General features: G+C 47.0%; 2 protein-coding genes across 2 annotated transcripts; one reads left to right on the top strand and one right to left on the bottom strand.

The window, feature by feature from the left end:
* The first annotated feature begins 70,048 nt into the window (after positions 1–70,048).
* LOC144172666 (lysosomal alpha-mannosidase-like) lies at positions 70,049–180,139 on the top strand. Its single transcript, XM_077701307.1, has 26 exons — positions 70,049–70,203; positions 70,275–70,460; positions 74,174–74,276; positions 85,093–85,266; positions 98,305–98,498; positions 104,491–104,596; positions 111,998–112,095; positions 114,276–114,347; positions 116,573–116,689; positions 119,086–119,286; positions 122,948–123,014; positions 123,473–123,512; positions 126,106–126,175; positions 126,268–126,390; positions 130,451–130,567; positions 133,537–133,699; positions 135,590–135,657; positions 148,589–148,804; positions 149,973–150,097; positions 152,430–152,531; positions 156,594–156,681; positions 159,250–159,336; positions 168,353–168,583; positions 169,549–169,701; positions 170,554–170,668; positions 179,837–180,139. The coding sequence occupies exons 2-26, from the start codon at positions 70,359–70,361 to the stop codon at positions 179,965–179,967; spliced, it is 3,063 nt and encodes a 1,020-aa protein (XP_077557433.1). The 5' UTR covers positions 70,049–70,203; positions 70,275–70,358; the 3' UTR covers positions 179,968–180,139.
* Positions 180,140–191,331: 11,192 nt separating this feature from the next.
* Positions 191,332–278,103, bottom strand: LOC144172694 (uncharacterized; the record flags this gene model as incomplete). Its single annotated transcript, XM_077701325.1, has 6 exons — positions 191,332–191,525; positions 191,616–192,082; positions 204,083–204,222; positions 272,765–273,311; positions 276,892–277,155; positions 277,688–278,103. Coding segments are annotated over 6 exons (2,028 nt in total), but the record flags the coding sequence as incomplete, so codon positions are not given.
* Positions 278,104–288,358: the final 10,255 nt, after the last annotated feature.

The following is a 288,358-nucleotide window of genomic DNA, read 5'->3' as shown; positions in this document are numbered from 1 at the left end:
TTGATTGATTGTAGGGTTTAACGCGCCGACGCAACCCAGGCGGTGAGGCGCGCCGTAGTGGAGGGCTCCGGATTAATTTTGACCACCTGGGGATCTTTAACGTGCGCCGAAATCTCGTACACACGGGCGTTTTTGCTTTTCGCCTCCATCAGAAAAGCGGCCGCCGCTACCGGGAATCGAACCCGCGACCTTGTGCTCAGCAGCGCAAGTAAATTTCGAATAAGGAACAATTGAGTATTTTTGGCATTTACTTTTTCACTATGTTTTAACATTGAAGCTCCCGTTTCACAGCGCCAGAAGTGCCCCAAAATATTGATAAATTATCATACATATGTGATAAAGCTTCTTTGTTAGATGAATTTTTCTGTTTTCTGTAATGTTTGGTTAATTAGGAAGCCCGCTACATTCACGGCTACCAAGGCGTCCAACCACGCGCTATTTTATTTATTTAATTGAAATGTTCATCAACAGCGCTGTGCCTTTTTGATTGAGGCACTGGGTAAATGAGGAATATAAGGCATACACAGCGACAACTTATAAGTATGGGTAGTAAATAAAAATTGGTTAAATAAATGTGTATGTATACAAGTGTAACAGGGAGACTAAGTAATTTAAAAAATTGGCTTTTTCAAGTTCAATTGTTTTTCTTGCACTAAGTGATCAGGGGTCGTGACGGGTGCGATAATTCGGTTCCAATTGCTATTTAGGGCAATATTTAACTAGACTTTATTCATTACATTTTTACCTATTTTAAGTTAGGTGTTTGGATGTAATGAGGAAATTGTAGAAGATCATGAGTCCATCCGGTATCGAATATTAGATTTCCTATATTTTAATTGCGTGCAGAGGTAGAGCAGGTATCAATTTGAAGGTGATCACGGTAGCATCGATTAGCCGGCCTTCCAAACTACACCGCGGCCGTTTTCAGAACTTCGGAGATACAAGTAGCAGTGCCTTTTTCCTCTCGTTGCCTATTTCATGATACCACCCAAATTCAACCTGTAACACGGCGCTGCTACTTTATCTGCCCCCCGAGCGATCACCTTTAAATTGATTCCGATTGTACAGCGCTCAGAACATCAGCTCCCAGTTTGCGCGCAAAGGAATCCGGGCTGCAGCTCAGCGCCGCAAAGCCGCGCCCACAAGCTAATATCAGTCGCAGCTGTGCATGTGCCACGTAGCCCACCAAGGTAAAAGCCCACGCGCGCCGCCCTTTATCTTCGGCCCGAACAGAGGCAAGGCGCTCCTGAACAGGCGAAAGGCATTTGATAGGCGGATTGGTAGATTACATAGTCATTATTTCCTTTTACGTCATTTGTGCATAAACCGCGGTCGCCGCACGCAAACGGCGGCAGGTCGCGGCCGCTCTCGGCATTCGGGATGACTAGTCACATTTGGGCGGGCCAGGAGGTTGCCTCTTTTCTGGCCGAAAGATAAAGCGTGGCGTGCGTGTGACGTGTACATCTCCGAGTGATATGAGCGTGTGGCCGTCGCCGCTCGCCGCTTGCCGCTTGCCCGACGCCGCTTGCCTCTTTTCTGGCCGAAAGATAAAGCGTGGCGTGCGTGTGGGCGTGGCACGCAATTATAATTCCGGAAATGTAATAATCGACATCGGATGTACTCATTATCACTTACAATGTCCTCATTACAACGAAGCACCTGACTAGAATATATTTAAGATGTTAGGAAATACTATTATAATTATTCCCCCCAATAGCACTTGGTACCCGTTTTATAGCGGCCGCCACCGCCCCTGATTCCTTGGCACAAGAAAAACAATTTCAAAGCCAAAAGCCGCTTTTTAAAAATTACTTAAGTTTCCATGAAACACCCAGTATACGAAAGTTATGAGGGATCAAAGAAGGCAAAAACGTTTTTTGGACAGACCTCATTGGTCCTGTGTAGAGTATGAATTTGCGTTTACATTTCACCGGCCAATTAACCGCAGAGGCACAACAACATTGGTAGCTCTGCGATTGCGAGACCATCTTGAGTTCCAGAATATTATGTTGGTTGTCTCTAAGCTAAAAAAATTCCATGCGTTTGTATCTAGCGACGCATCATCGAAATCACGATTTATTTCTCGTTAGCCAGTTGTTGACTCTCAACATACGTGCACGTGAGTGTCGATCGCCAGCCTGAGCATTATGTGGAGCAGAAACTAAGCCTGGTCAGCGCCTTGCCGTCGATTAATTTTACACCGCTTTTCAAACATTTTTTTTTTCGGTTTCGGGGACAGCTGCAATATTTTGTGCATTACAGAATTAATTAAAGGTTTCGAAGTTCACTTGTGGTGCTGAGCACAAAGACGCGAATTTGATTCTGGGCCGCGGCGGCCGCTTTCCTGATGGAGGCGAAAAGCAAAAATGCCCGTGTGTTCGAGATTTCGCCGCAAGTTAAAGAGCCCCAGGTGGTCAAAATTAATCCGGAGCCCTCCACTACGGCGCCCCCATCACCTGAGTAGAGTCGGCGCGATAAACACCATAATAAATAAATCAATGAATCAATGAGTTCATCAATCAATTCAATTTCACACGATTCCCCCGAGGAGCCTGTGGTCCGTGCCGGCTTTGAAATTTGTTTTGTTTTTTTTATGGTGGGAAAGCTTTTTCTTGCCAGCATTATCTTCCCATATTTAATACTTCTCTAAAAAAGGGAGGGGAAACAGGGTCTGATATCAAGAATGTGTTTGAAGGGAGCAAATAGTCATAGAGAAACGTGGTTGTACTTCGTTAAAAGTGACCACCGCCGGCGAAAGGGAAGGAATGGTATTCGCCCCGAGCGCGAACACAGTCGGCCCCTGGTGGCGGCGGGACGAACCGCTTCTAGTGTGGATGGCGCTCTCGCGTCGTCTGCTTTTTCACGTTGCGTGCGTCGCAAGACGCGTGCTGCACACGACAAAACAACCAATATGTGGGCTCGTTTGGCAGTAAGCAATGACATAGTTACCTCTGCTTGCGCATCTCCTCTAGAAACGGAATAATCAGCGGCTGTTGCGGGTTAATGCGCTGGTTCAATTCAACGAAACATCTTCGTGGTCACCGCTTGAGTGTGCAACGTGTTATAAACATTGCTTCCACACATTGCACTTTTCGTATTGTTGAGTGCAGGCGTCTGCCGTTTCGGGAACGTCAAAGGGTGCTTTTTGAAGGTGGCGTGGTGATTATTTAAAGGATAAAAGTTTAGTACGCGAAACGGGTAAGAAGCGACAAGACCTGTGCATACGCGGGCAAATTCCACACCCTTGTAAAATTGCGCTGTGTCCTTATAGAAAGAAGAAACAAACAAAAACATTTACACTGCACACGACCCGTGCGCTATCGCCCATACATTACCGGACACGTATTTTACACCCGCAAGCGCCTGTGTGATCGTGTCCATTTTTGGACAGTCGTTGTTTATACTGAGGAGGAGGAATAAACATTTATTCAACTGTATCGAGTAGCTAATTTTACGTATTATTTAAAATACGTTTCTATGGATACGCAAGAGTATTTAGGGGGATTCTTCGGTAAAATTAAGCAGTTGTGAGTTTGCGTCTGTCATGTGGCATTTCGTGTGTCATGTTCACATATATCATTTTCAAATCCGACATGAATCACCTTGTCCAGAAACGTGTCTCACTCAGCATAACCAAATGCCTAATATGGTCACGTCTTAACCTCTTAAGGTGGGCCTAAGTTTAAAGAAAGAGGAGAAAACGCGTAATATAATGCACGTTGTTGCCCACATGTGTAAGGGGTGTGTGTCATGACTCGCTGTTTTTTTTTCCCCCACAATGCTTGCTTTCAATACAATTTTCAAAAAGGCGAGCCACAATTCCTGGACAATCCCAGACCAAAGGGGGGATAATCAGTTTTAAAAACACGTACTGCTTTTTCCCCGCTACAGAACACGACGCCTAGTGTAGTTTCGATTGTAAGTAATATTGATGACCATAGTTTGGCTTTTTGCGTTACATGCGTTCTCTTCTCGCTGCTCTTGCAACGTTGGCAGGACCTCCCCCCCTCTTCCCGAAAAAAAAAAAACTAAATGCACAGAATTTCATTTTTTAACCGATCCTCAAGAATTAAATGCCAAGACAAAGGCGATATTCAGTTTACAAAACAAAGTACTTACCGGGAACCCGTTGCGCTGATTCGCAACGAGAAATAAAAAAAGAAATATTTAACTACATCTGCAACAGCACAACTTCATTTATTGCCATCTTTAGGGTTCATAAGTGACCTTATAGTCAAGAATGCAAACACGTCTCGCTGGTGCAGGCACCTGTTAGATTTTAAAAGGAACGCAAATGGTCAACAGAGCCGCCGTAACAGAAAATTTGTGCTCACTGTGAGGTCCCAGAAGCTTGGTTTGCACACTGGTAAACCTGCTTGTCCCTTTGCGAAAACGTAGCTAAACATGAGATGTTGATTGTACTGCGCGCGTTGACAATTCAATTCGCAAGTTCACTTACGACGAAAGCCGTAAATAAGTGATCCGAAACCGTTATTCATCAAACCTTCCTTCAGAGTCGTTAAAATTTCATTTAAAAGACCCGTTAGAGCGGTTACATTTATATTTCTGCACTGATCAAAATTCAGTAATTTTATGTTTCCTTTTGAACACACAAAAAATATCGTAAGCTCTTAGAAAGAATTTCGGGGCAGTTAAGTGTTACCATTTCAGGGCATCCCACAAATGCAAGAATGCGTCATGCTACCAGTGAAAGCGATTGATATTGCCGATTTAAACTGAATTTCAGAGATCGATGCTTCCTGATTTGTTTCTATTTATGCTTTTATTGCAGGCTCAAAGCCGTAGTATGGAAAGATCGAGCTTGCTACGAGCCACAGCGTACAAGTTCATTGTCACAATTACGGCCATTCTGAGATTCCCGATGAGTCGTCGCTTTTTTTGGCGTAGTAATGAAAACTGACTGCCGCTTCCATGCCATACACTGAACGTTGAGGAACCGAACTACAGCATACCACTCTTGTTTGCACCTTTCGAGAGCACATACGGCGGGAAAAAGGCACGAAGCGCGCCCACAGTGTGCATTCTTACGGGCCGCTCAGCGGAGCATCCACACTAGCAGCGCAACGCTGTCGCCACCTACATGGCGAGCTCGCGGCGAATAGGGTGTCCGGTAGTGACGCCGTGTGACCTCACGCGAGGCTTGCGGGAACGACAGAGGGGAGGCAGACAGGGGCTGGTCGTACGAGGAGTGATGCGCGGTCATTGCGACGGGACTGAAGCTGATGGCAATAAGAAAATACAAGCAAAACATAGTAAACAGCTCTTGCACATATGAGAGGGAGGGCAATTCTTAAATTAGGAGAGTTAATTTCTCAAAGAGAAAAAAAGGAGATTTTCCGCATGCACGGTGCACGGGAAACATTACAATGTTTTCAAGAGCTTTTAACCAAAAAGCGATGACCAAATAGAGCTAAGTACAAAACAACGGCAGCGTAGGTGATGATGCGTACGAACTTGGAAAAAGTAGGAAAAAATGGAAGTGTGTGTGTGCGTGTGTGTGTGTGTGTGTGTGTGTGTGTGTGTGTGCGTTCGTGCGTGCGTTTGATTTTTAGGATAGTGAATATGCGAGGAAAGAAATCCAGCACCTAGTAGAGAAGTCACAGGGGTGTAGGTGGAGTGATTTTGTTTATGTGCGCTGTGCAATCTTTTTACTAAAAAATTGCCTATGCTTCCCTGGTACTCATAGACTGCTGGCTTCCCATTTCGTAAGCGAATATCGCACAGGTAGTTATTACATCAAAACAATCTTAGGTCACCCCATTTGGCCATCGTAACCAGAATGATAAAATAAGCGCCCCGAAGTTGGGAACGAGCGTCTTGGAATACTGTTACTGGGGGAAGGGGGGGGATGCACCCCTGAAAGTGAAGTTATGTAGGACAGGGCACGTTTTGATCACCGTGATAACGGAATGGCTACCCTGAAATTAGACTAGAAAGTGCTTAAGAACAATAGCGCTCTAAACGAATGAAATAAAGAAATTGTGTGCAAATATTATTCGGACAGAGAAGCATAGGAACATTTGGACTCCCACGGTCCACGACCTTGATAGGCTGATCATACATACATATACGCATACATACATACATAGATACATGCATACATACATACATACATACATACATACATACATACATCCATACATCCATACATACATACATACATACATACATACATACATACATACATACATACATACATACATACATACATACATACATACGCACATACGCACATACGCACATACATACATACGCACATACATACATATGCAAATACATACATGTGCACATACACACGCACGCACGCACACATACATACATACATACATACATACATACATACATACATACATACATACATACATACATACATACATACATACATACATACATACGCACGTACACTACTGAATTTACGAAGTGGGGACGTATTATTATAATTTAACAAAATGTGCAGTGATCTCAGTACACCGCAATCCAATGCTGTTCGTCACATTTAGATCAACGCAGTGTCTAGAGTTACGTCCGACGGAACCCAAAATTGAAAACTAGAGTTACGTCCGACGGAGCTTTAACGCGGTGTCTAGAGTTATGTCCGACGGAACCCAAAATTGAAAACTAGAGTTACGTCCGACGGAACTTTAAGCCAGTTTCTAGGGTTACGTCCGGCGGAAAACTAGAGTATGTCCGACGGACGTTTAGGCCAATGTTTTGAGTTACGTCCGGCATAACGTACGTAAAGCACAAAAAAAATTACAGCTAACGGCAGCTACCGTGACGCTCTAAATGTGTAATCTATACGCAACATTAAAAGAGAGTTATAACAGATCGGAAACGGATTATGGAGATTACAACTATCGACTGCGTGAACATGAAGCGGGCATTTTACCTCTACTGCATCTCAACAGATGGCGCCAGCAGGTCAAGCTGGGCTCTCAATACATATACGGCTGGCTGCTCCTAGTTTTTCGTTGTATTTGAGAGTCCCTCGCACTGACACCGCCTGTTCCTCACTCGCCGATTTGTAGACGGGCCCCATGTTGCTGTTAATACTAGTCATGTAGCCAGATCGCCTTTATTTAACCTAAAAGAAGCTATCGTACATACGTCGCTCGATGACACATGCCACGGCAGTTGGTTCGGGACCGTGTTTCGCTTGCTGCTTGAGCTGTCAGAATCGCACGGATTTCACTTGTTGCAACCTAATTTTTCTTAAACGATCTCATATTTACAATCCGTTCGACTAGGCGCGAGCCAAGTGTACGTCTGTCAAACTCTTCCAAAGCGGCCGTCCGCTTTGGAACGACAAACACGGTGCGTCTCGGTACCGTCCGGCCAAGCCGCTCCGGTTTACGGTAGGGTTCTGCTCATGCGGGGTGGCGTCCAGACGGTAGACATTACCACACTGGAACCGCTTTTCCGATCTGTTATAACTCTCTTTTAATAGATTACACATTTAGAGCGTCACGGTAGCTGCCGTTAGCTGTAATTTTTTTGTGCTTTACGTTATGCCGGACGTAACTCAAAACATTGGCCTAAACGTCCGTCGGACATATAACTCTAGTTTTCCGCCGGACGTAACCCTAGAAACTGGCTTAAAGTTCCGTCGGACGTAACTCTAGTTTTCAATTTTGGGTTCCGTCGGACGTAACTCTAGACGCCGCGTTAAAGTTCCGTCGGACGTAACTCTGGTTTTCAATTTTGAGTTCCGTCGGACGTAACTCTAGACACTGCGTTAGATCAATGCATAGTATATGACTTTAGCGTCATGGTACCGTTTACCTAACTGTGACCAACGCATTGCCCTTATTGTTACGAGTGTTTTCGTCGTTTCGTAATATTTATGGTAAAAACTGTTTTTTTATATTTTTTACAAACAAACAATACAAAAAAAGCGCCTATATAAGTGCACTGCGTAGGATTACCAGCAGTATATACAGAATCTTTTGGTACACCAAACACATTTCGCAGAAAAGAACAAAACGAACGAACTAAGAGAGAAAACACCAACGTTAAACATGGCAAGAAGAGGCCATAAAAGAGCGTTCTCAGCAGAGTCACGGGTGGATCCTATCCGCTACACCACGTTTCCCGTTTTGCTTCTGATGCTAAAAACACCGGGCAGTTAGCCAAATTAAATTTTACAAGAACGCACAAGTCGTTGCAGCAATGACCACAAGGACCTCCACTCGAACCACTATATGACTAGCTTGGATCGGGCCCAACCGCATGCATAACAATGTGATCTGGAATGTCATAGTTATTTTTGTTTGGTGATTTTGTATGACGAAACGTTATTTGGTCGATACAATGTATAATCGGGTACTGTTAATTAAAATCCCATGTAGCAGTGTACAACTTTTCAAAAGCACTACTGCGGTAATAAAATCAAACGAAGCTGTCTAACTACTCAAAAAATGTTACCTCTAATGCGGAAAATATTTAGCAAGAAATTTGTTCAGAGTACAAGTATGTTTGCATATTGAAAGCGGGGCGGGTGACAACTTTAGGCACCCTACTTCGCGTAGAAGCACTGATAAAGCTGTAGTTATCGCCAGCACAACACCTCGCAGCGTGCTTTGCTCGCCCGCAACAGATGTGTTTTCCAGTTTCTGGCCTGTCGTTGGTGCGATTTTCTTGATGCGTAACACTCCCCATCGTTGTTGCTGGAAATTTACACGCATTAGTGGGAGTGAATGTTTCTTTGAGAAGTCACATGTTTACGTGCGGCTTCGACAGAAGCGCAGCGAACCATGCTTCTATCACGTAAACGTCACGTAATCGGCAGGATTCACAACGAATGCTGAGGGATGTCTGTGGCCCAGTAGGCCCACACGTGCTTCTTAGCTGCTGCAGCAGCTCCCTGCAATGTTCTTCTATCGGAGCCAAGTAACCACCGCTGTAAATCCTGGCACGAAAATGAATTGTTCATACGCTCTGTCGTATATCTGTGTTTTTACCTTTCGGCGTAGAGTGATACCAAAGGTTTAGGAAACAGGGAAATACATTTTTAAGAGCGAATGCTCTTTATAAGCGACCCCAAACCATCCACCGCCGGCGGCGGCGGCGGCGGCGGCGGCGTCGGCGGCGTCCGCAGTGCCCCTCTACATTTAAAAAAGAAACAGCATCCGGCGCCAGGTTTCGATCCGAGGACTTTGCGGCCGCAGCGCGACGCGCTACCGACTAAGCCACGGAAGCCACGCTGATGTCAGTGTGAGTAACGCGCCTTATATCTTTAACGCATTCAAACAACGTCGTCAGCGTCGTGCGTTGGCGACTCAGCGGCGTTATAGCGGCTTGATAACTGCGTGGTGTACACGTGATACTACAAACCCGATGGAAGAGATGGAAGAGAAGGCGGCGAGGCGGTGGGCTGCGGGGGCCGAGCGCAAGCGCCGCAAGCGGGCCGACAACCGTGCATTCGCACTTTCACATTCTCCCCCTCGGGGAAATGCGGGGGAATTTTTGTTGGCCTTCTTAAACGCAGGAACCTTATCTGGGGGACGCAGGCATTGAATCTAGCTTTTAAGAGCGAATGCTCTTTATAAGCGACCCCAAACCATCCACCGCCGGCGTCGGCGGCGGCGTCCGCAGTGCTCTTTAAAGAAAAAACAGCATCCGGCGCCAGGTTTCGATCCGAGGACTTTGCGGGCCGCAGCGCGACGCGCTACCGACCAAGCCACGGCCGCGACGGTGATATCAGTGTTAGACGCGCCTTATATCTTTAACGCATTCAAACTACGTCGTCAGCGGCGTGCGTTGGCGACTCAGCGGCGTTATAGCGGCTTGATAACTGCGTGGTGTACACGTGATACTACAAACCCGATGGAAGAGATGGAAGAGAAGGCAGCGAGGCGGTGGGCTGCGGGGGCCGAGCGCAAGCGCCGCAAGCGGGCCGACAACCGTGCATTCGCACTTTCACATTCTCCCCCTCGGGGAAATGCGGGGGAATTTTTTCATTCAGACCGGGCAAAGCACCCTCCTCGCCCTCTTTTCAAGTCGCCGGCTTCGTGTTCGCCAGAAAAAAAAAGACAGCATGCGAATAGGCAAAAATAAAACAACATCTGGGCCAGGTAATGCGAGTGTTCATTCCGTACTGTTATCTGATATTCTTGGCTACGATCTTTGCTTCGGTCATATCACAGAACACTCGTGCTCGAGCACAGCTGAAGAATGCCGTCATCGGAGCTATATTTTCTTTCGTGCGGCTGAATAAAGCGTGCTTCGGTGTCCTGGTTGTTTTTACACTGCTAGATTTCTGCTACCTGACGCAGCTTTTTGGGGGCGGTACGTGATGCCATCTGTTAAGCAAAAAAGTGCTAATCTGAGATGGCGCCGAACTGCTGAACCCTCTTAAGCCGCACGCTATCTCGCAGACAAGAGACATACGGTACATCGGAAAAGGAATGTGGCTCCGTCGTGCGGGCAGTGCAAAAGCTGGCCTGCTATGTAGCCGGTTCCCTGTTTGTTGTAGAAATTGATCATTGCCCACTAAGCTGGCTGAGTAACATACCATCTAAAGGCGGTCATTTGTTAAGGTGGAGTATAATACTCCAGCAGCACAATCATGTCGTTCGCTATAAGAAAGGAAAGTTGAACGGTAACGCAGACGCACTAAGCCGTGCGTTCTAAGTAAGGCTTCCTTCGTCCTCCCCCTGCCTTCCGTTTCTTTCTTCGTGAACATCTTTTAGCACAGCTGGTATATGGGAGCAAAATTATTGCCCTCATATGCTGCCTCAGTTTATTATTTCCGCAGCACCTGAGTTCAAGAAATAAACCATAGTTATGATCATTTCATGTCGTGTGTTATCTGTGACGTATAGATTGGGTTCTTATTTTAAGAGTCTTGCGCCCCGCATGGGCCTCTGGGCGTACAGGATGCAAATTTGGGATCGACCCTTAGCTAAGAGAGTTTATGATGTTTTGGAGTCTGGTATTCTGACGGAGGAGAGGGGTGCTTGCGCTGGGTGTTGGCTGTTGGAGGTCAGTTCTTTTCAAGCTGCAGAACGATGAGCGACCGGTGCTGAGAAACCAGACCGGAAGAGCCTGGCGAAGCTGGTGGAGACAGCTGGGCAGCACGGAGGTGTACCTGTGATCCGGACCTGGCAGGTGGTGACTGTTCGGGGAAAGGAGAGGCGAGCCGCCCTTTTCCGGGAGCATTGGAGGTGAACTCGGACGAACCTGGTGAACGCGCCGCGTCCGGCATCTGAGCCACGTGGAGTCAGCTCGTCTTGCTGGCGCATTGTCTGGTGATGGGGGTGCTATTGTGCTAGAGCGCCCAGCCCACATTCACTGCACCGGGCGACGCACCGACAGCGGGGCCGATTCACGGCTCGGCCAAACCGCCTGCGGCAGACGTGCCCGAACTTGCAGTCGCCACGGAGTCGCCTCTCCTTTTCCCTTCTCAACAGCTGGGCCAAATCATGCCTCGGAGGAACAGCCCGCGGCAGACACGCTGCTAGATGCCTTTGGGTGACGAAATCGCTTCGCCTCCATTCGTCGAATTCAAACTTCGGCCAGCGAGAGTCCTGATTGGAGCGATTCAAACCACTCGCGGCTGCAACGGACTTGCGGGGTTATTAAACCCGCCTGGAAGCACAGCGAGCGCGACACTTTTCGGTGGCACCGAGTGGAGACGTGCTGTCGCCTTGTTGGGATCAATGTTCCGCTTTTGTTACCCTTGTACATACTGTATATAAATGTTGCTTCAACTCGTCATCGGCTCGAGAACTTCATCGCTCTGCTCTGCGCCGCGTTGATAGTGGACGGAGCAAGGCAACGTCGCAGCACAGGTGACTGCGCTCGGATTGCCAGTCGCAAAAGTGGTGGCAGCGCTGCGATGGCCCAGTTCGAACAGCACCCAGACACATGCCACCGGTCTCTTGCGACGTCATTCACAACGCCGAAAGGCGCTAACGCGACTGGCACCATGTCGTCGGGCACACCATGAAGAACCCAGTGCACTTTCACTCGTAGCACCTGGTTGTTCGGGTCGATGACCATGCAGCGAAAGTCTTTTACTTTAACGTCATGAAAAATCAACCAACTTTTCGGCACTTTCTGTGTCCTAGAATGTTACTGTCCACACGTGATTCATTTGGAACGCTCCCAACGCTATCACGTCGGAGAGCAGCTCCAAGCATGCGAGCGCGTCTCGAAAATCTTCCACTCAATAAGGCCTCTCTTTAACGTCAGCGTGCATGAATACTGGGTTCAAAAGTAACCGAGCTGATTGCAGTTGACGCAGAATTATCCGTCAGTCACGTGCTTCGTTTTTCGTTGTCCTATTTCCGCGGCCCGAGGCCGCAACGACCGCTCCAACTGGGGAGCTCGACATATTGCGTTCGTTCGCTAGCGCTACCGGAATCAGGATCAGGGCCCCTACCATCGTCAGGGGGTCACACTGGGGCTTCGTCGGTAGTCACACTGAGGTTTCGAAAACCACGCGGTTACCTTTCGAACATCGTGAACCGTTCGCGCTTGTCATACATCTCCACGTTGTTTAGCGCAAAGAAAATTGCAGGTAGATTTCAGACAAGATCTGTGTATATAACCGGCAGCCCCCGCGCTCATTTAGTCAGGAACGCTCTTTGGGTTGGTTTTTACGATGGCAAGAAAAAAACAGCCTCGCAAGAAAAAAATATGGCGCGTTTGAAATGACGCAGAACGGCTCCAGTCGCACAAGGAAAAAAAATGGCGCGTTCGAAATGTCGCAAATCAGCTCGAGCATACGAAATTAAAGCAAGGACAACAAGAAGAGAACTCCCGCTGTCGCAGTTTCAGACAAGGCGCGGGGGAGCACTACGAAGGCGGGTAATTTGAATTGCCTATTCATCAAGACAGGGGTGAGACAGGGCAGCGAAGGGCGTGGCGAGTGGTAGCAGTGAGTGGATAACGGCGCCACCACCCATTATGGCGAATCACTGCTCTGCACTTCCGACAGCTTTCAGATTGAGTGGAACGGCTTTAATTTTTAAAGACGATAGTCTTTCTTGGGCTCCTTAAACCCAGAAATTTTGGTCTGTCTGTATGTCGTTCTGTCTGTCTGTCTGTCCGTGACTCGATTCAGCCACCCGGCCAAAGCAAAACAATGCCTGCGCAATAGTCTTATATAGACGCAGCTAAATCTACCCGTCTAAGTCCGGTGTAATGTTCATACTTGTCAACATTGTTGAAGAAGAACAAGACACTACGCAAATATGAGACAACAAATTAGTATAGAAGTGATATTTGCAGTGTTCCTTTGTAAACAATCATACGTGCTTGACTTTAGCGAAATTAAATACTTCATCAACCGCAGAAAAAAAATTCACCCCGCCATCGCCTGCTGTCGCTCGCGCCACTACAGCTTCTGGCGCCATTTTAAGAAATCAACCGGCAACTTTACGAAAGGTTGACTAGATAGTTTCCACGTTCTGCTTGCAACGCACGTGGAGTAGGGAAAAGCGGTTCTATAAACGTTGAAGTAGGACGCCTCGATTCACGCGCGTCTTCGCTGTACGGCAGCGTTGGCATCGAGACACCCGGTTTGGAGCAGTGGAACGCGGGAAATTTAAAATTATTTAAGCAAACCTTTGGCGTCTTTACCTTGGGAGGAGCGCGACGCAAGAGGAACAACATGAGAGGTGAGCGGTAAAGCGAAGGGAGGTATTTACTCGCAAAAGTCGATAAAGAATATCGTCTGTTGACGACATTTGCAAATAAAGGAGCAGATACGCGGCCAATTTTTTATTCATGCGGCAGCGGTCCTTTAATTCTTTTCCCTTGAGCTTAATCTAGGGGAGGGGGGGGGGGGTTAGGTTATCACTTTTTGTTCTGTTATTATTTATTTGAAACCTCTCAAATCTATTTGTGCATTTTCCTGGCAGTCTCGTAATGGGGCATCCTGGGAAGGCGAGATGGAATGGTTTTTGCACGCTATGGGCGCCTATTTAAATTCGTTATTAGACTTTTTTACTTTTCCGCTTCCAAATTAATCCATGTGGCTCTAATACTTCAGAAAATTCCAACCTGGCCAGTTTTCCTTGTAGGTGTTGCGCCCCGCGTGCCAAGAAAACCTTCTTTTTTTTTTTTTTTGCAAATGTCTGCAAATGTTACTGTTCCCCGCCGCTGCTAACCCCGCCCCCTCGGGCCTCTCGGGTTTCAGTGGTAAGGTTGTCGGTTTCACGGTGTAAAGGTCGCGCTTTGGATACCAGGGACCTCCCTAGCCACATTTTTTTTCTTGAGGCGCGCACTCGTGGGCTCCTCGCCTCCTCGCCACTTCCCCTCACACTTCTTGGCCTAGCACTTTCACCCTCTCCACTTCTCCGAAGTCGATAGTTTTGTGGTAACGCTCCACGCCGGAAATACGCGTTTAACAGCGCAGCTGTTACAATCAGTCATATAAAAATACAGCTGCGCAAGGTGCGAGGCAAAATTAACCGCAGGAACGCTACGCCACAATTTAAAGAAACTTTAAATCCATCGATTTAACTTTGAAGGAAGGAGCAGCGCCTGGGTTGTTTAAAGATGATGTCCCCAAACTGCAACACCAACTAGATATAATGGACGATAAACGCTATCGCCGGGCGCTCGCTCGAGCCAGCGATTAGCCGTGGGGGACACGTCAGCCAAACGGGCGCTTGGACTTATGAAAAGGCACGTGCTCGATGAAACACGATTGGCAAAACTGAATAGAATCAACGCACGTCAACTCAGATAGACGGCATTCAACAGTTTTAAGTGCGATGCACTTTATAAGCGACCCTGAATCCGCCGTCCGCATTGCTCCTCCTCCTCTCCCCTAGCAACGGCGCGAGGAGCGAAGAGGAGCGTCTGTAGCAACGGCGCAGCGACGTCACACCCCACGTGACCCGCGCGCGCTCCGCCTCCCGCGCCGTGGCTGCGCGCGCCCGCGCCGGCTCCCGCACCGCTCCTCGCGCCGTGACGTCACACTCCCACGTGACCGCGCGCTGGCGCCTTTGCGTCTGCTCCCCCTCTCCTCGCGCCGTGACGTCACATGCTCTGCAGCTGGCGCGCCTCTCCCCCCGTTAGGTTTGCACTCACCCTCGGCGCGCGCCTCTCCCCTCGCCTGACAGCTCCCCCTCGCCGGTACTGCGCCTCTCAAGGCGATGGCAGAATTGCTACGCCGTGTACTCTCGGCGCAAGAAATGCATTCGCACTTCCTCACGATTCCCTTCGGGGAGGTGGGGGCAATTTTTTTCTTTGAATTCTTATCAGTTTCTGTTGCGTGTCTTCCTAGTAATATGGAAGGCTTTCAAAAAGAATACCTCAGATATATGTGAAGTCTAGAAGATGAAATAAATAATAGCTTACAAAAGCCCATACCCGTAGAAGTTAAGTCACCTACCGATCATTTAAACCCAGGAAAATCATCCGGCCCATACGGGTTAAGCGTTGCCTTTCATAAGTGCATTTAAGAGGAGCATTACCAGTGTTGACCGCAATGTTCGCAGCAGCATTTCGACTGGAAGTCTTTCCACCATCGTATTCATCGTCCCACACGGTGCTGATACTGAAAAAGGAAGAAATATAAAAAAATTCAGTGAAGCTTCCACTCACGCACAAGACTTGAATGGCGAAGTTGTTGATTGGTTCATTGATTGTAGGGTTTAACGCACCGTCGCAACGCAGGCGATTAGGCGCGCTGTAGTGGATGGCTCCGGATTAATTTTGACCACCTGGCGATCTTTTACGTGCGCCGAAATCTCGTACACACGGGCGTTTTTGCTTTTCGCCTCCGCCAGAAAAGCGGCCGCCGCGTCCGGGAGAATGGCGAAGTTGTTTGTAGGAGAGCATTTCCGGACACATAGTTAGGTTTCAGTATCATTGTTTATTTGTACAGTGGCGGTGCTAGTACTTCCCGTCATATCCATTGAAGAGGACTTCGTCTTCTTCGTGGCGAGTAGTGGATGCAACGTCATCCTCAGCGTCTCTTCGTGATGGAATCGGGGGAGCGTCATTGTAATCGACTCGAGGGAGAGGTGGCGGGATTTGCCAGTCATCTCGGAAAGAAGTGGCAAACTCGTCGCTGTGTCCAATTGTCCATAATGGCTTCTAGAGAATGCGGTGGCCGGAATGACCTTTCCCAAGCTAGGTGTCTTTTAGGCGCTGTTGTGCGCAAGGCTCTACTACGGTATCGAGCGCATGCGCACAACGACACGATGGCGAATCATCGAGGGGCGTACACAATGACGTGACTTTCGCGTTGCGAGCAAGTGCTGCACGATGACGGCGAACGCTGAAGGTTTTTTTTTTTTTTTTTCAAAAGCCACTGAGCGAGCCGGGGACTCCGCAGTCACCGTGAGGCACGCGCTCACGAGTGCTCGGCATTTTCTTCAGATTTTTTCCCGCGACACTGAACTTACGGCCAGTAACAACCACTCCGCTGGTAAAATTAAAGCCTTTTATTGCGTACCGTCCTATCGCGTTGACGAACCGAGATCACACAGATGGCTGCGGCTTAGCTCAGCTAACCCTGGATATTCCAAGTCGAGAGCTTTGCTTAGCCTAATTATGTCTTGGGTTAACCATTTATTTAGTTGTAATATTATACATAAGCATATAATCGTCCTTAAGACAGGTATGACGGCTGTGCTTTTTGTTGTGGTCTCGATTCCAGCGTTTTGCGAGTCGAACGGCTCTCTCTTCAGGACTGTCGGACGTTAGCTTGGCACGCTTGGCGTTGCGGACCCTGTCCAGTGAAGCATCTCGCCGGGCGGTATCCGCGGGGTGGTCAGCCCCTGCCTGCCGACGACGGCTCGAAGCCTCCCGCTCCCGCGCAAGGTTCAGAGAAGACGGCTCGGCCTCGCTCTGATCCATAGCCAAGCTCGCAGTGACTAGGCGAGCGCGGAGCTCCTCTTAGCCAGGTGGGGCCGAGCCACGTGGTCACACGGCGACCCAGCTGCGGATAGCGCATACGCCAAGCCCGCGGCGGCGGCGGCAGAACTCGGCGTGGCGAGTCACGTGATGCGTTGCCAAGGCTACGGCGCATCTGTTTTCAAAGGATGGTCAAATTGATGGCGACGGCGAGACTCGTCTACATTTGGTTGCTAAAGCTTTGCTTTAAAATCTTCATGGAGGTTCCGGAGCAAACGTTCCAAACCGTAATCACACTTCTTGTAGGGATGCACCAGACGTGTGGTATCAAATGTCGCACAATCACAACAAATATCACAAGAATCACAACGAGAGATCTGCACTCTAAGAAAAAAAGGGTAGAAAAAGGGAGGAAATCGAGGCTTTTCTCCCCCGGACCAGCGAGATTCTCCCTTTAGCTAATTACACGTAGCGGCCTCTGTACGGCCTCTAGGAAACACCGAAACGGGGAAGGAAATATTCTCCCCTGTCGTCTCCAATCTGCTGTCGGTGCCGACGCCGAAAACGAAACCGTTCATCGTTGCAATGTGGCTTTCGCCGATCGGGCGCATACGACGACTATGAGCAACACCTCCTCTGTGGTGTGCTGCTTGCTTGTTTTTTCGCTGTCTTTCTCTTTATTATTACCTCGTGCCCGCCACGCTAACGCAGGGCTCGCCAGCCGTGTGTTTGAAGCGCATTCTGTGGGCCCCGCTGCATGCTTGCTGTGGGCACCTTGTAATGGCTTTCGATTGCGTGTCCCATGATATTAGATGCAACGCATCTCATGCTCACCCCTCTGTCCTTCCTGCGTCTGTCCGGCGTTGTCCGCACAGCTGCGCCTCTCCTCCTCTCCTCTCCTCTCTCTGATAGCGAACGCTCTCTCCCAAACAGCTGCGGGTTGGCGCAGCGCGCTCTCACGATGGCGAAGCGCGATGGCGCCTCTATCGGCGTCACAGCACTCCCACACACTCTAAGAAAAAAGGGTGTGGTAGTTTCTCCCTTAAGGGTGAAACAGGAATGTATCATATATTGCTCCCTAAACACTCTTAACAAAAAAGTTCGTAAAAGGGTAGTAACGGCTCTATTTACTAACTCCTTACGGAGTTTACTACCCCCCAGAACGGTACGTAGGTCCTGCCACTAAGTGTGGAACCGAGACCGTGCACTTAGTAACTGCTGCTGGTTTGATACTAACATTCGCTGAAGTAACTAATTCTATGAATTATTGAACATAATAACTACAGCTCTTTTTCCACATGAAATAACGATTAAAAAGTTTTTCCAAATCCACCTGCTGCCTTGTATATGCTCACATTAAAATGCATAATTCTAAAATTATCGCTAAAATATTTGATTTTTACGACAAGCCCACCGACTCTCTCAGGGGATTTTCCGCTGCTAGCTATAAAAGCAAAAAGAGCAGATTTATTTCTAAGGTAACTAAGTAATACTAGCTCTCCTCGTGCATCCCGGTGGCTTTCTTGCTCAATTCATTTGTTAAGTGTCCACGTGTGATATGTGCGTGTTGAATGTGTCCATGTCGCGCTGCGCACTCAGCAGATCCAAATTGTTACGCCTAGCTTTTTACTAGGTTAAGCGTGACCAGTTAGTAAAAGCAACTGAGTACCTAGTCAATACTGGGACAAGTAACTGGTTAGTGTTCTGTTAGTAAGTGCGCCGACCTTTTTTTAAGAGTGAAAGGTAGAAAGATTCTCCCTTTAAGAGGGAGGAGCGCGTTTCTACCCCTAAGAGTGGAGGAAGATTTCCCCCTTTCGTGAGATATTGGAGGAGCGTTCCTCCCCTGGCAGCGTCACCCGAGCAAGGCTTGTCATGCGAGAAACGCCTAGCGAGGTGATCGGTTTGAGGATCGAGGAAGTACAATTAAGTAGGTTATTGTGGTTGTGTGCGCTCAAAATGCACTAAAATAACCAAGAAATTACCTACCGAGCACCAGAACTGCGGTTAGCAAGCGATGTCGCCAATCGTATATGCGCGACTTCTTGCATTCGTCTCGCTGCGCGCCCCGCCTACGCGTTCAGAGCGAACGCGCCGCCGTAAACACAGTAGAAGTCATACCGATTGCTTCCAAATGCCGCCTTTATTTCCGAAAGGCTCGTAACCCCGCCGTTCACCTCACACGAGATCACAAGCATCCAATGCGGCCGTTTGAGAACAACCAGTTGTTGTTAGTCGCCTTACCTTGCTACAACCGATGCATCAGAACGCGGATCGTCTGCAATCGTAAATCTCATCGTAAAGGCAACGCAGACAACACGAAAAACGTATCCGTCGCTGTCGCATCTTTGACAATGCTCGCCCTCTAGCGTGCTCGAAGGAAAGCAATGGTAAACGTTTTAAAATGACCGATAGATGACGCAAAAAAAAAAGTAGGGGTGGGGAGGGCAGCTACAAAGCATCACCATGAGTGGGCACTTACTTCAAGGCGTTTCCTTGGTTTCCTTTATGGATAACGTATTTATTATAGCCAACATCACGGAGGCCGCATGTGGGCGGTCACATATTGGGAAGAAACGCACAACACAGTGACATACACTTCGTTAAAGGCACTGCCAACGTACAATACACGCAACACACAACATCGCAAGCATAATACACGTATACACACCACAACATATAGTACACTTTTCACATGTCCGCATGATCACAAGGCACAACTAAACATTGACACGGCGACAAAGTATTTATAACCCTGATCGTCGAGAATGCAAGTCGCCCACTCCATTGCTAGGCGCCGGTGGGCGGCGCTGCGCTCGGCGCTGCGCGCGCTGCGCATGTGCACTACTCTCTCTCTCCACGCTCTCCTTTCCTTCGGGCGCTGTGAATATATAGCGGCATGCCGCGCTCCGACGGTCTCAGTCGACGATTGTCCGCGTTACGCTTGCACTTTCTCGCAGTACTCGACGATTGCTTGATGCGATCGTTGCGCCCCTAACTGTGCACTTTACGGACCACAAGGCGCTCATCCTCGTCTGCAATAAAGACCGTACCTGAGCATACGTGTACCGCATGTGCATTTCAAGGGGAAAATAGAATATTACGCCCACCTCCCCTTCGCGTGAGAATCCCTGGTATACGTGTAATCAATACGATGGAAAACGCCAATGGAACCCCCCATGAGATGCGTTGCATCACACCAGGGTTACCGCGAGGTGAGGTGGGCGTAATTTTTTGTTTCTTATTCTGGGCCATGTAAATGTGGGATCCGTCATTACGCAGAGCATGGCCCTGGCGTACCAGAGGTGCACCACTAGGTTGATTGTAGACAGCACACTGGTAGACCCCATTAGTGTGCAACGTTTGGTGCGTCAGGGCTGCCCCCTCAGCCCGTTACATTTTTGTATTTACATAAAAACGTCATGCTTAGCCATATTAGAAAATAATCATACTCAAGGTTTTAGTGTACACGTGTCTGCTAGTCAACCTTCTCACTTATGCGGATGGTGTTGGTGTTATTTATAGAGACAAAGAAATTGCCATTCGGGTAGTCGAAATCGTAACATGGTTTCGTGTTGCAACAGTAACCCTTGTAAGCCGGGAAAGTTAGTGGGGTTCTGGGATGGCAGCTGGTCGGCAACCCCAGACACTTTTGCCAATATCACTTGGGTTACCCATCCAGTGAAGTACCTGGTTGCGTCATTGGAGTTTTACAGACAGTGAGACTTATTGGCGTACGTAAGCTCAAGAGCTGCGTGAGAAAGCGGATAATTGGAGAGGTAAGGGTTTGTCTATATTTGTTAGGACCACCGTATGCAACATTTTTCAGGCTAGGTAATTGTGGTTCGTCCTCCAAGTGCTGCATTCTTCCCGGGTTCAGGGGTGAAAGTATAGAGGCTTCATAGCGTGTTTTCTGTATTTGTACGAGATTACACATGGGAGAGGATCAGTACAAAGAATTCGTTTCGACGAACCTGCGATGGTTGTTTATGGCTGGCCCACATGTTTTTGCTTTTGTGGGATGTTCGATACCCTTTTCTGCGCACAGTAGTTCAAATGAGGCCAATGGGGGCCCTGTCCGAATTCGTAGTCTCTACAAGTAGCATGACCGGTGGGTATTTGTGGGTTAATTTAAATAGATTGTGATGCCATGCCGTTTTTTGGTTGCTCGATTTTCGATGTAATTGTTGGTGAGTGTAATGCAGAAAAACTTGTATGTACAGAATTTTATACTGTGTAGGCCCAGCACAAGACGGAGAAAAATAGTGAAGCGAATGGAAATATCACCACGAGCGAAGTCTTTCTTCTTTAAACTACGTACGGGTATGCTTTCGGTTGCAGCAGGGATGAAGGATAGAAGGTTTTCTATGCAATGGGGAAGAAGTGCTTGTCCGTCGCGCTTCGCCGCTCCGTGTCATAACCCGCCGCTTAGGTTAGCCTAGGCGCTTTCTTATCCATAAGATTGATATTTTCTCACATGAATAAATATAAATGACCCACTCATTGCAATGACTTGTGTTTTGGAAATCTAAAACTGTCCACAGACATATGCACGAAACCGCCATGACGACGGCATTACAGGAGATTAGGAACGTAGCAACGAGGCTAACATTTTCCGTTTCGGCTTCCCATTGCTCTGTATAGATCGGCAGGGACGAATATTTACTCAGAATTTGTGGACACCGCACACAGTCTGCCATAGTTACTCCACTTGAAGACGAACGGTTGCCCGCGAAGACTAGCGGTGCATTTGTTCCCTGTTTACTCTCCTGTTGCCTTTTTTTGCTTTGAGTGCACTACTGTGAAGAGGGAATACCAGGGAATCGGTATTGGTGAATAAGTATATTTATCCATCGATACATCTTCACTGTGAACTACGTAATTCTGAAAAGCAAATGAAACTCACTCTTATTTTGTGAAGGTCAAAGTTAGAGAATCAAAGCATTAACGCCGTCATAACGGAAATTGTCATGAGCGGCCGTAACTAATAGACACGTTGAAATCAAGTCACTGTAACATTTTGTATTATGGGGACAATCGCGTCCTTATAGCGCGCTCCTCCGCATTCTATGAACACCCGCATTCAGATTTAATTGGTATGCCGAGTTTGATTTCCAGGATATCATGTAGCACTACCCCAGCCACAGTATCTTTCGAGACTATTGAAATAACCGAAAGCTTGGGTGTTTTTTTTATAATACCTTTTTCATTTGGAGACATCCTATTCGTTCCTACCTCACATCTTCCTTCAAATAATCATTTGCCCTTGATGCCCTCTCAATTATTCCTTTTGTCCTGCTAAGCTGAGATTGCCTTCACAATTCCTTCCACGTGCAGCAGTTTGGCGGACGCTAGTATGGCCTGCGGCGGCGACGGCTCCATAACCCAGCTAGCGAAGACAGAAAAAAAAATGGCGGAGAAAAGTGTGGCGAAATTGGGAGGGAAAGGGCGATATGCTGAGCCCGCACGAGCCACTCTTCGGCGGCGCCGCTTGGCAAAAGTGGGAAGGGGAGGCAGTGAGATATTTTTAATGCCATAGATTGCCCTACCGCATAACAGGGAGGTTTATAGGTACAACATTGCACCAGTTGCACGCAGAAAGCCAAGAAGAGACCAGTACTGGAGTCCCCATATCTAACGCTTAAAATCGGGGGGTCTCCCAGGATGGAGCCCTGTGCCTCGGAGGTGTTGGATTCTGGCGTTTTTTGCTCTTCGTTGCATGGCTCATCCAAACCACGTCGCATTTGCGCGGGAGGTTCAAACTCGTTTTTCAACAACATGCTCGGCGGTGGCGACGTGCTGCCAGATAACGGCCAAGTAGCGCGCACCGCCGTGCGTTCGCTGTTCACGCGATCACTTCTTGGGACGCAGCAGGTATGCTCCGTGACCGACAAGACTGAAGTTCGAGCTGCGCACAATTTTCCAATTAGGAAGTATAGTATTCTTCAGCCACTTTTTTAATTTTTTTATTCGTTTTACAGCGGAGCTGCTGGCCTCTCGTTGGTCGGGTAATTTCGTGTCGTAAACAAAAAATCCAGGCAGCACCCAGCAGTTCTCACCCAAGACGCCGAGTCCATGCGTCTGGCTCATCAGGCGTGCTGCATAGAGCACAGTATTGGTGTAAAAAAAAACCACAAAACAAACATCGAAACTGCATGATGGATGCTAAGTCACCGGTGAAAAATGGAACCCCCGTCTCCTCCCATGTATTTTGGTAAATATTAGGTTTGCAGCTGCATTCAAAAGGGATGGGGGTGGACGCCATTGGCGGGCTGGCGCACGTGTCAGGCTAGGCAGGACCCAGCAGATATCGACCAAGACGGCGAGCCATGTGGCAGGACCCAGAATTTGCCGCCAGAGAAGACGAGGGCAAGCAACGAGCCCGCCGAGACAACGAGGAACATTTCATATTCTCCCCCAACAGCATGTGTAGTGGTTTACAACAGCTGCACTGGACATCCACTTTCGCAGGACGGGATGGCATCCATTTTTTTAAATGCATTTATCTGCAGTAACAGAAGAACATGGCACCACTTCCTCGAAATCGTTCTTTACAAAATAACTTGCGTGACCATAGCAATATCTTTCCCCAAAAGATCTTGGATTTAAACAATGCCAGAACAAAACAGAATTACCCTGTCCGTTGCAGCTCATCAAACCAAGTGGCCGCTTGATGTTGCCGCAAACGGCCCTCTCCCTTAATTTTCATCGCCGTCGTTTTATTATGGAGGTGAAGTGTGCCAGAAATTTTATGATGGAATCCCATTATGTAAACAACTCGCACATAAAAGCTATGCGCTTCTGAAATGCACCGGAATAAGGTAACTTCGCATAAAAGGTAACATTCGGAAGCTGCAGCTGCTATGCCCGCAAACGTTCTCGAGCACGTTTGCTATCAATCAAACCGGGGAGAAAAAGAATTGCGGGAATACAAATGGGCAGTGTTTTCACATGCATTGACAGTTGCAACTGTGGGCTTACTTCGGTTTGCTTCAGCAGACCTAAATGCTGTAGCCCAAATATTGTACTTAATACTACCGGATGGGTTTTACTGGCGTAAAATGATCGATTTCAGTCTTTATTTTTAGGGCATCGCTAGTTTTAAAGTTCCAACGTTTCCGAATATTAATCGCATTGCGTTGCCAGCCCCTCTGAGGCATTCATTTCGCGGCTACTGATCTGAGAGTTCAGGTAAGGCAGCGTATAAATACTTTGATTACTTGAATTATTTATGATGTTGGTCCATGCAACGCCGCCTGTATTAACATTGCCTGACGCGTCGCGCGCTTTTCAATGGGAAGTGTAGGGACGCTTAGTTCAGGCACTGATCCGCTACGTGGCGCGTGCCGGCGGACATCTCGCCTTACGTCACTGCTCGCGAGTCGCGAACGCTGCACCCACTTCTACGACGTGTGTCTGTCAGCTTGCCTGTTGGGCTTCAAGGGCCGTTTCGCTTACATCTTAGCCGCGACGGGGCGCTAGTTCTGTGGCGCACTGGGGGATCTCGTTCAACGTGTCGCTCGCTTCATGTTTGCTGCATTTTTCCAAAGATAAAGACGGAGGCGGACTGAAATAGTGTAAGAACACACTGATTGTCGGGTAGACATATAGCTAACAGAAAAACGATATTTTCGGATGGGGCAGCCATTATTTTACTGATATTTTTCTTTCTGCTGTATTTAGAGAAGAAAAAATTGCGTGCACGTTTTTTGTTCAGGCGCTCACTTATACGATTACTTTCCAATAATATCACGTGCTTGCAAGCTTCAGAAAATTATAGGAAACAAAAGGAAAAGCAGCTGGTATCCCGCCACGCTGTCCGGGCGCTTCTACAGTACAGTCCTCAATTTTAGAAGTGCGTACCGATGCGGAGTGCGAACAGCGGGGTCAAAACAATACCTAAAGGCGGAGGGGATAGAGGTGGGATGCCCCACTGAGAAAATTTCAGGGCCTGTGATCCGAGTAGATAAGCGCGCAAAGCCGGCATCAGCGTGCAGCAGCGCAAGGTATTTTGCCTCGTGACAAAGGAAGTTTTATCAGTGACAGACCAAGACAGACAGGCATGGTGAAAAACAAGAAGGCGTAGGAGCGCCGCCTCGGAAACGCTAAACAAACTTTTTACTATTTTGCATAGTTTCCGAGAAGCGGCGCTGGCTGGCGGACACGAAAACACGCTGGAAGGCTACGGAGTGGGGAAGGGTAGGAGAGAGCAACAGGAGAGTGGCTGTTTGGCAATTTTTTGCTCACGCGTTAGGGAATGTTTACAGAGGCGGCGTTGGTCCAAAATACGGTGTCTACGGTGTCTAGGAGAAGGTGTGCACTTTCGAAAAGGTTTCGCGTGCTGGTCAACATCCAGGGGCAAGCTGCTGGATGATACTGCACGGTGTGGCCTGCCATTGTGTGCAGGGTGACAGGAGCATGCTAAGATCACATGGGCATGCAAGATCGCACGAGCACAACAAGCTTCAAGCGAGAAGCAAAACAGGTTCTCGCTGAATGTTGTCCCATCCGCCTTGCCATAAATATCAACACGGGTGTGAACGGCGTCATATTAGACAAAAGAAGAGAAAGACAAAAGGTGAATAATAATGACAATAATGACAAGACCTGTGCCCGTTCTCCACTTGGATGCCAATGCTTTTGTGATCACTACATCGTAAAAGCGCTTAGGTGTATTCCTAAACTTTGCACACATTGGCAGCTGCAAACACCGCAGGCAGATGTATTTCCTTCTTTTCTCATTCGTTTTAACAGAAACAAGACAACTACAAGCCCGAACTCCAATAGAACACAAGGCGAAAACGTCCAGACTAATTTCTACCATAAGAGGAGCAGGACCAGATCGCAGTGCTAAGTTCCTATGCGACTTTGCCATTAGTGTAAAACGTTTTGCGCCCCTTTCCGCTTTTTAAAGGAGCCATGAAGACAAAATACAAGTTGGGTTTATTAGAAAGACTGCTTAGTTCCGATAACAATGATACCAATATAATCGAAATCTTCGAACAAATAACGGAGATATTAAAGAAAACGTATGAAGCCGTGGCGACCCCATAGCCAATTTCTCGCAACTTTTCTATGACGTCACGGAACCTTGTTTGTGCGATTGGTGGCCGCCTAACTGACCTGTCGTGACGACACATGACTGGACGTCTGTAATAGGGCCTCAAGTTCGATTTGACCGCATCACTTGAATGCTAACGTGCAGTTAACGCACTGAAAATTACGTTTTATTATTGGCCCGTATGACGTCATTCTGGCTCATAACACGTCACTGTGGCGCAAAATTTGAAAGTTTTTAAATACTTTTTGCTTTTTTTCGTTAAAAAAACATCTTCTGTGGCTGTAATGGAGATCAGTGAGATACTGAATCCTAGTTCTTTCAAATTAAACAAAGTTGCATTTTCTCTTCATGGCTCCTTTAAAGGAAAAGATTACTACCTCTACCATCCAACGGTTCTTTCGCGGCGTGCGGCTGGGGGGATGCGGAGGTGCAGGCAGAGGGTTTCACTCACGCAGCACAGTGTAGATGGAGCGGCGAATTTACCCAGCGTTCCTTGCGGGGATGTGCCGGTGGTCGCGTCGGCGGTACTGATTTGTCGTCTGCTTTAGCGACGTATGTTTTCGACCTGTTTTGGCGCAGCTTCACGTCCATTGCGCGCTTCCTTCACACTGCTTGATTAAGTTATTCGACAGCATCTCTCCTGGGTAACCCAGAGCCGATGGAATTAAGTGGTCATACGGCACAGATACGTTAAGGATTGGTCTTCAGGGCGGGAAAACAAAATGTACAAAATATATAAAGACATCTGGCCGCTAGAGAAACGCTAAATTTAGCACACTGCCTTCTCCGTACGAGACTCGTTTTCAAAGTTGGTTAATACCAATTCGGTTATGTTTTAAGGGGTATTACAAAATGCGAAAGGAGCAACTGGTTTTGTTAAATAGAATTTATAAAAGTTCCCTCAGCTTTCTCGCAATTCGTAAAGTTAGTAAACTAACTACTTTAACTCGGTATAAATGCGAATCACTAAGCTGACATGCCGAATTGTTTCGGTGTCTGCGCTTGTGTCGCGCGGTGATGTACCCCCAAGCTAGCACCTCAGGATGGCTATGTTCCGCGGTATCCCCCTTCGAAAGACGCTCTTCTCCGTTTTTTTTCTAATTACTCACGCCCGGGTTACAGCGGCGGCGTCGCCGCTGTAGCAGAGCCGTGGCCGACGCTGCTGCTGCGTTCGGGATGCCGCCTCCACGAATTCAACGTAACATCTGGCAGAATCTCTGGTTTCACTCTTTGTAGAGCCACGTGTATGAATTCAATTGACGTCGCATGGGAAATTGTTGTGGGTGTCGTTTAAAGGTTTGCTTTCCAACCATCTTCACAGCGTGGATTGGAGCCCAGTTTTTTTGTTTTTTTTTACAACAGCATAGTTCTTTCAGCTGCATATGTTTAGTTCCTCACAATTTAAGAAACCTCATTTCCTCTTATTTTTTTTTTGTCAAGTAAATAGATATGCAGAATTGGGTTCACTGGCAAGGGATGACTTTAACGATGTTTTCGAGTACACTTTTGCTACTCAAGGGTTCTACCTTAATGTAGATACAATTTGTCAAATTTATCAAACCCAACGTATGTTATAGGATTTGTTCCCAGTTCCTAAATTTGAAATCATGTAAGATGTACTCTGCCTTACTGCAGGTTTGTACCACAGTATTTAGAATTATTAGCCCCAAACTGGAAAGCAAAGACACAGAGGCATAATATTAAGGAATAAGTCCCGTGTTTGCAAAGAGAATACCAAAATCATGGGAATACGTCAGTATCGACAGATAATTACAAACATCCACTAACTGTACAACTTCTTACGTGTGCTCAAGCCGCCATTGGTAACCATTTAACTATCTTGGTAAATTGTTAATTCTCTGGCCCTAACTACGTAGTGGTCGATAACCGCGAGCTTTCGAAGGCGGCGGAATTAACCTGCAGTTTAAGAAATACCCACAAGTGCGCTTCAGGAAAACGCTCCCGAACAAGAAACCAGGGTTACGACATGGGCGAATTTGGCATATGAAGACTTTCAGCGTTTGATTTGAGTAAAAAATACAACCTCCGCAGCTGCAACAGCTCAAGGCCAACAGTCGCGGTGTTGTCCCTGCGTAGATTCAATTTTTTAAAGCGAAGGCTTTCTTATACGGATTCTGTCAAAAAAATAACGCATTTCCCCATAAACCGGTTGGTCGAGTGAAAAGTTCGGATAAGATTTCTGGACACACGGCGCGTGCATAAAAGCGGGCATCCATTGTGTCAAAACGGTTGCTTGAAAATCGCGAAAAAGGAACCGTTCTAGATAAGTCAACACACGCATCGATCATGAAGAAGGAGTGCAATAGTATACCTTTATCTCATGACTCACTTATCGGTATACATTTATATCGTTCGTAAATGCGTTTACTTATTGCGGGAAAAATCCTCGCATGGGTTCGTTCAACGCCGCCTGTATAAACATTGCCTAACGCGTGAGAGAAAAATGGCCAAACAGCCACTCTCCTGTTGCTCTCTCCTACCCTTCCCCTCTCCGTAGCCTTCCTGCGTGCTTTCATGTCCGCCGGCTAGCGCCGCTTCTCGGAAACTATGCAAAATAGTTAACAGTTTGTTTCGCGTTCCCCAGGAGGCGCTCCTACCCCTTCTAGTTTTTGATTGATTGTAGGGTTTAACGCACCGACGCAACGCAGGCGATGAGGCGCGCCGTAGTGGAGGGCTCCGGATTAATTTTGACCACCTAGGGATCTTTATCGTGCGCCGAAATCTCGTACACACGGGCGTTTTTGCTTTTCGCCTCCATCAGAAAACCTTCTTGTTTTTCACCATGCCTGTCTGTCTTGGTCTGTCGCTGATAAAACCGCCTTTGCCTCGGAGCAAAAACACTTGGGCTGCCGCAGGCTGATGCCGTCTTTGTGCGCTTATCTACTTGGATCACGGGCTCCAAAATGTTCTGAGTGGGGCATCCCCCCTCTGTCCCATCCGCATGTCGGTCTTTTTTTTGTCCCCGCTGTTCGCACTCTGCATCGGTACGCACAATTAAAATTGAGGACTGTGCTGTAGGAGCGCGAGGACAGCGTTGCGCTTCACAACCTCAGCTGCTTATCCTTTTGTTTTCAATAATCTTCTGAAATTTACAAGCTCGTGATATTTTTGGAAAGTAATGCTAGAAGTTACTCCCTGAACAAAAATTGCACGCAATTTTTCGTTTCCTAAATCCTCCAGAGAGAAAAACATCAGTGAAATAATGGCTGCAGCATGCGGAAATATCGTTTTTTCGTTCGCTATTTTCGTATACCCGACAATTAATATGTTCTTACACTATTTCAGTTCCGCCTCCGTCGGTTATTTGTGGGAAAATGCAGCAAGTACGAAGCGAGCGACACGTTGAACGAGATACCCAGTGCGCCCCAGAACTATCGCCCCGTCGCGGCTAAAATGTGAGCGAAACGGCTCTTGAAACCCAACAGGCAAGCTGACAGACACACGTCGTAGGAGTAGGTGCAGCGTTCGCGACTCGCGAGCAGTGACGTAAGGCGAGGTGCCCGCCGGCGCGCGCCACATAACGGATGAGTGCCTGAACAAACGTTCCTACCCTTCCCACTGAAAAGCGCACGACGCGTTAGGTAATGTTTATACAGGCGGTGTTGGTTCGTTCTTCGTTCGCGATCTGGGCATTTGAAGGTTGAACGATCGATTGAACACACTTTCGGGGAATGATACACGCACTTTGAGCTTTCACGCTTCTGTCAACTTTCTTTAGGAAAAGATGGTAATTTTTTTCTCACATCGACTTCCGGGCCTCGTCACTCGCTAAATTCACACATTCGGACACGCTGAGAAGCAGAAATAAACTGCTGAATATGTAATTTAAGTCGTGTTAAGGTAATAACAAAAGACGTGAATGGCAGAGGCGCTGCCGGCATCGGGCATAGCACAGCACGAAACAAAGGTTCCAGCATGGTTGTCGTCGACATTTATTGCATGTGGTGTGGTGCTTCTGGTTGTTATAGTGCCCTCCATGTGGGCGCAATAATGGTACAAAAATGCGAACAATTGCGAGGTCTTGCTGGAAAGTGACCTGAAAATGCAAGAGTTTCCGATAGGCCTTTCTAAGGTCATAGGGCTGAAGAACACTTCGACTGGCCTTCACGTTCCGCTGTACCCTATTTGCTAGACCAAATTTGAGCACTTTGAGTTGCGCTAAGCTGAGGTTAAAGGAGAGGCTCTGGTGCTGCTGTAGTAGGCCCGGTGTACTTTGTTCAGTAGAGAGTAACACGTGTATTCCAACTTTCTGCGCGTTTGCTTACGACCACGATGGGGCGAAAACTGGCCGCGTACCCGGCGTTTAGGGGGAGGGGGGGGGTACGTAGCGCCGCTTAGAATGTCAGCGGGAAGAGTACCCTCTATTCAGCCCTCATGACCAGAAATCAAGCGCTTATGGCCTGTCGTGAGAAGATAAAAGTTGGCTACCCCAGAACCCGCTTATCCTACTGGTGGTACCAAGAGTAACCTTAATCGAGGCGCTCATTCATCATGCAGCTCATCGTAATACCTAATGAGGGGTGGTTTGAATTACGAATAAAATGAAAGATAGCTTCGAATCACATCAACGAATGAATAGGGGGAGAACCTAGTGTCTTCTGTGAGAGTATGAATTTGCGAAATCTCGGGTAAGAAAATTCGCCAGAGATTCAGAGAATTATCTACTAATTCGTAGCATTCTTATGCCAGTTGTCTTGAGTGCGAGTTTTTACAGTCAAAGTTCTTGGTTTTTCTAAATCCTGTCCAACCAATGACCTGGTCCAACCTGGTGTCCAACCATTTACGCTATTATAACAATGCGAAGTGGAACATTTGGGATATCTGCATTGTTGTGGATATGCAGGGCGTTATACGAATTGCCATTTTCATAATTGCTTAATGGTTTTTTTATTGTTTAGTTTTAAAATTTCGTTCGACCAATTATCTCCATTTACGTTATTATAACGACTACACTTGGAACTTTCCCGGAATTTGCCTTACTGTGGAAATGCAGGGCGTTAGACGGTTCTCCAGTTTTCATATTTATTTTATATATATTTTGTAGTGTTTCAAAATTTCTTTGTACCAATTATATAATTTCTGCTATTATAAAGACTATAGGTGGACCTTCCACAAAATCTGCATTTTGTTGAAATGCAGATCGTTATTCGATTTGCCATTTTCCATATTTTTTCGTATTTTTGTTCTTTAGTATTTTTCAAAGTTTCGTTCGACTAACTATCTCAACTATCGTGTTATTACGACTACGTGTGGAACTTTCTCCAATCTACATTTTTGGGAAAATGCAGGCTGTTACGCGATTCGCCATTTTCCGGCATTATTTTATATTTTTCTTAGCATTTATATTTCCAAATTTCGTTCGACCAATTGTCTTCATTTACGCTATTATAACGATTCCTGGTAAAACTTTCGCGAAATCTGCATATTGTGGAAATGCCGTGCGTTATACGTTCTGATATTTTCCATACTTTTTCAATATTTTTTTTATTTTTCAGTTTCTTAAAATTTCATCCGACCATTTACCTCCATTTACGTTATTATTACGATTACGTTTGGAACTTTTGCGAAATTTGCAGTATAGTGGAAATGCAGGACGTTACATGGTTCACCAGTTTTTTTAATTATTTTCAATTTTACTTCTTTTTTCTCTTTGAAATTTTCGTTCGACCAATTATCTCCTTTACGTTATTAAAACGATTACAGTTCGAAATTTCCCGAAATCTGTATCATTTGGGAAATTCAGGGCTATACACGGTTTTCCAGTTTCCGTTTAATATTATATCTTTGCTATTTTTTCAGTTCCGCAAAATTTCGTTCGACCATTTACGGTATTATAATTATTACACGTAAAACTGTCGCGATATCTTTATTATTGTGGAAATGCCATGCGTTATACATTTTTATATTTTCTGTATTTTTAATATTTTTCCAATTTCTCAGTATTTCGAAATTTCGTTCGGCCAATTATTTCCATTTACGTAATTATAACGATTACATTTGGAACTTTTGCGATATCTGCGTTATTGTGGAAATGCCATGCCTTCTGGCATTTTCCGTAATTTTCTTATTTTTTAGTTTTTGAAAATTTTGTTCGAGCAATTATCTCCGTTTACGTTATTCTAACCATTACATTTGAAACTTTCCCTAACTCTGCATTATTGTGGAAATGCAAGGCGTTACGCGTTCCACCAGTTTTCCTAATTATTTCATAATTTGCTTATTTTTTGTGTTTCAGAAGTTCGTTCGAGCAATGATCTCCACCTACGCTATTATAACGATTAAAGGTGGAACTTTCGCGATATCTGCATTATTGGGGAAATGGCTTGCGTTATACGTTTTGACATTTTCCGTAATTTTTAAAATTTTTGTAATTTTTAATTTTTCATAGTTGCGCTCGACCTATTACGTCCGTTTTCGTTATTTAAACGATTACATTTGGGACTTTCCAAAAATCTTTATTATTGTGGAACTGCAGAGCGTCACATGGTTCGCCAGTTTTCGTATTATTTTATATATTTTTATTTTTTAGGCTTTCAAAATTTTGTTCAACCATTTATGCCCGCTTACGTTATGTAACGATTACATTTGAAACTTTCCCGAACTCTGCAATATTGTGGAAATGCAGGACGTTTTATGTTTCGCAATTTTCACTAATTTTGTGGTATTTTTCTTAATTTTTTAGTTTTTCGAAAGTTCGTTCGACCAGTTATCTCTACTCCATTATAGCGATTACGGGTGGAACTTCCGCGATATCCGCATTTTTGTGGAAATGCAGAACGTTACACGGTCCTGGTTGTGGGGGCACTCGGCAAAGAATGCTACGCATTAAAATAAAGAAGAAAGAACGCGTGCTCCGTATGGGATCGTAACCCACAACCCACCCTTTGGTAACTCATCCCATGCTCTCCCAAAACCCGGCTGTATTTTCTCCAATTTCCTGGGGTACTGAATTGTATACAGGTACATGCTGCATTGCTCAACTCGCTATGCACGCATAACCTATTTTGCACTTATGAAAGAAGGTACTACCGTTATATTTGAAATACGAAGAATGGAGCGCGTGGCTTTCAGTACATGCCGCGCACCCTGGCGGCGAGCTGCGTATGCGCAGTAGGAACAACTCTATGAGGAACAAGTTACCAGAGTTCGTGACCAACCTTGATATGAAAAGACCATCGTATTTCCATCGTCCGTTGGGCGCTCAGCACGAAATAGAAGAATAAAGGAATCTTGATGCGTGCGCCGTTTTCACTCCGCGCAGCGACGAAATTAGATAAAGCTCGCGCGAGCGGACTCCGACCGCGGCGGTGAAGACAAACCAAAACACTCAAATGCTGAACGACAGCGTTTCCATATCAACGTTGTACACAAACCCTTGAACTTGTTCGCGCTATGCGTAAGCGGTCTGTCTCATGGATGCGTGGCGTGCACGGAAAGCCACGCGCTTCGTTGTTCGTATTTCAGTTTATCACGATACTAGTACTTCTTGGGACTGTGCTCTAAACCTTTTGCTGCCCTTTTGTTTTGTGCTACGAAACTTCTCGGAACTTTTCAATACACCTTCATACGCTAGTTTACCGGAGTAGTATTGGCATATTGCATGAATTGGAAATTTCTGCCACTCGCCCCCTGCAGCTGTCGCACCGTTCAATAAAGCTGTCGTTTCTTTGCCTACGTGTTTGGCTCGGGAAAGGCCTTTCTTACAACAGTTATATGCGGCGTGCTCCCTGTTCGTTGAAATTGCTGTATCTTCAGCAATACCTTGCGCACAGATCCTGGTTTGTGCGTCGCGTCTTAAGTGGCGACATATACATGGTTACCTGTATCAGTCAACTGCTCTTTGCGATTGTGGTATTGAAACATGCTTGACATTTTAATGGACGCTGTGCGTCTTTAAGTAGAGTGAACCAAAGAGGCCTATAGTTACGATAAAGAACCACAGCACAAGCCACGTTCAGATACGAGTGGTGCGTGATAAGCAAGTCAACACGGCGGACGCGTGACAAGCAGCGGAAGTTTTACTCGACAGTAGAAAAAAGTGGCAGTACAGTCTGTCTTCCCGAGAAGGAGCTTATAACTGCCTACGCTTCTTCTGGGTGATTACGGGTACTGCTCCAAGCGAAGGTGGTAAAACTCTTACAAACTGCAGCATCTTCATGTCCTAGAGATCAAACGTACGTCCATGACCAGGAAATTGATGTTGTAGTTCTCCGGAATATATTTAATCAACAGTTGTGTAACGGGAACTCCTTAAGAGCGGGCAAGCAGTACTCAGCCTTTACAAGAAATGGGCATGGGGAAAGGGTACGAACAAACTTTACGGACATGAACAAACTTTAGGCCATAAAATCCACTAACCTTCTACTCGTTTCCTTCTTTTTCGTTTTTGTTCAGGAGCAATAGTGGGTTGAGGGCATGATTCACAAGCCGTGCGAAGTTTCGACATGTCATGCGACGGAAAAAGGATTACCAATGGTTCTTACCAAGGGCATACCCTCATTCTTCTTTTTTCCTTCACTCCCCTCTTTGTAGTACAGTGCGTAGCCGTGTAGTCACTATAGTATACAAAGGTCTTCTCAAATAGTTTTGGGACTTCCCTTTGAACAGCAGAGTTGGCGCAGCTGGATGGGCCAGTACAATGCTCCCATTGAAGGGTTATTGTTTGAGAAGGAGGATTCTATCAGCTGATTGACATATGATGTAAGATTATTATGGGAATGGCGAGATTTAAGTGGATATACAGGTCAGCATTTTTTTATGTAAACAAAAACTCATAAATATCCACCTAACTTCTTTCCCCGACTCTGGTTTAATGCGGAAGGGTCAGATTCTGTAACCACCCGCTGCAAGAGGAGGGGAGCAAAACAGCAAGGTCCTACTGTGCTATCCAAAGTACGAATGTATGACCGTGCGCATCCTGGGCTCGATTATGCTATGCTTAGTTATCGTTTAACGCTCACACTTGAATGATTTGCCACAATTAGGCACCGCGGCTATTAGCTTGCAGTGTTCCAAATGTTCACGTGGAGAAAGCACTCTCGAAACAGAGGGTGATAAAAATAAAAGAAAGGTCGCGTATTAGCAAGGAAAGCTCAAGCAGATGGACGTGAGTGTATCATATTGCGCTTAAGTAATTGCGACTTCATTGAAAGGGAAGTGGGGGTTGGATGAATAAACATGCTATTTTTATGCCTATTATTCTACGTCATTAGATGGTCACGGCAGTCCGAAATCCAGAATAAACATCAGCCAAAAAAAAGCTGAGAAAAAGTTAAGCTGTATGTACATTGACTGTTAAAAAAGGAGAACGACTTTAAAGTAGAACCACCAAAGTTACGCTCAATGAAAAAATAAAATAAAAAGTTTCAACCACACTCATACTCAGTCGTGAACAGTTAGCCAGTGTTGGCGGAAACGCAGCACTAAGCGGCCGTGCGAAAACACATCACACACTGAGTTTGTGCCGCACACTCATGAACTCCCAGATAGGAAGGGGCAAAGCAAGGATAGATTGTTCCATTGTATTCGCCGTTATCATCTTTTCACGTGGCTGGCCCTTGTGTTGACAATGGCAGATATAAGGGAGGCCACCCACGTCCTACTCCGGATAAAGACAATTGCTTACAGTTTCCAATGGTACGGAGTGGGCTAATAAAACAGCCACGACCAACAAGAACAATTCTTGTTTTGTACCAGGTTAAACATCACTAATTTCTAATCTTGGGCAAATTGGGGATGCAAAATTGATTTGAATCAGTCCAAGTAACCTAGAAGGCAAAGAATGAAAAGCGGTACACCTGTTGGGACGGCGCAGTTCATTGTTTTGTAATAGTCTGCGGTTTTACGGTCGCAAATGGTGCTTTTACTCGAACATAAATACCTTTTACTCGAAAACAGATACCCTTTTATCACTTTGCGTGATAAATTTCAAGCCAACTCTCTCCAGACCCTTGGAAGAAATATTAGCGGGTCATGACATTGCCTTTCAGTGGCTTCCCAGTGATTGCGGCATTTTAGAAAACGAAAGAGCGGACGCTGCCGCCCGCTTGGCACACCAAATAACGGAGGCCATATCCATCTCGTTATCCAGGACGGACGCCGCTAGGACTCTCCGAAAACTTGCCCGGGAGACCACGCTATCCAAACGGACCACCCAAGAGTTCACGAGTGCTCGTATCCATGCCCTGAACCCCAATCTTCAGCGCTCCCTTCCATTAGGCCTCCCACGATCTGATGCAACTATTCTTTGTCGTCTCTGGCTTGGAGTCACATTCCCAAATGCTTACTCTTATTTGATTGGAATGGCACCCAGTGAGGCGTGCAAAGTTCGTGACACAGCAGAGACCATACGACATGTCCTATGCGGGTGTCCTAGGTTTTCATCGGAACGAAGCCAATTTTCTGCGACTCTACGAAAGTTAGACTCTCGGCGCCCATTCTCTGAGGAAACAAATCTGGGCCACTGGCCTTCTCCGTCATCTACGGACAAGGCGACAAAAGCGATCCTGTGTTTTCTGAAAACGACGGAATCGCACAAAAGACTGTAGCGCAAACGACTGCTATGAACTCACTGAACTTGTTTGTCTATAGTGCCCAACCGCTAGGCTCACCACACTACACAATGTCTGTCCCTTTCCCCTTCTTTTTCTATTTTCCTCTTTTTCCTCATTGTTCCTATTTCCCCTGTGCAGGATAGCATACTAGGCCGTAGCCTGGTTAACATTCCTGCATTTCCTTTACCTTTTCTCCCTCTCTCGTATCGGTAAATTGCTGACTTTCTTGGAGCGGACTATGAGTATTTTTCTGTGAAATGCGCTCATTACAAAAATAACGAAGTGGCATCTCAACCTTCAGCTCCTCCAAAGTCAAAGTAAGAGCTTTTTTACTGGTGAATTGGGCTCAACCAAACCCCATGGTTTTCCGCACCTAACTTGTCGTTGTATATTTCACCGAAAACGCTCCACGTGGCCAAGCCTGTACAAAGGATAGCAGACGTGACTCGAATATACAAGTACCCAAGGGCAAAAGAAGTGAGCTGGTGTCATGCCCCATGGAGCCAGCCAGCCACGGGGAGTTTTCAGTGCATAGTTTATTTGGGCAAGGAGAGATAATTCTCTAAATTTCGGCACCGGCTACGCCAAAAATCTTTTGTATGCACCCACACCATCAGCTGTCAACATGACATCTAGAAAAAGGAAGGTCATTACTCAGAAGCTGTTTAAGAGACACTGAATTGCTTTGGAAACATTGCGGAATTATTGACGAAAATTGTAGTATGGAGTTTGGAAGCCATGTTTCGACCACTCTCGGTGTGTTTACGCGAATTTATTCACTAGAAAAATCAATTCAAAACTGCTGCCCTCCTCTCTGCATTGTCGCCCATTTTCTTTGGCGTTTTGTATGAGGTCACAAAAACGTGGCTTGGCTTGACTGCGCTACACCACGGCTCGCCGACAGCTCCGACAGAATCATTCGGCCCAGCGTTTAGTCCGCCGGCCACCGACGGGTCGTCGCAATTCGCTCGCTCAGTTGAACCTAAGCCACGACACGTTTGTGGATGGAAGAATGCGCCTTTCTTCAGTTTGTTAGTTTGCACACTGCAGTGTGCAGTGCTTGATACATGTATCAAGCTCCAAGTCCAGTTCGCTCCACAAAAGCGCTGCACAAGCGCGCATGCGACATTTCTCTGACTGGTACGCTAGTAAGAAAATCTAAGCCCAAGTGAGCGCGGAAGAAGAGTCACCGAAGTTAGTATAGGTACCAAGGAATTAAAATCAACCGAACTTTTTACAGTACAGCGCAAAACAGGGGTACCGGAAGCACTTTCTTGCTCTGGGTGAACAAGCACAGCGGTCAGCAGCACGACCACAAATCTGCGCACGATTTTCCGTCTAAAAAATTCAGCCGCTAGCAGTGGCGTCGCAACTATTTTTTTTCTTAGGGAGCCACAATTATGCTACCCCAAACATATTCATCATCATAATCATCATCAATTATATTATTATTATTGTTGTTTTTTAAACACAACGAAATTTATTTACTTAGAATACTTCTGCATCGTCTGTGCAGTGCTGCTACAATGACTAGCAGGCAAAAATAATCACAATTCACCCACCAACGTAAAACCAAATGAAACCCAACCAAATATTCACTGCGCATCACAGATGCTCGAGAGCACAGTGAAAAGGTCAGTTAGTGGTTTCAAGACGACTGTGCTTTCTACTTGAGGCGCGCCACAATTCTAAACCTTTTAGATGCAAAGCATCTCTTGCTCTTGGCTCTGCCGTCCGTCCGTCGTCCGTCGTCCGTCCGCACCTCTCCCCTCTCCCCACCAGCTGTGCGATAGCGCGTGTGCTTCTCCTCCTCTCCCTCTCTCCACGCCAGCTGTGCGATAGCGCGCGCGCTGCTCCCCCTCTCCACACCAGCAGTGCGATAGCGCGCGCGCTACTCATCACCGCAGCTGCGCGATAAGCGCGTATGCACGTCTCCTTTCTCATTTCCTCCTGTCCACTCCATCTTATCTATATAATAAACGCGGTCCGCGCGCCGCTTCCTCTGTTGCTGCTTCGGTCGAGTCACGCTGCACCGTCCGGTGTTCTGTCATTTTTCGTTATTTGGATACCCAATCTCGTGAACGTTTCGGAACCTACGAGATGCTTCGCATCAACTCGGGTTCCCTCGTGGGAAGGTGGTGTCATTTTTTTTTTCATTTATCAGTGCAAAAAAGCAGTGCACATCTAAATAAATAACAAATTAAAATGAAACTGAAAAGAAACACATACGTAAAGCACGTTTATATGCATGCGTCCGAAGCGCGAACATACTTCGAGTCCTGCGCATTAAATGCTACCAAATGAAGGCTTACACCAATAATATTGGCAGAGCAAGTGAGTTAAATACAACAGTCCGTTTAAGAAAGACGTTAGGCTACGCGTTAACATGTGCAGGTAGATTGAACCATGTGTGTAGTAATAATAATAATTTGTTAATAAGTGATTGATTGATTGATTGATTGATTGATTGATTGATTGATTGATTGATTGATTGATTGATTGATTGATTGATTGATTGATTGATTGATTGATTGATTGATTGATTGATTGCTGGTCGGGTTTAACACGCCGACGCAACGCAGGCGATGAGGCACGCCGCAGTGGAGGGTTCCGGATCATTTTTGAACACCTGGGGATCTTTAACGTGCGCCGAAATCTCGTAAACACGGGCGTTTTTGCTTTTCACCTCCATCAGAAAAGCGGCCACCGTGGCCGGGAATTGAACCCGCGTCCTCGTGCTCAGCAGCGCAACGCCTTATCCACTGATCCACCGCGGCGGGTAATAATTTATTATTAGAGTACGTGCGTTCACAACGGATAATTTGTTTTACATTTTTTGCGACTATGCCTGCTTGTCTCGTGCGCCATCATATTAGTAAAATTGCAGTGGTATGATACGAAAGCATTCATATTTAGTCATATAGAGGCGCATTGCTGATATGTCTGGTGATAACTAGTTGAAGCGTGAGTAATTATGCGACTTGTGCAAGCCGCTTAGGGAGCCATGGTTGCGAAAAAATCTGAACTGGTTAGCGTAAAGAGTTATTGGTCAACTGTCCAGTGTAGCTGGCTAGTGTCATGACAGTACGACCCGGGTAAAAAAGGCAAAACCAATATAACATCAATCTTTTAATTGATACCGCAGGCATCGAATATTTGAGCGGGGACATTAGCTTGACAAACGCTTCATATGAAGGCTTTCCCACTATATATCTGCTAAAAACGGTCAACGTTGAAAGCGCTATACGTTCACATTTCACGGCATTCATGAAGCGAAAACTATCGCCTAATTAGTGACCAGCGCCACCGGGATTTCTACTGAATATCGTCTGATCTATGGCCAGTTTTCCTTTATCAAGTAAACCTAACTTTGCCGGAGCCGTCTGTGGCTCAGCGGAAGTCTTCAGGTGCCCCTTGAAAGGGGGAGCCGGGCTTCCCCATTTGTACATTAAGGGCAACCATCGAAACATCTGCGCCCCCCGTTCCGACACCCCTGGCGTCCGGTAACGCGAAAAAGGTGCCGGTACTGGTGCGATTTTGCGGTCACTGTCGAATCCAGTCCAATCCAGTTCAAGAAGTAACGGCACAAAAGCGCATTTTTTTCTTCATTCCGCCAGTGTGTTCGTGGTCGTGGTGGTGGTGTAGCGCTTAACAAACTGGCTCACGGCCTTACCGACGTCGACGATGCCGTCATCCCGGCAAGGCCATCACGACAGCACGTGAAGATGGCGGACTTTCTTGTGCGTACCAGGAAATAAAGTCTCTCTGACTGTGTTTGTTTTTGAGCAACTTATCGTAGTTCTTTTCTGGGTGGTAAGTATCCGCTAAACTAGGATTGCTGGTTAGTCCGTCAATCGTTAAATGCGTACCTAAATGTCATTCCCGGCCGATTACGTATTATGAGGGTTTGACTGTATTTAGTGCTTTGTGGCTACTTAACTATACAAATACGGCAACACATCCTCGAGGCCTGTGACGGAGGACAACCATGGCTTCGATAGTGAAATTTCGAATAAAATAATGGTTTTAGCTTTAGAGCAAAATGCCCTACTTGCAGCAATGCAGTGCATCTTTCAAAGTTAACCAGTTTTTTACATAAACTAAATTTGGCGCAAAAATAAAAAATGATGGACGCATAATGCTGAAACAATGAACTCCATGGCTTGTTGAGAAGAAAAACATGACCCGATAACTTTGAAATTTTTGAAAATGTGTCGACTTTGTAATACAATAATGGAAATAAGTCCTTCTACAAACAAAAAATAAATGCGTTAACTCATTAGAAGGTATTAAAGGTCTCGACAAAAAAAGTTGCGGCAGTAGCTGAAATCGTTCGTGCTTTGCAAAGGTGAAAATTTCAAATTTAGCGCGATACGTCCGACACGCATGTGAGCCCAGTCGGTATGCGATTTTTTGTAGCGTAAGCTACACTGGCCGATGTTGAGCAGTTTCTCGTGGACTCGAACTGAGGGGCCGTGGTGCGCAAGCGCGAGGAGCATTGGATTGAATTGGATTAAATTGCATTGCTTTGGATTGGATTGGCAATTCAATTGAATTGGAATACGGGTGTGTAGTGAATTGGGTCTGCACATTCGCCTGTTTGCGTATTCCAGAGGAGTAACGTCATAGCTGCGGCTGACGCACTGGCGCCTGCGCCTGCCCATCTGTGCGCCTACATCCGCAGTAGCCAAGTCTGACGCTGCGCCGGAGCCGCTTGATAGCCGGTTCGCGTGGCTCCTGGAGAGCCATGCTGCGCAAACGCGAGGAGCAGTGACTGGACTGAACTGGACCGGTCTAGACAGGACTGGACTGGACTGGACTGGACTTGACTGGATTGGATTGGATTGGATTGGATTGGATTGGATTGGATTGGATTGGATGGGGTGGGATGGGATTGGATTGGATTGGATTGCGTTGGATTGGATTGGATTGGATTGGATTGGATTGGATTGGACTGGACTGGACTGGACTGGACTGGACTGGACTGGACTGGACTAGACTGGACAGGACGAGATTGGATTGGATTGGATTGCTGAACCTTAGCTCAGGCTACATATGTCCTGGCATAGCCGAGCTAAGTTAATGCTATTTTTTTTAGAAAAGGATACATTTTTGTTGCAGAAAAGCCTGAGATATCTTATTTCATGTAGGAAAGGAGCTATATATTTTGAGATACCAACGTGTTGGACGTGCTAGTTGGTACATGTTTGAATAGAATAAACACAAGCGGAAAACACAGGACACCGAAGAAAGCGACGGGACAAGCTGGCTTGTGCCACTTTGTGCCATTTAAAAATATCGACAAGACATACTTGTCTCGTCTCTCGTGAAAACACCGCAAACTAGTCCCAGGGATGATATAACAGCTGGACAAGAAAGGTGCCGGTGAATCGCAGCTACTTATCTGTTTTCCTTTTTATCTGGCCCAATTGCTTATATAGTTACTTTCGGAAATGCCCCACCGTTATTTAGGGAAAGCACTATTTTGATTTTTTGTTTGTATTTAGTTTTTATGGTGGCTTAAAACCACATAATTTTTTTTTTCACTTTCCTGATAATTTACCTCATTAAAAGGGTTCGCGAACTGGTTCAAATTTTCCGAACCAGTTCGCGAAGGCGTTCAGTGCGTGATTTGATCCAACCGGAACTGAACCAGAACGAACCGCGAAGGAACCCAAACCGTAACCGAACCAGCATTTTTTTTTCGATTCGTTACACTGGTTTTATTCCAAGGAGAAATCTTAAATAGTGAGCTACTACGGGTTGACATCGCTCCACTGCTGGAGAGTTGGCGGGAGCGCAGAAAGGGGGGGGGGGAAGACAGCGGCAATGACAAGGTGTGTCCTCCTTCCCGTTGTCTTCATTCTTCGATAGGATAAGCGCTCCAACCATATTTCTTGTTTTCTGGTGAATATGCGGGCACCTTTTAATATCCTTTATTGTTAGTGCCTTTAGTGCTACTGCAAGAAAGAGCGCCACTCGTTTCTGTTGCGAGAGCACTAGCAGTTGTAATCGTAACCCCGTAGAGTACGAGCCGCTTAAATTTCTCAAATAACAACATCAGGTATACCAAGCGGGAAACATAAAGAAGCAGATGAGACCAGTTAAGAGAAAGCCGTTTTACTTTGTTCTAGTACATAACACAGGTTCGCGAACGAATGATGATGATAATGGCGATGAAGACTGTGCAGGATATCAAGCAGTCCAAGAACTAGAACGAAAAATTTATACTGGACGAAGCGCTCCGCTGCCTCTTCCTTTCACATCGCGGTCCTTGCGCTGTTGGTTTCACATTTGAAACGTACCAACAGGCACAGCTCCTCACCGCATCCAAGCTCTAGCGCCTTCTTTGCGGTCCCATGTATTATGAGCAACAGCGACACGGTTGGGTGATTATGGGACAGGAAGCTTATTTTCCCAATCGTCTTGTAAGCAAGGTCCTGAAGCATTTTTTTACCATACCCTCAGAAGCCTTAGAACTGTTTTTCTCGATATTTGGAGAGATAACGGGAAAAGGGTTTACAGCTAAAACAACGGTTGGTTGAATGTAGTTTCAGTGATTTGTAGCCCTGCTCGCTTAGCTCATTTTCTTGTACCATCCATTTCCCCACAACGGCCCCACTTCAATATTTCTGTGTAAATCAACCCCCCCCCCCCCCCACCCCCCACCCCCTGCCACATTGCCCCCTATCGTTATTGGACTAGCTCGTGCCCGTTTGTTTCATATCAGTGTGGAAGTAAAATTTGTATTAGACAATACGAGACCTCCCAGAGTGCGCTATTTGCAAGAGCGGTGCACAATAGAATTGGCCCTACAACCAATGGATAAAAATAACCACCTGGCTCTGTTGACCGAAGGAGGTTACTTGAGTCATCAATAAACCGGCGCCTTCTTTCTTTTCTTTTGAGGTTTTGAAGGAGGAGAGAGGGAAACGGGACCAAAACTGTCTGATTCTGCTTGTCGACACCTCATCAGGCCCGAGTGGGAGAGGGGAAGAGGGACTGAAAGAGAGACAGAAGGAACATGAAAAAAGAGGAGCGTTTGTTTTAGAGTTTTATAAGTGATAATGTGGTCGAATGTAGGGCGGCAACCGCAGTGGGTGTGCACGCGGAAAGAGCGCCGTGTAAAAGATGTACGGCAGGGGAAGAAACAGCGGCACTGCAGTTAAAGTGAATGAGGAGGCGAGGAAGGGGGGTGGCTTATAAGAGCACCTCGGCCATGGCTAGCGGGGCGCTGAAGGCTCGCGAGCGTTGGGGGGATGGCTAGCGGGGAGGCGTGCTGCCTGGTGTTTTTGCTGCTGCGAGGGACGTCTGCGGATTGTCACGTTTTCCGCAGCGCGAGCACACGAAAGAAAAACAGAGAAAGTGAAGATAAAAGAATAAAAACAAATAGCGGGGGCATCTGCTGCAGCTCGGGGGCCCCGTGTAGGGGAGGGGAGGATCCAATACAAATTTCATTATTCTGCAAATAATGACGTCCGTCAACAGAGATAAACGTATTGTCGAGGGAAAAATCGGACAGCGCTAAAAATTTCCAAAAGTGTTTTCTTGCATAAAAGTACAATAGGCAGTTGTACCGAAATCCTACCATACCACAGCTGCTTGAAGGAATGAATAGTTTCATCTGGAATTATATCTCCATTTTCGGATAGTTTTATGTCTGTTTTCCTTGTATATAAGTTTTATAAGATAAGCAAGCTACGAGTTTTCCCCACGTTAGGAGCTAATTCAACTTGCGGGTCCAAAAGAAATGTTGTTTTCTGAGAAATTCGGTGGATTGAGACAACCAAACAAAAATTTGAGCGTGCAGATCGTTCACTCCTTAAAAATATTTTAATTTTTCTGTGAGACTACTTTTTTGTACCTGCGGAAGTTGCATCTTTTGTTTTGACTAACTAGAAGAACTGGCGAATTGGCTACGTACTTTTTATGAGCCTGGAGATGCTAGAATCAGCTATTCAGGGGACTTCACGGTTGTTATGCTGCGAGTTTCTGCCGCCAGCTGGAACTGGTTGCCCCAGGTCTTATCGCGCCCTTTCTTTCAGTACATCAGGGTATATGCAACACTGGTATGTCGTGGGAAGGCCAAGCAGACCGCCGTCATCATGTATAACAGAAGTACTCAAATTTGAATAGCGGTGCTGTTTAGGAAATCGTTCGACTTTGGTGTCTGCACTTAAAAATACCAAGAAAATGCCGAGAGTTCGTGTGTTAGTGCCTAGTGGTGACTGTCCAGCGTCCCCAACGCACGTTTGTCAAGCCAAACCTACCTATGTAGGGAGATTGGCCAAGATTAGACAAGATTGGTCACGTAATGTCCAATGATTATAACTTAAAAAAATGAAGAAAGCTCACACTTATAACAATAAAGATGAAGTAAAGGTCGCTGAAGCAGCGAATAAGAAGCAAATCGGCTGCAATCATGGACTTAAACCATCGTGATGGTCGTGAAGGTTGCGCACAGCTTCGCTACGTTCAAGGTTTACGCGTTAATGTGAGCTTCCTTAATTTTTTCACCGCGGGAACCCATCGTAGGCCTCCAGTAGTCAAGAAGGACTTCCTGTTGGGCGACTTAGTGTGAATGAACTTACCGACATTGTTTTAACTGTAAAAATGGACGCACACAAGAAAGATGACATGACCGGCGCTAACAACTTGTTTGATTGCCATTACGTGCAACAATATATAAAGGAAAAGAAAAAAGAAAGATACGTGGATGAGCTGTGAGCAGAACGTCACCAAACTACCTAGGAGGCTACGGGAGGGTGGTGTCAAACCATCTCATCTCACAGGTATGCAGAGATACAGACGTGTCCCTGACAAAATCACCTCCTTTTTCTTTATGTGAGCGGGGTACTTGGCAAGGCAGTGATAGTTTCTTTTACGTGCAGTCTCCAGCCTCAAAATAAAGGATCGTTTCTACACGCGAAGCGTTGAGGATGTTATTTATTCCTTCAAGAAACTCAGCGTCCAGGCTATGGCTTTTCTGTATATGTGGAAGACTTATTTTATTTTGCCTCTCATGGCGATCTCTTTTGGGCAGTGAGGTCTTGCATAGAGGATAACGGCGTGATTCCCTTTCAAAATACTGCCGGAGTCACTGTAGATAATTTTTAACGCTTTCAGATTTTTACCTCAACAATACGTTTATCTCTGTTGACGAACGTCATTATTTACAGAATAGGGGAATTTGTATTGGGTCCTGTGTTGCTCCAATTTTATGCATTATCCTTCTTCCTGACATCGACAAAAGCATTGAAGGGGTTTTTAATAGCGAGGTTAGGAAGGGCTGTAGGTACAGGGATGATGTTGCAAATATTTTAGGCGAGAACCGGTCACTGGACATCCAAGACCGGGCGCAGGCAGTGGTGAATGCTTTTAAGGAACATGGAAAGGGCCTATCCTTCACATATGAACTGCCGGATGAGAACGCTTGCAGTTTATAAGTTTTAATTTGCGATTTTTTGGGGGGCACGCTTTCTGAATGTATTCTCCCCGGCACGAGAGGAACTGTTGCCGTACGATTGAGCCTTCTTTATTCTTCTCAAAAGGGCATGGCGCTATCCGGATAAGAGTTGGCTCTGCGAAACTCGTCCACACATGCAGTACAGGAGGCTTTCACAAAACAAGTGGAAATAAATTTATGCAGGTTTCCCTAAATCGATCTTAATGGCGGTGGTGGAAGCCAACGTTTTTAGATTAACTCAGTTGGGAAAGAGCGCGCACTCGCCACGGCGGCGGAGCGGCCCCATCCTGTCGCCCGCGCAGCGGCGGCGCTGCGGTCGCGTTGAGATCTCTCCTCCTGAAGTCGTCGGCTACTGCTCCGTGTTGAACAGCGCAAGCGAGTAGCTTTGCTTCAGTGTAAAGCTCTTGAAGTACATTGAAAAGAGGTAGTTGGATAATACCCAGTGCAGCAAAAATAAAAGCAATCATAGTACTCCCGAAAAATTGGAGTGGAGTTGTTTGCATGTAGCAGGGCCCCACAGTACTCGGTTAATCGGACAGATTTCGCTGCTCAGCGTAAACCTATGTTTAATCCAGGTCACAAATTAAATCTTAGAATGTATTTACAAAACACCTCACTAGTACATAAAAGATGCTTTGTGTATTATGAAGGAATGCCGTTGGGCTTTTGGATTTGTGGCCGCCCCTCTCTATGCGATCCTGGGCCTAAACGGCACATTGTTTTCAGGTGAGTAACACTACTGCTTGAGTAATTTTACCAACGCATTTACTCTCAGAATGCCTCACGTACGCAGTTTGCTTGGCTAAGAAATAAAAATTTTCTGAGATTAGCTGCCAAAGAGGCTCGTAATATTGGATGAGGAATAAACAAGCATCCGTCCAACTAAACAAGTAATTTGGAACTGTTTTCTGTGGATTGCGAAAACAAATTAGCCGACTTTGTACAGGAATAATTGTTATTAGGTTCGCCTCAAATTAATAGGCTACAGTTATAGCACCACCCTGAAGAGCTAGTGAATAATCCGAGTTGTCCGACAATCAGCGCGGTGTCATCAGCTCATTGATACATTATTGTAGTTTTAGCGACAATAGCAAGACCATTAACAAACAAATTAAAAAGAAGAGGTGACAAAATATATCCTTGAGGGGCACCACACTTCAGACTGATACAACTAGTCAGCACTGGTCCAAGTGATACTACTTGAGAACGATCCCGAAGGGAATTTTGAAACAGCGACAAATGGTACGCGGTTGCCTTAACGGTATAATTTTTTGCAGAACACATCTTGGTTCAAGGTACTGCTGACGGTGGTCCCCCAGGAAAAACACATTGTTAGAGCTAGCTGCTTTATGCCGACCATCAATGAGATTGGCATTCCCGCAAGGCATTTTTTGTGCACGCAAAACAAAAATACACGGTACTCTAGCCTTCGTTCGTCCCAAACCCGAAGTCCTTTACGTGTAAATTGAGTAACATCAGAGAAAAAAAATGGTTTCTTGATGGGTACGTGGAGTATGCCGCCCTAGAGGCCACATCCCGAGCTCATTTCGCGAATATCCGTGTGTATTCCACATTTTCGCTGTAAACTTCGACCTAATACGCCGTTTGAAATGTGAAAAAATGCGCGTACACACCCCGACGTTAGGTTTTCAGCGCCTCGCACTTCAAACGCGCAAGCAAATTCGGCAGTTTTTCTTCGCAGACATGAAAAATATACCTTGTGAAATTCGGGACACCATCCTTGCGCAAACTGAATACAGTGGGACATCCATAGCCAACGAAATACGAACTTTGGTTGGTCGCGCTTCATTTTTTTTTTATTGCGGAAGTTTGATATTCATCGTAAGCATCGTAAGGAAAAACTAAATGTGCAGATACACTCCTGAGTGGCATTTATTCTTTTAACAGCAGAGCTTTTTAAGCTTTTAGTTCCGCCGTTCAGCGTAACAAGACAAAAAATCTGGGGAAGCTTGCAATAAGTTGCACAAGGCTTGAAACGTAGTGAAGGTGCAGGATTTCTTTCTAAGTGAGCGCCAAGGACACATCACAACGCAATTTTAGATGTTTGAAATGGTTTATTGACATGTTACGTCGTCGCTTTGCACTGTGCTAGTTGTAGTCATCGACATATGCATCGAGCGACGCGCTCACGAGGGCTCGGCATTTTCTCGCTGCTCGGGGTTTCCGTTTTTTGTTTTTGTTTGTTTTGAAAAAGCCACGGGGCGTGCCGGAGACGCTCGGCGCTCCGCGAGGCACGCGCTCACGAGAGTTCTACATTTTCTTGGTATTTTTAAAGCGCTACGCGCCACACATTACGGCCAGCTACAGCAGCTCCGTTGTTAAAAAATAGAAAAAAAAATCACGCCATATCCACGGAATGAATGATAATAAGTGGGGCGAAGCTCGAGAGGGGGAGATCATCGGTAACCGTAACTCTCCCGTGAAAGTTCGCCCATTACATCATTAAGAAAGACGTAAGACTGTGTGCGTACATTGTACAAATCAACTTTTATTTTCGGAGTCAATGCTCCCAGGCCCAGACCTGGTGAAAGACCCCGCGCCATCGAGGACTACCCACCACAATTTGTCACGTAGGATGGGACACAACGGTAAAGAAAGAACTTTTATTTAGGGGCGAACTTGTGCCCGAACAAGACGAGAGGAAACGAGCAAAGGTCCTTGCGTCTCGTTCGATCTCCGAGAACGACTACCTGCGTTCGTGGCGTGATCTCTTGCGTGATCTCCCCCTCGCAGTGCACGTGCGGTCGCGCCTCCGTTGGCGAACACAGACAAGCTCGCGCTCCCGGTGCCGAGTTTGCGCTGCCGGTTGCAGCCGGTTCTTGAGCGTGCAACGCGGCCCACTTTGCGACATCTCCGAAAGCATGCGGCGGTCACGTACCACGAGACACAAGGGATGGACAGACCCATGGCTTTAGGAGCTTCGCCCCTAAAAATAGCGGGTGCACGTGAGCGTGTGCCTTGTAGAGAGCCCCCGGCGTCGGCGAGCTCGACCTTCGAGAACGCTCTGCCCAGCGTTTCGCGTTCTCTCGCATGCAGTTCTCCTCACCAGTTCACATGCGTTCGCGCCTGAAGTGGGGAGCACAGGCGCCGAGTACGCGCTATAAACGCAGGGTTAGCGAAGCCGGTTGCCTCGGGTTCCAGCGCGTGCTCGTGGTCTACTTTGGGGGAAATGGGAAGCCTCCGGACAAAACGATCCGGGAATAGTTGCCCGCTATGGAAAACATTCCCCGTGCGACGTGCAACAGCCGGGTCTCGAACGGAGGGCCAAAGAACTCCAGCTCTGCTGTTCCTCCAGCATTGTACCACTAGTGCGAGCGGCGCCTATTTTCATAACGAAGCTGGCCGGAACCGCGGCAGCTGTGTGCGATAACAGCCGTAACGAAGGAATGTTTGGTTCGCGCAAGACTCAAAACTCGAAAGCTAGAAGGAAAAAAAAAATCAAAACGAAAATACGAATGTAACACAGCCATTTTTCGCGTAACGTCTTTCTTCAAATAAATAACAACGCATGCTTGTTTTGTCAAAAGAAGTTTGTTAATACCACTTTCTCATGTAACTGTCCTTTTAGTTTGAAATGCCACACGCAGACAGGTAGGATTACATCGTATGTCGTGGGTTCGAGCCCTGGAATAATGCTGCATCTAGAGTTTTCGCGTGAGCCAGACTGCCGATTTGCTTGAACTGATTTTTATCCTTACTGTTAAAACGAATATCGGATACAACGAACTAATTTACTGCCCCGATACTACTTTTAAAACGAGGTTCGACTGCAGTGTTGCCGTTATGACGGTCTCGTACCAAGTGATGAGGTGCTACGATTCTAAAAAGTTCTTAAAACCCATCGTCGCGTAATCATGTGTAACAGTTCTACAAATGAATTTATAGCAAGGCACGCACCGACGATCAACAACGAAGAAACGCACAGCAAGCAAAGCATTGTGTGTGGCTTTCGCCAAAGTCGACTCACTGAGGGAGGATTTTGCCGGCCGGCCGCAGCCGGCGGCGGCGGCTGTTTGCTCCGCCGATCTCAACACGACACCAGCGCCGCTGCGGCCGGGAGACGAGTTGGGGCTGCATCCGCCGGCGGAGTTTGCAAACTGACCTAATCTAAAAACGTTGGTGGAAGCTCTACTTCAAAAATTGAATGGCAGCGCCAAAAATAAACAAACGCGTATGTGGAAGTGCAAACCAAAAAACCTGAAGTTGTACCGTATGTACACAAGGTATCACATCACCTTAAAAAGTTGCCAATCAGCATGGTGGTCCACTGGTTTTTTTTTGACGCCAAACAAGCGTTCCCACCTTTGCCCACGCACAACCAAGTTGGCATGGAAAAAGGCAGGATGCTCGAAGAAGCATGCAAGCCCGTATTTGCGGTCCGCAAAAGAAGTGTTATACGACATTGCGTTGAAATTCGGCAGGTCATATATTGGGCGAACAGGACTTAATGACCCGCTAAGGGACCATGCGCAAAATTTAATGAATGTTGGTGGGGCCCATCTTTCGTCTCACTGCTAAAGATTCACGGGGTGTGAGCCAATGTTTTGCCAGTCCAGAATTTTGGGCAGAAGCCGGACGAAAGAGTCCGTGAACGTTTGGGGGCGTATCACATAAAGAAAAAGGAGGCGATTGTGTCAGCGACACGTCTATATCTCTGTATGCCTGTGGAATGAGATGGTTTGACACCGCCCTCCTGTGGTCTCCTAAATTGTTTAGTGAAGACGGCCATATCCATTACGCTTGGCCCCCGTGGCTTGATCGTCGTGGGCGGTCTCCTTTCGCCACCTTTTCACCCATAGCCGCCTATTTTTTTCTTCATAAGTAGTTTTACTGTGCCACAAACAATGTGGAAAAGTCAGCTTAGAAAAACCAAACTAACACCGATGTTCTTAAAGACCGCTTCATTTCTAACCGCGAGTGCATTACTAGGAATACAGTTTCTTCAGGGCCAATATATGCCACCTTATATCAAAATATGAAGCGCTGGAGGTGAACAGGTGGATGAAAGGCGAGGATGTGCGGGATTGAGGAGGAGGGTAGCGGCTTTTCTCGTCTACGCAAGTGAAAAACGGGCGAATTGGCATATGACTGCCCCGGTGCTATAAATTATATTGCCACGGTGCAAGAACTGATCAGGGCCAATAAGAGGGTGTATTTCAAGGGTGGGGGGGGGGGTGGGGGAACAACATCTTTACTTGCCGGCTAAAAGGTCACGGTGGCTCTCACTCCCTCGCTAGGAGGGGGGTGACGGCCGCGACTGCTGGCGTGTGATCGCCGCCAGCGCAAACTGCGCGGCGGCTTTCTGTGCGTCCTTGTCCGTCTCGCGCACCGCACGCGCGAGATGGGGCGGTAGTATGTTCGTTTCCACTTCCGCGTCGTTGCACTCCCACATCATGTGGGTCATGGTCGCCCTCGCGGCCCCGCACACCGCACACTGGAAACTTGTGCCTGATGCCTGGTAGCAGTCACACAACAAGAACACGCGCACGCGAAGGGGCACGTCCTCGTCTTCTTCACGGCTTAGGCGGTGGCGATAAAGTTTGTGATCTCTATGGCGAGGATGAGGATGATGATGACCAACGCCAGAACGGCGCACACTCGCTCCGGACTATTGGCCTGGCCAACAGAGAACGCTGCGTCGGCGCTGTCTGCGCTCTGGCGCGGATTACACACGTAACAATAACAATAATGCAACCTCAACCAAACATTGCAAAGGCGCCCCCTTACCAGATCAACAACACGTAAATGTTTGCTAAAATAGGTAGGTAGGTGGAGTGCCCGAAAGCCCCCCCTCCCCCCACTCCCCACTCCACCCGCCAGTTAAAATTTGTCAAGCCATTTCTTCTTTTAATGAGCAGCGCACTTTGCCGAGTACCCCCTAAGCCAGGACAATGTAATACCCTAAATTTCCACAGAAATGCAGACTTGGCGGAAGTTCCACCTGTAATCGTTATAATAGCGCAGATGGGAATAATTGGTCCAACGGAATTTAGAAAAACCAAAGAATGGTAAAATCGAAAAAAAATAGCGATAAGGGGCCAACCGCGTAACCCGCTGCATTTCCACAAAAATAAAGGTTTGGCAAAGTTCCACCTGTAATCGTTATAATAACTAGAGGGAGATAATTGGTAGAACAAAATTTTTTAAGAACAAAGAAACCAAGAAAATAGAAATAATTCGCGAAAAGTGGTCAAGCTTGTAACGCCCTACATTTCCACAGAAATGCAGATTTGGCGGAAGATGCCCTTGCAATCCTTATAATAGCGTAATGGGGGGTAATTTGTTGAGCAGAATTTAAAAAAATGAAACATTTGGCTGTGAAGAGCTCACACTCTATACAAGCGGCGTTAGAATGCTACGCATAAGTTGACAATTCTCTGATTGTATGCAGATTTTTTGAAGCTGTTTTGCGGGGGAGCCTCCTCAGCAATGTTTATTCGGTTTACTGTAACATTACTATAGCTGCTACCGAATTATTTTAGAGAAGACTAAGCAAAACACCATCTTTAGAAGACAGAATGTAACGGGAATAAATTCATTGCAATATCCACGTACTAATCGTGGAAATTTTGTTCATTTGGCGGTGTCCGCGGACATTGGGCTAGAAAATGAAGGTGGCGCACTGGCATGCGGTGGTGAAGACGACTGTCTGTCCAACACAAAATTTACGTGCTTCAGGCAAGGCGGCCACAGTGCCGCACAGATATTTACAGGCGCAGTTACCTAGCTCTTTTAGAAATAGGGGACGTTGAGGGGTAGACCATCGCAGGCGATGTAGTGGGGCGAATGAGCAGCACGAGGACAAGATCAACATGTGTGGTATGTTGCGGTAAGCGCCACACAATATAACAGATAGATTAAACGAGGCGGTTAAGTTAGCAAATTGGGCGAATTGGATAGCATTCATGGTGGTCACCGCAAACGGTAACAACACACGAAGAAGAGGATAGACGACACAGTCGCTGTCTAGCAACTGAAATTTTATCGGAAGAACACGTGTTATTTAAGCAACGAAGAAGAGATTAAAAAATGATGAAGTCATAAACAAGTCACACGCACATATCACGTACGCACTTACACACACGACTTGTCTAGGAAATCTACTTCCTCATCTATTAGTGCGACAGATGGGTGGCTCACGCACGTGTCCCCGCTTTTTAGAATTCTGTACGCTTCCGCAATTACCCTCGTGCGCTGGCTTCTGCTTCTCATCACCACGACCGTTTTTTCAAAGTCGGGAGCACGACCTCATTCCTTGCAGTGGCGGGACAGGTGTGAGGACGGCACTCCCTTCTATCGCACTAATAGATGAGGAAGTAGATTTCCTATACAAGTCGTGTGTGTAAGTGCGTACGTGATGTGTGTGTGTGACATGTGTATGATTTCATCATTTTTTAATCTCTTCTTTGTTGCTTAAACAACTCGTGTTCTTCCAATGAAATTTCAGTCGCTAGACAACGCCTGTGTCGTCTATTCTCTTCGTGTGTTGTTTCCGTTTGCGCTGACCACCATGGAGGCGGTTAAGTAATCGAGGTTGGAAAAGGTCACGTGGCAGAGAGCTTGGGCTTGACGCATTTGGGCGCCTTGACGGCATGTTAGATGCGAGGATGGCGGAAGAGGGAGGCTGCAGGAGTGGCGGTGTTTTTTTAGCTTCTGGCGTCTGTACTTCCGACGGTTAGTGTGCTTATCACGTGGGTTGCAACCCTCCCGGCCAGAAAAAAAGGCCGCTCGGTGAAGTGTCGCGAGAGGGGGCGTGAGCCCTTCTGTTTCCTTCTATACTCTAGTGGCTGGGGACCCATTTAGGAGGAACACTAAGTCGAGGGGGTTGGTGCATAGAGGTGTTCGCAAAATTACGGAGGGCACCCTGGCAGTCCGTGCGCACTGCAATGATGTCCGTCTTGTGGGGCAAACTGGGTGATTGCCCCCAGTGACAAACTCAGTGATTGCTTGAGTCTGTCCCACAGTTCGGTGAGAGAACGCCGGTAGCTTTGAGTAGGTGGTGTGTGTATATATGTTTCGAGAGGAGGTGTGTCCAGCTTTGGCTTGCATTCGTGCTGAATTTTCCTTGGGTCCCATATTTCTGGGTATCGGAAGAACAATAACGCTAGGTAGTTCACTCCAGGATGTTGAGGTGTCATGGATGGGTGGGAGGTGTGAAGTTTAGTATCCAGTGCCTGTAGGATAGCCTGACCCTGCTTCGACGTTGTTAGACGGTGGTGCTGAGCGTCGGCTGCGGTTTTCTCCTCGGGAGTTATATGGGTCGCGTTTCGTTCGAATTAAGAGTCGGAACAACACGAAGGTACCCCGAACTTCATGCTAATGCACTTGTGAATGGCTGCTTCAATATTATTTATCCCTGAGCTTCTAAAGATGGAGATCGGCGTATTCATACATTATCTGCGCAATTATTGTTGCTCGGACTATTTTGCGGAGTTCGTCTTCTTTAGGCCTTGATTTGCACAACTAATAGGTTGAGTGAGGCGCTAGAGGTGTCCGATTTTCTGCAGAAACTTACCTATGCAGACCTAGTTCTTGGCGTCTTGTTGACACGTAAACCCAGGGATGTGGATGTGCGTTCCACGAGGGACTCGCATGTCGTTTATTTTTAAGGTTAATTAAGACCGGTATCAATCAGTGAAACACCCGTTCTTTTCTGAGGACCGCAGCATACCCAAATTACTCAGAAAAATTCCAAACCCTACTTTCACGTCGAAGCCTTCACTAATGTCATGATCAAGCCCTTTAGGAGGGTTCCTTCCTCAGTCGCTGGAGTGTAACGGCATCGGTGTTCCTGGCGTCTTTTTGGCGGGGTCCTGGTGATCGGTAGGGAGATTTTTCATCATGAGAATCAATAAATCTGGGGATAATTCAGAGCCTTGGGGGAACCGCGAGCTTCGATTCCACCATTGTGTCTCTTTGGACTCGCAATCGTATTCACATTCCGCGGTCCCTATCTCACCGACGGAAAGAGCAGTATGGCCAACTGCCAGCTCTAGTGAGACTTCCGGTCTTGCTTGCACCTGGCGGCAAACAATACGGTGAGGAATTTCAGTTGTGCCGTAGGAAAAGCCTGCATTTATCGTCTCTTTCAAGTGGGGATGTAGTCCCTGTTTCAGCGCCTTTGGCGTGTGCGGTGAAACCACCCTCAGCATTCCTTGTTTTGTATCGCTTCGGGGTCTTCCACTTTCCACCAATCAGGAGCCGCTATATTCGTGTGCGTTTTAAACATACCGAACACAGATGCACCCTGAATAATGATAGGGTGACGACAATGTTGTGTCATAACCTATACGCACAGCAATAAATTTATATATTCCAACGTAGCATGCGGCAAATTCTATAAGGTGTACTTTGTAGAAAACCTCGGCAGTTTTTGTACGACCCCACATTGTCGAAATTTGGGCTCTAAAACTTCGTGCTCTAAAATTGAATTTGTGCACGGCTAAAACTTGACAGTTCCAAACGATTTTGGGAGAAGAATTAACGATTAAACTTTTTATTGGCGCATACACGAGTACTGCGAACTTGGCCCAGGAATGGGCCTATATAGCTAATCTAAAATATAACTGACGATGTGAGGAGTGGTTGAGGCAGCTTTTTGTCAGTGTGATACGTGTTCAGTTACCACTTTGTTGACCTCATCTCCCATTTCGAACATCTGCCTTCTTTTCGTTCGGGACACTGGCTCTTTGTTATTTGCATAGAAACTCTGTTGACCCTCCATTTTCACATTGCGACAACCTTCCGCTTAACCAGGTACTTTGTTTTCAGTGAATTGTGTCCACCTACCTTTCTTTTCGCTGAGTTAGCTCGTTCATTCAGTGTTTTTGAATATAAACACCGCACTCAATTTGATTCAGTTATCTTTGCTTCTCGGTCAATCCTCTACGTGTATATGAGCAGTTATCCCGGGGGTCCAATCGACCGACCTGGGGACCAACGCAGTAATACATCGGAAAAAATCACGTCCAGCTGGTGCAGCAGAGCCGCTTCAGTGAGCCCTCAGGTTACCGGTATGCGACCGGTACCTGCTGAGTCTTGGCTGCGCTTGAGCTCCAGCCGTGAGTGTACTACTCTGGTTGTGTGCGCCGTATGCGGCCAGCCGTCGAAATGCCTTTTTGTGATAAGTACAGTGCTTTCGCTGTTGCGTAGCTCTCATGACACGCCGCGTTTTAACAGCAAATTCAAGCAACGACCGAGCTGCATGGAAAGGCCTTGTATATGGGTTTACCGTAGAGGGACAGAACTATCGTGGTAATCTTCTACGCGATGCCTCAAAAATTCTACTTGGGAACTCTCTCCTGAGGTACCTCAATAAATTCGGCACGATGCTCCGGCATAAAAGAAACGTACTGTGCACTAACTCAAGTATATCCCATCGTCCGACGGCTTCTCGGGATCCGAGCACAGCATTTACTGCCAAGTGCACACGCGCGCACACACACACACACACACACACACACACACACACACACACACACACACACGCACACGCACACGCACACGCACACGCACACGCACACGCACACGCACACACACACGCACACGTACACGTACACGCACACGCGCGCGCGCGCACGCACGCACGCACGCACACACACACACACACACACACACACACACACACACACACACACACACACACACACACACACACACACACACACACACACACACACACACACACACACACACACACACACACACACACACGCACGCACGCACGCACGCACGCACGCACGCACGCACGCACGCACACACACACACACACACACACACACACACACACACACACACACACACACACACACACACACACCTTTCGATTAGGTCTCGAATGCCTCATCAACTCGGCTATCTGGGCGACTGTGTTCTCCTTCTCTTCCTGGGCTATTTATATTTACTAGAAGTGTATATGACGCTTGAGGGTGGTAGCCAGCGCCACTCTGACTTCACGGGGAGAAGGGGACCTTCTTTTTCAACCCCCGGGGCATGACTCGAACGTCTACAGCCTGTCATGAGCGGGTAATAACTGGCGGGAAGCCCTCTTATGCTACCTAGGCATCAAGGCTGCCAGAACCGAGACCCTCGCTAGGCTTTCGCAGAATAATACAGTAAGAAAATGAGGGGCTCGTTGAGGAAATACAGAAAGATAGGTCGGCAGTTTACAACGCCAAATGATGCATAGGGGTGTGGTTAGGCTATTTTTTTTACTACGGTTAATAAAGTTAACATTTTTTAATATACGGAAGAAAGAAAGAAAGAAAAAAAAAAGAAGGTCCCCTTCTCCCAGTGAAGTCAGAGTGGCGCTGGCTACCACCCTCAAGCGTCATATACACTTCTAGTAAATATAAATAGCCCAGGAAGAGAAGGAGAACACAGTCGCCCAGATAGCCGAGTTGATGAGGCATTCGAGATCTAATCGAAAGGCGTGGGTTCACTCTGGGCGTGTGTTTTCTTTATATGTATGTATATATATATATATATATATATATATATATATATATATATATATATATATATATATATATAAATATATATATATATATATATATATATATATATATATATATATATATATATATATATATATATATATATATATATATATATATATATATATATATATATATATATATATATATATATATATATATATATATATATATGCCGCATTTTTATGGAATGTGCCAGATCCAGAAACTGAAACTGAGTCGGATATAGCAGCAGTGACAAGAAAACTCGGCAGCTCTTTCCTCAAAAGGGAATGGTTAGAAACAAAATTACACCACCTTCCCGTAGGGGTACCCTGAGTAGTATGCAAAGCAAACTTGGGGTCGACTGAAGTTCCCATTAGTTTTCAGTTCGTCGTTTCCCTCGACGTTCAGCTTCGCGTGCCTTCGTTGTATCAGTAGCTTCTTGACGTAGTTTGAATGAGTGAAGGACATAAGGCGCGTTCGTAACACATGTTCCCGTCTCGGTTTGTAGCGCAGTGGGAAGACCGTCACGTATCTCCCGTTGCGGCCAGAGAGTCGTGGGATCGAAACCGGGCGCCGCCTAACTATTTCTTTTTATAGTGGACTGCGCTGACGTCAGCCCAAGCACTGACGGGGCTGAAGAGACGCGCATGCGCAGTAGAGTGCGGACGGCGGACAACGAGGGAAGGAGGGACACAGCCTCGAGCATGAGATGCTTCGCATCTAAAAGTTGAGATAACGCCCAGAAAATGTGTACGCAGATTGTAGTTCACATCTTAAGTGAGCCAGATCCTGCTGTTTCACGGATCAAAATGAGCCAAATGCATTTGCCCAATGGGAGTTTGCTGTTTGGTTGAGTTTTCAGACTGTTTCATGGGTGTTTTCTGAAGTTTTATTTTTGGGTTTTGCAGCTGGCTTATCATGAATTCAGACGGAAATTACGAGACTGGTGAAAGACTCTCTCCAGACGGGAACAGCGAATAGAACGGAAGAAGTGAACGAAAGGAAACAGGTGTGAAACAGTGACTTCACTTCTCCCATGGTTCAAGGAAGTAACTCTGGTTATATGTATTTGTTTTTACTCCCATATTACCCTGTCAGTACGTAACTAAATAGCGGCCGCCTACAAGCCCTGGAAAATCCCCCCCCCCCCCCCCCCACACACGCACCCCGCTCTTAGAGTACGAACCACTTCATCAAGATGCAGAATAAGATATGAGCAGCGTTCTTGTGAAGCGTATTGGAAAGTCTTGGCAAAGCAATGGACATCTTTTTGTTTGCTTCGTTACTGCCTTGACGCGTGCCGAAGATAACTCGAAAGGAGCAGATAATGGTGCAAAGAGGACTCACATGCTCTCAATGCCTACAGTTCTGTTCTTGACGCCCTGTTGCATATTTTAATGCCTTTTCCGCAAAAAGCAATCGAACAATGCTTGAATGTGAATTTAAATAAAGTTTTCAGAGGAATCGAGCATCAACTTGAGTGCTTCAATTCAATAAGAGCCAAATCCAAACTTTCACGTCATTGTTGCTCAAATTCATGGCATACTTTTAATTACGTGAAAGTCAGCTACGTCGATGAGAACCAAAATCTGGCCCAACTACGCGAATATCATTATGCGATATCTAGATTCAAACTTCCTCGAAGCCCTAAATTTGAAGCCACTGTACTACAAAAATATATAGGTGATATATTCCGATACACTAGGCGACGGAGCTGGGGAAATGGAACTTTCTACATGTATTGAGGGTTTTAACCTTTCCATCCTCATTCCTACTCTACGCACAGCATAAATTTGCTGGATGTTACAGTCGCAGTTCCTAAGGGCAGGCTTCAGTCTAAGCTTCATAGGAAACCTATGGACACGCGCCAGTATTTGCACTTCCACAGCAGCCGTGTAAGGCACTGCAAGACCGCAATACCTTAAGCCAACTTCCCCCTTTTAGGTGAACCTGCACAAGCCAAGTGTATTTCGATTGCAATTGGAGATAACTTAAAGCCGCGCTCTGAATAAACATTACCCAGAGCAGGTGATCGAGTACGGCGCGATCACGCGAGCCAATCAGTTGAACCGCACCGATATTCTCCGTAAAAAAGCTAGGAAACACAATCCACAATCTACAAACAAACTAACCTTGCCTTAACCCATTCGGCCTCGGCCCCGAAAGTTGCATCAATGCTAAGGAAACATCGAAATACCCTTTTTCAAAGTGAACACCTAAAAGGACTATTTCCAAGCCACCACGCGTTATTTATAGCCGGAGCAAAAATTTGGGCAGCGTTCTCACCAAATCCAGCATCAGCCAACCACAACTACTGGTTGCATGCCCTGTAGCAAACCACGGTGTAAGGTATGCCCGCAAATGACCACCACACAGTACGCCGCCAGCACGGCTTCAAAGTATTATGTTACTGTAAAAGAGAACGCCTCCAACGTCGTATACCTGCTGGAATGCACCCTCTGTGGCAAACAATACATCGGTCAGACTGAAACACCCTTCCATTTGAGGTTTAACAATCACCGCCCTCACGAAAAAACCTGCCCCTCTTTGCCTCTGTCAAGGCATGACAACACACCTGGTCATTCTTTTGAATAGCTGAAGGCCACAATTCTCAAATATAGTTTTAAAATACCTCCCGATCGCAAGGTTCAAGAGTCCTACCTTATCTATAAGTTTAAGTCGCGTCATTTTGCATCAATCAAAGTTATGGTAAACTGGCTTGTCTTTCCAACGATTAAAATTTTGGCATTCACCTTGTCCTCCCCCTCTCTCCTTCCTATTAATATGGTATAATTATGAATTTTTCAGGATATTGTTATGCCTGTTCATTCATTTCCCTCGATAATTTTCTCCCATCAGCTGGCTACCCCCAGGAGACCGTTACAGTTGCGTGCTATCACCACGTTCGTTAGCACAGTGGCTTCACTAAAACAAATCTGACCAGCAAGTGTTGACATTATGTTCTGGGTAGAAGGCTGTAGTACCCTTGTTAGCTTTGATACTCGTCCCTTCCAATTTATTTGACCCCGCGAGCGTTTGTGATTGCTTGCCTCTCCCCTGCCTTTTTTTATTCCGGTTTTCTAATATTCATTGCTAAACCACCTCGGGGTTTCCTGAGGCCACCATGTGCTGGCCCGTTGTCTACGTCCAGGTGCGCGTGTGTGCGTGCACCTTTCTGCTTTATGTTTGTTTTTATGACCTGTTTGACCCTGTTTTTTCTTTGCCTTTGTTACTGCTTTTTGCTGCTCTTTGTATAATAATGTACGCTTATGTCCTGTCAAAACTCCCTGTCTGACTGCTTTTGTGTACGCTACCCTTTCCTCCCAACACCAGAAGCTAAGTATAGTACTCTCTCATGTTTTAATCACGTGTTTCTGAATCTCAGAGCGGATGTGTATGACCAGATGCGCGGCACATGTGTGCGTGGGCACATCTTTTGACCCCTCTTTGGCCCCATGTTGCCGCGGGACACTGAAAATAGAAGTTACCTTGTTAAAATGTTTTCATTTTTCTTTCTCTTGTTCGATCAACGCGGCTATAATTTTCCTGTTGATTTTTGTTATGTTTTTTTTTCTCCCCTCTCCCACTTATTATTTTTTCCCTGCCCTCCAACCATGTTCCGGTTATACCAACTTTTAAAATTCGGAATTCTTTCAAAATTCTTCATCTGTTTTAATGACCTACCGCAATGACCTACCCTTTTGCTTTCATAGGCATTCTTGGCTGCCCACCCTTATTTCAGTCTTAATTCAACGAGCCCTTCATTTCCCATTGTAATTCGCTAAATATATTGTTACAAGGTGAGGATGCCGTAGAAAAATGTGTTTGCAATATTCAAAACGCCAGAGGCTGGGTGCCGCTAGTACACACTCAGGGAAGCACAACCCTTCCACCTCGTCCTCTTCTTCCTCGGGAACTCGTCGCACAATCCCCGTTCGTTTAAACTGTGCCAAATCCCCCCATAACCACATAGTTTGTTAGTCGCCTGTCGCTGCCTCGTGTCATTATTCCCCGGCGGAACGAGCGCCGTTGCGGCGCTATGGGGTTACAGTGTCCGGCAAAAAATATGGCTTCAATCGTACAACATGTACAATGTAGAAGCAGCAGGACTCGACGGTGTCGACGCCACGGGGGAGATCTCGTACGTTACGTCGGTAACTTGGCGCAAGATGCAAAAGGGACCACAGTAGCGGGGCAGAAGTTTTTCAGAAAGGCCGATACGGCGGGTAGGTTTCCAGAGGAGAGCAAGGGATACCGGAGGGAAGTGCGCCACCCGATGACTTCGGTCATAAATCGTCTTTTGATCAGCTTGGGAGGAACAAAGCCGGTTTTGGGCAATCCACCTAGCATGGTCAGCGCGAGCAATAGCGTCCCAAGCGTACTCCGATCGCACTAAGGGGTGGTCTGCCGACATAGGCATAAGGGTGTCCAGTGGTAGGGTGGGCTCACGGCCATAAAGGAGGTAGAACGGCGAATACCCAGCCGTATCATGCCGCGACGAATTATAGGCAAACGTCACGTACGGCAGGGAGACGTCCCAGTCGCGTTGATTCGCGGAAACGTAGCAGGAAAGCATATCGGTCAAGGTACAATTTAAGCGTTCGGTAAGTCCGTTAGTCTGGGCATCGTAAGCTGTAGTTATCTTATGTTTAGTAGAACAGGATCGGAGGATGTCGTCAACGACTTGTGAGAGAAAGCAACGGTCACGGTCGGTGAGCAACTGACGTGGAGCCCCATGCTTGAGAATGACATCGTGCACAAGGAAATCTGCCACATCAGTAGCACAGCTAGTGGGCAAAGCACGCGTGATGGCGTAGCGTGTGGCGTAATCTGTGGCGACAGCAATCCACTTGTTTCCCGATGTCGACTGGGGAAAAGGGCCAAGCAAGTCCAGGCCAACCCGGAAAAAAGGTTCTACTGGGATGTCGAGTGGCTGTAGTGTTCCCGCAGGAAGCGATGTTGGTGTCTTGCGGCGCTGACACTGATCGCCAGAACTGACGTAGCGGCGGACGGAACGGTACAGGCCGGGCCAGAACAGCCCGGTTTGTATTTGGCGCGTTCGTTTTTCGCACTGCCTTGATCGTAGTTCGCGTCACGTCTGACAGATGGCGCCACCAGTCCACGGCGCGCGCGCCGCTCGTGGGACCTTGTCGGTGGTTGCACTCAATCTCTGCAAGGGGTAGCGTCAACATCCCCCTCGCGAGGGGCACGATCAAATGCAGAGCATTTCCGGGGGCGCACGACGTTAAGTAGTTTGCGTTACGTTAATGTTGTTGCACTTGTGGCAACTGCTGACGAGAGAGCGCTCGTCAGCAGTAATTTGAATGAGTCAAGGATATAAGGCGCGTTTGTAGCCTCCCAATCTGTGTCGGCTTTGTGGCGCAGTGGCCTAAGCACCATGTACATTGCGTTCCGCCCGCAGGGTCGAGGGATCGAAACCTGGCTCCGGATAGTACTTTTTTTATATATAGAGGGAGGGGTGCGGTGCGGACTACGGACGCCAACGCGGGTGACATCGTGAGTTACTGAAATGCTCTGCATTTAAAAAACGCTGGCGTACGCGTTCATACGTGCGAGAAACGCCGAGGTGACCAGGAGTAGGCATGTCGTGAAGCTGCTGGAGGACAATTGAGCGCAAATGCGCTGGGACAGCGAGCAAAAGTGCCGGCCCGTCAAGACGGGTATTGCGGCGATACAAAATGTTATCGCGTAGCACAAACATTCCCGTCGACGCGTCAGGTGAGGCAGAGTTGATGTTGTTGATGATCGATCGTAATCCTGGGTCACGACGCTGTTCTTCCGGAATGTGGAGGAGTCCAGATATGGCACACAGAAAGACTGCGTCGTCATCGTAAGCACCATCAGGTGGGTCGACCGCATGGCGAGACAAGCAATCAGCATCTTGGTGCAAGCGTCCAGATTTGTATTTTTCGTCGAATGCATAAATTCGTGTAAGCGCAATGCCCATCGACCTAACCTGCCTGCCGGATCTTTTAGCGAAGAGAGCCAGCACAGCGCGTGGTGGTCTGTTATGACTGTGAATGAGCGGCCATGCAGATAAGGGCGAAACTTGGCGACAGACCACCCAAGAACGAGGCATTCTCGTTCCCTAATGGAGTAGTTGCGCTCTGGGGCGGAAAGAAGGCGACTGGCATAGGCAATAACCCGCTCAAGACCATCCTGTCGTTGCGCCAAAACAGCCCCGATTCCGTACCCACTGGCATCTGTGCGTACTTCTGTGGGTGCATAAGGGTCAAAGTGAGCCAGAAGCGGAGAGTGCGTGAGTACGGAGATAAGGTTGGTAAAAGCGGCCGCTTGCTCCGAGCTCCACGAAAACGGAACGTTTTTCTTCAAGAGGTTGGTGAGGCGTCTAGCAATATCCGCAAAGTCCTTGATAAAGTGTCGAAATTACGAACAAAGTTCGAGAAAGCTTCGAACGTCTTTCGTCGACCGCGGTGCTGGAAAGTTCTGAATTGCGCGAACTTTATCAGGGTCGGGACGAGCCCCCTTCGCGTCGACGAGGTGTCCCAGAATCGTGATTTGCTGACGTCCGAAATGGCATTTGGAGGAATTTATCTGGAGACCGGCGCGTCGGAAAAGGGTTAGAATTTCCGAGAGGTGTTCGACGTGCATAGTAAATGAGGGAGAAAATACGATAACGTCATCCAGGAAACAGAGGCAGGTGGACCACTTGAAGCCCTGGAGCAGCCAGTCCATCATGCGCTCGCATGTGGCTGGAGCGTTACAAGGGCCGAATGGCATCACTTTGAACTGGTACAGACCATCGGGTGTTATGAAGGCGATTTTTTAAACGCAGAGCATTTCAGTAACTCACGATGTCACCCGCGTTGTCCCGTCGTAGTCCGCACCGTCGTTGTCCGCACCCCTCCCCCTACACTATATAAAAGAAAATACTATCCGGCGCCCGGTTTCAATCCCTCGACCCTGCGGGCGGAACGCAATGTACATGGTACTCTACCCACTGCGCCACAAAGCCGACACATACTGGGACGCTACGAACGCGCCTTATATCGTTGACTCATTCAAATTACTGCTGACGAGCGCTCCGTCGTCAGCAGTTGCCACAAGTGCAACAACATTAACGTAACGCAAACTACTTAACGTCGCGCGCCCCCGGAAATGCTCTTCATTTGATCGTGCCCTCGCGAGGGGGATGTTTGACGCTGCCTCTTGCAAGACCGAGTGAGGACTGGTGGCGCCGACTGTCAGCTGCGACGCGAACTACCATCAAGGCAGTCAGAAAACCGAACGCGCGAAAAACAAATTTTCTGATTTTGGATTTCTTATTCCATCAATATTAACAAAATTACGCCATATTTTATCGAGCGATCTGCACACTCATCCTAAGGTGTAAAAAGACTTGAAACTAATTTTGCTGGTCACTCATACCGGGCGGTCATTAAGCATCAGTGGTAGGCTAAAATTTGGTGATTTCTACATACTTATAACTTAAGTTGGTTGCATTAAATTGATAAATATAAGCGTATTTTGTATTGGCGCATGTTATTGTTAGTTTAGTTGTGCTCCAAATGGTAGAAGTAGAAAACAAAACTGTTTGTAACGCATCTCGTTCGTCAAAACGCCTCGTGCGAGGTACGTGAATAAACGCAGGCAGAGGAGAGGGCGAATACCTGCTCTCGTCATATGCGGGCATGGTTCGGTCAACTGCGGAACATGCGAGATTGGCCCAGCGTCATGCATGGGTGTAAACTTGGCACGCTTTGTGAAAACCTACGGACTTGGATCATGCCATAGCTTGACCGGCTCGACCGCTACCACGCACTTCGCCGAACTGATCCGGCAGTTAGACAAACGTGTAATTCTTTAACATCTGTCTATAACTATCGCTATCTTAAAACATTGCGCGTGTGCTGCAACACATTATGGTTCCGCTGGAAAGTCGGGTTTAGCCAACGTTTCTACAAAAGTTGGGTTTAGCGTCGTGGCGTTATCCGCGGCCTTCACTTTTATCGTTGTACTCTTTGTTGAGTGTATAACGAGAGGTCTAACGAAGAGCAGGTATTGAGTGAATGCTTTGCCGATGACTGCGAGGCAGTGGAGAAACAGATTTGACCATGCATGGACGGGGTCACTCCGTGCATGGGGCCTCCGGTTACCAGTTTTCTTGAAAGCGAGACTCTGCAGAGGTATTGCAAGAAGGGAACGCATGCCTTCGTCATATCAGTGAGCGCTCATTATTCACGGTCCATTTCATCTACGGTGATTTGCCAATATCCAGACCGAAGGTCAATAGATGAAAAATACTTAGCACCGTGAAGGCAGTAAAGGGCGCCGTCTATGCTTGGGAAGGGATACACGTCCTTCTATGTGACTGCATTGAGATGTCGATAAACGACGCAAAACCGCCATGTGCCATTTTTTCGCCAGCACTACTGGAGAGGCCCATGGACTGCTATTACTCTCAATGATGTCCTTCGCTAGCATATTATCCACTTCCTATTGGATAATTCGCCGCTCTGCATGAGAGACTCTGTAAGGGCGTTTGTGAACGGGGCTTGCGCTGCCGGTGTTGATTCGGCGGGTGACTGAGGAGGCTTTCCCTAAAAGGCGATTGTTCAGGTCGAAAATGTCCCAAAAGGAAGCCAGGAGGCAGCGGAGTTGATCGGCTTGGGCAGGCAGCAAATCTGGGGCCAACATTTTCGCAAAAGGTTCGGTCGGGGCAGTCGCGTCCGGAATTTCAGGGCCAGCATTTCGTTGGCAATCGACGGCCAATGCAGAAACATGGCATTCCTCTAAAGCGGAGAGGAGGCCCAGAGTGATGGCTTGCGGCAGAATCTGGGTTGAAAAACTGAAATTTAGGAAGGGAAGAGATGTCCGATTTTGCGTGATCGTGACGACTGTGTGGGGGAGGGTCACGTTGCGCTCCAGTAAAACGGCTGTTATTGGAGAAATGACGTAATCGCCATCAGGAACAGAGGGAGATACATACAGTGGTACGTAAGAAAGAGCTTGAGGCGGCAAACGGATGTCTTCGAGGCAGCACAGACGGGGCAAGGTTTCATCGACGGTGATTGGCGACAGGGGTAGGTCAAGGTGGACGAGCCCGAGAGAACAATCGATCAGCGCATAATGGTCCGGCAGAAAATCTTGGCCAAGAATGAGGTCATGGGTGCAATGCTCTAAAACGGTGAACAGGACAGAGGTATCATGACCAGCAATTGTGACGCTTGCAGTGCACATGCCCGCAATGGCAGCAGTTCCTCCGTCAGCGACTCGGAAACAAGAAGTGGCTGGCGTCAAACTTTTCCAGGCGGGAGCGAAGTTGCGGACTCATCACGGGACACCTGCGCCCCTGTGTCTCTCAGTGCACTCACAGGGACACCGTCAACTTTAACGTCTAACAATTTCTTTTCGGCAGGCAGCGTTGTTAGAGGATTTTCGGGTCATCGGGAAAATTCAGCGGTACCTCTGGGCGCTGCATCTTCTAGTTTTCCTGGTTGGAGCTTGGGTATGGTGAGGAAGAGCGGCGGGGCGAACGGGACTGATGGGGCTGCGGGGACTGCGAGCGACCGGAATACCGACTGTAGGTAGAATCGGAGAAGGTGGGGGGTGGCGTCTGGCGGCTAGTGTAGAAACGTCTATTTCCCTCGTTGGTGTACTGGGAGAAGTTTGTCGGGCGCGATTGGAATGAGCGGTTATGGCAGTAGCGGGCGACGTGGCCGGCTCGGCAGCAGTTGAAGCAAATTGGCCTGTCATCGGGCGTACTCCATTCATGTGGGTGGCGGTTCCGGAAGCGTGGCGGTATATTGTCGCGTCGAGGCGCTTGAAAGGAAGAAACAAGGCGGTCGTTTGGATGAGTGACGGCGCAAATAGGCTGCAATCCGAGATGGATGAGCTCGTCGCGTACAACGGCTTGTATCAAAGATACAGCAGGAACATTGGAGGGTTGTTGGTTAGGCTGAACACCGGCTGGAGCCATGGCCTCAAGTTCACGACGCACTATTCTCGTCACATTTTCGGAAGTCAGTGCTGCCCCTTTCGAAGGGAACTGAGCTGGTGTTGGCAATACGTTGTCGGAGCACGGTGAGGTCGCAGCCGTGTTCGGAAGTCGTGTGAAATGATGAACGATGCGAGGGCTTTTGGCCTGCTCAAAGCGGCGACATTCGGCAATAATGCCATCTACTCTGTCACAGTTCTTGAAAACCAGGAGGTTGAACGCGTCGTCCGCTATCGCCTTCAAAACGTGTTGCACTTTGTCTTCCTCGGACATTTGTCGGTCAACTTTTTGACAAAGGGCCAGTACGTCGAGGATGTACGCGACGTAGGACTCAGTGGCGACCGCTGCGAAGCCCCACCTTCTCAGAAGACCCCGCACCTCCACCACAAGATGTTACGAGGCGAGGATGCCGCAGAAAAATGTATTTGCAATATTCAAAACGCCAAAGGCTGGGTGCCGCTAGTACACCCTCATGGAAGCACAACCATTCCACCTCGTCCTCATCTACCGCGAGAACTCGTCGCACAATCCCCGTTCGTTTAACCTGTGGCAAATCCCCCCATAACCACATAGTTTGTTAGTCGCCTGTCGGTGCCTCGTGTCAATATATATATATATATATATATACAGGGTGTCCCAGCTATCATGCACCAAGTTTTAAAAAAAGAGTAATGGCGTAACTCGAAGAAAACCTATTGGATAATGTTTGCAGTACTGTGAAGAAGCGGTGACTAATTTTTTCGCTAATGAGACTTAACTAATTATTTCTAATTAATTATCTAACTCGATAATTACTGTCCTAATCACGAAAGTGTCAATGAGGCACTTGTAGGTACCCACGAGGGGCATCTAACTGCGGTATTTTCAGCGACGAACTAATTGCGTACTCATTTATTCTGACTGATAAAGAAAACCCGCGAAATATGAAAAATACCACGTGACGGCGCATCCGCGCGCATTGTAAAGCAGCGTCCCCAAATAAGCTGATTGAAAGCAACTGCTTCCGGTGTTACCCACCCGAAGAGACAGCGCATCACCTTGATAAGGCGCGTGTGCAGATAAGGCACAAACTCTGTGGCGATTTCTTCTTTCTTTCTTTTGTTTATTTCATTCTGGCTAACTCAGAGGCAGCCAGTTTGAGGGCGTTGCTTTACGATGCGCGCGGACGCGCTGTCACGTGGTATTTTTCATATTTCGCGGGTTTTCTTTATCAGTCAGAATAAATGCGTACGTAATTAGATCGTCGCTGAACATACCGCAGTTAGATGCCCCTCGCGGGTACCTACAAGTGCCTCATTGACACTTTCGTGATTAGGACAGTAATTATCGAGTTAGATAATTAATTAGAAATAATTAGTTAAGTCTCATTAACGAAAAAATTAGTCACTGCAAACATTATCCAATAGGTTTTCTTCGAGTTACGCCATTACTCTTTTTTTAAAACTTGGTGCATGATAGCTGGGACACCCTGTATATATATATATATATATATATATATATATATATATATATATATATAGTTAAGAGAAAAGGTTCCTGGCTAGGAGGTTTGCTGTACGATAGAGAAGTCAAACTGAAAAACATAACAACATTTATTCTAACATTTCAACCGGGGTCCGGTCTTTTTCAAATGACTATCTTTGAAAAAGACCGGTCCCTGGTCGAAACGTTAGAATAAATGTTATGCTTTTCAGAACAACATTTATTTTAACGTTTCGGCCGGGGACCGGTCTTTTTCAAAGATACTCTTTTGAAAAAGATCGGTTCCCGGTCGAAATGTTAGAATAAATGTTATGTTTTTCAGTTTGACTTCTCTATCGTATATATATATATATATATATATATATATATATATATATATATATATATATATATATATATATATATATATATGTGTGTGTATGTATACCTAGTCTGGAAACAAAAACTGACACAGAGCGAGAGAAAATAAGGTAAGTAGAGGCAGAGACACACAAGACAAGCATTAAAAAACAAAAGTTAACTGACGTTTCAGGCGAGAAATCGCTGTTTTGTTGCAGAAACAGATACATTTGTTGAAGTGTTTGAAAGAACGAATTGGAGCAAAACATGTGTCCTAGGTGGGATAAGAGACCACGACCTTCGGAATACTGGTCCGATACCATACCAACTGGACTATACCGTGGGTGGGGAAGGAGGGACTATGCTCCCCTCCGCTATCTTGGGATTTTATATGAATGTATTTGGATCCTGTGCGTGTATTTGTATTTGTACCCTTAAGTGAATGTAATTGCATCTATTTGTAGGGAAGGAGAAATATATATTTTGGCACGACAGTGCTGCTGTGTACGTAAGAAAATTCTATTGAGCCTAAAAATTCCTGTATTATGCACTGTCACTACCTCTTAGAGATGCGTTTCGAAGCCTGGTATTGGCAGCAAAACGCGATGGGGCATAATGTACGTTTTGTCTCTGCCACCTTTCAGCAAACACAATGGGTGCGAGACAATACTGGTGTGGTTGTGCGCGCGCCGCTGTTGGCCATACTCCAAGCCGTATCAGCTGATTAACGCGGGCGTTTCCGACGCCGTCATGCGAGGATTTCTCACTGATACAGCACGTGACCTCGCCAGAAGAAGCTTTCCATTATCGCTGAGATGTGATACGGGAAAGAAACTTGAAGCACCGCCGCCGGAGAGAGTCAGTTGCTGCAGGGTTCAACGTTGTACGCGTCTGCTGCCTGCCTGCTTGCCCGTCCGCCTGCTAACCCGGCACAATTGTCCATAGCGTCTGCAGTTCGCGCCAGAGTGAGGGAGCTTCTCAGGGAGAGGCCCTCGTACTCCTACTTTTTTTTTTGACCTCTTTGTTTTTATCGCAGGAGCTGAAGCTCTGAAGCTTCACTGGGCCCACAGTTTCAATTAGGGGTCTTCGTGGGCGTTGAAGCCCGAAAAATTAATCAGCTATGAAGCGAAGTCAAGCGATTTCCTTGGCCGTCATGTACTTGGGCGCTACCGTGCTTTCGGCGCCATCTAAAAGTCCCAAAGCCCCGAGGTGTGGATACGAGGTGAGCGCACGTATTTTTTGCTAAAAGGGCTCAAACCTTTTTTGTTATGGCATTACCGTCGCGGCATGCATGCTTTTTGACTGTGATAACGGAAGGACCAGAAGTTATAAGCATGTCTACCAGAACGGTAACATTTACTGTAGAGTTTTGCCCTCGACGTTGTCTGATATCGCGATAAATTGTTTTCCTTTAGCGATCTCACTTCAAAGATTGCAAAAGAGAGTTTAGTATACTGGGTTGATAATGTTGTAACGAGAATCAAAGCGCATTGTTGATGTGGAGCTCTTTGCCAAGGACGTCCCGTGGCAGAAAGCTCCGTGTTGAAAGACAGTGGTGAAGAAGGTTTGTCGACCGTAGGACAAGAACGGCGATGCGTTACACAGATTTCAAACTGGCGTTCCATTTGCAGTTACGCATTTATCATAATTCAAGTAGCCAGGCCTATAAATTCTGAACTTAATTTCTACTGTAGCACATATTCTTTTATTCCGAAAGGGATTCAAACCTCGGGTAAATTTCCGTGTCGTTCTGTATACGCCCAGCTACCAGCGACTGCTTTGCATGCAGGGACTTTAGTATCTTCTGGCACACTATAGAACAACAACCATATAACAAATGTTATTTTTCCACGAAAGCGCTGTTGTGTTTCGCATCTCTATGCATATTAGCTTTCCATTGCGATTTTGTGAACGCTTTTGTGCGCTCGCCATACAGGAGCTTGTCGGAAAGGACCACGGTTGATATGAATGGTTGTAATTTGTTGGCTCAAATATCTACCACAACATCAACTACTGTTGCACGTCTACCTTTTAAAACTACTGCATAACAGTGCCGAAGTTACGCCTCGGTTGTTGATATGTTTGTCCCACTGCAGCTGCAAATGCGTTTTGGATTTCTCGCGCTAGTTGCGGCGAACATGGTTGTAGAAAGACAGTAGTAACTTTCGTTTCGATACGCGCAGTGTAAAACACCCTATGCCACATTTTTCCGGCAAAAAACGTGACGAGTTTCATCTCATTCAGAATAACAGTTAGTAAGCAGTTTTGAAACTGACTGCGGTACCTCACCATTACCTGAGCCGCATAGGATTTCGGATGAGGGCATGCCACAAGCCGCGAGCACCTTTGCTGAAGCTACGGTGCTTACCGGGGTAGTTCCACCTGCACAGCGGTGGGAGGCAACGAAAACATCATCCCAATGTCTGAATACCGATTACCGCTTTTATTTTTAGGCAGCATCGGAAGAATGTCACGTTAGACGCGTTTGTTGTGCTTGTTTGGTGAGAGCCGTGCAACATGTACACCGCGCTAGGCGCAGGTTGTGAAATGAACTATAATAATGCGAACGCCCGTAATTAAACAAACTAAACTAAATATGCGGCTACAATAAACACACACACACACCTACCAGCAATAATTGTTTCAATGTACCATGCTACACAGAAAACGAGCTGATCTCCTCACCTCCACACACGCTATGCCCAACTCTACAACGGCACGTAGGTAATATCGGCGACCATACACAACAGTACGCAGCCGTTGAAGCAACGTACGCTTAAAACTCTCGCTTCTATACTGCGGCTTAAATCTTCCTTTTACCAACTGCTGTACGTGGTCAGGTGATCAATGCGCAACAGCAGATTAACAGTGTAGAACTCCAAAAAGCGGCCCAAGTAGGTCTAATTTCCCTATATCCGGTCTTGAGTGCACTATGAATTTGCACATTTTGTCTGCGTAGAGCGTGAGAGTGGTTTGTTTAGAACCGGTATGTCGTTTAATGGCGAGTGGACCTCCTTTGTACAATGCCATATCGCAAACTTTCTTATGCAAATAATTTGAATTACCAATTTATAGCTCTCCTAAGGTCAGCATGAAAATGTAGCCCAATAATTTAGAGCTTTCAAGGAATGGTGGGCACAAACATTCGGTGTAACGATTTTATGTTCGCTTGTTGAACGCGAGACCCTTCGTTTCATAGGCTATATTTTAAAGTGTTTCCTCGAATGCTACGTAAACTAGATTTACAGTTCTCTTTAGCGGCTTTATCGGCTGCCCGTCACGCACCGTTGTTTGCCGAATGTTTCTGAAACACCAACGTCTTAGTCGTCAAAATTGAGGAAAACTTTTTAACGTTACAGCCGATTGAGGAAAACGGTTTTCTTTTTGCCGCGAAAACATACGTTTGTGGATTGTGAACAGGTTGGCCTTGGTGTGTGCGTAAGAAAACAATATAATGATGGAGTGAGCTTGTAATTCACTCTGTCACTCACCGCCCTTCCAGTGTGGTCATTCCCCTATAATGAACTTAAACTTCAGTGAGTCTACTGCCTTACCACGCTTCTTGAGGACAGTTTTGTCAAATGATCACAGAAAGCCAATCAACTGACCCAGAATACGCTTCGACGAAAAAAAATGAATCTCCGCTGCGCAGTTACGCCAAAACCACGTTATGTTGGTAACGTTATAAATTATAATATTAAGAATGTTTTTAACGCCATAAAACTCCGCATATCACATTTTTGAGTGAATAGGAAAGTCGGGCTCTTGTTATTCGTCAAATGTGTTTGCTTACAGGTGACGCACAAGTGATAAGTCAGAGTTGTGCAGCGAATGAGTCCCACGAGACATTTGAAGTTTTGCGCGATTTTACGACCTTCTGAATTTTCAACGCCCCGCCAAGTCGCGGCCTTGTCTTTACCCTGCGGGAAGAAATAATGAAATGGTCTATCGCTTATCCCATTGCGTTATAGCCGCAACTTTCTTGTAACTCCTGACGCCACTCTTTCGTCCAATTTGTCAAACCTCAACTGGAATTTCATCCGCTACGTCAAACGAGATTTACCTTGCACGAAGAATAAAGGTAGCACACCATTTCACTCAAAAAAAAAAAAAAACATGCCGCTTGTGCATGGACATGGCGTTTTACGTTGCGCGATGTCCCAGCGTAGATCAAATGTCTGATTGAGGTTGTTCGTTGGGCATCTTTATTTGTCAAAAAGGCGACGTTTAACGCAGTGAGTGCTCGTTGATTTGCAACGTGGAGAAACTGACTTGGGGAAGTGGCGGCAGTATATTAAATTAGGGTTTGAAGCTTAGGTTGCCTGTGGTTGCAAAGCCTTCTCTCTTCCCCACATTTTCGACTAATGTCACAAAGGTCGCACTTTCATTCAAATGACACAGATCTAAACAACACGAGCCTGAAACTGGCTTTCGCTTCTTCTAAAACTGCATTTGTATACTGGTGAAAAAAAAAATAAATCAAACCATTTCATTCCAAGCTTAGAACAGTTACGTTCATTGCGCCAGAATGTGCGGCGCACATTATAGCTGAGGAAGTCTGCGTTGCTGGTGAAAGCAAGAATCCGGATTAAGATGTCCAACAAGTCCGATCCGGATAAGCAATTATCTTTACAGGTTCAATTTGGTTAATCTCGTAAGGGCGGAATAGGCGTTCAAGGGATACAGCTAGACTCTGCAAGAAAGCAGACTGTTGAAAAGGGCAGCTGCTGTTGGTACATCGGTTGTTCCATGTAAATGTTTCCCCACGGCTCTTTTATTATTAGATAAACAAGCCGAAATGTGTAATACAAGTTCTGAGACCCTGAACCGAATGATTCGTGAGCCCAAGCAATCATTTGAGGCCTAGTCGCCCAGTACTGTCATATCATCCTAAGTGCAGGGGCTGCTAGTTAACCGCTAACTTTCTCTTTGCAGAGCTGCCCGGCAACCAAACCGGGAATGCTGAATGTCCACTTGCTGGCCCACACCCACATGGACCTGGGATGGCTCAAGACTGTCGACCAGTACTTCTACGGGAGTGAGTGCCTCTCACGCGTGGAGCTACGTTAGAGCACCTGATACGTTACTGCTTGATCGCAAGCTTGTTTCAAACTATCATTTACATAAAGGGTATCCTTTTACACATTTGTTTTTCGCATGGCGAGGTGCATAGCAGGATCGTATGCTGACGGCCCGGCTCTGCGGGAAATAATCGGCGAAGATTTGATAATCACTCGCTACCCCAAATAATTGTGGTTTCCTTTTTGGATATATTGCGATTTATCTGCAACTTTGTGCACTTTCTACCTTAAACCGAAGTCGATTCTCCGCTAGGTATTATTGCCGCCCTCATGAGTTTCAGTGAACTACGCGCACTAAAATGTATTGCTGATTTAACTAAACTCACCGTAATTTCATTTTTTCACCGTGGACATACTGCATAAACATATCCCAAGACTTTTTTTTTTGCTTCAAGGCGGAGAGGCATTAGTGACTCGAATTCGGAGATGCAACAACGAGAAGGGGGGTTGTTTTATTTATTTTTTAAATACATTATTATGTTCAGTGGATTCTCTTTTCTGTGCTTTTTTTTTTTTACAAAGGAGGGTCCAGAACTAGCCCGGTTGTTCAACTTTCATATAATTTGTATAACAAAAAAAAAAACGCGCGGAGCTAGCACACTTGGTAGAGTGATGTGCCATAATGTGCAGACGCGGGAATCCCAAAAATCTGAATGCTCTGCTTACTTAAGACTCTGTCTTAGTGGTATAACTTCATTCCAAAACTATAGGTAAGTGTTTTCTAATCTAGCTCATTAGGTAACTTTCCTGTGTCTTTATGCAGCTACCAACAGCACCATTACTGACTTATAACTAGCAAATGCAGTCGCCAGAATGGTCAATCTTCGAAAAATACCACCCCTACTTTGCTTAGAAATGACAACGAACGCTATGTAACGACACCAGACAGTTTTCTGCTCGAACAATTTCAATTTCAGCACTGGCATTTGTTGGGTGATTCAGTTTTTATTGCAAGAAAATATAGCACTGCAAATCGCAGCTCGGTACAGCCACTGATTTGTCGGCCACTTGCGAATTTCCCTACGTTTAATTTGTTTCCCCAGTCTAGATGCCCTATCTGGAATATAAAAGTGTAAAAAATAAAGAACTCTTCCTAGTAATGCAAAACTTACACATGGTTTGTCAACTGCCAAGCCAGAATGCTGTGCGGGCCACTTGGGGAAAACGCATGCGCGGTGTCTGGCCCAGTGATCTGCGCACGCGCGATCGCCGTCACAAACTAGTGTTATTTCAAGTGTCGTCGTTACCCGCGCACAGGACCTTACAGCTTGACAACGGCAAAGGGTAGAATGACCGAATTCTCTCAGTAACAGCTCTTCTTTCTTCCAGTTCTTCTGGGGGCATGACAGATAAGGCTGAACATTCGCATACGATTCCGTTTTTTAGTCACAGAAACAATATCATGTTTACGTCCGCGCTTATAACGCAACAGGTCTCAGCTAAAAGCGGCTGATACAAAGCCGCCAGGCCATATTTCTTTCCTCTAAGAAATTTTCTCTTTTTTGCCCGTAAAAGTTACGGCGTGCTTAAGTGTTTCAGGGGCCGTTTTGCATGCGCCTACGTGTACTTTGCAACTGTGAGACTAAGACTCAGCATTTTGAGATTAGGAAGGGCACCGCTCTCTCGTTTCACTCCATCAGCAAGGTTAGAGCCGGACAACAAAACCTGATATATTCCTAAAGTTGTGCGGCGAAGGAAGAAATAAAAGCCCAGGGCCACATAAGCCCTTTTCTGGGCTGTAATGCATAGCGCTCATATGCGTAGCTCGCTGCTAGTTCTTGCCGGCGTGATGACGCTGATGAATTGCCCGGCTTGTCGATTCGCTCGTTATGCTGCGTTGTCCCGCCCTTACATCTTCGGTGTACTAGCTGGGACCCGTACCTCTGGCTTCTAGCGAGATTAAAAAGACCCTGCAACACTTTCTTCGGCCTTTTTTCTAAATTGGAAATTTTTTCAGAACATAGTCAACAAGCGCACCCACTACATACACCGGGGGGGGGGGGGGGGGGGGGGGGGGACAATGTACCTTAGCCAAATATTACTTATTTACGCCAGTTACACAGATATGGAACTTGCTCAAAAGATTTTTCTCTCTTTCCCGGTCTTGGTGTTTTTTGCGTGCTCTAATGACATCATGCGAGTGTTATCAGAGCCATTGGCCGGTATGCTTTCAGTTGCAGCCATACCTGCCAGATTCGCAGGCATGGCATTAGGGTTATCTGACCTGGTTCATGGTGGCCGGGGGGGGGGGGGGGGGGGAGGGGTGCGGATGGGGGGCAAGTGAGGAATAGAAAAAATAGTAACAACAGAACGTAATGATTCACATGAATTATTAATTTAGTTACAACGCAGCAGGAACTGAGCAGCTTCGTCCAAAATACTAAGCAGCTCTACCAGTGGTCAGTTGCTAAATATTTGGTGTGGCGAACTCCCACCTTTTCAGGAAGTCCTGGGAATACGGTCGGGCTTAACAATGCTTGCTTCTGCGACTATTCGGCAAACGAATACAACTGAGGCTTGTGTCAGACATAGATGATCGGAAATGGGTGCAATTTTTCTTTATTATGCTGGACTGCCTCTCCCATTCAGCTTTGCTGTGGTACTGACCCTTTCAACTCGCGTGTATTGCCGACTAGGCTTTTTAGGCTCTTTATAATAACGATGCCAATTGGCGTAGCATTGGATTGCATTGTCAGGTAGCTCCGCCGTACTGTGGCCAGACTTGGCGGAAGGTTTGGCGAAACATGGGTGCATATTTAGGAGGTATTTGTTTCGGTCGTACAATCATACAAACCATCAAAATTCGGGAGTCTCCCGGACAACTCGGGAAACCTGGCAGGTATGGACCGTACGCAGTTTGCAACAACAGGAAAGAAGACATTAGAAAGCGAATGTGCTACGCGTGAAGAACAACAGGATTGTGGCTACCAGCTGATAATCACACAGAGTGATGTTAGTCTGCGCGTGGACACTTCCGTGAAACTTAATGTCTGCACACCAGCTCGAGGTCATTAACTATCCCGTGAAAACTATGGTCATGTCAATGACACTTGATATCCTTCCAGGATGAAACATTGATTTAAAGTGAACGACACACAAGTCATTAAGCTATGTTCAGTATGTCGAGCTAGGCGACGCCCTTTGGCCGTGAATTTTTTGCTTCATAATGAGAGGTGCTGGCATTGTAACCTTCGTCAGGATGTGCGGAGGTGGTGTGGAGCGAATACTAGAACCACCTGGAAATAGAAACTACGAAAGAGACGGTGGACTCACTCAAGAACAGACAGAAAAAGTAGTCTCACAAATTAGGAAAAATCGCAGAGACAACACGGTTGTGGGCGGCGGATGGCAAAGTTCTAGTTTTAGTGCGCAGCACATTGTTGACCACTGCTGTGGGTTGAAAGAGGCGCCGGCGTCGTAACCGAGCGAACGAAGATCGATAGAAAACAACGGAGGAAAGTGTAACGAAAGTGTGAGGGGGAGGGAAGTATGCTGGGCCGCACGAGACGCTCCTCGGCGGTGACACAGGGTAAAAGTGTGAGGGGGAGGCAGTGAGACATTGGGGCTCTTCGATTTACAGTCTCGGACTCACCGCGGATAGTCCACGGGTAGTGCGAGAATTCCCCGAAACCATAGGGATACATGGGAAAATCGAATGCCGGACTGCTTCTCGTGGAGTCCGCGGTGAGTCCGAGACTGTAAATCGAAGAGCCCCATTCTGCGGGGTGGCGACGGGCTGCTAGATCACGCCAAAGCAGCGCCTCTCGTCATGCACTCGACGACAATATGAGTTCACTTCTTGAGACGCAGTTCGCGCCACCGACGCAGAGGCTTACCATCGCTACCGTCGAGAGAACCCACGAGTGAGTGCTGCCTCAGCACACTGCAGCACTCAGCAGAGAGTGCTGAACAACGAGTGAGAAAACCGGTGGATGTGCTTCGCGTCCTCCTCGTTGCATAGCTCAACCGAACCACGTGATATTTGCGACAGATGTTCAAACCCGATTAACAGCATGCTCAGCGGAGGCGGCGCGCTGCTAGATAACGGCAGAGTAGCGGGCTACGCGGTGCGTTCGCTGGTCACGCGATCGCTTCCTGGGACGCAGCACCTATGCCCTGTGACCGAGAAGACTGCAGTTCGCGCTGCGCAGAGATTTTGCATTAGGCGTATAGTAATCGTCAGCCGTTTTTTAGTACTGTATGACCGAAGGGACGTAAGGCGTGCCGGTGGAGTGACTCAGCTTTCGTAGGAATAGCGAAGTTTGAGGGATAATGTCAGGGTAGGGTCATAGTGCTCGGATTGAGTAAACTGAGGACAGGACCAGTATTTTAAATGCAGAGCATTTCAGTAACTCACGATGTCACCCGCGTTGACGTCTGTAGGCGTCCGTAGTCGTAGTCCGCACCCCTCCCCCTACACTATATAAATAATGAGCGCTCACAGATATGACGAAGGCATGCGTTCCCTTCTTGCAATACCTCTGCAGAGTCTCGCTTTCAAGAAAACTCGTAACCGGATGCCCCATGCACGGAGTGGCCCCGTCCATGCATGTTAAAATCTGTTTCTCCACCGCCTCGCAGTCATCGGCAAAGCATTCACTCAATACCTGCTCTTCGTTAGGCCTCTCGTTATACACTCAACAAAGAGTACAACGATAAAACTGAAGGCCGCGGATAACGCCACGACGCTAAACCCAACTTTTGTAGAAACGTTGGCTAAACCCGACTTTCCAGCGAAACCATAATGTGTTGCAGCACACGCGCAATGTTTCAAGATAGCGATAGTTATAGACAGATGTTAAAGAATTACACGTTCGTCTAACTGCCGGATCAGTTCGGCGAAGTGCGTGGTAGCGGTCGAGCCGGTAGAGCTATGGCATGATCCAAGCCCGTAGGTTTTCACAAAGCGTGCCAAGTTTACACCCATGCATGACGCTGGGCCAATCGCGCATGTTCCGCAGTTGACCGAACCATGCCCGCATATGATGAGAGCAGGTATTTGCCCTCTCCTCTGCCTGCGTTTATTCACGTACCTCGCACGAGGTGTTTTGACGAACGAGATGCGTTACAAACAGTTTTGTTTTCTACTTCTACAATTTGGAGCACAATTAAACTAACAATAACATGCGCCAATACAAAATACGCTTATATTTATAAATTTAATGCAACCAACTTAAGTTATAAGTATGTAGAATTCACCAAATTTTAGCCTACCACTAATGCTTAATGACCGCCTGGTATGAGTGACCAGCAAAATTAGTTTGAAGTCTTCTTACACCCTACGAGGAGTGTGCAAGTCACTCGATAAAATTTGGCGTAATTTTGTTAGTATTGATGGAATTACGCCAGATAAGAAATCCAAAATCAGTAAATTTGTATTTCGCGCGTTCGGTTTTCTGAGTGCCTTGATGGCAGTTCGCGTCGCAGCTGACAGATGGCGCCACCAGTCCGCACTCGGTCGACTCGGTCTTGCAAGAGGTAGCGTCAAACATCCCCCTCGCGAGGAGCACGATCAAATGCAGAGCATTTCCGCGGGTGCGCGACGTTAAGTAGTTTGCGTTACGTTAATGTTGTTGCACTTGTGGCAAGTGCTGACGAGAGAGCGCGCGTCAGCAGTAATTTGAATGACTCAACGATATAAGGCGCGTTCGTAGCGTCCCAGTATGTGTCGGCTTTGTGGCGCAGTGGGTAGAGCACCATGTACATTGCGTTCTGCCCGCAGAGTCGAGGGATCGAAACCGGGCGCCGGATAGTATTTTCTTTTATATAGTGTAGGGGGAGGGGTGCGGACAACGACGGTGCGGACTACGACGGGACAACGCGGGTGACATCGTGAGTTACTGAAATGCTCTGCATTTAAAAAAAATTGTTGATTGGGTATGCGGCGATTTGGTGAACTGCAGACGCATTGAACAGTAAGTTGGAGGTTAAAGCTTTGGGTTGACTAGAATTTATGGAAAAAACGTGCCAGCAATTCATCAACATAACTAGAAAAGCAAACACATAAAACATCCCCCTCGTGAGGGGCACGATCAAATGCAGAGCATTTCCGTGGGGGGCGCGCCTGCAAGTCGTATGGATTACGTATTGGTTGTTGTTGTTGTTGTAATTATAGTCTTCCAGCGTAGACATTGTCGATGAAGTCGACGGTGAAACGTGAAACGTGCCGTGAACCCCCTGCCGCGGCTATGACGCAACTTGGAGCGGCTATGACGCAACGTGGCGCGGCTATGACGCAACACAATCCACTTTAATCCAATCCAATCCAAATCCAAACCAATCCAATCCAAGCAAATCCAATCGAATCCAATCCAATGCCCCTCGCGAGAGAGTGCTATAGCGCCGAAATCGCGCCACCACACGAACGCGTGATGTTGACGTAATGATCACGCCACAGATGTTAGCGACCGGAGCGCGCGCGAACGACGTATGTGGTTTAAGCGCACGTCCCCACCTGTTGTGCGCCCGAACCGAACGCGGCGAGAGAGGGTGTTGCGAGCGGAGAGAAGGCAAGGAGGACGCGGGGGAGAGGGTGCACCTGTGGCCGACGGCTGAATGAGTCAAGGATATAAGGCGCGTTCGTAACCTTCCGTTCTGTGTTGGCTTTGTGGCGCAGTGGTTAGAGCACCATGTACCTTGCGTTCCGCCCGCAGAGTCGTGGGATCGAAACCTGGCGGCGGTAAGTATGATTTTTTTATATATTGTAGGGGGAGCGATGCGGACTACGGACGTCAACGCGGGTGACATCGTTAGTTACTGAAATGCTCTGCATTTAAAAAAAATACCATCCGGCGCCCGGTTTCGATCCCTCGACCCTGCGGGCGGAACGCAATGTACATGGTGCTCTACCCACTGCGCCACAAAACCGACACAGAATGGGAGGCTACGAACGCGCCTTATATCCTTGACTCATTCAAATTACTGCTGACGAGCGCTCTCTCGTCAGCAGTTGCCACAAGTGCAACAACATTAACGTAACGCAAACTACTTAACGTCGTGCGCCCCCGGAAATGCTCTGCATTTGATCGTGCCCCTCGCGAGGGGGATGTTTCAATGCGGCGCCATGCGAACAGTTTGCCATTATAGTTTCCGCCCGCTCCGGTCGGTGTCGCCACGGTTCAAACCACGGCAGGGGAGTTCTTTTAGTTGATGTTAAGCACCCTTAAGGTATGTGCTTTTGCTGATTGTTTTGCTAACCGACTCATACCTGCAACATGGGACGCCCGAATTGTGGAGGATATGTCGACGAAAAAGGTCCAATGGCGGAGGGTCCGTCGTATGTGTACGCGGATATAGGTGGCTTGGGACGTGTGAAGCTCGGCGCAAGTGGATGAAAAAGGCTATAGGAATGGCGAAGTTCCTTGAGATTGTAGATTTCTTTCTTTCTGAAGCTTATTTCTTTCTGAAGCGAAAGAGGAAGCCGATACAAAAGTCCACGAGGCCTGACAAGTTCCCGGCTCCCTGCACAGTTTGGAAGCTGTTACTGAACAGAACAGGAAATAGATAGAATAGGCGCGGTAACACACCATTACAAAACAGGCGGTACGTCTTTACACATGTCCTATACACAAGGAAAGACCAAATAACGAACCCTGCAACGCACAGAGGAAAGGTTGAGAGTACATACGTGTGTAGTACATACGTACTTGAGTACATACGCGCGTAAGAGTAAAAATTAAAAAGAGCATAATAACAGACCAAGTAACAACATTGTATCATCCTTATTAGCAGTGTAGGTAGCGGGATCATCAATACTTCCACCACGCGAGGGTCGGTCGGTGAGCAGATTGTTTCAAAACTTTCGTATTACCATAAGTACCGTTTTATTGCTGACTGCACGGAGGAAATGTTAATAATCGTGGCTAAATATGATTTTTTCTCGTGAGAATGACGAACATTATGTATGTGATAAAAAAGATTGAATTGAACGGATACTAGTAAAAATATTCCTCGTAAATTGAAGTTCTCAACGAACGTTGTGGCATGAAGAACGCACTGTACGACTACAGATTAAACTTGGCCACGGGAGTATTTTATCATGCGCTAAAAGTGTAGCCTTCAGGATCATACATTCAAGCACCAACTTTGCCTGTAATAGCAGGTTGCGGAACCGTCATGGCTGATTTCGGCAATGAAAATTTATTTTCGGTCTTGAGGTTTAATTACGTCGAGAGGACTGTAAATTGAGGTGAGGTCCGAGTACTCAACTGATGTGGAACATAGTACGTCACCACCCTAGTGTGTATTTTATATCATGTTGAGGAAACTGATTCCCTGCTTCACAAAGTCAAAGTATAGTTAGGTCATTTGACCATGTCGGCATGCGCTGGATGACTAGAGCGCGCTGCGCGTTATCCCACCGGTTCGCTCTATCGTAGAATGGGAACAACAGTAATAAAAAAACCGTTTCTAACAAGAAGCGGTCGAAAACACGCAAGCGCCCCTCCGTGAGAGTCACATTAATATCCCAAATAAGGCTGTCCTTTGTATAGACTTCTTGATGGCTAGACATTAAGTGCAGCTCTATGGCGGAGGTGACAATCCCTGCACAATCTCAGGCTTACGGAGCTCGCAAAATAGTGCGATTTTTTGTATTATTTACTAACCTACGCTTTGCAAGCTTCTTATAAGCTAACCGTGCTAAGCTATAAGCTATAAGCTAAGCATGCCTGTAGATTAGATTCTCACTTCGCTGCGGCTGCCTGATTGGTTCTTTGCATATGGTAGTTGGCATGGCTCGTGAGAAATTTGTCGCGAAATCATCTTTGCAAAGTTTTGACCTCACCTTCATGCATTTTTTTCTGCCTCGTGCGCTTCACCAGCAACGTTCTAATGTTTACTTTGATCAGGCTCAAATCAATCACTTCCAAACAGTCAAACGTTTCTTCGTACCGGTTCCGCAAACTCCACGTCTGTGGAGTGCTGAAAACGGAACGTCGCCTGAGCCAGCAAAACGCGATGGCCATAGGTTTTTAAACTCTATTATTACAACATTTATTTTTATTTCAATTTTTCTTAAAGACCCCCACCCGGGGTGTTACATAAGGGGTGGCGAGAGTGACGCGAACAGTATTTTGTAGCCACATTGAATAACATGATAGATGACTGGTTACTTCGGCAGTGAATGAAGACGGGCTGGTGGCGACGGCAATATGGTGGGGAAGGCAGTTGAAATCTTTAGCAGCACTACGGAAGGATGCGGCGAAAGTAACGGTGCGGGTGCGGTGACTTGCAACTATAAGTGCTTGACCGGTGCGATAGGTTATGTACATCAATGGGGTGATGTAAGGTACGCAGTTGAGTGAAAAAAAAAATACTGTATGAAAAATGATAAGGGGTGGCGATGCGACGGTGAGGAACAAAGGTTTAAGTCCAAAGTGTCATTTTAAACATGCAATGATGATGTGGTAGGAGCAGGCGCCAGAATGAATCGGGTGGCGCGGTTCTTAGGTGATTCCAGAGCGTTGATGAGTTATATTTCGAGTGGGGTCCACAAGACGCATACACATTGAAGTTTTGAAAGAATAAGTGATTTGACATGAGTTGCTTGTTATGTGGTGGAGCATGGCGAAGATGACATTACGAATTAACCAAGTGGTTTATTGGCTTAGGCGGTAAAGTTGTTTACATAAGCCTTCAACCAACGCCGCCTGTATAAACATTGCCTAACGCGTCGCCCGCTTTACAATGGGGGCGATATGGCTGCTTAGTTCAGGCACTCCTGCGGTATGTGGCGCGCGCCGGCGGACGTCCAGCCTTACGTCACTGCTCGCGAGTCGCGAACACTGCACCCACTTCTACAGCGTGTGTCCAGTGTGTCTGTCAGCTTGCCTCGAAGGCGTCGGAGCACCGCCTACGGAACTCTAGACAAACTGTAAACTATTTTGCATAGTTTCCGAGAAGCAGCGCTGGCTGGCGGACATTAAAGCACGTAGGAAGGCTACAGAGCGGGAAAGAGTAGGAGAAAGTAACAGGAGAGTGGCTGTTTCGCCATTTTTCGCTCACGCGTGAGGCAAGGATTATACATTCGGCGTTGCTTCAACGAAGCATCACTAGACAAAATACCACCAAGTTATTTGAGTGAAGATAGTGGGTCTAATGTAATAAAATTAATATGATACGCATCGATTAAGATATTATGGTGGTGGTTAAACGATATGACTTTGGGTTTGGTAGAGTTCATTGCCATGAGCCACACATACGCAACTTTTAAATGTGAAGGAGGTGATGCTATTGGGTTAGTTGACGGAAAGTATTAGTGACAGGGCGGAATATGACGCAGTCATCGGAATACATGCGAATATGGCTTGAAACCCGCAGTAGAAGATCTTAATGTATGCCGAAAATAGGGGGGAGACGAGGGCTGCTCCTTGGACTCCGCATACGTTACTGAAAACCGAAAAATGGTTATTTCTTACTACCGATTGCGATTGGTGACTTAGAAAATCTTTATTACGTTGAAAATCTGTGGGTGAAAGTTTGGCTAAAAATTTTAGTAATAAGGGTTGGTGCGGCACGCTATTTATTGCTTTAGTGAAGGTGAAGAAGATACATCTTAAGACGGGAAACCCGTATAGCATGTAATGAAGCTTCAAAGTCAGTTTGAAGCACACGACAGGTCCATTACTCACAGCGATGCTACGCATGACAAAACAGCTTAAGTGAATCAGCAGGTAACATTTTCTATCAGGAGCAAATCTCTGAATCGTTGTTTCTTAAGCCGAAAAGAAATACTTCTTCAATCTCACTCTGCTGCCTTCTGCTATATTTCAGCCAAGAATGAGTTCGCGAACGTGGGCGTCCGGTACATTTTTGACAGTGTACTGGACGAATTGGAGAAAGACGCACGGAGGCGATTCATCTTCGTGGAGACGGGCTTTTTCAACCTCTGGTGGAAGAACGTCAACGAGACAAAAAAGCAACGCTTCAACGAACTCGTGCAGTCCGGTAAGTGTACGGATGATGTCGATTCCGGTGAGAATGTGGTACCACGTCATTTTGGCACCTCTTCACTCTACCGGCACGCTTTTGGTAGTGTCGTCCTCTTGTGTGGGCGTGGAAATATATGGGCGTGGAAACAGAATGCCTATGGTGCAGAGGGGTACGGCAATATATAAAAGAACGTAAGTTCTGTTTTCCGCAGGGCTTATCTTCATCCCTAATCGGTGTTTTCATTTCACTTATGCACACCTTGCGAAACTTCCTCGAGGGAGGTTTCGGGCAGTAAATGCAGCATCATTTATGGAGAACAGGCGATACATGAGGTAAGGCATCGCATTGCGTTGTATTCCATAGTTGTCTTGAAGATGTTAAGGGTGCTTATTCAGTGTCTTATATGTGTTCATGGGGTTGAACCTGTATTGGCAAGTTAGAGTTCCCCTGGTACAATGCTTGGTGTGTAATTCGTTGAGCCACTGGCAGTACCGCATAAGGTGGGAAATACTCGGGCCGATATTGTTAGGGGCGGAAAAAAACCCGGTCCCGCATTCGGATCGTGAAACATCCGCAGTAGGAGCTTGGTCTTGTGTGGGCATTCGTGAATTGCCCTATCGCTGGCAGAGGAAAGCAATGACAGTTATCAGGTCTAGATCTTTTTTCATTTAGTAATACTGAAGTCGTTGGGAGGTACTGAATGGGCTTGGGAAATCGCAAGGCGGGTGGTGGCCCAAAACCTTCTTTTTTCTGGCACTCATATCTGATGCTGCGTAATTTGCATCAAACTGGGTTGGTTATTACTAGAACAATTCTTATTATTACAATGGCATCAATAATTGTAACAACAACAATGGCGGTGTTTACGAGCTTCCTCTGTATATATTGAGGCAGGGGGAAAGCACAGCTTTGTCATTAAATCTACAGTACAGACCTACACTACCATCTTCTGAATTTTCCACTCTCTTTCCTGCCTTATATAAACACGAATATTGAAGTCTTATTTCAAGGAACTCCATGGCTTTTTAGATTACTTTCTGCTCATTTTTAATTTGAGGGGTAAAAGAATAAAAAAAATTTCCTTCACATGTGTTTCGGCGGACACATCCAAAATCTATCAAGGCACGTCAAGGCACAGTCAAGACATGTCAAATTTTTTTTGTTCTTCGCATTCCCAGAGCACGCGTCTCATTGATTTGGAACTAGTTACTACTACAGCTCTTGTTTATTCGATTAAATTCTTCGTGTTCCTTCGGGAGGAGGGGGTGGAGCTAAAAGCTGTGAATCCAGCTTCAAATCTCCTCCTTATGAAATTGTTTTTATGAAACGACCTGATACAGATGGGGTCTTAGAGCTGTGCTTTAGATCTGCAGGTGGTGACTGCAGGTGGGGCATTAGAGCTGTGGGTCCTTATAGCGGTGCCTCAGCTGCAGGTGGCATGTGCCTTGGAGCTGCAGGGGTCGACTCCGCATGCGCAGCACGCTACGCATGCACCTCAGCGATGCGTGCATGCATGCAACGGCTGGGAGCGTGGGTATCCGTGGACGTATTTGAAGCACTCTCACGAGAACTTGGCGCGGCGAGAATTCGCCAGCTTTCAAACACTTGCAACATGGCAGTCCACTTCCTGAACGCGAGAGTTAGAAAACCCTATAGCTAGAAAACCCCAAAAAAAATTGGCCGCGTATCTGCTCCTTTCGTTGCAAATGTCGTCAAAAGACGATAGTCGTTATCGGCTATTGCGAAGTAAATGCCTCCCTTCGCTTTGCCGCTCACCTCTCATGTTGTTCCTCTTGCGTCGCGCTCCTCCCAAGGTAAAGACGCCAAAGGTTTGCTTAAATCATTTTAAATTTCCCGCGTCATACTGCTCCAAACCGGGTGTCTCGATGCGAACGCTGCTGTACGGCGGAGAAGCGCGTTAATCGAGGCGCCCTACTTCAACGTTTATAGAACCGCGTTTCCCTACTCCACGTGCGTTGCAAGCAGAACGTGGAACCTATCTAGTGGAACCTTGCGTAACTGTTGCCGGTTGATTTCTTAAAATGGCGCAAGAAGCTATAGTGGCGCGGGCGACAGTAGGCGACGGCGAAGTGAATTCTTTTTCTGCAGTTGATGAAGTATTTAATTTCGCAAAAGCAAGCATGTTTGAATTTTTTATAAAGAAACACTGCAAATATCACTTCTGTATTGATTTGCTGTCTCATATTTGCGTAATGTCTTGTTCTTCTTCAACAATGTTGACAAGTATGAACCTTACACCGGACATAGACGGGTAGATTTAGCTGTGACTATATAAGACTAATGGGCAGGCATTGTTTTGCTTTGGCCGGGTGGCTGAATCGAGTCACAGACAGACAGACGGACAGACATACAGACATACAGACAGACCAAAATTTCTGGGTTTAAGGAGCCCAAGAAAGACCATCGTCTTTAACAATATAGCTAGCGAAAGTTATGGCTGTCCTACTGAAAACGCGGCCTCCTGCTTGCATTTCTAAGCAGGCGACAGCGTTTACAGTGTAAATGGCATGAAAGCCAGAAATGAACAAGCAAGCTCAACCCGAACTGCTTCCTCCACGCGGGTCCACCGCGGTGGAGAAATGCACGTGGTTTTGTTTGTCGGAAAGGGCCCCTTTCTGGCAGTCAAGGATTTTCACCTGTGCTTTCATCGTTCCCTGGAGTTCAAACCGAGGGCACTGCGCTAGTTACCCTTGTGAAGCGGAGACAATTTGTAGTTTGACCCAACAAATGTGAGGAAATCAGTAACAGGAATGGTTTGTATAATTTGTTTAGTTCCGACACCCGAGGGAGGTGACTCGCAAAACCACCGTGCCGGAAGACGATAGTTTTGTTTGGGCTACTCAAACACAGAAATTTAGGTCTGTCTGTCTGTCGGTCTCTCTTCGATTCAGCCACCCGGCCAAAGTGAAACGGAAACATCGGAATAGCCTTATATGCCCACAGCCAAATCTAAACGTCAAGCTCCGGTGTTATATTCATAATTGTCAACATTGTTGAACGAGAACAAGATATTACGCAAATATAAGGCACGAAATCATTACATGAGTGATATATACAGTGTATCTTTATTAAAATTTTACGAATACATGGTTTTTGCGATCGTAAATAAAATACTATATCAACTGCAGAAAACCGTCGCCTGCTGTTGCCCGCCCTACAAAGCGGAATTAAAAAAATCAAACGGCAACTGCAACGAAAGGTTCCACTACATAGGTTTCACGTTCCGCTTGGAACGCTGGTGGAGTGGGGTCAACGTGGCTCTATAAACGTTGTAGCAGGATGCCTCGATTCATGCGCGTCTCCGCCGCAGGGCAGCGCTGGCATCGAGGCACCCGACTTGGAGCAGTGGAACGCGCTAAATTTAAATTGACTCGAGCAAACTTTTAGCGTGTTTCTTAAATATGTTTAGCGCAAAAAACCAAAGACGGCAAAGAAGAAAGGAGGCGGGACAAGCGCAAGCTTTCAAGGGAACTTTAATCACCGCCGGAGCCGGTAAATATAGAAAAAACTGGAGGATACCCATCATGCGGCACAGTAGGGTATCACAAGTTCGCAGATGTGTCAATCACCGCAACGCTGGGAAAAAGATTTCTGTGAGTTAAAAAGGACCACCGACGTATCACTGATTGACAGATATGCGGACTTGTGATACCCTACTGTGGCGCATGCTACGTATGCGCCAGTTGCTTCTATATTTACCGTCTCCGGTGGTGATTAAAGTTCAGGTTAAAGTTAGCGGTTGTCCTGTTTCCTTTCTGGTGTACCGCCTTTGGTTTTTGCGCTAAACATATTTAAGAATCATGAACCAACTAGACCCCCCCCCCCCCCCCCAACAAGTTTTGTTAAATTATAACGCTAGCGTGTTATCTTGGTAAGAACGAGAGAGGAGAGGTATAGCGAGAGGTGAGCGGGAAAGAGAAGGGAGGAATTTACATGCCAGGGGCGCCAGGCCAACTATCGTCTTTCGTCGACATTTCAACGAAAGGAGCGGATGCATGACGAATTTTTTTTTTTATTTTTGCGCTTCGAATCAGCGTCGCATGCCATGCTCTGTATTTGGGGCGTGGTCCTGCCATATTTCGATGATGAATAAAATGAATAGTCCCAGCGCCGCCTGTTCCTTCAAAATATGGTGTTGCGTGGATGTGCACAGCAAGCACGACGGGTACCTGGTATTTCCCTTAAGACTGAATCGCGGGAAGAGGTTACGGTAAGAGGTAAGAAGAATCACGCTGAGATCACGGTAAGAGGAATCACGGTAGTTATCGTATTTTCCATACTCCTATAGTCGACTCTACAGCTAATGCATTTGTCTCTAAAAACTCGCCGACAAGCGCGGCTAAAGTAGTGACGTACAAAAAGGGTAACTTTGGGTACTTCCGCAGTGGGTACAACAGGTGGCGCTGCAAGCATTACCGTTCAGAAACTCTGTACCAAAAACTATCCAAGGTCACGTAGCGACGAGCACCGCTTTACGCTTTGCAATACATTAACGCCCACACCGACATACTAAATGCGTTTAGCATGTAATCTCTCCGATTCAAGGGGCGTAGCGCTACTGTAGGCACCGCCGTTGCTAGGTGATGTCGGTCCGTCACACGTTGCTGTTCACGGCGTGATTTCTGACACCTTATACATACGTGTGGGTGACAGCATAATTTGCTTTGATAAAATTGAATTAAATTGAAGTCAACCGAGCTTACCATCCGCTGTGGCATGGAAGTCACGAATCTCCCTCCGCGCAACTATGACTCTGGTCAATCTCTCCATAGTATATATACCGCCTTGCATTACTGCAGCGACACCGTACAGATAACATTTTTGAGAAAGATCATACGATTGACATCGTCGTTTGCAAGAAAATTGTTGACGGCACGGATTGGTAAATTTAGTGCACTGTGGTGAAGCTGAACCACGGTAAGTCTCTAGAATGAGAGGTCGTTTTCATCACACTCATTCCCTTTATCTACTTCCTCCAAAAACTACAGGATCATGGGGGAAGACAACTGAAGCCGTCTTCGCTGTATGGTGCTGCTATCTCAACCTGTGCGCTGAAGGACCGAGTTTAAATGTCCGCGGTCTTCTTTTGTATATCTAGCGCTCTCCTCGTAAACTAGATCCCCGCTGTCGTGTAGTTTTTCCACTTAGCGATAGACTAAAACGCGGCATTGCATTATCAAAAAAATCCCGGGCCTTCTCCACTCACGTGAAACCTGGGGAGGGGCGAAGCATGCAGTGTATAAGTGCATTCTTGGCGCCTTGGCACTTTTTACAACGGAGATGACACTGCTGGGGAGTACAGGTATACAGCTTTGCTGTAAAAGTCTCTTGTCTTTGAAGCACCAAGTTCTGTAGCGCGAGGCGTAAAGGAGTGTCTCGGTGTTTTTTTATAACGCATTACTTTCTAGTGTGAGGCGTGAGTCAGTTTCCCAATGTTTTAGTACCGTGGCTACATCAGACGACGATTATTGCGACGACGGCAGGAGACACCAACAGCCTCAGCCCTTAAGGGGCTTTTCCCTTAAAAAAGCTCTAAATTCCGAGCACTGGGCAGTGTTCGAGTGGTAACCATACCATAACCGCAGAGCTCATTGAATTATTTGCACAAAATTCAATGAGATAGCTGAGAACAACGTGAAAGAGACCCTAGCATTTACGGGCGCCTATTGTACACTGATCTCCTCCAGTTCGCTGAGGGGAGCTTTCTCTATGAGCAATGGAACGATCCCAGCAACAACACGTATACCTTAAACGAATATAAATCTTGTTGAAGCGACTGGCTCTGACCACATTGGAGTAATGTAAACACCTGCCAAAATGTTGAATGCTGGTCTGGATGATGGCAAGACGGGCAAGATTCAAATTAACTTTCATTTTTAAATTTCGGTTTCATACAATTCTTGCTTAACTGGCGTAGGGAAATTTGTTACGGCGATATGCCTTAGCGGACACAATTTTTCGTTGTTTTAAGGGAATCGATAATTTTACTATAGGTTCTGTTTCCTTTGCGCAGCCGCAACGTTCCGTATTTACGGATACACACATTTACTTACATTTACGGATACGGATTTACGGATACACACATTTACATACATTTACGGATAGGCACTATAAAGAGAGCGTTGTACTAAAACACTAAAGCTTACTGCGCCACCTCTTGAGCCATATGCGGGGTGATTTTAACGACAAAGTTATTTAACCTTCAGCTTGGTTCGTTGGTGTTAAGAAAAAAAAAAAATCTTCCGGCGTAAGCCCTCCGGCACGACCTTTGCGCAGTGGCCTTAGCAAAAAATGGGCCTTGTATCTGCTCCTTTTGTTGCAAATGTCGACGAAAGACGATAGTAGTCTGGCGCCCCTGGGAAGTAAATGCTTCCCTTCTCTTTCCCGCTCACCTTTCATGCTGTTCCCCGCCCGTATCGTTCCTCCCAAGATAACACGCTAGATATTTGCTTAAGTCAATTTAAATTTAGCGCGTTCCACTGCTCCAAGTCTGGTGCCTCCATGCCAGCGCTGCCCTGTGGCGGAGACACGCGTTAATCGAGGCACACCCTACTACAACGTTTACAGAACCACGTTGCCCTCCTCCACGAGCGTTCAAAGCGGAACGTGGAACCTTTCGTTGCTGTTGCCGTTGGATTTTTGTAAATGCCGCGAGGTAGCGCGGGCAACAGCATGCGACGGTTTTCTGCAGTTGCACATCACAGTGGTACAAGGATTTCCTTGCCTTCCTAAGCACGCAGTGCTTGTAGGAAGGCAGACAGAACAGCAGCACCCGACCAGACGGGCAGGAGAAGTGATTTTGTGGAAAGAGAACAAAGTACAAGCAAAAAGGTAAAAAAAAAAGATCGTGATGACAAGCAGGCAGTGACGTAGAAAAAGAGGAAAAGAGCGTTACACAAAAGGACAAGCGGTATCATGAAGATAAATGCGCACTGGACTGGTACGGTTGCAAAAATATGAAAGAAAAAAAAAACAAGAAAATGTAGAAAAGACAAGCAAAGGTAAGATAACGCGTAATATGGAAGGCACTATACAACAATGCATTTTTGCATACGACTCAATAACAATCATAAATAATTGTCATGCACAAATAATGTGTCCTAGCCCGTTATGATTAAAGAAGGCACCATTTCTTTATAGTCTTCTTTACATTTTTTAAGGGTAGTAAACAATAACGGCACATCATCGCGTTTTCTCTTGCCATTATTCGTAAAAACACGTGGGATATAGTATCACTCTGTTTGTCGCAGTAACCTGTCCTTTTTCACGGGTGATTTATGTTCTGTGTCATAATATCGAGTAGTCAGGACAATATAGCTGCACAGTTGGTGAAAATTTACCATCTGTAATTCTTTCATTACTTCGGGAGTTTTAAAGTCATGCAATCGTGTTCCATGCACTGTGTTTTTGGATATTCTGCGGAGAATCTTGTTTATTTTCATTTGCCTGGTTGTAGTACAGCCCCCCTTATTGTTATTCCATATCGAACGACACTTTCAGTTGACATAGTGTTTTACTTGCTGTCGCAAAAACCAAGCATCCGGGAATTTGTTAGTAAAGAAACACTGCAAATATTACTCATGTATTAATTTTACGCCTTAAATTTGCATAATGTCTTCTGCTTCTTCAACAATGTTGACAAGTATGAACATTAACACCTGACTTAGACACTTAGATTTGGCAGTGAGTATATAAGACTAAGTGAGTATATATAAGTGAGTATATAAGCTTCTTTTTCACTTTGGCAGGGTGGCTGCATCGAGTGAAGACAGACAGACAGACAGACAGACAGACAGACAGACAGACAGACAGACAGACAGACAGACAGACAGACAGACAGACAGACAGACAGACAGATAAAAATTTCTGCGTTTAGGTAGCCCAAGAAAGACTATCGTCTATGAAAAATATCGAGCGCATGTGAGCATGCGCCTTGTAAGGAGCGCCGAGGGTAGTCCAGGCTTGCACGTGCGGAGCCCCTGCTTTCGTCATCTTCGGAGCGGCGGGCCCTTGGCGTGCCGGTCGCTTTTGGGCGGCGCCCCCCCCCCCCCCCCCCCCCGACCCCTCACGGAGCCTGAGGCCGTTATGTAGCCGACGTAAAGTTTTGGGATAGTTGATCGCGGGAATTCCGGGGCGGCGTCATTGAGTCGGGGAAGCCATGGGTCATTCGGAGGGGGGCGACGTAAGCGGGCTCGACTTGGTAGGTGGGCGACGACGTCTTGCTTACCGTTAATGTCGACGGTGACAGTGTTGGGTTGCCGCTCCCAGTACGAGGCACGTGTATGGATTTGTTCTTACTGCTCCCTCTCTCCTGGGATCCGCTGTCAGTGTTGGGAGAAGCTAGGTCGACCCCCAGCTCTGCTGGTTCTCACACCTTGTACCACTAGTGTGAGCTGCACCAATTCTTTAAATCTAGCCAGAGAAGTAGCTGGAATTTTCCTCGGCCACGCGAGCCAGTGCATACAAACTCCGGTGTGCTAATGATGAATATATAAACGTGAAAATCAATTGTATAGACATCCTCTTGCCTAAACACACTCCATGAGAGAAGTATCAAAGCCCCAGGCCATTTGTTTCGCGCAGTCACACAAAACTATTGCTCTGAATGCCGACCGAGCCTGGCCTATGGATTTTATTGAACTTCATAAAAAATTAGGAGATGCGTGGCCAATAAACACACGGGACGCAATGCGCTGCAAATCTTGAGCGCAAGAATGGACAGGTGATCGGCTATCTTGGCATGCTGTGGAGTTTTGTTTTATTCCACGATTTGCTGAATGAAAAAACAAAAATTCGAAGCCCCTCCGTGTAACGACAAGTAGGGTTACAACCCGAAGCTTTCTTGCGTGCGAAATTCAAGCGGCAAAGTGCCTAAGTCAAAGTCCTTAGAATAAAAATCAAAGCGCAAAGAATCAAGTGCAAACCGCAAGAGAGTCAAAGTTGAAGCCTCAACGGTGAAAATGCAAACGGCCTGCTGAGGCGAAGTCCAAACTCAGACGAAATGAAATCATCCCTTTGCAAGAAAGCTGAGTGCCCCCCCCTCCCTCCCCCCCCCCCCCCCCCCACCACCACCGTTGTCGTCAGACCATCGTCGTCGTGCAAAATCTAAAGTTCCAAAGTCCAAACCCAACGAACGTGCAACGAACCCGCAAATAAGGCTGAGTGACCTCCTGAATGAAATGATGGCGCAATCGGATAGACGTCGGCTTCATAATGCGAGGCACCCAGGTATAATTCTGACCAATGGCAGCGTTTTTTTTTTTTTTGTTTCATCAACGTCATCGTCATCATCATGTCCGCACCCATAGACTAGTTTAAAGTTGGCTTGCCTGCAGTGCGTTTTGATTAAGACATCGCCTTCAGTGTGAACAAGGAAGCTTCGCTTTAAAAGATCATTCCATTTGCGCGCAACCGCGAAGGTTTTCAGCCTCGGAAGTTGTAGACAAACTAAATGCGGGGCTCAGTAATTATATTCCGAAAATTAATTGCGGACATGGAAAGGAGAGTCCCCCAGCAACTGCACAGTATCGCATTCCATCGTTAAACGAACGCGTCCGTAACGCACAAAATCTCGACAGCCGGCGAGGTTGCACAAGGTTAGGGAACTCATCGAGGGCACGTGGATTCTGCTTCCCGCTAGAGTAACATGAGAGAGACGCGGCGTTTTTTTTTTTTAAGTTATCAGAAACTTGTTTTGACAGATGGAGACAATTATCTAGTGAAGAGCGCAAGCACGCAGCTGGTCCGAGCCGCCGGCCCCCATCTTGTTAAGAGCTGCCGGACTCGCTGACATCGGCCAGGCGAAGTCACCCGATAGGGACATGCAAGCGCCCGGCTTATACCCTATTTTGCTTGAATGGCGCCCGTTTGTAATATGCTCGTCAAAAACCGGACTATCATTGCACACAGCGCATCCGGTGTGTCAATGTCTAAAAAAACTGATAATGTGCGTTTTTTTATCCGATGGGCTGCGTATGCGAAATATTAAAACGACGGGCTTTAGAGCCGTTTCTTCTCTGCCCATTGCGGTTGCGAAACACCTGGCGCGATGTCCTTTCCTTCAAAGCCGCTAATTTGATTACGTAAGGCTACTAATTGTTTATAGTCGTTGCGCGTATAGAAGGCTTTTAGTAGAGAAACCTCACTCGCCACGGTGGCTGAGGGGCTAGAGTTGTGCAGCTGAGCCGAAGGTAGCGGGTTCCATTCCCGGCCGCGACGGCCGCTTTTCTCATGGAGGCGACACGCAAAAACGCCCTGGTGTTCGAGATTTCGGCGGACGTCCGAGGTCCCCAGGTGGTCAAAATTAATCCGGAGCCCTCCACTACGGCGCGCCTCATCGCCTGTGTAACGTCGACATGTTAAACCTCGTAATCAATTAGCAAAGAAACCTGACAAAATACGGGTCAGACACTGAGTAAGGACCACTTTCAGGAACTACATACTTCCCCCTTATAAGCCCATGTGCATGGGCATGTGCATGTAAACGAGTGGAGGAAGAGGAAGGACTGCTAAGAGATATCAATCATTTTGAAAAGTCCACTCCGAGCTGTCTATAACCCAGAAATGCATGACGCCTTGTGGGGTCATGATAGTCTTAGGTTGAAAATCTCAAAATGAACTATAATCTATTTTAAGGTGACTATACGAGAGAACGCATTACAGCTCCCATCGAAGCCCCTACCTTCCCCCCCTACCCCACATAGAACAAAGCGAATTGAGCTTTTAAAAGCTTTTTGAAATCCTCGTTGTTGCTTCCCTCCTAACTATAGGCGGACGTAACTCTCCCAGATTAAAGGGTCGCCGTAGCGGGAATACAATATTTAGTTCGTTTTAAGGTATATGTGGTTTAAGATAACCGTCCAGAGTGGCTCCACCAAATCGACGCAGAAAAACTACGTCTAAAAACACCATTTGAATCACCCGGGGGTATTTGAAAACACCATAATTCTTTAAGGTGACACGGCTCATAAAGTCTTACCTATAACAGTTTGAGCAACTCTGCAGAGCCATTATTATGATCGTGAATAGTGATGCACATTGTTGTTTAGCTGGGTCAAACATTTTGTGAGTGGTTGCTCACCGACTTCGTGCGACGTAAAAACACGGGAGCGGGAGGAGCACAATAACACAGGAAACAAAAATGATTTGAAAGTGAATGGGCGGATACGATCGCTTCATCAAACATAAAAAGAGATATCTTATGTTTTTTGCCGTTGTATTTTTTCTCCACGTGGTTTAACTGTCCTGCCTGCCCTGCCGACTAGTTCAACTCGTAATAAAGTACTTTTACATTGAAAAAAGAAACTTGTCATTCCGTAATTTTTTTATTTTACGCAAGCAGCATACTGTAAAAACAATTCGTAATTTTACGGACAAATTACGGACCAGACGGCCGTAATAAAGCAGAGCCGTGTTCCGTTTGATGAAGAACAACCGTAATTTAACGGAAGTGCACTCCGTCCCTCAGTATATGGATGCTCTCTCCGTTACACGTCAAACGGAATCTTTTTATGCTTTGCAAAATGCGGGCGTTTCCTCTGTATGATGCAGAACAGAAACAGATCAGTATAAGAAATATATTGTCGTGTCGATCGTGGGGAATCGATCGAGAAGTGAAAACTGCGCCCCGACAACATTCGTGGCGTAATTAATGCGGCTCCGTTTCGTTAGTGTCTAAAGTGTAGTAAACTTAGTGAGGACCATGAGGCCCGTACCGCTCAACGCGAGCGCTGTATCTTGTCTTTACCACGCTCCGGCGACGTCGCTGCCCCGGACCAGCAAACTGCACATGCGTGTGTGACCGGCGCACTTGTAGAAAATATAAGGTCATTTGCGGGCAGAAACCGAGTTGCGGAAGGTAATTTAGTTCTTAAGGAATCAATATCGGCCGAAGTATTTAGCTTTTAAAGCTTAAAACCAAAGCACAGCAAGCACTATTCATACAGTGTGAAATCGCAGTCGCAGCCAGTCACACACTTTTGCAAGCGCTTTCTCGAAACAGCGGAGTTGATGGCGATCAACTATTGTGGGGGCTTCGCGGAACATCAGTTAGGAAATCTGCAAGCCAGCTAGTAAACACCTATGTATGGCACACGCGCAGGGTGGGCATCCATGTAGTATACAGGTTGTTCGGCAGATGTCCAGCGTTCGTGCGGTGGTGCAGTGGTCTCGAGCGTCGGGCCTATTCGATCAACGTCGCGGCAGAGTCCTTCAAAGCATTGAAGGACTCTGGTCGTGGGTTAGATTCCTCGTCGAAGTATTTTTTTTTCTTTTCTGAAGGTTCTACCAATTACGGAAAGATGTGCTTTTTGAAGCGGAGTGTTTGTTTTGATACGGCTTTTCCGTACTACGGAATGTCCGTTCTTAAAATTATTTCCGTTGTCTAAATTACGGAAATGTGTCCGGCAACATTTTACCAGCAGCTTTCTCAGTAAAATTGGCCATTTTTTTTACAGTGCAGGGACACTATTACCATCGTGTGCACGCAGACGGTGGGGATTGCGTTTGCGAACTCAACATCAATCAGGCACTCTTAGATAACTTAGTTATCTGAAAACCCTGCAACCTTGCAGACTGTCTATTTACTATGTCATCAGCCAGGTTTCACGGACCGAAAACTGCACATACCAGCATTCGGAACAAATGGCGCCATACACAACCCTGCTATACACGACACTACCAGTGAAACCAATTTCGAGCAGTTATTGCACAAATGAAGATTATAGAGGCAAGAAAATACAACATTAAAGCATAATTCGTGTGCGACAAGGGTTCGAATCCGACCTGTGACTTGGCTCCGTCTTCCGTTATCCATTCTTTTTTTGAATTCAACAACGTGCCTTTGGTGTGAAGCCCTGAACCACAACTGGGTTGTATCGTTGTCTGAAGATGTCTATACTATTACAATATATCATTATTGCAACTGTACGACTTCAAATGTAACAATTTCATTTTGTTGTATTACAGAAACCCCTTCGTGCAGCTCTCTTCACTCACGCTGTTTCTGTGAACACTGATTCCGACATTTTGCAGGTCGTATGGAGTTTATCAGTGGTGGCTGGGTGATGAACGACGAGGCAACTGTCCACTACTCCAACACCATCGACCAGATGACTTACGGCATACGCAAACTGAAAGACACCTTTGGAGACTGCGGTGTGCCCAAAATTGGTTGGCAGATTGATCCATTCGGCCACTCCAGGGAATACGCCTCCTTGCTCGCGCAGGTGAGAGATGTTAATAAGGTTGTGATGAAGACAAGCGTATTAAATGTACTTTTACCTCTCGCACAGCTGTCTTATCTTAGAGAGATCTTCTAGAAGCACTTCCTTTATGCGTAGCCTTTCATGTTGAAAACATTTACAAGAAGCTACGAAAACACGAGTAAAATATGTACTACATTAGCGGACTGCTGGAAAAACAACGAAACAATTTTGAACGTCGCATCACTATTAAGGGTAGGGCATTGTTACCAGATTGTAATTTTGTTTTTATTCCGCTTAACAGTAAAATATTCGTTCCTTCCGTCGGAAATACGATTTAAAAAAGAAGCCTCTGAAATACGAGAAAAAAAAACATTAAAAAGACCACACAAAAGCGCACCCTCGGCAATTGCGATATAGCTACTTCGATAACTCATTCAATTACATATGTCATCCCAAATACAGGCTGCTTTTATTTAAAAAAATAGACGTATAAAATATTTACACTTCGCAGTGCGCAACGACCTCATTGACGTAATAAGGCTGATAATAAACCATGATATAAGTGCGTAATTGAATTTTATCATCAATAGCCACGATCAAACAGAACCAGAGGTACTACTACAATCGGACAGTTATGGCTCTTGGTTGTGGCTTCATTCAGCGGCCGCAGATCTCTAAACAATTCTTTGGACGCCACAAGGGATGAGTGAAAAAGTGGCTGGTGAGTAGCCACTGTCTCCTCTATTTTTATTATGGTGATTCCGTTCTCTAACTTTTGCATTAAAATTGCTACCATTGTTATAAGGAGACAGCAGTCTTTTAAATAAAGAAAACGTTTTTTTGTCCTCGTGGCCGCTTACGAAAATCATGTTTATTAGCCCCGAGATGAGTGATCTGTTAAAATTCAGCCGTTAAAAACAATTATATGCAAACTCAGTTAAAAGCCAACGAAGCTATAACCAACTATAGCACACTTGGATGACGAAGAGTAGTGGCTGAGTCTTACATTGTACAGTGTAGCCCATTTATAACGAACCCACTTACAGCGAAATAGCGGTTATAACGAAGTGATCTTGATTTCCCGTCCCAATTTCCGCATTTTCAACGCCTTTGAAGTCCACTTTTAACGAAGTAAAAAAATGCGATTCAGCGGATATAGCGAAGTTTTTTGTCGAGAACAACGAAAAAAAAATCCATCAAACCACCTTTTGAGCTTTCGCGTGAATCAACTATGCCGAAAAACCGCCAATTCTTGGCTCTCGGCAGCCGCTTCGTCCCACTCGGCTCCCTGCGAAAGCTTGCTTCACCGCACCACACGGTCGCCCGGTAGCCGTCTCGCGAACGCTTCCCATTCTTTTTTCCAGTGCCAGGCGGGCCGACCGCCGCGTTTCACGGCGTACTCCTCTCTTCAAAGAGGAGGTCATGGGGGCAGCTTCAGAAACCTTGTGGCCGCTTTAGACCGGTTCCGCTTGTGGCGCCTCATTTTGATGAAAAAGCGAAGCAAGTTGGTGCGCTCCTAAATTGCTTTTCTTCCACGGCATGGCGCTACTAGCTAGGCCTGCCTAGAGTTACTATGGCCCCTAGAAATTGTGCTAGTCTGCCGTCCGCGCGCTTTCTCTGTGGGAAGGCGTGTCCGCGCCGCTGATGCAAGCACAGCGCTGCGCAGAGGGCGCTGCGAGCAATCGGAGCGCCCGAGCGGCCGGAGCGAGAGCGGCCGGCCTGTGCCGCGCGCTACTGCCGCGGAGCGCGAGCGCGCATCGGGGTTTGTCGGTCACTTAGAGCGGTGAAATCGAATGGTACGAGGTACATCAGCTCACAATTGAAGCTAGGTACGATAGTACTATAAGTCCTTTTAGTTTCACGCTCTAAGTGTTTCGCGAATTGGAGCCTCTTTGCGGCCGCTGAATTTCGCGAGTGAGACCGAAGGATGAAACCGCAGCAACCAGCGTAGCCGTTTCACTGCCACAGCTTGAACCATTATTAAAGTGAAGCTTTCTATGTCTCACTGATGGCCTATGTCGCCTCGAAAAAGCACTGCAGCAAAGCCAACTGTCTCTGGCGACGGTGATGTTTGTGAGTAAAGTGAGAGGGAAAAAAACGCTTCCCGTGGTCAGAATCGAAGCTGGCTCCATCGCGTTTTGAAGCCGACGTCTATCTCAATGCGCATTTCCAACATGGTCAAAGCAGTTTGGATTTGGAGAGGAGTGCAGCCAGAAAAATTATCCACTCTTCCACTCCACAACGATGGTTGAAAACGAAGCTTTCTTCGCGTGAAATCAAACGGCTAAGGGTCGATGTCAAATCCGACGTGAACGTAAGTCCAAAATGCGTGCGAGTCAAAGTGAAAGCTCAATGAGTCAAATTCAAAACTCAGACGACGAGGAATCGCTCATAAGAAAGCTTCGCGTTCAACCATCAATGTTCAGACAGTGAATCCCGTTCAAAAAGAGCTCCCTGCGACACCAGAAGCTGCGTTTGTTCCACATCGAAACTACCGGGTCATTCCCGAACGTCATTGACGGTCAGAAGCACGCAGACGGCTGGTAGGCTGACAAAAAGAAAAGCGAAAGCTTGAGTAAAATCTTTTGCCAGCAAAAACTTGTTCCTATATACTTTGGGCAGAGTGCGGGGGGAGGGGGGATAACGCAAGGTATATATATGGTTATGGCAGTATAAATAAACCTCAATATTTTTACTCCTTGGTTTCAAACAGCCACGGTTATAATGACTGGCCATAACACAAATATTCTCCCGTTTTGCTTTCCCCGCGTGCGTCTCGCAATTCCCTCCGAGCTCGTGTGGGTGACCAAAAAGAACCTGTGCAATGAGGAATGCAAGCGAAGTTACTGATTTGCAGCCAGTTTCACGTACCCAATGCTGGCGAATCATTTCAAATCGTGCTATTCACGAAAATTACAGGCACGCAAAAGAGGTTTGATAGTACCCAAATTTTTGAAAATTTAGAGATAAGCGGAGTGTTGGGTTAAGCGAAATGCGAAAAATGTATGGCCAGATCACTGGACTAAGAGCTAGTGCTGGTAACAAACGCTCCAATGCACAGGGACGCTTCCGGAATACAGGCAAAATAATTTGCAGAAAAAAAATTTTTTTTAGGTATTGCGGAAAAAGAACTGCGTGATGCACGCCTGTTTCGCCTTCGCATCTGGTCCCAAAAAAGTGTTTTCGAGCTTCTCAATGCCGCATCAACTGTTGGTCGCCAACGCTATATTCCATCTTGCTGTGAAGCAGGCAAAGCTAATGTTTTTCTTGTTCCTGCCGTTTTTGGCACTTCTTGAGACCTGTCGTCGTCCACATGATCAGAAGCGTTTTCCCCAGCTATATCAACAATGTAGGCGTCGGACAGCACTCCGCTAACGGGACATCGGCCGCGCACAGTGCGTACCCCGCGCAAATTGGTCGTTCGCGACGGTGTTCGGCGGGTAATGGGAGCTAAGCGTTAACCGAGAGCTTATCAGCTGCCTCCAGCGGACGTTGCATTGCGTCCTCTTTGTCAACATTTCGAGATATCCGTGATCCCCGAATTGACGTTTCGAGACAAAGGGTGGAAAATGTCGCCTATGGCGGGTATATGTACGGCAAAAAAAGGTTTCGACTTAACCGGTATTTCGAGATGTCCGAGTTCGAGTTATGGAGAAATCACTGTGTCTGATGACTGAAGGTGATTAAACTTCGTATGCATGTGCACACGTCTTGTTGTTTTATTCGGAATTTACATTTAACAGATTCCCAGTTGACTGGACGTAACTGAGGGGGCCGCGAAGACGCGCGCTTAAGGGCCTCCAGATCAACGATGCGAAAGGTCAGAAGGCACCGGTTCGAGCTGCTTTATTTACATACACGTACAGGGGACAACATCATGGGAAACTTGCAAAGAAAGACGGTTCCAAAGAGCCATACAAAAAAGCGGAGCGCCGACACACCACACACACATTTTCAGGCGCTGACTAATCCATCAGTTAACGGCGGGGATATTCACAAAGAACGGTTCTTGGTAATGTAGCTGAAGTCCCGCATGATGTTTCCAAGCTGGAAAACGATGCCGTGCCGGCAGTGTTCCCGAAGCTCCCGAGTATGTGTCGAAATCGAAATAGCGTAGCGACACGATTCCGCGGTTTTTAGGAAACTCGATCCTTCATAATACGCGAAAACGTACTCCTGTCACTTCACGCTTCGGTTAAAATTCTTCGTACTGGTAAGAACCAACTTATTTGGCTAATCTGGTTTGTCGACAGAAGCGGATAGGGTTCGAAAAGGGGCAGTTAAAATGGGCTGAACCCGCCCAGAAACAGTGCAGAAATACAAAGGCAGCAGCGGCACGGCAGAGCGCCGTCCGCCGCTGCCCATCGCGCCGGCCGGCCACCGCGCTCCGATTGACTGCAGCGCCGCCGCTGCATGCATCACGGAGGAGCCCCCTTCGCGGCCGGCGGACGGCAGACTAGCACATAATTCTAGGGACCATAGAGTTACTGTAAGATTAACTGTATGGCTGCGTTCCAATTCACGGACAGCTTCGTAGAGAGACTACAAAGCAGTCTAACTAGACGTCTAAAGGAATAAAATTGGAACGGCGCCGCGGTCGCAAGCGCAACACCAGCGCAGACGACAGCGTCATAGCAGACATGTTGAGTTGCGCAAGCCGCAGGTTTTGTAACTATTATTAGCGTTGTTATTACAAACTTTACGTAATTAAAAAATTAAACAAAGTCATCCTCATGACTAGTAACTTATACTAAATATTTAAATAAAGGAACAAGTGCTTTTGTTTTAACATTAATACGCAAAAAGGTGGCGCTGGCGTCACTTATTAGTTTTGACAGGAAGGTAGCCTGCATCGTTGCTGACTTCGATGCTGTTTCCTCGAAGCAGTTGACTGTTTCGTTCGAATTGGAACATGGCTTAACATGGCGTACTGTCCGCGAAGACGGCAACGAAGCTGTCTAAACGGTAAATTGGAACGCACCCTAGGCCTGCCTAAGCCTGGCTGTGGCGCTCCGCCAGCAGCTCCGCGCAAACCTGTCGCACACAAAGCCGTTCTTTCTTTCGTGGTGTTCAGTCAGTTCAGGTGACGACATTGGTGGTCCTAAGCCTGGGACCGCCGGAGCCGAGCTGTCGACACGCTGCGTATGTACTTGTGCTCCGAACCGGGCAGTTGCGATCTGTTGGACAACGTTGAGCGCCGTGTTCTGAAACGCGCGCTCGCGAAACGCGTGCAAGGGACCCTTGATCGCTTTTTTCAGAAAGTGTAAATAAATTTTTTTTCTTGGTCTGCATATTGTTTGATTTTTTTTAGAGTCCAGATATAGCGAAAAAGCTGTTATAGCGAAGTAATTTCAGATTCCCGCCAACTCCGTTATAACCGGGCTACACTTATATCATTTGCAGTGCTTTATTCTGAGGCTTCTTTTTATTCTAATTTGGGGCACCTTTGTTATCCGTTGTCCCAACGTTGATTTTTTTTAAATCTTGAATATGAAATCTCGAAATATACATTGAGGGGGCCACTCAAGCTATAATAGAGCAATGCAGATATGTAGCTTGAGATGGTCCTCGTTAAATAAACAAAAAGATACGCGCATTTCTGAATTCACCTTGCCTGAAACCGCCACTACAAATCCCCAAAATTACATAAGCACTCTAATGAAGTTAACAGCATTATCTTCCTCACCAATGACGGTTTTTTATTTGTGTTGACCAAAATAAAATTTCTTCCCCCATCTCCGTCCTTAATTATTTTTCCTGAATGTGGGAAACGTTCTACGAATCCATAACTCCTTGCATGTGCTGTGGTTCCGACTGACCTTAGCCCGGAGAACTTAACTGCACTGATTTTTGTAAGCGACCAAACGTTGAGTGAAGTCTGAAAAAAAAAGCGTGGGACTGAAATGTGCTGATTTGGAGTTTTTGTTTTGATTCCTACATTCCTACAGAGATGGCTCATCCATAACTTGTATGATGTCACCAGGTCGCAACTATAAATACGTTCATGTTACAGATGGGAATGGATGGGTATTTCTTTGGGAGAATTGACTACCAAGACTTCAAAGCCCGCAAGACTAACAAGCAGCTGGAGTTTATTTGGGATGCAAGTGAAAATCTCGGTGAGTAGGCAGTCCTTAGTTTTTATTGTATACTATGCCCTGAGCAATGTGTCGCCAAGTTTGGTTATAAAAGGCTTAAAAATAAAGCGACCAAGAATAGGACTCGATGCGATGAGCGCAACGAATACAGAAGGTCAACGCCTCCCTCACCGGCGACATTTGACTTCTGGTATCCTTTCCAGGCTATTATCCGAGTTCCAAATGAAGTGGTCCAGTAGTTCACTTTGATCCGGTAGGTAAAGACAAATGAAATCAATGAACTGGTATTCAGCTATTTTTACTGTTATGAAGGGCGACATTATCGACGCTGCCGGTGAGAGTAAGCTTAGCTCTGTAACTGCATTGGAACACCATGCGTGCGTTTCCACCGCGGCTGGGCGTTGCTTGCAGTGGATGAGATCCGCCAATTGTCACCCTGTATTCAACTATGCAAACGTTTCCCCAATTTAGGCTTTCCTTTCCTAGCAAATCATTTGCTTCTTATAGAAGTCACGTTCTGCTAATATCTGCACAATCCTAAACAATCGCGTGAGGACAGTGTTCGGAGACGTAAATACAGTCTCCAATTTGCACAATGTTAGCACACGCTTAAAAGTACCCTAGGATTACCAGCCCACAAATCAAAGGTTTGGGTACATATGCACCTATTTCTTGAAAAGCGTATACGACCTGTCAGCGACGGACTAACAGTGGGCCACAAAAAAGCATGTGGGCAGATGTCAGCTGGAATTTTGCTCATAACTAAATTGTGACACCAATCGTGTACACAACCCTGCAGACCAAGTTTCGGCTTAGTTCGCAATAATATCCCTACCATTATTTTGGCGTTTTATATGTACAGAGAGGTAAACACAGCGAAAATCCGCCGTGGTGGCTCAGTGACTAAGATGTCGCGCTGCTGAGCACGGGGACGCTGTTCGATTCCCAGCCATGGCGGCCGCTTTTCTGATAGAGGCGAAAAGCAAAGACACCCGTGGGTACGTGATTTCGGCGCATGTTAACGATTCCCAGGTGGTCAGAATTAACCCGGAACCCTCCACTATGTCGCGCCTCATCGCTTGCGTTTCGTCAGCGCGTTAAGCCCTACATTCAATCAATAAACGCTGCTAAACCACCATCCCCGTAGACAATTCAATGACGCAGAACGTGCTCGAACATTGCGTCGTGTACGTCTAGCGTAATGGCCGCACCATGTATAGAAGAAGCATTTGCCAAGAATGGTTAATTCGGTTTAGAAAACCTATTAAATCCCATTTATTTGTTACATTTACACATGTGAAAAAATTACGCCCACCTCCCCTCGCGGGAACCCTGGTGTGATACGACGCTGAGGGGGGTTCAAGCGCATCCGGATAGCAACCGCCGACCGAAAGGCCGCCGGAGAGCGGCACACCGGTTATATGCGCAGCGCGCCCGAAGGAGAGGAGACCGCGGAGAGAGAGAGAGTACTGCACATGCGCAGCACCGCGCGCAGCGCCGCCCACCGGCGGAGCGAGAGCGTGCTGGGCCGTACACCCGCAGATGTTGAGAGAGAGTGTTCGCTCTCACCTGGGCACGCGCCGGCGCCAGTGCGTCTGCCGCAGCTATGACGCAACACAATCCAACGCAATTCACTTTAATCCAATCCAATCCAAATCTAATCCAAACCAAGCCAAGCCAAGCCAATCCAATCGAATCCAATCCAATGCCCCTCGCAAGAGAGTGTTCGCTATCGATAGTAGAGGGGGTGAGCGGAGAAGAGTGCTGAAGCCGCCGACGACGACGGACGCACGCAGGAAGGACAGGGCCGCCGACAAAAGATGCTCTCAGCGTCGCATCTAAAAATGGCTGAGAATTTGGCGATGTCTGGCTAAATATTGTTCACATGAATTGGACACCATACACTTTAAGAAATCGCCGCACGTGAGCTCCACCCCAATGCCCCAGAGCGACCAATCAGCTAATGAACCCATACTGCTTGCGAACGTGACACTGGACGAGGAAACAAAAGACTAAGCACACTCTATTGTTTCGTCTCTTCTTTCCTTGTTCAGGGTCAGATTCGCTAGCAGTATAAGATCATTAGTTAGTAACCGCCTTGTACAGTTTTCCGCTTTGAGCAATCGGCGGGAAAAAATGCGTGAATTTGACGTTTGACACGGCCCAGCATGCTATTAGATGCATGCTATTAAAAAGCAGAATCTTCGCTGTGAAAACAGCGCACACCCATGCCTTGTTCTGTAATTCCAACGCACATTCTATTCATTAATCGCATGCTGCGCCTCGTCATTTGCAGAACTCGCACATTTTCGCTGATTGGGCGTTTGGCAGCATTTGTGGAAGCCCACCTGTGTAGATTTCCTATTGTGTAAAGGGTACAGGATACCTCGCGCGTGAAAAATTTATCAATATGGAGCAGTCGATAAAATCCGGTTTTTAGGTTGCGAAGCAAAAATAAGTGCCTATAGAACAACATTTTGGGTGATTTTGCGCGTCCTGTGGTTCGGCTTTTTTCTGCACTCGGTCGGGTTTGTGTTGGTGTTTCTTTTCCGGCTTCATTTACTTCTGTATTGCGTTTTTTATTCACCCCTTTTTGTTTGTTTTTGCTATTTCTGCTTGCTTAATTCGTTCGCTTCTCGTAGTTTCCTTTTTCTCTCTTCTTGTCCAGGTTTTTCCAATATAAATAGAAAAAAACATTCAAAGCCCAAACAACAAGCGGGGTGTCAATATTGATGGCATTTACGGCGATGCTGAGCATAAATATCCTACTTTATTCGTTGAACTCCGCAGGCATTCATGCTGGCGGATACAGGAGTAGATAGGTGTCGGATTACAGGACAGACGTGCGAAAATTCTCTGGTGAATAAATCTTGCCGTTTTATATAGTCAAGAATATCGAAAGGAATCGTAAGTCAAATGCAGAAAACTGTCCAAATAAGGTGCCGGATGCTTTAAAAATGTCAAGCAGGCAGTGTTCACTTCCCAAATTCTGTCATTAAAACTGTGGGTGGATAACACTCTGCTTCAGTAATGTACTGTTTTAAGTAGCGTTTCTTTATTCTGAAATACAACTGTCAACATTATGCATTCATTTGTAGAACTGGAGACCAGCGTTTATTTTGGCTGCTAGGCAGCCTCGATAACGTTTACGTATTCAAAGATACACAGATAGACCGCTGTTGGAGAACTTTTGAATTGAAGTTCTTTCACTTTAGACATAGAACATATACCCTATAACTTTCATTTTTCGGTCGCTAGAGATATCACCAGCCTTGTTCCCGCCTAATAACGAGTTAATGAAGTGACAGTACCTCTACGTAGAGACTTCATTACCTCTAATCCACCTTAATCTATATTTATCCACATGAATTCAACCTTTATTCAATCTTAATCCGCCTTACCATGTATTACGATCAATGCCTAATCAATCCTTCGTGAGCATTTGGTAAACATTAATTCATTATTTATCTCTTATACACGTCTGGCATGTTTTGGTTCACTTCCGGCATTTCTTGGGTTTTCGTAGTCTTCTTGTAGACGAAGGAGCCACTCAAGGTCACCTTCCAAAGATTCAAAAAAAGCTTTCGCCTTGATATTGTAGTTCCTATTTTCTGTGTCCAGGGGACAGCTGCCTACTGTGAGTTCTGCCGAGGGAACAAGCTGTACAGATTAAGTTTTACAGGAACGTCCTGGAACAACTTACAAATCCATGGCATTGACAATGAAGCCGTCAGTTGAGGGGAAAACATAAACGCGAAACTACTACGGTTTGACAGGGACTAGTTTGTAAATGTTTGGTTACTGCAATACATGCGGTGTAGAGGTGAGTAAAATTTGCATGCAGGTCGAAACACCGTGGGCAGAAGTAGACGAAAACTAGATAATAATTCACAAGCAATGTTGTTGCAGAGCTATGACTGATCACGAGTAAATATATTACATTGCTTCAATCCACAAGTCATATTTTGGAAGGGAGATTCGTCAGCGCCCAATCTTTTCCCCTCGACGAAGCAGAGATAGCTTATCGGAAGGGCGCTTCCAAATCAACAGGCACGCGCGGGAAGAGGAGACCAAACAACGGGCTACAGGCCTATATGAAATTTGTGGGATGTTTGTACAATGGTTTTTATATTTCGCTTAAATCATCGTGTTCAAAGCGAACTGTCAGGTAAAATGTCAGTATAAACAGTTACTAGTTTTCACCCACTAGTGGTAGAGTCTGGCGTGTCTGCCATCGTTTAAGCTTCAGTTGATAAAGTCCGTTCGTTAATCCAATTACACCGAGCCTTGAAATACCTTAGTTTTGCAGCGTTAGCTGGTAGTGGCACATTCCGGGCAATTACGTTTGTCGCCGCACCGAAACCTAGCTGTCCTAACGATATGACGAAATAGAAGCATGGCAAATATTCATGCCTGGAACAGGTGAAGAATATATAAGCGTTTCCTGTAACGGACAGGGAAAACGGGCTTGTTTGCTGCCTTGAGCATTTCTTCGCTTGCTTCTCTATTGAATCGTACTTTATGCAGAATTGCAGACTGAATGTTGCAGGCCACCTGTGAAGGTTTCCACGAATATATTGGTCGAGTATGAATAATTAACTGCCCATGATCCCGACGCGCGGAAATGTTCCTGTTTCCCTAACTAAAATTCATTCTGACAGCCAACTAGTTCTGAACGGCCTTCTCAAGCAGCATTCCATGCAGACTCTGAACATGCTAAAAAAACCTGCAAAAGGCAACTTACGGGGGCGTTTTTGAGCAGGGCAAAGCGTTTCCAGTAGTGCGTGCGAGCATAAGGCAACATCTGGTAACAGTGAAAAACTCCCGTTACGTGTTCGTGTGTGATTGCGGAAGTCCCTTCCGCCACATATTTTAAAGATGATAGTCTTTCTTGGGCATCTTGAACGCAGAAAGTTTGGTCTGTCTGTCTGTCTGTCTCTGTCGGTGACTCGATTCAACTGCCCTGCCAAAGGGAAACAGAACCTGCGCAATAGTATTATATAAGCACAGCCAAATCGAAACGCCTAAGTCCGGTGTTAATGTTCTACTGGTCAACATTGTTGAACAAGAACAAGACATTACGAAAACAGAAGGCAGAAAACCGATACATGAGTGATATTTCCAGTATTCCTTTATTGAAATTCACAAATGCTTGGTTTTCCGATAACAGATGAAATACTGCATCAACTACAGAAAACCATCACCTGCTGTTGTCGGCGTTGCCTGGCGGCATTTAAAAAAAATGAAATGGCAACAGCAGCAAAAGGATAGGTAGCTTCCACGTTGCGCTTGGAATGCTCGTGGAGCAGGGCAACGTAGTTCCATAAACGCTGTTGTAGGGTGCCTCGGCTCATGCGCGTCTTTGCCGTACTGCAGCGCTTGCATCGAGGCACCCGACTTGAAGCAGTGGAACACGGTAAATTTAAATTGACTTGAGCACAGCTCTAGCGTATTATCTTGGGAGGAGCTAAACTGGAGAGGAAGCACATGAGAGGTGAGAGGGAAAGAGAAGGGAGGCATTTATTGCCACGGGCGCCGGACTACTATCGTCTTTCATCGACATTTGCAACGAAAGGAGCCGATACGCGGGCATTTTTTTGCTAGATTTACCATTTGTAGTGGCGAAGATGCTCAGAGCAAGGAACATTGAATGCCGCCTAAATGATACGCTGCTTTACAAGTTTTTCATGATATTTCATGCATCCACTATGACCGTAGTGGAACAGACGTAATTTATATTAGAATAAGCTGTGCGGCCCGATTCAAGAAATCATTTTCCTTATCTACGTGCGTGCCTATATGCACACTACGCATAGCAATCGTTGTCATCATCATACCCTCCCTAACGAAGAGAGGACCTGAATATTCGTGACAGCAGCATGTGGAATGAGTACTTGGATCGTTATTCGGCTCATGAGGGGTAGTGGCGCATTGTCATGCTCGTTAGTGACGGAACGAGCGACCAAGGGTGCTAGAGCGATTTCGCCATTGATGATAAACAATGACGGATGGGGACATAGATGACTAGAATGTGTTTGTATCGTTCTTGGTTGTATTGTTCTTGTTTGCGTTTCCTAATAAGGCGGACCAATATTTTGCTAGTCAATCTTCTGAATAATACATGACATTCCCTATCGAGGGGAGCATGTCCTCAATAGGCTCCTCCTCATCTTGTTCTTTGTTAACGTGCGGAAGGAATCAGGAGAAAAGTGAGCCGGTTTTTGAGTTTGCAAAAACAAACTACCCGTTTCATCACAGGTTTGACTGCCCTTCATGCTATTGTAAATTATAAAATGGGGTCAGAGGTTCGGGACACTCCAGTTCGACTAATTCAACTTCCAGCATATCTTGATCTCATAGTTGTGATGTCCAAAGTTTGTCATCACAACTTTTGGTGATCGGGTCGGCTTTCACGTAAGCATCCCGTCTTCCATACTCTGGTATTTTCACTACTTTTGAGGTAATCTGCTTTCGCAGCCAAAGATTACAGTCAGAGATGAGGTTTATATGGCATGCCAACATCTTTGAAGCAGTGAGTAAACCTTGACATGTATGTTATTATTCTCTTTTTGTATTTACCAACAATGCAAACACTCTCTGCCGCTAACATGAATATCTATTTCGAATCATCATGACTGTAATAAAGTACAATTTGTAGAAATACATTAGACCTTCATGAAAATTGTAGTAGTGTGATATTTGTAGAACCGGATCTTTTTATACTGCGGCTGTCAGCATTATTTTTCCGGCTTTCTGTCCTCTGGACTACACATACTGGATTTATATTGGTATTAAGTTCTAAAAATATATTCTGGGAAATGGCCGTTGGTTGCGTTCAACTATACCAAAAGTTAGTTAAAAATTCAATTTCCCTGATATTTTGTTGCTTAATGGTCACTTTTGCCAAACACAACCTGTGGAACCTTATGTCTCGTTACTGCGTCCGTAGATACCAATACTAATTATGCCCCGTATATGCAATCGCGGCACCCTTGGTAAGACCAGCGTTAACTCGGGTTTGTATAACATTAGCATATAAGCCACACCGTAACTGGTGGCGCTCTAGTACGCTGTTCAGAAATTGAAGCAAAAGCCAGCACTAATCAGCAATGACAACAGCCAAGTCTTTCAGTAAAGAATAAGGTTTCGTCACAAATCGGTTCATATGCTCGGGATAGACAATTCAATAATAATATAAACTACGGCTGTTTATACATTTTGTTTCTCTTCTCCAGGTTTTTTAAGATAACGGTTTTTGGTCACCTATTTTTGAGCTATTTCTCTACCACTACCGCCATTGTGACACAACTAAAGATTAACGAACAATAATGTGTCTACTTAATTTCATTTTAGTCCACCTTCACAGGTGATGGTAAACGTTTTGGGGCGTAATTATTACCCATTTACTCTTTTCAATTGCAGGAACTGCGGCCACTATGTTCACTGGAATCTTGCCAAACACCTACAGCCCTCCTAAAGGATTTTGCTTTGATGTTTACTGCTCTGACGATGCAATTGTGGCAAGTTAATTATTTTACTTTACAATAAAATAAATCTATATCGCAAAAATTCTACCGGCACGAATCAAAAGACCCAGCCGCCACCTCACCGTTCACGTACTGATATTGACAGCCTGTCGAATTTGTTTCTGACAAACAGGAACATATACATAAAAATATTGCCCGCAGTAACTACTTCAGGAATACTACTACTCAAAAACTAGAAACAAAAAACTATGCTTTTAAAAAATGTAGTTATACCCTGATGCCTGAGGTGTTTTAAATAATACGGTCGTGGCCGTACATTTCTAATAAAACTGAATACATAAGCCAACTATTAGCGCAGAGGCGCAAAGACCGTTTTTCCGATAATATACATTATATCTATTTCCCTGAGGATCGTGACAAATATCAATCACGGCATACTAATGATGCAACGAACTAATGCATGGATTATACGCCAGAAATTCATTACACCAGACTTGGGAAGCCCTTTTGCTGCTGGTGGTGACAGAACTTTCACAGCTGTACGTTGTAGTTAAGTTCTAATTCGTGTTTGTCCGTTTTTGTACTGAAAACATGTCGTCCCGCAAACGGTGTCATCACTTCTACTCTCGGGGCAGCTCTCTGCGCCATGTTGGTTTGTCATGGTCCGTTTTTTTTGAGTGAATAGTTTCCTCGCTGAGATCCCAGCTGCACGATGAGAATATGGAATAGGTGAGGCGGAGAAGAAATATTAATGATACCTTTTCTTTGTATCATGCTATAAAAAGTGCTTATACACTCGTACCGCCACCTTTAGTGTTCTGTATTATAAAACATTGTTACAGGGAAATACGTTGAAAGTATGTTAACTCTTCGGTTAGCTGATTATTTGGTTTTTAACTTTTTTTATGTTTGGCAGTGTTCCACATTGCGTGTCACGAACGTGTCTATTACGTTTCGACAAACCTAACATACCTAATTGACAGACGATAAAACGTGCGGGTACACAGTATCTTAGGCAGTACATTTTTTATTTTGTTTTAAAATATTACAGCTCTTATGAAGCTAATATATCTAAGCAAATAGGCAGCAGCCATCACACCACCTTTGCTGCTAATAGATCATAGGCCCTAAATTGGAACCGAGATTCAATTATAAGCGTTTGTTATAGACGAGTAGCTTTTAAACGCGCTCCTTAATACCACCTGCTTGATCTCCGGAGGCGTCAGCATTCATTTGAAACTTGTGTCTTAAGGGCATCCCTAGATAACAATCTTCGTCTCGCAATGCTTTCCTCATTGCGCAGTAGTCCCTTCTATTGAGGTGCGGTGAAGGTTTTTATGCATTTCTACCACTTAGCTGTACAATTATGCAACTCGCGCACTTAGGATAGGAGGGTAGGTCGAGGGGAATAAAACAAAAATAAAGCAACTAAATTTGGTTGCTATTGAACACTGCATAATTTAAGGCGCATCCCGTGTCATATATTATCTTTTGCCGGTTGATGTACACGGTATCTATAGCAAGCATATCAGTTTCTGGACTGTTCGCTAAGAAATACCTAGAAGTTTCTTGCTTTTTGTGGTACGCCAATAGAAAATTAGACATGCTCAAAGCTGAAGGAGAACAAGTTGATCTACTGATAATACGACTGTGAGAATTTTCTAACGTGGCTAGCTGTTATATTCGTGCATTTCTGTATTGCGTCTCTCAATACACAATTCCGTCTAATCCCTGGAATGCTGTTACCGTACACGTTGCAAGCTTGCACGGCCGAGTGACATTACAGTTCATTATGTACCGACTTAAAGGCTCAGCGCTAGGCTATCAAGACTGTTATTAAAACCTCCATGGCTGATGGTGTGGGTTTCAGCTGGATCCATTGATTTTAACCCATCTCACAGCTCCAGAAATTGTAAACGAATTATGCTCTGACAAGTTCATTCATCCTTATTCTTCTGACACGAAAGCCGTGTGTCGCGTCTGCGCTAACCGAACCTGTCGGAATTATATTTAAGGTGAAACTGCGCACCTTTCACACTGAAGTATCCAGGTAATGGTAAAAACGGCTGCTCAGCGATGGCAGGTTTTAATGATCTATGGTGACGCACTGCAATGAGAAACCATGGTGTTAATTTGTTTTTTCCTGTGAGGTTCAGTTAATTTTATACCCAATTAAACCTGCATTTCTACTGCACACTTTTCGTTTTTTAAAGGACGACCGTGACAGCGAGGAGTATAATGTGGATACCAGGATCGATGCCTTCGTCGCGTATGCAAGGGAGCAGGTAAGGTGTGACCTCTACACATTTCTCATAGCATTTTTTTTGCAAGAGCGCAAGTTGGCATTTATAGAGCTGCAAGCTTTGTTAGTAGCGTTTGCGAGTAATCTATACTTGGTTCAAACTTATTGGTAATTTTCACGAATTCTTATGCACGTATATGCACCAAAAACGAGTATGCTGTTTTGATACACAATTTTCCGCCAATGTTCTCAGTAATATCTATCATATGTCTTCCACCTATAAATATTTGCGACCACTGCAATGCAGGCATTTCCCATATATGGCACCGTTTTGAAGTCATCCCACTGGGCGTAATAACTATTGTGTAGGAGAGCACATGACGACGTTATGAAGCTCGCATTTTCATAAGGCAATGCTTGCCGTTGGATCGTTTACTTTCTCTTGCCATTCCCAAATATGCGTGGTGCAACATAAAAATTAGTTATATTTTTCTCAAACACTCCTAGAAAACAACCTCTGTGCAACCGCCATGTAGTATGGACGGGTCTGTTCGAAACACATATTAATAATGCGTCTTAAATCCTTAAGCATTTCTATGTTTGTGTGAGGAAACCGGAATGTCCGGTCTGTAACGATTGACGTGTCGGTCTGGAACATTGCATAGCTCGATATCAGACTTCTTATATTGTCCTTAAAAAATTCTGTCTCAGCACAACTGCGCTTCGTAGTAACGCCAATGGCCGACTTTGAATTAGCTCGCTTTTGAGCTGGTCGTACAGATACATGAAGTATATTGAAGATATTTATTTAAAACCCTCAAAACCTTCATATTTGGGCACAAGGCTGCACACAAGGCGTTGAAAAAAATCCTTCTGCATGTGTGTAATAATGAAGCCGACTTTAAAGAGGTTCTCGGTTTATTGCCGATCTCCTGAGGCATTTATTCCACAGTTCCCACTTTGAAGTTTCTACAGGTTTGCTACATCTCGGGGATTTTGAGAAATAGTCAGGGTACACAAAAACATCTATTTTTTTTTGGGTTGATAAGCCAAGCAATTGCCTGAAATTTCTTCGTAACCTAACACGCTTGGATCACAGGCTGCTTTGACCTGAACATTTTAAAGCGCTGCAATCAGCACTCAAGCTTTGTAGTGAAAATATGCTATAAGTAAATATTTCTGGGCGTTTACCGAAGCCGTACCCTATGTGCCGACATATATTGCAACCAAAAGCAGCCGAGACGAATGATATAAGCTTCATTGTGAGCCCCTCATAAAATAAGACCCTTTCGCCGTTTACATTACGTGAGGTGAGGAAAGCCCCTAAAAATAATTTCTAGACAAATTTAAAACCGGAATGGTTTAAGCAAATACATAAATTAGCACTTTTAAGGTAGGGCAGAAGTGTTCTAATAATTAAAATACACTTTCCAATGGTGATTCCAAAAAACTAAAATTTCCGTATCCTATTACCTGTATACAAAAGAAGAGAAATTACGGCCGTTCAATATCGCTAGGTTGACTTTTTATTGACCAAAACAGGAGCTGCCATGGGTCACCAGCACGACCTACGCAACCGCCCATGACCTCATATCGTACGCAGTATGGCACACAACCACACCATTCAGATACCACGGTAGCTTCGCTTCCTCCTAGTCTGTCCGAATGACCGCTTTTTAGTCGCCAATTTGTCCACATTTATTTAAACGATAGCTTGACTGAGGGTGCTGCTTATGGAAATAAATTTGTGCTGTTTACTTCATATACATTCACTTTATGAAACGATACCAACGTTAAGTCCGGTAAACATTTTTACGTGATTCAGTAAGCATATATGCATTCCAGCTCCTCATGACCTCAAGGTAGAGTTTCTGAGAATTTTCGTTTATTGAATCGACGCCCATGGGCACACAGTAATTTTTCAAAATCTGGCTAAATCTTTAACTTAAGAATGTGTATTTTTCAAGTTCGCACTATCCAATGAATCTGCGTGTATCAGTTGTTGAACATAAATGATGCGACAACCTTCTTCACGAAATATATTTTCGTGGCGGACCTGCTTTGATGATCCAGGAAATAAATGAACTATCCGCAGCACACCAATGCTTCTATATGTTGCCTAATCACACGCAACATGGCAGCTGCACAGAGAGTGGTCTGTACCTAGTAGAGATACTTTTTAAGATGTTATGAAGCAGTTATTGTGATCCCTGAAGTGCTTACTTCGCGATGAATAGTTTTCTGCATTTTTAATACTGAATTTTTAAGGCGGACTTCTACAAGACGAACAACATTCCTGTCACTATGGGAAACGATTTCAACTATCAAAGTGCCGGACACTGGTTCATCAACTTGGACAAGCTAATTCATCACGCTAACTTGGCGGTAAGTGGCAAGCGCTCACATTTCATGATATCACCTTTAAATTTGATATTGTAGCAAGCAGGGTATCCTGCAACCCTCACCCCCGTGTTTAGGAAAGAAACTTGCACATTTGTCAGCATGACTTACAATTACCGCCAATATCTAACGTAAAAGTTGACTCTCATGATCGTCGGAATGCTTCCAGAGGTCGGTATCGAACTGGGGTCCCTGGCGTTATGAAACAGGCGTCTGTCTGTTTTCGGTATCTTGGCATTCGGGGAGCACATTATTTCCTTTTTGTTTGTAGCGCGCACCTTGTCTTCGGACATGGCTGAGTTGAATGTACTTTGGCTTCGGATTTGGCAGTGTGGATTTCGTACTAAAGGAGGGTTGATTGTGGACTTTGATTAACTCGATCGCTTCTTAACCATCTTTCTTTTAAATAAGGGGGCAGACCCAAGAAAAGCTCAATTAAAGTTAGAGAAGAAAACCAGCTAAGCTGTTTCCTCTGTCTTGGCATCTCAATTGCGAAGGTGGCCGAATTTTTTTCAATTCAGATGACAAGCAGACCGCACAAAACCTGCCGGCCAGTGTTACGCAGATTTGGCTTAGAAGGATGCGCTATCGATAAAAAAATTACTGCCACGTCAGCTCGACCTTATACGCTCTTCGTCGCCAATAAATTACTTATCTCGGCAATGATTGATGTCGCGTGGATGCGCCCACACATGTAGCTTCCCTACTTTCATAACGTCCTCTCGTCGATACAACTGCTGAGCCAGTTTTGTATAAATATATAATTAAGTCATTTTCAAGTCACTGCAGCGTTTGAGCTTCGTGTTCTACCTTATCATAAATGGTTGAACGAACGAATGAATGAATGAATGAATGAATGAATGAATGAATGAATGAATGAATGAATGAATGAATGAATGAATGAATGAATGCATTTTTTGTCAGCAGAGTTGAAAGGCAAGTCTACCAGCTGGCGTATTTTTCACACCTAGCAGTGGGCACCGGAACGCCGGCTGGTGGGGGGAAGGGTGATGACAGATTGATAGGCAAAAGAGACGCCGGAGAGGCAGGGCATATGTGCAGATTGCACTGCTTTTTTGTGAAATGCAGTAAACTAGCTCCGTAGTTTTTTCCTAGTATGTGCAGGCGCGGCCACTGTTTGAGGTAACACGATAGTCTGTGGCCGCACTCCGCGGAGCCTCAACACCGGTGCCGCGGGGACTAAACGGTGCATGCTGAATAAGTGCGAGCGGCGGAGTTAGCCCGCGTCACCTGATACGTTCATTCCCACTTTGGTTTGCGCGCTATAGTACGAAGCCATGGTGCTCTAACATTACTAAATCAACATTGCGTGCCGCGTGATTTTTCTCTTTGAATGGATAAATATGTTGAAAGCTACCCTCTGCAACAAACATGTACCTGCGCAAGTGGAAGGCGCAATTAAAAATTGTGCGTGTGAAGCGCTTCTTACATCCATGATTTAGTAAGTGAGTTCGAATACTTCTAATTACAGCACCGTCACGAGTGTGTTTGCGCACTTTCGCCGCGCGCGGCGAAGAGGGAGGTATTGTACCTGGCGACGCTCAACGATCTCCGCCTCTGGCACTGATTGCACCTGCGCCGCAGTACTTCATGGAGGCGCGCGGCCCCGCGCAATTGTGTTAACCCGTCGGCCGCGCCTGTACCTAGTTTACACTTTATAAGTATCACGTACTTCCTACGTTCTGTTAGAACATCATTGTTAGAGCAAACTTAATATTTAAATTAGAGCTAAGAGGTGCAAGGCATTGGCAATGGGGTTTCAAATTATTGTTGCCACTATCCGCATTTCATTTAAAAATAACGTTCAAACATGCAGATTTAATAAATTGCCATAGGACACCTTGTAGACCCCATGTGAGTCAGCTGTGAAACCATCTTTATGCATTGCATAAGAAAACCCACTCTGTAGCTTGAAATATCTGCCGGAGGCTCGTTGCCTAAGGTTTTCTACTTCAAAGCACAATATCACAGGTTGAAAACTGCCACGCAGTGGTTTTTGGTTTTCCAGGAGACCAAAATATAGGTTTAGAACAACGGTGTTAAACGAAGAAATTTTGCAGTAGTACACATGGTGTCTACACAATTTCAGAACTCTCCATTGCATCATCTTTTATCTGCTTCATGCAGTTACGGCCCATTATATTCATACCGGGTGTTTTAAATTGAGTACTAAATTAAAGTGCGAGTTCATGACCAAGTCATGTTTCCGCTTACGGAGTATCACTAGCGTTGTCTGGGTGTGGGCATGGACCGACACGGTCGTGCCACGAGATAAACAAACTTGGCGTTTACGGCGCCCAAAGGTGCATTCGCCGCAACTTCCACACCCTTCAGCTTAACTTTTCCTATTCTCCTTTCAGTCTGATAAGACCGAGATCAACCTGCTGTACTCGACCCCGTCGTGCTACCTGAAGGCTCTCCATGAGTCGGGCGCCAAGTGGCCCAACAAAACGGACGACTTCTTCCCTTATGCCAGTGACCCCCATGCCTACTGGACCGGCTACTTCACAAGCCGGGCAGCCTTCAAGTATCTCGACCGTTACACCAACAACCAACTTCAGGTGGGCGAAGCTTTGCCGGATAGGAGGTCGCCAAATATTGGTTTTTAGATGTTATATTGTAGCCACATGGAATTTTGATGTGAGAATAAAAGCTTACCTTTCCTTGCTTAAGTCAGGCAATGACACACTAATAACTATAACAACAACGCCATACTATTATATGCCTATGTTATTATAAAATACTGTTAGACTAATATTTTGGCAATGTAACGAAATTAGACTCCCGCCTTATTACATCCCAGTCAACCAGTTCGTTTCTTGTCATTAAACATGTACAGTCATGGCAAATAAAATGAGAGCACGAAAATATAATCCACAAAAAGCAAAATTAAAGAATATGGATTGTGGAAATAAAAACTTTGGCTGCTAAAGGTATATTTGGAAAGAAACATTTTTAATATTCGTTAATGTAATGAAGTCACACAACAACTTCTATTGCACTGAAAGAAATCGCGGTATTTGTGCGTTCCGGTTCATATTTTCGTGTTCGCGTTTCATTTGTCCATGGCTGTACAATACCTCGGCAGGGTGAACAACACAATTGGGCTCATGAACAACCGGTTAACGGGTGATGATAAAAAGTACGAGGATTATGTTTAAATCAGTTCTAGCAAATTTAAAAGTTCACTGAAAATAAGCTGGTCTGAATATTGTGATAGCAAGGCGTAGTTCTTCTACTGTTCGGACATTCCCTTGCCTTGTTCATGGATAATCAACACTGAAGCTTCATGTCACGCACAGAATATAAAATATTTTCCAACGCAAAGCGGAACCTTTTAAGAACTGGGGCGATTCGGATGAAATTCGGATCAGTAAATGGTGACGTGATTCCAGAGGATGGTTGCGCGCAGGTGTTTAACGATAGCTTTTGTTCCGTATTTACCCGTGAAAACATTATCAGTTGTCCTAACGTAAGCCACATTGCTGACACTAACATGCCAGTGATTACGATTAGCGAAGTCCGTATTCAATCTTTACTAAACAAACTAAAAAACTCTTCTGCTCCGGACCACCTCGGTTTCAATATTAAAATACTAAAAAATACTTCTGATGGTAACTATCGCATCTTGTCCGCTCTTTTTTCACAGTCCATTTCATCTGGTGCAATTCCTGAAGATTGGAGAATAGCAAAAGTAACACCCATTTTTAAATCCGGCAATTCCCTATCACCACTCAACTACAGACCAATATCAATAACAAGCAATATTTGTAAACTTCTCGAACACATCATCCACTCACAGGTGATTAGCTACTTATAAGAACATAATATCATCTTTAAATACCAACACGGGTTTAGGAAAGGGTATTGGTGTGACACTCAGCTCGCTGGTTTTATTAACGATATTCACTCATCCATTGACGCTGGGCTTCAAATCGACTCAATATTTCTAGATTTTTCCAAAGCTTTCGACCGGGTACCTCACCACAGATTGCTAATCAAACTTACACAACTTAATATCCAACCTCTTGGGTTAAAGATTTTCTGTCATCAAGGGTTCAATTCACATCTGCTAATAACGTTAATTCTTCTTTCGGTCAAGTACACTCTGGTGTTCAACAAGACAGTGTCCTGGGCCCTTTACTTTATCTAATTTTTATCAATGACTTACCATATTGCGTTTCTTCAAGGATCAGGCTGTTTGCTGATGACTGTGTTATTTACCGTACAATAACCTGCTATACTGACCAACTGGCCCTCCAAACTGACCTTGACTCTATATCTACTTGGTGTTCCACTTGGTTAATGTCGTTGAATAATTCTAAAACTAAGCTTATGTCCTTTACAAACCACGCATCGCGCACTCAAACTTCCTATTCCTTAAATAACACAACTGTTGAGCTAGCAGACACTTACAAGTACCTGGGACTTAACCTCCGCTGTTACCTGACATGGAATCATCATATCGACATCATTCTTGCATCCGCCAACCGATCATTGGGTTTTTTAAAGCACAAAAAAAAACATGCTTCATCTAACCTCCGCAAACTTGCATACACAGCTGTCATCAGACCTAAAATTGAGTAGGCATCTGCCATTTGGGACCCTGACAAAGCACACTTAGTTGACAAAACTGAATCCCTTCAAAATCGTGCCGTTCGTTTCATCTTTTCAGATTATTCACGTCATACCAGGGTCACGACTCTAAAACTTCGCGCATCTTTACCTATCCTATCAGATCGGCGTAAACTGTCACGTTTATCATTGTTTCATAAACTGTACCAACTGTTCTCTTCATCCTGAATTATTTTCATCGACACCGACCATCTTTCCCCGACGGGACCATGCCTTAAAAGTGACACGTGTGAAATGCCACACTTCCAAATATTCACAATCCTTCATACCTCGCACAATTGTGGATTGGAATGCCCTACCATCTCACATTGTAAATTTTACAGATCCGACCAAATTCCAAGACCTTTTACGCACTTACTTCGTGTGTTAACTTTACTAAAAAGTGCTTTTATAGGTTCTAGAGTTCTTTCAAGATTTTTTGTTTGTTTTACTTCTTTCTTGCTTTCTTTTTTTCTTTTTTTGCCTCACACCCACTTGTAATTATTTGTTTGCCTATTAACGTGCTGCTAGTACTCTTTTTTTTCGTTCTCAATGTATCCTGCCCCCTATGTAATTCCCACAGAGTGAGGGCCTTTAGGGGTATTTTTGAATAAATAAAATAAATAAAATTGGTACACTCAAAGATAAAGTCAGAATAAGCCAGTGCATACATTATTTTTTTCATTGGGACGCTCAATTTTGTTTTCATATAACACATCTTCTATAATTAGTCTAGAGACCACCCGGGAAATTTCACGTGTCCCGAAATCTCGACACACTGGCGCTTTCGTTTTCCGCCTCCATCAAAGAGGCGTTCGCTGCTGCCGCGGTCAAACTCCATCCTTTCGATCAGCTCCACAACGCCTTGCCACTAAGCCACCGCGGGCTGTTAAGCCAGAAGATCTGCTAAATTGTCTTGATTTAAAGGAAACGAGAATTTGCTTGAGCTCCCAATTCGAGGCCGGTCTATTGGCGAGACCAATATGTTACCATTGGCGAGACAGCCGCTATCCTAATGTTGTTACCTTGAGTTCCCACAAGCATACTAGTTATTGAAATTTTAGTACGCGGTACTCTCTCTATCTTGTTTTCTAAAGATTTGGTTTCATCATACCATGCACGAGTTTCGTAGTGATTTCTGCTTAACAGTCAGTTCGAGTGTCTGCATGTTAAAATATATCTATTATCCAGTCGTTTTAGAGCCAACGTTATAATACGGTAGAACTTTCAAGGTTATTTCTCGCATCTAAAGTGACCTTCAGCCACCAGCGCACAAATTACACCTCTTTTCCTAACCACTTTGCTTGCACGGAGCCTCGCCGTTTATTATCTGCTTCGCCACCGCTTGATCCCTCAGTTTTGCCATTAATGGTATGTCAACTCGGCTGTCTTTGCATGCCCTTTAGCGCAAGCGAAAGGATGAATCCAATAATCCAGTCGATACAGCTAGATGACAGGCGGTGAAATCTCAAGTGGAGGCAAACTTTCACCAAATGCTGTGTTCATACTGTTTCCTTTCACTTGTGATAACTATCTTTAGAAGTGTAAACCTGAGCCATTTTCGCTCCACTGACGTGTGAGCTGACTAACAGGGTACAAAAATTTCAGGTAGCCAAACAGCTGGGTGTCTTGGCCGGTCCCCAAGAGGTCACTGAAGCCTCCCTCAACGTGTTGCGTGAGTTTGTACAACTACTCTTCTGTTGTCAAATAATATGTTTTACTTAGTAAAGAACAAACATTTTTAAGTCTATCTGCAGTCAGAAAACTTGCACTGATACTCTATACATTTTCAAAATTTTTTACCAAGTTTCACTTGATGATCCTAGGTATCATTACTTAAAAAAGATCGGAACCGCCGAATACAATGCCAGCAGTTGTCTATGTTTCGTAATATCAGTTTATGCGTAATTCTAGATGCCAAATATATCTTGGGTAACTCTGTAAGTTTTCCTGTCAACAGGTTTAATGTGCCGCTGTTCCTCAGGTATTTTCAACTCGCGGCGGCCGTAGGTCGTTGCAAAGCAAAGCAAATCAGCCCTGTTAATTTTGTAGCAATCAAATGGTTGTTTGTCGAGCATTTTTTCAACACGGCCACCGAACCGAACACTAACTCTCCCTATTTCTTCGTTGCAGGCGAAGCATTGGCAGTTGGTCAGCACCATGACGCAATCACGTATGTTCCATGTTTTGTTACAAACCAGATACTAAATTCTTTTATTCGCCAGAAGTCAATTTAGGGATGCTAAAGCCTTACAACGAATATTCTGACTCCCAGAAAAACGAAAGGCGCAGATTACCGTAATTTTTACATTTGTTTGAGTTTTAGGGGGTGGACCTGCTGAAATCTTACCATTTCTTTCCAGAATGCAATGGACAATGAAAAAAAAAAGCTACAGCAGATATCCTCAATAAAAATTACGGTATATATACAATAAAAATTCGCTCACTCGGGGCTAGTCAACGTTCCTCCTGCGATTCACTCCTGGAATGATTGAAAAAGTGATGTTAGTAGGCTGAAAACCCTACCCTGAGATTGTCTTCCCAACGAAGATCCATATTGCATAGTCCACTTTTGTATTCTTGCGTGGTTCTTCAAAACTTCATACAATTTCAACTCCGCAAAACTAACGCAAACCCCTAATAGGTCTCACTTGTCACATGGTAGAATTCAGCGGCATAAAAACGAATCTAAGGCTGCAAAATATTTTCTGTGTTTGAATTATGCCATGTAAAGAGAAAGATCTTTTAAACCAGTCTTTGTGAATCAAAAGCCCTTGCCAACAGCAAAGCTAGCAAAAAAATACGTAAATAAAAACTAAGAATTAAAAAAAACTCCCATAATGTTAGCACAAAGGTCTAAAGAACAGCCGGAAAACAGATATGTAGATTTTAAGTATGCTGGCTATTCCAATCGGGTAATCCAGAGGTAAAAAATTTATTCTGTGTTTAGTACTTGGCAAAATGTAGCTTGCATAATAGCCGGTCAAGACACTAGAGAGTATCTATGTTTTTCAGCAAAGTAGCGCATATTTATTCATGAGGCTATTAAGATGTGGAATAAAATTGTGCAAAACCTTGTGAACTCGACAATTAGAGGAGTAAATTGAAGTTGTTGACCGGTAAGTGCCCGGACCATGGGTGTCTGGAGAAATTTTGAAATGGGGGGAATCGTTACTATTGCAGCATTCGAAAAAGAACAGTAGCAGTAATCAACCAAAAACTGGTGACAAAATGTAAAGACGAGTTCTTGGACCTTTCCAGCGAGAGATAGAGTCCAGTCCCGTTAATACGAAGTCTACGGTGACCTCAACGAACTTTCCGTTAACTTAATTTCGAAATACAAAAAAAAAACACAAGAGAAGCATTGTTATTTGTCCACAGCGCGTCTCCCTTCTTAATTTTGCTCAGAATCTCGGCTGCCATCGCCAATTCAACTGTACAACACGGGTTGTCCTGATAGTAACGAAAAAATCGGAGCCCGGAGGGCCCGTCACGCAGTCTGCTCACATGGCGCTTCGCGAAGCAAAGAAGGTTGATGACGTGAAATGAGATGTATGCGTACACTGGGGCGAGTCTCAAGTGAACTACCGCATCATCAGCTGTGCGCTGCCTCAGTTGCAATGGCGCCGACATAGTGCTTAAAATTTGGAATTTTATCGAGAAATGACGGTCACCTTGGTGCTTTTCACTCTCAATTTTCTCCATTGAATTGAAGGATAAATCGCCGGGAGCAAAACATCAATTCCAATTGACTCAAAATTGTAACTGCAGGGACCCTGCAATGGTTACCTCAGGTTTTCTCTAAATCTTAACAAGCTTTCAGACTGGAGTAAAAATACCTCCAGTACTTAAAATACGGGAGCACGAAGCACCTCAGACAAAAATGACTGATCTATGCCAAATAGATTACTTAGAAACTTGCTCAAAATATTTCTCGCTCTTTTGCGGGGTTGGCGTTCTTCGAGCCCTTGAATTATGTCATTAGAGTGGTTACAGTTTTCTTACAGTTGCGGCCATAAACGCATTAGGTAGCCACTTAAAAAATTGCCACCAAATCAAAGCAAAAAAATAACACGGATCTGGTGCGACGAGGAATTCACGCAGTGCTGCTTTGTGGTGGCTATAACTGAAGCTTTGACAGTGCCTCTCGACCGGAAGGAAGGAGTGAAAGTTTTTATCGGAAGTGTTGCATAATCCCCTAGAGAGACTGAATTGTCGAGAGTCGACTATAATGAGAAGTTACACTGTAATTCCCTAGAGCGCGCCTTCGTCACAGTGCTCTAGAATGACCAATCTAAGTGGCCTAGGCTGCAAATTCGGTGAGTGACGTGGCCGAGCATTTAACTTTAGTGCAAAAATGCATCTGCACTGGTTCATTGGGCAGTGCAAAGCGTTTTGCACGCCTTGCGGGTTCTCCCTATACACATGCATCTTTAAAGTCATGTTGGGCTTTCTGATTCACCGAATTCGCACACTAGGCCACTTCTATTAATCATTCTAGCACCGTTGGGTGAAGACGCCCTACGGCGGTTCTTAGACTGTAGGCTTTACACTAATTTAACAGATGGGCTAGAGCAAGTTAAGTACCCAAACCACTCTAAAAGGAACAGATGGAAAGTATACGGGCCTAACTCAGCGGCTGAAAATATTTGCTCTAACAAATGCACTACCTAGCAAACAGTAAAGTCGAAATGATTGCGTTTACTAAATTACTCGCTTGGGTATTTGAAGTGCATGATTGACATGCATGCATGCTTCTGTTTCAGTGGAACCGCCAAGCAGGCAGTCGCAAACGACTATGTAAAGCACATTTCCATCGGCCACCGAGCTTCAGATGTAAGGCGATTACCCATTTCCTTTATCGCGACTTGCCTCTCGGATGGCTGATCTTAACTTATGTGTCAACTTTCACAATAAATTACTTTCAGAACTACATAAACTATGCATTTGAGAAGCTCCTCGCCAAGCATCCCAAGGCACAAGTTCCATGGTTCGTTCGTTGCCACACACTGAACGTCAGTGCTTGCGAGATCACAGAATCGTCTACACAAGTGAGTTGAAAGGAACGTGGTAAAATTGCCCTGATGTTGTGTTCCCACCAGAAATATTAGATAACAGAATGATTTGTCAAATGTTCTCCGGTACGTAGCACGTATGCACCTAGCTTTCCTACTTGCGCCATTTTCATGCATTATGTGTGCAGTGTAGCTGCTGTACAGTTGTGTTAATGATGCATTTTCTCATATCGGGTAGCGTACGCTACGCTGGCGGCTGCGGGTACGCCGACCCGATGGCGCATCCGCGCGTTCGTTCCAGGCACAGCGGCCCGCCGCGCCTTGCCCGCACGATCAACCGCACTTCGGTCCCTGTATGCCTGCCGCCGCTACCCACGCTTTCCGCTATGCGAACGCACGCTACCACCAATTCGAAAAAACTCTAATATATGAACAGCTCAAGCAAATCCTGTATACGTTCTCTTAGGACAAACCCTGAAAATGCTTGGTAGACGTTTGTAAGCGTTTTATGCACGAGGCAAAACAAGTTTTACATAGGTATGAACGGGCCTGCAATTTAATCAAAATTTTCTGACTGAACATCTCAGCCTCTTCTTTTTTCGATTTAAAAATTTGAAGTTTATTCAAGTTTATTGTACGGTAAATGTTGATAAAAAATTTACAAGTAAGCGTAATAGATTAAAACGTTCCAGAGTAAAAACTGTCAGGGGGACCTACTAACACATAGTGGATTAGATAATGCATATTACGTAGCAATATTGGATTCAATACGGGTTTAATAACCCGCCGCGGTGGCTCAGTGGCTAAGGCGTTGCGCTGCTGAGCACGAGGTCGCGGGTTCGATTCCCGGCAGCGGCGGCCGCTTTTCTGATGGAGGCGAAAAGCGAAAACGCCCGTGTGTACGAGATTTCGGCGCGTTAAAGATCCCCAGGTGGTCAAAATTAATCCGGAGCCCTCCACTACGGCGCGCCTCATCGCCTGCGTTGCATCAGCGCGTTAAACCCCACGATCAATCAATATGGGTTTAATAAAAATGGAGATGTAGTGCGCTCAATTGGCAGGGAAGGAATGCACTCCCGAAATTCTCAAGGCCAATTTGGGCTGGTGGTTTTTATCACATCGCAGCCATTTTAACTACGTTGTGATTGTAATTTCAAGAAATTCCACTCGCCCTTTCTGAGTACTCTCAGGGCGAGCTTTTTTGTGTTTGTAGATTTTCGGGCAAACTTTGTCAGCAAAAAACCATTCGCTATTTAAACGTGCCGGCCAGACATTTAGAAATCCTTAAAAGCGCGCAAGTTACCCCTCATCCCTATTCGCCCCTAGGGGTCGGTTACAGCGACACCCTAGTACTGCTTTTAAGGCATTTATATTGGTTACATAGATCCGCCAAAAGCAGTGCGATATGTTAATCGTCCCGTAGATAATTTGTTTTTGCGAAACCACAATTTGATCCATTTTACTTCCTTAAAATGTGTATTTTCTTAACGCGCGGCCTTCGCGCGCCCTCTACCATGACAGAAATGTACTGTCCAAAGTTGAAGTCTTGAAGACCAGGCAAAATTTGTCTTGAAGTATGAAGTTTCTGAGAAATCTGTACAGCGTCACTTTCTGGCCGTGTACGGCTGCATTTAAGCTGCAATATCAAATTTGCCGTTCACACTTTGATCATCCGCACTCTAAAAAATCTTCGCGAACCTGCTTCCCCACAATTCACACAGAAGACCAAACTACGAGAAGCGAGGTAAATTACGCCAATGATGACGCGCAGCATAACATTTAACAAAGAAAATGTTGTCGGTGATGTGACATCGCGCAACGAAAGCATGCGACACGATTTTTCGTGATGTCACAGCACAGATTGCACTTTTCAGTAACGTAATATCTCGGGCCTCTTTATTTTTCAATTTAATTTCCTCGCTCCCTGCCTTGGTCCTTCAGATGCATTGTGGCTAAGCAGATCCACGGGATTTATTTTTAAAATGTGTCCTCGGTGCACTACGCTTGAGGGGTACGGGGATGGCCGGACATTCCCCAAAACATTTATGGCATTCAGAGAGTATCTGCAGGGATGGGTAGCGTGGTGGGCGCCTGAGGAAATTGAATGTAGAGGCAGGCCTTCGCGAGGGCTAGGAGAGTGATCTAAGAGGGTATTTGTCTTGGTGTGTTTTCTGTTAAAAGTGGAATTTCTTCTCGATTCACCCGCAGCTGGGTAAAGAGGCGATATATAGATGGGCAGCCACGGAACTAGGAATGTGTGGCCCCTGAGTAATATCTCACGGGCGGAATGTCTGCTTGCTCCTTACCACACATCCCACCGTGTCGCAAGATCCAAATAATTAGAAGTGATGCCGGCTGTGTCGACAGTGTAAATCGGTATTGTCTCTGGGTCTTGAGTGTCCTGAGAAGGATTTGGCGACAGTCTTCTGGGAGTCTGAGTAGGCGAGATGGTGAGAATACGCACAGGAGTCCTGTGGGAGCTATTCTTGTGACATTGAATAACACTGGCTTTTCCCGTAAAACACTGCGTCAGCTGCTGTCAGACACCTATGAATATCCTATTCGGTGAAAAATAGAGCCATTTCGTTATTGTCAAGCATGGCGCTGTGGCCACTGCGTCAATTGATGCTAACATCCACACAGATTATAGCAGCTTCAATTCAGCTTTGATGACGAGAAATGCAACGAGTAAGGAGTACATGACTGCGTCATGTTCGGTTTTGAATGTCCACAGGCTTTGCCGTGCAGCTGACAAGCCAAAAATAACGCGCACAAAACTGAAGCTTAGTTGCACGCCTCATGTGAACCCATGAAGAGGTTTTGATTCGATTGATAGTGGGGTTTAGCGTGCCGACACTAAACAGGCGAGGAGGCACGCGGTAGTGGAAGGCTCCAGATTAATTTTCACCACCTGGGGACCTTTAATGTGTGCCGAAATTGCCTCTATCAAAAATCAAAACATCCCGCTCGCGAGGGGCACGATCAAATGCAGAGCATTTCCGCGGGGGGCGTGCCTGCAACTCTTATGGATTACGTATTGGTTGTTGTTGTAATTGTTGTCTTCCAGCGTAGACATTGTCGATGAAGTCGATGGTGAAACGTGAAACGTGCCGTGAACCCCCTGCCGCGGCTATTACGCAACGGGGAGAGGCTACGACGCAACGTGGCGCGGCTATGACGCAACACAATCCACTTTAATCCAACCCAATCCAAATCCAATCCAAGCCAAGCCAAGCCAAGCCAAGCCAATCCAATCCAATCGAATCCAATCCAATCGAATCCAATCCAATGCCCTTCGCGAGAGAGTGTTATAGCGCCGAAATCGCGCCACCACATGAACGCGAACCGAACGCGGCGAGAGAGGGTGTTGCGAGCGGAGAGAAGGCGAGGAGGACGCAGGGGAGAGGGCGCACCTGTGGCCGACGGTTGAATGAGTCAAGGATATAAGGCGCGTGCGTAACCTTCCATTCTGTGTCGGCTCCGTGGAGCAGTCGGTAAAGTGCCGTGTACCTTGCGTTCCGCCCGCAGAGTCGTGGGATCGAAACCTGGCGCCGGAAGGTATTATTTCTTTATATAGTGTAGGGTGCGGACTACGTAGTGATGCGGACTACGGACGCCAACGCGGGTGACATCGTGAGTTACTAAAATGCTCTGCATTTAAAAAGCGGGTGCCATGGCCGGGAATCGAACCCGCCTCCTTGGGCTCTGCAGCACAACGACTTAGGCACTGAGCCACCGCGGCAGGTGTCTATGCTTTGATTGAGATGTAGAAAGAAACAGCCACAAGTAGGTGTTACACCGCATTCGAATGCCATTCATGATCAGGCTGTAGCCTGGTTGAAGCCTGTTATGAGGGCATGCCAATCAAAGTGTTGTTTGGAACTTTAAATGAATTAACACATTAAATTATATGGGTTTCCGCTTGAAGGCTAAAATATACTGTTCAGGCTGCATGTACTGCCTGCACGTACAGTTTGAAACAGCTCTACGAACCTGTATGTACTGCCTTACAAAGACATCTTTGACTCAATTCCAGGTTTTTGCTTTGTGCAGCTGATTTTACTCCCCCTCTGACACCGTTCTATCTTTTCAACAGGTCGTGCTGCTTGTGTATAACCCGCAAGGAAGACCTGTGCAGACACCACTGAGAATTCCTGTCTTGGGTGATCAATGGAGGGTTATCGGTGCCGACGGAAAGGATGTACCCACGCAGGTAGGCTGAATATCATAGGCCGTTCCATCTGCATGTTTGCAGTCCACCATTCTGTGAATCCTCGTTTCACTATTTTCTTTGTAACAAAGAAGGCAGGGGGTAAAACGTGATTTTTTTAAGAGCGTGCGCACCATTGCGCTTAACCGGATGCAATTCTTCTAACATGTTTTCCAAATAAGAGCTGTTTTCATAATAGAATATTTCTGCAAAGAAATAGCACTGGCTCAGTAGCAGCCGCTTTAGTGGATCAACTTTATGTAGATAAGGGCTAAATCAAAAGATATTGGAGGGTAAAGCTACTCAAATGAGAAAAAAAGGCCTTAATTGACCACACCGAATTTTTATTTAAGTGTGACACCCGGACAAATCTTCCATTGGAATTTTTTAGAAAGGAGCCTGCAATTAGCACCTAGAAAAACGGCGCACAACATTGTTCAAAATACCAATGTCGAACTTAAAACCTGTGCAACACGCTATGTGATTGTTGTAGGGTTCTCCGAAATATTTCAGATGAAAATTTTATACCGGGAAGTTTTAGTGGAATTAGCAAAGAAAAGTTGATTTTGAGTTGCAATTTGACTAATGCTTGTTTTATTTTGTTTAGATCGATATTTTTCCCGATGACGACAAAATATAAGGGGAGTCGAAAATGTACTCCCCGTTTTATAACTGCAACGTGTCTCATTGGCATGTATCGTATTTCAGATTATGAGATTACTTTACTATTATTTGCGAGGAATTCTGCCATCCATGAATCAATGTTTCACAGTCACAAATAATAAACTTCACAAGTCCTGTCATGGCTGGTTACAAGCAGGTCAGGTTACGGCTTTTTATTTTGATGTTTTTGTGAGGCAAGGGCACGGGGCAAGGGGAACCTCCACTTTAACTTTTTGTTGCTCTTCGGTCCTAAATTTTGATTTAAAGCCGGGCTAGCGTTGCCGAAAAAAAGTGGTGGGGCTTTTAGTTCTACATACTTGCTTTGAATGTGGAAACATCGTCGCTCAATTCTTCTGGCAATGAATGAATGAATTAACTCAGAAGGAAGAGGTAGAATGCTTTATTTGAGGGGAATGGAAGACAGGGGAGAGGAAGTAAACCAGCGACCGAATGTGGTTCAGCGCTTAAGAGCTCTTGCCGCAAAAAGGGAGCACGTGGCTGAGGTAATGAAAACTTCTTTACTGCTAATCGCGTGTGTCCACCTGCTTGCATGAATGTAGTATACTACACTTTCCGAGAAGCTCAGTACTGACTGAGTTCCGAAGGGCTGATGTGTGTTAACAAAAAATAAAACAAAAAAAGCCTTGAAAGATACGCAAACACGACGTACGAGTTATTTGAAGTGCACTGTAGTGCCACGCGGTGTGCGCGCTCCTTTTCTGCGCCTGCCACGTTTTTTTTTTGTCACTTAAGGGCACGTTGCACGGACCATTAGGACAAAGTGCTCGCTGGTTTTGCATTTCTGCTTGCGTTTTGTTAGTCAGAACGGCGCGGAGAACGTGGTGTTTTGCAGCCATTCGGCGTAAAAACGTCAGATTTTTGAATTCCTTACACATACAAGGTTTTCGCCTTTATATTGTGTGCCAAACGTACCAATGTGACCTGGCATAGAATTCTGGAACTACACCTTGTTTTTGGTAAATTCTTGCCTTAAATGTCTTCGTAGTGTATACATGTACGGCATGCTGTCGTGTTCCTTAAATTAGAATGTCAGTATTATATTTACATTTACGCCTACCGTAAAGTTCCTAAAGAACATCCACCCAGACTACAGTGATATCAAGTAAAAAATATGTGATGAGCGATCTTTCGGGACTGGTGCAAAAAACTACAAAAAAAGGGGCCCCACCGCCAACCAAAATTTCGTCGATATTAAATAAAAAATTCGAGAGGGGCGAGCTTCCTGGTTAAGTACGAAAAGGACGACTAAGTGACCGCATCGACACATGAAGCAATGATTCGTGTTTATTCTGTTCCTTCGACGTCGCTAAAGGCATCGAACCATGCATCGCTGTCATGTCTAAAACGTGAGCTGCAACGCTTCGTCCACCATGCTCTCTCGAGCTTCGGGTCCCCTCGAGGGTTCCGTGCTCGCAGAGGCTAGGGGCTCGTGGAATTCGCCGTCTTCAGAATCGCCAAGGGTTGTCGCTTGGCCGCAGCGCCTAAATAATGCCAAGACGTCATCTCCCTGCTCTTGTATTCTTGCAATCTACTACCCCTTCCTGCTTTCTATTCTTCCTATCTACTACCCATTCCTCCTCCTCCTCTTTCGGGGCAAGCCGGACAGGTTGTGTCTCTGTTGTTCCAAATCGAGACATCAGTGTTGTTTGCGGCCGCACAATGTTTCCCGGAGGGAGCTCCCCGCGATTCGAAACCGTTGGAGCTAGCGCGATTGTAGTGGTGGGTGATCTTTGGGGTGTTTTAGTAAATTGAATACTTCCCACCTTAAGGTGGGTGGGCGATGTTTCGGGGGAGGGCCCTCTCTCGGAAATTTACGGTACTCTCAATCTATTTCCATTTAATGAGAGCGAACTTCAGCATTTGTTTGTATGTGCCGGGGTCATAGCAAGTGTAGTATTTATTGTTATGTTCTTTCAGCTATCGAACGTAAATTATTTTGGGTACCATAGAGACACAGAAATAGAGCCATTTGCACCATAAAACACAACCACGGACTTCACAAATTTCGAAAGCTGTACTACTCGCCAAGTATTTGTGCTCGCCATTGTCTCAACCTAGGGTAAAGATGAGAACAACACCAGTGGCGAAAACCCCGTCCGTATGACGTACAAGAGCGCGGTAGCACAACCACGACGGAAAAAGATTAGCCCACTTCATTTTCGGCTCTACATATAATGAAGCGACTACACGCCGTATTGTGGCTGCTTGAATTCAGACTTAGTACCTTGTTGTTTAGCTTTGTCACAACACCGCATACAGTGAAATACTCATCTGTGTGTCTGTCACAGATTACAAGGATACCTGATGGTGTGACCGTCATCCCCGAAAGAAAGAGCAAGGCTGACCACGAGATAGTTGCTGTTGCGGACGTCCCAGCACTTGGTTTCGCGACATATTTTGTTGAAATGGACAACCACTCTTCTGAACAACGGCCCCGACACCACAAAAAAGGTAGTACTGCTTGGGAGGATGTTCTCACCTTTGGCTGTTACGTAGGTGAACATCACTGGTACTGAGCCTGCAATAGTGAGCCACACCACACAGAAGATACATGGGCACACACTTGCGGCAGTTAACCTACCTTTATTTTCCCCCTAAATTTTTGTATGTGTCACTGGCACGCTTTTGAGCAGGGTCCGGTGATTAATGTGTTTCCATGTAAACATGACGCATAAATTTCTTTGTAATGGTTAAATTGGTGAGGAACCTCACTTAACCATGCAAAAAATCTTCATGTATACGTGGTTAATAAGTGAACCATTTCGCTTTGTGTTCAGATACTTTCATTTGTGGTGCGCCTTCTTTCCCATAATGAATGCAGAAACAAGGTAGCATCGACAAATTTAGATCACCATTTTAAACTTCTCAAAACTACATGTCCATAGCAGGTAAAAAATCCTTGTACAGAAATACAACAATGTGTTATGAAAATTCACGCACATCACCTGCTGTCACTCAACTCTTGACGACCTGTTCTAACCTTCCCACAATTCGTGGAGACCACTTGACCATTGCGTTGTCTTCTGTGGATGGCGCGTTGAATTAACGGCTGCTTTGATTTAGCTTCTCTAAATTGTTCAGTGTCAAGACAGGACTAGTTTTGGAGAATATTGCCCTTCAATGTACTTGGTCGAATGCTTTCAAGCCTATGGAAGCTATTGGGAACCAAAAATAACCGTTAGAAGCTTCCGAAACACAGCAAGGTGTTTAAGCCGCTTAGTGAGAAGGACTGTGCGGGCAATCGGGTACAAACAACCACCCCATTTATTTCCGGAGGCAGCCCTAAAATTTAACATCAAATTGTTCATTTCCCAATCTCACACTTTGAAAGATCATGAGCAGCCATCTTAGATTTCTCTCCATGAATGGGCTCAATAAGTTTCATTCGTCGGGAGCCGTTCATCCTCCCATCCCCTTTGAGCTGTAAGATAACTTTTTGACACGGACCAGTAATGGTCATGTATTACCGTTTTGGAAGCGGGTGGTATACCAGCAATTGCCAATTTTTTTCATAGGTTCTGCTTTTGTTGGACCATCTAATGTGACTGCGCACTAAGCATATAAAACTACCCAGTCAGAAAAGTTATGGCTGTGCAGGAACACAAAAACGTTTCTTTATTATGAGGGTTCGAACTATTGCTCAGCGATATCCCTTCCCAAAAAGTCCTATTAGATCGAGAACATTGTCAATCACAGAAAAAAAAGTGTAGGCTGGTGAAGACAGGGCGAAACCCATTCCGCATCAAACAAGACTGTCCCGTGTGGCGCGTGACAAAAAGAGCAAACCCATGCCCATTTTGAAAAGGATAGCGCAGCCCAGCGTGGCCTTACGCTAGTAGCAAAAGCATAAACAAGACAAGATCGATTTTCAAACTTCAGTGGTTTCACGCGAATAAATTAAACCCGGGGTATGAGGCACGCTGTGGTGGAGGGCTCCGGGATAATTATGACCACGTGAGAATCTTTAACGTGCGCCCAAATCTCGACTCCGCGGTGTTTCCAATTTTCGCCTACAAGTGAAAAACCGACACCGCGACAGGTATTGCATCTTCGGGCTCGGCCGGCCATTGACTTAACCTCTGCGCCACCGTGGAGGGTAAAAAATCAAAGTAATACAAGAAATTTCAATATTTTCATATTTTTCTTGCGAATACACATATGCTCGATGGACTACAGCACAGAACGCTCAATTTGGACGTTCCTTATTGCTTCACATGCGGTATTTGTGCATAGTTTGAACGTGGTAAACAGAAGCGAGAGTAGGCTGATAACACTGTTTAAAGCTTGATAATTTGATTCGAAGCTTGATATTTATGTCACCTTTTTTCTAATGTACTCAAGACCTTTCCATGGCGAAAACGGCAGCCTGCGGTGCGCCTGGCGTCAAAGAAATGGTTCTACAAGGAAAGGTAATGTATTTGTAGAGAAATAATAAAATAAAACAGTTAATTTAATTTAATGCATACGAATCTGCTTGATTTTCAAAACCGTTCCCATCGTCGTGCAGGCTGTTGAAACAATACCCTTTCTTTCATCAAGGAGAGTAAAATAATTATTGATGCGTGAAATATGCCAAACCTTTTGCAATATGTTTACAAAGAGTTTACATAAAATACTACTGAATAATATTCCTTCGGAAGAATTTCTTCTGGCCCGTTCGTAAAACTCATTACTGGTGCTCATCAAATTACTCAGCAGGGGCATTCAGTAAACAACGTGAACCAGGGTGTTTTCGGGTAATTTTATCATACCGTTTTGGTTTACCTACAGTGCGAGCGTAATTTAGGGTGTAAATCACTTCGAAAACGTGCTTTCACCACTTGGTGAACGAGAAATATATGGCTTTTTTTCAAGCTGGAATAAAAAAGCGAGATATATTTTCCATCTGATTTTCAAGCCAAAATATTTAGTCGGTCAACTGGCAGCCATCCCATTCCTCATAATTGGATATTATTATACTCCTAGACCAAATCGGTTTTTATCAGTTTCTCCTCCCAAAATACATACATTGTGACATGTGGTGTTCATGAGTAAATGCTAAATTTGGTTGCCACATGGGCCTGAATAATGAAGAGCATTCGTGTGGATTTACTTTTGCAGGTTCTGATTAAAGCATGACTTCTTCTGCGCTCAGAAGCTATGACCTATTTCTCATGGCTCGCATGCATGAACCTCTCCGTTTAATCTCTTTGCCATGGTTCAAATGAACATTTCACTTATTTCATGGGTGGCAAATTGACTCCGGACCCTAGTAGTGGCTGCCGTTTTATTTCTTTCGAACTAAACTTGCGTCAGGTTTCTTACAATGTGCATACAGAACTGGTCATGCGTGCTCATGCTAAAAGGGCTCATACCACGGAATTATTGCTATTATTTAAATTTCCAGTATTGTTTTGTAACAAGACAGCTCCCTTCAAAGTTTACAAAACATGAATACCTAACCATGAGTGAGCATCAGAATGTTGTCGCCGATGCGACATAGCCAGTACATTTATAAATGATAGCGAATTCATTTGCAAGTAATTGTAGAACGCGCTGTTTTCAAAGTAAGCATCGTTTTCTTTTTTCGTCCTCCCTTTTTGAGCTGTTTTCTGCTTTTCGGCTTCCTTTTCTAACCGCCCTCACAGCAGGACTTAATTTCCACCTTCTTAAATGTTTCCTGACAAACATAACTTCGAGTCTGAGTTTTAGGTACTAATTTTGTGTACATTTACCCCATGCTTCCCAACATTGAAACTGAATCTTTCCTAAATGTAATTGATCAGAACAGCCTCCTTCGAAATGCAGAGATGTTCTGTATTCAGGTGCAACATTCCCGCTTTCAACAGTGCATCTCCAGCTTAAAATAGCTTACTATGGAGCGTACTTATTCTCTGCGCAGATTGAGCAACCTGTACTGGTTGCTGTATTCTCGTTGCTGGTGTCACGGTACACTCGCCTACGGAAATCTTATGGAACATGGAAATTCGGACAATTCGTCTACGAATCTTCGTCAAGAACAAGCTAAAAGCCGTTTTCATTCAAGCTTTAGGACCTGATGAATTTTTCTGGTGCCTTTCGTACCAGATTCCGTAGGTGCATTCCGTACGAGCAGAAATCCCTATGGCTTGGACATAGCACGGCAACTGAGAACAGCTTTCTTTCTTTCTTTCTTTCCAAATTCTTTATCTATTTCAATGACCTACCACATCCTCCCCTTCGCTTTCCGAGGTTTTCTTGACTGTCAACTCTTATTCCTGTGTTATTTTCAACGAGCCCCTCATTTCCTATTCTGATTCGCGATATATATATATATATATATATATATATATATATATATATATATATATATATATATATATATATATATATATCTATATATCTATATATATAAGAGAACTTCGGACAAGGTAGAAACCTCGATTGGCCAACGTTACAGCAAAGAGACTTGCCTTCGCCAGGGCAAGTCTCATTGATGAGAGGGCAACTTATTGACGCCGCCCCACGCGGCATGAAAACTCTTGTTCACGACGTTCACGCCAACAGGCCCAACGCAAAGACAACCCTCACCACTGTACTTCTCAGGATCGAAAACAAACACAAGCCAGACATACCCCAAACGCACAGACTTATAGCTCACTCACAAAGGTCAGCTAAGCTTACGACTTCCTCGCTCGTGGACCTTGGACACTACAAAGAAAACGTTGACGCCATCAACCACGCAAAAATTCACCGCGACCTCCTAGGACACCTGGCCAAGGACAGACTACACCCTAACGTTCGAGACGTCCGACTGATTGCCGCAAACATCAAGTACAGGCTGAGGAACTCATTTAAGGTGACGCTCCCCACAACACGCATCTGCCTCCCGTCTGCGGCCAGCACTGAACAACAGAACCAACCCAATATTCCCAATAGTAGCAAAATTTCATATCCACCGAAGAGTAGCACATATGACGCGAGCACACAAACCGTGGATGTGGCCTCAACACCAGCTGTACAGCACGCAAGCGAACAACAACCAGGCCCACCAAAAACATCACGCTCAGTGTTCACTTACCCCAACACGCACCAGAACGCAAACAAGCACCCAAATAGGCATCGAAAAAATTAAAACGGCCGTGACGAAGGCAAGTCTCTTTGCTGAAAAGTTGGCGAAAATCATGGTTTCTATCCTGTTCGAATTTTTTTTCTTGTGTTCTCTACCATTTTCCAAGTTTTATTGCTCCCTATATATATACATATATATATATATATATATATATATATATATATATATATATATATATACAGAGAGAGAGAGAGAGAGAGAGAGTCTGGAAACATAAAAACTCGCACAGAGCGCGACAAACTAAGGTAAGCAAATTAAGCGACACACAAGAAAAACATTACAAAATAAATGTTCACTGACATTGCAGGAAGAGGATTTGCTTTTTTCAGAGTACCAACTGTAGAGAAAGGAAGACCTCTTCCACAAACTTCAGTAAACTTGTATTTTTAATGTTTTTCTTGTGTGTCTCTGTATCTACTAACCTTATATATAAATAACAGGAATGGGAACTCGAGGTGCTCTTGGAATTGAGACAGAAATAAGGGTTTGCAGTCAAGAAAACCGCGGAAAACAAAGGTCAGGATGTGCTAGGTCATTGAACCTGAGAAATTATTTGAATAGACAGAAAGTGGAGAAAAATCGCCCGCCGGATAACCCACGACCCACACAATACGCGTCTGTGGCGATCGCCCCAGACTTACCTTGTACATATATAAATATGTATATATATATATATATATATATATATATATATATATACATATATATATATATATATATATATATATATATATATATATATATATATATATATATATATATATATATATATATATATATATATATATATATATATTGTTGCGTCCTGTCAAACAGGGGCGCAGAGAAGTTGTCTTGGCGAAGACGCAGGGGCAAAGTATTTATTAGGCGAGGTGCCTAACTTGCCAGAGGAAACACACAGAGAGCGCCGGTTGGTGGCTAGCAATATGGCGACCAAGAACCGAGCACACGAGCCGCTAGCTAACGCGCTCCTTCGTCGTCCTCTGCTGTGCCCATCACACGGCACGTACCCACGCGGGGGATTAGCATGTGTGTCCTACTTAATAATGCTCCCATCCCACAGACTGGCACGTGACAGTACCCCCTCTCCTCAAAAGCATCGACTCGATGCTACGGCTATGCGCGGAAAATGTATTCCGCTGCTAGATGCATTGTGTGATCACCGCGAGAAGTATTGTTTCATGCGGACCACATGCAGAATTTCTGGGCGAGATCGGGAACGTCCTGCGGCGCTTGGGCTGGCTGGAGCGACTTCGTGGGTAACATCGCTAAGCTGTCGTAACACCGTGTACGGGCCAAAGTAACGCCGCATAAGCTTTTCCGAGAGTCCCCGGCGCCTAACTGGAGTCCACACCCAGACCTGGTCCCCAGGGGAGAAGGTTGCATGTCGGTGGCGAAGACTGTAGCAAGCGGCGTCACAACGCTGGTGTTGTATTCGCTGGCGTGCCAGCGCGCGTTCTACTTCGGCGCTACGCACAAACTCGTGAAGGGAGCCGTCTTGGTCGGCGTGGGTATCGGGTAGCAGCATGGCGTCAAGCATTGTGGAAGGTTCCCTACCGTAGACAAGTGCAAATGGCGTCATTTGCGTCGTCTCTTGTTGGGCCGTATTATACGCGAACGTTAAGTAAGGCAAAACTGCATCCCACGTCTTGTGTTCCGCATCGGCGTACATACTGACCACGTCGGCTATTGTTCGGTTCAGACGTTCTGTTAAGCCGTTGGTTTGGGGGTGGTACGCGCTGGCCTTTCGGTGGGACGTGCCGCTCAATCTCAACACTTCTTGCAGCAGTTGCGCCGTGAAGGCCGTTCCACGGTCTGTAATCAGCACTGCCGGTGCGCCATGCCGCAGCACAATTCTTGTTAGAAAAAACTGCACAACCTCAAGCTCTGTAGCCCGTGGAAGTGCCTTCGTTTCGACATACCTGGTTAAGTAATCCGTGGCGACTACTATCCATTTGTTCCCAGTTGTGGAAGTTAGAAATGGGCCGAGCAAGTCCATGCCAACTTGTTCAAAAGCCGTTCTAGGAACCTGAACGGGCTGCAGAAGTCCGACTGGCCGGCCGGGTGGTGCTTTCCGTCGCTGGCAGTCCCGGCAAGTTCGTACATACTGCCATACGGTGGCCGATAGCTTCGGCCAGTAGTACTTCTGCTTGATCCGTGCCAGCGTACGTGTGTAACCGAAGTGACCGGTGCTAGGCTCGTCGTGACAGGCCTGCAAGATTTCATTCCTGAGAAGGTTGGGTACGACAAGCAGGTAGTTACTCCCACTCGACGCGAAATTTCTCTTATAGAGAACGTTGCTCCGCAGACAGAATGATGACAGTCCTCTGGCAAATTCCTTCGGCACGACGCTAGTGTGGCCTTGTAAAAAATCAAACAGCGATCGTAGTTCCGGATCCGCGCGCTGCTGCTCCGAAATTGTGGGGGCGTCCAGAACTCCGATTAGCGCGACATCGTCGCTGTCGTCGTCATCGGCGGGGGCAAGGCCAACAGGAGCTCTTGAAAGGCAGTCTGCGTCTGAATGCCACTTGCCGGATTTGTGTACGATGGTATTGTCGAATTCCTGGAGCCTTAAGCTCCATCGCGCAAGACGGCCAGTAGGGTTCTTAAGATTCGTGAGCCAGCAGAGGGAATGGTGGTCACTGACGACGGTAAAATGGCGCCCATAAAGGTATGGTCGGAATTTGAGGAGGGCCCAAACAACAGGAAGGCACTCTTTCTCGGTGGCCGAGTAGTTACTTTCGGCCCGTGATAGTGTTCGGCTGGCGTAAGCGATGACTTTTTCGGCGCCGTCTTGCCACTGGACGAGAACAGCGCCGAGCCCCACATTGCTGGCATCCGTGTGAACCATAGTTGCGGCATCCTCGTCGAAATGAGCCAGCACAGGTGGTGTCTGTAAGCGCCGCCGGAGCTCGTCAAACGCCTCTTGCTGTTCATCACTCCAGATGAAAGCTACGTCGTCACGTGTGAGGCAAGTGAGTGGGGCCGCAATGTGGGAGAAGTTCGCTATGAATCTCCGGTAATAAGACCACAGCCCCAGAAAATGCCGAATGCTCTTTTTGTCGGTAGGCGTGCAGAACTTCGACACGGCATCAAGTTTATCAGGATCCGGGCGTACGCCAGCTCGACTGACAACGTGACCGAGAAATAGTAGTTCTTCATACCCGAAGTGGCATTTTTCTGGTTTCAGTGTCAGTGCGGCAGATCGGATAGCCTGAAGAACGGACGTCAATCGCTCCAAGTGCTCTTGAAAGGTCCTGGAAAACACGACGACGTCGTCTAGGTATACCAAACACGTTTGCCACTTCAATCCAGACAGAACCGTGTCCATCATTCTTTGAAATGTTGCAGGCGCTGAGCACAAACCAAAAGGAAGAACTTTGAACTCATAAAGCCCGTCGGGAGTAACGATTGCGGTCTTTTCACGGTCACGCTCATCGACTTCGATTTGCCAGTATCCGCTCTTTAAGTCCATTGACGAAAAGTAGCGGGCATGTCGTAATCGATCGAGTGAGTCGTCTATTCTCGGCAGAGGATATACGTCTTTTTTGGTTACTTGGTTCAGTTTGCGATAATCGGCGCAGAATCTCAAGCTACCATCCTTCTTTTTGACCATGACGATGGGTGACGCCCAGGGGCTTGTCGATGGCTGAATGACGTCGTCGTCTAGCATCTGGTCCACCTATTGCCTTATCGCATCGCATTCTTTTGCGGACACTCGGTAGGGGTTCTGCCGAACCGGTCTTTGATTTGCGGCAGTAATTATTCGGTGTTTGACCAACTGGGTTTGACGGACGCCCGACGTCGACGAAAAGCAGTCCCGGAAACTGTTTAAGAGCTCAGAAAGCTGGCGTTGCTCTGTCGGCGGGAGGTTGCGGTTAACGTCGATTTCGAGCTTATTGGCACCACGGCTGACGCTTTACTCTGTAGAACGAAGCAGTCCATTGCGTTGTCGATGTCTTCGAAGACGGCAACCGCCGTTCCCTTGGCGACTTGTCGACGTTCATTGGTGAAGTTTGTCAGCAGTACCTCCGCTTCGCCGCACGCTAGCGTCAACAGGCCCCTAGCAATGGCGATCCCACTTTCCACAAGAAGGGGACTCAAGACCTCGGCAATACCAGGGCCGCTTAATAGGTTATCACACCTAACGGAAACAAGCATGCAGGGTCTTGGTGGTAGGCTAACTTCGTCACCGACAATTCGCAGGTGTATGGGTCGGTTGCCGGTACGTTCTGGTGTGTTATTTTTCGTAGAAAAACTCACAAAGCCTTCGCCGACGTCGATTACCGCATCATGATCGCGCAAGAAGTCCATTCCTATAATAAGCTCTCTGAAGCACTCCGGAAGGACGACGAACGTACCGACGAAGTCAGAGTCACCAATGCGTACCCTTGCGGTACATTTTCCGACAGGCGTCATTAGGTGACCCCCGGCAGTCCGAATCTGAGGTCCATCCCATGGGGTCTTGACCTTCCTGAGCCTGTCAGAGAGTTCCCGACTAATTATCGAGTAGTCCGCCCTGGTGTCAACTAATGCGGTCATTCGTGTCCGTCGAGAAAAACTGTAAGTTCGGGCCGCGCGTTCACGTCGACGTCGAAGTTGTGGGCTGCCGGTTCCCCAACTGCCGGCGGTAGAGGGAGGCCTTCGGAGCTTCGACTACTGGCAACCTTGCCTCCCAAGGTTGCGTCATCTAGTTTCCCCACGGTGGCGTTGCAGACCGCCGGGTAGGTGGCCCTCCAGGAGTGCGGCGGCTGGGCGAACCTTGGGGAGCTGGGGACGGCGAACGCGATCGGCGGAGTGGTGCGGTAGCTCGACGCTCGGCGAGGTAGTCAGAAATGGCGACCGGTCTTTCTCCGAATTGGGGCCGAACAGCGTTGGGTGGGAATCCAGGCAGTCCAATTTCACGGTAGGGGCACCGGCGATAAATGTGCCCTGGTTCGCCACAGTGATAGCAGAGCGGCTGGTTGTCGGGAGTTCGCCAAAGGTCGGTCTTGCGTACTTGAGGACGATAGTATTGTTGCGGACGGACCGAAGAGTTATTACGAAACTGCTGTTGGGCAGTAAGAGGGACTGCTTGTTGTGGCCAGCATTCGGCTGGGTGCGGCGGGTGGTATGGGAGAAGCGGCGCGGCAGGTCTAGTGGTTGCGGCGGGAGCCTGGACAGTGAGAGCCGTGGCGTAGGAAACTGGGCATGGTGACGCTGGCTGCACTGCTGGTAGGGAAATCGCGTTGCGAATTTCATCGCGCACTATGTCGGCGACGGAGGCCTGTATGGGCCCCGATGGGATGATGCCGCGCTTAGCGAGCTCTTCTCTCAATACCGAGCGGATGAGATACCGAAGGCGGTTGTCGTCATCCGTGGCCATGACAGCAGAGATGCTCGACGATGTTTTGGCGCCCATGCGGTCGTATTGTCGGGAGCGCTGTTGTAGTGCCCTCTCAATGGCAGTAGCCTCGCGGATGAATTCTTGGACCGTTCGTGGCGGATTTCGGACGAGACCGGCGAAAAGCTGTTCTTTTACGCCATGCATAAGATGGCGTAATTTTTTACATTCTGCCATGTCTGGGTCGGCTCGCTTGAACAGTCGCGCCATGTCCTCCGCGAACATAGCCACACTCTCGTTAGGTTTCTGAGTCCGTGCTTCCAGGAGACGCTGTGCTTGTTCGCGGCGGTCGGCATTGGCGAATTTCGCTTGAACCTCGCGACGAAAGTCCTCCCAAAGTGCGCAGGCTCGCTTCCCAATTCTCGAACCACGTCCTTGCCCCGTCCTCAAGAGCAAAATAGGCTTGTTGGAGCTTTTGGGTGGCACTCCACTGGTTGAATGCAGCCACACGCTCGAACTGTTCAAGCCAGTCCTCAACGTCTTTGTAATCCTCTCCGTGGAAGTGGGCGGGTTCGCGCGCCTGCTGAAAAGTCACCACCGTATTAGGCATTGCCTGCGCCATTACCTCTGGCTGAGAAGCGTGCCTTCTTGATGTAGTCTCCAAGAGAGGGCCCTGTTCTGGAGGAAGGCCGAGTTTCCGGCGGCTACACCGATGAACCGGAGTGTGGACGGGCGAAGGTCTCTCGGGGCTAACGTCCGGGGGCGTACGGGGCATCGGAAGCACCCTGCACCAGTGTTGCGTCCTGTCAAACAGGGGCGCAGAGAAGTTGTCTTGGCTAAGACGCAGGGGCAAAGTATTTATTAGGCGAGGTGCCTAACTTGCCAGAGGAAACACACAGAGAGCACCGGTTGGTGGCTAGCAATATCGCGACCAAGAACCTAGCACACGAGCCGCTAGCTAACGCACTCCTTCGTCGTCCTCTGCTGTGCCCATCACACGGCACGTACCCACGCGGAGGATTTTAGCATGTCTGTCCTACTTAATAATGCTCACATCCCACAGACTGGCATGTGACAATATATATATATATATATATATATATATATATATATATATATATATATATATATATATATATATATATACTAACAAGATTGTACTGCACATTCCCATTCCAGAGAGTGACTGCCGCATAGTATTTAATACCTTTTTTTGTTCCGCATTCACTAGGGAGGATTATTCTGACGTTCCTTGCTTTGATGACCTAGACTATCCATACATGCCACCGATTGTCATAACTGCCGAAGGTATAGAATGTTTTTTCAATAACCTTAACCTATATACACCACATGAGTCGATAACATTAATTCAAAAATTTTAAAGAATACCAAGTCTATTTAAAGTAAGATTTTGTAGCACTTCTTCGTGCTGCCTTTATCACCCGGACAGTTGCCGAGTGACTGGAACATAGCTAAGATTGTGCCAGTATATTAATCTCAAAATAAAAATTCACCCGAAAACTACCGCCCTATTTCATTAACGTGCATATGTTGCAAATTGCTTCAACATATTATCGCTTCTGTCATTCACTCTCACCTCGAAACCAATAACTTTGTCTTTGTTAACCACCATGGCTCTGGAAGAGGTTTTTTCTTATAATACGCAGTTATTTGAATTTACCACTGAATTGCACAATAACATGGACAGTAACTTGTAAACTGACTGTATTTTTTAATTTTTCTAAAACTTTTGACCGTGTAGATCATTGCCGTTTAATCGCTAAATTGTCCGCCCTTTGATCGTTCCATAAACATTATCTTGGCTTAGTAACTTCCTTTTCATACATGAATAGTTTACGCTTGTGAATGATAATACCTCGCCGCTATCCCCTGTTACTTCGGGTGTGCCTCAAGGCAGCGTTCTCGGTCCCTACTTTTTTTAATATTTATTAATGACCTGCCTTCACGCGTCACATCATGTATGCGCCTTTTTGCTGACGACTTCGTATTTTACCGGAAAATAAATGACCCCACTAACCATCTCAGCTTCAAAAAAACCTAAACCTTATCTGCGATTGGTGCAACACATGGCTGGTGTATTTAAACTGAACTAAATGCCAAATAATATCGTTTAGCCGGAAGCGCACTAACTCTAATTTCTCGTATTTCCTGAACAAGCATTTAGTTTCTAAAACACTAACATATAAATACATAGGCGTGCTCCTAATAGAAAATCTCTCATGGTCCACCCACATCAACACCATATGCGCTAAAGCCTCACGATCATTAGGATACTTACTTCAAAAGTTGCATGCTTCTCCGTCTAACATTCGTCAACTAGCCTATAAAACATTTGTATTATCACAGGTAGAGTTCACGCCCTCAGTTTGGTCTCGATCCCTATCAAAATTATTTAATTGAAAAACTACAAGCCGTACAAAATCGGGCGGCGCAATTCATATCCAAATCGTATGACTTCAGTTCAATAATATGCAAAAATAAAACACAAACTTTCACTAGAATCATTGCATATCCGACGGCAAATAGCGATTCTATGCATGTTTCCCAAATACATTTATCGCACCAGACCCTCCCCGTTACCTATAAGCCCTCTTCCGACTTACACAGATTATTCAATCAACGTAGCTTCACAAGAATCTACGGCGCAACTAACTCATTCAATTCATCTGCTCTCCCACGTGCTATCCGCTTGTGGAACGATCTCCCTGATAATATCGCATTGCTGACTAACCCAGAAACATTCCGCCATCACCCGCACAAGCATTTTTTCGTGTAAAACCACCAAACAGGAACGCTTGCGTTCCTTTCTGTGATAACGATGATGTTTTATTTTTGTTTTTATCTTTTGCAGTTACGGCTACGACAAGGTGTTACACTTGATGTTATTGGCTGTATTAATTCTCTTGCTACGCTTGCCCTGTAAGGTACTTTAATGGGTATCTTTCTCAAGCCTTGAGAAAGATCAGCATCCGATCGAAACGTCGACCAATAAACAGTTTTGTTAGAAGCTATACCCATTTTTTACTATATATATATATATATATATATATATATATTTTTTTTTTATTTATTAATTTAAATCGGTCACTGTATCCCTATATCCCAAGGCCACTTCCCACATAGGCGCACATGTCATTTACGAGGATCGCAATACTATCTCGTAGTTTTAATGCCAGTATCGCTACATATGCGTGCACCGCTGATGGCCAGTTTTAGCCCGTAGAACTCGTAACGATACTTTCCAAAATTAACGTCCCGCTTCCGGAGATATAGCATTACAATTGGTCAGGTTTATTTTCACGTGTTTATTTGAGCGTTTTCTTTCTGGTTTTAGGGGTGACGTTGAAATGCAATTGCACATAACCCCAAAACGATGATATGACCTAGTGATTACTTTAGGAAGTTCTGTACGAAATGCAGAGTTTAAGTATGGTATAATCACATAGAAATGCGTCAACAGCTTTAGCCTGTATCTTATTTGGATGATCGTCTGTGCATTTTCTCTATAATTGGGTGCAAGTTTTGATATATGTATCAGAATAATTTGTGGTTGAATCAATGACGATCTTGGACGGATGCACGTTTTCGCGCTTGCTATGCCCTCCCAAAAAATTGACTTACTTTTTGGATTACACTTTAAGTATCATTTTAAATACCAGTTGTGTATTGATATTTTTGTATATTAGTTGGCGTATTCATGGGAGGTTGTGGCCATTACTACACCAGGGTGGCCAATCCTGCTCTGGTGAGGGAGTGCATTACCGGCAATGGCCGCCGGGGTCAGGCCGCACCCCAAGCCCCTTTGTGCAATTCCATCAATACTCGGATTTTTTTTTTTAATCCGGTGGGAATTGTCCGGCACCGGGATTTGAACCACGGTCTTTCTGCACGCGAGACGGGTGTTCTACCTCTACGCCATCGCTGCAGTTGTGACCCCAGATCCCAACCATGAGGCACAGATAATTAGAAGGATCAGAATGGGGTGGGGTGCATATGGCAGACATTCTCAGATAATGAATAGCAGCCTACCATTGTCGCTGAAGAAGACAGTGTATGACAGCTGCATCTTACCGGTACTCACCTACGGGGCAGAAACTTGGAGGCTCACTAAGAGGGTTCAACTTAAATTGAGAACGACTCAGCGGGCAACGGAGCGGAAAATGATAGGTGTAACATTAAGGGACAAGAAGAGAGTGGAGTGGGTCAGAGAGCAAACTGGTGTTAAAGACATATTAGTAGAAATTAAGAAGAAGAAATGGACGTGGGCAGGGCATGTAATACGAAGGCATGATAACCGCTGGTCATTAAGGGCAACAGAGTGGATCCCTAGAGAAGGCAAGCGTTGCAGGGGGCGGCAGAAAGTTAGATGGGCAGATGAGATCAAGAAGTTTGCGGGGATAAATTGGTCACAGTTGGCACAGGACCGAGGCAATTGGAGAATAATGGGAGAGGCCTTTGCCCTGCAGTGGGCGTAGACAGGCTGGTGATGATGATGATGATTTTTGTATATTACCCGATGTCTCTGGTAAAATACCCAAATATAATTTTAAACCTCATATAAAACGCGGCAATAAGAAAAAGTGCATATATAAGGCAGTAGACGCCTTTGCCGGCCCGCATTGTACTCTCGTTTATTTCCGCTAGGACAGAGCATAAAGACGTGGTCCTGAAAAATGTCAACCTTTAAAATGGTGGCTAAGGTTGAACTAAATGAAAATGGTCACGTTCTCCTGGGAAATACAAAAGCCAGGATGTCAACAAAAGCAGAAAGCATACTCGGTGATGCGGAGTTCATGAAATGGGTGGTGCGGTTTTTCTTCTGCGCGTGTTGTGTTTTGTATTGTAGTGCCCCTGAGTTTCTTTATGCGATGGTGACTAGCTCAGGAGTAAGCTTCATTCATTCCAGAGGGCGAGTGCCGTCATCAACTGCACGAGTGGACTGCTTAGTGCCATCTCGTGGAAGAATACAACCGTCCGGGTGAAACAGTCCTTTTACTGGTACGAGGGACATCCTGGCAATAACACCAAGTTCCAGTTCCGTGCATCTGGCGCCTACATATTCCGACCTACACAGCTTGAACCACTTCCCGTGGCAAAAAAGGCGGAGCTCGTCCACACGGTGGTTAGTCCAAACTTTTTTTCCTTCTTTTCAAAGTTACCACGTGAAAGGTTTCAAGAAAAGCAAAGAGCTGCATGCACTCTTTTACTTGTTGTCTTAACTGGTGCATAAGTGTTTTAGCCCCTGTTTAGAAAATTACACCCCTTTTCGTTGGTAAACACGGTGAACAAAGAGCTTATGTCAAGTGCTATTCCTATCTCACGACCTGCAATTAGACAGAATCCCTACGTTCCTGGGGAATTCAATAAAGCCTGCTTTCCAGTGTAGGTAAACGAATGACTGAAATAAGGAAACGCCTTCCTAAGTTAGCATTGCGGCTACCAGATAGTAACGGTATGACCATCATGCGTTCTTGAGCCATGGAAACCTGTCCTTACTCCACAAGGTTCACACGCCTTCAACCACATACCCAAAGCGACATCGTGGCTGCACCAGTGATAGGTCTCCTATAATTCCTTAATGCCGATTGCAAAAGTTGGAAGGCTCAAATCTCTCACGCCTTGACTTATTCAGATAAACAATAAACATTCTCCCGCAGACCATTTGACCGAAGCAAAAGTACCGTATGGTTTTCCTGTCCTAATTCCATAAACTTTCACGCTGATGGGAAGAATCCTGCTTAGATTTTAATGTAGAATACAAGATGTCAATAGTTCTAACTGATCGTTAATTGCACAAATACCTTCCGTAAAAGGCCTTGAGGATTCATCACAATTATTATGCATTTTTCTGGCGTGTATCTGTGTCTGAACTGCTGGGGGTATTTTTTGTGACAAGTACTCTAAGCAAATTGGAAGGTTAATGCGCCATATTGCGGCCGCTTGAGGCGCTGGTGCAACTTTGCTGCGCGAGCTTCCCTGTGCGAATTTTTTCTGTCGGTTACTTACCACCATTCACACATTCTTGTACGACAGTTGCTATGCCCACCATCGCCTATTAGCGAGTCGCGTTGTGGTCAGGTACTTTTTTTAGTCGGTGAGCATACATTTACATATTTTCAGGAAATTCTTTTATTCTGACGATACCCAACTACTAATTTCTGTTGTCGATACGTACTCTGCGTAATATGCTGTGGCTTTTAGTATTTGCATCATGTAGTATTTGTGGCGCCAGTACTTACATTCTCAGGAAATTCCTGCAGAACTTTCACTGACGTGTTTTTATTTTTCAGAACAATGGCTCAATCGTTAAAGAAGTTCACCAGAAGTTCTCTGACTGGCTAACGCAAGTCATACGTGTGTACGAAGAGGCAGACTTCGTTGAATTCGACTGGGTTGTGGGCTCTATTCCTGTCGAGTAAGTAACCTATGCCCTTTCATTGGTGTACTAGAAAGAATTGGCAATCTTTCCGAAAAGAATGATTACTTTTATGCGTGTGCTTGAAGGAATTAGAATAATTCTAGACCATTGCACTTAACATTTTGTAATGATGTAATAAGAGTTACGTACAGTATATCCAGTATATCAAAAAACCAAACATAAAAACTTCGGGCATAGTAAATTCCTCCACATCAAATGAGAGGGCTCGCCCAGTTTCTATATGATCCTTTAAAGAGAAACGACCCCAGACATAAAAAGCGGACCAAGCAAACGCCGTGAAGTACACTCCAGTGCTGGAAAGCGCTACTACGTTTTCCGTTTCGGATAATTGGAAATGTTTTCATTCTGTTTGTGCACCCGCTTCCAGTTTTCTTGGTTATGCGAAGGGAAGGGATGTATAAATATTCTTTGCGCGGGATAGTTACCACTGAAAAAAATTGATTTAGGCAGGTTTGGCAGAAATAAAGAAACAAACTAAAAGAATCTGCACTTCCGCGGGCATATTGTAACTTGCCTGTCATTTCCGCTCTCTAGGAGATCGGAGAAGACAGCACCCCAGATGCCACCAAAGGGTTATACATACTAAGGGAAAAGTATAGAATAAACTTATTTAGGCCGGCATGCCTTATGAAGAGTCACAAAGCAGAGATGTAGGCAAAGGAACCGAATTAAAGAAACTTTGTGCAGGGTTTAGGGTGGCTTCATTTTCTTCCCGTTTCATTCTGGTTCGACTGAACCAAGTGCGACTTGTTCTACACACATAAATTGATAAACAAACCCAACAATGACGTTGTCAGGTTCAACGCCACAGCCGAACTACGAGTGTATGCCGGAAAGGAATGGCATGAACTAAGGGCATTGACGATTTGGCATGGAAGTGCCGTTTAAGCATAATCCAAGGGAAGGCTACCCACATCCCTTTAACCGTCCCCAACAAAACTTCTACACAGAAAAACACTTAAAGAAAAGGTTGATTGTTCGGCAATTAGGAGCAGCTGTTTCACTGAGCCCCCATTTGGGTAGCCGCAATCCAGGAACCACTAACATTTCATTGTTGTGTAGATGCGTGTATTGCAAGCCACGAAATGTGGTCGCCAATGTATAGATTTAACCACCGTACCGTTCGTGAAAGAGGAAACGCCAAAAGTTCTTGACTTGCATTCACTTGTGCATTCATCACTTGTGCATTCATCCCAGTCTTTTATGAATGCACAGGGTCTCCGGGAGCGTGCCCTGGTGTTGACTAGTCACTCAGTTGGGTAGTGTAGAACTTGGTGTGATATGTTGCTCTTTATTTAATTGTCTATTGGAATGTTTCATACCGGGCTTAAAATGACTGAAGTCAAGTAGGGCGTCACCTCCGTAACTTTGAAAGGTGACAGGTTTATAATACAAGGGGGGAATTTTTTTATGCCTTTCAACAAATAAACGCCCTAAATCCGCTGACAGACTCAGCTATCTATATTATTTTCAGTTTGGTTTGGAATTACCCGTCGCGGTGGCTCAGGAGCTAAGCCGTTGCGCTGCTGAGCACGAGGTCCCGGGTTCGATTCCCGGCCATGGCGGCCACTTTTCTGATGGAGGCGAAAAGCAAAAACACTCGTGTGTACGAGATTTCGGCGCACGTTAAAGATCCCCAGGTGGTCAAAATTAATCCGGAGCAATCCACTACGGCACGCCTCATCGCCTGTGTTGCGTCGGCGCGTTAAACCCTACAATCAAATTCAATCAATCAATCGGTTCAGAATTGTCAAAGGAAAAATAGCAGAACTGGGGCCTTCTCAAATGCTGTTCGTTTCTGAAAACGTGTGAATTTTTTTTTGTATTCGCTCCCGGTGACATCTCATCGGTAGCGCACCTTGTAGAACACAGGCCTAAAACTTGTCGAAACCTTCTTTAAAGCAGTTTCATCCCACTGGGATGCTGACGGGACGAAACGCTTATCATGCGGTTATTTTTTCACCAAAAGACAAAGCAGGCTTCTGTATTGGCAGCCCCACATTGGTCACAGTGCTTCCGCTGTAGCGAACGGATGCTAAGCTGCGAAGGAATCAGCTTGCTAGACCACCTTGAAGAGAAACGAAACGCTGGGTTAACAGCGAAACCAGAGGGCGCAGTTCCAAAGAAATGCTTGGGGGCATGATGATTCGTAGTTCTATTCCTAACTTTCTACGAAAATGTCTCTTCAGATATCTTTATCGCATCCAAAATATTTTGTTTAGACCAACTTGATAGCTGCCACGTGCTCTGGGCTATGATCATGTTCTTGTTTCACTTGCACTACCTGAGAATTCCCTTCTTTCCACAGTGATGAAGTTGGAAAAGAAATTGTAACCAGGTTTGACACCGATCTTCAAACGGACGAACTCTTTTACACAGACTCTAATGGCAGGGAGATTCTACAGCGCAGGTGAGAACTTCCTTTGGGGGCCTTACTTCTTGTGCATTTGTATGATGTTCTAGCCCTCTGGTAACCATAAAATAGGCGCTCTTTGACCAAGTTAAGTTATTCAAGATACTCTCGTTATGTATACAAGGCGGAACGCCACAAAAAGTAGCCATTGAGCGTAATTAAAAATGATTAAGCTATGAAATTGATACCTCAAGACGATGGTTTCCGCCATGTGGTGCAATTTCTGTTGAAATCGCTATACCGTGATCTGATGTGAGGTCCTTCAACTTCTGTATAATATTAGCACTGTTCACATTCATGTTGGATAATCCCCTCGAGACGAAAATGCCCGTAAGGTAAGTAAAACACGTGGTAATGAAGACGTACGCTACAACATGGGCGACCACATCTGGAAGGCAGAATAAATTGTCTCCCGCCAAAAATACACGATTATTAAGGCAACGAGATTAAAAGATTAATCCAGATACCAGAAAAAATCCTAAATAGCACAACCAAATTTATAAAAGTGAGGTAAAAGATTGCGGCCACCCATGCAACAAGTGGACTCCGAGCACAAACAGTAATTGCAGTGATGTGAATGACACTTGCAATTTTATAATTGAATAATTTTATACTTTTCTGTTGGGGACATTTTGCCCACAATATTTAATTTTTTTGTCTCAACGGACTGCTTCTGCAAAAATATCAGGCTCAATTTCGCATTCGAATGAATACGATCAGCGCAGTAGTGTTTAACCGATTTGTGTACCAACAACAACGGAAGTCATAATAACAACTTTTATAGAGGTGTAAAGCAATTGTTTTTATTTGGTGCTCTTGACTATTACGAATTTCGCTGATTTTATGAAAAGTTTGGCATTCCCAATAGACTTCGTACAAGACAGCTCAAACGAAAATACAGGTACAAAGAACCATGGAGCTGGTATACTACATGCGGGATTCAAAATTCTAAACTGGCGCAGTCTAACTCCACACCAGTGGTTTTCACAAGCGACTTGTCTTCGTAGGTGCCGCAAGCGTTCCCTTTCCATGCCTTGTTTCGGGGTAGCGTGCCTGAGAGAGGCGAGGAGGTTGGGGGAAGAGGAGTGTAATAGTTTGGAAGGAGCTTCTTTAAGCCGGTGTGGAGGGCGGAGGTTGTATGCCGCATGAATTTGGTTAGCGGTTGGGGACTCTGGGTGAGTCGGGGAATGCGGTGTCATGTGGTCGGCTTCCTAATTTTTTTGGAAATACGAAGGTATTGCTAGAAGTAGAGCCCAAACGTCAAACGACACTTATGCTCAAGAAAAATAGAAAGGCGACTTCAGGTCCATGGAGGACCCATAAGGATGTTAAAACGGAAGCAGGGAAGCAGAGGAGAAAAACGGCTTTCAGAAGTCCAGTCGACCATATGCCTATATGGAACATTTAACGAGTCGTTGGTAATCCTGTCAACAACAGCAAAACCACGCTGTTTTCCAAGAGACAACAGAGCTGTATGTCAATGGAGTTACGTTTATGACCACTCTGAGATCTGAATGTCTTTTCTATATTCTTCAGGTCAAATTGGTTATTATTTTACAGCCTCTACGGCACGTGATAATGGCAATGCAATACGCTGCCGCCCGTGAGCAGTATGGTCTAACTTTATGGTGCCAGGATGGCACGTTTTCAATGGTGTGTAGCTTCTTTGAACTCAATAGCGGTGGTTTGTATAAACTTCTAAAGGTGCGTCCGGCAAGGCAACCAGCGCTGTTGTGTAGCTCATCGCTATTTCTTAAGCCCATGCGGGCACGCTTAAGAAAGTGCCAATTGAACCTATCAAATAGGGTGGGATGTATTTCTGGTTGCGAAATATCCCCCGTGAATTCCTACAAATATTTAGGTGTAAACATTACTCCAGATCTTACTTGGTCCTCCCACATAATAAACATTTCTAACGAAGCAAACAAAGTCCTTGGATACCTAAGAAGAAATTTACGACTGGCTCCCCCTTCTGTTAAACTTTTAGCATATCAAACACTAGTCCGTCCGAAACTTGAATACGCTTGCGCCGTCTGGGATCCCCACCAATCTAATCTATCGAAAACATTAGAATCTGTCCAAAATAGAGCATCTAGGTTTATATATTCAGATTACTCGCGCCACTCAAGCCGTACTAACTTAAAGATCAAAGCCCATCTTCCCAACCTTGAACTTCGACGCAAAGCCGCTAGATTAGCTCTTTTTCATAAATTTTTTCACTCACTGTCCGACGCATTTGTTATCATGCCCGCGCATCGCATATCTTGCCACACGAATCACAACAACCCAGTTTACCCTGCGCATGCCCGTACAACTGCTCACCTTCGGTCATTCTTTGTTCAGACAGCGAAGGATTGGAATGACCTTCCGCCCCACGTCGTGCGCCACTCCAGCCCCACACTTTTCAAAACGCACATCGAAGAAACCCTGTATGAAGTGCCCACCCCTCATGTAACACCCCGCCCTGGGGTTTTTGAGGTATAATAAATAAATAAATAAATAAATAAAATAAGTATGCGCGAACGTAGACTTACAGCGCGCCTGTTCTGTTACATTGCCGTTCCGAGACGGCAAAGGGATGCCCCTCAGCTACTGCTCCAGTGCTCCATTTACTTTTAATCAAAACTAACCTTTTAGCGCTCCTCAGATGTTTTGTGGGCCTGATAATAAAGTTCGATTGTCGCCAACTATACCGCTGAAAAAAAATTACGCCCACCTTTCCTCGCGGGAACCCTGGTGTGATGCGACGCTGAAGGTGGTTCCGTTGGGTCGATTAGTCGAATTGCGTGAAACGCGTAGTGAACGTGAAGTGCGTTTCAATCACATCGTTGGGTTCCACGCGAGGGGATGCGGCGCAAGCGCAAGCGCGGGCAACCGTCGACTGAGAGACCGGCCGGAGCGCGGGACTCCGCTTATATGCGCAGCGCACCCGAAGGAGAGGAGGCCGTGGAGAGAGAGAGTACTGCACATGCGCACAGCGCGCAGCGCCGCCCACCGGCGGAGTGAGAGTGCGCTGCGCCACGCGCCCGCAGATGTTGGGCGAGAGTGTTCGCTATCGGAGAGAGGAGAGGGGGTGAGCGGAGGAGAGACGCAGCTGTGCGGACGCGGACAACGACGACGCAGGAAGGACAGGGCCGCCGGCAAGAGATGCTCCTTTCACCGTCGCATCTAAAAACAACACATGCACATATAAGGATCGCTGCTTCCATGACTCCGTGAGCTGTCCATGGTTTACTGTGGTCGTATTTGCGCGTGTGCACCTCAGCTCCCCTCAGTATACCGGTACGGTAGGTTTTTTCAACCAGTCGCAGAAAGAAAAGTACACAGGCATCACACTCGGTCGTCCCAACGTTCTTTTAAAACTGCGGTGTATTTTAACCAGTAGATGGGGAGGGGACGAAAGCCGCACATGAGCTGGGCGCTCAAAAATGTTAACAATGTTCATTGCATAATATTGGACCCTATTTCACTGCAATGCATCCTGCGGCACTATACCTCACTCTAGCGTGTTAAGTGCATTGTATTCTTTTGTTGAAAAGCGGGGCCATTTATATTCGTTGGAACTAGTTAGGATAATGTTTACTGTGACTGATTAATACAAATAACCAGCCAAAAACCCGAAATATAATAGGAATTTATATTACAGTCATCAAACCAATCTGAATAGCGTTGCTTCCTTTTTAAGCCGCTCTAGCAGCTACGGTGCTCAAGATTATATATCTGGTATGCCTCGAGCTTCCGGATACGCTGAGCGGTGAACACCTCCTCCTACAGTTTTTATGTGTTAGAAACCATGTCAAATCCATGTTTGAAACACCGCATAACACACATATCCTAAACGAGCTTTACGATGAATGTTATTCTATGTTGTGGTTACCATGTCGATGCCCTATGGTGTTTTAGTCCGGTGTGTTCCATAAGCAGTAGAACTTTACAGATGATAAGTTAAAATGACATGTATTTAGCCTTAGAGGAACACTTCCTGTCAATATACCGTGCGCGCGCAAGACAAGACGAAAAGTCCCCTGAGAATTCCCTGATATTCTGCTTCTCTTGCAGGCGAAACTTCAGGCAAACATGGCAGCTTGACGTACAAGAACCGGTGGCTGGAAACTACTATCCCGTTAACAGCAAAATATTTATAAGGGTGAGGCCTGCAGTAAAAAAATCGTTTGAAGAGGTCCTGCGTGTATATATATGTGTATATATATATATATATATATATATATATATATATATATATATATATATATATATATATATATATATATATATATATATATAGATATAGATATTTAATAATTTAAATCGGCCACTGTATCCCTATATCCCAAGGCCACTTCCCACATAGGCGCACATAATTGGTCGGAGAGAGATTTTAAAGACCACAAATAAAAAAAATCGTGAAAATGACGAACCTTGCATTTCCACAAAAATGCTGATTTCGTGGAAGTTCCACCTTTGATCATTATAATAGCGTAACTGATAATAATTGGTCGGAGAGAGATTTTAAGACCACAAATAGAAAAAATCCTGAAAATGGCGAACCTTGCATTTCCACAAAAATGCTGATTTCGTGGAAGTTCCACTTTTAATCATTATATTAGCGTAACTGATAATAATTGGTCGGACAAAGATTTGAAAGACCACAAATAGAAAAAATCGTGAAAATGGCGAACCTTGCATTTCCACAAAAACGCTGATTTCGTGGAAGTTCCACCTTTGATCTTTATAATAGCGTAACTGATAATGATTGGTCGGAGAGAGATTTTAAAGACCACAAATAGAAAAAATCGGGAAAATGAGGAACCTTGCATTTCCAGAAAAATGCTGATTTCGTGAAAGTTCCACCTTTAATCATTATATTATTGTAACTGATAATAATTGGTCGGACAGAGATTTGAAAGACCACAAATAGAAAAAATGGTGAAAATGACAAACCTTGCATTTTCACAAAAATGCAGATTTCGTGGAAGTTCCACCTTTAATCATTATATTAGCGTAACTGATAATAATTGGTCGGAGAAAGATTTGAAATACCACAAATAGAAAAAATCGTGAAAATGACGAACCTTGCATTTCCACAAAAATGCTGATTTCGTGGAAGTTCCACCTTTGATCATTATAATAGCGTAACTGATAATTGGTCGGAGAGAGATTTTAAAGACCACAAATAGAAAAAATCGTGAAAATGACGAACCTTGCATTTCCACAAAAATGCTTATTTCGTGCAAGTTCTACCTTTAATCATTATACTAGCGTAACTGATAATAATTGGTCGGACAAAGACTTGAAAGACCACAAATAGAAAAAATTGTGAAAATGACGAACCTTGCATTTCCACAAAAATGCTTATTTCGTGCAAGTTCTACCTTTAATCATTATACTAGCGTAACTGATAATAATTGGTCGGACAAAGACTTGAAAGACCACAAATAGAAAAAATCGTGAAAATGACAAACCTTGCATTTTCACAAAAATGCAGATTTCGTGGAAGTTCCACCTTTAATCATTATATTAGCGTAGCTGATAATAATTGGTCGGAGAAAGATTTGAAATACCACAAATAGAAAAAATCGTGAAAATGACGAACCTTGCATTTCCACAAAAATGCTGATTTCGTGGAAGTTCCACCTTTGATCATTATAATAGCGTAACTGATAATTGGTCGGAGAGAGATTTTAAAGACCACAAATAGAAAAATTCGTGAAAATGACGAACCTTGCATTTCCACAAAAATGCTTATTTCGTGCAAGTTCTACCTTTAATCATTATACTAGCGTAACTGATAATAATTGGTCGAACAAAGACTTGAAAGACCACAAATAGAAAAAATCGTGAAAATGACGAACCTTGCATTTCCACAAAAATGCAGATTTCGTGGAAGTTCCACCTTTAATCATCATAATAGCGTAACTGATAATAATTGGTCGGACAGAGATTTGGAGGGCCACAAATAGAAAAAATCGTGATAATGACGAACCTTGCATTTCCACAAAAATTCAGATTTCGTGGAAGTTTCACCTTTAATCATTATAATAGCCTAACTGATAATAATTGGTCGGACAGAGATTTGAAAGGCCACAAATTTGAAAAACTCGTGATAATGACGAACCTTGCATTTCCACAAAAATTCAGATTTCGTGGAAGTTTCACCTTTAATCATTATAATAGCGTAACTGATAATGATTGGTCGGACAGAGATTTGAAAGACCACATATAGAAAAAACCGTGAAAATGACGAACCTTGCATTTCAACAAAAATGCTTATTTCGTGCAAGTTCCACCTTTAATCATTATAATAGTGTAACTGATAATAATTGCTCGGACAGAGATTTGAAAGACCACAAATAGAAAATGACAAACCTTGCATTTCCACAAAAATGCAGATTTCGTGGAAGTTCCACTTTTAATCATTATAATAGCGTAACTGATAATACTTGGTCGGGCAGAGATTTGAAAGACCACAAATAGAAAAAATCGTGAAAATGACGAACCTTGCATTTCCACAAAAATGCTGATTTTGTGTAAGTTCCAACTTTAATCATTATAATAGCGTATCGGATAATAACTGGTCGGACAGACTTCTGAAAAACAAAAAAAATGGCACATTCTAGATAAGCGGCATAAGGAGGCTACGCAATATAGAAAATTCTCTGAATTTCTGGGACTCTTTTTTCGCTTTTCTGACTTCTTTATTTTGTTTCCGTTTAAGGATACCGCCCGAGACGCCCAACTTACCGTGCTAACCGACCGCTCACAAGGCGGAAGCAGTATTCGCAACGGGTCTGCAGAGCTAATGGTAAGTGAAACGTAGGAAATTTCCTTCGGTTACGTGGGTAGAAATTTCCAAGATTTATAGTAACAACTGATTGATAGTTTACAGCCTTGGTTTTTGTCGTTTATGTTCAATTGAGGGGACCCTGGGGCGCATTCAAACTAAGCTGATAAATTTTTCATATTTGGTGGTCTTAATCATAACAATTTTGAATTGCGGCTTTCTTTCTAAACGACTGCGTTGCGATGTCGTACTACCACGTGCCGTTCTACGATATTTCATGCAGGGAAAAAAGCTGTCGCAAAAAAGATGCCTAAATTGCGTCACTAACTGAAACCCAACTTTGGTAAAAATGTTTTGCGAGCTGAAATCAGAGGAGGTAATTTGAACGAACGATGTACGAAAGAAGAATTCCCCGCCATTATACACGAATTATGAGTTAAATTCCCAACAAGTTACAGTGTAGAGCCATGGGGGAGCAAATGTCCACACGACACAACGACTGAATGGACTCTCTGCCTTCATAATTCGGTCAACATTACTCGCGCGCCCTTACAGGGCGGTATCTAATTTCCAGGGCTGCCTTATAAGATGTTTTCGGAACCGGCTTTATGTACAGGTTCGCACAGAAGTAAACGGAGCACGAGAGCGGTGGCCGAACTGCATCGCTGCGCCGCGTGAGGGCGCCGACGGGAACCAAGGAGCGCCGGTCTAAGAGTGTGTTCGCACTGCCCCCGCCGCCCTATCTGATATGTGTAATCGCGGCTCTGCTGGCGTGCCATACTGGGCGTGACGGTCTTCAAAAGGCAGCGCTGAGCCATGGAGAGGCGCTGGTTGCATTGCCGCTTGCAGGCATCAGCGGCGGCCGAATCCGCCGTTGTTGAGCTGGACGAAGCTGCGCGCACACGGAAACGTGCCTTGTTCCCCGCTGTAAAGGGCGGCATAAAACTGTACGCCGCTGCGGTTTTCCTTAGCACGTCTTTACGATATAATTTATTTTAAGCCGACACCAAAATTGCTTCGAACAATATGGAAAGCACATTCACAGAAATTTTGGTTGTTCGGAAAAAAGAATCTCGCTTTAAACATTGTTTTTTTTTTTAAGTTTTGGTCTTCGCCGAAGTTATAGCTGCCACTCAGTTCTGGTTTGTTCTGAAGAAAGGAAAATACAAAATGCCCATGCGATAGAAAATTTCTGTGTTGAAGAACGCCGTGAAGAATAGATACAATCGTTGTCTTCTATTACAGCGGGCCTCATAGGGCGCATATTTTGTTTTCGCAATAACCCTCTCGCTCCCGCTGTCGAATATAGTCGTCATCAGAGTTTGCACCAAAATGACCGTTCACGAGTATGGCCGTCATCGGTCATGACGACTATACTCGTCATCGGTGATTTTCGAGCCCTGACGGCGTTTGTTTTGCAAGATACCAAGGTCTTGCGGTGAAGCCACCTTTGAGCAATTTTTTTTATACCTTAAAAAATATTAAGGGACGTTATTTCATCGAAATATTGGCGCCGTGTGATGCCATCTTACGGCAATCTTTGTTACGCAGTTAGAGAAATAAAGGGACGTTATTTGATCGCAATAATAGTGTCATTTTATTCAGGACAGCTCTACAAATTGAGAAAAAAACATTTTTTGGTACATTTGATACATTTTTTTTTCTTTTTCACGATACGGGAAGGGTTCAAACCGACGCTGTTATCTTTAACAAGCACCTTCTAATAGTTTAGAAAGTGTTACCCCCTTTGAAACCCTATGGCGCTGTTATGTCGATGGTATTAGAAAATAGTAGCTGATGGTTGGACACGCGCCGTCAGAAAAATTCAGTGGCTTTCCAGTTTGTGAAGAATGATGACCAGCCGAGCTGTGGTGATGATTGTTAGAATCGTCATGCGCCTAATTGTTAATAATTTATTTCCCTATAGTTCCGCTTAAACGACAGCAACCGCCTTTTTCTCTAATCGAACTACCTGCAGAGATGGCCATTTATAGACAGCAGACAGTAATTCTGCATCGTTTACAACTTCACTGATAACTCAATAACACAAAATTCGGAGCCGTTTTCAGTAATCGTGCTCCCCTGAGGCGCCCTACCACTGTGCTCGGTGGGCCCGCGGTCGACTGCTCTTGTACCAAGAAGCCCCGGAGCATTGCCGCCGCTATCCCTCTTGAGCACACGTCCCTTACCAACGCTTAGGAGCAACTATGGGGACCCCTCCTGGGCACCTCCCGCGTCAGTCGCTCCTTCCTCCACAAAATCCGCCCCCTCTCAGCTCCCTTCCCCTAACTGTTCCTGTGTGACTCCCTTGGAATTTCGTCACACCATGTGGCCTGTCCTGTCAACCCATCCCCCAAATGTGCAGCATCGAGCCGTGGGACGACGCGCTGGGCAGCTCGCAACCGGTGGTGCACCTACAAGTGGTTGACCGAGCTGCCAGTATCGCCGCCAGCCTTTGGCCTCCAGCCACCTCGGGTTCCTAAGCCAACTTGCTCGGAAAGTTGTTTCTCTCTGGCCATGCTTCATGGCGCAAAAGGCAATAGGAGAACGCCAGCCTACAAAAACCAAAGTTACACCGACCTTTTGAAAGTCGGTTACCCTCAAAGCACAAATGCATTGTTAGGAGACATTTTATTTTTTGGGAAATATAAGCAGTCACCTGTTATATATGAAGGCCGGAGGACCGCTTTTATATTTTAATGATTTTTTTTCGCACAGGGACCCCGTTGTTTCGGGACGGAAAAGCGGGCTGCGGTAGGAGCGTGACGCGGTACCACACCCGACAGTCGTAAAGAACCGGCCTAGAAGAGCTCCGCTGTTTAAAACACCTTGCCTTGCTCGGTAGCAGCGCGAAAGTTATTTCCATTAGAGCCATATTTATGAGGCTGCCCGAACAGAAATTCACAACGTCCCAGTCTTGATGGTTCTGGATAACTTTGGTTTGGATATTTACTTAGGGCCACACGATAAAACTTAGCATTGTGTCTTAGTAGCTAATTTCTGGGACTTTGTTTTCCTTTTTATCATTTGTGGTTTTAAGGGTTCTTCATATATTTTTGTTCTCAACATTTTTTATGCTTATTTTTTCGCCCCGTCACGAGTTCGGGGCGTCAACAGTAGTCTTACGGGGGTTGTCGGAAAATAAAGAATTTGACAATTAGCCGCCAAGAATTGCGCACCGCAGCTCCGCTGGTCATCCTTTTTCTCAAAGAGGAAGGGCACTGAATTTTTTTAAGCGCGTGTCGAAGTATCATCAAATTACTATTTTTTTTACCTTACCATCGACATAACAGCGCACGAGGCTTCGATTCCCGGCCGCGGCGGCCGCTTTTCTGAGGGCGGGTGAAAGCGGAAACGCCCGCGTGTTCACGATCTTGGTGCAAGTTAAGATCCCCAGGTGATCAAAATTAACCCGGAGCCCTCCACTACGGCGCGCCTCATCGCCTGCTTAGCGTCAGCGCGTTAAACCCCCACATTCAGTCAATCAATCAATCAATCAATCAATCAATCAATCAATCAATCAATCAATCAATCAATCAATCAATCAATCAATCAATCAATCAATCAATCAATCAATCAATCAATCAATCAATCAATCAACATAGCAGCGCAAACGGGTTTAATCCAAAGCTGGAACATTTTCTTAACTAATACAAGGTGCTCGTTAAAGATAACAGCGTCGGTTTGAACCCTTTTCGTAGCGTGAAAAAAAAAATATGTATCAAATTTACCAAAAAATGTTTTTCTCTCAATTTGTAGAGCTGTCTGTTCTGAATGAAATGACACCATTATTGCGATCAAATAACGTCCCTTTATTTCTTTAACTGCGTAAGAAAGACTAGATGGCTTCACACGGCGCCACTATTTCGATGAAATAACGTTCTCTAATATCTTTTACGTATAAAAAAAAGATTGCTCAAAGGTGGCTTTATCGCACGACCTCAGTGAATTGCAAAAAAAGGCTGACAGCTGGTCTGGGAGGAGTTAAAGAGTGGGAAAATTGAAGGTCGGGAAAGACCAAGAAAACTTCCCGCGCCTTCCCGCAAGGGGAACTCGAGTAAATGCAGAGCATTGGGGGTCGTTAACGCCGCGTAAAGTCGCGTTAGGGTGGGTAGTTGGGTCGTAGTTGCGTTGGTGTTGGTTTGGGGTAGAGAGAGGAGAGTAAAGTCGCGTTAGGGTGGGTAGTTGGGTCGTAGTTGCGTTGGTGTTGTTTTGGGGTAGAGAGAGGAGAGCGAGACGAGAGTGTATATAGGGCTGAATGCGTCATTTATTATTATTTTTGAACGAGTAAACGTGGGAGCGAGCGTCAACCAAGGAAGGAAGGAGCAACGCAGTGACTAAAGCACGAGCGACCGCTAGCGGCTTTATATTTGCAGCACGCGCAGTAGAGGGAGAGCAGTACGGGGAGGGAGAGCGCGCATGCGCAAGCAGCGCGCGCCCTTCCACGACCCACCACGCTGCTATCACGCACCTGTTACGCCGAGACCGCGACGGAGCGAACGGGCTGACTACGACGCATGCGCGCGCCAGCTGCTGTTGAGAGAGAGGAGGGAAGGAGGAGAGGCGCACCGGCTGCGGACGCGGAGCTGTGGACGCCGTCCGACGCAGGAAGAGGCGAGGCTAAGAAATGCTCTGCATTTAAAACGCCGTCAGGGCTCCAAAATCACCGATGACGAGAATAGTCGTCGCGAGCGATGACGGCCATACTCGTGATCGGTAATTTTGGTGCGAAATCTTATGACGACTATACTCGTCAGTGGGAGCGAGAGGGTTAATGCGAAAACAAAATATGCGCCCTGTGAGGCCCGCTGTAATAGAAGACAACGATTGTATCTATTTTACGGCGTTCTTCAACACATAAATTTTCCATCGCATGGGCATTTTGTATTTTCCTTTCTTCAAAACAAACCAGAACTGTGTGACAGCAGTAACTTGGGAGAAGACCAAAACCTAAAAAAGAACAAGGTTGAAAGCGAAAGTGTTTTTTCCGAACAACAAATATTTATGTGAATGTGCTTTCTATATTGCTTGAAGCAATTTTGGTGTCGTCTTACAATAAATTATATCGTAAAGACATGCTGTGGAAAACCGCATCGCCCTGCAGGTTTATGCCACCCTTGACAGCCCGCAACAAGGCACGTTTCCGTGCGCGCAGCTTCGTCCATCTCAACAACGGCGGCCTCGGCCACCGCTGATGCCTGCGAGCGGCAATGCAACCAGCGCCTCTCCATGGCCCAGCGCTGCCTTTTGAAAACCGTCGCACCCAGCATGACACGGCAGCAGAGCGGAGATTAAACATATCAGATAGGGCGGCGGGGGCCGTGCGAACACGCTCTTAGACCCGCGCTCCTTGGTTTCCGTCGGCGCCCACACGCGGTGCAGCGATGCAGTTTGGCCACTGCTCCCGTGCTCCGTTTACTTCTGCGTGGACCTGTACATTTTAGGAACTCTAGAGGCACACTCTATTTTGGACACAAACTCCTGATAAATAGTATTTAATTTTTGGATTACCTTGCACTCTCCAGCCGTGTTCAATTGCCCGGCTCGGCGTCCGTGCCCAGACATTACGCCATCCCACTATGCGCCACTCCCACCAAAACAACTCCGGCGCACACAATAAGTTGTTTAAGTAAAAAAAAAATTCCCTCGCACTTGCACGAGGGGGAGAGTGTGTAAGTGCGAATGCACGGTTGTTGATTGCGCGATTACGGTGGATATCATGATCTTGGAGTGGAGAGGAGGCGCTCAACACCCGCAGTCACTGAACGGAGAGAGGAGGAGGAGAGTAGCGCCCGTAGTTACAGCGAGGGCTACACGAGCGCCCTCACGCGTCGGAATGCGGAGCGCCCGCTACGCGAGCGAGAGCTCTCCCGCCCGAAGTGGAGAGGAGGCGCTCAACACCCGCAGTCACTGAGCGGAGAGAGGAGGAGGAGAGTAGCGCGCGCCTATGTCCCCCCGTTGCTAGGGAAGACGAGGAGGAAGACGAGGAGCGCGCGCACCCGCAGCTGTTGCTATGCGGACGACCGCGGCGGACGATTCAGGCTCGCTTAAGAAGTGCATTCGCACTTAAAAAAATAAAATTAGCGCCAATCCACACTGTGAATGTGGTTGAAAAGCAAAGCTGTAAACGACACCCACAGTGATTACCCATGCGGCGTCCCTTAAATTCACTCACGTCGCCCTACAAATAGTGAAACCAGACAGAAGTGAATGCACTTAACCACACCCTCTATTACTCCAAAGAGATATTTTTGGTAAGGTTAACTTAATGCACGATGCATGAACGATGGTAGATTGAGTTGTATTGGTGTAGCAAATGAGTGAAAACTCTTTTTTTTATAAAATTAAAGCTCAATCACGGTTAGACGACCTGGCTTCTCCGTCTCTGCCGTCGCGGAAGGATGCAATGAGATCGGCTGCAGAGACGGGGGAGGAGGAAGTGGAGGAGGGCGAGCATAAGGAAATACTTCTATTCAGATTTCTGAACGGCACAGAGTGCCGCCCAGGGGAGTGTTTCCTTCTTCACTGTAGCGCATATTCAGTCCGCGCCGACTGTCCTCTGCCCACCAGCTGAAACTGGGTAGGCAGAGAGGAGCTGGACCGCAGCATCTCACATTCCTCTTGTTCGGTAGTTGACGGAAAGAGAGGAGGGTGCTCAGGGCTAAAGTCGCACACCCCGATTATGTGGCAGAGTGTCCCTACTTCTGAGCAAAATTTACATCCAGCGTCCTAGCGATTCGGGTGCGTTAAGTGAAGACGCGTCGGGTGTGGGAAGGAGCCGGATCGAATAAGCCGTAGGCTAGTTTGATGTTCTATGGAAAGGTCAGGGTAAGGCGAGGATAGGGTCTGTCTCAGAAGGCGAAAATGCTGAGTTATGTGCCTGAACGAGACAAGCGGGTGACCGTCCCCGTGCAGCTCCATAGCACGAGGGTGAAAGTGCAGGCTTGGTGGGCGTATTCGTTGCCCTCCATGGAAGCGTGAGCTGGTGTCCAGATGAGCTCAATGGAACCATTTCGTCAGTGGTGTTTAGCACTCGCAGTGCAGGTCGGGACACCAAACCTGACTGCTTATTCTTGTAGGCTGATTGGGAATCGGCGACTACTTTACGAACCCCTGTTAGAGTGAGAGCCAAGGCGATGGCTGCCTTTTCTGCTGCCGTCATTTCTTCGGCCTCTAGTGAGGCACACGCAAGAAGGTTGGTTCTGGAGGTTGCCACAATGATGTCGTACTGCTGCCCTCAATGTTGGGAGGCGTCTGTGTAGATAACTACATGATGCCCACCGAGGATGCTGTTCAGTGCTTGAGACTGTGCTTGTCGGCGACCTTCGTCATGTGAGGGGTTTATATTTCGAAGCCAATGGAGCATCTTTATTTCTTGTCGCCAGAAGTCCAGGAGTATATCAAGCGGACTGGCATTCTGTGCTGCCCAGCTAATCTGTAGAAGGATGCTGCGACCCGCCTCAGTTCTGCTCATTCGGTGCTTCTGGATAGAAAGATGGCTCTCTAACCGCTCTTCCACCGTGTTGTAGAGCCCCTTGCTAAGCAACCTTTCGGTGGACGCACTCATGGGAAGAGAAATGGCTTGCTCAACCGCCTTTCTAATCATTATATAAAGCATCTAAGTCCTCCTTGCCAAGAAGAAGGCAGGGGGTTGACGTAAGTGATTCTCAAGATGACCAAAGCTTCAACTAATCGAAAGGTATCAGATCCCTTGAGGCCTCGCTTCTTGGTGTAAACTCGCCTGATCATGTGTATGATTTTATTGATAGTGTGTTTGAGGCGCTGCAAGGATCCGTCACTATTGGTGGTGGTCTGAAGATGTAGGCCCAGGATCTTGATGCTGGGGCTTGGAGTGATGGCCTGGCCATCAAGGAGTATTTGAATGTGTTCTTTGGGGTGTCGTTTGTCGTGAGGGCGGACGACAAGGAGGTGAGAATTTTACGTGTGTAGTGGAAGCTACAGGCTTTAGCACACAGGGGTACTAGAAGTGAGATGCCATGGGATGGTGTGAGCTTCCCTTAATCGCTATCGCGTGGCAATCAGCGAGAATGCAGGGGTTAAACCCGTAGATGTGCTTGGTGAGTGCACCACTTTTCTTTCCCGTCTCCGCGTGGGCTCGTAGCTCAATCGGTAAGATAACGGGCTCTTGCTTTGTTACTCTGTTAGTTCCAGGTTCGATTCCTGGAAGTGCAGTAAATTCTTTTATTTGTTCGCGGGAGTTTTCTGGTGACACCAACGGTCGCGAAAGAACCCTTGGGGGGTAGAGGTAAAAAGCTTTGCTTTAAAAACTGTCGCATGGACAGGGAAACGAACCTTGGGATGCGAGCGACCAAAGTGGTACCCAACCGTTTCTTTACGGTGACGGCACGGCTAACAGGGCCTTCAAGGTACTATAACTGTATTAATAGTACAGTGAAACCAGAAAAAATAGAAGCAGGGTTGGGGGTTGGGGGTGTGAAAAGGTACGTGGTTATGCGCCACAGCAGAGATATAGCCAAGAAGCTGGCTAGACAAATAATTTCAGTATTCCGCCGCACTACTCCAGCCGAGCTTCATAGTCCCGGCGCGGCCTCTACGAGCGGCGCAGCAGTCACCAGCGTGCCAGATGCAAGTTCGCTCTGCTCTGCCGCTGCCGCATGTAGAAGGGTTATTCGAAAGCATGTCACCGTATGTTGAAAAGTGCTGCAACTGAGAACAACCATCCAACGGCCGCTTTCTCACCCACATCTTAAGTCACACAAGCGTAGATGATCTGTGCAACACTTTTTCCTCAACGTGAGCAGCATATACTGCTAAGAATATACCATTTGTCAGTAAATATTGGAACATTTTAAGGATGGTTTAGAGCTACCTGTTATATATTTATAAGCATCTGCTCGCACCAGGCTGTCCAAATCAGTAAGCGCGTAGGGGTACTGATTAAAGTTATATCTCGAAAGCCAGAAGCTCCTCACGTCGGGTCAAAGGATATTTGTGAGTCTTTCCATGCTATTTCGACATTTTTAGTGTGAGTGCTTCTACCGGCGTGCTTGCGCAGGTCCACCGGCGCCTCCTTTATGACGACGCATTCGGTGTGGGCGAGGCGCTCAACGAGTCCTACTACGGCGGCAAGGGCCTAGTGGTGCGGGGTACACACCGCGTGACCGTGAGTCCCTTGGCCCAAGCATCACTACTGCACCGGCCACTGGCGCAAGCGCTGTACGCTGCGCCTGCACTCTTCTTCGCACCCCTCGACGCGGCTTCGTATATGGAACAGTGCAACACCAGTGTAAGCATTAGCAGGAGGCTTTTTCTCACGCGGGTGTCAAAGGGCTACCTGTTAGCTGATGCCGTTGGTCTTGACCACACATGTCTCTTACATGTAAGTCGGGCTGTTGTTTTGCAAAAAGTGACTACAGCTTCTGCAGCGAACAGCTTCATTGCACATTACAGAATGCACACTCAAGGAGTAACGACCCTGTAGAGTTACAGCAGCCGACCAGTGGAGTATTAGGGCGACGTGTTATCCAGGCGAAGTAGCAGGGCAATGCGGAGAATTTGTTTCGTCCCGGCTGTTTACGCTTCGTCCCCATCTTCCCGTCTGCCCGTCCCACCAAAATATGCGTCCACTCTCGTTAGTGTGAATGGCTTAGCTCGTTTAGAACCGCCTAATGCATACTTGTAACGAAGTGTACGCCTTCACCGTTTTGACTGCACTGCTTTTTGAGAAACTCTGTGGGCCTTGTATTCTTCTGGCTGGAGAAACATTTTGAGCTACAATCTAGATTCCAAAAAGTGCCAGGGGTGTGCTTGAACATAACACAGGTAAATGGCTATACACAAAACTGGAGAGAAAGAATGGGCTAATGATGGGGCCCAACGTATGATTTAAGCGAAAAAAAAAACACGTCGAAGCTGTGGTATTATGCAACAGAAGTACGACATTTACCATTGCTGGAGGTAATACCTCAGATGGCATTTTGAATCGAATATTACGTCGCTAGGTTTCAAACTGGTCTCCTTGAACAGAGTGGTTTGAAAATTCATTTTTTGCAAAGCAAACCCAACAAAAAAAGTGTGGGAAAAATTCCAAGCATCAACGGTGGAAAAAACTATAACCTGTCTTCTCAACAAGAAAAAATAGAACGATATTCTTTCAACTTCTTTAAGGAGCCTCGAGCTTGATATAGAGCGTGTATGTCGTTGCCATATATGTCACAGTCTCCGTCCGTGCCACACGTCTTCCTCCTGCAGTGTTCAGCGCTTTCCAAGCCACTTCCGCCCAACGTGCACTTGCTGACTCTGGAGCACTGGAGTAACGACCAAGTTCTGCTTCGCGTCGAGCACTTTTACGAGACAAAAGACAACGCGGGAGACCTGTCTAAGCCGGCCAACTTTAGCTTGCAGGTGAGCTGTTTTTTACGCACCCCTGCCCCCTGCAGTTGGCGTTCAGTTTAACATTCCCAATAGTAGGTGACTTCACCAGTTTACAAATAGACGAGCTATGAGAAATACTATACTTATGCCATCCCGGTCGAGAAGGACAACCAAAGTGACAGTGAACTTAATTTTGATATAGCGGTACCAAAATATCTGGGCTTAAGCTTTGGTACTGACCTAGTTGCATCAGTGCTAGCATTTCCTGGTCATCGCGGAGTGAGAGAAGTGTATAAAAGAGTGTACCTTACGCCCATTCAGTAGATGAGTATTTACTGGGAAATACACACAACCCCTGCTTTGTATGCAGCATCACACTGGTATAAAGTATACCGTTTTGAACTGATGGGCTTTGGTAGTTGTTTGTCCAGTAAGAAAAGCGCGAGGTTGTTAAGGCAGGGACGACAAGCTATTCGTGAGAGCACGACTATCAAAGATGCACGTATTAAGAAGATTCTTAAAACTCATTACGACTTTGTGTCACGCCATTAGTAGCTCATTACATGTGTACTCTCCAATTTTTGAAATTCTTTATTATATTATTGAGTTTATCATTGTGCGGTGGATTTGTGCACAGTAACATTCCATCATTGTGTCTTTTTCTTTAATGACGTGAGAATTCTTTAACTTTGTAGGAGAATTTATTGATACAAAATACTTGGTAAGTTCCTCCAGACCACATAACTGAACAGAAACCGACGGTTATTGACAATGCCGTTGCAGCAACTCTTCCCACACTTTTTAGATATTACGACACTTAGTGACCTCCCTTCGGCACGCACTCCTTTTCACCTTGCTTTGCCCTGTTTCTACAAATCGCAGGCATCCTTCGTTCGAACCATAACAGGTGTCTCGGAAATGAACATGGCTGTCACTAAGACGAAGGATGAGACTCGCCGCCTTGAATTTCAGGCTGAGTGCGACATCTTGCCAGAAGGTACGTAACACGTCCACACACATGGTATAAATGACAAATGCTGATGACTAGCCTAGTTAGTGGGGAAACAGAAATCCAACAGCGGCAAAAACTATATACGAGGCAACCCGCTGGTGCTCTTTTATGTCGATGAGATCGCCACATCAAAGGATTCTTGAGGTCTATTTCAAAAGCACAAGGATAAACCATGATGATGTCACCATGGCCAAGTATTTCCGATGGCTTCAACCATTGGCGCGTACATATTGCTAAAACGACAAAAACGAGCTCCATGAATGTACTGAATGAATCTATATTTCTCAGCGAGGCTTGTATGCACAAAGAGCCTATAAAATTGCCAAAATTATGTAAATGTTCCGCTCGGTGGATCTCGAATCAGTGTTCTCCCGACTGCGAGACGAGCACAGGGTCCCTGAACCCCACAGCTCTATGAACAAAAGAAACTAAAGCTAAACGAAGTGAAAAGGTGTGGGCTTTCGACGTAAAAGACTACTGACACGAAAGTTTGGTGTTACGTTGTTCTTTCAGTGCTATGAGTGTCTACCAGTCTAGTAACCATATAATGGTGCGTTAGATGGTCGGCCCCAGCATAAAAAGGGCACTGTTCACAAGTCCGTCCGTAACGTCCACGTCCGCTGTAAGCATATACGGCTTACCCGTGTTCAGCGAGGTGTGTGCGGACACACCACCCGTGTCGCACAGTTTCATGGTCGCCAGGTTCGCCTTCGCGTCGTCATACTGGTTCTGTGATTTTTGGCCGATTATGAGGTCGTCCGCATTTGACACCACCAAACTTGCGTCGCTACTGACCAGGGAACTATTGTACACATCGGCATCCTTGTTAGTGAAACACGAGGACAAGACCTGGCCACAGGTTGTGTGCGAAGGCAGTGTTTACGAAACGGGATTGCAGCGTGCACACGTCCTCATAGTCTAGTGGGTCGCCATCGCCGATCTTGGTAATCACCGAGGAGAGGATTCTTACCTGCACTCTGGAGGATTACCTGCTTCTAACTGGTCTTGTATATTTCTGTGGCTTGAAGAGGTGGCACGTGGCGAAGGTTCCCACAGAGAGGCACGTCCATGCCACCAAAGGGCTCGTCGAATAAGTACTTGATATTGCGCATGTGGCTGTCGACCTTGGCGAGTAGCTCTGACCCTAACATGCTCACCTCTGCGATTACTAGAGGCGAACGTTCACGAATGCGAGTGTGAACGTGCTCAGGTCGCTGTGGCCCAGGCCGTCGTCGACATTCATGTTGATGTAGAGCGCTGAGTGCACTGTAACATCACCCATGGCAGCCATGGCCTTTGCCGTTCTCGCGGTGGCACGTAAGCGTTGTGTTTACTCTCTGGCGGAGCGTTAATGTGGTTCAACGTTTACATGAGCGCAAGTATAGTGAAGCTGGTGATGAATACAAGCCATCAGCTGAATTTTCTCCGGGCTCTCTTGCCTGGCTCTATATACCATCTCATATCTAATACTGCCGGCCTATCATCAAGCTTCTGTCGAAGTACCATGGCCCATACCCTGTAGTGGAACGTACCTCTCCCGTCAACTACGTTGTGTAGCCATTGACGCCTTCGACGGATCTTCACCGCCGCGTCCGCTGCCAGTTATTTTCACTTCGCCGCTGTGTAGCTGTGCTGGTAGCGTTACGTCGATGGTGATTAGTGTTCCTCGTTACAATATATATATATATATATATATATATATATATATATATATATATATATTCTGGAGGTCGTGGGTTCGGATCCCACCTGGCGGGCATTTTTTCTTCACTTTCTTTCTTTCTTTCCAAATTCTTAATCTGTTTCAATGATCTACCACATCCTCCCCTTTGCTTTCCGAGGTTTTCTCGACTGCCAACCCTTATTTCTGTGTTATATATATATATATATATATATATATATATATATATATCAAGGCGTCAAACCGGAACCGAACCGGTATTTTTGCCGGATCTGAACCCGAACTTGAACCGTTATTTTCGGAGCACGCTGCACATAAACTGGACCTGAAGCGAAAAAGAAATAACGGGTTCCGGTTAACGCCTGAACGGCTCAACCACCCCTTTTTGATAATGCGCGCTTAAGGCGATGCGGAACCTTTGCTTTCCCACACTAGCAACTTCGCAATATCTCACGCGCATTTCGTCTTCATACCAGTTAAAATGATATAAACGCTCTCTTCACCGTTACAACATCAGGAAAAGTATGGGCACTAGTGTTGCAATGGTATCCTACTCCTTGTAGTGCGAGAAGAATGGAAGGTTGAGTAAACGGACTGACCCACTCTGAGCAGCCTACAGGCGAAATGAAACATCGACCTCTCCCTGCCCTCGCTGCGACTGTGTTGCGACAATCGGGCCACAAGATTGGTGCACTGCGCAACGGTGAATGTCCACACCCGAAATGGGGCATACTTGTTGCGTTTCATAATTTGCTGAAAAGAGCTCGCGCACCTTGACACTGTAAACTCTTGAAAAGTGTCACCCTAAAAAGCTGCTCGGTGGCTGAACCATTGGCTGCTGGCGACAACGGTACGGGTTTGATCACTGCACCCGGCATCCATTTTCCTTATATAGGCGAAAACAAAAACCTTCATTTGTCGAGATTTCGACGCACTTTCAAGATTCCGAGTGGTCTAAATTGCTCTGTTGGTATTGTAATATACGACGCGGAGTAAGTTGGGGGCATCAAACCCGCCGATATCTTTTTAGAAGTGTGTTTCCACATCTTTCCGCGCTGAGTTCCTACACGAATAATTTGACTTTTTCCCTGCCTTCAGCCATCAAATAACCAAAAAACATCGTACGGTAGATTTTCCTCTCGACATCCCTTGTTTTGTCTGCCCTTTAACGTATCCAGACGCGTCATCACACTCAAGGCAGCAAGCGGTACGGTACCAGAAATAATGGTCGGTTCTAGTACTCGTGGTACGGACATATCGCGTTTTTTAGCATATCCAAATAATGATAATAAATATAACAGAGCCGACTCTTAGAGTAAGGCACGCACTTCCTCCTTTTGCTACAAACTACATGCATCCCCCGACATTGCAGTTGCTGCGTATTTAATCTGGGTAAAAATCCCTGGCCATCTCCCCTAACCGGAAACCTGGGGAGGGGTGAAGCATGCAGTGTGTAACTGTATCCTCGTTGCCTTGACGTTTTGCAAACATATATGAAACCTTTGGAGGGTAGAGGTATACAGCTTTGCTGTAAAATTATCTTGTCTTTGAAGCACGAAGCTCTTTAGCGAGAGGCGTAAACGAGTGTCCGGTGTTCTTTTGCTGCGCGTAACGAAGAGCTGCAGCGCGAGGCGTAAAAGAGTGTCCCGGTGTTTTTTTTTTAGTACGCGTTACGATCTAGCGCGAGGCGTAAACAAATTTCCGGGCGTGTTAGTACCGCGATTACATGCGACGACAATTACAACGACGACAGGAGGCGCCAACAGGCCAAGCCCCTGAGGGGCTTCTCTCCTAAAAACGGCGGTGAAAAAGATGACACATGCAGAAAGGCAGGCCGGACGCCCGCTGTCCCATTTGTCTAACGCTTATAGATTGATCTTGTTCTGCAGTTTTGTCTCCTTTCGGGTTGCTTTGTTTTCAGTCATGCGCCTCACTCAGTAGCCTGACTCGCTACTCTGCTGCACCTGCTGGTGGCTCGCAATGAGTAGTAATGCTGTTGTCAAATTAAATAGCGTTTTTCGAAAATAGATACATCGCGTGCTTCACGTGTCCAAGCACTCTTTCTGTTGGTAATGGCATAATCTACTATGTAGTTCTGCATTGTGGTAGAGGGAACGAAGGTAGTGGCCAGGCAGAGCGGAGACGTCTTCATAGTGATGCACACTTCCATAGTAGCTATCTCAAAACGCATTCTAGTGATCATAGCAACAATGAGTGACTGAGCGTTAAACAAAGCTAACTTCTAACAAACTTATGGCTGACATCCTCGAGAAGATGACTTCTACAAATTATCTTAGGTGGCCTAGCAATCGAATCTATTTGTAGCATTTATGTGGCTGCGGTAGGATTTTTCTTATGCTACAACTGATGAAAAACATACATGGCTACAACTAATGCTACAACTGATGAAAAACGTACGGTGGCTCAGTGGCTAAGGCGTTGTGCTGCTGAGCAAAAGGTCGCGCGTTCGATTCCCGGCCGCGACGGCCGCTTTTCTGATGGAGGCGAAAAGCAAAAAAGTCCGTGTATACGAGATTTCGGCGCACGTTAAAGATCCCCAGGTGGTCAAAGTTAATCCGGAGCCCTCCACTACGGCGCGCCTCATCGCCCCAGTTGCGTCGGCGCGTTAACCCCTAAAATCAATTAATCAAAATCAATTTTTATGCGTTCCCTGGCCGATCTCAGGGAGAAGTTACCCTTGTACCCGGTTGACGAAACAGCCCGTGTAATAGAAAATTTCTGCACGGGAAGGCAGGCCACCAGACTGCTGCACCTCGCAATAGGCCCACACCCTTAAAGCCTGCTTGTTGCATTTTATAATCCTTTAGAATGCAGTGGGATACGTGGTGGTTTCATACTATGATATGAAACTTCTGAGAATACTCTTGGTAAAATGTCGTTTCACCACTTAACTGCCGTATAGAGGTGAAGCTGTCTCTAGAGTCTCGTTACAGAGAGAGAAAATAAATATTTATATTTTATGGGCCTTGCCCCATGGAAGGAATCTCTAGTACGGGATGCCTTGGCTTCGGCTGGCTGTCCGTGCTCGGGTCACCAGTTTGAGATCTGGGATCCGGATTTGAGATCCGTATCTGGGCCGGCCAGAGAAGGCCTCCACTGCTCCAAAGTGGGGTTGGGAAGTGGGGGCAAGTCGAGTATGTTGGCACTTCCATACTACATGGTAGAGGGTCCCAGTTTGACGTCAGTAAGCGCAGAAGGAAGGTTGTTGGGTGGAGAAGATGATTTGGAGGCAAGTGGGAGGTGGGTAGGTATTCATCTAAAGACGCCGCCAAGTTGTAGCTTCCTCTCTGGAGAGGACAAGATTGCGGGTCGAAAGAACGCTTGCGCATTCGGAGACGCCCTGAGAAGTTTGGCATTATTTTTTTTTATTATGACCGGTAGAAAAATGACAGGTAGAAGTTTCTTTTATGGGTGGGAAAGGCAGCTCCATGCCAAAAATCGCCGAAGTTAGTGGTATTCCCCTGATGCGTCTACTTACACGCTCTGTATGGGACGTCAAACCAACCGTAAGAGCAACATAAACGGTGACCTTGTTTTATTTGAAGGAAACAGCCTTTGTTAACTCTCTGTGCAATATTCTGGCCACACAGTACATTGTTTTCCAAAAAAATATGAGTATTGAAAAACCTTCAAGTTTAACTATACCCGACGTCAGCGGGGACATAATGTGGGAAAACAGATTTTATCAGTTCAACTTCACGTAGAAATCCAGAGGTACGGTAAAAGAATACTCGAGGCACCACTGAATCTCACAGACTTAATTTTTAGCGGTGGCTTTGGTCGGTAGCTGCCAATGGCATAAATAATATATCTCCCTGTGACGTCATAAGGACTGGGCAAGAAAGTCCCTGGTGGACGGGAACAACTTAATTTATTAACGCGATAACATTATTAGGCTTATTTTTGTATTCTTCTGTGGTGCGTAGCCGTCCGCTATCACCCGTCCTCATCAGGCGTCCACGGAAATACGTCACCGCTATACACCGGAAGCTACAACTCAGGCAGCAAGATTCGAGAGCCCGCTGAACTTGTAATCTGGCGATACGGCAGCAGGAGCTTGGAAAGGAGGACAATGATACAACGTCGGATACGAAAGAAACCACACGCGTTTTCATCAGGTGCCGCGCCTGCGCGGTGAAGTTTCTTTTATGCCCAGTCGGTGGTAGCATTCTCGGCACACACGGTCTCCAGCTGTGCCTGCAATTTACGCCATCAAACCGAAGGCCCTTTCAACCAGAAGGTCAAAAATATAAATTTTCAGTAATTCATGCCCCGACGTTACTCGTGGGTTACGAGAGATGTTGCACAGAAGCCCCCGGAAGAATTTTGACCACTGTGGGATCTTTAACGTGCGCCAAAATCTCGACACAATGGCATTTTTGTTTCCTGCTCCCATCACAAAAACGGCAACCGCAGCCGGAAACTGAACCAGCGTCCTAGGGCTCTGCACCGCAAAGCCTTACCCACTGAGCCACCGCAATGTGTTTTCCATCGGGACTCATGCCGGCACCAACGGTGGGTGACCTAACTAATACAAGGGATAAAGAAATAACGCTGGTATCAGAAATCAAGGACGGCATAGATTATAAGCTGGAAATAGCTAAAATAAACCAAAGTATACAGCGTCTCATCCCATAAGTTTTTGAAATACTTTTAATTATTCCCAGGGTTGTGTTTCTGCTTCAAGCTCGATTTGCTAAACGACTGATCGCGCCATGCGGCCAAGTTAAAAATCACCATAAAAATAGGTACGAATATCCTATCACAGAACAACAACGTAAGAATTCTCGGCGGGGTTCTAGACAAGCGGGCAGTTCCCAACTCAGAAGCGCCAAAAACAGAATATCTTTAACCAATCTTTAGCCTACAAACAAAATGTCCAACCAAAAGAAGAGCAAGAAAAAGTGAAAAAAAAACGATAACACTCATGAAACTCCTGATAATGACCAGGACATTGCAGAGCCTGCCGACCCACAAATTTACCCGTCCTTAAGAAAGTGAACGAAACACCCTCATTAGGACATCATATAAGGCAGTTCTCAACTTCGGAATTTTGCCCGCGAGACGAACCAACAAAGGGTGGACCACCAAGGTAACAGAAGGAGAATGCGTAGATGGGTCTAGAAGAAGGGGATGGCCATTTACTCGATGGAGGGATGAAATAACAGTATCCGGAGCAAAAAATGGGCTCAGGAAGCGTAGGACAACCGCGGGTGAAGGTAAATGGGAGACACCCATACTCTGCAGTCGTTGTAAATAGGGTGTTGGGGATAATGACGTTGAATAGGTCCTCCTTGTGTCATTTCAAGAAATCGGAGAAACCACTTTCCTGGAACCAAGAAAGAGAATGTAAAAACCAAATCGGGAGGGGTCATCATACCCCTTTTTAATAAAACAGACCCCCCCAAATAGGCCCCCCCAAACAGAAAACAAAAGACAGGCAGCCCTCCCCTCCTTCCCTTGAAAGGAAACCACTGCACGCCATGATATACATGACACCGATCCAGCCACCCCGCATAAAAACTCTCCTCGATGTGGACACAATCTTACTCAAGAAGGGGTGGTACGGCAGGCTCAAGTTTATTCGGGGAAAGTTTCAATATCTTTGGACCACAGTATGCACCGACTGCTGTATGTACGAAAGCACGAGGCCCCAATTGTTGTAGTTTACTACTCTGCCAATCATTGTGGCTGCATGACCCTCCAACATACAGGAACAAAGAAGTGAAAGCTGGAGCCATCCTCTTGGCAATCCGAATAGCGAAAATACCAAATAGAAGGGTAACATCATTACAGACCCACAAAAGACATTATACAATTTTCTGGAGGCAGAATACCAAGCGCTTCGGTAAGATATTCTTATCCCAAATTCAGAAAAAGTTAACGTCTCCTGAACAGACGGATTCAATGGCCTTGAAGCGAACGACGCGCTATGCAAGAGGCACACGAGCTGACATACCATGCTCCTTGTGACCACGACTTCCATACTGCCATCTTCGAAAAACGTTAAGAACTAATCCTCATCCTATGCTTAGGAACGTGGTATTTCCCCTTGCTACAACAAGGTCTCAATGCCGAAGAAACGCAAACTCTGGGCGAAAAACAAACACAGTTTTCTGAAAATCCATGCGCGTTAAGGTGTTCGGTGAGGACATTAACTTAGAACTCTGCTCAAACAACGGAAACATTAATCGTCTTCCGCGCAACCTGGCTATGTCCAGGGGTATGGCCAGGGGAGAACTGAAACATAACATATTCCGCTTCTTCGAGGCATGGGAGGCAGATTTAACCAACTCGTTACCTCAAGATTAGCACGCGCCCATTGAGAGGGCAAGGGAAGGAGCTGCTTCAACTGTTACCGTCGACTCAGGCTTTAGCTGTGAGCTCCCTGCCAGCTCTTTCCCCATTTTCGTGAACCACAAGTATTTCTTCCTGAACAAAAATCTCTCTCTCTGTCTTCCTCTCTCTCTCTCTCTCTCTCTCTCTCTCTCTCTCTCTCTCTCTCTCTCTCTCTCTCTCTCTCTCTCTCTCTCTCTCTCTCTCTCTCTCTCTCAAAAAAGCGAAATTGTTCAGGCCGGCCTAGACATCACAGCGTACACATTTTGATACACTAACACTGACTCCTCCTTGCTCAAACTGACCAACAACTCGCATTTGCAACCTTTCACGCTCACATTGTAAGCAAGAGAAGCGCAGAGAGCCTTTGTCTCTACTGAGACACGTCGATTAAAAGCCATGGTGGCTAGTCTTTCTTTTTTCAACGTTTCGTGCTCGTGAAGCATACATCAGAAATGATTGATTTGATTGATTGTAGGGTTTAACGCGCCGACGCAAAGCAGACGATGAGGCGCGCCGTAGTGGAGGGCTCCGGATTAATTTTGACCACCTGGGGATCTTTAAAGTGCGCCGAAATCTCGTACACACGGGCATGTTTGCTTTTCGCCTCCATCAGAAAAGCGGCCGCCGCGGCCGGGAATCGAACCCGCGACCTCGTGCTCAGAAGCGCAACGCCATAGCCACTGAGCCACCGCGGCGGGTGGCATCAGAAATGCATCAGCTGAGTACGGACACGCTTTGTGGGAGTCCAAGTATCGCTATCGTGCCTTACATCTTTGGATGCGAACGTAGATGTCTCTGCAACTTTTTTTTTAAATTATATAGCCTGATTATATAAAGTTGCCATTAAGATCAACATCATTGCTATTGGGACAAAGCCGTCTTTTGAATTTACCAAAGTTGTGTTTTTAGGTCACAGTACGTCCCTTTAAACCGCAAAATTAAATTATTTTTTCGGCGTTTGTTAGAACTACTAAATATACAAGGTTTGGAATGATTGGCTTCATAAATTAACGCAGAAAACAAACACTACTGTGCGTGATAGTATCTCCGTTGTCCCTCGCCAACCCACTATTGCATGGCTACATGATTTACGTGTCTATTTTTCATTCCAGGAAATGACAAGGTGGAAACAACTGTTTTTGCTCCAGAATACTACATCTACCTGACACCGATGCAAATAAGAACCTTCTTGGTCACGTTTTCAGCAGCCGATATGGAACATGTGAAGTGTGCCACGGTATAGACAATGGCACGCGAATACGAAGACTTCTTACAAAAGCGCGGATGCGTCGAAACGCGCCATCCCATAAATTTTGGCTTCACGGGTTTATAATCTTGAAGAAACTGATAGGACGTTTGAAGAATTGCATATGTAAGAAAATACTTTTCCAATAAATGAACTCGTTTTGAAAGAACCAACTTGTCTCATTTCGTGCGGTGCTACGGAGCCTGATTTTTACCTTAATTTCTGCTTATTTTTAGGTGCAGTTTGTTGCGTCAGCCTTCTTTTTTTTCAGCTCACTCCATTGTGCTTAGTTTTATTGTCATTGCATAAAATTTTTGTATTGCATTTGTCAGTGAACGCAAAAGCCATCGTTGAGGTTTGGGTAGAGTATAGAAGACGAAAGAAGTGTATGTCACTCGAATTGCGAATAAGAATGAAATAGTGCAGAACACTGACCCTTGTTCAATTCAAGGAACGGTCAACGCGCACGGACTTTATTTACTCATTTTACACCAAAAATCACACTAGGAACTCTAAATGAATACTGTGCAACCGTGGAGGAATGATGAGCGCAACAAGACTCCTGCGGCAAAGCAAGTACCCTGTTTCGTAAGAGTTACATAACCCCCCATTCCCCGCTTTTTTCTGCTAGCGGTTTGCGAAGAGTCGCCCACGAAAGCAAGGCCGGTTCCTGTTGGTCGCTGCAAATCCAGGCGCCGCGCACTGGCAGTAGGAACCGAGGGATATAACGGGCGACCATCGCAAACCTTCAGTGGGACCAATCGGTCTTAAATTGAGGTGCGTGACGCCTCGTCAAAACCCTGGGAGTGGAGTACAGCAGTCTCCCTCCAAGAAATCTGGAGTCTCTGGGCTGTGCTCCCTCCGCAGATCATAGACTCCCGATTCCCTGGAGGGATCCCGACCTCCCTGATGGAACAGCGCGTAGTACCCTGTCGACCAGCGCGGTCGCTGTTTTCCGGCGAAAGCACTTCAACCATATATCTTCCGGGATTTCGTGAATGTAAAGTGCAGCCTTAGCAGCGGCGTCACTGAGGGAGCAGTCAAACTTCGGCTGGCTCAGCGGCATGGGAGTCTACAGACACCTTATTTGTCTTTCTTTGCACCTTCTCTTCTGTATTGATCATTTGTAATTTGCGAAGCCTTTCGATTTTCAGTTACTGCACGCGTATACAGTTGAAACTATACAGTTCACATGCCTCACCTGAACGTATTGTCATCATTGTCCTTGGCACTGTAACGAAATAAAGCGCAGGGTGCTCCCATTTCCAATTTCTTCAAACATGACTATCAGAAGATTAGAAGAAATAGAAATAACATGTGGCTGACACTTTGCCCTTAAAACGGTAATGCTAGCTGTACTTAATAAAAACTGGGGATGTTGGGAGCAAATGAGATCGGCCACTCGTCTGCGGAAAAAATTGGTGCAATTAAGTCTCCTGAATGCCAAGGTATTGTGGCAATGAAAAGGGGAGAAGCACCCGTGAGCCCATGGCCACATCCGTCATCTCACTGAACAATTCCCCTGAGTGGGTATGTCGAAATTATCGATGGCTGTGTTGATGTCGCAGCCGAATGAGTAGTGGTGAATTGATGGTGAGATCATTACGCGCAGCGGTCTTCATTCACGAGTCCCCTTGAACGGGCATGTGATCAATCCCGAGACACCTCGGAGCTGTGCAATGAGACCTTCCGCGGTGGCTCAGGGGCTAAGGCGTTGTGCTGCTGAGTCGAAGGTCGCTGGTTAGATCCCCGTTCGCGACAGCCACTATTCTGATGGAGTCGAAAATAAAAAAAACTCCTGCGTGTACGTGATTTCGGCGCACGTTAAAGATCCCCAGGGCGCCAAATTAATCCGGAGTCCTCCACTACGGCGCGCCTCATCGCCTGCGCAACGTCCGCGTTAAACCTCCTAATCAATCAAACCTCTCTAATGAGAAGCTACGAATGTGTATTATTGTAGATTAAATCAGCCAGCATGACACACACGCGATGTAGCTGTGAAGTACCACCGGGAAACGCCATCTTTGACCTCCAAAGCACGTACCTTGTACAACACGCGTTACGCACCTCGAAAGTTGGTATGCGGGTGGTTAGGTGTGCAGAAGTGCTTAAGTCAGTTGACTCTCACTGCGCGTCTGTGCGTTCTATTCGCGTGCCTGCCGCGGTGTTCCTTTGTTTAGTTAAAGAAACATGAAATTTCGAAACCCTCCACTGCTCCCAGCACGTCGTTTTTTGCCTCATTAGGGGCCGAAATCTGGTCTACAACTCCAACCAGTGACCCGTAGACCGCAAAATATGCAGTTTGGACAATTCAGCGCATACTGCGCGTTTTTAGGAATCGCTTACAATCAGAAATAAAGAAGGAGCATTAGATAGCCTAGCGCCGCCTCATTCAAACAAAGGCGTGCAGGGGAGACGCTATTCCGAAATTGAATCGGCGGCACCGATTAAACGGCACGGATGGCATCTGACGTACATTGTGGGACGCGGTACATAACCCAAACGACAAAAACGAGTAGCACGTGTGTACAGCGTGCGGTTATCCTCCAGCGAGAAGCGAGTGTTTGCCTGTTATGCAACAACATTTGCTCACTGATTCCAAATTCCTATATGTAGCATTTTAGGGACTGTCGTTCTTCACGCACCCTTAATCTAGTTTGTGTTGGCTACGATGGTGCATCGAGGATTTCACTCCCAGCTAAAAAAACGGTTTTAAGCTCTTGCTGCCAACGTCTCACAAAGATTGCTTAAAGAGTAATATTTCATTATCTTTATTCATTGAGTTAAACGTGTAGTTTTGCTTTCGAACACCGGTTTGGAAACCATCCGAAAATGTCCGAGCCGAGACAAACTAGGAATAGGCAGCTAGGTCAGGAATACTAATCCTTGTCCTGACTGGCCAGTGTAATGGTATTATCAGGAAAGCAAAGCATTAAATGGCCCATTGAGCGTATTCCGTGGAAATGCGGGTGTCGGTTTCGGTGTCTGTCGCGAATCCTAAATTCCGATTGTCCCTCCACTCTTTTCCATAAAGCACAACGCGGTGAGTTCCAGAACGAAACGCGAAGTGCAGGAGCGCATGCGCGCGCGGGTGCAGAACCACGTGGAAAAGCGCAGAGTTAAACTGGTTCTATTTCAGCGTTAAACTGGTTCTATTTCAAAACGTGGCACGGAGGCCATCGCACTATCACGGACTCTCGATATCGAGCGGCCGTGTCACTACGGCCGCTGCTGCGCGCCTTTCATCCAGCCCTGACCGGCCAGCCATGGTTCTCATTACCTTTAGATTGGACAATAACGATTTCGGCATCACAACAAATAGGAATTGCTAGTGTCGTAAGGTTTGTTAATTTATTTAGATCTTAAAAACAACAACGCGAAGCTCGGCGCTATGATTTCCCCTCGTATTGTGGGATGTTATTCCGTTGCCTTGGAACAGCGCTTGCGCGAAAAAATGGTTCCCATGCTTCCCCGTCGTCAGTATGCACAAACTTTCCGGTAGTGCTCCTTGAGGACAGAATTAGTAGTTCGCATGTTCATAAATTATTTTGAAAAAAAAAGAGAAAGTATATGAGGGAGAGCTGGGTACACAACAAGACCAGAATATTCTTCCAGCGAGTAATACGATTCGTCAACAGGAAACGTATCAGCTACATACAACCCCCTCCCTCCCATCACATCTTCGCAGGGCACCACACGGCACTTCTGATATATCAAATGAAAATCGCCACCACACCCGACCAACTTGATCAACAGCTTGGCAACCAATTGTTGTCCTGACCTTTTTGTCCTAACTATTTTTCGTATATGTCTACATTGTACAAGTTTAACCTCTCTCAGCACACATACCTCCCCCCTCGTCCGGCTTTTCACACTCCTCTCAAAACGTTGGCCAGACGGGGGAAGTTGTGCGACGTTAAGATACAGAACTTCCGCACTTCTCATCACCATTGCAAAACCCAGTTTTATAGAAAAGCAGCGATTACCCAATTCAGTTAGTCCACAAGACTTTTCCGGCTGGTACGGCGGTGACAAATGTCCTTTGTTGAAGCCCATAAGCAATGTGTGACTTTGGATTTCCTCATTTATGCCTCGCTTTTTATTCCGGCTTCTGTTAAGGGCGGCAGCTTTAAGCCCTCCAGCTACACGCGGCTATGAGGCGAGCCGCATGGGAGGCCTCCGGGTTATTTTTGACCCCATGAGAATCTATAACATGCCCTTAAATCTCGACGCAGCTATTTTCCTGTTTTTCCGCAACCAGAAAAACAGCCGTTGCGGCCTGAATAGAAACTGCGTCCTGGGACTTAGGAGCACAACGCCTTAGCCACTGAGACACCGCAACGGTTGACTTCTGGCCGCGCTCCTAGGTAGAAGAAGAAACCACACAGTAACTGCGCGTGTTAAGACTGCATGATTTAGTGTTTTAAAGCAAAGCTTTACTGCTTTCTTCCAGCAGTTTCGAGGAGGATGCGCAAGGTAACCTTCTGAGCGGAGACACATCCCCCGGCGACACACCCCTCGAAGCGCATTGCGTGATTCGCCGGGCCCGCTGTCTGCGCTGTACACAAGGCCTCGTTTTCAGTCGTTCTGTGCAGAACGAGCGGCGCTCGCCGCCCCCGCTGCGGCCGAGGCAGCCCACCACCCCTGCAGCCTCCCATGCATGCGGCACCGGGTCGTCTCGGGCAACGTGACTAGTCTCGTGCCTGGCGAAGAGGAACGCTGCATTCGCCGTGTTTGCCCGGCTTCCTTCTGTGAGCGTTGCACGGAAGCGAACAGCTTTGAGACGTGGTAGGCAATGCAACTAAATCAAAGGTTAACCAAGTGAAACCAAGACTCAACCAGAATAAGCCAAGCTTTTTCTTTGCATATCCAATGTTACCAGAGCTAAGTGACAGCAATTGTTTTTTAACAAGAAAATACGTGTTGAGAATGCGTAGAAAGCGAAGCTTCTAAAGAACACCAGCAGGTAGTTTCGTTACGAATATTGCCATAAGGACTATTACATCGGAAACATTTTGCTTGATGTTGTAATACCAGGGTTTTTTTGCAACAATGGGCCAAGTGCCACCACGAAGCCCCCCTATACGCCCCTAAATGTCACCCTCCTTTCACGACCCAACCGGTAAGAACATCATACGACCGCCCACACACTGCTGGAGTGTCCCACACACAGCCAGGCCTGCAGCGCCGTAACAGCGATGAGCAGATATATCGGTCTTCCAACTAGCACTGTGTCGGACTTCTCTTCTTTGACCCTTTCCCGCCGAAAGTTTTTCTGCAGCCTCTAACGTCGTCTGCACAATCTCTGCTGGCAGCCTACTCTTTATTCTTTCCTCTAGACATCCTTCTAGGCATCCCATGCTCCTTCATCGACCCACACTTGACTTACTTGATTGATGTGTGCTTGAAAGGAGAAAAAATTCGTGGTCATGATTATTCCCACAACGAGTTAGCACTGCCCAACAAGGACGACTACTCAGGGTTGAATCGTCTACAGTGCTGTGGTTGGAACCGATGGGTATAATGCAAGTTATATGCCGTAAAAAAATTGGCCGCTTGCTGCTCCTTTCGTTGCAAATGTCGTCAAAAGACGATAGTCTTTATTGACTTTTGCCAAGTGTCGCGAAATTCATGTCCCTCCTTGACGGGTTTTCTTGCCGCTCGCCATTTTCGGGCCGAGAGGAGCCGTACCGCGTAGCGAAGGAATATTCTCGCCGCCATTGTCGCACCCGGGTCGGCTGGCCATGTGTTTCGGGGAGAGAGGTGCGCGAGAGTGCCGCGGCAAGGCTGCGCCCCGCGAATTCTTCGAAGACGCGCGGCCCGGTGGACGGTGTGCGTGGTGCAGCGCGGGGTTTCCGGGGAGAATGGGCTGAGAACTGGTGGTGACCGGATACGGCCGGGACGCGGCGTCGGCCTTGAGGGCTGTGCTGGGGAGGCCGAGCGACGACGGCGGTGAACTTCGGGCCCCCAAAGATTCCTCAAGGAGGCGAAAGTGCGCGGCCGGAGTTCACCCAAATTGCGTCGCTGATGAGCGGCGCCCCACCACAGACGACCGACAGCCTCCCTCACCCCGGCGAGACCATCAGCCGGACCGCAGCTAAGATGTTCTCCCCTTCTCCACCTTTGCTTGGACTCTTCCTATTCATCGTCTGTGTTGTATTTCCCTAAGCGGACTGCACGGGCTTCTTATCCGCCTCCTTCAGTGCACCACGCTGTATGTGTTTCTAGCGGGCCTATTGTTAGTAGTTGGGGGAAGCCTCCAACCCCGCCTATTGTACCCTCTACTTTCCCCTTCATTTACTGTAGCCTCCTCCTCGGGCTCGTAACGGTGTGTACCGTTTCTTTCATTGTGATTAATGTACTTCGTGTGGGTTTCTTGGCAGCTCTGACCCCAACGGGGTGTCAACTGCACTATGTTATTAACTCGTCAAACCTTCTGTCTGTCTGTTTTGAATTTCCTGTGAATGTGAAGTAAATGCCCGTTGTTTTGACACTGTTTTCCCGTGCCCCGTCTCGTGCTTCACGCCAACGGCCAATCAGGCGTGGACCTATCGCCGGTTAGCAGGTCCGAACCACATCCTCTATTCGTATCCAGGGTGGAGTTGTTTGTCGCTCCTCCCGTCCGAGACATCGGCCACTAAATTACCTCGCTCAATTCTGTGACACCAATTAAATGCCTCCCTTCACGTTCCCGCTCGCCTCTCATGTTGTTCCTGTTGCGTCGCGCTCCTCCCAAGGTAAAGACGCCAAAGGTTTGCTTAAATCATTTTAAATTTCCCGCGTTCCATTGCTCCAAACCGGGTGTCTCTATGCCAACGCTGCCGTACGGCGAAGACGCGTTTGAATCGAGGCGCCCTACTTCAACGTTTATAGAACCGCGTTTCATTAGTCCACGTGCGTTCCAAGCAGAACGTGGAACCTATCTAGTGGAATCTTTACCTCTTGCCACTTCATTTCTTCAAATGTGCGCCAGAAGCTATATGGCGCGGGAGACAGCAAGCGACGGCAGAGTAATATTTTTTCTTCAGTTGATGAAGTATTTCATCTCGCCAAAATCAAATATGTACGATTTGTTATAAAGGAACGCTGCAAATATCACTTCTGTATTAATTTGTTGTCTTATATATGCGTAATGTCTTGTTGTTCTTCAACAATATTAACAAGTATGAAGATTACACCAGACTTATACCGGCACATTTAGCTGTGACTATATAAAACTATTGCGCAGGCATAGTTTTACTGGTTTTACTTGGCCAGGTGGCTGAATCGAGTCACGGACAGACAGACAGACGGACAGACGGACAGACAGACATACAGACAGACCAAAATTTCTGGGTTTAAGTAGCCCAAGAAAGAATATCGTCTTTAAAAATATAAAAAAATGACCTAAGCGGGGATGTTAGTACAACAACCAGGAACACCCAATAAAATTGCATCCTTAGATATTTATGTGGCTTGTCTGACAAACGTAGGATGAAAAAAAATACAAATTTGCCACTTTACATGCTTCGGATTTGCGCAGCAAAAGATAGAATTAGTAGCATAGAAAGGCAGTCCTCGGTTGAGTCAAATATGTTTATTCTTTTTTAGTAAACAAAAAAACTACCCCTACGTATTGCACAGCATGTACAAGGGGCCGAAGTCACCTCTGAGACTTACTTCCTGATTTAACAAGGTGGCTTTTTAAGCGAAGCTTGTATAGTTGGCCATTTCACGGATTTTTCACGTCCGCTTAAAGCTCCGCCGTTTCCTTGTGTATTTGAAGAGTGAGGCATTGTGTAACACGAGGCATTAAAAAATAAACGTCCCGGGGGCAGTATGTTATTAGCACGCGCTCATTACCGAGGACTTACGCTGTCGAAAACAACTTCGACTTCAGGCTTATACGTCTTCTCGCTTGGATATGCCTCCCGAGTAGATTAATTTAAAATCAGCACAATTGTCAAGATAAAACATTGACTACGGCCTCAACCTTACACGTATCTTCACTTAGATTAGTCCTCAATAGGCACAATTTTGGGGATCTATATAGCCAAATTAGTGTACGCATATGTAGGTGTCTCTGTTACAGAAGGTCACCATCAACGCTGAAGAGAAATAAAATTTTCGCACACCTTTCAGTTAATTCTGTGTCATCTCTATATCGTGTGCTAAAAAGCTTCGTTGGTCAATCATCATCACAAAGTGAAATGACTGAAATATTTACAGCGGATCGGCTATTGGTTAGGTCCTGACCCACACTTCGGGCGTCTACAGGAAATGACGTCAACAAATTTGACTGGAAACAAATATCTGTTGAATTCTCCAGAGCTCTCAACCTGATGTACGTATCTCGAGATAAAAAATCAAACTAAATAGGGCGCTAGGAAACCTGTATTGCAATTAGTTAGTTCATAGTAAATTTGACAACATTGCATAATACCCGCGTGGGTCAATACGAGGACAACTCCGGAGGAAGTACGGTTTCAGGAAATGGCTGTAACCCTTGTTTTATCGCAAATACTCCCAAATAAATTCAACGACAATTAGCCGCTAAGATGATGCCAACATTACGCCAAGTTGCATCTACGTTTCTTAAACACGTAGGGTACAGTGAAGCTGTAAGAATTTCCGTCTGCTCTCATTGTATGGCCTTAAAGAAAACCGACAGCCTCATATGTTTGTATGCTTGAATACAACTCTAGGCATTCGAACTTTCATTCAGATAACTAGATAGAAAGTATGGTTTTTCGCAAATGACAAACACGGGCGTTTTTTTTTTTTTTTCATCTCTTTTGATTGCGCCGCGGTCAGTGGTGCCACATACAGCGAGACTAGTCATTCACTGTATTTTATTACCGCAACTTCTGGACACTGCATGCTCAATCCGACTGAAAATCCCGCGCTTGGAGCAGCCAGAAACGACCCTCATTAAGGACGGCACAAGCACTGCCATCTCTCGAGGCGAAGCTAACACAGTTCCTTCGCTCCTCCATTCTGATCCGCTGCGGAGCGCTGGTTGCAACTGCATGTCTCTCCTGAACACTGCACTTGGGCATTTAATAGCGAAAATAAGAGCCCTGTGGTTCAAGGTAATGAAAAGATAAAACGGTTACGCTTGAATGTTTACGCGTTTCGGCGCAAGTGACCGTAAAACAGTACAGCACAGAGCCCTAAAGATAACTATCCCCTCTAGAGCAAAGTAACTCTGAAGTGGGGAATAACAGAACGGAGAAAGGTTTTCCTGTTTTTTTTTTCGTTTTTTTTTTGTGGGGCTGTGAATAGAAGTGTAACGATTGCAACGAGAACTAAAAACCTCCAAAAAAAGGAAAGCATTGCTGAGTGAAATCGCTGGTAGTTGTTTTGAAGTTGCTCCTCTGGGTGGCTGTTTAAAGGGGCCATAAAAACAAAATGCAGCTTTAGTCTGTCTGAAAAGAAACAGCCTTGTGTAACTTACTCAGCTCTATTGCAGAAAGAAAAGATAGTCATTACATATCAAATGCAAGAAAAATTGAGAACTTTTTTGGATTTAGCACCGAAGTGACATAATATGAGCAGGAGTGACGTATTATTACAGCCCTAAAATGTTAGTCATCTGTGCGTTAACAGCAACTTAGGCTATGTTAAAACTACTCACGCAAAAGCCATGTCGCGATCTACGGACGTAAAAAGACGGCGTGCCACACAGTTCGGTTGGCTCAGACGTGAAATGGTGTCATTATTTAACGTTATTGCAACAATTGCAACAATAGTCTGAGCCCATCCTTAGCATTCAAGTTATACGGTCAACCGCAACTAGAGGCCCCGCTACAATCTCTCAGACATATGTATCTTCGCGTTCGCTCAAGTCGGCGGCTGGCAGTAGTACGAATAAAATTTGGTCAAGTCACAGAGAAATCGGTGGAAAGTGGGTGGGTATCGCCACGGATTCACCAGTTTTCCTTAGTATCTCTATTATTTGGGTGAAGGTTTCGATAAAATTGGTATCATTGCTATTAGGACAAGCAGTTATTTTATTGAACGAAACATGTATTTGGTTTTCATGGTGTCTTTAAGGCTCCCCAAAACCACCCAGTAAAAATGTGTGTGTGCGTGTGCGCGTGCGTGTCTGCGAGAGTGCGTGTGCGTGTGCGAGTGCGCGCGCGTGAGAGAGGAAGGGAGGTGGAAGCACTTTATCTGTAAGTAACCGTGCACAGACCGAGTGGAAAGCGAATGGGCCTTCCGATTGGTGGTTGAAATTAAGAGCGAGGGTGTCCTTTGGAATCATGAAAAAAAAAGAAACATGTACCCCTCCGTCTACGACGACGATGATTGGACGCGAAGCTTACTAGAGAAGGATTCCTTGGCTGCCGTCTGAGTTTGGACTCGTTGAATTTCGACTTTGGCTCGCACGCTGTGTGGACTTTTGATCGCTGCAGCTTTGATTTTCAGTTTCCGCCATTTAGCTTCGCACAAAGCAAGCTTCGCGTTCAACCGTCGTCGTCTTTAGACTTAAGATGTTCGGATCCGCTTGATCCCCTTTCCTCCTCCCGCGAGCGCGATGTTCGAACGACTGCGCTTTCCCGCGCACGTGACGTCACCTCGCGGGCCGACGCGCCGGCGGGCACCAACTGTCCCGCCACCGCTGTCACTCATCCTCGCCCGGGAACCTGCCTCCTCTCCTCCGCGCCTTATAACCCCGACGCCCACGTTTCGCGGGCCTCTCTCTCTCGGGGATCGCTCTCTTGGCTCTCTTGCCCTTGGCTCGAGGTTACGTACAGCCTATTTACACACACACGCACTCACATATACACAGCCACGCACACAAGAGGGCTAACAGGGGGTGGATGGCCGGTGGGATCTGGTTTTAACAGTTCATGGGCGGGTACGTGTTGAGGCCTGACTCGTCGAGGTACGAGAGGAGCAGCCTGAAGGCCTCCCGGTGCAGCATGAAGGGCCCCCTAGGACGCAGGATGTCCTCTGCGGTGCTTGATGGTAGCCCCAGCCGCCGGTACCCAGACACCAGTTTGTTCCGGGCACCAGCGTACGCAGGGAAGGAGCAGAGGACGTGATCCAGTGTCTCGGGGTCGGGGCAGTGGGCACAGGTGGGTGTGGCCTTGCAGCCCTGCCTGTGGAGGCGTGCTGCTGTGTTGTAGCAGCCGGTGCGGAGCCGGAGGAGGAGGGACCGCTCAGTCCCTCCTCCTCCGCGGGAAGGAGCCGCGGGGCCTCGCCGGTGGCCACTCGTTTGCAAGGGTGGCGGGCGGTCATCTCACGCCTGATGACGTCCCTGGCAACATCATAGCGCACCAGGGACGCGGAAACTGGGGCCGTTGGGGAGTGGTGGGCTGCTTTGGCTAAATCGTCTGCAGCCTCGTTCCCCGGTATACCGACGTGGGCAGGGAGTCACTGCAGTAGGGGGTTGCAGCCTTGTCCCTGCAGGTCGCGCAGCTTGGCAACCAGGGACATCTCGAGGTGGCCACCTCGCCCCCGTGGTGCAGATGCCTCCCTCAGGTGAAGTAGCGCCGGCCGGGAGTTGCAGAAGATGGTGGCCGCTGGCGGTGGGTCTTCTCGCAGAATGTCCGCGGCCAAGTGTAGGCCTGCCAGTTCGGCCGCTGTGGAGCTGGTGGGGAACGGCAGCCGGCATTGCCGATGAGCTCCCCTGGCCGGGGCAGTGCAGGCAGCAGCACCTCGGCCCTCCCTTGGAAGGACCGAGCCATCTGTGTACACCAGCAGTTGTCCCGGCGGTTCCAGGTCTATGAGGGCAGCCGCTTCCTGACGAATCCCGACCTCCGGCAGTCTCGCCCGGGACATAACTCCTGGCAGCGTGGTAGTTATGTCTAGGGGTGCGGCTGCCGGTGGCGGTGGGGGCAGAAGGCAAGCCCTCTGAGGGACTTCGACATAGTCCTCGAATAGAGCGGCCATGCTGCCCATGCGGGATTGGCCTCTCGAGAGGAGCCTGGCGAGGAGGTGGTCACTTTCAGATACTCGGTGCAGGCGCTCCACATGTCGCAGCGCTGTATGCGTGGCGAGCAGCTGGATGGGCCAGCTTCCAGTTTCCGTCAGGGTGCTGGCCACTGGGGAGTCTCTTGGGAGGCCGACGCAGCGCTGAAGGGCCTTTCGATGGGCCAGCTCCACGGTCTTCCATTGGGCGTCCCTGAGGTTCACCAGGGGGAGTGCGTAAAGAACACGTGAGACAGCGCAGGCAGCGTATGTATATAGTCTGTACATAGCCTTTTATACATAGTCTGTACATAGCCTGTTATCATACTTAATTACCAATTCCCTCTCACTCCTTCTTCCCCCGGCGAGACCTGTGCCCTCTACAGAGAGGCAAAACTTCGCCCTGTAAATATTTTCATATTAATAAACACTTTCTCTCTCTCTTGGCTCGAGCGCGCGGAAAAGGAGATGGAGGTTAGAGTCTAGGGAACGCGAGGGATTGCGGCTCATCCGCACCCTCGCCGCCACCCGTCCGGAGCGGGGCCCCTGAGCCCAATCAGACGCGCGACGTAGGCTAGTCCAACCTCGACGGCAGCCCCGTGTTGCCTCAGCCGTCGCGGCCCGCTTGAGGCCCGGCCTTGAGGCGCGCGTCGGTACAGTGTAGTTCTTAACCTTGCCTTGGCGTTCGTTATGCGCTGTACCACTCGGCCAATAAACCCCTGGTTCGTCCTGGCCCTTTGGAGCCTGTCGTCGCCTTCGTCGGTGAGTCGAACCCGTCGCGGCATCTCCCTCGTGGACGCCGCGAACCTCTCTGGGGCATTTTGGATGGGTCATTTCCGGGCGTGGGGGAACACCCTGAACCCCACTTAGCCCCACAAGGGACCATCGATCTCGCATCGGCGCTCAAAGTCTCTAACGAAGCTAGCCGGGGTCGTTTGTTATCCCGTAGCTAGGCCCATTATGCCCACAAGGGCCGCACGAGTCTCATGTCTAATATTGCACGTCGATGCACTCCTCTCCAAACCCAAAGTGCTTCGACCGTGTCGGAAGGGCACGGAATAAAAAATGTCTCGGAGTGGCGCAATCTTATGGACGTCGGTTTCGTAAAGGACGGACGCGGGTTTCATTCCGACCATGGGAAGCGTTTTTTTAAAATGCAGAGCATTTCAGTAACTCACGATGTCACCCGCGTTGTGCCATCGTAGTCCGCACCGTCGTTGTCTCCCCTCCCTCTACACTATATAAAAGAAAATACTATCCGGCGCCTGGTTTCGATCCCTAGACCCTGCGGGCGGAACGCAATGTACATGGTGCTCCACCCACTGCGCCACAAAGCCGACACAGAATGGGACGCTACGAACGCGCCTTATATCGTTGACTCATTCAAATTACTGCTGACGAGCGCTCTCTCGTCAGCAGTTGCCACAAGTGCAACAACATTAACGTAACGCAAACTACTTAACGTCGCGCGCCCCCGGAAATGCTCTGCATTTGATCGTGCCCCTCGCGAGGGGGATGTTTCACTGTGTCGCCATGCGAACAGTTTGCCACGCTTTAGTTTCAGTTCTTTCTTTGCCGGGGTGCCGACGAGCGGCGCCACCTCCTCGCACTTCGCCGCGGGAGGATCCGCGGCGGGGGCGAGAGATGGCGCTGGCGTCTCCGCGGCCGCGTCTGCGGCCTCCGGGGCACCGGCGCCGGCGCGGGGTCATCGCCCTTTTTTTTTTCTTCCGGCGCTTTCACGATCACCCTTATCGTCCGAATACGTTCGCTTTCCGGCACTGAGTTGTCGTCTGAGTTTGGGCCTTGGCTTGTACATGGTTTGGACTGACTCGTTGAGCTTTTGCTTGGACTCGCCCGCAGATTGTACATCTGACTTTACACTAGGCCATTCGATTTTGCACGCAGAAAGCTTCGCGTTCAATCATCGCCGTCGTTACATGGAGGGTTCCATAATTTATAGTCACAGGACTTTTCTGCGAGGGTTGTCGTCTGAGTTTGGACTTTGACTCGTTGCTCTTTGACTTTGACTCGCTCGCAGTTTGGACTTTTTATCGCAGTGTAAGTTGACTTTGACGCTTTACCATTTGATTTCGCACGAAGAAACTTCAAGTTCTACCATCGGTCTTCACGTTCTATGCTATCACAACCGAATATTACACGGGACTGAGGTGGGTTTCTCCGCCACGCAATGGTCCATAACGTTCGATCCTTCAACAAACATTTATACTGAAGGAAAACAACGCCGCACATGTCAAAGTAGCATACAAAGAAAACAAACAGAACCAGTAAAAAGTACAAACGGGAACATGACTCATTTGTTGTTATCCATGAACTGGACCTCTTTATCAGTAAGCACCTTTGAAGGGTGTCTCACACACTTTTCGCCCCTCTTGCTAATGTGAGAGGCTTCAACTATCTTACGGTGTAGCTGCTTCAGGTGCTTGATAACAATATCAGTGTCGTGAAACACCGGTTTTGGGTGTTGACCCGTCCTTCGCGCTGTGATTAAGTATGAACACGTTAGATCCTTCCTTTAGAGCATTTTTTGCGCGTTTGATATGTGCGTATTATAAGCTTACGCAGCTTTCATCGCCATTGTCGATGAAGAGTGCAATAGTACACAAGTGCGCCATCACAGGAGAAAAAAACATGCTGCATTCGCTGCAGCCTTAAGTTATGCGGAGTTAGAAGCAATGAGACTACACAACACGCTGAACAATTTTGCCCATCCTGCAGAGTCGACTTAAGACAACCAGTAAGGTTAAGCAAGCGCACGCTTCGCAACCGAACAACACTCGGATAGTGTGAGCAACGCGCGGAGCTCATAAAAACAAACATATCTCTCCATTCTGAAAATGCTCATCGGCCTTTTCCCATTGGATAAAAATAACCTGCCCAAGAATGGTGAAGTATCTGGGAAAGCAAAAGTATTGGTGAAAACTCCCACCTCCCCTCGCGGGAACCCCTGTGTAGATGCGACGCATAGGCGGAGCGGCGAAGGGAACGCGTTTTATAGCGCTCATAACGTTGAGGGGACTGCGTAAGCTGGTCCCAGTCGATGACGACGTTGGCGTATACTTGTAAAGCGGCGTGGACTCTAGGTGTTTGAGCCAAGCGTGGATGTTGCTTCGCCGGAGAACGGCACACCGGTTATATGCGCAGCGCGCCCGAAGGAGAGGAAACCGCGGAAGCGAGAGTACTGCACATGCGCCGGCCCCAGCGCGTCTGCCGCGGCTATGACGCAACGTGCCGCGGCTATGACGCAACGCAATCCAACACAATCCACTTTAATCCAATCCAATCCAAATCCAATCCAACCGAATCCAAGCCAAGCCAATCCAATCCAATCAAATCAAATCCAATCCAATGCCCCTCGCGAGAGAGTGTTCGTTATCGGAGAGGAGAGGGGGTGAGCGGCGGAGAGCGTAGCTCGCACGGCGAGGAGAATGGCAGAGGGGTGGACAACGCCGACAACAACGACGACGACGCCGGAGGGACAAGGCGAGTGAATCAGATGCTCTGCATCTAAAAACACGCAACAAACACGCACGCTACTCACCTTGTCGCTGTCGCATTCTACCGTTATGAAGGACGAACCCGTCGCCAGGGATCGGCTGGTTGGCATCAGTAATTTTTCCCTCAAATCTGTGTTACTCCGAGGTGGCATTTAAGGCACCGGGTTGCAAACTGACTGTTCAGAAGCGCACGTCTCTGGCCTGCTTAGGGATCGTCACTGGCGTCCAAATCGCGAGCATTATCAGCAGGAGCGTCCGTCTTTCGGGATTCGGCGAAGACATCGACTGGAGACCCCGCGTCCTTTTCGACAAGCCCCCTGCGGGGCTGGGGTGTGTGTTCTGCGTAGTCATTTCAGTGCGGACGTTGCCTCTTTCTTCTGGCAAACACACCTGCCGCGTGTGCCGCGCCCAAATATCGCCGACCGCATGCAGCCATCAGGGCGGGCCGTTTGACGAAGTCGATAAGGTCATGAGTTCAATGGGACGCTGAACGAACAAGAGTGTCACTACTACGACTCCTGTGGCTACCACACGACGTCCTGTCTTCGCTGTTCCTAAGTGCTACTCCACAAGAACCTATAAAAGCACTTCTCGAGTCAATGTCAACACCACGTTCTACTCGCGGCTTCGCCCTGGCAATAAAGCGTTAGGAAATACGTTGTTGGCTCTGTAGGTTCGAATGGCGTTGCCTCAAAAGTCTGCGAAACGAGTCTCCATCCGCAGCAGGAGTTAATATCATCGTACTTGAAGCGCTGCTTCGCAGGTGTCGATGCGAACAAAAAGATGTTGAACGCAGCGTTGGTGCAGCTCGCTAAGATCGACATGGGAACTATTATGAAAGCCCTGGCTGGCAAACCTTCGGACTACCGGCTTCCTTTCACAGATCCGCCTGTTGTTGTTGTTGGTTTAATTGACGACTCCTCACAAGGTCGTAAGGACGAAGGACATGTCCCTCGTATCTCGCCTGTTCTCACTTTAAAGCACGCGGTTGTCCTGGAGGCGCGCGGTAAGCTTGGCGTCTTCACTGACGACGTAGGTGGCGGTAGGTTTGAGCAAGAATGCCTGGTCGAGCACCGTGTACGTAGGCCCCGGCGAAGCGAAGCTTTTCTTTTGGAATACATGTGACCACTAAGGTCAGGGGTTTGCCTTCGAGTTATTTTTCAGAGAACGTGTCGAGGACGTGTCCGTAAAGTGGCCGCTACTCAGGAACTTTTAAGTCTGCAGATCGCTTTATCTCTCGCTGCTGGTGCCAACCTTCAGCAACGTGAAATCTGTAGACCGACGCCGGCGCCGTGAAGGGCCGTGGTAGCGACTACAAGGACGGTATACTTTTCTAGCGCAAAATTCAAACCTCCCTCAAAAAAAGCACCCTGAATTTCTCGGTCGAATTAGTCCTTGGCTGTGTAGTTAGCCAAAAAAGAATGTTAGCGATTCTTCAGCCTAAGGGCAGGAAAATGACGGTACTCTAATGGTAGCCGTATATCCTCTCAGCCCTTACTAAGCAGGAGTATTTTGTTCGCCTGATATTCTTATTGTTTGTTTATTGTGTGCCAACAAATTATGTGCCATGTAGTGCAAATCCCTTATCGGTGGCTTACCTTGGCTTTACTGTCACTGCCTGTTTAAATAAAATTTAGTCATGCGCACTGGGATTCGTGTGCCGTGTCTATGTGCAGCTGTGTTCTCGCTGACCACCTCGCTGACGGTATCGGCGTTGTAACTGCGCCAGGTTTATGTTCGCCCAGCCAGTGAGTTCTGTGTGCCTATGTTACCTGGGTATTCGTATCGTCGCTGTGGCAGCTCAGAACGACCACATACTGCAGATCGCAATGTCTGGGTGCTTATGCACCAATTGCTTGCGATGGGCTGCCGTTGGGCGATCGTTGAAGAGGGCAAAGACATAGCGGAACATTAACGTTTTCACCTCTTTGTAGTGGGCAGGGTACCTTTGCGCCCATTCATTTATGCCTTCGAAATAACTCAGCCCCAAAGGACTGGGTTGTTCTTGCGCCGAGCAAGGTAATAGAAGAAATACTGGCAGTCTTCGTACGCAAAACTCACGAATGCTAGTAATAAGCGGTTTCACCAGGAACAATATCGGGTCTGTTTCTTAATTTGTCTAGGCCGCGATTGTATTTCTAGTGCTGCACTACGTTCACTTCTCTTTTTTTTTGTTCGACTTGCAATGACATTTGCGGACAGAGCGGGAGTTGCGTAATTTTCTACTGTGATAAAGGGGCAACTATAGTAAACGGCTGCTGTCGGCCTGCAACGTGGGCACTATGGAAATAGGCAAGATATATTTGGATTCGTAACTGACGCGTCCCACATTGTCTTTTTTTGTTTTTTGTAGTGAATGTTACACTACGCTACCTCGGGCAGTCTTCGCGGGCTGACTAGTATTCACCTTTAGAGCTATAGGTCAGGCCCCACACCCTTCCCCAAGCGCCCGGCACAGAGCAGTGGCCCCATGGCGGGGAGCAGGGAAGAGATAGCTTATTTTTGTATGTTTGAATGCAACTAGCGCGAACTTGGACAAAGCCAAAGGAGGTGGAACACACAGAAAGTCACTGGTCTAAAACGTAAAGTTTAATATCAAAAACGCCCGTGTGTACGAGATTTCGGCACACGTTAAAGATCCCGAAGTGGTGAAAATTAATCCGGAGCCCCCCACTACGGTGCGCCTCAGCGCCTGCGCTGCGTAGTTGCGTTAAACCAACGCCGCCTCTATTAAGATTGCCTGACGCGTCGCGCGCTTTCCAATGGGAAGGGTAGGGCACGGCCTCCGCGATCGGCTGCCGGCGTCGCGCCGTTGCTCCGGCCGTCCCAATCGCCCGGAGAGAGCGTAAGTTGAAAAGGGGGCGCGGCCGCGTCTTCCGCCGCACCGCGGCGCGCGCAGCCGATGGTTGGAACGAAAGCCGTGTATGCTGGAACGATGCTTGAAATGGCTTTTCGTCAACTTTCGCGCTTCGTATCGCAATAAAAAGAAAGCATAGCTGATGCTACGGATACAAAGCGACTTGTAGAACCTGATAATGCATTTATTTTAGTTACGATTGCAGCTATGCGACTTAAATGACATGGGCTGTGCCGCTTTACGCCCTCGACGCACGGGCGATATTCGCTACCACCGATTGGAAACTTCTGGCGCCGAAATAACCATCGGTTCGCTAAAATGTCATTTATTTTTCAGGTATTTCTTATCCCGGCTTACGTACTTTAAATAATCTGCATGGATGGACAAAGCAATTCAGTAAAGCGGGGGGCGCGATCGCGTCATACCCACTACGGATGGCTCATATCTAGCCGTCGCATAATTGCCTGTTGGGTGGAAAAACCCGTCTTATTTTTAGAATTAACACGTTTAAGGGAGATTAAGTTGAGAAATTGATAGCCTCAAGGATGCTGCAATCTGCTCTACACATGCGCGTTAGGCAGGTTACGGTTTCAATTTCAGTCGCAACAAATTAAAAAAAACTGAGTCAGGTGCACGCCGATTTCATTGTATTCTAAAACGTATTTCGGTGGCTACAGGCAAGCTTATTTTTGCTATTTTAGAATGAATACCTAAGACATTTAAATTTGCAATTACTGATTCGATTGATTGATTGTAGGGTTTAACGCGCCGACGCAACGCAGGCGATGAGGCGCGCCGTAGTGGAGGGCTCCGGATTAATTTCGACCACCTGGGGATCTTTATCGTGCGCCGAAATCTCGTACACACGGGCGTTTTTGCTTTTCGCCTCCATCAGAAAAGCGGCCGCCGCGGCCGGGAATCGAACCCGCGACCTTGTGCTCAGCAGCGCAACGCCTTAGCCACTGAGCCACCGCGGCGGGTGCAATTACTGATTTCAAAGCACATATATCTGCTAAGCAATGATGACAGCATTCACATACCTGCCAACATGGTGACATGGAAATTCGTAATAGCCGCAAACTGGGGAAACTAGGGGGCAGTACACTTTAATTTTTAAGTCTAAATGGATGAAAGTTTTGTGATAAATGTTCCCATATTTTCAGAGCCATTTAGTGGAAGCCGTTAGTGTTGAATAGTGATGAGCAGCAACTCCATTCGGCAGGGAAGCAAATTCTTACATGTACGATTTCAAGAACATTTGGTAGTACTTTCATGGCTTCGAGCCCGCCATTGCACTGCGAAGCAACTACCGCGGTCGTACCACGGCTCTTACTGCACCGGACGTGGAAGTCATACAAAGAGAGCCACGAACATGGAAGTCGTAGCTGGCCCGTGGACAACATGCTATACAGGGTGTCCCAGCTATCATGCACCAAGATTAAAAAAAAAAGAAATTGCGTAACTCGAAGAAAACCTAGTGCATAATGTTTGCAGTACTGTGAAGAAGCGGAGAGTATTTTTTTCGTTAATGAGACTTAATTAATTAATTGTAATTAATTATCTAACTCGAGAAATACTGTCCTAATCACTAAAGTGTCAATGAGGCACTTGTAGGTAACCACGAGGGGCATCTAACTGCGCTATTTTCAGCGACGAACTAATTGCGTACTCATTTATTCTGACTGATAAAGGAAACCCGCGAAATATGAAAAATACCACGTGACCATGCTTACGCGCGCATTGTAAAGCAGCGTCCCCAAACAAAGCTGATTGAAAGCAACTGCTTCGTGTGTTACCCGCCCGAAGAGACAGCGCATCACCTTGATAATAGCATGCATGGAAGGAGCAGCACCAGCAAGATTCGCGGGACGCGTGTGCAGATAAGGAACAAACTCGGTCGCGAATTCTTCTTTCTTTCTTTTGTCTATTTCATTCTGGCTAACTCAGAGGCAGCCTGTTTGAGGGCGTTGCTTTACGGTGCGCGCGGAGGCGCCGTCACGTGGTATCTTTCATATTTCGCGGGTTTCCTTTATCAGTCAGAATAAATGTGTACGCAATTAGTTCATCGCTGAAAATGCCGCAGTTAGATGCCCCTCGTGGTTACCTACAATTGCCTCATTGACACTTTAGTGATTAGGACAGTATTTCTCGAGTTAGATAATTAATTACAATTAATTAATTAAGTCTCATTAACGAAAAAATTACTCTCCGCTTCTTCACAGTACTGCAAACATTATGCACTAGGTTTTCTTCGAGTTACGCAATTTCTCTTTTTTTAAATCTTGGTGCATGATAGCTGGGACACCCTGTATATAAGCAGGCTTGCCTTGGTAGCAGCGAGTGCTGGATGTGCAGCCCACCTCAAGAAGAGAAGAAATCGCTGCTTCGCAGAGTGTGATAACAAGACTACGTATTGCTTTCCCGTGGCAGCGCAGGTACCACAGTGTTGTTATTAGATGGTGCCATTTTCTAGAAAATTCGTAAAATTTCACGCACGGTTCCTAAAATCGTAAGACGCGTCAAAATTCTTACATTTTACGGAAAATTCGGAAGAGTTGGCTGGTATGCATTCATGTTTGCTTTGGACATTAGCCACTTATGTACATAGTAAAAGTGGAAACCAAATGTGTACTGAACACTCGTCCAAGAGCTGCAATTAAACATTTATTTACAAACTATATTGCGCTTACATTTACAAATGTACACTTTCAAGACATTGGTACGTTTTCACAAACGGAACAGTTCACACACGAAGCACTTTGCGATGCAGGGGCTTGGACACCAGTTTTTTGCGTTACGCGGCCTTGTCCGTGACAGTTGCACCAACGTTGGCAAGCAGTGGCTTCACAAACTTGGCCATCACTATGGACAGAGTGGTTGCAGCATGTTCATCCCTTGCTGGGCACTTGAACAGAGGACCACGTTCTAAATGAGGCAAAATCAGTTCTTTCAGCTTACGAAATACGAATTATACAAAGGTTCAATTTCTAAAAATAACGGGCAGAAATCAAACACGGAACCTGTATAAAAATGCAATCACTGCGCTCGATTGCTGTCCATAACCTACCCTACGCGGAAATAAAAATATAACAGCTGTTCCAACAGGCAAGCTCCCGATAATTCGGTCGCCGAAAAGTTCTTGTCCCCAAATGTCCCCGCACCAAAATGTCCTGCACCGATCACAGCGCAACAATCCCAGCGCGATTAACTTTTCACTGCACAGTGACATACCTGGGTTTCAGTGCTGATCCTCGAAGCTCCTTAGACAAGCGTACTTCATGACCTGGTCGTGTGGTTGGTCAGCTCAACAAAAATAAAGCGCAACGCAGTTCTGCGTGATCCCGGCAGCGAAGACACAGCAACAAAGGCTCCGCAAAGCCGTCCAAGGGAGCCGGTGCAAGCTTCCCAACCATCGGCTAACACCGCCATCTCGCGGCGCGTTCCGGCGTTAACCAAATTACACGTTTTTGCTGGGGGACGCGCCGAATAGGACGGCCGGAGCAACGGCGCGCCGCCGGCAGCCGATCGCGGAGGCCGTGGGTAGGGACGCTTAGTTCAGGCACTGATCCGCTATGTGGCGCGTGCCGGCGGACATCTCGCCTTACGTCACTGCTCGCGAGTCGCGAACGCTGCACCCACTTCTAAGACGTGTGTTCAGCTTGCCTGTTGGGCTTCCAGGGCCGTTTCGCTTACATCTTAGACGCGACGGGGCGCTAGTTCTGTGGCGCAGTGGGGATCTCGTTCAACGTGTCGCTCGCTTCATACTTGCTGCATTTTTCTAAAGATAAAGACGGAGGCGGACTGAAATAGTGTAAGAACATACTGATTGTCGAGTAGACATATAGCTAACAGAAAAACGATATTTTCGGATGGGGCAGCCATTATTTTACTGATATTTTTCTTTCTGGAGTATTTAGAGAAGAAAAAATTGCGTGCACGTTTTTTGTTCAGGCGCTCACTTTTACGATTACTTTCCAATAGTATCACGTGCTTGTAAACTTCAGAAAATTATAGGAAACAAAAGGATAAGCAGCTGGGATCCCGCCACGCTGTCCGGGCGCTTCTACAGTACAGTCCTCAATTTTAGGAGTGCGTACCGATGCGGAGTGCGAACAGCTGGGTCAAAACAATACCTAAATGCGGAGGGGATAGAGGTGGGATGCCCCACTCAGAAAATTTCAGGGCCTGTGATCCGAGTAGATAAGCGCGCAAAGTCGGCATCAGCCTGCGGCAGCGCAAGGGATTTTGCTTCGTGACAAAGGAAGTTTTATCAATGACAGACCAAGACAGACAGGCATGGTGAAAAACAAGAAGGCGTAGGAGCGCCGCTTCGGGAACGCTAAACAAACTTTCCACTATTTTGCATAGTTTCCGAGAAGTGGCGCTGGCTGGTGGACACAAAAGCACGCTGGAAGGCTACGGAGCGGGGAAGGGTAGGATAGAGCAACAGGAGAGTGGCTGTTTGGCCATTTTTCGCTCACGCGTTAGGCAATGTTTATACAGGCGGCGTTGGTTAAACCCTACAACCAATCGAAGTTTAATATCAAGAAGGGTGAATATAAACACTGAACACAAAAAAAAACTGTACATGAGCAGAAGTTTACGAAAGCCACGGTGATAAGGCAACAACATAGACACCGGCTACAACCTAGACCCACCCCGATATGCAATCTCGTTGGGATGAAGACACAAGCTTGCTTGGCTGATACAATTGTCTCCTCTTTCTGTTATTGGGAACGCTTCCATAATTTCGCGGGGCGTTGGTTCAAAGGGCCCTAATTAAAGGGACACTGAAGTGATTTATAAACATTGCGGGATTACTACCGGAAATTGTAGTCCGGAGTCCATAGGCCATGTTTCGGCTACTCTGAGTGCGTTTACGTGAATTTATTTAGTATAAAAACCAATTCTAAAATGCTGTCCTCCTCTCTGCATCCTAGCCCATTTTCTGCGGCGTTTTCGTGTGACGTCAGGAGGTGATTACTTGGCTTGAGTGCGCTACTGCACGGCTCGCCGATTATCCGACAGTGTCAGTCGGCCCAACGTTTACTATGCCGGCCGCCGACGAGTCGTCGCAATTCATTCACTCAGTTGAAACTAAGCCACGACACGTTTGTGAATGGACGAATGTGCGTTTTTTAGTTTGTTAATTTGTACACTGTATCAAGCTCCAAGTCCGGGTCGCTCCACACAACCCCTGCACAAGCATACATGCGATGCTTCGCTGACTGGTACGCTAGTAGGAAAATCTAAGGCCACTTGAAGGTGAAAGAAGAGTCAGCGAAGTCAACAAAGGTACTAAGGAAATAAATTCTACTGAAACTTGTACCATGAAGCGTAAAACTATGGAGCAGGAAGCACGTTTTAGCGCTGGGTAAACAAGCACAGTGGTCAGCAGCATGACCAAACATCTGCGAACGCTTTTCCGTCTAAAAGAAATGCAATTGCTAGACGTGAGTTATTGTGGCAATTTGGGGGACGCTTACTGGACGAGAGCTACACGACAAACACTCACCTAAGCTGCTTGAAATGCTAAAACTAAATAAAAAGTTAAGCCGGTTATGCATTACATACCTTATATTTCTTTAGATGGCAGCACTGGCCCGTTGCCGAAAGGTGTGGAGCGCTAGGAATGTTATTTTGCAAGTCGCAAGTTCGAATCCCCGAGCGTACGTTTTTTTTTGTTTGTTGATTTTTTTCGTTTTCGGCCGATTATTTCTACACTGAGTTCACATTTGGGGGTGTAACGTTCCCTGCTCCGCGACCGAGTTCGCAGAACACGCGCAGACTGACACTGACGCGCTAGCGAGTTCTCGTTGGCGCGCTGTTTCCACTCTGGCACCTGCGCGATGGCATCTTCGTTTGCTGCTCGCCTCCTCCCCCGCTGGATGGGCCGCTGCAGCTGTCCTGGCCGTGCGCTCCGCGTGTGGTGGCGCCAGTGAAGTTCTGTGACGTACCACCTTCCTCATCGACATCGACAGCCTGGGAAAAGGATATAAGAAGACTTCCCACCGCTCCAATCTTCAGTGGGCACGGGCGCAGTCCAGTCGACATGGCTAATCGCCCTCCTTGCTTGTTGCAGGTGTGTATGCCGTATTCACTGTATGCTAGAAAGTCCGATGACAGGTTTCTATTAGTTTTCCCGTGCCCACAAGTGCTCTGTGATTCTGTTTGCAATTGTGTTTCTATGGTTTTTCTATTGCTACGTTCAGGCGATATATAAAGCAACCCCGGTCCGTCTACACGTTCCCAGTCCGTACTAGACCTAGATACCCTACCTGATGACCCCACAGAACAAACAAAAGTCATGTTTCACCTCCTCAAGGATTTACACTCTCGAGCTCTGCAAAGTTCTGCGTGGAAAACCGAAGTTGTGGCTGAAATGAAGGCTATTAAGGATGGACAGAAAGCCATTGAATCCCAAATGTCAAATTTCCACATTAAACTCAGTAAATTAGAACAAAAATCGGAGCAGATTGAAAGCCAACAGCAGGAACTTTTGAGCTTGCAGAGCACAACCCACGAACTAACAAGTCAAAACTATGAACTCGCATCTCGTTTAGACGAACTAGAAGACCGATCTCGCACAAACAACTTGATTTTTTACGGCATGCCAGACACCAAAGAATGATGATGTTTGGAGTTTAATGGCACAAGGCCGACTAAGGGCAAAGAGCGCCAAACAATAGTGATTACATGAAAGTGTCATGGAAGTAAAAGAACATTTCAGTAAAAATAAACCAAGTAAAAGACAACGTAATGAAGATGATGACTGGTGTAAAGGGCCAGGTTGTCAACATGCATGATAAGAAATGAGATGTAAAAATTTTACGTCGGTAAGGAACTCGAAAACGCGTTTGATTGAAAACATGGCTTCATCTCCTAAGAAGTATGACGGGTGTGGTGGAATATGTCGCGTGTGTAGTTGTGGGAAGTATTTGTGTCGTGTTGTGTCAAGTGCCTTACATTGTATAAGGATGTGGATCACGGATAGGGCCTCTCCGCACCTGCTGCACAGAGGTCTTGGAGACCCCGTGAGAAGATGCGAGTGCGTTGCATGAGGGTGCCCTATCCGTAATCTAGCCAAGGCGACTTCAGTGTATCTATTACGTGTGTCGGTGGTGTATGGTCCCAATTGAGGTTTTATTACGTGTAACTTGTTGTCTGTTTGTTCACTCCAGTGTGTTTGCCATGTTTTGCGAAGTTGTTGTCTGATGTGTGGTTTCACGTCGGTGTAGGGTACTGTGGTTATGTCTACTGTATTCGAGAGTGTAGCAGAAGCAGCCATTCGGTCCGCTGCTTCGTTCCCTGCAATACCACAGTGGCCAGGGACCCAGCAAAGAACCAGTTCAAATTTGCGTACATACACAGACATAATACCCTTGACAATCAGATTGACAACGTGGTTTTTCGAAGGCACTGTTGACGACAGTGCCCGCACAACACTGAGGGAATCTGTATAAATAATGGATTGTGGGATGTGGTTTTGAAGTATATGATTGACAACAAGAAGTACACCGTAAGCCTCTGCCGTAAAGATACTAGTATGACTATTCAGAGTTCGAGTGACACTAAGGCCGGGCCCATGCGCCGCGCAGGACACAGAGGTGGCAGATCTAGAAGCGTCCGTATAAAATTCAGGGCACTCATACTTCTGCTGCAAATACAATAAATGCTGCAGAATTGCACATGTGGGAGCTCGCTTTTTATCTAGATGTGTAAAAGATGTGTCGCATGATACAGGGCGGAGATGCCATGGTGCTATAAAATCCGTTACAGAATTTTGGATTGTATCTAAAAAGGAGACAGCAAGCTCTGACGCCTCCTCTCTAACTCTGTAAGAGAAGGGCGCAGAGATCGATGGTCGATTTAAAAGGAGTTCAGTCATGGACGTATCATGAAAAACTGATTTAAAAGGATGGTGAGGCATGGATGAAATTTTAAAAGCATAAAGGAGATCTGTGTAAGCTCGTTGACGTTGTAGGTTCCATTTGTTGCACTCCACATAGAGGCTTTCGACCGGGCTAGTGCGGAAGGCGCCACACGCCAGGCGGAGCCCGAGATGGAGCACTGGGTCCAGCATTTTGAGGGATGTTTTACTTGCTGACCCATAAACAACGCTACCATAGTCCAATTGTGAACTTATCAAGCTGGTAAAAACACGTAAGAGAAGTTGTTTGTCAGCACCAAAAGAGATGTGCGACAGAACCTTCAGGATATTCATTGTTTTTAAGCATTTATGTTTTAGTTGTTTTATCTGTGGGATGAATGTCAGCTTTTCGTCAAAGATAATACCCAAGAACTTGTGTTCCTTTTTTACAGGAATAGAGACACCGTGGAGTTGAATGTCTGGATCCGGCCGGATACCACGCCTCTTGGAAAACAAAATACAAGTGCACTTCCCGGGATTAAATTTAAAACCATTGCCATCTGCCCAGCCAGCTAGCTTGTTAACACCAAGCTGGACCTGGCGCTCACAGACAGACAGGTTACAGGATTTAAAGGAGAGTTGAATGTCGTCTACATAGGCTGAACAGGAAATCGACGGTGGCAGCGCCTTACGAAGAGAATTCATTTTTACAATAAAAAGGGTGCAACTTAAAACTCCACCTTGCGGCACGCCGTTTTCCTGCACATGAACCCTAGAGAGTGCAGTTCCAACTCGCACGCGAAACGTTCTTTCAGACAGGTAACTGGCAAGCGTGTTCATCATGTTACCCGACGTGCCAAAGGACTTCAAGTCGCTAAGGATGCCGTACCGCCAAGCAGTATCGTACGCCTTTTCAAGATCAAAGAAGACCGTCATGCAGTACTGCTTGTGGAGGAAAGCATCTTTGATATAAGACTCTAACGCAACGAGTTGATCGTTGGTAGATCGCCCCGCCCTGAAGCCCGCCTGGCACCTCTCGAGAAGACCATTGTACTCTAAGAAGTACACGAGTCTCCTGTTTATCATCTTCTCGAAGAGCTTACACAGGCAGCTTGTCAGGGCAATGGGGCGATAACTGGCAGGAGAGGAAGGGTCCTTCCCTTCCTTTAGGACAGCCACTACTATGGCCTCCCTCCAAGAGCGAGGAATGTGCCTCGAAAGCCATATTTTATTGTATAGGTGTAAGAGTGTTTCAAGAGTGTCTGGGTGTAGGTGTTGTATCATGGCGTATGTGATTTTGTCTGCACCTGGAGCTGACGTACATGTGCTCAGAGCAACCTTCAGCTCATGAATTGAAAAACAAGAATTGTAAGAAGTGTGCGACTTGTTATCACGCAGGGACTTCTTTTCTACAGATGTTTTGTGTTTCATGAAAGTGTTTGTGTAGTGTGCTGAGCTGGACACGTGTTGGAAGTGTTGTGCGAGTGTGTTAGCCTGGTCTTCCAGTGTGTCCCCTGTTGTACTAACCAGGGGCAGGCTGTGTGTCTGTTGTCCTTTTAGTTTTCGTATACGTGTCCAGACTTTGTGTGCGTCAGTGTATGAGTTGATGGAAGTGAGGAAGGTGCGCCAACTCTCCCTTTTCGCCTCACGACGCACTCGCTTCCCAAAAGCCTTTGCCCGTTTAAAAGAAATTAAGTTAGCCGACGTGGAGTACCGGCGAAGGACACCCCACGCCTTGTTCTGGGCCTCTCGCGCCCGCCTGCAGTCCTCGTTCCACCAGGGCCTCCTTGGGCTGCGGGACCCACTGGAGGCCTGGGGAATGGACTTTTCGGCGGCGTCGAGGATGTGCGCCGTGACGAGTTGGGCGGCTTCCTCCACGTGTAGGTGTTTTATGGATGTGTGGTGTAGTTGAGATGTTTGTGTGAATGTGCTCCAGTTTGCTTGTGATTCATTAAACCTTTTATGGGAAGATGGACTGCTCGGGCCTATACCTATATACGTTAATGAAGTGGGGAAATGGTCACTACCATATGGGTCCGTGCCCACACCCCACTCAAGACATGGAAAGAGAACTGCGGAACCAATCGCCAAGTCAAGATGAGAGTATGTATTGTGTCCTAAGTTATGGTATGTAGGCTGTTTTTTGTTGAAGAGGCATGCTCTGGAGGATGTAAGAAACTTCTCTATCAGGCGACCTCGGGCATCCGTTCTGGAGGAGCCCCAAAGAGAGTTGTGCGCATTAAGGTCGCCTGTTAGTATGTATGGTTCGGGCAGCTGGTCGACCAGCGCCTCGAAATCAGAGCTCAGAAGTGCATGATCAGGAGGAATGTAGATGGAACATACCGTTATCAACCTATTAAATATTATGGTACGGATAGCTACAGCCTCGAGGACAGTGTTTAAAGAGAGAGGGTGGCATGCTAATGATTTCCGGGCGATAATGGCCACACCTCCTGAAGAGTGGGTGCAGCCAACCCTGTCCTTTCTGAATACCATGTACCTATTTAAGAAATTTGTTTGTTTAGAATTGAGGTCGGTTTCCTGCAGACACATGATACTTGGCTGACTGGCATGCAGAATCTCATACACATCGTCAAGATTTTTAAGGAGGCCTCTGCAGTTCCTTTGAATGATGTTTTCTGTTCCCATTATTTAAATTTAAGAATGACTGGAGTGTGTGTGTTCGTGTGTGTTCATGTGTCGTCTTTCGGGGCTGTTACTCTCGGATTGGGCTTTTTGGGCCTGTCTGTAGGCTTGGAGGTCGGTGGCCGCTCCTTGCGCTGCGTTGCAGGCAGGAACGGCCCGACATCCATCTCATCGTCGGATGTCCGAGGGGTGCCCGACGGACCGGGCCCCTCGGACTTGGCCCCCCCTCGGGAGCCCTTCGTTTGAGACGCCACCGCCGAGGGCGTCCGGGGTGCCAGAGGTGGCACGGGCGGTGCGGGGGCGGTGGGAGCCGGTGCGGGGCCCGTGGTGTCCATCACCTCGGTACCCTCCAACGCACTGGAGGACGGGGAGACAGAGGCGGGAGCGGCACCGGTCCCGACAGGAGTGGTTTGCGCCACAACCGCTGCTGCCTCAGCAAGCGGCGTGGTGCCGGGTTGGGCTGCGTGAGGCAACCCAGCGGGGGGCGGGGGCGGGACCAGGTCAGACTCGCTGAACTGGGTCCCTGTGGACACCAGACGCCGCTCCGCCCCCGGCGAGCCGCGTCAGCGTACCTCCCCAGAGGGAAAGAGGCGAACCTCTTTCTCGCCTCTGGGAAGGTGATGTTCTCGGTTACCTTGATGTTGATTATCTTTTTTTCGAGTTGGAACTTTTCGCACTTGCGGGAGTACGCTGCATGCGGTCCCCCGCAGTTTACACAAGTGAGGGTATCAGATTGGCAGTTGTCACTAGGATGATCATGCGCCGCGCATTTCGCACACGTCGTTCGGCCACGGCAAGAGTTCGTACCGTGCCCGAACCGCTGGCACTTAAAACAGCGCCGCGGGTTCGGGATGTACGGACGTATTGAGCACCGGATAAAACCTGCATATATATGTTGTGGGAGAACTGCGCGGTCAAAGGTCAAGATGATGTGCTTGGTGGGAATCTCCTTGTCGTCTCTACGGATAGTGATGCGTCTCACGGCAGTGACGCCCTGATCCTTCAAGCCGGCAAGGAGATCCGCATCGGTTTCGTTCAGGAGGTCTGTCTCGGATATCACACCCTGCGAGCTGTTGAGGCTCCGATGGGGTGTGACCCGGATGTCAAGATCAGCCAGTCTAGTCTAAGTTAGAAGCTTTGCAGACTGCTGCTTGTCATTTATTTCAATTAAGAGTTCGCCAGACCTTTGTTTTTTGCATTTATACGATTTTCCTACTATGGCTTCAAGATACTTGGCGATCACGAAGACTGACTGAGATGCAGGAGGTTGGGTTGGATTGAGGGATTCCATCACAAGAAATCGAGAAAAATGGTCCGGTTCAGGAAAGGTTAACGACGGCAACGGAGGAAAGGATACTTCGGTGCGGCCCCTTTTCAGGGACCGATCACGGTTGGGGGGGGGGGGGGTTTAGACAATACCATAAAGCATAGTATAAAAGCAGGGAGACGGGGGTACTTTCTTCTTTGACCTTACCCTGGTCCCGGAGCTCCCTGCCTGGTGAACAGACAGGGAGCCCATCCGCCGGAGCTTGACCTGGGCTCCGACGGCCACCGTTCGTGGTTTCTAACCCTCCACCTATAAACACATCGCCACGGTTGGATCCAGCTTATGTTTGGGGGCTCGGGGTCCGCGGTATCGCCAGTACCGTCACCAAGATTGCTGAAGGTGCCCCGTGCAGGGCAGACACCAAAGAAACCTGGGAAGAAACAGAAACCAAAATAGTGACCGAGCTAATATCGGTCCTTGATGGGTTTTCGCCTAATGAAATTGAGCGCGCACACAGACTGGGTAGTTTTTCAAACGGCAAAGTCCGGCAAATCATTGTTAAATTTAGCAACTTCAAAACAAAAGATAAATTCCTCGGTTTGAGGAAAGAACTGAAAGAAAAAGACCTCACTGTCAGTGAGGACTTTTCACCCAGTACCCGTCTGATACACAAAAAACTGATTGAATTCGGCAAAAAACAACCTGGATCACCCAAATTTTAGCTAAGGTACAAAAAAATGAAGCTCAACAACAAATGGTACACCTACGATCTTATCTCGAATTCCATACGCGAAATGCAGGCAGAGGAAGACGCTTCTTCCAGCCGTCAACCACAAGCCCTAACATAGGAACGCGTGAGGGGCAGTGGCTCGTCACTTTCACCCACGTGTCCATCTGTCGTATCCATTTTGTTTGGCAACGTTCGAAGCACAGTTAACAAACGCGACGCACTGTCATCAGTCATCGACACCTGCAACGCTCATACTATCGCCCTAACCGAAACGAGACTATCAACTAATATCCGGGACTCCGAAATCTTTCATAATGCCTCTAACATTTCCCTTTATCGCTGCGATAGAACCATACGACGAGGCGGTGGCGTAATGCTAGCCATTTCAAAAGATCTTCCGTCATTATGCGGGCACATTAAAAACACCCTCGAGATGGTTTGGGCTTCAGTCACAATCAATCATCAAAAAGTAGTAATAGGTGTTTGCTACAGGTCTCCTTCTTCACCACCCGGTTTTGTTAACGACTTACATGACGCAATTAACAATATTCGAAACCGTTTTCCTTGGTCGCCTGTTTTCTTACTCGGCGATTTTAATTTTCCTAACATAGATTGGCACGCCGAGCAGCCTCACCGTACCTCGTTTTCTCAGGAATCCAGCGACTTTCTTGAAAGGTGTTCTATATTCTCTTTAACACAATTAGTTTCTGAACCGACTAGAATTGCGGATAACTGTGCAAATACCCTCGACCTTATCTTAACTAATCGCCCTGATTTCGTTTCCCCAATCACTTATTTGCCTGGAATAAGCGACCATTGTCTTCTCACTCTCGATATTCACGCACCGATCTTAAAAACAAGACAAGTTAGAAGAACTGTACACGACTACAGCAGAGCTGACTTCGCTTCCATAAATAACGCCTTGTCACAATTTATTGAAGTTTTTTTCAAAATTTTGATGATCGTTCGGTTGAAGAAAACTGGGACATTTTTGCGCGTAAAGTTCATGAACTAACCGAAAAGCACATTCCACAACGTACAATCACCACTAACACGCATGCACCTTGGTACAATATTCATATCAAACGTCTAGCTAACAAAAAGAAGCGTCTTTATCGCCAGGCCAAACGAAATCCTACAAACACGCTCTGGTCCGCCTATAATATTGCTTCAAATGCTTATGTTTCAGCTATTAAAAATGTCAAATTGTACTTTTTAACCAATACACTACCAGCCATGCTAAAAAACAACCCTAGACAGTTCTGGCGAGCTATTAATCCGTCATATTCTGACAAAATTAGCTTGATTGACCCGTCAAATAACCCGATCCCTGAAGATCAAAGTGCTACTGTCTTGCAAGAGGTATTCGTTAACATTTTTTCGGATGCAAAACACAACTATCTTCCTGTGACAAATCACTATAACTACACCATCATGCCTCAAATATCTTTCGACATAGCTGGTATATGTAAATTAATTAGTGGTCTTTGTAATCATTCCTCCCCTGGTTATGACAACATCACAACAAAATTTCTAAAAAACACGTCCACCTACAGTGCCATCCTACTAACAAAAGTTTTTCAACAATCATTAGATATGTCCAGTCTTCCCACATCATGAAAAATCGGAAAGGTGGTTCCAGTTCACAAATCGGGGAACAAATTTAATCCAGCTAACTACCGTCCTATTTCTCTTACAAGTACTTGTTGCAAGCTTTCAGAACACGCCATTTACTCCAACTTGTTAAAATTCCTAGAATCAAACTCATTTTTCACATCGGCACAACATAGATTTCGCAAATCATACTCATGGGAAGCTCAGCTTGCATTGCTAACTCATAAGTTGCATCAAATCCTAGATCGCTCATGACACGCCGACTGTATTTTTCTGGATTTTTCAAAAGCATTCGATAAGGTATCACATAAACTACTACTCCATAAACTAGGAAAATTAAACATAGATCGGAATGTCATTAGATGGATTGAGTATTTTCTAACTAATCGTACCCAATTTGTTACAGCTAACGACCATAACTCCAAACTAAGTAATGTTGATTCTGGTGAACCCCAAGGATCCGTCCTTGGTCCGCTTTTATTTCTTATCTATATTAACGACCTTCATAATGTCGTGACTTCTAATTTACACCTTTTCGCAGATGACTGTGTTATATTTCGGGAAATAACCAGCGAAAATGATAGTCAAATAGTTCAATCTGATCTCTCTGCTATTAATAACTGGTGTAATACCTGGCTAATGGAACTGAATACAAATAAATGTAAAGTCATGCATGTTTCTAGGATTAACGTAACTCGATGTTCCTACTACCTCAATAACGTATGGTTGCAATCCGTTGACTCTTACAAATACTTAGGTGTCCATATTACTTTTAACCTAGCGTGAGATGCTCACGTGGAATATGTTGCTAATAACGCTAACAGAATGCTGGGCTACTTGCGTAGGAACTTCCATAACGCACCATCATCATTAAAACTCCTACTGTATAAAACATTAGTGCGCTCTAAATTAGAATATGCTTCATCAGTATGGGACCCCAGTCACGATAAACTAACCTACCGTCTTGAAATGGTCCAGAATAACTCTGCACGCTTCATTCTTTCCAATTATAACCGTACAGCCAGCATAACTACTATGAAGTCCAGTCTTGACCTGCCGTTACTACAGACTCGTCGTAAAATTTCTCGCCTCAGCTTATTTCACAAACTATATCATCATAATAAGCTACGCCATAAATTAATTCCCTCTCCGTCCTACCTTTCCCATCGCATTGATCACGCTCACAAAGTAGGTCTCAATTCATGTCTTACGAGAACGTTCGCGCAATCATTTATACCCCGTACATCACGAGACTGGAACCACCTTCCTGCAGAAGTTGTATCGATTACTGATAACCATTTTTTTCACGATACCCTACCTAACGTTGTATAATAAGGTGAACTAATCTTTACATAACAAACTGATTGCTTTATTTGCGTTTGTATTATATCTGACTGCTTTTGTTATTTATCTGAATTGTTTATTTACTTGAACTGAATGTATCTTTATATAACAAACTGATTGCTTTATTTGCGTTGGTATTGTAACTGACTGCTTTTTTTATTATGTTTATATTGTAGATTGTAACCACTCCCCTCTGTAATGAATTCCGGCCCTGAGGGTAAATAAATAAATAAATAAATAAATAAATAAATAAATAAATAAGCACCGACTGCTTGCGGGCAGTGGGCACAGGCCAGAATCAGTAGACCCTTGGCCTGGCGTTAACACGCTTTTACGATACAGGCATGAGTGAGGTAAGCTCCAAATATAAGGGGAAAGCGCATGGCATTTGAGCGTCTGCGGTGACGCGGAGGGTGTTCATCCACTGCGTAGGCCTCGGCTAGGGCTGTCTACGATTCCAAGCCGTCCTGGGAGGCTTATCTTAGGCATTTTACAGCCGACAACAGGGCAGAAGCGCGGTATGACGATTACTGAGATATCGATAATGCCCTACCAAAGATAACGTCGGATGTCAAGCAAGTTGTTTTACAGAACCGAAACCGAAACTTGTTTGAATGCTAATCTTCGACATCGTCCAATCACGGTACACCTCCTCCTGATGTCACAGGCTCACATCCTTTAGTTGGTGCGGCCGCCGCAGTACGCGCATGGTAGTTTTTTCTTTTTTCGGGCTTTATAAAATAATTACCGACTTATCAATCGGATAAATGATGAAAAGTGTGTTAATTTGAGCCAGTCTACGCAGTGCAAACAAAAACGGGAGCTTCACAAATTCACTTCAGTATCCCTTGAAAATGTCAGCGGCATGACAATTACGTTTGCATCCACTGCACTCAGTACAATGTGAAAAAGATGGGATTATGGGGGGCTTTTTAAAGACAATTCGTGCTCTCCCAAATGCACGTTGATACAACTCGCGTTCCACTTCCGTTGTCTTTGTTTAGGTTCGCGCTGGTTTCATCCAAAAATATGTCTTTCCAACTAGCCCAGCTTGCAATGAATCTGCCGATAGATTGGCGAAGGGGGAAGGGATACCTGTGCGGGACTCATGTCGCCACCTGGCGGAGCGCCCGACACGGAGGAGATAAAGCCCCTTTATTTAGAGGGGCTTTAGGAGGAGACGCCCGATGGCGGGGAGAAATAGGCGGCAGGTGATGATAGGCGAGGAGGGAACATAGGCGTGCGCGGCACCGGTGTCGCGCCACCTGGAGGAGCAAGGCAAGGAGGCCACCGCCGCAGCGATAATCGTGCGCGACAAAGGAAGGCAAAGAGGCCACGTGCAGCACGGAGCCGTGTGCTTAGAGGAAGACGAATATCCAGCCATGGTCGCTCGAACAGTGGCGAAACTAAAACAACGCCGTGAACAGGGTTACCAGATTAGGCCATTGATCGCCAAATTGGGCTACGTTCTGTTTGAGTTGGTGTCGAATTTTTTTCTTTTGGCTCAGTGGCTGTTTTTGGGCTACATGGCATTGAGAACAACATCCCCTCTCCACCACAACGCGTCTCCACAAAAATGGAGACGCTAAGGATGGGGCGCGTGCCAGACCGATTTACAGGCGTGTTTGCAGGTTTTGATCATGCAGGCGTTTCACGCGCTAACAATAATCGCAAAAGCAAAAGTCGGGCGTGCGCCTCCTCCCTGCGAAACACGTGCATTTCGGCGTTAGCGCCATGAGGCAGGGGGCGCATCCTTTGGTCGGAGCAAGCCCGACGCGGAAAAACGAAATTAGCTGCGATGATCGACTGACCTTCCTTTGTTCCCGTACCGGGAGGCTGCAGTTCAGGGCCTCGTGTCCTTGGGCAGGGAAGGGAACCCCCAACTCTAACTTTAACTTGCATAATGTATGGAAACATAGATAATGGCAGTCCCAGCGACACGTTGCTGTCCACGGGAGCTTCCTGACTGCTGACCACCTGGCTCCCAATATCACTGGGTGCTTCAGTGATTCGGCGTTGGCGTCGGGCATCACATTGGGCCGAACGTAGTGTGCTGCACTCGTCACAAAGGTACTGGGACCAGCGGTTAGAGATGACCTCTTAAAATACATGTCTGGCGCACCATATTCGCTAATTATGAATGAGAGCATCGGCGTCTCCTGTACAACGGAACTAGCGGTCGTGGCGCGTTTTTTATTTCTAGCAGCAAAAATGATTTTGTTACAGCCTTTCTCTGCCTGTTGCCTGCAACTAATGCATTTGTGGAGGGTTTATTTTCCCAATTGAAGGCGCTGCTAGAGGAATGCAAACTTTAGGCGAAGTTTTGTAGAGGCCTCGGGACAGAATGGGCGAGCGTCATGGGTGGACAGTACAACAGCCATTACACTAAAATGCAGGCAGAAAATTCTTGGCTTGTGCTTGTAAAGTGTGTGGACGATTCGCTGCAGCCATAGTCTGTAATGAAACGATGGATTTGCTACCCAGGCACACTGAATACCTTGTGCGCGAAACTTTCAATTGGTTTGCGCATTACCAAAAAAGGAAGCAAGAATACAAGGAAACATACGCTGCCATCACCTCGGGCCTCGTTAACACCAACTGTGGAGCTGAAACTTACAACTTAGTCAGCACGTTCCTCACAAATCGGATGGCAACATTCCGGCTCGGCCTACATGTCTCCCTCACCTTCAACACTCCGGCGAAGGGGACACCCCAGGGGTCGGTAACTTCACCCCTGCTATTCAATATAGCCCTGTTTCCACTCCCTTCACTATTGGAGTCCATACCCCACCTTCGGCAAGCATTTTATGCTGATGATATAACGCTGTAGACCACAGAAGTCTCGAGTGGTCACCAACAAGATGCCCTACAGAGCGCAGTCGACACCACGATCTCCTACCTCCAATCCAGAGGACTGACTTGTGAACCCTCCAAACCAGCCCTTCTTGTATTAAAGTCCCGCACCCGCGGTCGCCCACCTGTCCCTACGCATGACCCACAAGTAACCATCTCCGGCCATCCCATACCTCACGTCAAGATTCTAAGAATATTTGGGGTCCCTCCCCCACAATGGGCCCAGCGCGGCCCTCTTACCCCAACTGCAAACAACTATAGCCCAACTCACTCACCTCATTCGTCGTATCAGCAAGAAAAATTTGGGCTGAAAGAACAGGACACGTGCTGCCTCGTGCAAGCGCTGCTCCTCAGCAGCCGTACGTACGCCACGCTGTTCCTGGCCCTCCAGCCTCAAGAACAGGCCAAATTGAATGCCCTCGCACGTAACACCTATAAAGCGGCACTGGGACTACATGCGTACACCAGCTACGAGAAACTGTTACAACGCAGGATACATAACACAACCTCAAAACATCTTGAAGCCCAGAAGACGGCGCAGCTCAACCGATAGTCCTTAACACCACCAGTCAGGAGAGTACTCCAACTCATTGGGAGAGAACCCCCCAATTCCAACAACGCCATGCACCCGATCCCGACGAACATATGGTGCTAGATCCAGGTAGCCCCCATAACCCATCACATGCACCTGACTTTCAACAATCGCGGCAGAAAAGCTCGTGTTCGTCATCTGGCCAGAAAATACTCCGAAGACCATCAGGTTCGGTACGCAGACATTGCACAGCACCCTCGGTCACGACGAACCACAATTGGTGCCCTTACTCCGCCAGGTGAGGTGGCCCAGCCGCATCTTATTATAGTTTATCACCCACAGCAGCTGAGACCATCGCGATTCCACATGCTGCAACCACCCACCAGAACCAACCACAAGTCATAGTTCTTACCTATTGCCAACGAGCCTGCCGGCTGTATCAGTACGGCAGGGTACGGGAAAGCGCCCTTCATCTCCCCCGGGCCTTGCCCGAAGATTTTGAAATCGCCATCGTATAGACCCCAGGCCACTTGTGCCTTGCCGGGAACTAGGCAGCTCACGCTTCCGCCCACGATCTGCACTTCCGCGCATCTCCATTCTCAAGGCAAGATGCATCGAGCTGCCCGGGCTCCACAATCCCCCCTCTAAAACCCCTCGATCCTACATACAATGCCATCCTATCCCAATACCTGCACTCCGGAAGGATCGATCAACCACCTCACCCTAATCTCAGCAACCGACAGTCTCATGTGTGGCACCGGCTACAAACCGGTACTGACTTTACCCACACGGTTCTCTCCCACATCTCTCCATCACTCTTCCAACATGACCGCCACACTTGCCACGGCCCTCTCACTACCACTTGGTAGACTGATGCCCCGACAACCCTAAACCTCTCCCCAGCCCATCACCTGAGCAGTGGGAGTCTGCGCTGACCAGCTCGGCTCCCGGAGCAACAACAAGCTCTGGTCGACCGTGCACTGGAATCTGCGTTGGCTCGCGGCCTCCGGGACTTGTGATGGTGACAACTTCCGCTCTTATTTCTTTTCCTTTAAGATAAATAAACGTTGATCTCTCTCTCTCTCTCTCTCTCTCTCTCTCTCTCTCTCTCTCTCTCTCTCTCTCTCTCTCTCTCTCTCTCTCTCTCTCTCTCTCTCTCTCTCTCTCTCTCTCTCTCTCTCTCCTCTCTCTCTCTCTCTCTCTCTCTCTCTCTCGTCGGTAACAACGTTCCGAATGCAGTTTTACTTGCGGCACGATGGCCGTTACCCTGTGCGTTCGTCTTTCTTCTGAAAGTTCCACGTCCAGTGCTCGGGCTTGACCACTGCGGGCAATAGCTAGGGACAAGTTGGGATTCGTTTACCTCAAAGTGACTCCAAATGCTGGGGCATTCTCGCCCACACTACGAAAATTTGCTGTTGTGTTCACACAACTTGATTTTTCCTGCCACGCAGTATATGTCTAACCAGCCAGTTTTCATACCGGGAAGGCCCAGTTACTCGGCGCTGCTCCGGGGCTCCTACTCGCCGCCGACGACCGCTCTATCACAGCTTCTGTTTCCCTTGCCAACACCGAAGGCTCCTACACAAGCTGCGCTATGGGCTGACAACGCCGGTAGCGCTGTCATCATATGGTTGCGGAGAATGTACAGAAGCGAAAATGGACGTAAAAATGACCGCCAGCTGCCGCCGCCATTGCCGGCCTAAATTCCACTTCGCCAAGTAGATGGGAATCGGAGAGCCATGGAACCCTAGCCGGCTCCAAGGCTCTTCATACATAAAAACCCACCCGTATAGTATGCTTCTCTAGAAAATAGCAGGCTACCAGGAAAAGTGGCCGGTCGCTCTAGCCGAGAATGCTTTTAGCTTGGACGCTGTAAAATTCTAGTGCGGGGTTGAGTCACAACTTGTGAAAATTTATTCGGAACACGTAAGCACGCTCCTCCCCAAGGAACCGCATTGTCGTTAAACCAACGGTCCGGCTGCAATGGCTTCGTTCCGGCTATGTCACCATAGGTGACACGTCATATAGCAGGAACTCTACGCAACAGATAGGAGCAAAAAGTTTAGCGCCCTTCCGCTACGTAAAAAAGGATGACGTGCGAGGCTGCTTGCCCTGCACGGAGTTCACGAAACAAAACACGTTTGTAAGCTACGACTCAGCTTACGTCCTAGCCAATTAGCGGAATGCAATTTGAAAAGACCCGAGCTTTATGCTATAGCGGGAAAACGTAGAGCTGTCTTTTTTCTTCCCCCGGCGTAGGAAGCTCACTGTTTGTGTAACAAGCCAACCATGTCCACTCGACTACTGAGGACACCGGACCGGTCGCATTGGGCCGTTTGACGGCCACATTGGTGGTGAGTGGAATAACCGTTGTGATTACCGTTGTTAACGAGGGGTCGGCGGTGGCGAGAAGAAGCCACGGAATGGCGCCGAGTAAAGCGGCTTCACCTGAATGAAAACTAGGGGGGGGGGGGGGTGAGACATATACTGCTTCGCAGTAAAACAAAAACGACTAATTGCTCTCCAAAGAACAGCAGGAGCTTGAAGGGACAACTTGCTACTTGCCGCTGTTGGAAGCAGAAAGGTGTTGAAGCACTCAAGCGCCGGCAGGCTACTTTGCTGAAATAGCGTGCGCCGGTCACACCCTCGATATGCGCTACACCAGCGTTGCGTACTGGAAATGCTTCATTCAAGAGACTGAAAGGAATAGCGTACACTAGCTAGTTGCACCGTTGCTTCCTCCTATGCGGGGTAGTCCTTCTTTCAGAAAACCCCCCACCCGTCTTTTCTCTACACCACTTCTCGGATGACACTGTGTGGCTAAGACCCCGCTGCATCAAGCATGGTACGTCGCAATGTAATTGTCCCCCTTGCGGACGGTGGCTACAATCTCTGATTTTGGTGATTATGGTGTTGCAGCGGTAGCGCACTGGTCGGCTACACGTAGCCGCGTGGGCATATTCTGGCCCTGGGCGGCGGCACACGGGTGACACTGCCGCTTGGGCATCCCGGGCTGTGTGAAAAGAGAATTTATTACAATCCACAGGTCAAGAGAATGTATTATAACCTTCATATCAGGGCGCAGCTACCAGTGGTAACAGCGCTGTCCTAAGAACAGGGAGTTATCCAATCAGTTCTCATGTAACTTGGTCATTCTACACACTGCACAAAACTGTTGTCACAAAAGGTTGACCAGCGTTCAAAAAATGAGTTGATAAACTGTACTGAACTCAGAACGGCACAAGATAAACGCTCAGGATGTTTCTCCTGACCACTATAAAGTTCGTAGAACAACGCAAAAGGAAGGCTTTATCTCATGGAGCTGCCAACTCGTGCTCCAAAGGACACATCAGAAGCGACCGAACACGCCACAGAAGTGGGAACATCACCCGTTGCTCCGGGATCAAGGATATGTGGCACCGCGATTTCTCCACAAAACGAAATTTCCAGCACACAACATAAAGCTGACCAACGCATCATTTGAACGAGTGTTCTTTCGAAGTGTGAGTCCGAACATCCTGCTTAATGCAGTCCAAAAGGTTGCCGCTGCACGACAGTGAAACAAGACGTGTTCTAATGTTTCAGTGTGGCTGCAGTGCGGAAACTGTTCGGAACGCACAACGCCGAATCTCGCCAGACGGTCGCACGTCGGGAGAACTTTCCAGCCACGTAACCATCCGAAATCCCGAAGATCAGCTGGAAGTGCCACTGAAGTCAGCTAATGCCAACGGACACCGCGTGATCTCCCTATCTGTTGGTTGTCTAATTAGGTTATTGCCAATTTTTCGCACACTCCGCTTGCCTACTTTCCGTGAAACTTAGGCTTTGCAAGGAAGACTAGATTTCGCTGTGTTTTTATAACACATCCATACAATTCTGGCGACTCAGCATAAGGACCGGCGATGTGTACGTCATAAAATAATGACCGGGAACTTCCCAGCAAGTACTGGAGCAGTGCCCTCCCTTGGTACTCGTCTGAGTCTACAAGGGCGATCACTGCACGTACCGCCAGCACGCTACACATGGTTTGTAAGCAAAGCAGACTAAAACCACCCATTGAGTTGGCCAGCGCCAGCAGCGCTCGTCACTCTGTTTCTGTTTTGCCCACCCAGAAGAATGATCCAAACTTCGTTGCGAGCTGTCTGGTGAAATGGCGCGGCAGTTTCGTTACGCTGGCTACACAAAAAGCACCGCTAAAACGGACGACTTATTGAAAAGAGAATTGATTTCAAAACCACATTTCAGCGCGCAGCGACTAGTGGTAACAGTGCTGCTGTAAAAAAATTGAAAAAAAAACAATCAGTTTCTTAGTACTCCGGGCAGTCAGCACTTTGCACAACAAATGTCTGTGGTGGTGAAACAAGCTGCTCAAAAAACAACCCAAAAAAAGATCATAGGTGTTCACAGAGAGAGTTTAGAAACTAGCTCAAACATAGTACGTTGCAATAGGTATGCTCAGGATGTTGTTCCTGACCACTATGAAGCGCGTGGACCAGCGTAACAGAAAGGCGTCTTCTGCTAGCGATGCCAATTCATTTTCTCAGGGACTCAGAATGATCGACCCCACACCCCACAGCAGTGGAAACATCGCCTGTTGCGATCGATCGTGAGGACACCCGGCACCACGATTCCGCCACAATACAAAAGCAACAGCGCACACCAGGAAGTCCACCAACACGTAATTTGAACGTGTGCTGATTCTGCATATGGGACCATACAACCTGCTTAACACAGTCCAAAACGTTGCCGCTATACGACACTGAAACAAGGCATGTTACAATGTTTCAGTGTGCCCGCAGTGTGGGCACCGTGAGGAACGCACAACGCCGAATCTCGCCAGACGGTCATACGTCTTAAGAACTTCCCAGCCGCGCAACCATCCGAAATCCCGAACATCAGACGGAAGTGCCGCCAAAGTTAGCTGATGCCAACGGATACCTCGTGATCTTGCTATCTGTTGGTTGTTTAACTGGTTTATTGCCAATTTTTCGCGCAATTCGCTTGCCGTACCTTCCTTGAAATTTGGCCTTGGCAAGGTATACTGGATATTTGTGAGCATTTTTGACAACATAGAAATAAAATGGCGGTGACTGCTCGGCAGAGGGACCGGCAATGCGTTCGTCATAAAACATTGAGCGGGAAGTTACCACAAAGTATTGCAGCAGCGCCCTCCTTGGGTACTGAGTTGAGTCCCCAATGTCGAACACTGCGCGTACGGCCAGCATGCTACACATGGTTTCCAAGAAAGGCAGACTGAAATCACCTATTGACTTGAGCAGTCTCAACAGCGCACGCGACACTGTTTCTGTCTTGCCCGCCCAAAAGAACGACCCAAATATCGTGGCGACCTGACGGGTGAAATGGTGCTGCGGTTTCCTAAAGCTTGCTGCATAAAAAAGCGCCGCTGAGACTGACGACTTAATTATGTAGCTTCGCTCTGCAAGGGAAATTATGAACTTTGATGCAACCGCAAGACGCTGCTCCGCTGTCTCAAGGAGGCGTCGTTTTCACATACTACGCGCCACTTCACCCGCGGAATGGAAAACCACACCAAGTACTCGAACACCCATAACCCATTATACCTCGCCGCCAGGAAAGACGCAAATGTGCCGAAGCGCACCGCCATATTTTTGCCCCTGTTCAGACGAGCTCCAAACAGCTCACCGTACTCATTGAACAGCCGCATAAGCGCTTCATAGCTGTCCACGTCCCGAATAAACAGGAGCACATTGTCCGCATACGCAGACTCCTTGACATGACCTATCCTGGCAACGAGAAGCCGCAGATGGCGGTGTTTGCATCAATACGGCGAAGAAAGTCGAGACAAACGACAAAGAGAAGAGGCAACAAAGGGCAACCCTGCCTTATCCCGCGGGTGGCAGAGTACGGACTACTTAATGGACAGTTGACAAAGAGTCTAACGCTCACGTTCTAGTACAGCAGTTCGAGCATTGTTACAAAGCCTGGCGGAAAGCCGTATTGATGCAAAATGCCTGTCAGGTACCGATGTTCCACTCTGTCGAAGGCTTTCGCTTGATGTAGAGAGATGAAGCATCCAGAGGTGCCAATCTTCGTCATAAAGCTGAATAAATCACACGTCAATGCCAGGGACGAGAATATCGTGCGATGTGGCACGCTGCACGTTCGCACTTGGTTAATAATATTACGCAAGACGACACTGGTGCGTCTCGCCAAAATGGATGCTATGATCTTATAGTCAGTGTTGAGAAGTGTGATTGGTCGATACGCCTGGGGCTGCGTAGGATCCCCACCTGGCTTTGCAATCAAGATTACACGACCCTCACGGAAGGATTCGGGCCTTACTCCATGGAGAAAAAAGCCGCTCATCATGTCGAGGAGCGCACCCTGAATGGCTGGGAAAAACCAGTTGTAAAACCCAGCACGGATCCCGCCAGGCCCAGGCGTCGACGCCCCATTCAATGTTTTGGCACACTCGCAGAGTTCGTCAGCATCCACAGGAGCACGCAGCGAATCAACAAGGTGATCTGGCGCACACGGAAGCACCCCACAAAACGCACTAAGCTTGTCCTCAAAAACCATATGCATCCCATGGTGCAATCTCGGTCAAGAAAAGGTTGGTGAAATGTTCCACGAAGACCTCGGCTATATCTTCAGCCCTCATGATAAGCACTGACCCGTCAGCGAGTGTAATCTCAGAAACAGTAGCTAACCCACCCTCACCCCGCGAGCCAGCTCTAATATGCGGGAGTACAGAGGGGTCAAGAGATGCGCCTGCCCAAGGTCTGTGCCAGGCTCACCGCTTGTGAGAATTACCGTAAGACGGACTCGTAGCGTGCCTTTAGCAGGTTGACATAGTCTCGCATCCTGAAGGTTAAGTGCCCCCTCGCTGTACGGTGCGAAGCCTTTACAACGTATCGTTAAGCGCGGCCTTGATGCGCGCCTTGCGATTACGACCCTCTTTTACTAAAGGCACGCCCTAGCGGTCCTCCGACTCATCCCAAAGCAGAGAAAACTCGCACAGAACAGTCAACGAAGCAATGGGTGCTGAACTGTCCCTGTCGGTTAGAAGAACTTCGTTCATTCCCACATCTGTTGGCGGGGCGCATAGTTGCCAAGGTTAAGCGTCGCTGACTCAGGCCGGGGATCAGACATGCGATGAGCCCCACTCTTAGGCAAAAAGGACTAAAAGTTCATCCTTTGGGGGACTAACGGCCTTTGCCACAATCATTAGTCCTTTTGGGGACTAAATGTGAGGGGACGAACGGTTAGTCCGCCACCCGTTCGGTCCTTTCCGATACTCCCCAAAAGACGAACTGCCGAGTCTCAGAAAAAAAAAAAACGTCCACCAGCAGGGATCGAACCACCGACGCCCGCAAAGAGACGCAAGGAACCCGACGCGCTACCACTTCACCACGCCGCCGATGTTTTTTTTTTTTGTAATAACAAAGATTTTATTTACAGAGGACGAGAATACAGGATTACATCAGATGATTGCACAGTATTCATCGTACACAATTGCAGTTTTGCGCATGCAGAAAAATAGGCGCTTACGGCCTTTACGCTAGCATGGCGTAAGCATGTTCTTCCGGCAAGTGTAAGCTAGTGGCATCGTAATGCTGGCACAGCCGCAGAGTTTGGGTGGTAATTACACCAGCACGAACGTTGTCGAATGGATGACGGTGCCTATTCAGCACCGTTGAAGGGAATGGGATGGGAGCGGAGGGAGGGGAAGGGGGTTCTGGGCAAGCAGAGGTCAGCAGGAGTGTTTCCCGGTTCTAGCCATCAAATGGAGTCCCATCTCCTCCGTTCCACGGATGGCCCGGGTAGATAATTTTCAAGTGTACAGCATGTAGTGCTGTGCCAGGTGATGTACTCATTGAAACTGGTGCCGGAATTTCTATCCGTGCAAGAGACCGTGACCCCGATTTGCGCTTTCCGCTTAGCGCTTTGCTAACTTGGCGGTCCATTGCTCATTTAGATTCTAAGTACAGCCTCACAATCAGTTTTTTTCTCGTGAAGAGCAATCAACTCCTAGCCTGTTGAGATAGATGGCTGGGTGATCGGACGACTCGTTTGTTTACGCACAAATTAGCGCGAACTAAGTGTATTCCTTGTGTTCGATACATGCGTTAAGTGCTCTTGGTATCGTGTGTGAAAGCGGTCGTCTGTGTGACTGTCAAAATAGGGAAACAGACCATATTTTCCTGCATCGGCGAAATCAAATTTGGTGTTTACCAAATTTTGGTGTTGACCAAAACCTGTAGCCTTCAAGTTAGTGTTGCTAGACTATTGGGACTGGGAGATGCAACTGGGTTTTACAGCAGTAGCAGCATTATCATAGCTTTGGTGCACAAGGCAATTATGTACCGAGTGTAAAAGATAACTTCAAGACGCTTACCTGTAGCGAGCATTTTTATTTTGCAGTTGTTGTCATCAGCAACTAATCCGTTTTTTCGCGTCTGTGAAACATACACATTCATTACGCTAGGGGATCAACGTTTGCTATTGTCAGCAATATTTGTATTATTGGTGACGGGCTTGAAATCTTTAATTGACCGTTATTACCTCGCCCGAATCGTATGCAACACAACGTATCAACATAACCTCGCTGAGAAGCGCCTGTTGATCACGCATCGCCGCTCCTCGCCATTACCCGCCGCTCGATTGACACTAGGCGCTTTTCTTATAATTAACATAGAGATTTTTTACAGTGGCACCATGTAAAGGACCCACTGACTGCAATGACTTCTGTTTTGGAAATCTGAAACGTTCCACAGACATATGCGCGAAATGGGAACGACGACGCCATTAGGGGATTAACGACGCAGCAAAGAGACTAAATGCATGCGTTTCGTGTTCCCGTTACTCCTTATAGATCGGCGGGGACGAAAGTTAGTCCGCATTTGTGCACACGGCGCACACTCTGCTACAGATACTCCCATTAAAGATGACTGTTGCCCGCGAAGACTAACAGCTGTATTTTAGTCCCTATTTTAGTCCTTTTTGCCTAAGAGTACAGTTGGGAAGCAGAGGACGGTACATCATTCCACGTAGCAGCTCAGCTCGGGTGGAAATTAAAACTTATATAGCCGACTGCCAGATTGTCTCCTTTCCCAAGTAGCGACAAACCTGTTGCCGTGGAGCTGCCGCCACACATTGGAGAGATGGAATTGACCGATCAGGTCCTTTAGCTCCCGGGAACCGCGACTTTGCCCACGTCCCCGTACATCACGCGGAGAGTCGGTAACAGTAGTAAAATCCCCCACCAAAACTCTAGGGCAAGGTTCGAGCATGAATCCGTCAAGGCATGCTAAAAAACAGCACGTGCCCTTGGATCCCATAGGTACACTGAGCCTTGCTGCGCAAGCTCCTGCACAGATAAAACGGCTACGCCCGCACCCATCCTGTCCGACATGGTGAAAAAAGCTTGCACACAAAAGCGCTCGCTAAAGAAAAGAACGGCGCATGGAGTACAAAAATTGAACTCCTGCAAAAACAGAAGGTCAGCGTATTGCGCCCGAGTATAGTGCATCACCTCCCCCTGTTTGCCCAAGTCCCGAAAGCCCTGGACATTCAAAGTAGGAAAACACACCACCATAAAGGTGATAAGTGCACAAACCACGTTAACCCTCCCATCCACAAAACTCACTGTTGTCGCATGGCACATCGACTTCCGCCTACAGCTTCTTGTTTTCGTCAGCATCATCGCTGTCCGCTGACGACGGCGGCAACGCCCGCTTCGACGCATCTAGGCGATCCGGTGGAGAGAGCAGGGGAGGATGTAAGTCCTCCCTGGTTGATCGGGTTGGCGACGCGAGGGTCGGTCACAACAAGGGTGGGGCCATCAGTAAGAGGCTCGTCAGTCCCTCCCGCATCACCTGAGTACGCCGAAGAAGGCTGACTTTGCTTGGTACACGCAGCGAGCCGCTCCAGGACAGATGGGAAACCCAGCTGATCGGCTACCTGGCTGACAGGAGTGGCGAAACGGGAGTCCTTAACCATGGGTGTAGGAGCAGCACTGGTACTGTCCGTACTGTGACCAGCTTCAGGCGAATTAGAGGCGAGACTAGAACGGCCACCCGGTGCCTTGCCGGTTGGCTCTGTTTCCGTGCCGGTTTTGCTCTGTTTCTTCCAGTGGCTGCGCGAGCAGCTCGAGGAGCCAGGGAGAGCAATGTTTCTTTTTCAGTGCATGCCCTGGCTTGTGCTGAGGATGCTCCGCGAAGCCCTGACCACGGGTTGCACATAGCCCGCTGATAGATCCCTGCCTTAAAAGATTTTTATGTGCGGAGTACCTTAGGACCGCACAATGTCCGTCCGCGTCCGTGCGCATAGCATTTACGATCGCAAAAAGTCAAACAGGCACGGGCAGGATTCGAGCCCGTGTCTGGTAGACCAGACAGAGTTAGTGTCAATCGTCTTACCCATTGTGCTACGACCATTTTTTTCTTTTTTGCCTTTTTTTCGCTCACAATACACGTCACAGATAGATTAAAAACCGTCGGCCAAACTTCGCCTGACGGAAAAACTTAAAATAAATATCAAACCTACACAGTTCTTCTAGTACAGGTAGCCATTCCATATCGGGAGTCTGCAACTTGTGCACTTCATAGAGCAAACTAATACTCTGTGCAAAGTATTTGTTCGCATTAAGGGCGTGCGGGTCAGCGTGGCGCACCGCCATCCTCGACCTCCAAATGGCATGCAATCCTAGAGCCATGATGAGGTCATACGGCACACTGTTGTCACTAACTACGCAAAGAAATCCTATGCCGTTGGGCTACGACCGTGAGTTAGTACCCGAGACTCAAACGGCTTACTCTCTCACCTGTAACGGTGCGGAGTACCTTAGGACCTCCCAAAGTCCGTCCGCGTCCATCCGTGCGCACACCGCCATCAACCGAAAAATCAAGCGAAACTCCATTTGAGCCATGAGTTGAAGTTTTATTTAGGGAATAACGGGGCGCAACTCGGATGTCATTGCAAGTCCCCGTATTCCGCACCCTCGCCATCATCCACGGAGTGGAGATGCTGCCATTTTTCTCTATAAAAAACTATACTCGAGCACGTGGTCATCGGTTACACTCTCTATCGTGTGTATTACTACGCGGAAATACCTCGATAATGCAATAAATGCCAGCGGTTCGGACACGTGGCAGAAGTATGCAAATTCACGCTTCGCTCTTCGAAGTGCGGTGGCAGTCATGATCGCGCGTCCTGTTCTGCTGACAAGATAAAATGCCCTAACTGCAGCAAAGCTCAAGAATCCAGATTTCTTCACTCCTCCATCCGCCGCGATTAGAAGGTGATTTTGAAATTCGGGACCGCAAACCATGTTTACAAGTCAGCAAAATCAGCCCTACAAGATAGCCATAACACTGGGCGCAAAGACTCCGAAAAGGCAGAACAGCCACCTGCGGGGGCATTCTCCATCAACGTCGATGAGGACTTCCCTGCTCTACCGCTCCTGCGGCGCGAGCCGCATCAGTAGCATTCTGTTGCTGAAGCTCTGCCAGAACGCGATCCAAGAGCAACCCACGATTCCTCTTCAAAATATGCGTCAACGCCAGCATCGACAGCCGCGCCTCATCCGCCACCAGCTGACTCCTACTCCAGCTGCACGGACTTCAAAATCTGCCCTGTGTGCTGTCCTCTCTTGTGGAGGTCGTTCGCATCATTCTCGCGCCTTTCACGTCCCCCGTAGCGTGGCGCTCTTGACTCTCCTGAACTCAGGGACCTTATCCTGAACTGTCTCTCCTTTCCTTGCGCAATGGCTGTAGCTGCTACGACTTGTGTGGTGACAGCCCCCAGAGCTAACGAAATTCGTTACAAAGCGACAGTTTTTCAGCGGAATGCCGGCGGACTGAAACAGCACCTTTCAGATCTACGTAAACTAGCTCCGAGGCACAAATTTCCCGTGATTGCTATTTCTGAACCAGGACTGTCATGCGATATACGCCTTTCCGGGTACACAGTTGTGCAGTCTAAAACTGTCGTAAAAATATCAAGCGTTTTAGTGTCCCTGAGGAACTACCTCACCACAGTGGTGCCGAGTGTACCACCAGACGCATCAAATCAATACGTGGCCGCAACTGTGCAGGGCGCAGGTTTGCCATTCACAATAATTGCTGCTTACCTTCCCCCTGGCGTGACATTAAATAAAAACCGCCGAGAAAGCATCATCAGCGCCACAACAGCCCCGCACATTTTGACTGGATATTTCAACGCTCACCACCCCTCCTGGTGCAGTATAAAAACGACAGTCAAAGGTCGGCTCCTTCTTGACACTGCTCAATGTACGTCAACACTGGAGCGCCGACTTTCTTCCGGGGCAAGCTATCAAGCGCCGTTGACGTCACGGTTGTCTCATCGCAACTTATTGCCAGGATGAGCTCGACAGCGGATATTGAGGGACATGGCAGTGATCACATGCCGACCCACATTTCAGTGTATGGTGTTACGGGTATACGCCCACAGCGCGTAATTCGCTCTTGATTGCAATTTTGATTACCAAAATTCATTGCCATTTATAAGTTGGGGATGAAAGAGCCTCAGCTGCACGTCATACCCGGGGAGTACTCAAAGCTGAATGTACGACCGACAAACTGCAGCCTTCGTGTTTCGCATGTATTCCTGTATTCCTATGTATTCGTACAGACTAACCCCGCAGGACTCCCGGTAAGCATGAAACGATTAGTGAAATGCCCTCCTGCACTCCAAAATGTAACGGGCAGAAATCACAGCAACATACGCCACTCTGCGCAGTGGCGCAATTTTATTTCGCAGAAGCCAAAACTCCGCAGAAAAAAGCGGGCAAGAGAACCTATTGAATAAAAAAATCAAACACACCAAGAATTTTTATGGGAAGCTCACAAACAAGGAATTACTGAAAAAAAAAACAAGTGCCTTTCCACTCTGTCAAGACGAATCACCTGCGAACAGGCACGCCCTCCACGCAATGCACAAAAACACGTTTGTTTGTAATTTACGACTGAGCATGCTTCTTAGCCAATTATCTGAATAAAATTTGGAATGACCCGAGTTTTATCATTGTAGAAAAACCTAGGGCCATCTCTTTCCATCCCACGTTGTAGCCATCCTACAACCGCCCAATGCACTCACCACTGAGGACACCGGAGTGGTCGCGTTGGGGGGTTTGCAAGCCACATTTAAACATCACCCCAACACAACGGACTTCTCATAATTGACGGGATAAACATTTACTGGCGAATCCCCACCCCCTTCCCCTCCCTGCAGTCCCGACCCGTGCACGCATAAACAGGCAACCGATTATGAGCGGGTTATAAGAAATGATAGACACTGTCGAACATGTCGTTCTGAAAGCGCTTTAAGCTGAACAAGTGATATTTACCCAAGTCGGGGTTCCAAGTGGGATCTTTGCGGTTTTTCCGGGAGACTTTCGCAGCTACTCCAGGAGCTAGAACTTCAGGCGGTCGTGGTGGCGGCAGTGACTTTATGTTGCTTTCGCGCCCATCAATGATACTGTTCCTGCTAACGGTTCTTCAGTTTCCGCTCTTGTTCCTCCAAGCGAATGACATGCCTCATTCCCTCATGGACGTTAGTATTGTAAGCAAACACTGCCAAAGGTAGCCATTGATTTCAGTCCCTCTAGTCGTGGTCTACATAGTGAGATAGCATTATCACCAGAGTCTGGTTCAGCCTCTTTACAGCCCCATAACATTGAGGGTTGATAGCGTGACCCTATTCTCTTATCGGGGACGTCACACTGCGAGTCATGGACAGATGCAGTGAGCGTTGTGAAACCAGCCGCTCGGCATGTCAATCGGGAAAACCGCTCGGAATCGGGAAGAAGACTTAACCCTCAATTCCATTTTTTTAAATTACTGAGTTCCTTGCATCAACAGAAACAACGACAACAATTTTTTTTTTAACTTGTTTCCTTTGCCAAACATTTCCGTCTGTATGGACCAAGTCGACAAAGATGGTTTCGACACAAGGCGTGAGGTAAATTTTAAGATCTAGCGAACCCAATGTGCCGATGAAGGCACCGACAATAAAAGTGCCGCTTCGGAAATAGGTTCTAGATAAAAATGGTTGCAACCCACACTGAAAAGGTGGTTGGGCAGTGAATCTGCAGCCTCCTTTTCCTCATCTTTAACCAGCGGCATGTCACACGCCGTAATTGCCCTTTTCATCACTCTAGTAAACACTTACTGTAGCCAAATTCTTAGCTAAAGTATAATCCATGAACGACTGCAGAGTTTTGAAAGTAAACTGCAGGGCGAGTACGAAGTCGATTATTGTTATGAGGATGATGATTACGAAGACGAAGACGATGATAATCTTTGATGAATGGCACAAGTCGAATCTGCGACTCGAACGAGCGTACTTGTCCGCCTCTGCATTTCGTCTTTTTCCACACTATTTAACAGGGTAAGCTTCGAAAAAATCACCCCAGACCTGTCTATCGATGGGTAAGTCACGCATGGTCAGGACTCCCAAACACAGTGTGCATACAAAAAGCGTCGAAGGGAAGAGAAATGGCATTTCGACACGTGGCAGTATGGTGCTACCTAGCGGAAGAAACTCGTGCCCGAGAAGCCGAGTGAACACGGAGGAAGAGGAACCATCTGCTGACGTACAGTCCATGCAGAAGAGTGCTGAAGACTTCCCTGCGAAGCCTTGGACTGCAGTTTACTCTTTTCGAGTTTTTGTCGTAAGGTGGTTAAACGCTGGGTCGCTGCTACAGAGGTGTGTTTCACGCCATCCACTACTTCTTTTCGGAGACGGCTGGTGGACGTGCTAAAAATAAAAATGTCAGGCTGATTTTTATCATGCTTTCCCACTCCCCTTTCTATCTTCTTCCTTTCTCTCTTGAATTCCTTTTGCTCCACTCATTTGCCTTAACTGATTGATTCCCATAACTAAAGGAGAAAAAAAATCGCGCCAATCCACCCCGTGAATGGGGTTGGAAAGCAAAGCTGTAAACGGTACCCATAACGATTACTCATGCGACGTCACTTCAATTAACTCACATCGCTCTACAAATAGCAAAACCAGAGAGAAGTGAAATGCACTTAACCCCACCATTTATTACTTCAAAGAGATATTCTTGTTAACGTAAAATCAATGCATGAAGCATCAACGGTGTTTGATTGAGTTGTATTGGTGTAGCACAAGAGTGGAAACTTTTTTTATAAAATTAAAGTAACCTCCAACCCGGTGTTAGACGATCTGTCTTCTCCGTCTCTGCGCCGCGGACGGAGGCAACGAGATTTGCGGCAGACAAGGAGGAGGAGGAAGAAATACTTCTGTTCAGATTTCTGAACGGCCCAGAGTGCCGCCCAGGGAGTGATTCCTTCTTCTGTGGGGCCCATATGCAGTCCGCGCGGCCTGTGTTCTGTCCACCCGCTGTAGCTGGGTAGGTAGAGAGGGCCTGGACAGCAGCATCTCACATTGCTCTTGTTGGGTAGTTGACGGAAATAGAGGAGGGTGCTCAGGGCTAAAGTCGCACACCCCCATTACGGGAAGGAGTGTTCCTACTTCTGAGCAAAATTTACATTTAGCGTCGTCGCGATTCCGATATATCAAGTGCAGACGCGTAGGCTGTGGTAAGGAGCCCGGATTGTATGGGCCGTAGGGTAGTTTGTTCCCTGGAAAGGTCAGGGTAAGCCGAAGGTACGGTTTGTAGCAGAAGGCGATAATGCTTTGTTATCTCCCTGAACGTGACAGGCGGGTGACTGTCCTCGTGCAGCTCTATAGCACGGGAGGTAAAAGCGCAGGCTTGTTGGGTTGGCGTATTTTTTGCCTTTATTGAAGCGTGAGGGGGTGTCCAGATGAGCTGAATGGAACCGTTTGTCAAGTGGTTTTTTAGCACGCCCAGTGCAGGTCAGTACACCCAACCCTACTGGTAATTAAAGTAGGCTTGCTGGGAATTGATGACTACCCTCCGAACCCCTGGTTGGGTGAGAGCCAAGGTGATAGTTGCCTCTTCTGCTGCCGCCATTTCTTTGCTCCTAAGCGAGGTACACGCAAGGAGGTTGGTTCTGGAGGTAGCCACGATGATGGCGTATTGCTGCCCTCGATGTTTTCAGGCATTTGTGTAGATAACTGCATGATCCCCACCGAGGGTGGTGTTTAGGGCGTGAGCCCGTGCTTTTCGGTGACCCTCGTCATGTGAGGGGTTCATATTCCTAAGCAAAGGGAGCATCTTTAGTTTTAGTCGCCAAGAGTCTGGGAGTACGTCAAGTGGAGTGACATTCTGGACTGTCCAGCCAATCTGGTGAAGCATGCGGTTACCCATCGTAGTTCTGAGTCGGACCTTATGGTTAGAAAGATGGCCTTCTATCAGCTCTTCCACCGTGTTGTGGAGCCCCGTACTAAGCAGCCTCTGTGTGGACGCACTCATGAGAAGACCAGTGGCCTGCTCGACCGCCTTTCTAATCATTATATAAAGCATCTCTATGTCTTCCTTGTCGAGACGAAGACAGGGGGTTGACGTAAGTAACTCTCGAGAGGACAAAAGCTTCAATTAATCGAAAGGTACCGGATTCCTTTAGGCCGCGCTTCTTGGTCGCAACTCAACTGATCATGTGTATTATTTGATTAATGCTGTTTTTGAGGCGCTGGAAGGAGACGTCACTTTTGGTGTTTGCCTCGAGATGTAGGCCCAGGATCTTGATGCTGGGGCTTGGAGTGATGGACTGGCCATCAAGCAGTATTTGAATGTATTCCTTCATTTGGCGTGAGGGCGGACGACAAGGAACTGTGATTGATTGCGTGAACATTGGAGGCCACAGCGTACTCGAAGTGAGATGTCATGCATTGGCGTGAGCTTCCTTTTATTTTTGTAACTCTTAGCACATGAGCGAGGTGCGCACAGGGCCGCTAGACGGGCGTGAGTGGTCGCGTGACGCTTTCACGTTGCATTCAGTGAGAACGCAGACGGTAAACCCGTAGATGTGCTTGGTGAGTGCACCACCTGTCTTCCCAGTCTTCGCGTGGGCTCGTAGGTTAATCGGTAAGACAACGGGCTCTCGCTTTGTAAGTCTACTAGTTCCTGGTTCGGATCCTGGTGGTGCCGCTGAATTCTTTTATTTGTTCGCTGGAGGTTTCTGGTGACACCAACGGTCGCGAAAGAACCCTTGGGGGGTAGAGGTAAAAAGCTTTGCTTTAAAACCCTTCTTTGCAATCCCTGTAAGTGGCTATGCCCCATTTTATGGGCCACCACCACCATGATTTGGTAGCAGATGGCAATTCTGGATCGTTCTCATTTCCACTGTGAACTAACCAGTCATGACAAGTAAATTACTCTCAGTGTAATGACACATCCAAGTCAGCGGTAAACTTCCCTGTCATTATTTCGGACATTTATGTTACTGAGACAGTACAGAAATTCGCGAGAAAGGTGGCGTCGCCTTAAAGCGTATTCTGTCGGAGTGCCACAACATTAAACATAGTGCAGACAAACTCATTGCGGCTTCGCTCACAAAAGTGATCGACCCTCAGCTTTTCTGATTTGATTGGTTGAGTGGTGCTGTGGAAATGCCGTTGTCCCCCACCCCGTGTAGACAGCCCGAGAATATGCGATGAAGCCAAGACACTACGTCCCTCGCAACTTTTTCTGGGAGCAGACGAGAAGAGTATGGAGGGGGTTGGAGAAAAGACCAGCGGCGACCAGAGAAGACCACCCTGCCGCGATCCCCTGGACACCAGCGCTCCAACGCTTTTCGCGGTGGTCACCCAGGTCGTGATGCTCATTCGACGCCAGCAAGGAGTTCCTCATTCATTGTTTCTATGTAATTGTCCTTGTAATGTAGCAGCCCGGAATGCCGGCTGCTGAACGAAGCGAGAAAGCAGACGTGGAGCTGGGTTGCAGTTTGAAGACAACACTGTTTTCCAAAGATGCGTGCGCCGAGAGCTTTCCCCGACGAGGGAAAGTAGGGGAACCCCCGCGTCCTTCAAAAGAGAGAGGAAAAAGGCCCCCGAGCGAGCAGACGATAACGGCGCCACGACTAATGCCAGGAGTCAGCCGGAACAACAAGTTAAGTGCTCCCCTTGAAAGGTGACCATAGAAGAGCGCGGGGAAGGACCCTTAGCCGGCGGTGGCGTCGCCAATACGCGTCTTCAACAAAGGCGCACTGTTGTCGATCCGGCGGCAGACCGGGGAGAAAGGAATGCGCGCGGGGGCCGAGCGGCTTCCGCTACAGAGGCTCCCCCCTATATAGCGGAGCTTTTAAAGAAAGCAGCAGTTACCGGCTGAATGGCGAAAGGTCAGAGTCCACTGGTTATTACTGAAAACGTACGTGAGAGGCTGCATGAACAGAAACCTCAAAATGAGCAGGCTTGGCGCGGTGGACGACGACGACTTCTCGTTTGCCCTGCACGTCTATTGTTATGGTCTTGTTATTACGTCCCAAAACTTCGAAAGGGCCGCGTACAACGGAGTGAGGGGCTGCTTCGTTGCGTCGTGCCGCACAAACACATGTGTAGCTGAGTCCATGTCGGAAAAAGTGAAAACCTTTCTGTTGCGGGCGATGCGAGCTGCTGTTGGCCTGAGTTGCGCAAGCCATGCGCGCAGCTTCTCGATGTGGTCGGAGGCTGCTGGGCCGGAAAGTGTCTGTTCAGAGAAAAAGTCCCCCGGGAGGTGCACTGTTCAGCCGTATACCATTTCCGCTGCGCTGAAGCCAAGGTCTTCCTTCACCGTTGAGCGCAGGACAAGAAGAACGAGCGGGAGCTTTTCCACCCAGTGCTGGCGATGCAGTTTTGCTGCAAGTGCAGGTTTGAGTTCCCTGTTCAAGCGCTCCACCATTCCGTTGCTGGCGGGGTGGTAGGCGGTTGTATGCGGCAGCCTCGTGCCGAGGAGGGTCGAAAGCACGGAAAAGAGGTTGCTCTGGAACTTCCGTCGCCGGTCTGTTGTTTTGCAGGCGGGGCAGCCAAAGCGGTACACCCACGTCTGAATGCCTGCGCAACGGACTCAGCTGACATGTCCGCAATTGATATGCTTCGGGCCATCGGCTGTATGTATTGATGCATGTGAGCAGGTACGTGAAACATTGACAGGGCGGTAGCAGTCCCACCAGGTCGAGGTGAGCGTGGTCAAACCACGACTCAGGAGTCCGAAATTCCTGTAGTGCAGCCCCAGTGTGGCAAGTCACGTTCACTTGCTGACACGTTCCCCATGGCCGAGCCCAACAACGTCGCACGTCCGCGTTGACGCCGGGGCAAACGAAGCGTTCTGTTAGCCGCTGGGTGGCGCAGCCACCTGGGTGTCTGATGGAGTGGAAAGTGGTGGACCAGTCGACGAAAATTCAATGGGACTAAAGGTCGTGGGGTTGCCTGGGAGGTTTCGCAGGTTATCGTGCCCTGGACGTAGGGAAGTGCCACCTCCAAAAGCACGAGTGAGGATGCCCCACCTTTCAGTCTGGTCAACTCAGTGTCCTCCCGCTGATCCGCGGCCATCGCCTCCAAGTCCAAGACATTTGTGCTGGAAGCGTTGACGCGAGACAAGGCGTCGGCTGCTTCGTTTTCGGCCCCGGGAACGTGGCGGATGTTTGTAGAAAACTCAGGGTTGAATGAGAGCTGACGAATTTCCCCTCCTGAGTAGGAAGAACTGTTGTCGTTGAATACGTAGGTGAGGGGCTTGTGGTCTGTCAATATGTAGAACTCACGACCTTCGAGGAAGTAGCGGAAATGCTTAATGGAACAATATATTGTGAGCAACTCCCTTCCAAAACTGTTGTACCATACTTCTGCAGGCTTCAGGCATTTCGAAAAGAAGCCCAGTGGCTTCCGCTGTGCACCCTCCTGTTGCTGCAGCACTGCTCCGACCAATGTGGAGGAGGCGTTCACCATGAGGCGTGTAGGAGCGTCAGGCAGTGGATGGATGAAAAGGGTAGCCGTGGCCAGTTCGTCCTTAGCTTTCTGGAAAGCGTTCTGGTGCTCGTCCGACCAACAAAATTCTGGGGCCTTTTGGTCATCTCAGCGGAGCAGGTCGGTCAACGGCTGGAGTACTTGAGCAAGACGGAATGAACCGCCGGTGGGAATTTAAGAGCCCGAGGAACTCTCTCAGCTTGCGGAAATATGTTGGAGCAGGAAACTTATTGACGGATTCCACCCTTGATTCCAATGGCATAATGCCTTCAGCCGTGATGTGGTGGCCGAGGAAGTTTAGAGCTTCGACACCAAACGCGCACTTTTGACGTTTCAACACGAGACCGGGCTCATCCAGACGCAGAAAGATCTGGTGAAGGTGCTGTTCGAGCTCGCTGGGAGTTTTGCTGGCCACCAAAATGTCATCCAGGTAGACAAAGACGCAAGGAAGACCCCGGATGACTTCATCCATGAACCTTTGAAAGATCTGTGCTGCATTTTTCAAGCCGTAGGTCATACGGACAAACTCACACAGGCCGAATGAAGTTATGGCTGTTTTTCGTGTGTCCTCCGGTTCGACGGGGATTTGGTGGTATGCCGCTACGATGTCGATCTTGCTGTATATTTTTGTACCTGCCAGTCGCATACTAAAATCTTGAATGTGTGGCAGAGGATACTGGTCCGGTGTTGTTGATGCTCTCAAGGCTCTACAGTCACCGCACGGGCGCCAGTCGTGCCTGTCGTCTTTAGGCACCATGTGCAGCGGCGATGAATGGTTACTAGACGAAAGGCGAATAATTCCCAGCTGCAGCATATGCTCGAAGTCATTGCGTGCAGCTTGAAGCCTGTTGCTGGACAGCCGGCATGGCCGGGCGGTGACTGGCGGCCCGGTGGTGACGATGTGGTGAGTCACGTTATGCTTCACCGGCTGTTCCGTGTTGCGGGGCTTGGTGAAAGAAGGGAATTCGGCCAGGACGTGGTGGTAGCAGATACTGGCTGGAAGGCGCAGATTCCAGATGAGCAGATGTTTGACTCCAAACCACGTACTTTGAAGGATGTGTTGTTATCCTTGAGGCAACGGTCTCGTACGCTCACATCCAAGTTAAAGTGACTCAGAAAGCCGGCTCCGAGTATGGCGAAAATAACGGCCGCCACCACGAAGACCCAGCCAAACAGGTGCCTGAGTCCAACGTCTATTGGCAGCGAGCGGAAGCCGCACGTAGCGATGGCAGCGTTGTTCACCGCTTGCAGCGAGGATATGTTCTTGCTACGTTGGCGATCCTCGAGGGTTGCCGGGACAATAGATATTTCGGCTCCTGGGTTGACAAGCAGGAGCGAGTTGCCTACGCGGTCGACTACGAAGAACAGGCGGCTGGGTGTACGGCCGATGTCGTAAGCCACCGTTAACGACTGGCCGGAGCGTTTCCCGCAAACGAGCCAGGTCGAGTGCAGCGGCTAGCACCCGTGCCAAAACGATGGTGGTACCAGCAAACTCCGTCCTGTCTATCTCGTGACTGGCCCCTCTGAGAAGAGCTTGGCTGTCTTGAAGGGGATCGGTAGCGTGGTTGCTCGCCCAGCTGGGGAGCGCCAGACCGCAAAAGTTGCTGCACGGTCTGGGTAAGTTGTTCCACTTTCTCTTCAAGGCGCGACAGTCGATCTGGTTGTTCGTGTGTTCTTGCAGCAGCTATGGGAACAAAGTTTGGAGCAGAGAATTCCGTGATGCGATCGGCAAGTTGGGCCATTCGATCAAAGGACGTCTCATCTGAACCCGCGAGAACCACGCGCACCGACTGGGGCAGCCGTTGCAGAAAAAGTTCATGAATTGGGAGCTGGCCGTCCTGACTCGCGTGCACACGGAGTAGTTGCCGCATCCGGTGAAGCAGTTGGGAAGGTCGTTGGTCGCCCAGCTCTTCCCGACACAAGAGCTGCTGAAATCTGCTTTCTTCAGGCGGCTCGAGGCGGTCCAGCAGCGTCTTTTTGAGGGTGTCGTATTCCCCTTGCGTGGTGGTGGGGGGGGGGGGGTGAAACCAAAGTGTCGTGGATAGCGTCGGCGATTTCTGGGGGCAGGGCTGCGACGATGTGAAGGTACTTCGTCGACTGCGAGATGATGGGCCGGAGCTAAAAACGGGCCTCCAATTGAATGAACCAAACTCTGCGATTTTTAGGCCAAAAATTTCGTAGCTTCAGTTCTGTGCCGAAGACTGCAGGCGTGGAGGCAGCAGTGTTGTCGTCTGAGCTCATCGCGGCGTGTTCGTTGAAGTGTCGTTCGAGTCACCAATTTTGTACCAGCCTGAAATGTCGGCTGCTGAAGGAGGCAAGAAAGCAGACGTGGAGCTGGTTTGCAGTCTCAAGACAAGACTTTATTTTCCAAAGATGCGTGAGCCGAGAGCTTTCCCTGACGAGGGAAAGAAGGGGAACCCTTGCGCCCCTCAAAAGAGAGAGGAAAAAGGTCCCCTGAGCGAGCAGACGAGCAGACCAGGACTAATGCCAGGAGTCGGAAGACAACAAGTCAAGCGCTCTCCCCGAAAGGCGACCATAGAAGACGCGAGCAACGGACCCTAAGGCGGCGGTGACGTCGTCAATACGCGTCTTCAACAAAGGCGCACTGTCATCAAGCTGGCGGCAGACTGGGGAGTAAGGAATGCGCGCGGGGGCCTGCGGCTTCCCCTACAGTAATATCTCCCGTCCATGGGCTGCGGACTCGAAAGCGACGTACTGCTTCTGGGAGTGGAAGAAGTCTGTGCTGACAAATTGCGCTATGGTAAACCGGAACTGAAAGGCGAAGGAAAGTATGCTTCCTACCTCTGTGTTCCAGCTTTCATAGCCGCTCTTAATTCATCGTGTCATCCAGTCATTTCACCTGTCTACCGCCCTCGTCGCTTCGCCGCGGCCTGGACGGGGACTCCCGGGCCGCACCAGTAGCTCGAATGCAAACACACGATCGTGCGCCGCGCACAAGCGGGGTCTCTGGCGCCCCCAGCTTTATTGCACCGGATCTTCCAGGCGGAACATGACCACATCTGCCCGTTCTGCATAAATTCTGAAGGCACCCTGCTGCTGATACCGGCGGATTGCACATAGCTCTAAAATCCCCTACCTTCCCTATCCTTCCTCCTTCTGACCCCCTTCCTGAGCGATGGGAGATACTGATGTCCAGCCCCGACCGGTCAACGAGCAAGAGAAGGGGAGAATCTATTAAACTCGTATGGGATTCGTGAATAGGGTTCCACCCCGTCTGAAGACTGCGAGCGCCACCTCAAATGGGCGGAACAAAACTTGTTTCTCTCCCTCTCTCTCTCGCTCTACCGGAACGGTCGCCCTCGTCCGGGGCTTTGTCTCTTGATTGTGAACTATGGCACAGAGCACCATGTTCACAGCAATTCTGGGAAGATGAAACGCAGTGTGGCGAATATATTTTTGGCCGTTGGATGCTGGCCGACAGCTCGAAAAATTTAGACCAACGAACCACTAACAGCTTGGCTGTAACATATTGCGACGACGAAATATTACGTTGAAGAAGACGGTTTCGGAAAATTGTGCACAGGTTTTTAATTCCTACAAGGCCAAGGTAAGACAACTCCGATGTATATGCCGACGCTTTAAAACAGCGTTTTACTAATATCACTCGTAGCACGGCGAATCCCGTGGTGAAGAAGCAGGAACTGCTGAGTTGATTTTGCGGAAACTTTTAGGGCCGTAATTATAGGCGCTTCTCAGTGCGAGCGATACAGACTGCTGGTCAAAATTTGCTTATATCTCACAGACATTCGTCTGCGTTGGTGAAGAGAGGGCGTAATCATAAATCGATCGTAACGGCAGAGCCCGACGATGCTTTCGGCGACACGAAATAAGCGTTCTGCATAACAAGGTATACCATGCATGCATGTTTCCTATGCATTGCAGTAGCTGTCGAGAACATAGTAAACTGACCTACATACAGTCTGCGGTTGAGCCCACCCCACACAACTCAAGGAGAAGGTAGGTACTTCCGTGCAGGTAGGCACTTCCATGCTTTGTTCTGTGCGCGGCAACACCTACAAACTACCGTGTTCCGTGATCGAAGGCTAAGCGCAAACAGGAGAAAATGAACAAGAAAGGTGATGACGCCGCTTGGAGCAATTTCGGCACATTACTGCACACTACTTCACGGAGTCCTCGAAAGTGAATATGTATGGAGATGGACTTGGGGGGGGGGGGGGGGGGGAGGGCATCTCACCTTTTATGACTTTGCTACTGGTTCATGATAGTGCGTGTGTGTACAGGGGTTATATATGCGTATGTCGCTGAGCCGGCGTCGCGTGAGAGGTATACAGTAGGCATGATTTCACACTCATCAGCATTTGTTCCGCCTAGGAGCCAGATTTACATCCATAAAGCATAAGCGCATCGGAAAAGCATTTTAACCTATCTCGCCCACGTAAACGCCTGTAATGCAGTCGGAAGGCGCTCCATACTAATGCACCAGGCGGGGTGTAATATTAAAGGGACACTGAAGTGAATTTGTCAAGCTCCCGTTTTTGCTTGCACTGTGTAGACTGGCTCAAATTAGCACACTTTTCATCGTTTATCCGGTTGACAAATCGGTAATTATTTTACAAAGCACGAAAGAAGAAAAACTACCAATTCGCGGTTTGCGGCGGCCGCACAAACTAAGCTGTGACGTTGGGAGGAGGGGGCGCCGTGATTGGACGATGCCCAAGGTTAGCAATCAAACAAGTTTCGGTTTCGGTCTGTAAAACAACATGTTTGACATTCGATGGCGTCGTTAGATGGGCATTCTCAATATCCCAGTTATCGTAGTACCGCGCTTCTGCCATGTTGTCGGCTGTAAAATGCATAAGATAAGCCTCCCAGGACGGCTTGGAATCGTAGCATTCACTATCTGAGGCCTACGCAGTGCATGAACGCCCTCCGCGTCCCCGCAGACGCTCAAATGCATGCGCTTTTCCCCCATATTTGGAGCTTGCCTCGCTCATGCCTGTATCGTAAAAAGCGTGTTCGCACCAGGCGAAGGGTCTGTTGATTCTGGCCTGTGCCCACTGCCCTCAAGCCGTCGGTGCTTATGGCAACAGCAATGCCAACGAGAACTCGCTAGCGCGGCAGTGCCAGCCTGCGCGAGTTCTGTGGACTAGTTCGTGGAGCAATGAACGTTGCGGCCCAAAAAAGGTGAACTCAGTATAGAAAACATCGGCGACAAACAAAAAAGTTAACTCATAAAAAAAAAGCATGTTCCCGCGGCGATTCGAACTTGTGACTGGCAAAACACTTGCGATGACATACCTAGCACCCCAGACGACTAGGCCACAGGGGGCCGCCGGCGGCGACGGAAATGATAAGGTGTATAATGTATAACCAGTTTACACTTTTATTTAGTTTTAGTATTTCAAGCAGCTTAGGTGACTATTTGTTGTATTGCGCTCGTGCAGTAAGCGTCCCCCGAGTTTCCACAATAGCTCACGTCTAGCAATTGCATTTCGTAGACGGGAAAGCGTTCGCAGATGCGTAGTCATGCTGCTGACCGCACTGCTTGTTCGCCCAGCGCAAAAAAAGTGCTTCCCGCACCCTAGTTTTACGCTGTACGGTAAAAATCTCAGTTGATTTTATTTCCGTAGTACCTATATTGACTTCGCTCGCTCTTCTCCCCCTTCAAGAGGCCTTATATTTTCCTACTGGCGTACCAGTCAGCGAAGCGTGCGCTTGTGCAGCGCTTGTGTGAAGCGACCTTGACTTGGAGCTGGATACAGTGTACAAACTAACGAAGCAAATAAAGGCGCATTATTCCATTCCCAAATGTGTTGTGGCTTAGTTTCAACTGATCGAGCGAATTGCGACGACCCGTTGGCGGCCGGCGGACTATACGGTGGGCCGACTGACTCGGTCGCGGAAGGTCGGCGAGCCGTGCAGTAGCGCAGCCAATTGTCAGCTCCTCTCCTGCTGACGTCACACGAAAACGCCACAGAAAATGGGCGAGCGTAAAGAGAGGAGGACAGCATTTTCGAATTGAATTTTCTACTAAATAAATTCGCGTAAACGCGCACAGAGTGGTCGAAACAGGGCCCAGGGACTCCGGACTACAGTTTGCGCTCGTAATCCCGCATTGTTTACAAATCACTTCAGTGTCCCTTTAAGGTTTTTGATTCATCCTATTAGATATATATATATATAGGTTACCCTCGGCGGGGAGAGCGAAAAACGCGCGAACACCAGTTTCTATAGCGCGTAGCTATACTACCACTGTAAAAAAATACACGTTCGTATGGCATTAGCTTCACGCAGCCCGAAATGCGATGCGTCACTCTGGCATTTATGTATGTGCGGTGTACGTGCATGGAATTTTACGCATTCTCACTGCTGACTAAGGAGGAAACTAGAGCAGCTGCGTCCGTATTATATGTGCCTTCACTGTTTCTTTCGAACGATGAATCAGGCAGGCATTACTGCGCTTGCGACCATATTTTTTATTGCACACGCACGCAGCTTAGCTTGTCCAAGACGAACGAAAAAAGGGCAATACGAGTCCAGGGGCAGTTGTCATCCCCGGGGTGGACCGGTGGCCAAACAAATACACAAAGAACACGTTAATCAAATTCTGTACTTCCAAGAATGGTGCTGGCGAAGAAGATTCATCAACCCAGGTGCAACAGTTCTTACGAGAGAGGGAGGGCTCAAAGTTCAAGTAGCACCCTTAGCCAGAGACTTCGTACCCGGGGTAGAAAGTGCGGCGGGGCCACTTCCAGCAACACTTGCGCCTTGGTAAAGAAAAGGGAAGTCCCGCTGCATGGATGGACAGTCCGAAGTAATGGTGGTCTACCTTACAAAAGTTCGGAGTTGCCGCCAGTTCTCAGGAGATGAGGCCATATTTTAGGAGCTGAAGGCCCGGTTCTAGGAGTAGAAGGCCAGCTTACCCCATCAGCAGGCCAGGTCTCTGTGGTGGCCCCGGAAACCACGTGATTGCGTAGACTCGGGCATGCGGCTGGGCCTGGTGCCTAGCCGTGCTTTCGCTGTCCCAGCATGAAGCTGGTGGTCATGATGACACACGCGGCGATCAGAAGAGAAACACCGATGCCAAAATAAATTCCCTTCCGGCCAAACGAAGGCCTGCAGCGAAATTGAGGCAGGCCGCTTTCCACGTCCACGAGGGCGTCTTGAGAACATTCGAACATTTTAACCGAGGCTGACGATGCGGTATACCGAGATCGGGCGTTTAAAGCACGCGCTACACAGACGAAGGTGACGTTCTCGCGCAAATACAGTGGTGCCAGCCAAGCAAAAAATTATTTATCAGTCATAAGATGGATATCTTCCACCCTGGGCGAGGGGGGTCTGAGCATCAAAAAGTGCACTTCGCAAAAAAACAAAACAATTTATAAGAGTTGTTTCGCACACACGTAAAGCCAGGTTTATGTTGAGTTGAATAAACGGTGACTATCTTGATAATGACGATGGTTCCCCGCAAATGTGTCCCATACCCACTGAGCCTCTTCACAGCCGATTGCATAGCCATGCCCATCATCTTCCTTGCTTGAAGAACGTCGAAGATATAGAGAATATATAATGTGAGAGCATGTGAAAGTGTGAACCACTACCGTCTCCTAAATACGGGATCATGAAATGTTGCCGCGAAAGAGGCAGGGTTGTGGTTGAGGGTAAGAGGCTAGGATTGTAAAACTGCAATTCGTGCAACAGGAATAAATACCAGATTGCCGGAAAGCAGAGAGCGAGCGCCGTATCTCTGCGGACCTTGGATGCCGCAGCCAACTGAAACATCTCCGGACTCTGGACTAAAGTTACAACCCCAGTGCGGCATTTTCTCTTTTCTGTGGGTTGGGAGATTTCGGGTGTAACAACATGCTTACAAAAAAATTTAAAATTGGCCCAGCTTGCACTAGTGCTGCAAGGATGGAGAAAAAGACGAGCTGGGGCGCCTATGCCTTCGTCGGGCACTCGGCTGTTGCACAAAGTTCTCCGTGGCCGGCACGCCCGGATCGTTTTGTCCGCAGGCTTTCACACCTCTCTCAAAGTTCACTGCGTTAACACGTGCTAAAACCAGCAGCAACCGGCTTCGCGAACACGCTGTCTGTGTTCTCCACCTCAGCCGCGAACGCACGAGAACTGGCGAGGCAAACAGCACGCCAGATATGACGCCACGAATGCTGGTAAGAGTGTTCTCGAAAGTCGCGGTGGCCTACAACGGGCGCTCCTCACGAGGTGCACGCTCATGTGCGCTGGGTTTGGCTCGTTTTTGAAATAAAAGCTTAAGCAGCTCTGCTGGTTAAAAAGACAAAACGGGAACGGTTCGATAAAGAGAGCGAGAGAGAGAGAGAGAGGGAGAGAGAGAGAGAGAGACGCTAAATCAGTGTTGAGCATGCAGGCCAGAAGTTTCAAAGCGTGTCCTCCTTCTGTCTCCAGGCGGAAATAGAATACGATCAGGTGAGGAAATCTAAAGCATCGAAGGGACCCGTAACACATCAAGGAATTTTTCAAATTTTATGAATACAAAACAAGGATACGTCTATGGCTCATTGCCCATCGCATTCAGCGTAAATGGGGTGTTTGGAGAACCAGCGAAATTGGGAGACAGGCAGCTGTACGTGTACACAAACGCAGCCGCAGCGTTGGCCGCTTTAGTAATTTTAGGTGGATGAAGTGGCAAGTATTAATTCCCGCTAGGCACACGACGCTTCGGATGCTCTAATCTCACAATCTAGCAATAATGCTGTGAGCAGCAAAGGGGCCGATCCATGTGTGCAGGTTATGATTCCCCCGTCCCCCATCACCAGCTTCCCCACAAAAAGCACTAGCAAGGCTACACTCCGTGGCACCATCCCAGTTTATCCTCTTCGTCACGATCCATAGCATCCAAAGCAGTAATTGTCCACCGCTTTCATTAGTATTCACCCCACCAATCAGCGCCATGTGTGCGTCTTCCGTTAATTTCAACTGCCGGGTAAGTGCTGCATTTACCTACCCCTCTGTCTGTGAGCGCTCAAGAAGTACTACGCAGTTCAGATGCTTAGGAAGACGTGTGTCAAAAAGTACAGTCCGTCAGCAAGACTATACGTTGGATGACGAGGCTATCTTTGAAGGTGCGCAAGAGTTATAGTTGGTAACGACTTAACTCTGCAACGGCTTTTCAAGATCAAAGGGGAGAGGAGAACTGCTTCCAATATGGCCGCGCTCGCTTGCCGACCGCTGCTGCGCCGTCGAGCGACAACGAGGTTGCCGAGAACCAAAAGCTCTGTATGCGATTTGTGTTTCGAATATGCTGTAGTGCATCAAGAAGCCGCTTATCGTCATCTGTCCCGTGTGTGTCTTGCTGCGTCGTGCTTTGTACGTACTTGAGGAAATCGTGGTGGCTGTTTTTGCGCGGAACGTCGTCACCGAACTCGATCTGAGAACTGCGAAGCGTCGAAGCTGCATCTGTTGCTGGTGTGATTATGGAAATTGTGTCGGTGTAACGCAGCCTGTGCGAAGAAATAGTACGATTTGCTTTCGTCTACGGCAGTAGCGGTGACAAGTTGCAAGCGTTTTCGTTTGCTGCTGTGAGTGTAGGTTGCGCCCGATGTTGAGCGCAGGCCTACGTGGTGTCCGTCTGGCCCGACGTGGATTGTCCATACGTGTGTGGCGTGTTTTTTGGCCGGATATGGCCGCTCGTACAGCCTTACACGTTATTAAGACGATTGCCAAATCTTAAAATGTAAGGTATGTTTCCTTACTGATTCACGCGTTGATTTAGCTTGCCGGGGTACGAACGAAGCAGCGGTGTGGCTTTTTTTTCCGTGGAGTAAACAGGTATCAAGAATTATTGCAGAGACTCGCGAAGAATAAACGTTCGTGCACAATTATTTGAGACTGGTAGCTTTACGAAAATCGGTATGAACCTGCCTTCCTGCGAGAGAAGAGTGCCTATGGCGTTCTGTTTATACCAATGGGCACATTATCGCACATCCAAAAGTATGAAGGAGTGCGAGTATTGTTGAGGTAATCAAATATGGTGGCGTTTCGTTTCTTGGCTGTCATTGGTTGGTTGTATCATCAGTAGCATTTTTAAAACGTATAAGAGGGGTAAATAAACATCGAAACTGTATGATTGTTGGATTTTGAACCACACCGTTGAAGAAAGCCGGAGGTGTGTGGCCGCGCGACATGACCACGTAGTTTTTTATACATTGCCAAAAATACACATGCGCGCAGCTTTTTATTATGCGTGCTAAGCTTATGGTGCGTATGTTCTTATCGCTACACAAAGTGGCATCAGAGAACCTGCTTATGCGCGGACTGAGGCTGCGTATTTTGTGTGCAGTGTGGAATTTCTCAGAAGTGTCGTGAGCTGTTGAAGTTGTTTTGGAATAGGTGAATGCGTTTCGTAGGAATGAACCTACAGTTTATCTTCCCTTTATCTTCATGCAAAGTATGTGTGATGGGCTTTATGATTTTTAAAATTTTGTCCATTGCAGCTGTGTTTCATAGTGATGGCTGTAGTTTAATGATTGCATTCTGGTGCTTGTATAGTTTATGTTTCAACAAAGTGGTTACATAGTGTATTGACAGACATTGAGTTCCAGTGTCTCTGTCATGATAAGCTGTTGTAATTATACAAAGTGGAGGACATGTTTGAGTGTCTTTCCATGGAGCATACATTAATTTAAATTCTACACCGCTTCCCACTTTTAGATGTTTTTATTGTTCCAGCAATGTGACAAGAGTTGGAGAGCCTGCAAACAGTGACTCAAGGTGGTTCAGGTTGAAGAGCTGCAGTGATAATTGCTAATACTTGTGTATCACGGAGAAATGGGGTATATCCCCCCTTCAGAATGCTATGTTCATACTTTTCAAGCATGCACTGTTGCTTCTAGTTATACAGCTACAAGAATAATAGAAAACAGCGATGCGGCATATCAAAATGGTTTAACTTCAGGTCTCCAGAGTGTCAAGTCGCTGCTTTTTGAGCACACTGTCGCTTCCGGCTGTTTCAGACGCAGTAAAAATTGAAAAAGGTTGCTCAGCAGGTCGCAATGGTGTTACGTCACTTATTCAATATATGTAACTCCTTTGCAAGGTTGAACTGTTGCTTTTGACTAAAAAGCTATGGTAAGAAGTTCAAACTCTAATAAAATACGTTGGAATGTGTTTATGACAGGCCTTCAAGCTGTGATGTTGCTCCTTTTTATGCACACATTGTAGCTTCTAGCCATGAAGTTGCTGTGAGAGTTGAAGACACTTACATAGTACGTTAGTATAAATTCGTGCCCCACTTTCAGGCTATCAAGTCGCTGCTTCCCTCAGGAACACATTGCAGTTTCTGGCCATGAAGTGGTGGTGAGAGTTGAAGATGCTTCTGTAGTGCGTTAGAATGAATTCATTCCACACATTCACGCTGTAAAGCCACTGCTTTTCACGTACACAGTGTTGCTTTTGGATTTAAAGCTGCATTAGGCACTGAAAACACTGGTGCAGCAAATCAAAATGGATTCGTCAGGCATTCAGGGTGCCACTTTGCTGCTGCTGGCTGGAAAGTGTGGTAGGAATAGAAAATGCTTGTGCAGCAGCCCATGACACCTTTGCAAGAAGTAGTGAGAACTAAATATTTCTTCTCCCTGTTCCAGTGTTGTGCTCTGATTGGTTGCAGAAGTGGACAAAATTGAAATGCTTGCATGGAGATGTCGGCACATTTTTAAATAGGTCACTTAGATCTCAAGTTCATACTCATATTATTGGGCGTGTTGAGTGTAATTGTCTAAATAGGTGCAGTAAGAATTGAATACACTTGTATAGCCGTTCGTTCAAGTTTCGTATGGGGCAGTCAGTGTTCAACATCACTGTTTGGTGTACATAGGGGAAGATTATTGGCTTCGGGAAGATTATCAGAAAGAAAAATGCTTCCACAAAACCTTGACATGGCTGCAAAGGAACTACTTGTTGAACCAAATATTTTCTTTATGTATGCTATTTCAAAAGCCTCATCAGCAATAAAAATATCTTCACACCGGGCAACGAGTTTCTAGAGGGTAATATGGCGGCTGATGCCGCTGCCCGAGATCATTCCCACTGGGCAACAACCGCTACCCTCACCCCCATCACAGAAGCTCAAGCCACTCCCCCGCCGCCGATGTTCCCACCTATCCCATGACGCACCAGGAACATATTGGAACATTACAGATTAAGCAGACGGAAATATCCACCTCCTCATCCACAACTCACCAAAAAAGAAGCGACGCTGTTAAGAAGACTCCAAACTAACTCTTTCCCGCACGCCTCACAGTTGCACATGATTTATCCCAGCCTGTACAGTACGACTGCCAATTCTGCGGCACCCCCAACACTCTCTACCACATGGTGTGGGAGTGCAAGGGTGTGAAGGAACTCCCAGAGGTCCTGGCGCCATCGACGGAGCGGTGGGAGGCCCTGCTGTCCAGCGAGGTCCTGGATGACCAGCGTGGCCTGGTGAACCGGGCCAGACAATCAGCTGAGGGCCATCATCCTGGACTAGGGACGCCACCCACCATGGATGGTCAACGCTACTACACTGAAGATCATCCAGCTCTCAATCTTCCTTTTATAGGAATCAATAAACGTTTATTCCTCCTCCTCCTCACGGTAGGCTGCTGCATCATTGTAAAGCCAATGAAAGATTAATGTAGCACAACTTGGAAAGTACAACTTCGGAAGGATGCATTTGTAGGTAACTATTCGTTTTTTCGATAAAAGCTCTCAACAGTAATTTTTTAGGCGGCTGCTAGTGTTTAAGGGTGCTTCTCTATCAATTTGCACCGCCAGTCAGGGTTCTCTGCCTTAGCATTCCACTGTAAACTGCGGGGTGGTTATATGACACTAACAAAACGGCAGAAGCTGTTTTATTACATCGCTGGGAAACACCTCGGAAATCGTCGACTGGATTGAAAGCGTGACATCGTATACTGTCAATCTAACCAACTGACGTAGAGCGTCTTGCCACTCGCGTGTCTCGTGAGGTATACTTGTACCGTTTATACTTGTATAACGTATTTTGTATACTTGTACAAGTATAACGTATTATACTTGTAACGTTTCACATCCGGCAGTTCTGTGGTCGCGCCATACGGTGTTGTCGTCTCATTTAGGCGGAAGAAAATAACGCTTGTTTCTTTGCACGTACAGCTGATTTTGCAAGGCAGGACACCTTATGCCGCATTGCAAACTCCACCGTTGCGTGCGTCGCCGCGATAGGTGTTTGCAGGACGTCACTACGTTGGAAACGGTCTCATAGAAGAATACGTTGCCCTTTGATATCGCGGCCGATTTCTGAAAGACACCGATGAATTTTCGCCGCTGGTTTCCTTTTCACCCTGGGCTTACACAGTCCGTGCACTGCATCCAGTCATTGCGGCGACGAACCGCCCCTTTCTTCCACCCTGAATCAAGACGCTTGATTTAACGGGGATGATTGCTGTGGAAGGTATTGTACGGACTACATTTCTTGAAAATGAGGGCACACGCAAAGTGAAGAAATAGTCGCACTGCGAGGAGCCCGACCAAATATAACGACGACCATTATACTGATTATTTTTCTCCAAGCAGACGACGGCTAAGCGACGTGAAGCGGTCGAAATTCGAACTATTCAGACCGAAACATCATATGCGCGTTGTTTATACGTTTATTTCTGTTATCTAACAGTCCGAAGTGGTGCCTTTAATAGTTTAGTGCTTGAGTCCAAAACCAATTCCCTGAAACAAGTAAGTAATGGTGTGCGAATTTCTAGCTAGGCATCTGATTCCACAATCTGGTATGACAAGCTCAAAAGAAACCGGTAATTATTATGACATTAAGATTTTCAACGCAGAATTTTCGAATCATAACTCGTTCTCTGGTATGCATATCAATATGAGAAGTCTTAGAAATAAGATAGATGAGTTGGATATGTTATTACACTCAATTACACGTAAATTAGACATCTTATTTCTTACTGAAACTTGGTTGACTGGGAGTGAACCGATACCACTGCTAGGCGGGTACCGTTCAATGCACCTGAGAAGGGAAAAGAAAAGAGGCGGAGGCGTCAGTGTATACATAAAGGACACCATTAGTTTCATGGGTATTGAAGAATTTTTGGAATTACCGATGATTTCGAATGCTTGGCTTTTCACGTACGGAAAATGACTTTGTGTGTAATCTGTAGACCTCTTGCGGGTAACAAAAGAACATTTTACATCTTCTTGGAGCGGTTATTGACATATGCTTGTTCGCAAAATGAATCGTGCACTATAATGGGTGATTTAAACATCGATATGACCTTGAAAGAAGGAGCGCCTCTTGAACTGAAAACCTTGTTGTCTTGTCATGGTTGTGTTGATCACATAATGCAACCAACTAGAATTTACACTAACAGTGCCACACTTTTGGATGTCTGCATATCGAATTTTTGTGATTGTCATATATTGACAGGAGTTCTGACTGTGGATATCAGTGATCATTTTCCAGTTTTCTTCTTTATCGAGACTCATTCTGTTATAGATGATCTGTCCCCTCAACGACGCTTTTTCTATAAGATCAACAATCGCACAATCCAAGATTTCCGCGAACTAGTGGAATCGTTAGATTGGGAAATCGTCTATCGGGTGAGCGATGCGAATATCGCTTGTACTGTTTTCCTGCAGTTCATAGGAGAATGCTATGATACAGCCTTTCCTCTACAACCTGCAAGTAAAAGAACCAATAAGGTGCGAAAACCGTGGGTTGATCCAGATCTGTATAAACGCGTAAAAAAGAAAAATGCTATGTTACACAATTTTATAAAAACGAAGGACCCCGAAATACGCAAGGCCTGCAAAAAGTTTAAAAAGAAGCTACAGGGCGATTTAAAGAGAGTGAAAAGCAAATATTACGAACGGCTATTTTTCCACATACGAGGCCAGCCTAAGAAAGTCTGGGACACTGTTAACAAAACAACAAGTAGAAAAACAATATTACAGCCACAATTCACGCATTTAAATGCAGAGCCGGTAGAGAGCCTTCAGCTAGCCAACTGTATGAATCAGTGTTGCGGGATGGGCATCCCCATTCCATTTCAATTCCATTCCGGGGAATGATAATTCGCCTAAATTCCATTCCTATCAATTCCTCGGAATGCCAAAAGATCGCCCATTCCCACTCCAGGAATGGCCAGCCAGTTCAATTTCATTCCTCTAATTCCTCCCCGTTTTATCGGGTGATTATCAGGTTACCAATGAACACACCATTAGATTATGTTAGTAAACGCGTTAAGAACTGCTAAAACTCGCAAAACACGTCCCCAAGGTCAAAGGATAGGGGCTTTGTGGCTGAGCTCGTACAGTGCGACCACCTTACTATACTCGCTTACAACTCAAGAACGGCACCACGTCATGTAGTGTATCATTCCGCCAAAGCGCCGGACCCGGGACGTCCGTGCGCGCGCGTTTTGAAAGGGGTTTGCTATGAAGGCGTGATATCGTCTGCCTTGTCTCACGAAGTTTGTTTGTCATCACTGGAGTCGTTTATAAGATTATTAAATCCAAAAAATCACGGGAACAGCTCACCCTATGTTCGAAATATTCCCAGTAACGCCCTACTTGCGCCGCTCGGAGAAACATCCGGCTAAGGTGATAAGGCGCAGCGGCAACTTCCGGTGCCGTTCTTAAGTTGTCACCTAGTATAATTCCCGCAGGGGCAGTCTTCTCGGTTGTTATCATAGTATTTCCACGGTAAGCATGTCTGTAGGAGTTGTGACGTCTTAGTATTGTTTAAGCCTGAATGTGTTAAAGGAGTACTGACACGAAATTTCTCGCTTTCAGTTTTTATGCTGTAAAGAATACCTATTGGCCCAGTCATTACGAAAATCGAACCGAAAGCCGTCAGCCGCCAACACAGAATTAATTATGGCACGTTTATTGCAACCAATTTCAAATTTGGTCGCCGCGCGGGAAAATGGCCATTCGAAGGCGAGCCTGCAAGCGGGCCAGCCTTACGTCACGGTCTCACCCGTGAAGTCAGGGACGTTTTTCGTTCCTCCATGCGTTCGCCGCATCGTCTGCTACGATTGCACATGGTCCGCAGTCGCCGGCGCAGTCGACATGTCGTCAGAATCGTCAGACTCAGATGAGTCGCTGCCACCCGACAGACAGAACTACTTTATTTGGCCAGGCGATTAGGCCGGCGATGTCTTCGCCGTCGTCTGTTTTCTAATATCACTGCGGCTGGAACCGGCGCAGACCGCGATAGCAACAGCTTGTCGCCGCTCTTCTAATCAATCTGATCACGAAAAAGAAGTTCCACATGCGAGAAGTAGATGCTAGTGTGTTGAAAAATTGTCCTAGGGGTTGTTATCAGCGCTGAATTTAAAAGTGGCGTTCAGGAATTTGCCGCGATGGTAAGCCTACACTGACCGGCAGCGGAGGTTCGGCGCTCCGACCCAGCACTGCCGGCACCGCGGTGCGGCGAGCTGCCGAAAGATGGCGCCACCTGCGCGCTAGAATCAAAACAGGCCGCGGCATATGTCTTGGTCACCGATCGCTGAAACGGAAATCATTGCCAAAATAAAGCTCCACATGCGAAAAGGGGGATGATAGTGTGGTGAAAAGTTGTGTAAGGGATGGTCATTCGCAGTTGTACAGATACCAGCGATCAAATAGTCGTCACGATACTAAGCCTAAAGTTCCCAACACCCAAGGTGACCCGTGCAACCCCGAGCCCGCTGGCTTGGGCGACAGTTCTTGCGGCCACCTCCGCGCACAAACTGAGTCCACGTTTAGCGCTGCGTGTAGTCGCGTGGAAAATATTTCATCTTGGCGTCGTCGTCGATTTGCTCGGACAGGCTTCCACGAGTAGTACTTCGCATTCCGCGAGCTTGCAATAGCACAACTTGGGCGAGCTCGGCGACACGCACCGCCGCATCACCGCGGTGCCCGTCGACATCGCGCACCACGCGGTGCCGGCACCGCGCAGTTTTCGGCACCACTGCAAGGGAACACCATGCGCCAGCCACGAACTGAAGAGCAAAGACGTCGAACACGAAACGTTTACAAGCATTGCTCACACAGCTACGCCCACGTCTCCTGCTCAAACGAATACCACCGACAACAGCAGCGCAGGACATCGTTTCCGGTTCCGAAACCGACGATATGACGTCACCCTGAACCGGCCAGACACGCAGACCGATGTTTCGGCACGCCGAAAGCGATTTCGCTAGTGCTGCCGATTTCTGGAAGCTCGCGGCCTGGACAATCAAAATCGATTTTAGATGTGATAACGGCCTCCGATTGCTGCAACAATTTCTGTAAGGCATCTGTACAAACTACTGAAGCCAATTATATCATTTTTAGGCGTCGAAATTTGGAGTCAAATAATGCTAAAGTGACGACAAGTTCTTTTTGTACTGACAACAGTATGGTTGAAGAAAACATTATATTCCTTACGCGCGTATTACACGCGTAGTAGTTTACACGCGTATGGAGCGGTCGTGAGTATGGTTAGAGCTATAATTTTGTTAACGGGGAAGAGAATCTCTGGATCTGGTGGTATCGGTTGGAACAGTTACCGCTCCAGCATCTTGTGCTGCCTTTGCACCAAATACGGATCACGGGCCGCACAGGCCGTCAGCACTCACGCATGTCAAGCGCACCTTGAAAGCACGGATAGGTTCAGAAATTCCTGTGTTTGCGTGTGCGCAGGTATGCAATGTCGCCCTTGCCGAAAAGTTTAGTTACGTGCGTCAGGTATCATCCACTGCGCACGATCGAAAGTTCAGGCTGTGCTTAGAGTATGCGCGACTTTTGTATGGGTGTCTCGGTGGGAACCAATGCGCCGAGATAATTTTTTTCTCTCGTTAGTGTATACTGGGATAGAGTACTCGTTCGTATACTAATTTGCGTCTTGTTTTTTTTTTACAAATTGGGAGGTTGCTCACACTTTTGCATCATGCAACCTTTGGCTCTAGCTAAATAAAGAAGGACTTAGAGAATGCGTTGCGGCCTTGGACTCACCAAAAACTGAGTCCAAGGCCTGTATAACGAATTGTATAACTGAGGCCTGTATAACAAACTCGAGGAGTTGCATGCAGTGGAGTAGCAATGTAGGCTCCTCTAAGTGTCCTCTGGTCTGGGCGATCAACCGAAAAATAAAATGCAAAGAAAAATGATAACGATAATAATGGCAGGACACGTCGGCAGTCGGCCAATCTAGTGTTGTGGAAATCCCTACGCCAGAAAAAGTGCTTAGGTGCCCTCGCTGATTGATTGTAGGGTTTAACGCGCCGACGCAACGCAGGCGATGAGGCGAGCTGTAGTGGAGCGCTCCGGATTAATTTTGACCACCTGGGGATCTTTAACGTGCGCCGAAATATCGTACACCGAGGCGTTTTTGCTTTTCGCCTCCCTCAGAAAAGAGGCCGCCGGGGCAGGGAATCGAACCAGCGACCTCGTGCTAAGCAGCGCAATTAGGTGTCCTCGTGAATTTTATATGCTGCAATAAAGGTCTCAAGCTGCAGTGAAAGGTTGAAAAAAAGCTTTATTTTGGTTTCATTGATCAACTTACGTAACAAAATGGTATGAGCTAAATGGGGGCTTCACCGTTCAGTTCTGAAAACACGAAGTGCAAATGACAGCTGCTTCAACGATCACTTCTAAAAACAAAAAAAAAGTAAAATAAAACAGTTGCCTTCTGCCTATATATACGTTGCGCTTGACAAACATGAGCTGCTCGAAAGACGTGTTTGAGAGCCGGTTTCGTTACGCTGTCATTATCAGGGATGCCGTGAAAAACACGCGTTCCACGTCTGCTGACGTCGCATTTACACTGAAAACTGCCCTTGCGAGTCGGGAAAGCAATAAAAAGCGGCTAGCGTTCGCTTTCAATAGGTCGGAAACGTTTCGGAACAAAGCTTGCAGCGTGGAGCTTGTTTTTTTTTTTTCTTCGTGGGTAATATATAAAAAAAAAACTGTTTCCAGTGAGCCGCTGAGTGCAGGAGCCAGTGTGTGGCAGTGCGCTATGAAAGCGGATTATATTTTCCATAAAAAGCTAAGAGGAAGGGCAGGGGGGGGGGGTGGCTCAGAAAGTGAAGGGGGAAGCAGCGCCCAGCTTTTACAGTATGAGCGTGCTCCTAAATCAAGCATTGGTCTTCTATAGTCGCCCACAGGCGCCAGCAGTGCCAACAAGAACCCCCCTACCCTAATTTCAGGCGCTAGGTGTGCGGTTACTTAAGTCTTACATCCAGCATGCAGAAGCAGAAGTCGGCATCAAAGCTCTACTTGCTGTCTCGAGAAATATTTATTATATTTTTGTTACTTGCAGTAGCGACTGCTCAGGTGACGGAGAGCTTCTTCTAGCTGGTGAGAGGTTCGTTTGCGCCACGAGTTGCTCGCTGATTTTGCAGAGGCTCCCTAGAACAGAGCGAACGCGGCCTTTATTCGACCGCTAACTGCCGCGTCGGAGCTGGCAGGCGCAGCCGTGGCCGCAGTTCCTATTTCATGGGTTCTCCTGTTCCGGGTGCGCAGGGGGATATAGCGTTTGTTCCAGGCGGTGATGATGGGCGCTATATCCACCTGCGCACAAAAGCCTCACTAAAGAACCAGAGCGCCACCTCCGAGGCATCCAAACAAACACTTTTCCCCACCCCACTAGAGCTCACATTCTGGCCCCCACCCTGTGCTCCTCGCAATGCCGCTTCAGCGAGGCACCGGGCACCCTCTACCATGTCATGTGGGGCTGTGATAAGAACCCCCACCTACCCCCCCCCCCCCCCCTCTGCCATTCCCCTCCCTTGAGCACTGGGAGAGAGCACTGTCCAGCTCTGACCCTGACGACCAGCTTTGGCTGGTGCAGAGAGCCCAAGAAGCCGTACGGACTCAAGGGGTCCTGGAATGAGGACTCTTCCCCAGGGCGGACTGCTTTTGAGACACGTTTATTCCTCCTCCTCCTCCTGTTTCGGGTGGATCCCCGAACCAAAATTTTAGGCCTTCGTCGACGCTACCTCGGGCAAAGGCGTCTAAGTGTCTAGACAGTATTGCAAAAGGTCCTGGGGGAGGAGTGGGGAGTGCGAGGTGAGATGGCACGTAAGCTGATATGCGGAAGTTTGCAGTGAACAGAAGCACCGCGCCAGCGTCCCGCTGACGGCAAGGTTGGATGCGAGTCGCCGAAGGTTCCAGAAGCAAAAAACAAAAGTTAAAGAGAATGGGGGGGGGGGGGGGGGGGGGTCAGCTCGCAGCCGGGGCGAATGCACCGCCAAGGTAAAAAATCACAAGGCCCATTTGGTGGGAGAGAAGCGGGGAGGGGGGATGCCGCCGCGGTAGTTCCCCACCACGGATACCAACAGCTTATAGCCGCGGTTATTACGCGGAGATTGGTGACGAAACTCGTAGTAGTGCTGTATATAAGGGCAGAATTGTAGTAAGGTCGCTGCTTATACATATAACGTGTTTGTAACCAGGCAATCGATTTTAACAGTATTGCGTGGTTGTTAAATTCAAGGCTCCGGCTTGCTAATATTTGAACCTGGGCTGGTGGGTTCTCTTGCGTGTTTATGCATATTTTGGCAAAAACGGTGCGTAGAATGGAAAAATACATGTAATTCCATTCCCATTTCATTCCGGGAAAAATGCACTTAATTCCATTCCAATTCCATTCCTTCGAGTATTGTCGCCATTCCATTCCCACTCAATTCCGGCGTCACGAAAATGTGGAATGATTCCGGATTCCTTCAAATTCCGGACTGGTAACTCCGCAACACTGGTATGAATACTCATTTTATTGATGCTGGTGCGCACCCAACACACACTGATAACGGCGGCCGCTGCGCGACTGGCATTCCACGATTCTCCAGCTCTATCTTTTTTAACCTACGAACGATACCGAAGTACGGGACCTTATCAGAAAAATAAACAATTATGCAGCGGCAGGAGTTGACGGGTTTAATCAAGTGTGATTAAGCGCGTGGCAATAGAACTAAGTGACATGTTAGCGTACAATATTAATCCATGTTTTTCCTGAGGAACTTAAAGTTGCTAGAGTGACGCCGATTCATAAAGGGGAAGCACGCGTCAATGTATCAAATTACAGACGAATATCTGTCCTGACAGTTTTTTCCAGGGTATTTGAGGGAGTAATCTATAATAGACTATCGACTTTCTTTCTTAAACACAATGTAATTTTCAAGTATCAATATGGTTTCCAAAAATCTAAATCAACCGAGCAAGCATTACTGTACATCAAAGGTAAAGTAATTGCAAACATTGAAAACAGGCAGTTCACAATTGGACTGTTTTTAGACCTTAAAAAACCATTTGATTCGGTAGATCATAATATTTTGCTAAATAAATAGGAGAGGTATGGAATACGCGGCGTGGTAGGTAACGTTTAAAAAGCTATTTGACTCAAAAAAAGTAGTTTGTTCAACTAAACTCCATTGCATCAGACATATTAGAGCTAAAACAAGGTGTCCCGCAAGGCTCCAAGTTAGGCCCGTTACTGTTTATAGTTTATGTAAATGACATCATAAATATAGAAGGTCCGCAAGAACTTGTAATGTATGCGGATGGCGCTAATGTTTTCTTCACATCTGATAATATAATTAAACTTCCCTCAACGGTAAATGTTTACTTGGAACAATTATCAAATTGGTTATTAGATAATAAATTGCAACTTAATGCTACAAAGACAACTTACACGACATTTAGGCCCTACAATAAAAATGTCAAGAAAAAAATCCCCATTATATTCAACGGAACCAAGTTAAACCGAGTGACAGAAGTTCTTAGGTGTTTGGTTTCAAGAACAACTTTCGTGGAATACGCATACTGCTCACCTGTCCTCCGAACTGTCTAAAAGTATAGGTCTCATATATAGAATGGACCATTTGATACCACTATGGTTGAAACAAAGCTTATACAATGCTCTCATTTATTCTAAACTATGCTACGGGATTTTGGTGTGGGGGATCACAACTAAAACTAATGATAACAGGCTCATTGTATTGCAAAGAAGAATTTTTTTTCATATACAGTCGAGTCCACTTATAACAATACCGGTTTTAACAATGTATCGGATATAACAATGGACAGCCGCGGCACCGTCACCTTTTCATTGTATTCTATGGCAAAATAAACCGCTTATAACAATGCTGTCATGATGCAATATCGGTTATAACAATTAAATGTGGGCACTGGCACCAACCCTGAACGAAACAAAAATGCAAAAACGCTGCGAAAATGCCACCCCAACCCCGCCTATTACGCAAAAGGGCATGACAGCATACGCGCGGCGGACAGGCGATAGCGCACTTGGCCTCGCACGCGGCGAGTGCGCGCCGAAGAGGCTCGCATGCCACCGCTGCTTTCGCCTGCCGCGGCGACGCGGAGGAGGGGGAGGAGGACCTAATGGGCGCCTCTACGGGCAGTGGGGCAGTCCAATCTGAGGGTGCGCCGCCTGTAGAAAAAGCACCGGGGCGCCTAAGCCGCCGCAGCAGCAGCGCTGTGTGCACTGTGCCGACCTCCCCTATTCTTCGCTAATTTGGCCAAGTCTCCAGCTCCGCCGTTTGCACGTGTTCCGAGTCTGGTGCTTACCAGCGTCGTTTTCCTTGCCTGTTGTCACTGTTCCTGTTCTGTGGTCACTGTCGCCTCGATCCTCCTGTCCCCGCACGTGCGAACATCGTTGCGCATTAAATACTCTTGTTTGTCACGTTTTCTTTGTTATTTTCGGCATAACCCGCTTATAAAAATAATCGGTTATAACAATGATATTTTCATGGCACCTCAATATTGTTATAAGTGGACTCGACTGTATTTAGATTATCGTGGCTGTTACGCAGATTTGAGGACAAGTCCTTTACTTACTGAATATTCAATGCTTCGAGCTGACCAAATCTATTACATGAAGGTTCTGCACACCATTTATAAGCAAAAGACCCACAATCAAGTCAACAATAAATTATATAGGTTCCATCTCAGACATACAATACGGCACACTCCAAAAGTAAGAACGACCTATGGTGAGCAATCTTTCCTGTACCAGTCAACTGAAATAATAAATAAAATAGGAGAAAAATTAAACTTCGACGCCAGTGAACTTACGTTTAAAAAAAAGGTCAAAGAAGTGTTACTTAAGGAAAACGCTCGCAATACTGATATATAATTCAGGGTTCCAAGTGTATGTTTACATGTTCCCCTAAAGGTAGAAATTAAAAACAATTACAAATAAAACTATATTAATACGTAATTGTGCCATAGTAGTGTAACTGATGAAAGTTCATGCGTACGAATTACTGCGTTTATGTGTACATTGTGATCCCTTTGTGAATTTGAGACCTATGCTTTGTATCATACATAAGAAATGTAGTAATGACTTTGCTTTGTGCTATTTCTCTATTACGATTGTGCTATCATGCTTAAATTTGTGAACAGACGTGTTGTTATGTACGCTGTAAATCGGGTGGCTGAGGCTTCTGTCAGGCCACGTTCGCCTTTAGTCTAAGCCTCCCCTTGGTTTTTGCAAAGAAATAAAAAATCAAATAAAAAAACAATCATAGATAGCGTTGATTTAAGTATAAAATACAACGGGAATATTTTCTATCAAGAATAACCTTTGTTTCAGTTAGTATTTTTTTTTCTCCTGAGCCAGTTTTCAATCAGGACGGTATTTACTTTTTCCTGTGAAAATCATTCATTCTTGGGGATAAAACATATAAACTTCATAATCAGATGGTTATACTGTCAGGCGCTCATATTATTAATCATGGGTATAAACAGCTGCAATATAACGAATTTTTTTTTCTCCGCCACACAACGCTTGTGGGCGGAGCTCCTGCTGCACTCTTACCCTGTCATCAACTATAGTAGCGTTTCCACTCGCTCTGCTTTGGCCCACGACGTTATCCACCCTCGGGAGCGGCTCCCCGCACCGACGCTTGAGTGCAAACCTTTACTGCCATATAAATGTCTGCCTTCTTTACTGTCTTCCGCCTTAATTGTTCATTTCACATAGCTTCCGTTCTCACCGAATCGTCATTCATTTTCCCACAACGAAGCATCCTTGCATCTGCATTTCATCTGCAGTAGGCGGTTGACTCCGCACACAAACCTTTTTTGCCTCTAGCAGTCCATAAGCCCGCACAATAGCAATTGGACCTCTATGACACAAATATTGCGCAAGTACTGTCCCTTCCACAACTTCTAACTCTTGCACGATCAACATACCATACTATTCCTCAGCTACCCGTATGTCTATCCGTTTCCAACAACCATATTGGCGCTATCTTCACGGAAAGTATTTCGCAACTAAACGTAACGTCGAGAGCAAGAAGTACAGCACATGCACAATAAATATTTCTACATGACTCTTCACTGCCATACTATTGATAAAGTATTGATAAACCCGTCTCATGATAATCATTCATAGAAATAGAAACAGTTACACATATCTAGTACGGGCTGTAAATTGAGTCGGCGCACACAGCAGCATTGCCTCGGTATTCACGTTGGTAAAAATCTAATTCCTTGTGTACGTACTACTCAAGTTTCATTGCGCGCCTTCGTAACAGTCGCTCACAAGAGCGGTAATTAATTCCTCACTGCCCTTTCTGGCAACAGTGCCAGTTGGGTTTGTTGCCTTTCTGTTTCGGATTGTTTTGGTCTCCCTTACAGTCACTAATTTCCACCTTCATTTACGATTTGTTCGTTCGAAACAAAGTACATATCACATCGAAAACCTACGTCCTGTTGTGGTAAGGCTTTCTTGGAGTGGGATACTCGGAAGCTTATCTTCAACCTTGTATACAAACCAAGGCGTAAGAAAGCTGTAGGTGCTTACACAGCGCCTGCCTTGTTGAAACAAAGCGGGCATGTGATGTTCGTGGCAGGACGGCATAGAAGGCACTACCGGTACATAGCATTGGCAATTGATTGAATCTCGGCCTCTGTTCTGCAGGTGTCGAGGTTAATGACCTAGCTTAGTGTCACTAAATAAGGTTTTGTAAGCTTAGTTTTGTAAGCTAAGCTTAGTGTCACTAAATAAACTAAAAAACCTTATTTAGTGACACTAACCTAGCTCATACAGCTAGTGGACAGCGCTCCAACGCTGTAGCTTACTTCTTTTAGCCTCACTTCTTTTCGCCGCAATTCGCTACTCCCTTCTGCGTACAGGAGCGTTTTAAAGCAAATCTTTTTACCTCTACCCCCCAAGGGTTCATTTGCGAGCGTTGGTGTCATCAAAAAACTCCCGCGAACAAATAAAAAAATTTACTGCACCGCCATGAACCGAACCTGGAACTAATAGAATAACAATTCCAAAGCCCGTTGTCTTACCGATTTAGCTACGAGCACTTTTTTTTTATTTATTGCCAGGCTTGCACTTTACAACATAATACATGCAGGGTTCAACACATGAATGACACCAAACTGAAAAAAAAGAAAAAAAACACCACCACCAACCCGACCGGGGCTGGCGTTGTCATTTAAAAGGGTTTTAACGTTGCCAGTGGCTCGACACTTGAAAGCCACTCCGGCACACATTCATGCAATTTCTGTTCCTCTATATACCTTGAAATATATTCCCCGAAATACACCCGCGACGTCTGAGCGTCTAGATCGCTGTAGACATAAGCCGAGCGTGCTCGCAAAATACTCTGGAGGCCCAACAACATTATCATGTCCAATGGCATACCATCATCGTCATCCACTGCCAGGTAACGGATTCCGTGTGGGCTCAGAGGGAGCTCCTTGCGCATAGTCCTCTGAAGAACGTCCCAGAAAAAGACACCTTCCCAACAGTGTAAGAATACGTGATCTACTGTTTCTGGCTTTTTACACAGTGTACAGTGCGTACCCCACGGAACAAACAAGCCCCTTTGTTCCATCCATGTCTTTGTGGTTAATGTGTTGGTGTGAAGTTTAAAAAAGAAAGACTTCACCCCTGACGGTACTAACATTTTCTTCACGCGTTTAAGAACGTTTTGTCCAGGGCCTCCAGCGTATAAGGCTCTGTACATAGGAACAGGGAGGATAACGCTACATACATCATTATACAATTTCCTCCGTGTAACAGTACTCAAATACTCTTTCGAAAAACGCACGCTCAGAAAGCTCACCGCGTCGACTACTTCCTTTAAATAGCCGCGGAGACCACCACTCATGCGGCCGCTCGTCACAACAAAATTGGGCAGAACTCGTCCGAGCCGAAACTGACAGACAGTCCTCAAAAAAGGATCGCGTACATCGCGAAAAAATAAAAACCTGTTAACAAGCTGTATCACGAACAAGTGGATCAGCCCTAGCCCACCTTCCTGAACACGCCTGAAAAGATTTGTTCGGCTACTTCTCTCCCAACTTGAGGCCCAAACAAACACCGCGAACACGCGGTGAAGTTTCTGCACATTCACTCGCGAACAATGTAGAACTTCCATCACGTACCACAATTTGCTGGCAAGAAATACATTGCATACGTTTGCCCTTGCGAACATAGATAAACCAGCGCCCCTCCAAGTGTCAGCCTTCTCGCGCAGCTCTTGAGCTTGCGCACGCCAATATGGCTCACTGTCTCTATAATACTCCAGTGGAGTGCCCAAGTACTTGACGGGATGAGTAACCCAATTGATGTTGGCAAAAAACTTTGGGGTTGTTGGCCAATCGCCGTGCCAGAACCCGACACACTTTCCCCAGTTCACCAGGCTTCCTGTGACAACGCCAAACCTTTTAACAATTTCGACTGCGCGAACGACACTTTCCTTGTTGTGACAAAACACCGCGACATCGTCCGCATAGGCAAGAAGTTTCACTTGACGCGTATGTAAACGGAAACCTCGAATCTGATCGTTCTTTATAATAGTTAAACACAACATTTCAATGTATATGCAAAAAAGCAATGGGCTGAGTGGGCAGCCCTGGCGTACCGAACGTTGCACGTTAATGGGCGCTCCCAGTGACTTGTTTATAATTAACCGCGTCGTACACTTGTGGTACGCCAGGGTCACTCCGTCTCTAATGACTGCTCCCACTTTGATGTGGTCCAAAATAGGGAGCAGAATATCGTGGGAGACGCAATCAAATGCCTTTTGAAGGTCTAGTTGAAGAAGTGCAACGGCATCTCGAGTGGCGTCACAACACTCGAGTACACACCGCGCGGTGTGTATGTTTGTCGTGATTGTGCGTCCTTTGATGCCGCACGTCTGGTGCGGTCCAACAAGGGTTGTGATAACTGTTTGCAGCCTTTGCGCGAGCACCTTCATAAAAACCTTGTAGTCTACGTTAGTCAACGCTATTGGTCGGTATGAAGTGACAGACTTTTATTTTAAAGCAAGGCTTTTTACCTCTACCCGCCAAGGGTTCTTTCGCGACCGTTGGTGTCACCGGAAAACTCCAGCGAACAAATAAAGGAATTTACTGGTACCACCGGGAATCGAACCTGGAACTGATAGACAACAAAGCGAGAGCCCGTTGTCTTACCGATATAGCTACGAGCCCACGCGAAGACGGGGAAGATAGGTGGTGTACTCACCAAGCACATCTACGGGTTTACCCCCTGTGTTCTCGCTGAATGCCACGTGAAAGCGTCAAGCGACCACTCACGCCCGTCTAGCGGCCCTGTGCGCACCTTGCTCATGTGCTAAGAGTTACAAAATTAAAGGAACCTCACACCAATGCATGGTATCTCACTTCTAATACGCAAATGTGCTAAAGCCTGTAGCCTCCAGTGTTCATGTAAAAATCACAGCTCCTTGTCGTCCTCCCTCACGCCAAATCAAGGAATCATTCAAATACTCCTTGATGTCCAGGCCATCACTCCAAGCCCCATCATCAAGATACTGGACCTACATCTCGAGGCTAACACCAAGAGTGACTTCTCCTTGCAGCGCCCCAAAAACAGCAACAATCAAATCATACACATGATCAGGCGAGTTGCCACCAAGAAGCGAGGCCTAAAGGAATCCGGTACCTTTCGATTAATTGAAGCTTTTGTCCTCTCGAGAGTTACTTCGCCAACCCCCTGTCTTCTTCTCGACAAGGAAGATAGAGAGATGCTTTATATGATGATTAGAAAAGCGGTCGAGCAGGCCTTTGGTCTTCTCATGAGTGCGTGCACGCAGAGGCTGCTTAGCACGGGGATCCACAACACGGTGGAAGAGCTGATAGAAGGCCATCTTTCTAACCAGAAGGTCCGACTCAGAACTGCGGTGGGTAACCGCATGCTTCACCAGATTGGCTGGGCAGCCCAGAATGTCACTCCGCTTGGCGACTAAAACTAAAGATGCTCCCTTTGCTTAGAGATATGAACCCCTCACATGACGAGGGTCAGCGAAAAGCACAGGATCAAGCGCTAAACACCACCCTCGGTGGAGATCATGCAGTTATCTACACAGACGCCTCCAAACATCGCGGGCAGCAATACGCCATCATCGTGGCTACCTCCAGAACCAACCTCCTTGCGCGTACCTCGCTTAGGACCCAAGAAATGACGGCAGCAGAAGAGGCAGCCATCCCCTTGGCTCTCACTCAACCAGGGGTTCGGAGGGTAGTCACCGATTCCCAGCAAGCCTACTAGGAATTACCAGTCGGGTTGGGTATCCTGACATGCACTGCGCGTGCTAAAAAAACACTCCCCAAATGGTGCCATTCAGCTCATCTAGACACCCCCTCAAGCTTCAATGGAGGGCAACAAATATACCCACCCAACAAGCCTGCGCTTTAACCTCCCGTGCTATGGGGCTGCGCGAGGACAGTCACCCGCTTGTCACGTTCAGGGAGATAACCCAGCATTATCGCCTTCTGAGACAGACCGTACCTTCGCCTTACCCTGACCTTTCAAGAGAACAACAAACTACCCTACGGCTCATACAATCTGGGCTCCTTCCCACAGCCTACGCGTCTTCACTTAATGCATCCGAATCGCTACGACGAAGAATCTAAATTTTGCTCAGAAGTAGGAACACTCTGCCCCGTAATCGGGGTGTGCGACTTTAGCCCTGAGCACCCTCCTCTCTTTCCGTCAACTACCCAACAAGAGCAATGGAAGATGCTGCTGTCCAGACCCTCTCTACCTACCGAGCTTCAGCAGATGGACAGAACACAGGCCGCGCGTACTGCATATGGACCCCACAGAAGAAGGAATCACTCCCCAGGGCTGCACTCTGGGCAGTTCAGGAAGTATTTTATCCACGTCCTCCTCCTTCTCTGCCGCAAATCTGGTCACCTCCGTCCGCGGCGCAGAGACGGAGAAATCAGATCGTCTAACACCGGGTTGGAGCTTACTTTAATTTTATAAGAAAAGTTTCCACTCTTGTGCTACAGCAAAACAACTCAAACAAACACCCTTCATGCATCATGCATTGATTTAACCTTACCAAGAATATCTCTTTCAAGTAATAAATGGTGTGGTTAAGTGCATTTCACTTCTCTCTACTTTTACTATTCGTAGAGCGATGTGAGGGAATTTAAGTGACGTCGCGTGCGTAATCGTTATGGGTGCCGTTTACAGCTTTGCTTTCCTACCACATTCACGGAGTGGATTGGCGCGTTTTTTCAGTTTCCTCTGTTTTAGGTATCAAAACTGTTTGCGATGATGCATACGATGGTGGAAGGGTTTTCATTCGGAATGCCTCATTAAACATTGCCGTTAAAATTGGTGAAACCTCGGCTTTGAAATGCTTATAGAAGGCCGCGCTTAGCCCGTCTAGGCCGGGCGACTTTCCAGGGTTTAAATTATCTATAGCTGCCTTCACTTCTTCAACAGATATGGGTTGTTCCAAACTGTCTTTTGTTTCGTCCTCAAGAATTGGCATGCAGCTAAGATACTCCTTCCGAAAGGTTTGTAGATTACAGGGCCGATACGCGAATAACTGTTGGTAATATTCAAAGAAAAACTGGTGGATGTCCTCTTTTTTGCTTGACGTGCGTCCTTCCCATTCGATTTTATCTATCGTCTTTTGTCGAACACGTGCTTTTTCAATTCCAAGCGCCCGTTTGGTGGGCGTTTCCCCCATCGCTAATCACTCAGCTCTCGCACGAACGAGCGCTCCGCGATAGCGTTCTTCGTCCATTAACTCAAGTTGATGTTTCAGTTTGCCTATGTCATCTTTAAACACACCTGGTGTTTTCCCTTCCTCTATAGTTAATCTTTGTAGAGTGTGACGTAGCATCCCTTCTTTCATTTTTTCCTCGTATCTTATGCAGCTTGATCTTTCGATGGCTTTAACTTTAATTGTTTCTTTCAATAATTCCCATTGTTCTCCGATTTTATTATCCTCATTTTTAAATTCTTCAATTTTTTGCTTAACTGTGTCGGTGAAGATTTCGTCCTTTAAAAGTTTAGAGTTTAATTTCCAGAGGTCCCAAGAAAAGGTCGTTTTTTGTTTTCTCGGCCCAACGCTACATTTAACAAGGCAGTGATCTGAAAATGATACTGGATGTACACTATATGAGTGGCATTTAAGGATTAATTCGAGTGACACATAAAATCTGTCAAGCCGCGCGTGACTGGTTCCCTGAAAGTGGGTGAAGCGCACGTCTCGACCATTCTCAAGGCATTTTGCCACATCTACCAGTCCAAACTCGTCGATAAGTTCGGCCAGCAAGTCCGTACTTGCGTCCTTGTAAGGACTGCTGCTTGTCTTGTCTTGCGGGGATAACACACAGTTGAAATCTCCCATCATTATAATTTGCCTCTCGTCAGTGAAGTATTGACGTAGAGTGCGAAAGAAATTCTGCCTATCCTCTCTCGCGTTCGGTGCATACAGACATATCACACGCCATTCAACGTTATTCAACGCGAAATCACACACAACGAAACGACCCAAAATACACGATCGAACACTTTCAACCTCCAGGCCTGAATGCTTTTTCAGAAAAAGCACACAGCCTGCAGAGTTTCCTACAGCATGACTGACACACGCAAAATACCTAGCCGTGAAGCGCTGCACCATGCTCCCGGTCTCATCCTCCCCTTCAACTTTCGTCTCCTGCAATGCCACCACGTCTAAATCCTGCTCAGTAAGTAGGCGGTGCACCTGACTTTGCTTCTTTTTTGCTGAGAGCCCTCGAACGTTAAGCGTAGCAAAGGTTAACTGACCTTCAGTAGGCATTTAAACAAAGACGAGGGGTGGAGGCCGGGAGCATGGTGCTTACCGTTCTCGTCGCGCCGTCGCTACACTCTTAGTCGCGTCACGGATGGCGTCCTATTTATATGCGGTGGGCAGTCTCAATACCGTGACATAAGAGGCCCTGACAGAGTTCTTTTCCATGACAAAACCTCAGGTGGTTGCATCACGCTTATATGCTGCGCCAACGGCCCATGTCACGGCTATAAACTAGCAGACAGCCTGACGCCAGGAATAAAATAAAAAAGGGGGGGCAATCGTGAAGCTCCGAGTGATATGTTGGCTTGCGGCGCATGCGCGTATTCCTCCTCACACAATCGCCCGCGAGCTGCTTTTGCGGTGGCCGACGATGCGCGCCCGACGACGCGTCGAAAGCCGAAAAACATTCACAAATATCTCGCGCGCACATGCGCAGTAGCAATGGAAAAAAGTTCGCGCGCGGTGAGTTGTGGTACGGTGATTCGTCTCCATCGCGCACGTGCGAGGAATTTCATCGCGGAGCAAACTTTCTTGACCACATTCGCTTCCGCTGACATTAAATGTGTGCTTCTAAGTCGGTATAACAGTCGAAACAACTGCAAATGCGATGGGTTTATTAGGGCCACCGGTCACGCAAGCTAAGCAGCGGCGCCATGTCAAGCCGGCTGGTGCGGGCATAGCCCGGTTGAACACGAAAGGATAGGTAAGTCCCTGGATTTCTTGTTTTTTTTTTTTGAGGGGGGGGGGGGCGCAGACTGTAAGAATTAGTGTTTGCAGACAACTAGTAATGGCCATGAAATTATGCCTTTTTCGTCGTCGTAAGAAGCCCGCGCCAAAATAATTCTCCGATACCCGGGGCCGTACGGTAAACGTGACGTGCTATATAGACAGAATTCAGTTTCCCTGTGCGGCGGCCGTTTTGGGATCTAGGCGAAAAATGAAAACGCTTGCACATGTGGGGTACTCCCTTGTCATAATGAGTAAGTACCGTGGTGTCATAAAGAAATTGTATTTTTCAATGTGTTTCATTGTCCAGGTCAAGGCACATAAACCCAATTTGAATTCTGTATTTTTCAATTTTCCATGGCCACTGTTTGTCATTTTCGGTAGGCGTAGCGAAAAGTTATGTAACGTTTTTTCGTAACTAGGTTTTCTCGCCGTCGTTTCAGCTAGTGAATTTTCTGGCGCGTTGAGTAGTCTTGATTCTGTGGCGATTTGTAAAATTCATTACGGTGCGTTTAAGTGGTAAAGTTTTCACATGATGCAACATTCATGAGTAACACCAGCCCCCATCTTGTTGTCTTCACCACAGCTGTCGTCTGTCTAGAGTGTCAACTCGCGGTTTGCTGAAACATGATAGCATTGGCAGCGCAAACGCGGCGCGTCGCCGGCGTGGAGGTCGCTCGAAGCGGTGGCTTCTAATGTTGTTAAAGATGCGCTGGCTGTTGCTCGGTGCGCGCAGTTTACCTATGCTTTAGCCAAAGATATTGCTAGCAATCTTGTTCCATCTTTAAGAAAATGTTTTGCGCCATACTATTGGTGGAAATTGTTTCATAAAAAGAAACTAGGGCACATTACCCTCCGCATGTAACAGTGAACAGAGTTTCTTTTCGACGTGCAATTGACTTGTCTCCGTCAAATAAAATTATGGCAACGTTTTCTCGCACGCCTTTTCACAGAAAAAGCGCTCGGCCTTCCTATGTATATGAAGAAAACGTCCTCTTGGAGAACGTTTGAATCTACAAGAAAGTAAGAAAGAAATAATTGCCTGAACTACAGATGCACTTACCTGATTTATGATAATTTCACATATCTGCTAACGCGTTGGTGATACTTCTGCTGCGCCCCTTCAGGCTATACTGTTTTACTGCCAATAAATAACGCCACTCTTTTGTACCTTGCCACTCATTCACCTGCCGTTTCTTTTCTTCACGCAGTGCCAACACAACAGATTGCTACCCGTGACTCAAAGTTTTTTGAAATGTTTACAACGCTGTTTCCATTCCAGTGCGACGAAATTCCAGAAGCAGCAGCTCCCGGGCCAAAGATTGCTTGTGGCGATTCTACAAAGGCCATGTAATCATCAGGAGTGGTGTACCTGGACCATAATTGAAGCCCGAAGAATGTACTTTTTCTTTGTTTGGAAATATATTACATTAAGGACATTAGATAGCCGCCAGCTTTAGGCCAAACGTTGGGCATTATACAGTCAGTAGCCTGCAAAAAAGACGAGTTTTCTCCCTATTTTGTAAGCAGCAAGCTGCTGAAAATTCCATAAATGAAAACAATAATTTTATCTTGACAGGTCGTTATTTGCTCTTTCACAGAAAAAATTAATTTGTGTTTCATAAGGGTAATCTGCTAATATTTGTATTTGTTATTTAAGTAAAAGTCTTTTGTATTCACATTTGTATTTTGGATATCAAATAAAAAGAAAACATCGTTCCTTGGACATGGTGCCATTAATGTAATTTTCATCTCACACTTGTGCATGCTCATGAATTCGAGGATGACAAAATACCTAAAATTTACATACCTAACTCAGTTCTCTGTTCGTGTCCCAAGCTTGTATGAGTAGACTATCGCTTCAAGATCCGGATAGGTTTAAGGTGCAGATACTTTCTTTACAGCTTTGATTCTATCATAGCATTATGAATATAGGGAGTTTTTTTTATTTCGTGGTATGTGCATTGAGGCCTGATAAATCAGGTGGCAAAACACTGAGATTATAAAGGTAAAACCTCATTGCATGAGAACTGAGATCATGAAGATGTTCCAGAAGGGCACAAATTAAAAATGTTTTAGGGTAATTGCAGCCATTGCAACCACTTTATTTGTGGCATTATTTTATATGATCTAAACTTTCCATGCACAAGGGTGCGTTAATGCCCTTGAAACTATATGAAAATACTGAACCGCGACCTTGCCCGTCCGCGTGCAATAATAACTCGCTAATAATGGAAGCGCGAATGAAACGAAGCCACATAAAAAAATCGCATAAACTCAGAGAAATGTCTACTAATGCGCAGCATTCTTATGCCGCTCATCTTGAGTGTGAGTCTTTTAGAGCCAATTTTCTTGGTTCTTCTAAGTCCTGTCCCTCCAATTATCTCCATTTACCCTATATATACAATCACAAGTGTTACTTGCGCCAAATCTGCATTTTTTGTAAATGAAGGGCGTTACAAAGCTCAGCATTTTCCGTAGTTTTTATACTGTCCTTGTTCTTTAGTTTTTCATAATTCTGTTCGACCAATTATCTCCATCTACGCTATGATAACGATTAAAAACGTAATTTCAGCTAAATCTGCATTATTGTGGAAATGCAAATCGTTATACAGGTCGCCATTTTTCGTTATTGTTTTATATTTTTCCTAATTTTTAGTTTCTCAAAATTTTGTTTGACCAATGATCTTCATTTACGATATTATAATGAATAAAGGTGAAACTTCCGCGAAACCAGCATTTGTCTGGAAATGCAGGGCGTTACAAGTTACACGGCCGAGTGATTGTCCGGTCTGCGCGAGAAAATGCTGATATTCTTTGTGTGCTGGCGATCCATAAAAGAAAACGCAGTAACTGGCCTTCCTAAGGTTCTTTACCTGGGCATCAACTCAGCAATTCTGCAGGCGTCGCGACACAATGTTAGGTAGAGGGAGTGATTTAATATTGGTTCGTTATATTACCAGATGCGTAATTTACTACCGCCCCCCTATTACAAAAACAAAGGTCAAGGCATGTAACCGCACCATCAGAAGAGCTACGACGAACAGAAAAAATTCAGTACACCATTTCATGCTTGGTATACTTGCCGCTAGGGACGAGACAGCTCTTATTTTCAGTACGACAGTGCGCCTTACTTGCTAGTTATTTGCAAGCATTGTCATAGGGGGCACTTTCCGCCAATGGCCATGAATACTTTTGGTAACCAGGCAGAATAACTGTTATCAATTCCGTTTGCATCGATGGAATAAATCCCCGCAAGGCGCATCATACTGTGGAACGGGCACACAGCATGACAAAAGGTTTCCGCTCGTACCAGTGTACTTAAATTCCCGCAAACCATATAGTATTATGCCTCTTTGGTAGAGCGATTCAAAAACGGTGGTCTAAAGAAAGCCACTCGCCACCGAATGTGTTATTTAAGACTCCTGCTTTACGCGCAAGAGCATGCAGAATACTTATAGGCCCATGTTTGCACTCCCGAGCACCCCCTGGGGTGTGGTGCAGTGGTTATGATATCTGCCACTTGATGCGTTGTAGTAGACCCAGGTTCGATTCCCCGTAGGGTTACGTCTATGTGCTTACATGTCTCGCATGATGTAACATGTGTTAGAGCATTCGTCCCGTGGTGCTGGCGTTGGCCTGTCAATGCGAGTGAAAAAAAACAGATAAAATCGATTCTGGCCGAGTGGCTTTTTTTTTCTTTTCTTTTTTTTTGGTGAAAAGCAACAAGGCCGCTTATTTGAGGGGCCGTATGATTTGGGGGCCGCTTCGTAAGTGGGAATAGATTAGCATAACGGGCCGCGTAGAAAAATCACGGCCAGCGGCCCACCGAACACACACCCCGGGGTTTAGGTGGCTCTCGCGAGTGCCGCTTAAACGCCGGGCCGCGTGTTCGGTGGGCCGCGTGTTTGGCGGGCCACTTTAGCTCGAGGCTGTCTGAACCGCCGCTTTATAAGCGGCTTTAAATTGACGCGGCGGCCCGCCTGCATGCGGGTCGTATAACCAGGAATTGACTAAGAGTGTAGGCGTGTCCGTCCGCTGTCGGGCTTCCCGGAGGCTGTACTTGTCCCGGCGTTGTATCCGGCTGTTTGTGGTCGGCCTGAACTTTCGGCCGTAGTCGCAGGGACGACCGCCGCGCGACTGCCGCCTTTTGCGGCGGCGATCCGGTGCTACCTTCTTCCACCTCCTCCTTGTGGCCGGCCTCGTCGTGGGACCGCTTGGCGGTCGCGTTGACGCTGCTAGCAGGAGAGGCGACGTTCGTTTCCATCTCGTATGGCTCAGTTGCATCCGTTGTGACTTCCACAGAGGGGGCGTCAACACCACCTTCCGCCTGTTGGACAGGCAAAGGTGGGAACACCTCTGTCGGTTGCCGGCCGTTTCCTGGGTCCTTGGGACCGTCACCGCTGGGTCCACCTGGAGCAGCCGACGCCTCTACCGTCGAATGCTCCCCCACACCTTTCGCTGCTTCCTCAGCTTCCACTGTGTCCATCAGCAACTCGAACGAATCCTCTCTCTCCGTGGACCCGGTCACATTCGCGTACGTCTTGACGCATTGCTCTTCTCGGTGTCCGAACCGCCGGCATCGGGAGCAGCGCGGCACCTGGCAGTCCCTCCGTACAGTGGTAATCTCGCTAAGGGTGAACACGGGAGCGCGTGGCCGCCGGTACTATCAGAGCAGCCTAGCGTGCCCAGCGCGAACCATCACGCATGCGCTGTGCGGGCCGAGCGATATTTTGCTTTCAGCGCGCGCAGCGCGTCATCGGAGCGTCTGCTTGTCGTCTGCTATGTTGCGTCTCCTCTGCTAATGGTACCTTGCTTTGATCCACGATTCCTGGATTCTTACATGAAAACGCCCAAATATAAAAAGGTAAAGGATGATAGTTTTCTCCCGTATCTTGAATGAAGGTCGTAGCGCCTGCGCGTCCCCGTTGAGTGACCACCTTCGAAGCCTTGAACTGCGCGCTTCTATGTGCATTTGAAACACTTTTTGTAAGCACTTGCAAAAATTAAGTGCTGTTAAAATCTGCGTGATCTTTTGATAGAAACTGTTTGAAACAAGTGGGCGAGTTACGCTGCTGTGCCGAAACCATTGTATTGGAGCTGAAGAACGAATTACCGCTCACACGGAAACATTTTTCATGTGGATTCTAGTTTCCACTCATTCATACAGTGGCTGATAGCTCCAGCGCTACACGCGCGATAAACATAGCAGACGACGCGCAGACGCTCCGATGACGCAGTGCGCGCGCTGAAAGCATAGTCTCGCTCGGCACGCACAGCGCATGCGTGATGTTTCGCGCTGGGCACCAACGTTACTAGATACTTTTTTCAGTTTGCAAACTGCGGCGCCGCGAGTGTCACCCTTCCCTGTACCGCCGAGAGGGGGCGCGCTTGCGGCTTTTTGACCGGTCTGAGGGTCGTGCGGAGTGCGGAGCACGGAGGTGCCGGCACCCACGCCGGCGGAGTTACTGCAGGTGTGTTCTTATGCCGGGTGCTGCTTTGTTGCTTTCAAGTGTGCTTCGTAGTCATCGCTGTCACTGAGTCCCAGCGAGATTTATATCGACGTAACTCGCGTAGTGTGTGCTCTGGCTGCAACTTACTACGGTAGCGATCAACGTGGTGCCCGGCGTGGCGCCGACGCTGTCAGCGTTGGCGTGATCTGCATGGTGCCGGGTGTTTTTTAATGTCTTCAACTCAGTCATCGCTATCCCTGTGAGCTACACAGCTCACATGTGTCATGTGACGGTTCTTGAATGTGAGAAAACATGCCTCGCTGCTTTGTGACTGGTTGCCGAAGTGGGTACGATTCGACGAAATCCGCGGCCGAAAAGATACATTTTTTCAAGCCTCCCGCTGACGAGGTGCGCCTTCAACTGTGGCGACGGGCTATACCGAGATTGGATAAGGAACTGACAAGCTCTTGCGCTGTTTGTGACCTTCACTTCCGAGAGGAAGATACTGCAAAGGACTACGTGCACCACATTCATGGTGACGTAGTTCTCATTCCGCGTGGTAAGTGGGCTCTTAATGAAGATGCTGTGCCGCGCATTTTTCCAAATTGCCCGAAGTACTTCTCAACGTACCATACTCCTCAATGACCTGTTCGAAGCTTTAAACATAAAGCTACCCGAAAGAGGCATCAAGCGCCACTCAAAGGAAATACAGGCAAGCCCTAGTTCCTTTTCATACGTGTTGAACTTGGTGCTTATAGTGCGCTTACTTTTACCTCATTCATTCAGGTCATCAAGGACTTCTTGGAAATGCTGAATTCTACAGAAAAGAACTCCGTGGAGCAAGGTCTCAAGCTCTTTGCATCGCAGCAAACCACTCAATCTCTGCGCGTTACCTTGATGTCAACGCTTGAAATCATCGAGTTCTTACTGGATCAGGACGCACACTACGTTTTGACAGCAAAGTTGAACCAGGACACCTTGGAGGTGAGCGTGTTACTGCTGCGACTATGAGTGTTGAGCTATGAGTAATGAAGTTGGTTGTAGCTTAACAAACTTCCTCTTTTCCAGCGGCACTTCGGGCTTGTTCGGTCATTCGGTGGAGATGAATCTCACCCTACGGTGGTCAACTTTACTCAGATCTTCCGGCTTCTCAGTCTGTACACACCAATAAAGACGGCACTTCGTGGCAGTGTGCAAGGAGTACCAGGAAATGTGCTTGCCAGCGTACAGGAAACACTGCGGACGACAAAAGAAGTTCAGCGCACCAAACATGCTTGTTTGCGTGAATTCATAGAGGAAAAGCTGCTAAAGATCACTTGTGAAACGCCCAGAGAACCTGAAGAGCAGGATGACGATCACTCTTACTTCAAAGAAGAAGTGGACGACGCCATTGTGTACTACATTAGTGGATATGTAGTGTACAAGTTTGAAAATCCCACAGCATGCCTTCTGTGCTTAGAAGATATAAGCAGTGCAGCGCCCGTCGTTGGCGCTGATGCCTATCTGACAACCTATAGAAGTTTCAAGGAAGGCTGCATGAAGCATCCAACAGCTAAAATGTTGCGTGTGATGAGAGTTGTTAATGATGTAGTTTCTGCAACATTAGATGAGGCTGGTGCTTGCGAAAATATTTTCTGGAAGGTGCTAGAAGAGCTTGAAAAGTGCAGCATTGCTCGCTTGGGCTGTTCAGACTATGTATCAGCATTCACTTGCCAAATATTGAACTTTGTCATTGTGACAAGAATGCATTTCTTTTCCAGAGATTTCAACCATAAATTAGAAAGCAAGGAAAAGGTGGCTGTAGCAAACAAAAAAGCACGTCTCCTGTAACTCTGGCTCTTGCCTTTGAAAAAGAGTGGCTTCCAGTTTGTTTGTTTCAGTGTTCAGTAAATTGTGTTTAATTTGACTTTGTGTTCAGTGTTCAATAAATTGTGTTTAATTTGACTTTGTGTTCTCGTCATCTCTCGCATTTTATGGCCTTAAAAAGGGCAAACTTTTATTGAAGTAGTTCGGTATCTTTCTTCTAAAATAATGCGAATCGTACGATTCAGTTATCTGGAACGAACAAGTCGTTCTGGGCTTTACACTTCAACATATCCGGCGTCATTAGATGGCTGTAGTGCGTGGCTCATCGTACAATAATATCTAAGGTTCTACGGGCCAAAACCACGATATGATTATGAGGCACGTCGTAGTGAAGGGCTTTGGAAAGTTTAACCACCTGGGGTTTCTCTAACGTGCACCTGAATCGAAGTGCATAGCCCTCTAGCATTTAGACTTAATGCTTTGGCCCACTGTCAATGGTTTTTTTTTTACATAGGCAATCGAATTTTAAAGAACAGGAACGCAAAAGAGCTGTATGAACAGAAGTCCCGCAAGATTCGGGCATCGTGCTCACGTCTCTGCCGTGTGGCATCGCCTTAGCGGCTCAACTGGTGATTTACTTGCACACTCGTAATAACCTTCGCTCACCCTCTCGGGAAATAACTCCCCTTACACAAAATTAACTGCGTAAATTCCGTTTAACATTGCGCGAAGGCTCCGTTACGATGCGGCGACCGGTCAAATGGCGTCGGAAGCGCACCTAGAGAGCGGGAAACGAAGGGGGCCGCGTTTCGCCGCCGCATCCCGGCGGAGTTTGCAAACTGAGGTAATCTAGTAACGTTGCTGGGCACGGTAGGCTGCTCTGATAGTACCGGCGGCCACGCGCTCGCGTGTTCACATTTAGCGAGATCACCACTGTACGTGGCCGGCGGTGTGGCAGCGCAGGCACTGCATGGGACGACCGGGGGCCACAACGAGAGCCAGTTCACCTGCCACACGAATTTGGTGGGGCAAGTCGTCAACCTTCAGTCCGGCCTTCAGCTTGAGGAGCACGGTGCGGGTGGTGGAACCTTTGTCGTGCACACCTTGTACTCGCCAGCGTTCCCGGGTGACTTCGCTAACTTTTCCATATGCCGCAAACGCCGCCCGAATGTCTTCGTCCGCAACACCGTACAGTCGCGTGCGATTTGAAGGTAATCGCGCGATCGTCGACCGACCACGACGGTAACGCCCCCGCGCGGCTTGTTTTACGGCGCCTGGTTCCTTGTTTAAGCATTCTTCTCTCCCTCGGTCGCTGTTTATTCAAGCGGTCATCACTCCCGCGACAAAACCAGTACCCCCTTCCTCTTTTGTGATCGCGCACGCAGCGAGGAGATCCCACATGTCGTATCTTACAGTAGTTCCCGAAAAGGTGCGCACAAACACATTGTTGGCAAATACCCGACATTTATAACAATGGGTGCTATCGCTGCTCACGATAACCAAGAAGAAAGCCCACACGTGATTACAACCACACACAATCACCACAACGCAAAAAGGGTGGTTTACTACCCGTGGGAGTGATGACTGCTTGAAGGAACAGCGACCGAGGGAGAGGAGAATGCATAAACTAGGTCCCAGGCGCACCAAAAAATTCCGCTCGGGGGCGTTATCGTCTTCATCGGTCGAAGCTCGCGCGATTACCTTCAAATCGCGCGCGACTGTACAACAGCCAGTGAAGTTTCAATTTCACCTCTTGGTCCTGCGGGTCGATGACCAGGCAGCGCCGTCCTTTCACTTGCAGTTCGCCGGTCGCAAGCATCTTTTTCGTCGCTTCGGGGCTGTTAAACGTCACCGCCCAGATGTGGTTTATCTGATATGCCCCCAAGGCAACTACCTCGGAAAGCATACCAGACTTGGCCAGCGTGTTCCTGAAATCTTCTACTCGAAAAGGTCGAGCGCGCACGTCACCATGAAGAAAAACTGTGTTTAAAACGATACGCCCGGTAGGCAGAGATGGCAAAATAATCTGATACTCTTCGTTATCATTCGCGTCGATCCTGTTTCCGCGGCTAGGCTGCGCCGCAACTGCCGCCCCTTGGGAGCACATGACCCTACGTCCTTTCACTACGGTGGCCGGAAGTAGAATGATTTAGCTACGAGCACACGCGCAGACGGGGAAGACAAGTGGTGCACTGACCAAGCACATCTACTGGTTTAACCCCTGCATTCTCGGTAAATTCCACGCGATAGCGATGAAAGGAAGCTCACACTAACCCATGGCATCTCACGTCTACTACGCCAATGGGCCTGTGGCTTCCAGTGTTCACGTAAAAAATCTCAGCTCTTTGTCGTCTGCCCTCACAGCAGACGATACCTTAAGGAACACAGTCAAATACTCCTTGATGGCCAGGCCATAAATTCAAGCCGAGCATCGAGATCCTGGGCCTACATCGTCACGCCAACGCCAAAAGTGACGCATCCTTGCAGCGCCTCAAACACAGCGTCAATAAATCATACAGATGAACAGGCGAGTTGCCACCATGAAACGAGGCCTCAAGGACCCCGATACCTTTCGATTAGTTCAAGCTTTTGTCCTCTTGAGAATCAACCCCCGCCTTCTTCTCTGCAAGGAGAACCTAAAGATGCTTTATATAATGAATAGAAAGGCGGTGGAGCAAGCCATTGGTCTTCCGATGCGTGCATCCACAGAGACACTGCTTAGCACGGGAATCTCCAACACGGTGTAAGAGCTGATAGAGGACCGTCTTTCTATCCAGAAGCTCCGAATAAGCAGAACTGCAGTGGGTCGCCGCATCTTTCACCAGATTAGCAGTGCAGCACAGAATGTCACTCCGCTTGATGTACTCCTGGGCTTTAGGCGACAAGACATAAAGATGCTCCCTTTGCTTAGAAATATCAACCCCTCATTGACGGAAGCCGCACACGATCATCGTGGCTACCTCCAGAACAAACGTCATTGCTTGGGCCTCACTTATGACCGAAGACATGATGGCAGCAGAAATATCAGCCATTGCCTTGGCTCTCACTCAGCCAGGGGTTCGTAAGATAGTGGCGAATTCCCAACAAGCCTACCGGAATTACCTGTCGCGTTTGGTATCCCGACCTGCACTGTGTATGCTAATAAACCACTCCCCAAATGGTTCCATTCAGCTCATCTGGACACCCGCTCACGCTTCCATAGCGAGCAACGAATACGCCCACCAAGCCTGCACTTTACCCCCCGTGCTATGGAGCTGCACGAGGACAGTCACCCTCTTGTATCGTTCAGGGACGTAACCCTACATTATCGCCTTCTGAGACAGACCCTACCTTCGCCTTACCCTGACCTTTCCATAGAACAACAAATTACCCTACAGCTCATACAATCCGGCTCCTTGCCACACCCGACGCGTCTTCACTTAATGCACCCGAATCGCTACGACGCCGAGTGTAAATTTTGCTCAGAAGTAGGAACACTCTGCCGCATAATCGGGATGCGCGACATTAGCCCTGAGCCCCCTCCTCTCCTTGCGTCAACTACCGAACGATAGCAATTGGATATGCTGCTGCCCAGCCCCCCTCGGCCAACCCAGCTTCCGTAGGTGGACTGAGCACATGCGGCTCGGACTGAATATAGGCTACACTTAAGACGGATCCACTCCCCAGGGCCGTACTCTTGGCCGTTCAGAAACCTGAATAGAAGCCGCCGCTCTCGTCCCCACCGTCTGCGACGGCAGAGATGGAGAAGTGAGATCGCCTAACAACGGGTTTGAGCTCTAATTTTATAAGAAACGTTTCCACTCATGTGCTACACCAGTACAACTCAACCAACCGCCGTTCATGCATAATGCAATAATTTAACCTTACCGAAAATATCTCTTTGAAGTAATAGGGGGTGTGGTTAAGTGCATTTCACTTCTCTGGTTTCACTATTTGTAGAGCGACGTGAGTGAATTTAAGTGAGGGCGCATGGGTAAGTTGTGGGTGCCGTTTACAGCTTTGCTTTCCAACCCCATTCACAGGGTGGATTGGCGCTAATTTTTTTGTGAAAGTTCCGGAAGCGCGCATGCGGGGCAAATACTCGTGTGTCGTCGCAGCGGCGAAACCGGGGCGAGGTGCTGGCCAAGGTTTTTGTAAACGTTGGTGCCGGCACACACTCGAGGTGACTGTTCCAACAAACACGAAATTTAATGCCAGCATTTTTCAGCCACTTCATCCACCTTGCGAAATCTGGCTGACAATATAGTAGTCTTGCACGTCACCTGGCAGGTTGAGCGCGATGGGTTGGTCCACGACCAGCTTTAGAGAGAGTTAACATCGCCATCTTAAACAGGTATTCTCCGACTAGTATGTAGAAGGTGACGAGAGCAGAAGGATATTATGGCGGGGAAACACTGTTACAGCACTCTCACTACACCAAAAAAACTGTCAGTCGATATGCTTCGCCACAATGACCCTAAATGGCCAATCGCCGAGTCCACGGGGAGAAATTTCCAAATAAACAGGCCCGACATATGATCTAAACTCAAAAATGTGACCTGAGCATCGACATCGGGTGATGCAAATTGTCTTGCTTGCGTTGCACGCTGTAGCGGCGCACACCATATACTGTTAGGGTGAAACCTGACAAATCGTCATGTTAGGCTGCTGAAAGCTGCGCCAGAGCATCGCAGTTTTTTCCACAAGGGCTGATTTTGAAGAGGTTAAAAAAGTTGTCTTATCTTTTTCTTGGAATAAATTTGACATGTCATGATTACAGCGTGACTGTGCGTCATTTCTTATCTTATAATTGATGTACACAAGCCGCGCCAGCATTATATAACCTTGATCTATACCTACGGCACGCACGCAACCTGCGTATGTGCGACGCAATTAAACAACCAAACAGTGGCGTAGGCAGAAATTTGTATCGGGGAGGGGGGCTTGTTTATAATATTGTCATGATACCAAATACGACCCAGTTTTCCCTAAGCAAAACAAGTTTATTACAGGGAACCTGTGCTCCCCTAACAACTGAAAGAATACACAGGTGGCTAACCAGCAGTCAACGAAACAACGCGCGCAGGCGAGCGTCGGCGAGTCGAATGCTGCAGCGTCTGCTCTGCGGGAATTTATCTTTGGGCGCGAGTGTTTTCGAACCGTAGATTTCAACCAGGACACCGTAGATCAACGATGATTATTCTATACTGTTGACCTTAGTTGTAAACGCTCTCCCTATCAAAAGAGATAACACTTGCAGCATAAGAATAAAGAAAGGCACGGCGACACTGCGTCCACCGAGGTAGTTCATCACGACACGAAACTCAGGATCGGCACGCTTCTGGGCGGCTAGGTCACTCTCCGACACGACTCCGAAGAACGCGCTGTCTGCATCGGATTTGAGGTGGTGGATCGACGGGGGCGCGTGACAGACTGTCGGTGTCGGAGGGCTTCCTGCCCGATATTGAGAGGACAGTAACGTCGACTTCTTGTAGGCGCAAGCTCTATCGCCCAAAACGGCCAGAGGGTTCCTACAAATTGGCCATCAAACAGAGCGCATGGTGGTCTGTCACAAGTTTGAACGGCCTACCATACACGTATGGGCGAGATTTTGAAATGGCCCACATGATAGCCAGGCACTCTTACTCGGAAGCAGAGCAGTTTGTCTCCTCCTTCGACAGAAAACGGCTGGCATAGGCGATTACCTGTTCTCAACCTGTTTGCTTTTGGGCGAGGACGGCACCCGCGACTATATCACTGGCGTCCGTGTCCATTTCCGTTTCGGGGTTTTCGTCGAAATGAGCGAGCACGAGCGGGCTTTGCAGGAGTTGTTTCAGATCGCAGAATGCTTCCTCTTGTGCACCTTCCCAGCTCAAAGGTGTGCAACCTTTCTTCAAGTGTGTGAGGGGCTCTGCAATGCGTGCGAAGTTTACGCCGAAACGCCGCTAGTATGCGCGCAGTCTGAGAATTTTCCGTACGCCCTTCTTGCCTTTAGGTCTTGGGAAGCTCGCTATGGCTCAGGTTTTCGCCGGGTCAGGCAGGACTCCGGTGCCGTTGACGATGTGGCCCAAAATCAGTTCCTGGTATGCGAAGCGGCACTTTTCAGGCTTCAGCGTTAACCCCGACGTACGGATGTCCTCGAGTATAGACTCCAACCTTGCAAGGTGTTCGTCGAAAGTCCGGACGAATACCACAACGTCGTTGAGGTATACGAGGCAGGTGTGCCACTTCAGGCCAGCTAGCACACTGTCTATGACTCTTTGAAACGTTGCTGGCGGCGTGCATACCCCGAACGGCATCACCTTGAACTCGTATAGACCTTCCGGGGTTATGAATGCAGTCTTCTCTCGATCTCTCTTGTCTGCTTCAATTTGCCAGTAGCGTATCTTCAGATCCATTGATGAGAAGTACTTCACGTGGCAGAGGTGGTCGTGGGCATCGTCGATTCGTGGCAAGGGCTAAACGTCCATTTGGTGATTTTGTTCAGTCGCTGGTAGTCAACGCAGAGCCTTAATGTGCCGACTTTTTTCTTCACGAGTACGACCGGAGCAGCCCAGGGTCTTTTCGATGGCTGTATGATGTCGTCGCTGAGCATGTCTTCGACATGGCTCCGGATGGCTTCTTGGTCGTGTGAAGATGCGCGTTACAGTGACTGTCGGGTAGTTCGGGCTCCATGTTCGGTAATAATTCGGTGCTTCGCTGGAGATTTCTCACGTAATTTTGAGTTCGACGACCAACACTCGCTGTAGCGACTCAGCAAATCTAATAATTTGTGCTCATTTACTTGAGGCAGCGCCGGGATCACGTTGAAAGGATGCGGCAGCTTCAAAGTATCTGCGCGTGCGCGTTCAAAGTTGGCGAACGCGATCCCTTGACTTGATTCTTGCGTTTCTTCAAGGAACGCAATTGCAGCGCCTTTGTGTAGATGCTGGTCTCCTCGGTGAAATTAGTGACCAAAATGTGAGATTTGCATTGCTTAAAGCGCGCAGTGCCTCCTGCGACGGAGACACCGCGGTCAAGAAGGAAACTTTGGTCACTCTCTACGATAGCGTCGACGTCAGGAGTAGCATCCTCACAGTAGACGGTGATCATCAAGTTTGCGCGCGGTGGCAGAGTGACGTTATCGGCGGCGACCCTTACAGCAGCACGGTGTTCGGGGTTCGGTTCCGGCGTCATGGAGTGATCGGAGGAAAAAGTTATCGACCGTGTCTACAGATCAATAATTGCAAATTCCGTTCCAAGAATTCCGTCGCGGGAGAAGTTAGGCAAAACGACGAACCCAGCAGGGTACGTGGTGCCATCTATGGTGACGCGCGACGTGCACGTTCCACGTGGCGTTACGAGATGGCCTCCTGCTGCGCGTATGTGCGGACCGTCCCATCTTCTAAATTTCTTCAGCTTAGACGCGAAGTCTTCGCTCAATACTGACTGTTGGCTCCCATGTCAATGAGGGCGATTACATCAAAGCCATCGATGAACAACTGGACGTCAATCGCCGGTTTCCGCGGGTTTCGGGGCGTCTTGGCGTCGTATCTCGCCTTGTGCGTGTTGGCGGTGGGGCATTATGTGTCGTCTTTATCGTCGTCTTCTCTGCGGCAGGCTTGGTCATGTCGGGTACGCGTCGCGTTGTTGTTGTGTTCGGGAGCCACGTCCCGGTTGGATCGGGTCGTCTGGCTGAGGGCATATCGTGAATGCGTCACACGCATGAGTCACACGCGATGCACGTTGTAGCTCCCAACGCCAACGCCGACGATCACGTGCCTCCCCTCCGGCGGCATTCAACACCGCGCCTGAATTACCGAAGGCGTGAGACCACAAACCATAGTGACCACAATTTTGCATTCTAACCAGCAGGGGCATACCAAAAAATCTGCGCTGAAAAGGACGCGGGCAACTCAGCTACGACTGCAGTGTTTTCACCAACCCCGCGGAAGCCGTCAGTGCCCAACGCACACGCAACATACATCCAACTTCAGGTCTGCTCGATGTCGCATCAGTTGATCGTTTCTGCAACTAAACGCTGACGACGCCATTGACGTCTGAAACACCGTCAAGACAGCGAGTTTCGTTATTGGCCCTCCTTCGGCGCACATCGACGACGCGTCAGTGCCGTCTTGCCAAACGGCAATGTCTGGTACAGCGGCTACGACCACCGTTCCGCGCTCATATTCGTTGGGGTTCGGGGACATAGGTGATACGTTGTAGGCGCTGTCATCATAGGCGTCGTACTAAGGTTACACTTCCAGCATGCGCAACGATGCCGCACCTGACACCATGTTCAAACCGTCACCGTCGAGAGCATAAGCCTTCTTGTACCGGCAGCGAAACGCGTCGCAAAGACTCCTCGTGGACCGCCAATTCTACAAGCATCGCAATGTCATCTACCATGCAGCCCGGCTCGATCCTCTTCCACTTGGGGGCTTCTTCACCATACGTAGGCTCTTCCCTTCTTGCACTCCCAGCCAAGGCCACCTGATTCCCATCAGTGCTCCGGAGTCTCTCAGCGGACTGCCTGGTCTGCTCCCATAGTTTACCAATGATTTGACCTGGACCGTATAAGGATTTTAAACGAGGATATACCTAGCCAAATCCCTGTACAAAACTTTAGACCTTACGCTTCTGCTTTTGTCTAAAGCGGTACGCGCGAGAGTGGGGGGGGGGTCATGTAGTGGAGCTGCTATCATCTTCATCCACATCCTTTGACAATCATCAGCAGCGGTACCTGCCCGGAAGTGTCAGCTTTGCACGTATCCCATCGAATGCGGCTACACGCCTGGACGGTCACTCGTCTTCGGCGCTCGCATTTCATAGCCAAGCCGCTCTTCAATAAAATATAGAAAGCCGCATCCACCACAACTGAGTCTGCTTCCTACATCATAATTCAAAACTGAGAAACTACTTTCTTCCACTTTTTCGTTTAACTCACCAAGGCAGTCCAGACAACTTTTATTTACCAGGGTGTAGATGAACGAGCAGCCCAAGACCAGAACTCAGCGGAGTAGCTAGAGGTATTCAGTACAAGAAAAAGTAGTAACTTGAGACGAGACGGCATCCATCCACCCTGTCAGCATCCTCCGATGAGAAGAGGCCAGAAGCAGCTTCCTTCGTGGACCGAGCGGTGCAATCAGGGCCATGGCAGGTGTCCGGCAGCTTATTGACGTCGCAGTCCTGCAGCCGTGCCGAGTCATGACCAAAAGCGAAGGAGTTCTGTAGAGGGATCCACGTTCACGTACTGGCAGACATCCTGAAGACGATGTTGTTGCCGGGATGAAGGTGGTGGTCTCAGCAGACAAGCGTGCAGCGGTACACAGCGAGGAGGGTGAATACGACCTGGCTGACAACAACAGCCGTGATGCCAGCAGCACGCACATACTTGATCCTCGCAGAAGTGCGGCGCGATGCCCGACGTTGCGGCTGTCCTCCGCCATCAGTGCGAACCAGCAGAACCCGGGAGCCTCCGCTCATGACTTTGAGTGTCGCTTCATCTATCTCGGTAAGGCGGTGAGAGCACGTGCCACATATTAAGTGATGATTACGGAGAAAAGGTAGAAGTGAGCTACCTATTTTCCACTGCCTTCATGCATATAAAACCCTGTGGCATGCAAGTTATACAGCACGGAAAAGAGGCGACAATTTTTTTTTAGTTACGGAGCACCTTAGGACCGCACAATGTCCGTCCCCGCCCGTGCGCTTAACATTTACAATCGCACAAAACTCACGCAGGTACCGGCAGTATTCCAGCCAGTGAGTGGTATAACCAGACAGCTTTAGTGTCAGTCGTCCTACCTATTGGGCTACGACCGTGATTTGGTACCCGAGAGTCAAATGGCTTACTCCCTCGCCTGTAGCGGTGCGGAGTACCTTAGGACCTCCCAATGTCCGTCCGCGTCCATCCGTGCGCACACCACCATCAATGAGAAATCAAGCGAAATTCGATTTGAGCCGTGAGTTCCAGTTTCATCTAGGCAATAATCAAGGTGCACCTCACGGCTCACATCGAATGACGGTCGGGGCACAAATCGGATTTTGATTGATTGATTGTAGGGTTTAACGCTCTTACGCAACGCAGGCGATGAGGCACGCCGTAGTGGAGGGCTCGTGTAAATTTTACCACTTGGGGACCTTTAATGTGCGCCGAAATCTCGTGCACACGGGCGCTTTTGCTTCTCGCCTCCATCAGAAAAGCGGCCGCCGCGGTGGAAAATCAAACCCGCGACCTCGTGCTCAGCAGCGCAACGCCTTAGCCACTGGGCCACCGCGGCGGGTGAAAATCGGATGTCGTTCGGAGGCAACGTGGATAACATTTCGAGTCGGGCCCATACTTCGCACCCTCGCCATCATCAACGGAGTGGAGATGCTGCCATTTTTGTTAACATCTCTTCCCTCACCGGTTTTTATAGCGCTGGTCTTATTATGCGTCACGATCGAAGACAGTTATTATGGTTGCGCTTATGGAGATGGTAGTGACGACGACGACGACGAAATGGCGATGTCCTTTGAGAAACATACATAACCACGAAGCGATGACTGCGAGGCGTTAATCGAACGAAGTGTCTGTAGTGCCATCCGACGGAACTTCAGCTGTGCGCTACAGCCATAGCTAGAGTGCCGTTCTACGACATTCGTATGCTTAAGACAGGGCTGGCATAGGCCAGAGCGTCCGCCATTGGCAGCCGTAAATTTGGGTGACACAAGGCATTCAGCTGTTACAAACAGTGCACCACACAGCTGGTGGTCAACGGCGTTCTGTCTACGCCAGTTGCGATGAACCCGTCCGTTAGACATGGCTGCCCCCTTTCACCCATGTTGTTTGCATTATACCTCGAACCTCTGTGCCTTAGTATTCAGCCGAGTCAAAGGCTACCGGGTTTTTCCTCATTATCCTTCGAGGTTAAGGTTCTTGTTCACGCGGACGACATTACCTATTTTTGTGTTGATAAAAAAACGTTCAAGAAGCCCTTAATCCTACCAAAAAGGGATATTGGTTTGGTGATGGCGGTACGAAACCCTCCTTATTTGCTGGCATTGCTTGGGATAAGGATGCACTTAAATACCTAGGTGTGGCTTTGCACCAAATACGAAACTCCAAGCCGCATGGGTCATTGGCACTACAAAAAGTCAAGCGAGCCTCGCAGGCATGGATGGGACGTGACCTTCCTGTGTTGACGCGTGCGCAGGTTCGTATTGTCTTCCTTGTCGCAAAGCTTGACATGTGCTTCTAGTACTTTATTGTGCTCGTTCTAAAATACAAGCTCTACATAGAATTTTTGCGACTTTTGTGTGGGGGTCTCAACGTGAACCTATGCGTAAGGACAATTTGTTTCTTCTCTTAGTGTGTCGGTGTGCTGGGCTTAAGCATTTGTTTATACACCAGTTCTGTCTCGATTTCTCGTCTATAAAGTTACGCATCATTCACTTCTGCGAAACGTTATTCAACAGCGAATAAGTTTTGATTTACATTTTTTGCTTGTCTCCAAAGGTTAAGTTAGTAAGTACCCGCCAGGGGGCTTTTTAAAGGAGTAGGTCGACACCTTTCACTTCTTGGTCGACACCTTTCACCTGCTTACCGCGAGGTTTTCCCTGCAATATATGTTTACCCGTTCCGGGAAAGCTTTAGCAAACACTATTAGAGAGTCCTAACCCAGTGCCGGCTTACTGCCAGCCTTACAATGACCACGTTGAGGACAGAATTTTGAAGCGTCACACGTATGTGTCTTCCTGAAAATGCAATAAAAGTTTTTCTTTAAGCTGCATACGTCAACACTCCCAGTAAAAACATGGTTGCGTGAAAAAGGAATGTCTATTTCTTGGTCTTACAACTGCCGCTTATGTAATGAACCTGAAAATATTTATCATTGTTATGTTTTGCTTCTGGGTGAGGTGTCTTTCTGGGACGTTTTGCAACGAACTGTTGAGAAGGAGATGTACATTACCCATTTTACAATTCGGTTCTTGCCTTTTCGAAATGCTGCTGGAGTGCCCAATGATGTATTTGCTGTGATGGCCAAGTAAAGCTTCTGGAAGCGCCGCATGACTGACGGGCACGTGGAACCCCTCGCCCAAGGTAGTCCATCTTTAAGGATCAGGCTGCGTTTGATGCGGAGCATTTATGCTGCGCAAAGTGGCCCACCACAATGGCTGCATCTGTTGGGCGCGTGCGTCTGCTTGCCGGAGTTTTGACGGACGGCTTATTTTAGCTGCAGTGATGTAAACGTTCTTGGATGACTGATAGCTTTGTAGGCTGCAATAAGTGCAGTTTTTTATGCAGTAAAAAAAGCCGTTGTGATCTAGATCTTCCGTCTTAACTTCCTGTTACTGAGGGAACTGGTTCCATTCCGGCTGTCGCCTCCTTTTGTTTTTACTGAATAGGTTTTTATTCTAATTTTTATGGCTAAGCCATATTCGCCATGTTTTAAATG

Source organism: Haemaphysalis longicornis, unplaced genomic scaffold (assembly GCF_048455015.1).
Source record: "Haemaphysalis longicornis isolate Haplotype H1 unplaced genomic scaffold, Haemaphysalis longicornis Haplotype H1 scaffold_25, whole genome shotgun sequence".
Taxonomy (NCBI): Eukaryota; Metazoa; Arthropoda; class Arachnida; order Ixodida; family Ixodidae; genus Haemaphysalis; species Haemaphysalis longicornis.
The sequence above is the reverse complement of the archived record's forward strand: the minus strand, read 5'-3'. Positions and strand labels throughout refer to the sequence as shown.

What these genes read in the sequence shown, in the direction of transcription:
- LOC144172666 (XM_077701307.1), top strand. Translation starts at nt 70,359, where the DNA reads ATGAAGCGAAGTCAAGCGATTTCCTTGGCCGTCATGTACTTGGGCGCT. An exon ending in TCGGCCACCGAGCTTCAGAT is followed by an intron (nt 126,176 to 126,267) that starts GTAAGGCGATTA and finishes AATTACTTTCAG; the next exon opens with AACTACATAAACTATGCATT. An exon ending in TGGAACAGTGCAACACCAGT is followed by an intron (nt 168,584 to 169,548) that starts GTAAGCATTAGC and finishes TTCCTCCTGCAG; the next exon opens with TGTTCAGCGCTTTCCAAGCC.